Here is a 222,178-nt window from a genome sequence, read left to right as displayed (position 1 = left end):
GTGGTGAATGCTATTACTGGGAACCCGGCAAGATATATATAAGGTTCAGTTTTGTAGGATAAGTATTACGTTCCAATTACTTTTATTTCCACTTGCAAAGTATCTGTTCTGAGAACCAAAACTCAATGTTAGAATCAGAAAGGACTGTAAAAGGGGCACCTGGGTGGCTCAGTTAGGCGTCGGACTCTTGGTTTCTGCTCGGTTGTAATCTCAGGGTCTTGAAATCAAGCCCTCCTGGGGCTCCTTCCTCAGCAGAGAGTCTGCTAGAGATTCTCTTTCCCTATCCCTCTGCCCCTTCCCCTTCTCTCTCTCTCTCTCAAATAAATAAATCTTTTATTTATTGAAAAAGAGAGAGAAAAAAGGACAGGGTTGCTTGAGGCACTCCTCGGTTGAGCATTTGACTCTTAAAATATTTTTTATTTGAGAGAGAGAGAGAATGAGAGACTGAGCATGAGAAGGCAGAGGTCAGAGGGAGAAGCAGACTCCCTGCCAAGCAGGGAGCTGGGTGTGGGACTTGATTCCGGGACTCCAGGATCATGACCTGAGCTGAAAGCAGTTGCTTAACCAGTTGAACCACCCAGGTGCCCTGAGCCTCTGGCTCTTGAATTTGGTCTCAGAGTTGTGGGGTTGAGCCCCCTGGCTGGCTCCCCAGCTAGGTGGGGAGTCTGCTTGAGATTCTCTCCCTCTCCCTTTGCCCCTCTCCACCAGCCCCACTTGCTTGCTTTCCAATAAATAAATATAAAATATTTTAAAAAAGAGAAAAAGTAAAGCCCTATCCAAACTAATAATTACTATCATGAGATCTGATGATTAAGTGTCTAACGGTGTATCAGGAGTTTTTTGTGATTATATCACCTCTTTCTACAAATCTTTTACTATTTTTTTCCACAGAGACCCTGAAGCTAGGCAAACTCTGTACTTCTTAAAGAGAAGCTACTTGCCCTCTACTTTTCTTTCTGCTAGGGTTGAACTCAGTTGTGATGGTGGTGAACCAGTTTAAACCATGAGGATTAGAAGGACTCATGTGATTGTGGAGTGAGAACATAGAAGAAACCTTGGCCCTGAATTACCCTGTAAAGTGAAGCTGCCTAACAGGGCCCTAGATTCCTTGACTACCGCTAGACTGTTACATGAGAAAAAAAAATGCTTATCTTTTTTTTAGCTACTGTATTTTTTGGTATATTACAGAAGGTTAGGGTAGTCCCTAAAAGGAAAAGCTTGATCCCTGAAAGTGGTGTGCTACAATAACAAAGATCTAAGCTATGCATGGCATCAGCAGCTATAAGCATATTGTAGGCTAGAAGGCTGGTAACTCTTCCTATGTGTATTGGAAAGTGTCACTTGTGTTAACTTGGAAGGCAGATTATCAAGCCTATAGCTCTGAGGAAAGGAGTTTAGATAAGGTCAGAATGTAAGTTTGAGTTGGCTGACAGTGCTTGCCTTTAGCAAGGTTCAATAAAAAGAAGTCAGTTAATGATGCACAGTTTGCAAGCAGAGCTAGAGAATGGAGCTCTACTACCAGACCCCATTCATAACATTTGCTCCTGCTGTTGATCCACATACCATATGCCATCTCTGAGGAATCAGTTCAAGTACTTAATGTTTGAAGCTTTTCCTTACCACTCTTGTTTTTTTTCTAGAGAAATATCCTTTTACAGAATGACAGAGCGAGAGAGAATCCTTGAAAGATGGATTTCTTCAATCTTTTTATTCCAAGGTGGTTTAAGTGACTTGTCCAAGGTCAAATAGCCAGTTCATTAGGGCTCAATGATCTCTGCCCAAGGAAGAATCTTTGGCATTGTACAGATGTTCCCTCCTGAGGCCTTTTATACAGAATGGGTAATTTTATCTAAGATTTCCTTCTACTTCCCCCTGCTCACCAAGTCTAACCCTTTTATGGTCATAAGTTCATCTATCCCTCTATTAGTTTTAGTACAGACTAAGTTGCTTTAACACAAAACCTAAATACAGTGGTTTGAACACAAAGTTTATTTTTCTCTCAAATTACAGTAAAGGTGGGTGCTCCAGAGCTGGCATGGCTGCTTTGCCATTACTGACGCACAACTTCTATTTCTGAGTCTAAAATGGTGCAGAGGATATGTGGGATAGTAGCAAAAGGCGTCCAATTTGCCATGGGGGGTGGCAAGGAGACAGGTTAAAACAACCTCTAAAATCGGTAAGAAATAGCAGGGTGAGCACATTATTTAGAAATAAGGTAAACAGAGGGGTGCCTGGGTGGCTCAGTCAGTTAAGTGTCTGCCTTTGGCTCAGGTCATGATCTCGAGGTCCTCGGATCGAGCCCCATGTCCAGCTCCCTGCTCAGCAGCTCAGGGAGTCTGCTTCTCTCTCCTTCTCCCCACCGCCCCCCACTTGTGTTCACTCTTTCTCAAATAAGTTTTTTTTTTTTTAAAGTAGGTAAAAACAGAGAAACAAAAAAAGGGCGATTGCTCCTGGGATCAGGAGTTGGGAGGAACTATCTTATTCCCCCCTCCCTTTTTAAAATTTGATTTTTAAAAACCATGCACTTTTACAGTTTTATAGTTAAAAATATAAATGGATAAAACATATATAGAAAGTAAGGAAAAACAGTAATTTCAAACAAGCTATTTATTCAACTAGTCAAGTACTAAATATAAAAAATTAACTGTAACAATGTGGAATAAAAATTTCAAGTGATACCAACATTGGTGAAGGAAGAGGGGCAGGGGACCAACAGGGACAAGAGTTTGGAGGAGAAAGCAAGGAGGGTGACAGGTGCCAACCGTCTTGTGTTGTTATAAGACTTCAATATTTACAACTTTAAACACTGGTAGAGAAAAATAAACATAACTAGGGGTTAGAAGTAACCACAAGAATAGGAACAGAATGTGTAGCTTTCAAACCTCAAGGAGAGGCAGCGTGCCTTACAGTCCCAGATCTGTCTTTTGTGTCAACAGTTTTTGGAGGGAATGGACCCAGGAACTCCCTTCTGCTAGCCTCCAACCCCCTTCCAAACTTTTTCTCAGTGACAACCTTTGAAGACATCTTCTCGGCCATACTCTGCCTCCGGGACCAATGAACTCACTATTTTGAGTTTAGGTCCTTATTAGCTGTAGATGGGAGCTCCCAGATTCCTCAGAATTACTTCATTGAGGTGGAGGCCGCTGTCCCCCGCATGCTCAGCAGGCCTCAGCAGGCCTCCTGCACCTGCTTCTCTCCAGGTTTCTACCTTAACCTCGACGAAGTGCCTCTGGAGGGCCCAGGCCACCACCTCTGCGTGCTGGGGGGTAGGGGGAAGCACGAAGGTGCTGAGTCCCTTGAAGATGCGAAATCGGCAAAGAGGCTGTGCGCTTCCCAGGGACATTCAGAATTGGTCCCAAGGGAAGTGTGTAAGACCCTGGATGCCACGGAGGTCGCCCCGGTTCTGGAGAGGAACCAGAGGCCCGCCGGTCTGGATCTGGAACGCCCCAGGTTCTGCGCACACAGGCCCCATCTCTGAGACTTGCTGGAGAACCACAATGAGAAGGCGATCAAGAAGTGCGGCGCCCTAACTCACCTCCACAGGCCAGCTGGACCCCCAAGGCTGGGCTGGGCAAGGATCTCGGGGAGAGGCTCACACTTCAACCCGAGGACCCCAGCAGCCTTTGAGGGGCCCCTCTGGCGTCCTGCCCACACAGCTGGTGCCTGAACCTGTCCCTGCGGCCACAAGCCTGCTTTTTAATCACCCTGGAGCCCTTTCCCAAGCCTGGGTCAAGCGGAAACAATAAGGCTTCCTGCAGCAAAAAGCCCCAAAACAAAACAAAACAAAAAAAACAAACAAAACCTGAAGAAGAAAATTTGACCTATTAAAAACAACAAAAACCCATCTGGAACCAAGTGCTTAAAACCCAGTAGATTGCCACCATCCTAAGCCCATGTGGTAGCCCCGGGGAAAGGAAACAAAGCTACCTCATAGCAGTAGAGGTACCTATAAGGAAGGGGTAGGGTTTTCTATTCTAGAGCAGTTTTGGAGAGAGATATCCAGGCTCTTGAGTCCTAATTTCCAGGAATTTCCCTGCTCCTCTCAGCTTCAGGAGAGGTGTTGACAGTATTATCTGTATTTTCCCGTCTTCTTCCAAGCTGAGTCCTGAGCTGTTTCTTTTGCAGGGGTCTGCCCCACCCTGTTAAAGCAGGTCCTTCTCTTTTCCTATATAACCACCTTCATATGTTGGATTCCTTCCTTTTCCCCTGGTTGGAGAAGGGGGCCAAGAAGAGGAAGAGGGACTAGCCTCCAGAAAGACCCTCCCCATCCCCACCCTTAGCAAACACCCAGCTCTGCTGTGTATATACAGAAAGGTTTGTACTGCCACCTAAATCTTTTGAATCATTCTTCCAGAGAGTGGACAAGGAGACCCTCCCATTTTGGCAACATCTCGTTTTTTTCCTTTTGCTATTCCCTCCCCTGCCCTTGGCTTCATCCTGTCCTACACTTCAAATTTCTATATTGTGTTGAACTTGCTTTTTTTCATATTGAAAAGATAACATTGCCCCAAGAGCCAAAAATAAATGACAACTGAAAAAAAAAATAAATAAAAATAAAAACAACAAACCTGAAAGCATAGTAAATACTAAATGTGTAATAAGGTGGCAGAAATATATTAAATAAAAACTGATGAAACCATGAGAAGCTAGCAAATGGAGATTTTAAATATGTTCCACTTGGAAGTAGAAAAGAGACCAAAAAAATAAGCAAATATAAAGATGAATTTAAAATACAAATTCAGGGGCACCTGGCTGGCTTAAGTTGGTGAAGCATGCTACTCTTAATCCCTAAATTTTAGGTTGGGGCCTAGGCTGGGTGTAGAGATTACTTAAAAAATAAAAGTTCAATCTAACACACTATTCAATGTAACATAATTCCCTATTCCATGTTTCCACATGGAATCATTTTTCCAGAATGACAATCGGGTGCTTATTTTTCCTACTTTTGCTCCTAACTGCTTCTCAGGGGAGAGGTGTTAGCTGATTAGTGAGTCTGAAAGATTTATACAGATGTAATTTTCTTTTCTTTTCTTTTTTTAAAGATTTTATTTTATTTATTTTTCAGAGGGAGAGCGAGAGCGAGCACAGGCAGATAGAGTGGAAGGCAGAGTCAGAGGGAGAAGCAGACTCCCCGTGGAGCAAGGAGCCCGATGTGGGACTCGATCCCAGGACGCTGGGATCATGACCTGAGCCAAAGGCAGCCGCCCAACCAACTGAGCCACCCAGGCGTCCCCAGATGTAATTTTCTACCCCCTCTGCACTCTCACTAGATCACATACTTACAGTGACGGTGTTTTCCGATATTTTCCTGAACACTTATGAGTTAGGTGGGTTACTTGGAGACTGGATGGATAGTTGAATTCAGGGAAATATTAACAAATTCTGTGCCATGGCCTCCAAAATAGCTGTAACATAAAGTTCATAAACAACAAGTCTTACTTGCCTATTCAAGGTCTTCAATCAGCTGTATATAGTCTCTTCTATATACAGAAGAGACTATATTTGTTGTTTTTGTTGTTGTTGTTTAGTAAGTTCTAGGCCCAACATGGGGCTTTTGAACTCATGATCCCAATTATCAAGAGTCACATGCTCTACTACTAAGGCAGCCAGCCACCCCCAGTCTCTTATTCTTAAAAATAAGCAGACAACCAAAGTTCAGCAGAAACCCTGAGGAAAATATTTATAATGAAAGATAAAGATACACAACAGGGGGAAAAAAGGACTATGTAGGAAAATGCAAACCTCAAAACAAAGAGAAGCATCAGTTCAGACTTGTGCAGAATGACTCAAGAGAACTACAGAGTGATGCTTTCTTTATAGCATATTTTTAATCTGATCGAACCTGGGTGAACCTGACCTAGATTATTAGCTGTACTTGGTTAGCTAAACCACGTGCTGAAGAACTCCTCGCTATTTTCCTTCAAGCCCTGTTCCCTGATCATTTGAGAATACACAAATGTTCTGCTTTGATCTACTCCTGAGAGCTTAAGTAAAAGCAGGGGAAAAGAAAAAAAAGGCAGGAACTCAAAAGCAGAAATGCCTAAGCAGCCCACTCCCCTAGACTGTGTTACAGGCAGATACTCAGTACTAATAGCTGACACTTTCCACAAACTAACTATGGATAACCCTAAGTTTCCCAAGATTTGCTCAGGACCTTGCCCAGTGACTTCTACAGAAAAGGTCCTTGTAAATTCTCAAACTGGAGCTTGTGATCCAATGTCTCTTTTCAGCTTATCTTCTCCTGGGACACCTCATCAAACAGTAGCAATACTGCCTTCTATATAGAACTCATTATTGCAACCTAGTACCTCACTTTTATATTAATCATCTTTCACACTCCTTTATAGGTATATTTTTGATAAAACAAATTATTTCATACAAAAGAATCCTCCCAGTATGAAGCAGGAATACAATAGTTTGATATCAAAAAATTAATGTTCATCATACTATTACTAAAGGTGAAAAATCAAGACAATCTAAACAAATGTAGACTTCAATTAGCATTAAAAGGGAGCTTTCTTTAAAAAAGGACTTTATTTATTTGAGAGAGAGAGCACAGAGGGAGAGGGAGAAGTAGGCTCCCCAATGAGCAGAGAGCCCAGTGTGGGGCTCCATCCCAGGGCCCTGAGATCATGACCTGAGCTAAAGGCAGACCCTTAACCAACTGAGCCACCCAGGCACCCCAAAAGGAACTTTTTTTGATAAAATACTAACTAGCATAAAACTCACTGCAAACACATATTTAATATAGCAACTTTAGACTCTGAGGTAGAAAAAAATAAAAATGCCTGCTACCACAATCACTGTCAAATACAGACTGGTAAACTGGCCAAAACAAAGAGAATGAGAAGTATAAGAATTGAAAAGGAAGAGAAAAAACTGTCATTATTTGCATTTACATAGACAACCCAAGAGAACTGATATTAGCAATAAGCCTTCATCAAAACTACAAATACAAGATTAACACACCAAGTTCAATATATTTCTCTATACCAGAAATAAGAGGACACCATTTTCAAGAGCAAGACAATTTATAAAGTCCCTAGGAATTAGCCAACACAACAGAGACAGACAAAATATCAACAAACACACATACACATATCCTAAATAAATGGAGAGTGAAATTGTTTATAAATGGGATGATTTGACCTTATGTCAATTCTAAGTTAACCTATAAATTAATGTAATTCCAATAAAAATCTCTGCATTTTTTTTTTAAAATAGGTTTTTGAGAGAGAGGGTGAGAGGGCACGAGAAGGGCTAGGGTCAGAGGGAGAAGCAGACCCCCTGCTAAGCAGGGAGCCTGGTGTGGGACTCCGTCCCCAGACTCTGGGGTCTTGACCTGAGCAGAACGCAGTGGCTTAACCAACTGAGCCACCCAGGTGCCCTCTCAGCAGCTTCCTTAAAAAAGGAAATTTGATAAACTGATATTATAACCTAAATAGAAGAATAAAAATCCACAAATAGCTAAGGTAAATTTCACAAAGTAGGACAAAATAGATTCACTTATCAGACATTAGGGCATATTACAAAGTAACATTAGGACTGTGGTACTGGGAAAGGAATTGATACATGTATCAATAAAACAGAGAGGCTCTAAATTTCATGTTTATGGGAACTTGGTATGTAATGAAATGGGGAAAACATTATTGGGGAGATGGTTAGAAAAATGGACAACAATCCTACTCTACACACTCAGTAGCTATTCACAGTACCCAAAAGGATTTAACTTGGTACCACGGTGGCTTAGCTTGGAAGGATATACCACAGTAAACACACCACGTAGAGGGAAGCATTCTCCTTAGGTAAGCCTTATGTGCCATAGGAACCACTATCTTGTAAAAATCTCTGACAGTAGGTTCCAAGTCTGCAATGAGGAATGAGGTCAGTTACCAGTCCTACCTTACTCAGCGAAGTCTAAAAGCCTGTACTTTTTCTTTACACAAAACAAACAGGTTGTGAATAAATAGCTAGAGATATTTATCTCAACTCAATAAATTTCCAAGGAAATTGTGCTAAGGAGAAGGTAGAACCACGACCATTTTTTCATACATGGAATGGGTTTCGTTAACCCTTTTCCTTTAATGACTAGCTGGAAAAAAAGTTGGATTCCTATTACATACTGTACCCAAAAATAAATTCCAAATTAAATTAAAGACCTAAATGTAAATGGTGAAGCTATAAAACTGACACAACAACAACACTTAAAAGCACAACTGGGAAAAGATTTCTATTCCATGAAGGTCACCAAAAACAAGAATGAACAAATGACAAGACAAGTTATTTACAATGTCTGAACCTGACAAGAGTCTAAAATGTATAAAAAATTTCTTTTACCACACAGTCAGTGGAAAAGATAAAAACCTAATAGAAAAAGGGGCAAATTAGAAGTATTTTTCATAGACTGGAAAACTAGAATGACTAAAAGCATATGCGTACCCTCATTAGTAATCAGACAATGCAGATGGGACAAAACACAGCTTCATACATACCAGATTAACAAAAATCAGAAAATGTCAGGTGCTCCTGAAGGGGTAGACAAAATGAAACCCCCGTGTCTTGCTGGTTCAAGTATAAAGTGGTACAACCTTTCCTGAGAAGAATTCAGCCTTACCTGAAATTAAATATGTACATATCCTAAACACAAGCCATTCCACTCTAGGACATATATCCCATAGAAACTACAGGGAAGATTCATAGGAAGACACGTACAAGTCTGTAGAAGGTGGAACAGCTGGGAACAACTTAAAAATCTATGACTAGAGGAAAAGATTGTATGTGAATGCAGGAGAACATGCACCAGTCAGGAGCACGTTATATAAGATAACATAAATAGTCTTAAAACCTAATATTTTATAAAAGTTAGGAGCAAAATGAGATTTATACCACAGTATCATTTATATAGAAAACATAAACCTATATAGTTTCTCCAAGGAAATATATCCAGAATTTGGAAAATGGCTTGGAAGTATAAACATTTAGTAGGGAATAAAGAGTATGGATTTGCAGGCAGGAGAGGAATAAAAACTAGTAAGGTGAACTACAACAGAACAAAAATGTAGCCTTTCCATATCAAGGATATGGGTGTCATAAATAAAGAGTATGACCAATGACTGACTCAATTCTGAACACCTGAGATCCTTACAAACCAAAACACTTACTTTACACGAGCAGAAACACTGTTAATAATGTTTAAACATTATTTCTTTAAATGTGAAGAACTATTCATGGGGCATATGGTTAAGTATTCCAAAGGATTCATGCATTTGCTGAGTTATGCAGTGAAGAAACAGTTCATTCTCCCAAATAAGATAAGCCAAATAAAAAACTGTTACGAAAGAACATTTCAAGGCAATGCTAAAAAAACAAAACTACTTGTGTTGAATAAATATTCCAATGTGTTTTTCTGCATTAGGCCATTCTCGTATTCAGCAAAATAATTTTCAACTACATCTTGGGCAAAGTGAAGTAAGTACAAGTGAACTTTGATTCTTAATTAAGTATATGCAATTCTAAAATTCGAGATAGATCTGAATTCTTCCTAACTTTTTCAGGATGTTAAGGAGTTTCAATATATACAGAAAAATTTACAAAACATATAAACATATATACTTGCTGTAACGTCGTACTTTTGATTTTGCTTTACTTTTTTTAAATTAATTTATTTATTTTCAGAAAAACAGTATTATTTTTTCACCACACCCAGTGCTCCATGCAATCCGTGCCCTCTATAACACCCACCACCTGGTACCCCAACCTCCCACCCTTGCTTTACATTTTTTAAGAGCATTCTCTCAGGAGGCAGATGTAGCAGCTATCCCCAATGTTGTCAATGAGGAAACAAAAAATAATTGTGAGTTAAGTCTTATAGTAAGTTCACAGTGATATTCAGACTAATATCTAGATTTCCCAAAACCTAGATTTGTGGTCTTGTTTTATTTATAGCCCTCTAGGTAATTATTATGTAAATATAAATCTGATATTTTTCTTTAAATCACAAGGAAATAGAACTGGTTTGCAGTAGTTAATATACACAATATGAAGAAAAATACACTTTTTATATTAATTTTAATCCTGCAAAAAGAGTTAAGTTTATCTCCAAAAAAGTGTCAACCAAGTTTAATATACTTTTATTTGTCCGGTAAAAGTAACTCCACAACCTATTAAAAATGAAATTTTAACTGAAGAACAATTTCTGTTCCTTTTCCATTAAAGAAAGCATAAGATAAAGGACAGCTGTGTTCAAGTAAATGTATAATTATGACATAATGACAGACTGAATCAAGTATCCAAATAAATGTTAAAACATAAAAATTTATAATCCTGTTATCTTTTCCTTTCTAAACTGATAAAATATGATCAGAAAAAAAAATGTACATGAAACTTTTCTTATTGTAACTTGTGATTTATTGTTCTATTTAATCGAAAATGTTTTGGTTTCAATTAGTAATTTCTGTAAAGTAGTACTTAAATGAATTCCTAAAAACAGTATTAGAGCTGTGAATATTACATTTAATCTCATCCAAAAAATTATACTAAAACTGTCATGATAAAAAAAGGCTATAAAATTTCTCTGCTTTTTTCCTTTTCCAGAATTCTAATAGAAAAGGAATTTTCAGACACAAATAGTTATCAGATAATGTATACTGCAATTTAGTGTACTTAGCTGAAAACCAAACAAAGAAAAGTGAAATTGTTTTTGTCTTTCATTCTGTGCTATACTCTTCTCCTTACACACCTTTAATAAGTCGTCAAAATTCTATCCTAGAGATTCACCTTTTCTAACCTAAACAGAGCTGTCTCAACATTTCACCCTCACTTCATTTCTAGCAATCAATTTAGATGTCTCAACATCAAATTAAATAATCTGTTTTATTGAAAATTGTTTCAAGGGCAAAATTTCCATAAATTACTCTAACAACAACAAAAAAAGCAGAATCTGTAACTGTAGAACACAACAAATGTAAAATAATATACAAGAAACTTTATCTCAACTTGAAGACTAAATAATATCTGGGTGTTAAAAAATAGGCCTAAGATAAAGAAATTTTACTATTAAATAATTTTTTTCTGCATGGGGGTCAATATTTATATTTTAAATTATACGTTACTTCTACTGTCCTTTCAAAATAGAGAGGTTCCCAAAAAGCCTTCAGTAAAATTCTATGCTGAATATGTATTTGGTTCTTATATGCTTTTGTGTGAACTGTTCTAGAATTATTTATTTGATGAACATAAAGCCTATAAAAAGATGAAAATAATCAAAATATCAAATAATTCCACATTTTGAGCCATATCTGTAAATGTATTCTTGTATACTTGTATTCCTAATATTATTTTGTAGTATGATCACAGCAAGTATATGGATTTTCCAATTTTGTGGGGAAATACTCAGTGTACTGAAATTTAACTGCATTTAAAGTCATTATTAAACACAAAACAAGTCATATAGTATTATCATATGCTAAATGGCAATTCACCATTTTAATAATAGTCTCAGTAGTAAAAACTAAACCTAAAAGAAATGTGTATCCAATGTGACACATTTTCAAGGTTTAAAGAACAGCCTGACTATGGAATTTAAAAAGTAATTACACTACAGAAAAGCAGAAAATCCATGAAAAGATTTAAATCATTACTGCTAGAACTGATTATATTGTTATGTGCAAACTCAAAGGATTTGTGTCTTGGCTGGAGAAAAAGAAAGTGAATCTTTCATATATTCTGATTTACCCAGGATGAAAACTAGTCATATTGTAAAGGGATAAAAAGTTCTACGATCCTCAGAAGAAACTGAAATAATCTGTAAGAAAGATAAACTTCAGCCTTTTTACTAGCAGGAAAAACTAGAAGGGCTAAGTATCACTCTAGAACCATCTCCTTCAGAATACTTCAAGTGACTTTTCAAGATAAATTTTTAAAAATACAATAAAAAGTAACAGTACCAATTGTTGGTAGGTAAAAACATATTACTGTCTAAAGCAAACCCAAGACTGGATATAACACAGATCAGAAAATTTTATTATTCAGTTTAAAGTTGTAAAAAAAAAAAAGTAGACTTTTGCCTGTTTTCATATTTATATATCACTCAATTTCTGAGGATTCCAAATCAATTAAGTTCTAACTTTAAAAAGCATTTAAGACCCCTACTATAGCAAACACTGTATTCTATAGTTCATCATCTTATTTTCAATAAAACATAGGATTTTAAATAAGATGAAGATGATAGCAGTCTCCATAATCTTAAAATCTAGGTGAAACAAATATCCTCATGGTCCAATAACTTCTAAAATGTAACCAGGTCACCAGACCAACACACTAGTGTACAGCTTTAATAATTTCTAGCAGCAAAACACCTGGAATAGCCGTTAACAAATGTGTTCATTGGATTGTAGATTAATTTCTTTGTAAGAAGTAATTTTTAAAAAGTATAGTTCAACTGCAGGCAAACAGGAAAGATATCAAAGATCTTGTTTATCTCCACCTTTCCCAGTGGAATCAAGTGCAACTGGAACCTTATTAGTTTCAACAAAAACAGATTCAAAGGCAGCTTCCTGTTCATCCAAAGAATCAGCAGCTGTGGCTCCTTTAGTTAGTGTTGTGTTGTTAAAAGGTTGTTGCTGCTTGGAAATTTTGCTGGATTCCACTGCTTTTCTACCTCTTCTTTTACCAAGAATTTTGACATAATTAGCAGGTATAAGTCCTGTTGTTTGACCATCAAGACTAGCCAGAAGCCAACCACGTACTTTGGGTTGCTGTTCTGATGGAAGAAAAGACAGCCTTGTAATTATAACACACTTTGGAGTCCAAAAAATATTGATAACAAAATATTAAGTAAAATCTGTGTTACACTTACATACTAAAATATATAAACAATATATATATTCCAAATCAAATGATTAGTAGGCTTACCAGTTCTAGGATCCCTTCTTATAATTTACACTTTTTATTTTATACTTACCAAATACATTTTCAACCTCAAAGAACATCAATTTCTATCAGTTGGTCCATTCATAGAGTAAGGAGATTCAGTTCTCCCAAAAGCTAAAACTAACATCAGTGTTTTCCATATTTTAAAGATTTTATTTATTTATCAGAGAGAGAGAGGGGGAAAGAGTGAGCACAGGGAGACAGAATGGCAGGCAGAGGCAGAGGGAGAAGCAGGCTCCCCGCCAAGCAAGGAGCCCGACGTGGGACTCGATCCCAGGACGCCGGGTTCATGACCTGAGCCGAAGGCAGCTGCTTAACCAACTGAGCCACCCAGGCGTCCATATTTTAAATTGAAATTTAAGAAATGAACTTCTCATTCCTTCTCAAAAGAAGTTAAGAGCAAGTGTAGAAAATATGTACCTTTATACATGACAAATTTCTTTATATACTACATAAAATTCATTCTATTGATGAAAAATTCTTTCTTTCTTTCTTTCTTTCTTTTTTTTTTTTTTTTTTTTAAAGATTTATTTATTTATTTGACAGAGAGAGAGATCACAAGTTAGGCAGAGAGGCAGGCAGAGAGAGAGGAGGAAGCAGGCTCCCTGCTGAGCAGAGAGCCCGATGTGGGACTCAATCCCAGGACTCTGAGATCATGACCTGAGCCGAAGGCAGCGGCTTAACCCACTGAGCCACCCAGGCGCCCCCTTTCTTTCTTTTTTTTTTTTTTTTAAAGTAGGCTCCGTGTTGGCATGCAGTCCCTGTGGGGCTTGAACTCATGACACTGAAATCAAGGCCTGAGCTGATATTAAGAGTTGGATGCTTAACCAAGCCAGTCAAGCGCCCTCATGATGAACAATTCAAGAAAGTGAATACTGCTGATTTTAATCTAAGATGGGCAAAGATAAAGACCTCAGTTAACTCTAGCCACATAACAAAAAAAAGGTAAGGCAATACTCTAAGCTTAAAGAAGAAAAGGTTTTTTAGTATATTCAATTTTGTATTTTGGTACTTTCAAGATAGCCTGTATCTTTAATAAGCTGTTTAACTTTCAGTTTTAATTCAACACTGTAAGTCAGGCACAATATGACATTTTTATGTTTAATACTTTACAATGGGGGAAAAAAATAAAACATCTAAAATCAACCATGTCTGTGACTGATTTTGTTCTAAATGCTCATACGTACTTTATGTGAGCAATGGAGAAAAGCAAAGAAGCAAAGCCACAGAGTTAAGCAGCATCATTAGTGGACAAATAATTTGAGATATAAAATTTTCCTTAAATAGTATAATGTAATTAAAAGAAACCACACTTGAACTTTTTAATATTTTATTTAGATTAGTTAAAACTAATTATTTGAAAGTGCTATTTTCACTAGAAAAAAACCCATAAATATAATACTTAGAAGCCTAGATTTTGTGTCTGAAGGATGTGGCAGAGATTTAGCAAATTTGATCGATATTTTTCAATTATTTATATAATAATCAAATAATGTGAACGTTGACAATATTTTTTCCCTATATAAAGAATGACTAAAACTAATTAAAGGCTCAAGTTTCCATTAATAGATCACATAGTTAGTCACAAATATAGGTTCTGAAGTGGGACAAACCTAGGTTCATAGTCTAGTTCCATCACATCTCAGCTTTGTGATCCTAGACAATTTAGTCATTCTGAGTTTTCTCATAAGTAAAATAGGAACAGTATAATAAGAGTACCCACATCATATCATTATTATAAGGGTTAAATGCAAGATGTATCATTATTATAAGGGTTAAATGCAATTATAGTGCCTTGTACTATAAAGGACAGCTGTTATTATCACTAGTATCTTTACCAACAAAATGTTACTTTTCCTAGCAAACCTCAATCCCCACAAACACACAAAAATCTTTTCTTCCCCCCGCCCCCAAATCCATTAAAAATTCTGATCATCATTACTGGGGAAAGCTAAAGGGAAAAGGCCATTTTGTCTGGAGCCATTAAAAACTATTAGTGACCTGGTCTAACAATAAACCTGAGATGTATATAAATTTTTTGCTGAGGTTCTTTAATACTTCATGAGAGTAATTCCTAGAATATTCATGTTGGAGTTTCTGAAGTAAACACTATTCAAATAAAAAAGAAAGCAATACCAGTCTGAGCAATCAAAGACTGACGGGGATACTTACATGACACTGGATAATTTCTTTGGGTTGTTAGATTTATTACATATAGTGCTTACTTCATGTCTTTGTGTGGGAATTATCAGAATCTGAATTCAAGTTTTGAGTTTAGAAGAGATTATATGAACAAAATCTTTCCTCATCTCAGTGAATTATTATTGGAACAAACCTGTTGGGCATTCCCCACCCCCAGACCCCCAGGTTTGGAAGTTCTAAACTGACACGAAAGAGAAATCCTAGCAACTACTTCTGAGTTAACTAACAATGACCAAGATTCTTTGTTGCAGTTTTTAATACTCTATTTACAAATTTAAAAAATTCATGGATAATTCCAATTTATTCACGCTTTATTACCTTTCAGAGCTAAGTTTAGCATATCACCAGCACGGAAGGAAATCTCTTCTTCAGATACAGCAGCAAAATCGTATTCTGCTCTAGCAACTACATGGTCATCCTCACCACTTGCCCAGTTCGTATTGTCTACAAACCAAATTAAGAATTAAGATTAAGGGTTAGGATTTACATTTCAATATGGTTTATAAACTGCATAAATTTATTTGCCAAGAGAAAAGTACCCCCCAAAGTAAATTCTATAATTAACACCATATAAGATCCAACAATATGTTCACTAGGATATCTATTATGAACTTTCTCTTTTTCTTCAAGCCAAAATTACAAATACCTGTGTATTGTCTTAGCCATTTCCCTGCCAATAAGTATTAGAAAGATAAGGGAGAAAAAACAAAACAAAACAAAAACCAAAAAAAGAAAGGTAAGGGAATTATGTCCTCTGTATCTTTGCATCCTCTACAGCATTAAGTTCAGTACCTTGTAAACGGTAGTCAGGCAATGTGTACCGTTACATTAAGCAAACAATAAATAAATCAACAAGCCTGTTTTTGCTATGTATTTGTTTTCCAGTTTTCAAGTTCTTAACTGAAAATATAATTGGATCAAAATATTAAATACAAATGAATATGAAGAATGCTAACTTAACAAATTCATTCTTGAAATTTGAGACTGTTAAAAGGTTTTTGAGTCCATTCTCCTACTCTTACCTGTTATTTCATCATTATGAGTAGACAGCAGTTTCCAGATGAGGTAAGGACCACCAAGGATAACAGCAAAGAACAAGAATATTGGCCAAGATTTTGCTGAGTTAGCTGCTCTGTCCTCAGTACCAAGGCAAGCCACAGTTCCTTCACTTTCTGCCCATAGGTCCTCATTCTCAGAGCCTCTTCTTAAACCTATCATCCACTGCAATCGTCTGTAAAGATACCTTATAGTCCTAACTAACGCAAAAGCTGAAAAAACCTTTGTGAAATGTATTTTTAATCGGGAAAAGTGATTTGCTACATCCAATACAGCCCTGAAACTGTTATAGACAGCTGAAAAGGTAGCATCCATCATCATACTGACGGAGGCAAATGCATGCACAATACTTTCAATGGACTGAAATGCACCTCTGCTGCTTTCTTCAGCTTGCTGAACAAATCTACTAGGTGGCAGATCATCTACACGAAGGCGGTTATAGCCCAACCCATTATATCCATAACTATAAGGGCTATAGCTTCCATAAAATGAATTTCCATAGGCACCATATCCTGAAGAAAATGAACTGTAAGCAGGTCTGAAAGTATTCACATTGCTGCTTCCTGTCTGCTGTGATGGCCTTGGAAGAATAGGTGGGGGCACTCTGGTAAGCGTAGGTTGTCCAGGTCTTGTCAATAAAGTAGGACCCAAATCAGCAGATCTAAAACCAGATAAAGATTCAAAATAGCAACTTAAGCACATAATAAATTCAATTCAAAGTAACTATTAAATACTTCTTACAGATCCAGTGTTAACAACAGATCTCCTGAAGATGTGTAAGAATAAGAAACAGTCACTAATATCCACAAGCTTAGAATCTCAGTCTTAAAACAAAATGAAGAAGTAAAACAGCTGACTAAACTTTGCTATTTTCTTGTTTACTTATGCCGGCATTATTAGAAGTATTCTTAATCTATTTTCTCAGAGTTGGGTACAACCATGTATCTGTTTATTCTTGCACCTAAATGTCATTATCTTAATTACTATAGTTTTATAATAGGTCTTAGAATCCAATAAATCAAGTCCTCCTATAATGTTCTTCAACTTCAAGAATGTTTTGGCTGTTTGACCCTTTAAATTTCTACACACATTTTAGTATCAGAGCTTGAAGTTCTACACCTTCTCCCCCACAAAACCCTATTGAGACTGTGTGGGATTACACTGATTCTGCAGGTTAATTTGAGATAAACCACATCAAGTGAGTTTCAACTCACATTTATTAGGTCTCTGAAAGGTTTTTCTCAATAACGGTTTTTAAAGATAACTTTATTGAGTCTCCATAATGTTTTATATAGTTTCCATGTGGCAGGTTTTCTCTAAATTTATTCATACATACTTGATATTTTTGATGCTATTGTAAATGGTGTCTTCTAAATTTCATTTTGATACTATTACATAGAAATAATGCATTAAAAAAATATAGTCCTTGTATCCAGGAATCTTGTTTTTTATTCAAATGGATTTTCAAAAATCTTTTTTTTTTTTTAAAGATTATTTATTTGACACAGAGAGAGAGAGATCACAAGTAAGTAGAGAGGCAGGCAGAGAGAGAGAGAGGGGGAAGCAGGCTCCCCGCTGAGCAGAGAGCCCAATATGGGACTCGATCCCAGGACCCTGAGATCATGACCTGAGCTGAAGGCAGCGGCTTAACCTACTGAGCCACCCAGGCGCCCGGATTTTCAAAAAATCTTAAGGATTTCCAATCATTTTGTATGTGAATAACGGAAGGTTTATTTCTTCTTTTTTCAATTCTTACAGCTCTGATTAAGCTATTATACCTCAGACATGTTATACAATCTTGGATAGAAGTGATAACAGTCTCTTTCCTGATCTCAAAGGGAAAGGTCTCAACCTGTCACCATTGATTATTATGTTTGCTACAGGGCTGCTGTAAATTTAGTAGTTCCTTTTCCATTTCTATTTGCTGAGTTTTTAGCATGAATGAACACCCAATTTTATCAAGTGATTTCTCAGCATCTATCAAGATTATGATTTTAATTATAAATTCAATTTCTTGAGTGCTACTTAAAATAAGGTCTGTGGACCACTGCTAATTTATAAGTCATATGTTCCCATTTATAATGAGTAAAGTACAACAAATGCTATCAGACTATCCTCTCTATTTGTAAATTATACCTTGCCTCATCCCCTAAATTTCTTCCCTTCCTTTCTGTATTTTCTGTACTTTGTCTCTTTGTGCAAAAATATGTTGGATATTTTCTTCTTCTTCTTCTTCTTTTTTTTTTAAAGATTTTATTTATTTATTTGACAGAGAGAGATCACAGTAGAAGAGAGGAAGGGAAGAGATCACAGAGAGAGAGGAAGGGGAGCAGGCCCCCCGCTGAGGGACTCGATCCCAGGACCCTGAGATCATGACCTGAGCTGAAGGCAGCGGCTTAACCCACTGAGCCACCCAGGCGCCCCAGATATTTTCTTCTTATCCTTCAGGTCACTGCTATTCAAGGGCCATTCTACCACAAAATAAAATATCTTGTACCATAATGTAAATCAATGTATTCTTAATGCTAATTAAACTAAACAGTATGCTCAGTGTCAAATGTTGCTTTCTTTACATCCTGGCCTAAGTTTCATTATTTTGTGGACTGCTATTACACAGTTTGAAAAACAACAGTTGGTCCATACTCTCGCAGGACACACTTAGAACACTGTTCTAAGTCACTAATTCTCTCTGCAGCAATGTCTAATCTGTGGTTAAACCCAATGATTTTTAATTTTGGCTACTGTATTTTTTTATCCTAGATATTCCTTTTCCTTTTAATAGTTTCCAAACATCTGCCAAAATTCCTTATGTTTCCTTCTATTGATTGCCTTCAACATATTAAAAACAATGTTAACTTAAAGTCTCTTTGGTAACTCCATTTTCTGGAGCCCCTATGAATCTGTTTTTTATCTGTTGTTACACTTAATTTCCATTTCTGTTATCTAATGTCTTTCTGGGTCCTGTTATTTGGTTTTGCTTATGTATCAGATATACACAAAGAACTGTAGCAATAATTTGAGTCCCTGGATGATGCTCTCTTCCTCCAGATATATTTCATTCTGGATACTGGTTTCTTAATTATCCTCTTGTTTACTTTGGGCAGGCTGTTAAGGCAATTATCAATTCATGATATCCTTAATCTAATTTTGGGAATGGAAAAGATTTGAAGCTGGGCTTATATTCCTGTTAAGGGCCCGTTTGCTTCTTTTATACCCTCACTTAGATGTATCTCTTCAGGGTGATAACTCAAGGTGTGGGTAATTTATCAGCACCTCTAGACCACTAGACTCTAACCATGCTCCAAGAGTCTGTCAAAAGTACTCTTCTAGTCTAGTTTCTCATCATCCAAACTGCTTTTGGAATGAGTAGCAGATTCTATGTGAATCCACTCTCACCTTTGTGGACTTCCATCTTTCTCTAGATCTAGGCTCCACAAATCTTTACCTTCTTATTTGTTCTATAATGCATTCAAGCAGATGTTTTTAAGCCAATGTTTTTATATTCTGCTTAGCTTTTCTATTTGTCCTCAACAGGGTTCCCCCCCCCCTTAAATTAATGCTTCTGCCATCATCAGAAGCCCTTCCCATAATTCTCTGCCCATCATTATACAGTATCTTACATTCCTATACATGTCTGCTTCTTCTACCAATGAGCTCATGTAACAGGTACATGAGTTACTCTTGTTTCACCATCACCTACTACAGTGCTTAGCATATAACAGGTACTGACACAAACACTATGCTGAAGCCTCTCTTTAGTGAATATTTAAAACACATATATCACCTAGAGTATCAATACAGATTTTTTCTTTATATATCCTTGTTATTTTATAAATTTCAATGAATATGATAGTTTAAAAATTATAATTAAATGTAAATATGTAATAAGAAAAAAAAGAAAGTTTTCCTCTTACTCTTCTCTGATTTGAATGCTGCCTATTTCTGGCATACACAAGTATAATCAGTTTCCACATATAGTCTGGCTTTCTGTTCTTTCTGTAAGAACAACTAAGCAGGACTATGACTTTGAATAACAAAAGATGTATATTCAGTGCTAAATGTGCCAAAAGTCTCCCAACCCAACTTCGTATTTTGAAAAACTTCAAACACAAAAAGAGTTGAAAGTACAATGGATACCAATATTCCTTCTCTCTAGATTCAATAACCGCTGTTGTTTTGCTGTATTTGTTTTCTTTCTCTCACTCTCTAGTCTTTTAAAAGTTCTTGAACCAGGGGCTCTTGGGTGGCTCAGTCAGTTAAGTGTCTGCCTTCAGCTTAGGTCATTATCCCAGGGTCCTGGGATTGAACTGCTTCATAGGACTCTCTGCTCAGTGGGGAGCCTATTTTTCCTTCTCCCTTGCCCCACAATCATGCTCATGAACATGTATGCTCTCTCTCAAATAAATAAAATCTTAAAAAAAAAATTCTTGAACCACTGAAAGTAACTTGTAGACTTGATACCCCCCCTTTTTTATAAAGATTTTATTTGTCAGAGAGAGAGAGAGAGAGAGAGAGAGGGAGAGCACAAGCAGAGGGGAGTAGCAGGCTCCCCACTGAGCAGGGAGCCCCACAAGAGACTTGATTGTAGGACCATGGGATCATGACCTGGGCCTAAGGCAGATGTTTAACTGACTATGCCATCCAGGCGTCCCTAAACTTGATATATTACTACTAAATACCTCAGCATGTATTTTCTAAGAACAAAGATATTTCATACAAAACCATACCATTTTCCCATTTCTAAAAATTAACAATTTCATCATTATCCAATTGATATTCAACAGATAACAATTACTTTCAAATGTCTTTAAACATTTGAACAGACAACAGATAACAAATACCATCAACTGTCTTTAAACAGCCTTAATGAGATAAAATTCATATACCATGACCTTAGCTATTTAAAGTATAAAGAGCTATTTGAAGTATAAAATTCAATGAGCTTTTTGTATATTCACAGAGATGTACAACCATCAAAATATGTAATTCCAGAACACTTTCATCATCTCACAAAGAAATCCTTTATCCATTAGCAATCACTACCTATTTCCTGTTCTAGTCCTAATACTAGGTAAAAACTGATCTAATTTCTGTGTCTATGGATTTGTCTATTCTAGATATCTCATGTATCGTCAATTCTTATTTTTAATAGTCATTCTGTAAAGTTGCTGTGAACATTAAACTAGCAAATATGGAATCATTGTTCCTGGGGGAAACAATGTACTTCAGCATTATGGTTAGGGGACATTTTAAAACAGCAAAATTACCAAAATATGAAAAATGTGGCCTCCATCAAATTGTGAAAAGGATACCTCTTTATAGCATAAAGTGGAAACAAAAACCCCAAGTCTCAGGAAGCCTGGGTGGCTCAGTCAGTTAAGCATCTGCCTTTGGCTCAGGTCACAATCCCAGGGTCCTGGGATCAAGTCTCACATCCGGTTCCTTGTTCAGTGGGGTGGCTCCTTCTCTTCCTTTTACCTGCTGCCCTCCCACTTGTACACTTTCTCTCTCTCTGACAAATAAATACATAAAAAAAAGAAGTGACAGGGTTGCTTTGTTCAACTTCAGCTGAGAGATGACTCAGATCTTTTGCCACTCTGTGCATGTCTGTGAGTGATCATGAAAGTGCCCGAAGTATTAATTTTGGGGTTATAATAAATTTTAGTGAGTAAGAAAATCTGCAAATGCAAATAATGAGAATCTAATGTAAATGAATCATACCAATATGTAGTATTTCGTGATTGGCTACTTTCACCTTATATAATGTTTTGAAGGTTCATCCATTTTGTAGCATTTATCAGTACTTCACTCCTTTTTATTGCTGAATTATGTTTATCCATCCATCAGTTGATGGACATTTGCATTGTGTCTACTTTTTGGCTATTATGACTGTTATTATGAACATTTATATAAAAATTTTTATGTGGACATATGTTTTTGTTATCTCTTGGGTATATATACCTAGGTATGGAATTGCTAGATTATACAGTAACTATGCTTAACCTTCTGTGGAATCGCCAGATTGTTTTCCAAAGCAACTGGGCCATTTTATATTCCTGCCAGCAGTGTATGAGTGTTCCAATTTCTTCACATCTTTGCCAGCACTTGTTATTATTCATCTTTTTCACTTCAGCCATCCTAGTGGGTATAAAGTAGTATCTCACTGTGGTTTTGTTTTTCATTTCCCTGACGGTTAATGATGTTGAGTATCTTTTCATGGGCTTACTGGCCACTTTTAGCTCTTCTCTGGAGCAATGTCTATTCAGAGATATTGCCCATTTGAAAAATCAGGTTATTTGCTTTTTTATCATTAAGTTGTAAGAGTCAAATGTCTTTTAAGTTACTGTGGTTTTCTTTGAACAAAAGTGCAATTAAGGTTCACACATTGTATTTGGTTGTTTCCTCATCTCTTCTAAATTAGAATCATCCTGCTTCTTTTATTTATTTATTTATTTTTTTAAATTTTATTTATTTGTCATAGAGAGAGAAGCGAGAGCAAGCACAGGCAGACAGAGTGGCAGGCAGAGGCAGAGGGAGAAGCAGGCTCCGTGCCAAGCAAGGAGCCCGATGTGGGACTCGATCCCAGGACGCTGGGATCATGACCTGAGCCGAAGGCAGCCGCTTAACCAACTGAGCCACCCAGGCATCCCATCCTGCTTCTTTTAAATGTCCTTGACTTTTTGAAGAGTAGAGCCCATTTTATTCATTTTTTAAAATTTTTATTTGACAGAGAGAGAGAGTAAGAATGTGCACACACAAGCAGGAGGAGCACCATGTAATTGGAAGGAGAGAAGTAGGCTTCCCGCTGAGCAGGGAGCCCAAAGCAGGGTTTGAGCAAGGTTTGAACTCTGGGATCATGACCTGAGCTGAAGGCAGATGCTTAACCGACTGAGCTATCCAGGCAACCTGAGTCAGTTTTGTTTGAGAATATCTTATATTTGTTGATCTGTGTTTCCCCAAAATGTTGTTTGTTTTTTTTGGGAGGGGAGTTCATGTGCGGAGAGAGGCAGACGGAAAGAATCTCAAATAGACTCCCCGCCCAACACAGAGCTCAACCTCATCACCCTGAGATTATGACCTGAGCCGAAATCAAGAGCTGGATGCTTAACTGACTAAACCATGCAGGAAACCCCAAAATGTTGTTTAAATATATCTCTGTCCGCTACATTTCCAGTTAAATTAAACACTGCATCTAAAGGTTTAATTAGAATCAGGTTAACATTTTTGGCAAGAATAATTCATAGGTTTTGTTTATTTCATATTGTATCACATCACAAAAAGTGGAACCGAACTTCAAAAAGAATTTAAAGAAAAGATTAAGAAATAATTTAAGAAATAGTGACTAAGAAATAGTGTAGTATTTTCTAGTTTTCATAAAGCAGCTCTACTCTAAAGTAGGAGCAATAACAGATAAAACAAAAATAATAAATAGGCATATCTAGATTTATGAAATAGAAACTAAACAGAAATATAAAGATGATTATAGGGGTGAAGCTATGGGCCTACTCAATTCTGGGTCTGAAATCAGGCAGTGACAGCCAGGACATAAGTTTCTAGGAAATAACAAGAACTAAAAGTGCTCCACTCAAACAGAACTAGTTTGGGGCACCTGGGTGGCTTAGTCAGTTAAGCCTTCGGCTTAGGTCATGATCCCAGGATCCTGTGATTGAGCCCTTGTATCGGGCTTCTTGCTCAGCAGGAAACCTGCTTCTCCCTCTCCATCTGATTGTGCTCTCTCACTGTCAAATAAATACAAACCTTAAAAAGAAAAAAAAAAAAAAGAAAAAGAAACCTCACTGGTTCTCTTAAAAACAAACAAACAAAACACCAAACCAAACCAAACCAAACCAAACAAAAACAAATGGAACTAGTTCATTCCTTGAAGATGTGAGTTGGAGTGCAATACCTTGGCTTCTAAAAAGCAATTATAAATTTGCTAGCAATAGTTTAAGATTTTTAGAAAGTTACAGAACTATGAAGGGTAAGACTTTGATTAATGTCTCAAGTGCAGGAAATGAAACAAGTTAACAACTGACTCAGTAACTTGATCTTTGATATCCTTAATCTAAGCTACCATTTTTTTTTAATTTTTAAAAATTATTTTTATTTATTTATTTGAAAGATCAGAAGTAGTCAGAGAGTCAGGCAGAGAGAGAGAGAGGAGGAAGCAGGCTCCCTGCTGAGCAGGGGCTCAGGACTCTGAGACCATGACCTGAGCCGAAGGCAAAGGCTTTAACACACTGAGCCACCCAGGCGCCCCATAAGCTACCATTTTTATGCTTGTTCTTACATGGGAGGGTGGAGAGACAACAGGAAACCTACTAGACAGAAAGAGGTAAATAAAGAAGAAGAAGGGAAGCAACTAAAAAACTCAAAAAGGAAACAGAACAGAACCTATTCAAAACAAACATATCAAGAAGACACATAAAGAAGAAATAACACTAAAAAGAAACCAAACTAACAAAAATCAACAATTAGAATAAAAATTCAGCTTCTTTGGAAGATGGCTGAGTAGGGGACTCTTAGTTTCATTTAGTCCATGAAATTTAGCTAGATAGATATCAAACTCAACCAGACATCTAAAAAAGAATTGCTGCAATTCTACAAATAGAAAAGTGACCACTTTTTGCAAGGCAGCAGGCGAAGAGAAGTGAATCTGAGGTGATGCATTAGAATATAAAGAGTGGGGGAAGGGCACTCCCATAAGCTGGCTACGGGAAAGTGATAAAGATCAAAGTATAAAATTGGAACTTTTAGAAATATGCTCTGGTAGGGGATATCTTTGCCTTAAAAGGTGCTCAGGTGGCAAAGGAGGTGGAGTCCTGGATGGGACAGTGTGGTCTCAGGATCCCTGGGGTCACAGAAAGAAGAGGGGTGCCTGAGTGCAGCAGAGTTCCCAAGTGTTGTGAAACAATATTAGAATAATTGGGGTCCCAGAGGAAGCGAAAAGAGAGCAAGAGACAAACAGAAAGCCCAGAAGGTATATTTGAGCAAATTATAGTTGAGAACTTCCCCAGTCTGGGGAAGGAAAGAGGCACTTGAGTCCAGGAGGCAAAGAGAACCTCCATCAAAAATCAATAAAAATAGGTCAACACCTTGACATATAATAGTGAAGTTTGCAAATTTCAAAGACAAAGAGAAAATCCTGAAAGCAGATTGGGACAAAAGGTCATCAACCTATAGAGGAAGAAAGATAAGGCTGGCAGTAGACCTATCCACAGAGACTTGGCAGGCCAGAAAGGACTTGCATGATATATTCAGGGTGCTAAATGAGAAAAATATGCAGCCAAGAATGCTTAATCCAGCAAAGCTATCATTCAGAACAGAGAGGTAAAGAGCTTATAGCACAAACAGAAACTAAAAGAATTTGTGATCACTAAACCAGCCTGCAAGGAATATTAAAAAGGGATCCTTTAAGTGAAGAGAGAGCCCAAAAGTAACACAGACAATATACAGAAACAGTGACTTTACAGGTAATACAATGGCACAAAATTCATATCTTCCAATAGTTACTCTGAATGTAAATGGGCTAAATGCCCCAATCAGATTGAACAAAAAACCAAAATCCATAGATATGTTGTCTACAAGAGACTCATTTCACACCCAAAGACACCTAAAGATTTAAAGTGAGGTGGGGCAGGGGGATCGGCTGGGTGGCTCAGTTGGTTAAGAGGCTGCCTTTGCCTCTGGTTGTGATCTCAGGGTCCTGAGATCGAGCCCCATGTCGAGCTCCCTGCTCATTGGGGAGTCTGCTTGTTATGCTACCTCTGCTGCTCCCCAGATTGTGCTCTCTCACTCACATAATCTCTCAAATAAATAAATAAAATCTTAAAAAAAGAAAGAGAAAAGAAAAGAAGTGAGGGGGCAGAGGACCATTTATCATGATAATGGACACCAAAAGAAAGTTGGGGTAGCCATTCTTGTATCAGACAAAACAGATTTTAAACTAAAGACTGTAATAAGAGATGAAGAAGGTCACTATGTCATAATTAAAGGGTCTATCCAATAAGAAGATCTAGGAATTATAAATATTTATGTCCCTAACATGGGAGCAGCCTGTCATCCAATTAGCAAAATTAAAGAAACCCATTGATAATAATACAACAATAGCAGAGGACTTTAACACCCCATTCACAACAATGGACAGATCTTCTAAGCAGAAGATCAACAAGGAAACAAGGGCTTTGAATGAAAAAATGGGCCAGATGGACTTCAAAGATACATTCAGAGCATTCCATTCTAAAGCAACAGAATGGAACATTCTCCAGAACAGATCACATACTGGGTCACAAATCAGGTCTCAACTGGTACCAAAAAACAGGAATTATTACCTGCATATTTTCATACCACAATGCTTTTTAAAACTTGAATTGAGTTACAAGAGGGAATTTGGAAGGAAAACAAATGCATGGAGGTTAAAAACCATCTTTTTAAAGAACGAATGGGTCACCCAGGAAATTATAAGAATTTTTAAAATTCATGGAAACAAATGAAAATGAAAACACAACTGTTTAAAACCTTTGGGATGCAGCAAAGGCAGTTCTAAGAGGGAAGTATATAGCAATATAAGCCTTTCTTAAGAAACAGAAAGGTTTCAAATAAACAACATAACCCTACACCTAAAGGAGCTGGAGAAAGAACACAAATAAACCCTAACCCAAGCAGGAGAAGAGAATAAAGATTAGAGCAGAAATCAACGATATAGAAATAAAAACAAAACAAAGCAAGAATAAAAATCAGGGAAACTAAGAACCGGCTCTTTGAAAGACTAAGATTGATAAACCCCTGGTTTATCAAAAAGAAAAGAGAAAGGACCCAAATTAATAAAGTCATGAATTGAAGGAGAGATCACAACCAACACTGAAGAAATACAAACAATTATAAGCAATTATGCCAACAAAAGAGGCAATCTGGAAGAAATGGATACATTCCTAGAAACATATAAACTGCCAAAACTGAAAAAGGAAGCAGCAACAGAAAACCTGAACAGACCCATACCCAGCAAAGAAATTGAAGCAGTAATCAAAAGTCTCCCAACAAAAAAGAGTCCAGGGCCAGACAGCTTCCCAGGGGAATTCCACCAAACATTTAAAGAAGAATTAATACCTATTCTTCTGAAGCTGTTTCAAAAAATAGAAATGGAAGGAAAACTTCCAAACTTGTTTATGAGGCCAGCATTACCTTAATCCCCAAACCTGACAAGGATTCCACCAAAAAGGAGAATTACAGAACAATATCCCTAAGGAACATGGATGCAAAAATTCTCACCAAGATACTAGCCAGTTACATTCAACAATATATTAAAAGGATTTTCACCACGACCAAGTGGGATTTATTCCTGGGCTGTAGGGGTGGTTCAACATCTGCAAATCAGTGTGATATACAATGTTAATAAAAGAAAGGACAAGAACCATCTGATCCTCTAAATAAACAAAGAAAAGACATGTGACAAAATACAGCATCCTTTCTTGAATAAAACTTTCCACAGTGTAGGGATAGAGGGAACAATACTCCAATGTCATAAAAGTCATATATGAAAAACCCACAGCAAATATCATTTTCAACGGGGAAAATCTAAGAGCTTTTCCCCCTAAGCTCAGGAACACAAGAAGGATGTCTACTCTTGCCACTGTTGTTAAACATAGTACTAGAAGTCCTAGCCTCAGCAGTCAGACAACAAAAAGAAATAAAAGATGTCCGAATAGGCAAAGAAGTCAAATTCTCACTCTCTGCAAAGACATGATACTCTATGTGGAAAGACCAAAAGACTCCACCCCAAAATTGCTAGGACTCATACAGGATTTCAGCAACATGGCAGGATATAAAACCAATGCACAGAAATCAGTTGTATTTCTATACACTAACAATGCGACAGAAGAAAGAGAAGTTAAGGAATCGATCCCATTTATAATTGCAGCAAAACCCAGAAGATACTGAGGAATAAACCTAGCCAAAGAGGTAAAGGATTTGCACTCTGAAAACTATAGAACACTCATGGAAGAAATTGAAGAAGACACAAAGAAACAGAAAAACATTCCATGCTCCCGGGTTGGAAGAACAAATATTGTTAAAAGGTCTATGCTTCCCAGATCAATCTACACATTCAATGCAATCGCTATCATAATACTATCAACATTTTTCACAGAGCTGGAACAAAGATAATCCTAAATTTGTATGGAACCAGAAAAGACCTCAAATAGCCAGAGGAATATTGAAAAGAAAACCAAGGTGGAGGCATAACAATTTCAGATTTCAAATTCTATTACAAAGCTGTAATCAACAAGAAAGTATCGTACTGGCCCAAAAACAGATACATAGATCAGTGGAATAGAAAAGAGAACCCAGAAACGGACTCTCAAGTCTATGGTCAACTAATCTTTGACAAAGCAGGAAAGAATATCTAATGGAAAAAAGACAGTCTCTTCAACAAACAGTGTTCAGAAAATTGGACAGCCACATGCGGAAGAATGAAACTGGACCATTTTCTTACATTATGCACAAAAATAAACTCAAAATGATAGAAAGACCTAAATGTGAGATAGGAATTCATCAAAATCTTAGACAAGAACACAGATAGCAACCTTTGTAACCTTGGTTGCAGTAATTTCTGGCTACACATATCTCCAGAGGCAAGGGAAACAAAGCCAAAAAGGAGTTATTGGGACTTCATTAAGATAAAAACCTTTTGCACAGCAAAGGACACAGTCAGCAAAACCAAAAGACATCCTACAGAATAGGAGAAGATACTTGCAAATATTTTATCAGACAAAGGGTCAGTACGCAGAATCTATAAAGAACTCACCAAATGCAACATCCAAAGACCAAGTGATCCAATCAAGAAATGGGCATAAGACTTGAACAGACATTTCTCCAAAGACAAACAGATAGCTAGCAGAAGCATGAAAAAATATTTAACATCACTCAGCATCAGGGAAACACAAATCAAAACCACAATGAGATACCACCCCACAATTAACAAGTCAGGACACAACACACGTTGGTGAGGATGCAGAGAAAGGAAAACCCTCTTACACTGCTGGTGGGAATGTAAGTGGTACAGACACTCTCAAAAATAATAGGGAGGTTCCTCAAAAAGTTGAAAATAGGGGCGCCTGGGTAGCTTAGGGATTAAAGCCTCTGCCTTTGGCTCAGGTCATGATCTCAGGGTCCAGGGATCGAGCCCTGCATTAGGCTCTCTGCTCAGCAGGGAGCCTGCTTCCCCCTCTCTCTGCCTGCCTCTCTGCCTACTTGTGATCTCTGTCAAATAAATAAATAAATAAATAATAAAATCTTTTAAAAAGTTGGAAATAAAACTATCCTACGGCCCAGCAATTACACTACTAAGTGTTTACCCCAAGGATACAAATGCAGTGATCTGAAGGGGCACCTGCACCCCAATGTTAATAGCAGCAATATCCACAATAGCCAAACTACGGAAAGAGTCCAGATGTCTATGAATAGATAAAGGAGAGGTAGTAAACACACATAAACACACACACACACACACACACCCAGTAAAATATTACTCAGATATCAAAAAAGAAATCTTACCATCTGCGATGACATGGATGGAACTAGAGGATATTATGCTAAGAAAATTACTCAGTCAGAGATATATGATTTCACTCATATATGGAATTTAAGAAATGAAGCAGAAAAGCATAGAGGGAGGGAGGGAAAAATAAAACAAGAAGAAATCAGAGAGGGAGACAAACTGTAAGAGACTCTTAAGCATAGGAAACAAACTGAGGATTGCTGGAGGGGAGGGAGCTAGGAGATGGGGTAACTGGGTGATGGACATTAAAGAGGGCATGTGATGTAATGAGCACTGGGTGTTATGTAAGACTGATGAGTCACTGAATCCTACCTATGAAACTAATAAAACACTATATGTTAATTAATTGAATATCAATTTAAAAAAAGAATGAGAATTCATTCAAGGAAAAACAAATTTTATATAACAGCCAAACATTAAAATAGTCAAAGAGTTCAATGAAGCAATAACATCTATGAAATAAGAACTGAAATGAAATAAAAACATGTAAAGATGAAAAAATCCATTACAAATCTTAGACACGATGCTCATAGTCACAGAAATTGTCCTGCAACTGCAAGGGAGAAGAAAATTAGTTGTTGTACATAAAGGAACACGGTGGAAAATACAGAACTTGGGGAATTCCACTTCAAGTAATAGCATTCTAGGTAATCAGACTAATCTTCCCACTAAAAAAACTAGAAAGGCTAAAAAAATATAACATTACCTGTTTAAAACATGCAAGAACAAGGCATTGAGGAATTAAGAAGTTAATATCCAGGAGAAAGAAAAACTCAGAGTCTATTTTGAAAAGTTTCTCAAGGTACAAGCATCAACCTGGAAGAGATGGTTGACAGGACAAGAAGCTATGCAGAGCTTTCAATAGACTCACTGTGCTCAGGAGACAAAAACTAGAGTTCAGAACCTGTAAAGATGAGGACCAATGTAAAAACCCACACTTCAGACTGGGACCTTAAAGGGTCATGTACTAGGAATAAGGGGAAAATGGTATATAAGAAATAAGCTAGCCCTGGCAGGAATTAAAACCACAGCTTCAAACTGGCTCAATTCTTGAAGGCATTAAAATGATCTTACACTGCTAGTGGGGAAAGGTGCCTGTCAAAGGTAAAACTCTCGAGACAGCCAGCATCCTAGGCCTCAAATTGCTTTAAATTATCTACATACAATGTCCAACTCTCACTGAAAAATAATTTGGCCTATGTGAACACTAAACTATATGTCAAAAAAAAAATAGGAAAACATCAGATAATACAAAGAGATCCATAAGGGTCCAGATAATGGAGTTACTAGGCAGAGACTTTAAAAAAAACTATGACTAAGATCTTAAAGAAAAAAAGACAAGATTGAGATTTTTTTTTTTTTTTTTTTTTTTTAGCAGAGAATAGAAACTATAAAGCAGGACCAAATGGATATTCTAAAACTAAAAAATAAGATTAAACTATGAATTTAATGATTGGCTCAGTACCAGATTAGACCCTATGAAAGAAAAACATCCATGAACCAGAAGAGAGCTCAGAAGAAAATACCCGTGAGTATCAAAAGAATACACATAGAAAGGAGTTTAAGTTATGGTTTGTACAGTGAAATAAACAGCTTATAGGGAGCTGGGAGTCAAAGGGGTAAAAAGTTGATGGGCAGAAGCACTATTTGAAGAGACAATGGCTGAGACTTTCTAAAATTAATGAATGAATGAGAGATGTAAGTATCTCTGTGACTCCCATCCCAAATAACACAACGAAACTGTTCACACTGAGGCCCCAACAAAGTATAATTGCTGAAAACGAAAAACAAAGAGAAAAATCTTTAAAGCTGCCAAAGGAAAAAAGAGACTCCTTTCAAAGAAGCAAGAATAAGACATAAGTGGTCCAAACTCTCAGAAGGCTTAAAGAAAACAACAAGGAAGCCAGGAAAAATGTAGGTCCCCTAAAAACAATGTTGAATTAGCAGACTCTAGACTCTCTAGACTTCCTATTAACTAAACAAGAAAGTGGAGTAAGTCATACATTGGTACTTTAGCAGAAACTATTCCTGATACAATGTTTAATAGGACTCAGGGAAGAAGAGATGGGAAATAATAGGGCTTAAAAGATATAAGTAGTGAAAATTTTCCTACACTAAAGAAAGATTGAATTATTAGAGTAAATATTATAGGTACTGAGCATGAACAATGTAGGTACTAAGCAGGAGGAAAAAATATACATGTCTGTATATTCACACCTGACTAGGACATAATAAAGTTGCAGGGAACCAAGGTATCAGGTAAAATCTTAAAGCCTACTAAGGAAAGAACAGTCTACCTATAAAGGAATAAAAATTAGACTCAATAGAAAAAATTCCGTAGCTATACAACCTGGATATAAAGCCAAAAAAATAAAGTACAAAGAAAGAAAATTACAGGCTAATTTTATCTAGAAATATATATGCAAAGATCTTAAAATATTAGAACAGAAATCAACACTGTATTTTACAAAATAATCACAATTAAGTAGTAAATTTCATCCAAAAATTTACTCATGATTCAACACTAGAAAGTTAACGGATGAAATAAACATTTTCAAATTTAAAAAATACATATGATTATCTCAATAAATGCATAAAAGTCATTTATAAAATTTAATACTCCATAATAAAAATATGAGCAAGGTAAGGAGACAGAGGTTCAAAAGGAAACCTATTAAAAACAAAAAAGCAAACATTATCCTTAACGGTGAGTTTTCAGAAGCAATCTGATGAAAGCCAGGAGCAATACAAGGATGCTGGTTATCTATGCTGGCTTATTTGTACATAGGACTGTCAGCATGAAACACAACAGAACTTCAACTAAACCACTGGAACAAATTAAGTCTGACTTATCCTGGATATAAAAGATGGAAAAGTACTTCATGGAGATATTTATAAAACATTATTTAGGGCAAAAAAGGTTCAAATTCTCATGAAGTTCTTATAAAAATCCCAGTAAGTCTTTTTTATAAAGGGTAAATGTAACAAAGGCAATTCTGAAGAATAGCAATGTGTGGAGGCTATTGACATAGCAGGTATCAGAATTTACTAAAAAGACAGTGTAGGGGTGGCTGGGAAACTCAGTCAGTTAAGAGTCTGACTCAATTTCAGTTCAAGTCATGATCTCAGGGTTGTTAGCAGGGGTCCCTCAGCATGGAGCCTGCTTGAGATTCTCTCCTCCCCCCTCTGCCCCTCCTTCTGCTTGTTCTAAAATAAATAAAATGATCTTTAAAAAAAAAAAAAGAAAGGACAGAGTGGTGCTAGCATATTAATAGAAAAACCAACAGAACAGATAGGAAAGTCCCCCGAACAGAATCACACATTTAGGAAAACTTAATAGGATGCAGATAGCATTATAAACTAGTACAGAATAGATAAATTAATGGTACTGGGATAATTATCCCCATGGAGGGGGGGATTATAATCTCTATTTTGCACTGATTTTGTACAACGGAGTCAGTTCCAGGTAGATTAAAGATATTAATGTGAAATGCAGAATATATTTTTTTAAAGATTTTATTTATTTGAGAGACAGAGATCACAAGCAGGCAGAGAGGCAGGCAAAGAGAGAGGAAGGGAAGCAGGCTCCCTGCCGAGCAGAGAGCCCAATGCGGGGTTCAATCCCAGGACCCCGGGATCATGACCTAAGCCCAAGGCAGAGGCTTTAACTACTGAGTCACCCAGGCGCTCCAGAAAGGGTTTCTTAACCAAGACATAAAAAACACAAAGTATGAAAATTTTCGCTATAAATTAGAAGTATCTGTACAACAAAAGTGAACATGAATGTAAATAAAGTAGACAAGCCACAGACTGAAAGAAATTGAAAACATACAAACAAAAATATAATTAGTATGAACAAAGGACTCTTTTTTTTTTAAAAAGAGATTTTATTTATTTATTTGACAGAGAGAAATCACAAGTAGATGGAGAGGCAGGCAGAGAGAGAGAGAGGGAAACAGGCTCTCTGCTCAGCGGGACTCGATCCCAGGACTCTGAGATCATGACCTGAGCCGAAGGCAGCGGCTTAATCCACTGAGCCACCCAGGCGCCCTGAACAAAGGACTCTTAACAAGTTGATAAGCAAACCTAAAGCCAATAAAGAAGTGGGCAAAAAATATCAACAGGAAAATTCCAAATGGCTAATTTAATATTCAAAAAGATGCTCAATCTTATTACTAACCAGAAGTGCGAATTAAAAATTAAATATCATTCCACATCCATTAGACTGGCAAATATATAACTAAAAAATAACATCATCAGTGTTAGAATGAATGTAGAGAAACTGAAACAGCTAGTGAAAATGTAAAAACTGGTATATAACCACTTTGGGGAGCAATGCGGCAGTAGTTAGTACTTGAAGTTAAGTGTACCTCCCACCAAGTAATTCACTTCCATTAACACATTATTAGAAAATCCCTTGAAAATGTGGACAAGGAGAAAGGCACAAGAACGGTCACTGCAGGGGTGCCTGGGTGGCTTAGGTCATGATCTTGGGGTCCTGGAATCAGGCCCTATATTAGGCTCCCTGCTCTGTGGGGAGTCTGCTTCTCCCTCTCCCTCCCTTCCTCCACCCTGCTGATGCGTGCGTGCTCAAGCTCTCTCGCTCTCTCTCAAATAAATAAATAATCTTAAAAAAAAAAAAAAAGAATGGTCACTGCAGCAGTTTTAAATACATAATTAATACTTTAATACTTAGAATAGTTTGTTTTTATATAATAGAATATCCTACGGCAATTAGAATGAGCAACAGCTGTATGTATGAACAAGCTAAATCTCAAATCAATAGTATGTAATGGAAAAACATTTTGCAAAATGATACATACTTTGAATATATTTATTTAAACTCTGAAAACACACTAAACACTATATATACATATATATAAAACAAACAAACTTAAGGACCAAGGTATAAAGTATAAAAACATAACTGGGTACACTAAACAGCAAACAGGGACAGTAGTTACAGCAAGAAATAGTGGGAGGCTTAACTGTTTCTGTAATTTTAATTTTTAAAAAATATTTTATTTGGGGTGCCTGGGTGGCTCAGTGGGTTAAAACCTCTGCCTTCAGCTCAGGTCATGATCCTGGGGTCCAGGGAAAGAGCCCTGCATCGAGCTCTCTGCTCCGCAGGGAGCCTGCCTCTCTGCCTACTTGTGATCTCTGTCTGTAAAATAAATAAATAAATAAATCTTAAAAAAAAAAAAAAGATTTATTTGACAAAGAGCAGAGCGAGAAAGCGAGAGCAGGGTGAAGGGCAAAGGGAGAAGCAGACTCCCTGCTCAGCAGGGAGCCCAATGCAGGGCTCCATCCCTGAACTCTGGGATCATGACCTGGGCCCAAGGTAGACCCTAAACTGACTGAGCTACTCAGGTGCCCCTGGAAAAATTTTCTTAAAGCTAAGTGTGAATACACAAGTATTCACTCTTACACTCTACCAGTCTACGTGTTTAAAATTCACAATGAAAAAAAGTGGGAAAATGGTTAATTTTACACAAACAGAACTTTAACAAGATGCCAAAGTATAAAACCTGTCTTCCAAAGAATTGTCCAAAAATTAAAAAAAAAAAAAATCAAATCTCGCATAAAAAAGGTAGCAGAAAGTGTCGCCCAGCTTAACAGTATAATTAAAGCTTTTATTTGTTATATATCTATCCATAGCTATTAAATTAAGTTGCTAATGTGTTCAAGCATCTTGATACTTAAATAAGGATTACAAGATTTTAGAACATTGCAGAAATACTTTCCAGCATATTAGGGATTTTCTAAACCTACTATGGTAGGCGATCTGCCATTCGAATCTCATCTAAATTTCGATGTCCAGATCGACCCAACACGAAGCACACAAGCATGTGAAATTCTTCTCCTTCATTCTCTTTTACCCTTTTCCCCATTAAACACTCATTAAAAACAAAAAACACGCAGGCCTTAGAAAAGTGACACACTATTCTGCACCCAAAGTCCATCCATAAGCCTTGCAGTTAACAACTCCCGCTTTCAAGTTGCTTCTCCAATCCAAAACATTGCTGAGTTATGCTGAAAAACAACGCAAAATGTAGAGTCTTGGGTTCCAGTTGCGTAAAAGCGACCTTTTGGGCTTTCACCAACTTCTCGAGAGGTTGTCGAAAGCTCTGGGGAGACTTTGCTCCCTGTCCAGCCGGTGCTGGGCAAATGCCAGCTATTCTCATCAGCGAAAAGACCAAAAGTCTAACGCTTTTAAGAGGGTCAAGCGGTTCTGTCTCAGTGTTCCGCTACTAGAAAGGAGCAGGAAGCCGCCCCCTTTCTCCCAAGCTCGGGGACCCAGTGAGGCTCCCAGGGGCCCCATGGAGACTATCTGCATCGAGAACCGTCGAGTCAGAAGCAGCTGTCTGACATCGAAATTCCCCACACTGGCGTCTCGTCCCTACCTTGAACCCCTCAACGTTGAGGGCTGGTTGAGAGGGGGAGGGGACACCGCAGCGCAACAACGGCCTCAACCGTCTCCTGCCAAGTCCCCCCTTCGGCCCACCAAACCCGCGGCCAGAAAAATCCCACACTCACTGGAAAGTGGGCCCAGGTCCTGGTCCTGGCCCGGCCCCAGGAATTCGGCGGGTCTCCCAGGGTTTCGGGGGAGGAGGTGGCTGGGAAGCCATCTCCTCCACCTCCGCTCGGCTCCCGGTTCGCGCTGGGACTCTCCAGGTCCGGATACACTAGCCCCTTGCGCGCCAGGCACAATGGGCAGAACACCGAGTCCTCCACCCCGCCCTCCCCGGCATTTAGGACGTCGTTTGTAGTTCTTTGCCAGCCGGGACCTGAGGAAAGGAGGATGCCACTAATCCACCGGGGTGGGGGAATACTCTCTTTTTATTTGCCTTAGCAAGAATTTCCACTCTAAACCTGACGGTAAGCGTTCATCGATATTTCTGGCAGCGACTACCAGGTCCTAGACGTCAGAGTCCCACGGAGGCCTCTCGGGGACTGGTCGGGCTCTGGCCGGGAGTTCTATCCCACGCACTAATACCCCACCGTGGGTGGCAGTGGGATGTGGGCTTGTGGCGGCAGTTTTTCTGGTTTCCCCACAAACAAGAAGAGGAGAGAGTTCCCTCAGCTCTTGAGGGAGGGCCTGGTACTTTCGTTCTAAAGCTCTCGTTTCCTCGGGGAACAGAATTGCTACACGCAGTAGGTGCGTTGTCTTTAGTCTTCCCCGTTCGCTCTGGGGGGCCGGAAGGGGTTAAAACCTCAGGCTCCGGCGTCGCGGGAGAAGGTGAGGCAGGAAGGTCTGAGGGGTGGGGGTACGACCTGGACGCAGGAGAGGTGTGGATGGAGAGGGTAGATTCCTTCCTGCTGGAACGGCCTTGTTAGCAAGGCCCTTCTTAGCAAGAAGGGGTAAGCGGGGAGTTTCTTGGACCTGACTGAAGGAGGGGAAGGGCTTTCTTGGCCGAAGACTGGAGGTTAGACCGTGGGTGAATTTCCGAGCGTCTAGAGTAGCTTCTACAATTAAGTGTAACGGTGGCGCCGGAAAGCTGTGAGGGTCTCCTTTGAAAAATCCACACACCCCCCCACCCCCGTGAGACGAATGACACACTTCTGAATGGAAATGAGTGTTGAAAAGATCACGGGATGGGAGAGACTCGGTCTGGCCATTTTGGTGTTTTTTTCACATGCTCCTGCTCCTCTGTTTGCCACGAATGGTTTCTGTAAGTCCAAGAGGTGAAAAGGAAGCCCATCGTCTCCGCCAGGTATCATAGGTTTGTGGAGAAGGGACTCAAACCCCGTCAGGATCCTGGCACGTGGGAAGACACTCTGTTGCAGTGACTAGTTCCAATTCTTTATGGTAAAGAAGCGCTTAAACGAAAACCGAAAACCTTAACGAAGGCAACCGACGATAAAAACCTTCCAGTATGGGAGGCATTTCTCAGGGCTTGCTTTCAAGGGTAATAAATCTCATATGGAACAACTGATTTCTGATGATTTATGAAATCCTGTCAGGCTCTACGTCAAGATGAAACGACCACATTTGAGACAGAACGCATTTCCTCCTTTTTAAAAGTTAACTTGTTTGAGAAGTCGCTAGATTGTTGCTAAATGAAAGTGATCCTGAGGGTTTGGAAGACCATGCCATTACTGACACATACACACGGAGAGGTTTTGTTGTTGTTGTTGTTGTTTTGTTTTTTTTTAAAATACCGCTTCAAATTATTTAGGACGGGAGGTTTCCTAATTCTCAACAGGTTTGGGAACGTCTCAGAGCCAAGAGATTGCAATATGTCATTTATAGACTTTGCGTGATAACCTTAATTCTAAGTGTATCTATCGGAGAAATAAATATTCCGTCTTTGAGCCAAAGGAAAGAGAGCATCCATTTCCTTCAATTAAAAAATTTTTCTTTTAATTTAAGTGTACTTATATTAGTTTCAGGGATAAACATGGTGATTCAACTTCTGTATAGGATATTCTGTGCTCACCCAAATACAGCTCCCATCTGTTACCACCCTACAACCTATTACAAATCATTGCCTTTTATCCCAGTGACTTATTCCGTAACTGGAACTGTATTTCTCACTCCTCTTTCCTCTGACAACCACCAGTTTGTTCTTTATATTTATAGAGATTCTGCGTTTTATTTGTTTATTCATTTGCTTTGTTTTCTTTTTAAATTCCACTTATGGGTGAAATCTTAAGGTATTGTCTTTCTCAGTCTAATTTACTTCACTTAGCATAATAACCTGTTGCGTCCATCCATGTTATGCAAATGGTCGGATCTTATCCATAGAAAGCATCCACTTTAATAATAGTATTTAACTTAAATCCCCAGGGAAAGCTTTGATATAGAGTGTTTTTGAAAGAATTTTCTTATGAAAAACAAAAACAAACCTTACTCATGCACTTGTTTACCAAAGGGTTTCTCTCTTTTTTAAAAAAAATATTTTATTTATTTATTTGACAGGGAGAGAGATCACAAGTAGGCAGAGAGGCAGGCAGAAAGAGAGGAGGAAGCAGGCTCCCCGCTGAGCAGAGAGCCCGATGTGGGACTCGATCCCAGAATCCCAGGACCCTGAGATCATGACCTGAGTGGAAGGCAGAGGCTTAACCCACTAAGCCATCCAGGCGCTCCAGGGTTTCTCTTTCTGAGTGAAGGGTTAATTCTGAATTAAATGAAATCTCCTGTCTTAAGCAATGGAAAGATAGAGAAAAGATAAAGAGTGAGACAGAATAGTTTCTCTGGGAGGGGATTATAGTCAGGGATATACCTTAAATGCTGATAATCAGCCCCTCGCTGAATCCCAGCCCTTTCTCAGAATCAGAGTAAATGGCCAGGCTGAAGGAATTCAGATCACTTGTATATAATGATGACCACACAGAACTTCTCTGTATACAAGGTGTTTTCCATATATTATGTGTGCTTTGTGAAAATGCCCTTGAGCCCAAATACACTTCGGCTATCTTAAATCAGAGCTTTCATCCCGTGTCTCAAAGTTCTCAGTAGTGTATCCAGGCAAAGTCTTACTTTTTTCTTTTCTGGTCTGCCAGCTCCCATACTGTATTCACCTGAATTGGAACTTAGCCAGGGACAATCTGCTTTTCTAGTCCTGGCTGATTTTTGTGGTAAAGGTTTTTGTTGAAGTATACACCCACCTTCCTCATTATTTTGTGTCAAGGATATACTCTTGATAAATGGCCACAAACATGTAGAAACTTGCAAGTAAGTAGTGGGTTTTAAAGGGTTGGAAAACAAACTAATTCTAAGAATCACATCTTCACAGTAAGGAATTGCTAAGAGCTCCACCCTCTCACAAATTTCAAGCAAATTCATTTGAATTCTGAAACTGCATCAATTAAGGAGCACCACTGTTTTTTACCTGTATGAGCACCATACCCACAACATTGCCATGCAATCATTATTTTATAAAATATTGATAGTTTCTCATTTTAAAGTAATGTGAGCTGATTTATTAGTCAGAAGATCTGTTTTTGCAAAACAGAATGATTGGGTAATGTAATTCTTGTACACCTCATTCCTGGCAACGAGAGAGTTATGTTAGATTTTACTCTATTCCCTAATTTGTTTCTAAGGGCATTTATTCAAATTGTAAAAAGTAACAACTTGTTTTAGATGAGAATTACTCTAAATTATTTTGCATTTCATTTGTGGGTGTTTTTTGGTGGGGGGAGGTTTTACTTGTGCATATAAGGAACAGATTCTTCCTATTTTGCTAATAGTTGGTTGCCATTTAGTTATTTCATCAAGGTATAACTGGTGTTTTTAGATCTGCTGATCAATTTGTTTTGAATACTTGACTGCTTAACTCTCATTGATGATAGTAAAATATATAGACTGATCTGATTTTTTTTCCTGGCAAATTCATTTTTTTTCATTTTTAATTTCTAATAGGAAAAGCTTATATTTTTTTTTAAAGATTTATTTATTTATTTGACAGACAGAGATCACAAGTAGGCAGAGAGGCAGACAGAGAGAGAGGAGGAAGCAGGCTCCCTGCTGAGCAGAGAGCCCGATGCGGGGCTTGATCCCAGGACCCTGGGATCATGACCTGAGCCGAAAGCAGAGGCTTTAACCCACTGAGCCACCCAGGCGCCCCAGGAAAAGCTTATATTGACTTTACTACTTTGTGTTCTCAAACAATACTGTATGGTACAATATAGCAAAACTTCACTCTATATTCTTTGTTTTTATTACCCTCCTCAGAGACAACCATTCTTGATTATTTTTATTTATTTATTTATTTATTTTTAAAGATTTTATTTATTTATTTGTCAGAGAGAGAGAGAGAGAGAGCGAGCATAGGCAGACAGAGTGGAAGGCAGAGTCAGAGGGAGAAGCAGGCTCCCTGCGGAGCAAGGAGCCCGATGTGGGTGGGACTCGATCCCAGGACGCTGGGATCATGACCTGAGCCGAAGGCAGCTGCTTAACCAACTGAGTCACCCAGGCGTCCCTATTTATTTATTTTTTAAAGATTCTATTTATTTGACAGAGATCACAAGTAGGCAGAGAGGCAGGCAGAGGGGGAGGGGAAAGCAGGTCCCACACTGAGCGGAGAGCCCAATGTGGGGCTAGATCCCAGGACCCTGAGATCATGACCTGGGCTGAAGGCAGAGGCTTAACCCACTGAGCCCCCAGATGCCCTGATTATTTTTATTTTTATTTCCTTTTATTGATTTAGTTATATTGGTATACTTTATCATAATCCAGAATGCTACACTAAATTCCTTGATAATTAGAAACTTTTATCTGGCCCATCTAATAAATGTCTTTTAAGTTTATGTTTCAATATGCATATAATGAAAAAGTTATTATTGGAGAGTACAAAATAATGTTTTCAAATAAAAGTTAGTTTAATCCCTAAAGATGCTGACATACTTGTCTGTGAAGTAGAACACAAAAGATGTTCATTACTTTTACTTTTTCTTTCTTTCTAGTTACAGTTAGTCAATATGTTTCCATTGACGGAGGAAAACAAGCATGTGGCCCAGTTATTGCTCAGTACTGGTACCTGTCCAAGATGTATTTTCAGATTCTGTGGTGTGGATTTTCATGCGCCTTACAAACTTCCCTACAAGGTACTTCCATTTTGTTTCTAAAGAAAGTTTCTCTATTCTAAAATGAATACCTGTACATTTGAGGGCAAGTGTCTGTGCATAGCTCCTCATTAAATTAAAAAACTATGATAAAATAATTAATGATAATGGTAAATTTGGAATTTCCTTTTAGTACCATAAAACCTTAAGTGATTATATTTAACATCTAATGTAATGGGATCTTTGTGGAGGAAGTCCCTGGTGTATTTAATGTTTGTGTATACCTTTCCTAAAGAGAACACAGATACTACAAAATAGTACTTCTAACCAGATATTAGTGAGATGTGACAGGAGGAGGATGACAGTCCTCTATTAAGTGGAAGCTTTGTGGATTTGGCTGCATTTTTTTCTTTTTCTGTTTTCTGTATTACCATTTGTACTTACAAATAGGTATTTGCAACCTTCTAGAAGTAAATGGTTATCATTGTTATTTACTGCTATTAATACAGCAAAAATAATACACAGAGATCTTTAACATTTATGGTAATGTGAAGAGAGCTTTGACTATTAACAGAATACTTTCACAAAAAAATATGTAACATATTTTGTGAAGTAGACTTGATTCTATTAGTGACATTCTTTTTAGAGACAGATAGTAATTATATATATATATATAAATATATACCTATCTAAACCGTATGTACACACACACACATGCACACTCAGTTTCTTACAATTTTAAAAAATTGCTCAGAAGTTAAAGGTATCAATCATTTTCCTTATATATTAGTTCTTTCTATTATTTTGGAAATAATAATTATATCTAATATTCAAATAATATTTTTATATGTCAAGCTCTCATCTAATCCTAATAATAACCTATTAGGTAAGTACATGCTATGATTGTCTCTATTTTCAGATGAAGAAACTGAGGCACAGAGAGGTTAAACAACCTGCCCAAAGTTACACAGCTATTAAGTGAGCAAGCTAGGATATGAACTGTCTGTCTGAATCCAAAGCCTAGAATTTGGAGCTAGAAGACATGGATTTGAATTCCAGTTCCAGCTTCAGTTTTCTCCTTTCTAAATGGGAATGATGATAACATCACCTCACAGGATTTTAAGGGACAATTTCTAATAAAGTATGTGAAAACACTTTGAAAATGATACATATGCTATGATGATTAATATATGTGTGTATATTCATTTATATACACTATGACTATGAAGTAATCAGATTGGTTTTGTGTAATTCTCCTTGCACATTTTTCAGACACATTATATGATTCTATTATTCTATGCTTTTGTTTTCATATTTAAAATATGTTTTAAGATTTAAAATATATATTAAATAAAGAGACTTAGTGTTGCCAACTTTTATTTGTATCCTTTTATGTAAATAAACATGAAAATATTTGAAGACAATTTTTTTGGTAAATTTTACTTAATTAAATTGTATTTAAATTTTGATCTTTGTAGTCATGTAACTATGTACACATACATATACATGTACTATGTTATACTGGAATTATAGAACTTAGGTAATAAACATATTTGTGTGGGTCATAATATACCTATATGTGTATGTATATATTAGTATTTCTGTTAAAGATGAAATAGAGCTACTGTCCTAATAAAATGAATTAAATTTATTTGAGTGAAATATTTTTTTCTTTAAAGTCAGTAAATTGTAATCTGAGTAAGTTTTAAAAGGACATCTATTTAACAAGTGAGCAATAAAATCTGTCTAATTAGGCAAGACAGAGAAAAAGTCCTGTGAGTATTTAGATGGGTGGAATGTCTGAAATATGAGAATGGTTTTAAAAGAATGCAACTTTTAACATTCTAGTACAAAGGGTCACAGAAATGAGGCAAACCAGAATGTAGTGGAGGGCTTCTTTTCAGTTAATGCATATAAATGGTTTTTGTAATTACTCGGCCAATTTTCAGCATTGCCAGCAACTGTTTACCTTTGTTTAGTGACTTGTCTTGAAATTACTTTTACTTGACAGATGTATAACTTCTAATTTTTCAGATTTCATATTAATAAATATCGTACAGATGTTTTAGTGATTGTGAGATTATTAAATAACCTAGCAAGAATGGAAATTCAGTTTGTATTTCTATTTATTAATGGTTAGAATTGAATTTTGTTTGTTTTTACTAAAATTAGCAAATGAATGACCCTCACAACATAACTACAAACCAAATCACAGGTATACCTCATAGATATTGTGGGTTTGGTACCAGACCACCATAATAAAGCAAGTATCACAGTGAAGTGAGTCAAATGAATTTTTTGGTTTCCCAGTACAGATGGAACTTACATACTGTAGTCTGTTATATAATAGCATTATATCTAAAAATGTACATACTTAATTAAAAAATAATTTATTGCTAAAAAGTGCTAACCATCATCTAAGCTTTCAACGAGTTGTGGTCCCTGATCACAGATCACTGTCACAAGTATAATAATGAAAAAGTTTCAAATATTGTGAGAATTACTAAAATGTGACACAGAGACACAAAGTGAACAAATCCTGTTGGAAAAATGGTGTAATAGACTTGCTTGATATAAGGTTGCCACAAACCTTCAATTTATAAAGATGCAGTATCTGCAAAGCACAATATACTGAAGTATAGTAAAACGAATCATGCCTGTGATAAATTTGTTAATGGAATCTTCTGCTTCAGCTTTAGGACTTTAGCTTCACTAATATGTGAAACCCTTTTGGAAAAATATTCACACATATTGTGGACATTAGGTAGTTTTCTTTAAATTCCCCAGAAAGCCAACGCTGGCTAATAAAATTAATCCATTGCTCCAAAATTGATATAAATCAACATTGTGTAAGTCTGCAGTATATCATAATTTCACTCCTATTTTCATCCTAACCTTAAGGTCATTGTAAAAGGGTTATTACTTTTTTCAAATTAACTTTCCAGGACTTGCTCAATGAACTACAGAAATTTCTGGAAACTGAAAAAGATGAATTAATTTTGGAAGTTCCAAACCCACCTCCCAAGAAAATTCGACTACAAGAACTAGAAGATGGGATTGATGGGATTGATAATCTGAGTCAGAATGGAGAGGGAAGGGTCTCCATTATTGAAGATGGTAGCATTGCTTCCAAGAACTCAAATTTAAATGTGTGCAATGTGTGTCTAGGAATTCTTCAAGAATTCTGTGAAAAAGAGTTCATTAAAAAGGTAAATAATTTGTTTTTTATTATATGTGCAATTATGTAGAAATTTTTGGCCTTAAAGCCTAGAATTCTTGTATCTAAAGTAACAGTACCATTCATTTCAACTTGTTTTACACCAATGGATCATTAAAAGAGTTCTTAATGAAAAAATAAAACAAGCCTACTATTCTCCAATTACTTTTTTATTAACAAGATAACTGAAAATTAATGAAGTAGGTGTCCATGTATTTGAGTCATGAGTGCTACTTAACTGAAGAAAAATATAGTGTTTTTCCCTCTGCTGTTTAACATAGCTAAGGAGTTAGAGAAGAGCTCTTAGTCATACCTATTAGTGTCTTGAAAAGACAAGTGTTACAGTCTTGTGGAAGGTACATGATTGAACGTGGGATTGCCTTTTGTTTTCAACTGTCAGGAGTGCCAAATTTGGCTTAATTTTGTTTAAAAATCTTTTTTAAGTTGTGAGGTGATCTAAAAGAAAACTATTCTGACATTCAACAGATTGTTCTGCAAATAAGTCCTGGCTGTGTTGACATCTCATGATATCAGTTTTCAGGGTCATGTTAGCAAATACTTGATTTTGGGATTTTTGGGATGCTTACGAGAATTCCATGAGGTGAAAGTTTAGAAGTGTAGTGCCATTTCCTGGACCAAAAATCCATGTTACGAAGATTAATGTAAAATTTTCAGCAATTCCTGAGAATTTATATATATAAATACTGTTTTATGTAATAAAAAATGCTTTTATGTAATACTTTTTTAGGTGTGCCAAAAAGTTGAGGCCTCTGGGTTTGAATTTACCAACTTGGTATTTTCGGTCTCCTTTCCACCACAACTATCTGTAAGAGAGGTAAGGTCATTTAAATGCATAAAATTATATGTGAAATGCATGCTAGAAATATCTCAAAAATGGAGATGTAAAAATATTCCTTACAATGTTGTATTTTCTAGGTTTTTTTTTTTTTGTACTTATTGAATGCTTAATAATGTTGAATGATTGGGTGAGAAAATGAATTATTAAGTTAGTTTATCATAGGATTGGTTGGTTTGTTTGTTTTGTTTTAGTTTTTAATATTTATTGTGTCACCAGGACTGAGAAGATCACATGGTTCAGTTTTCTGTGGGAAGTTACATAATAAAAGTATAGTGCCTTTGAGCATGAAAATCCCAAAGGTCAGAAGTCCTCTAAAGGAATTGAAAGGTAGAGATTTCAGAGAATTTCTCTTATTTTCTAGTTTGAAATGACTAGTTTAAGTCACTTTTTGAAGACTTAGTAAAGAAGACAGTGTTCCTTAGGCTGTTGAAAGGACTGTGGTTTTTTTTTGTTTGTTTGTTTTGTTTTGTTTTTTTAAAGGTCCTTGGGGCACCTGGGTGCCTCAGTGGGTTAAGCCTTTGTCTTCGGCTCAGGTCATGATCTCAGGGTCCTGGGATCAAGCTCCACATCAGCCTCTCTGCTCAGCAGGGAGCCTGCTTCCTGCCCCCTCTCTGGCCGCCTCTCTGCCTACTTGTGATCTCTCTCTCTGTCAAATAAATAGATAAAATCTTTAAAAAAAATAAAATAAAGGTCCTCATTCTATAGCACATATTCATTAAACTTTAGATCTGTATGAGGCATATTGGTAAGAGAAAGATATTTGACCAGAACTTCAGATATGTTTTGGAGATAGATGTATGCATGTTATAATGGTCCGGGGATACGGTCATTTGTTATGAAGAATCTTATTTTCTGGAGTAAAATGTAAAAAAATGGCACCACTTTTAGTCAACAGGAAAAGGGAAGGAAATAGCCTCATGTTTATTTTAACTTTTTTCCTTTGTTAAGTGAAAAAAATAATAGTAGTTATTACTGTAACATTCTTGTGTGTCAAAACTGACATGAAAACATAAAACTATCCTATAGGGAAAATGACCTTTGTAATTTCAAATTACAGTGAGTTCTAAACATATCCATTTACATGTGTGTCTTTTCCGTAAGAATCTGAAAGCATCACTAGAACATTATATCTCATACTATCACTTTCTTTGGCTGAACAAAATATGTTGGAGCAAATAATATGTTTATTAGCTCCCAAAAGGCTGAAGATTGATTTAAGACCTGATGAAGCTAGATGAATGATAGAGAAGAGCTGGGAAGTGAAGAAGAGTAGAATGGTTTTAAGTAGTATCTCTGTCAATGGCAAGATGACGGAACAAATATGAGAAAGGGGATGATGATGTATGGAGGATTATAAACACATAAAATCATTTTCTAGTCAATCATCAAAGCATTTCTCATTGATAGGTCATTTTCAGGATCCAGTTTTGGTAGCAAGAAACAGACTGTGAAAGCTGAGTGGCTTATAAAAAGTTGCAGTGTTTGAGTAACAAAACTAGAAATAAGAAGCATATTTTCTGAGTGTGGTTATATATCTTGCCACCAAATTCTTTCTCTCAGAGTTTATATTTTGACATTAAAATTTATATTTTCCATTTTTATCACTTAACTGATCATTTTAACATATTCACTTAATATTTATTGAATACTTATGGAATTCTTATATTCCATATTAGAAATAGAAAATGCTATTTTTTTAAAAGAATTATTCTGATTAAACTCTACTTATGGGGCACCTGGGTGGTTCAGTGTGTTAAAGCCTCTGCCTTCGTCTCAGGTTATGATCCCAGGGTCCTGGGATCGAGCTCCGCATCAGCCTCTCTGCTCGACGGGGAGCCTGCTTCCCCCTCTCTCTCTGCCTGCTTCTCTGCCTACTTGTGATCTCCTTCTGTCAAATAAATAAATAAAATCTTAAAAAAAAAACCTCTACTTACTTCTTGTAACTGATTTTAACCACTAAACTATTTAACGGAAATATGTGACTATTCCAGTTGTTGGGGAATTAATACATTTCCACAGTATAGTGTGTTATGTGACTCATTGTTTTCCTTGGTATTGAGTAGTATATTTTTACTCATTGATTTCTTAAGGATAATTTATTCAAAAAGTACACAGTGTTACACACTGTATAGAATTTTCAGAACCCAGTTTTCTTTAATAAGTTGTGGTTATGGTTCATTTTGTGATTTTTTACTATTATTATGTTTGCTTACTTTCTTTATTGCTGTCTTTTGTTACTTTCTTGGAGTTGAGATATGTTATGTAGAGTGAATATAAATTGCTTTCCAAACTAGTTAACTTAACTAGTTACATATCCTATTTTAAACAAATTACACATTTCAGATTATTCTTAACATTTTGAATATAAATTCTGTGACTTCTCTAGTGACATGTTTCTTCTGCATTGTAGTTTTTCAACTTAGATCTTGTAAAACTTAGAACTTATTTGTGTGTACAATAAATTATTATGTTGGAGTTGATTCATGCTAGTTGTCTCATAATTCAGAGTAGAATATACAATTGAGTGACTTTGAATGATTCAGTGTTTCCACTTCTAGAGTAGAAAATTATGATCACAGGAGTATTGATTTGAAACCAGATAATTTTTTATCAGCATGGTGGTATTATGTATCTGCTTACAAAAGGACCAAGAAAAAGGATGACCTCAAGTAAGGGTTTTTTAAAAAAAATCAAACTATTAAATTTCTATTAATTCCTTCATATTCAGCCCTATCAATCCCTTTCTGGCTACAGCTATGGTTTTTATTTATCATAATTATAAAAGCACTAATTTGAAAGCTTAGGAAGAAAAGCTTGCAGATTATATAATCAACGTCTTCTCTGAGTTTTGGAGAATATGGAGGGAGAGGTAGAATACATCTGTGTGTGTTTTCTTAGGAAATGATCTGGTTAGGACAGTTTTAGATTGAATACTGCTAGAGAGGATAAAAACAAGCAGATTAACTGGTAAAACCTGTTAGACATCAAGTAAGACATGGTAAACAGAATAAATGGGAGCAGTATCCAGAAACTCACAACAGACAACAATATGGACTCTAGCTAGGTGTAGTACTTAGAGTCTCCAAATCTTTATAACAGAAAACAAAATATGAATGATAAAGTCGAGATTATAAGGGATAGTAATAAGTATGCCATGACTGTCATGATGACTTTCTGGATTTGGGCTCATCACTTGAATATAGCAATGTTAGGGTACTTTTTTATGAGAGTCCAATGTGTTAAGAGGAAATATATAATAGTGTGGTATGGCAAGAAATTATTTACCTACATTGAGATTTGAGATCCTGTGAGTGGAAGGATGCTGAACACCATCCAGAGGAGAATAAAAAAGAGAGAAATGAGATAGATTCAGGAATGGAAGTGTGTTGAATGACCTTTGGCCAAGGGAAGAAGATAATGAATTACAGATTATAAAATAGTCCTAAAGGTTATTAGTGTTTACAGTAGTATGAGAGACTCCCAGTGTCTAGGGACTTGATGGAAATCACATTTGGTTAAAAGCACATCGACAGCTCTTGAATAAAATAGTGGTTCTCAAACTCTAAAATGCGTCGGACTCATTTGGAGAGTTTCCCAGGCCCCTTCCTTAGAGATTCTGATATAGTAGTTTGGTGGGACCCATGAATTTGTGTTTCTCACAAGCTCATGGGTGAGGTTGGTTCTGCTACAAAGGAGGACACTTTGAGAACCACTGTCCTAAAGGATAATGGCAGAAATAATCTAGTCTGATAATAAACTGATAACTTTTTAAAATTTGTATTCCTGATAGGATGAGAGAAACAGGCATAATTAAATGTATCCTACCTTTTTTTTTTTTTTTGAGAAAAATTCAGTTTAAAATTTTAGAGTAAAAATTCATCTGTTTATGACACAGTACACAAGAGGCAAAGTATTTCATATTATAGATTTCACTTCCAACTCTTTGGTATGTTCATTTCTTTGGCTAAAAGAAGAGACTAAACATGAGAAACAGGCAGTGCTTAGGCAACTGAAATAAGGATGGGGAGGGGTGATGCTAATGTTATCCTCGCAGGGCTATATTCTAGAACTGTTAGCTGGAAACAAAGGAGCACCACTCCTGGATGTTCATGCTGTTGTAAGCCTCAGTCACCCTTCCCCCTTCACACAGGTATAGCTGTGCTTTTTGGCAGTCACCCTCATGTCTTGATGGATGCAGTAATGCAGGGACTTGCTCTACTTTCTTTTGAATTCAGACCTAATTTCCAATCTGTCTGCTTCACTGAGAGAGATCATGATCAATCATGATTCTAAATAGGATTTTATTGTGAGTCCCCTTGCCTTTCATGGAGTCATACAGTCAGTCAGCAAAATACAGGGACTTGTTCTGAATGTTCTGGACCCAGTTCAGGAAAGCATTTTCCAGGTCTCCTTTGACCTCCTTCTTGACCCTCTTCCGCATGTCATAAGGGCTATTTGCTCTTGCACCTTTCAAATACTTTCTGAAGGTGATACATACTTGGTCATGATACTGATCCACTTGGGCATATCAGTTCCTTACCTCTTCACTCCAGCATCATAGACATCCCAGGCATCTTGCTTAGTCAGTTCATAATTAATGACAGAGCCATCCTCTGCTCTTTTACTCTTTGCAAGGGCAACCATCAGCTTGTGGAAGTCACCAGATGTGTCAGAAATTATGTCCTCCAGCTCAGTCTTGTACAATTCCTTGTAGACCCTATTGATTTCCTGAAGCTCTTGGTTGGTCCTTGAGCAGATCATCACAGTGAGGGAGTCCTCATCAGTCCTCAGCCTCTTCATAGAGGCTTTCAGCTCAGAAGCATCAGGCTGAGCAGGTGTTTTCATTAGGCCCCAAATCACAGTCTTCAAGGGACTGGACAAGGCTGATTTCCGTGCTGATTCAAGCTCCTTTTAGATCCTTTTCTGGTAGGCAAAGCAATATCCCATCTCTGTTCATTGCTGCTGTTGGTTAAAATGTTGACAATGGTGACCTCATCCTCACCTCTGGTGATTTCATTGATGGCCATTTCAGTGTTCAGAGCATCATGCTCAACATCAAAATTGTTGTATACTTTGACCAACCATATGCACTTGGGGCGTGGAGTGATCATCCTCCAAGCTGAGCTTGCAGAGAATTTCCTGAACAATAAACAGTTTGAAGCTGGGCCAGGTGCCGAGAGCTGCAATCACCCCTAGTTGTGGAGCCCTTTATCCTTCCTTTTTGAGAGGTAGATGTCAAACAATGCAAAGAAAAAGCAAAGAAAAATGGCAGAGGAATCTAGGCTGGAAGATAAAAATATTGGGGGTTCAGAGAAAGTACAATTCACACTTCAATTAAAACTGAATTATCCCAACCAATAAAAGAAAGTTTAAGGATGAAAAAGCACATCCCAATGAAGAAGACAACGGGGCATCTCTTTCTCTCTGTGTTTACATAAACATTTGTATTTATATATTTATATGTACTTATTTGACTATTTATTTTAGAAAATTTAAAAAATAATAAGACTAGCCTAATGAGCCCCTTTGTATATATCATCCGGCTCCAATTTTTTTTTTTTTTTTTTTTGCCAAACTGAAATCAGTTTCCAAAACAGGATACATGAAAGCCAGAGTAATGCAAATGTAAGAAGGAGGCTTAGCTCTGTAATAGCAACTGGAAAATAAAATCTTGAATGAGTAGTGGCTTGTAAGAATTGCCAAGGAAGACTTGGGGGGGGTACTTTAAGTTATGATTACAGCAAGAGATGAAAAAGAGGATGTGTTCGGAACTGATACTATTGATGAATGAAACAGAGAAAGTGGAATTTCTAAAAAATCTTAATTTTGCTTCTGTCCTTTCTGTCAAGGAAAATGATCTTCAACCTAAATGCGATATATCTATATCATTTTTTAAAAAAATACTTTCTTTTTAAAAAAAGATTTTATTTATTTATTTGTCAGAGTGAGAAATTGAGCACAAGCAGGCAGAGTGGCAGGCAGAGTCAGAGAAGCAGGTTCCCGGCTGAGCAAGGAGCCCAGTGAGGGGCTTGATCCCAGGACTCGATCATGACCTGAGCCTAAGGCAGTGGCTTAACTGTGTGAGCCATCCAGGCATCCCTAGATTGATCATTGGCTAGTAAGGGAGAGTGAAAGCTCCACATGGTAAAGCTTCTCTAAATGGGTTCAGGTATTTGGGACTGAATGAATGACATTCCAGGATGGATTCAGAAAGAACCTGCAGTTGTCCATGATCTCTGAGAGCTTTTAAAGGATAGCAGATTTTCCAAATGACTGGAGACAGAGAAGGTGGTTTTAATTTTCTTTTTCTTTTTTTTTAAGATTTTATTTATTTATTTGAGAGAGACAGAGAGAGAGAGAGCATAAGAGGGGAGAAGGTCAGAGGGAGAAGCCAACTCCCCATGGAGCTGGGAGCCCGATGTGGGACTCCATCCTGGGACTCCAGGATCGTTACCTGAGCTGAAGGCAGTCACTTAACCAACTGAGCCACCCAGCCGCCCCAGCAGTTTCAATTTTCTAAAGGTGGTTTTGTTAACTACCAACTAGTGAGCTTGACCCTAAAACTCTGGCAAGATTCTAGATGAGGAGCTAGAGTACATCATAGGCACTGAGGATGAGGAACACATGGTCAACACACAGATTCATTAACAACAGATTATGTCTGCATTTTTTCTTCCTTTTATAGGCTAGCAGGACTGATAGAGCAGGGAAGGTAGGGGTAAAGCCCCTGTGTGACTGAAATTCAGCTAGTCATTTGAGCAGGTTTCTTTCTTTTCCTTTAAATTTGACAGAGAGATAGAGAACACAAGTAGGCAGCGCGACAGGCAGAGGGAGAGGGAGAAGCAGGCTCTCCACCGAGTCGGGAGCCCTATGTGGGGCTCAACCCTAAGGACCCTGGGATCATGACCTGAGCTGAACACAGCCCCCAATTGACTGAGCCACCCAGGTGCCCCAAGTTTCTTTCTTATGGTAACTTCCTGAAAGTGGCAGGAAACATGAGTAGAATGTGAAGACAGTTGGGTGGGTTGTACCTGCCTGGCATTACCCAAAATGAACTGATTAATAAGTGATTTCAAACTGGACAGTATTTCTCCAAGTGTACTCCTCTGCAGATCTGAAACTCACTTGGAGAAGGGTGTTGAAAGCAGGTTGCTGGGCCTTGTCTTAAATCTCCTAAATCAGAATCTCTAGATATGGGGGACAGAAGCCCTTCTAGAGTTAAAGTGCACACTGAAATTCAAGAATCATAGAACTTTGGAGAGATTTCTGATGTCCTGCAAGGCTACTCATACCTTATCTTGTTCATGATTCTGTGAGTGATGATATAATGGGAACACTCACAACAGGTGTGTATGACATAGAATTGAGAATATAGCAGATAGACTGAGTATTATAATTGAGATCCAAAAGATCTCACAAAAAGGGAAAATCTAACAAGATGCTATTTAACAGGAGTAAACATAAGTTGTTAGAAAAACAACGGCCATGTAACGGATGAAGCAGGAATGGCTGCTTCCTGAATTATCTGAGTCAGCTCAATCCAATTATATGAGTCCTTAAAAGCACCTTTCTTCTGAGGTCAGGGTCAGAGGAAGATGTGATTATGAAAGAACGCTCAGATGTAATGTTGCTCACTTTGAAAACAGTGGAAGGGAACTAGGAATATGGGTGGCCTCTAGAAGCTAGAAAAGGCAAGGAAATGGAGTCTCCTAGCCTAGATCCTCCAGAAAGGGATGCACCCCTGTTGACAACTTGATTTTAGCTCAGTGAGACCCATCTTGGATTTCTGACCTAAAGCACTGTAAGATAATAAATGTGTGTGTGTGTGTGTGTGTGTGTGTGTGTGTGTGTTTTGAAGATGTTATTTATTTGGGACAGAGAGAGAGAGCATGACTGGGGGAAGAGGCAGAGGGAGAAGCAGGGAGCCAGATGCAGGGCTAGATCCCAGTGGGATCATTACCTTAACTGAAGGCAGGTGCTTAACCACCTGAGACACCCAGGCACCCCTTTAATTTGCTCTTCTTAAATATTTGAGGGTTTTTCTGCTGCAGAGATGGAATCAGGAGGGAAATAATTTTCAGTTATAAGGAATTATGCAGAACAGCATAGACTGTTTCAGGGATGGTGTTTTCTATAACCAGAATATTAAGCCAAGGCTGGTAACTACCTGGCAGAGAAGGAAGAGAAGGAAGATGTGCACCATACAGTTGGCTAGACTAGACTTTGTTCAGCCTTTTCAACTCTAAGATCCTATATAGTTTGTTTGTTTGTTTTATTTGACACAGAGAGATTACAAGTAGGCCGAGAGGCAGGCAGAGAGAGAAAGAGAGAGAGAGAGAGGAGGAAGTAGGCTCCCTGCTGAGCAGAGAGCCTGATGCAGGACTCAAACCCAGGACCCTGAGACCATGACCTGAGCTGAAGGCAGAAGCTTAACCCACTGAGCCACCCAGGTGCCCCAATCCTATATAGTTTTAAGAAAAATATTTATTATGTTTGTTATTTTTTTGTTAACTTATATTCATAACTGAATATTCTAAACTTCTGTACCACATTAAATTAGTGCCACACTAAAATTATTATAGAACGAATGACCCAGACTTATGCTAATATTAGGCTAAACTTACATTTATGGGAAAAGAAGCATTCAGTTAAGTTCTATTCAAAGTAAAACTTTGAAGTCCTGCTGATTTTTTAGGTTTTTCTTTACTAGTGTGGTCCAGTAGAGGGCAATATTGCACTATCAGTTTCACTTCTTGGTAGTATATGGAAACAATTGGCTCACTTTATTGACTTTAAATGGATATAGTGTCTCTTAAATGTTACTTTGCTTGTATGAAACACTTGCTTCTTAATACAGTTGATACAGTTGGAGTTTTATTTGTCAAATCAGAACTTTTCCCTTTCATTTTTATACTGGTAGTATTTCCATGCTTTACACTAAGTACTATAAATTATACACAGCCCTAGAAATCTAACCAAAAATAAAAGCAGCACCATTTCTTTGGTAGCAATTTATATTTATAAATATTTTTCTTAAATCTGACAAATGGGCATTCAAAAGACTGTATTTTTCCTTAAATCTGGGGATTCTTAACCAACTTGGGATCATTATCTCATCAAGAATCTAAAGAAAACAATTGAATCCCTTTCCTAAAAATGCATATGTTCAAAATTTTGCTTGTACTTAAAAGGTCCTTTAAACTCCCAGCCATTAATCTAGGATTTTTCTTGATTGGATACTCTAGAACACCACCCCCTCTTTACCCACCTTCCCACCAATGAATACTTGATTGATGCACTTACTTTTTCTAAAGGGCAATGTTTTTTTCTAATTATGTTGAAGTCATAGGACAGAATTTGTTGAAATCACTTTGACTTCAAGTATAGAGACTACACTTTCAAATTCATATTATGTGTGCAGGCTCATTCATTAACCTCAGATTTAGCATGTGTATTTTCAGCTTTTTGCTCATTTTGTGTGACTTCTCACATTCTTGTTTTGTATGACAAGCACCTTACCTAAATCACTTTTTATTCTCTCTCACCTACCGTTTAAAAGTGACTCAAGGTTCACTTTGACCAACAGACTTTTTCTGAACTTACTGAGGAGTTTTCAGAATCTGTAATCCTATTTTTCATTAGCTTAGTTGGTTAGACCTTGCTTCAATTCCTTTGTGTCAACTAAATCACTCAGAACATGTTTTTATAAGGTTGCTGAACAAGGTACTGAAAAACATGCAAAATTATAGCAATCACTATCTCTCCCCTTTAGTGTCTTTTGATGGTCTCTTCATGGTTGGGTAGGGGGGGGATTGTAACCTTGCTATGATATACAGGCTGCAACTTTAAAAACCCTTCAGAGGTCATGAAGCAACTAAAACCTATATTCCTTATTTTTTATTTTATTTTTTAAAAATTTATTTGACAGACAGAGATCACAGGTAGGCAGAGAGGCAGGCAGAGAGAGAGGAAGGAAAGCAGGCTCCCTGCTGAGCAGAGAGCCTGATGCGGGACTCGATCCCAGGACCCTGAGATCATGACCTGAGCTGAAGGCAGAGACTTTAACCCACTGAGCCACCCAGGTGCCCCAAACCTATCTTCCTTATAAAAACTAACTCCCAAAGCTTGTCCCTGTGAGCACACCACCAGTGTATAAAGGTCTGCATCATGAGAATTACAGAATTATAGATCTGTAGGAGACCTTGATGATATCGAACAGGGCCCCCAGCTCTTTGTGGCCCTCATTGAAGAGTGATGATAATGTATATGGCTGTGATTTGTCAGAGCTCCGAGTATGCCCCACCCTCAGTGTAAATCCATTTGGAATCTCTGATGGAGAATCCAAGAGTTCTCCACTTTGTGTATAAAGTGATCCCCTTTTAATCTCTGACAGTTCAATGACTCCCCTATGTCTGTGATTTAGCAAGAAGATATGCTTGGATGATTTTTTTCAGCCTTAGATTGGAACTACTTCACTAATCATCTCACTCATCCTCATTTGAAGATGAGAAAACCAAAACTTGTGAAGTGTGGCAAGTTAGAATTTGGGTGTGCCTCCCTGATTGTGCCCTTTATGTTTTTAGACTGTACCATCTTTTCTTTAAGATTTTATTTATTTATTTGCGAGAGAGAGAAGACAAGGGGGAGGAGGGGCAGAGGGTGAGGGAGAAGCAGACTCCCCACTGAGCAGAGAGCCTGACTAGGGACTCCATCCCAAGATCCTGGGATCATAAACTGAGTGGAAGGCAGAAGCTTAGCTGACTGAGCCACGCAGGCACCCCTAGACCATACCATCTTTTCATCTTGTATACTCAAGATGCTGCATCAGGAGGAATGTGGGACTAGATATGGTAGTAGGTTCTGGATTCTGTTACTCAATGCATAGTTGAGATATGTGTTCCAAGGGAGAAAGGAAGAGTGACATGCAATTAGTCAAAGTCTATACAGAACCCCAGTCTTGGTTAGAATGGGTGAATCAGATGTCCAGCTCTCAAGGAGTCACAGCAGGTATTGAAGAGGACTAATAACCCAATATTAGGGGTGTAGGCACAGGAGAGCCCAGTACAAAAACATAAACCTAATCCTGAGGTCATTGCAACATGCAGCAAAGAGGAATGCTGTTCCTGGGAGTGAGTTGCCATGGTGAAGCTGGACTACAAACAAGGCTAATTCTAAAGCCCACCACAGAAATAAAATGTAGAATTGAATTCAGGAACAGAGTTGGTGGGTATTTGGACATATGTTTAAGCACTTGAATATGCACGTGTTTAATTCCTACCTTTGTTTTTTTCTTGTCTCGAACTAGCTAAGTGAGGTGGAACAGGCAGGAAGAAAGAAGAGGTTGCTGGGGTTGATCGACCCATGTGGGTATTTGAGATATAGCAGGAAACAGTAGGAACATGAGGCAGCCTTAAAATTTTGAAGTTTGTTTCATTTTGTATGGTCTCATTCTTGTGAATTGTCACAATTTTGTATCTTCAAAATCTACAATAAGAAATATAAGAAATAAATACAATAAGGAATAGAAGATAAAGGAAATCATTTTTCTTTAAAACTCAGTTTCCCGGGGCACCTGGGTGGCTCAGTGGGTTAAGCCTCTGCCTTCAGCCCAGGTCATGATCCCAGGGTCCTGGGATCGAGCCCCACATCGGGCTCTCTCCTTGGCGGGGAGCCTGCTTCTCCCTCTCTCTCTGCCTGCCTCTTTGCCTACTTGTGATCTCTCTCCCCACTTGAGTGTCTCTCTCTGTCAAATAAACAAATAAAATCTTAAAAAAAAAAAAAACAACTCAGTTTCCCCATCAGATGTGATATATTATCACATTGCTACTTACCAACTACTGAGTTCCTTATCAAACTTTTTTCTCATAATTTTAGGACTCTGTGGCCCAGTAAACTAAGTTTCAGGAAAAGGGAACTTCTAATTTAGGCTCTACCTATTTCAGACTTGGTTTCTCTTGTTACATAGAGAAGTCATGTCAACTATTTTTTTTCTGATATTAGCACCATGTTTTAGACTTAGTAATTCTAATCTACTAAGTTGTGATTATTTTTATATAATTTGATATCTTTTTTTTATTTAATTTTTTATTTTTTATAAACATGTATTTTTATCCCCAGGGGTACAGGTCTGTGAATCACCAGGTTTACACACTTCACAGCACTCACCAAAGCACATACCCTCCCTGATATCTATTTTTGATATATGTAATATATAATTTAATCATCATAACCCATTGAAGTAGGTGGTATTATTATCCTACTATACAGATGATGAAATTGCAACTCAAGGTCACATTGCTAATAAATAACAGACCTAGCATTTGAACACTCATCTGTCCAACTCTAAAGTTTATCCTGATGATTATTACTATACTCTACTGCCTACATTGTGAATTGATAAGATTTCAAAAGTGGGTTATTTTGTTGCTGTGTTTGCAGGAGAGACTTAGCCTAGGTTTTGACCTTCATTGGTATTTTGTTTCTTTAGAGTGTGCAGTACCAGATCCTTTAGAGAAAGGATCCTTGGTGGGGGGAATATAGAACCAGAATTTACCATATTTTAAAAAGAACAAGGATAAATCACTAGTTGATTTGGTGATTCTCTAAAAATATGGCTTTAAAAGTAAAATTATAGGAGGACCTGGGTGGCTCAGTCAGTTAAGCATCTGCCTTCAGCTCAGGTCATGATCTCGAGTCCTGCTCAACAGGGAGTCTGCTTTCCCTCTCCCTCTGCCCCTCCCCCTGCTCATGTTCTTTTTCTCTCTCAAATAAATAAATAAATAAATAAATAAATTCTTTAAAATAAAATAAAAATCACTTTTTAAAAAATATTTTATTTATTTATTTGACAGAGAGAGATCACAAGTAGGCAGAGAGGCAGGCAGAGAGAGAGGAAGGGAAGCAAGCTCTCCGCTGAGCAGAGAGCCCGATGCGGGACTCAATCCCAGGACCCAGAGATCATGACCTGAGCCGAAGGCAGCAGCTTAACCCACTGAGCCACCCAGGTGCCCTAAAAATCACTTTTTTTTTTTTTTTTTTTTTTTTTTAAAGATTTTATTTATTTATTTGACAGAGAGAAATCACAAGTAGATGGAGAGGCAGGCAGAGAGAGAGAGAGAGGGAAGCAGGCTCCCTGCTGAGCAGAGAGCCCAATGCGGGACTCGATCCCAGGACCCTGAGATCATGACCTGAGCTGAAGGCAGTGGCATAACCCACTGAGCCACCCAGGCGCCCTAAAAATCACTTTTAAAGACTTTTCCAAGGGTGCCTGGGTGGCTCAGTGGGTTGAACCTCTGCCCTTGGCTCGGGTCATGATCACAGGGTCCTGGGATGGAGCCTCACTTCAGGAATCTCTGCCTGCCTCTCTGCCTACTTGTGATCTCTATCTCTGTCAAATAAATATTTATTTATCTCTGCGTTGCTGAGAACTGGACACGGGGTTCGATCCCAGGACCCTGGGATCATGACCTGAGCTGAAGGCAGAGGCTTTAACCCACTGAGCCACCCAGGCACCCCTAAATAAATAAAATCTTTAAAAAAAAAAAAAACTTTTCCACCACACTTGTTTTCAAATGTTGTTATTAGATGACTGGAGCAGGTGCAGAAGAGGTTTTTTTTTGTTGTTTTTTTGTTTTTTTTTAAAGATTTTATTTATTTATTTGTCATAGAGAGAGAAGCGAGAGCAAGCACAGGCAGACAGAGTGGCAGCAGAGGCAGAGGGAGAAGCAGGCTCCCCGCCAAGCAAGGAGCCCGATGTGGGACTCGATCCCAGGACGCTGGGATCATGACCTGAGCCGAAGGCAGCCGCTTAACCCGCAGAAGAGGTTTTGCATCAAATATTTTATTACAGATATCTTAAAATAGAAGAATTTCCAGTCATTTATGTGAGGATTTTCCTTTGATAGTGGGAAGATAAGTACATATGTGTGTGAGATGATGAATTATGATGTTATAGTCCCTTAATAATTGGAGGTGGGAGTAAGAGTGACATTTTCAGGCAAATCACAGATGTGTCCAAATGTCCTAGAAGAGAGACTGGTGGCAGGTGCCCCTCTGAACTCAGACTCATCCAGCTTCATTACTGACTTGTCTGAAATCTCTTTCTTTAAAAATAGTGCCAGGACTTTCTTCCCTTTTAGAAAAAGGAAAGATCAACAAAATAGTTTTAGACTAGCTCAGTTAAAAGATGTTGATTAATGGTACTGCTGCAGTTGTTTCTGCTTCTTTTTTAAAGAATAGGCCCCACTGCTAAAATATTGAAGTTATCTTTACAAATTTTCCCTTTTAAATAAATCCTGCTCTGTTTTTCTTCCTTAATATGGGATCAATACTCATGGAATCAATTTTCTAGAGTACATACTTTCAGGGCCCAAATGGAAATGTTTATCTGAGAACTTTTTTTCTAAGAAAAACTGTCTTTCTCCTTGCCATTATTTATTTATTTATTTATTTATTTATTTATTTATTTAAATTCCAGGGGTGCCTGGGTGGCTCAGTCAGTTAAGTGTCTGCCTTCAGCTCAGGTCATGATCCCCAGACCCTGGAACTGAACCCCAAGTGGTCAGGTTCCCTGCTCAGTGGGGAGTTGGCTTCTCTCTCCCCCTCTGCTCCCTCCCACCTAACTTATGTTCTCTCTCCTTCAAATAAATAAAATCTTAAATTTTTAAAAAAATTCCAGTATAACATACGGTGTTACATTAGTTTCAGTGTATAATATAGTGATTCAACAATTCCATATATCACCCAGTGCTCATCATGATGAGTGCACTTCTTAATCCCCATCACCTGTTTTACCCATCCTCCTACCCACCACACCTCTGGTAACCATCAGTTTGTTCTTTAGAGTTAAGATTCTGTTCCTTGATTTGTCTCTCTCTTTCTCTTTTTTTCCTTTGTTTTTTAAATTTCACAAATGAATGAAATCTTTGTCATTATTTTTATTATGCATAGTTATCCAGTTTTTTTAATACTATATTTTTCAACCAATTTGGATACTCTATTTATAAAACTCTCATGTAAAAGACTTTAGTTGAACATTGGGGTGTTACTTCACAGTGCTACTTCCTTTTTACTGCTTGTATTGTTTGGTGGGTCAGAGATCAGCTGGATGTGTGGCAGCCTCTACAATCGTGGCAAGAGAACAGACACTAGCAGAAGGAAGATGTCAAGTTTTTAATTAAAAAACAAAACAAATATATGGCGAATTAAAGAGTCATATATTGTTTTCATTGTATCATAATTTAAAAGCTTTTCATGTAAATGACTGTTCAAGTATTGCTATGATTGAAACTCTTGATGGTTTTTTCTGGTGGGATCTGTCTCGGAAGTGATTGCTAAAATGTTACTGTGAGTACCTGGGCAGAGATAATGTAAGGGGAACTAACTTGGGTGGGGAAAAATGAAATGGATTTTATTTAAATGTAGTCATGAAGCATGCAGAAGGAAAGGAAATAATGAAAGAGATGCAAAGGTGTCAACACAGGTAGCCCTTTTATGCTTCTATTAAGAGTCATAATGTGGTTTCTTTTCAGAATTCAGTTCACATCTAGGATTTACGTTTTCTCTGAAACTAGGATATTATGGTGTGTAATGATTATATGATATTTATTTGATATTATCACTATAAGTTCATGTTAGAAACCATGAGATAGTGATTTTAGTGAGACTTAGATCATATTTCTGAAAGCATCTCAGAAATCCTTGCCCTATCAAGGAAGTGGGCATGTGGACTCAAGTCTTATTAAGTAAATCAGTACTTCCAAATTATGAATGGTAAATTGGCATTCCAAAAGATTTTTTAAAATGCAGATATGTATTCAGGACACTTCTGTTGGATAACATTTTAATTCATGATGTAACTAATATGAGTTATTTTGCAAATAAAATTGAGATGTACCACATGTGTCTTCTGAAGAGCTTTTAATCACACTCATCACAGGTATAGTGTAATGAATCAGAGTATGTGTTTGTTCAGATAAACAATATTCTGTCAGTGCATAGATAGACTTTTTCCCCCTGAGCTTGTGACATAGTATATCTATTGGTTAATGTATTGTTATCTTAGGTAAAGTCTTACTCCAGTTTTTTTAGTCTTTCATTTCTCATCGTTTTAAATAATAAAAAAAAATCCATTTAAACACGGATTACATAATGGGTCCTTGAGGTTGAAATCTATCCCAGAATAGAAATAGTTCCATTTTCTTTTTAATAAGAAAAATTAAATATAAAAATATAAAAATTTGTTTTTATATTCATCATTGGTTAACTCCAGTCTTCTCCTCACAGGTAACTATTGTCTTTGCCCCTAAAACTAGAGTTTAAATGGGCCCGATTTTGAACTTTATATGAAATGGAATCATAACATGAAAATATTTTGTGTCTGTCTTCTTTCATTTGATTTTATTTTTGAGAGATTCATCTGTATTGCTATGTGGAGCTATAATGTGTTCATTTTCATGGTTGTATAGTATTCAGTTGCATGAATATACTGCAATTTATTCATACTGTTATAAATGTATATGAAGTTCATTTTCAGTTTTTGGCTTCTTCCAACAGTAAAACCATAACCATTCTTTTAGGTATATTCTACATGTGCAGGCCTCTATCTAGGGTATATGCCCATGAGTAGAATTGCTGTGTCAAGGAATACATTTAAATAATATAATCTGAATTAACACTACAATTTATAGCCCATTAATGAGCTTATTAGCTCATCCCTCCTAAGTCAACTTGACAACAGCCTTAGCTTTTCACTCATACTTTCTCCCTGTCAGTGCCATTATTAAAATTAATGACATTCTTCCACTAATACCCATTACCGGTCAGTTTCATCTAATACTAGATGAAAGAATCACTAACCTTCCTTAAAAACTATACTTTACAAGTTATGCTACAAATTTCTTAATTACTACTTTTACTGATACAGAATTAATATTTTATTTTATATTCTATCTTATTTATTTATTTATTTATTTAAAGAGCATTTATTTATTTATTTTAAGATTATTTATTTATTTATTTATTTGACAGACAGAGATCACAAGTAGGCAGAGACACAGGCAGAAAGGAGGCAGAGAGGAGGAAGCAGGCCCCCTGCTGAGCAGAGAGCCCGATGCGGGGCTCTATCCCAGGACCCTGGGATCATGACCTTGCCGAAGGCAGAGGCTTTAACCCACTGAGCCACCCAGGTGCCCCTTATATTTTATTTGTAACCACATTAGTTCCAACCTAATCATCATCACCTGCTTAGGAAACCAAACAGAACAATTAAATGCAGGACTTTATTTTATATGCTAGTAGGATCCCTCACACTTCTCACTGTCCTAATCTTTATCCAAAATCTTACAGGTTCATTGAACTATCTGATAATTCAGTACTGAACTGCTAATTCTTGATTTTATATTTTCTTATGACTAGCATGCACAGTAGCATATATAGTAAAAATACTTCTCTATGGCCTGCACCTTTGATTACCAAAAGCACATTTGAAGCCCCCGCTCTGCTAGGTCCAAAGTGCTTATAGCCATACTACTCAAACCAGGCAGCTATGGGATATTTATTGAGTTATAACACTAAACCCCCTAACAAATTACATGCATATCCTTTTCTTACATTATCCTTATGAGGGATTAATTATAACTAGCTCCATCTGTCAATGGAAAACAGACCTAAAATCACTCATTGCATATTCTTCTGTCAGCCACATAGCACTAGTAATTGTAGCCATTCTTATGTAAATACCATGAAGTTATATAGGAGCTACAGCTCTGATAATTGCCCACAGCCTTATAGCATCAACACTGTTTTGCCTAACTATGAACAGATTTCCAGCTGAACTATAATTCTAGTTCAGGAATTACAGACTCTCCTTCTACTAATGGGACCATGATGATTTCTAGTGAACCTTACCAATTTGGCATACCTCCAACAATTAACCTAATTGGAGAACTATTTGTGGTTACATTATCATTATACAACATTACCATTATCCTAAGGAATTAACGTAGTTATTATTAGCCTATAGTAACTATAATGCAATGAGGCAAGTATATGTACCAGGTCAAAAATTTTAACCATTATTTATATGAGAAGATTGTCTCATAGCCCTACATTTTCTACCCTTTCTACTTTTATCATTTAACCCACAAATTATTTTGACATCCATCTATTGTAAATATAGTTTAATAAAAACATTAGATTGTGAATCTAGTAATAGAAACTCAAAGCTTGCTTACTGAGAAAGTATGCAAGAATTAATTCATGCTTCCATTTATAATAATATGGCTTTTCAAACTTTTATTTTTATTTTATTTTTTTAAATGTTTTATTTATTTATTTAGCACAGACAGAGAGAGATCACAAGTAGGCAGAGAGGGAGGGGAAGCAGACTTCCAGACTTCGATGCGGAACTTGATCCCAGGACCCTCAGATCATGACCCGAGATGAAGGCAGAGGCTTAACCCGCTGAGCCATCCAGGAGCTCCTATTTTTTTATTTTTTAAAAGATTTTATTTCTTTGAGGGAGAGTGCACATGTCAGGGGAGGGGCAGAGGGAAAGGGAGAGGCAGACTCCTTGCTGAGCAGGGAGCCCAGTGGAGGGCTCTGTCCCAGGACCATGAGATTGTTACCTGAGCTGAAGCCAGATACTTAACTGACTGAGCAACCCAGGCGCCTTGTTTTCAAATTTTTAATGGATAAAAGTAATAATCTCTTGGTCCCAGGAACCAAAAAATTGATGCAACTCCAAATAAAGGTAATAAATCTATTCACCTCTTGTACTAATTTCACTATTTATATTAACTTTCCCAATCATACAAATCTCTTCAAAAATCTACAAAAGCGGGGCGCCTGGGTGGCTCAGTGGGTTAAACCGCTGCCTTCAGTTCAGGTCGTGATCCCAGGGTCCTGGGATCGAGTCCCGCATGGGGCTCTCTGCTCAGCAGAGAGCCTGCTTTCCTCTCTCTCTCTCTCTCTCTCTCTGCCTGCCTCTCTGCCTACTTGTGATTTCTCTCTGTCAAATAAATAGATAAAATATTAAAAAAAAAAAGAGTCTCCTATGATTTAAAAAAAAAAAAAAAAAAAATCTACAAAAGCAATCTATATCCATACTGTGTAAAAAGTCTCATCTCCTATGCTTTCATCCCACAACATTCATTTACTCAGGCCAAGAAAAAATTATTTCAAACTGACACTGAATAACCATTCAAACCCTTAAACTATTGCTTAGCTTTAAACTAGGTTATTTCTCAGGGTGCCTTGGTGGCTCAGTTAAGTGTCTGCCTTTGACTGGGGTCATGGTCTTGGGGTCCTGGGGTCTGGGATTGAGCCTCACATCCAGCCTCACAATGAGCCCCACATGGGGCTCCCTGCTCAGCAAGGAGTCCGCTGGTGCCTCTCCCTCCCCAACCCTTGCCTTTGTGAGCTCTTGCATGTGCTCTCTCTCTCTCAAATAAGTAAATAAAATCTTAAAAAAATAATAGGGGCGCCTGGGTGGCTTAGTGGGTTAAAGCCTCTGCCTTCGGCTCAGGTCATGATCTCAGGGTCCTGGGATCGAGCCCCACATCGAGCTCTCTGCTCAGCAGGGAGCCTGCTTCCCCCTTCTCTCTCTCTGCCTGCCTCTCTGCCTACTTGTGATCTCTGTCTGTCAAATAAATAAATAAAATCTTTAAAAAAAATAATAAACTAGATTATTTCTCAAAAATATTTCCATGAGTATAATGTTTTATTACATAGTCAATTATAGAATTCTCTTTATGATATATACATTCAGATCCCAATGTTAACCAATTTTTCAAATACTTCTATTCCTTATTACTATTCTAATCTTAGTCTCTGCTAACTTCTTCCAACATTTCATCAGATGAGGAGGAGTAGGAATTATGTCCTTTCTACTAATCAGATAATAACATAGCTGAACAGATGTAGGCACTGCATCCCTCCAAACTATTCTGTATAACTGCATCAGAGATGCTGGATTTCATTTAATTTTTTTTTCAGTGTTCCAAGACTTCTTGTTTATGCATCGTACTCAGGGCTCCATGTAGTAAGTGCCCTCCTTGGTACCCACAACCGGGCTCACCCATCTCCCCACTCTCCTTCCCTCCAAAACCCTCGGTTTCTCAGAGTCCACAGTCTCTCATGGTTTGTCTCCCCCCTCTGAATCCTCCCAATTCACTTTTCCTTTCTTTCTCCTGATGTCCTCCATCTTATTCCTTATCCTCCACAAGTAAGTGAAACCTGTATGTTGGATTTATTATATCAATATCAGGATTGCTATTCAACCTAAACTCATGAGATTTTCTTTTTTCTTTTTATAAATTAAATTTTGTTTTTTTAAAAAGATATTATTTATTTATTTGAGAGAGAGAGAGCACACAAGCAGGGAGAGTGGGAGAGGGAGAAGCAGGCTCCCCACTGAGCAGGGAGCCTGACATGCGGCTGGATGCCAGGACCTTGGCATCATGACCTGAACTGAAGGCAGATGGTTAACCAACTGAACCGCCCAGGTACCCCAAGTCCTGAGATTTTCAACAAATTTTTAAACTCAACTTTAACCATGTTAATCACCTACTAATTGGACTTCTTTAAGCTACAACTGGCAACTTCGCTACTTTTGACCAAATTGGCTTTCACCCATAATTTCCCTCAGCCACTGAGGGGTCTACACCCATGTCAGCCCTTCTTTATTCAAGTACAATATTTGCAGCAGGTGGAAACGAATCTGTTTCCACCCATCTAGAGAAAATAACAAAGCCATTTGAACATTAACACTCAGCCTAGGAGCTGTCACCACATTATTTATAGCAATCTGTGTTCTAACAATCTGTGTTCCATCTCAAGCCAATTAGACTTAATGATACTAACTATATTGACAGTATCCCTACTGTTTATGGAATGTATAGGTATGTCTAGCATTCCTACACATTCCTGCATTACAGTGTTTGGCTATTATGAATAAAGATGGTCTGTACAAACTTCTATGTATAATTCTTTGTGTGGATAGATGTTTTCATTTTTCTTGGATAAATACCTTAGGGTGTAATATCTAAGTCATATGGTAGGTATATGTTTAATCTTCTGAGAAACTGCCATACAGTTTTCCCAAGTGGATTTACCAGTTTACATTTATATTTCACCAGTAGTTATGTGAGCATTATTGTTGCTTCACATCCTTGGCAACCCTTAGTATTGTCACTTTCTTATAGTTAAGCCATTCTCGTGGGTGTGTAGAGATTGTGTATTTATTTTCCTAATGACTAATAATGTGGAACATCTTTTCGTGTGGTTAATTGCCATTTATATATCTTTGTGAAGTCTCTTCACATTTGACTTCATCAAATCTTTGCCCATTTAAAATTAGGTTGCTCTTCATTGAGTTGTAACAGTTCTTAATACATTCTAGATCCAAATCCTTATCTCCTATGTTGTGGCTTGTTCTTTAATTTTCTTAATGATATCTGTCAAAGAGGAGAAATTTTTACTCTTGATAAAGTCCAATTCACCAGCTTTTTATTCTTATGGTTCATGTTAGTTATATGTGTCCTAGCTAACAAATCTTTTGTATGGGGCAAGTTGTGAAGATTTTCTCTGATGTTTTATTCTAAAAGTTTTCTTCCTTATAGCTTTTATGTTGTTTATATTTATTATCCATTATGAGATAATTTTTAAAAATTATTTATTTATTTATTTGACACAGAGAGAGAGATTACAAGTAGGCAGAGAGGCAGGCAGAGAGAAGGGAGAAAGCAGGCTCCCTGCTGAGCAGAGAGCTCGATGTGGGGCTCGATCCCAGGACTCTGAGATCATGACCTGAGCTGAAGGCAGAGGCTTAACCCACTGAGCCACCCAGGTGCCCCTATGAGTTAATTTTTTAAAAAGATTTTATTTATTTATTAGAGAGAGATTGAACATGAGTGGAGTGGCAGGGGTGAGAAGGCAAAGGAAAAGGGAGAAGCAGACTTCCCACTGAGTGAGGAGCCCAGTGCAGGGCTTGATGCCAGGACCCTGGAATCATGACCTGAGCTGAAGGCAGATACCCCACCAGCTAAACACCCCCTGAATTAATTTTTTTTTTAAACTGTAAGGTAAAAGTTGTTTTTTTTCTTTTCTTTTCAGTACCTGATAAAAAACCTTTCTTTCTCCACGATTTCTTTGCTGCCTTTATAGAAAATAATGACCATATGTATATATTTATATTTGTCTTTCTTTACTCCCTGCTCAATTCCAGTGATATATTGGTGCATCCATATATCAATACTATACTGTCTTGATTACTACAGTATTACAGTATGTCTTTATGAAAATAGCATAAATCTTTGAGCTATGTTCTCTTTAAAATTTGCTTTGGTGATTCTAGGTCTTTGCATTTCCATACAGATTTTAAAATCTGCTTGTCAATTTCTTTTCAATTTGCTTAAATTTTGGCTGGGATTGCACTGAATTTATAGATAAACTCGGTAAGAATTGACATCTTGACAATATTGCACTTCCCAGTGCATGAATGTGGTATATTTCTTCATTTATTTTGATCTTTAATTTCTTTTAGCAGTGGTTTACCATTTTTAGTGTACAGATTTCACACATATTTTAAAAGTTTATCCTTAAGGGGCGCCTGGGTGGCTCAGTGGGTTGAGCGTCTGCCTTTGGCTCAGGTCATGATCTCAGGGTCCTGGGATCGAGTTCCGCGTCGGGCTCTGTGCTCGGCAGGGAGCCTGCGTCCTTCTTTCTCTCTCTCTGCCTGCCTCTCAGTGTACTTGTAATTTCTTTCTGTCAAATAAATAAATAAAATCTTTAAAAAAAAAGTTTATCCTTAATCTCATTGTTTTGGGTGCTATAGCAAATGGAATTATATTTTTATTGCATTTTTCTACTTTTCATTGCTGGTCTATAGAAATACAGTTTGTTTGTTTGTTTTTTAAAGATTTTTTATTTATTTGACAGAGAGATAGAAAGAGCCAGAGAGCACAAGGGGGGCAAATGGCAGAGAGAGAAAGAGAAGCAGGCTCCTTGCCAAGGAGAGGTCCAATGTGGGGCTCAATCCCAGGACCGTGGGATCGTGACCTGAGCTGAAAGTACTCACTTAAGCAACTGAACCATCCACGCGTCTCTTTGTTTTTGTTTTTGTTTTTTTTTTAAAGATTTTATTTGTTTGTGAGGCACCCCCACAAACGAATGTGTGGGTGGCTCAGCGAGTTAAAGCCTCTGCCTTCCGCTCAGGTCTTGAGACCAGGGTCCTGGGATCGAGCCCGGCATTGGGCTCTCTGCTCAGCAGGGAACCTGCTTCCTCCTCTCTCACTCTGCCTGCCTCTCTACTACTTGTGATGTCTGTGAAATAAATAAATAAATAAATCTTAAAAAAAAAAAAAGATTTGACAGAAATAGACATAGTGAGAGAGGGGGACACAAGCAGGGGGAGTGGGAAAGGGAGAAGCAGGCTTCCCCCTGAGCAGTGGGCCTGATGTGGGGCTTGATTCCACGACCAGGGGATCATGACCCAAGCTGAAGGCAAATGCCGAACGACTGAGCCACCCAGGCATCCCCATTTTTGTTTTTGTTTTTTTTTTTTAATTGTCTGTGGTCATGGGTTGTTGTGTTTTTTTTGTTTTTTTTTGTTTTTTAAGATTTTATTTACTTATTTGACAGGCAAAGATCACAAGTAGGCAGAGAGGTAGGCAGAGAGAGAGGAGGAAGCAGGCTCCCCACAGAGCAGAGAGGCCAATGTGGGGCTCGATCCCAGGACCCTGGGATCATGACCCGAGCTGAAAGCAGAGGCTTTAACCCACTGAGCCACCCAGGCACCCCCCATTTTTGTTTTTAATATAGATCTACTGGTGTTGAATTCTTGTTTTTGCTTATCTGAACTGTCTTTATTTCTTCTTCAGTTTTATAAGATAGTTTCATTGGATACAGAATATTTAGTTGTCAAAATTTTTTCCTATCATCACTTCAAATATGTTGTTCTGGTATCTTTTGTTCTTTGTTTTTTATGATGAGAAGCCTGTCATTAATTGTACTATTGTTCCTCTCTGTGCAGTGTGGTGTTTTCTCTGTCTGGTTTCGGTATTGTTTTCTTTACAGCTATTCTGCAAGATCTTTCTGCTAAAGTAAATTTCTCAGAGTCAGTTTCTTCTGACTGCTCTTTTCTTTTCTTTCTTTCTTTTTTTTTTTTTTAAAGATTTTATTTATTTATTTGACAGAAATCACAAGTAGGCAGAGAGGCAGGCAGAGAGAGAGAGGAGGAAGCAGGCCTGAGCTGAAGGCAGAGGCTTTAACCCACGGAGCCACCAAGGTGCCCCTGACTGCTCTTTTCTTTCTTTCTTTTTTTTTTTTTTTTAAAGATTATTTATTTATTTGAGAGAGAGACAGTGAGAGAGAACATGAGCGAGGAGAAGGTAAGAGGGAGAAGCAGACTCCCCATGGAGCTGGGAGCCCAATGTGGGACTCGATCTTGGGACTCCAGGATCATGACCTGAGCTGAAGGCAGTCGTCCAACCAACTGAGCCACCCAGGCACCCCACTGACTGCTCTTTTCTTTCTTTTTTTTTTTTAAATATTTTATTTATTATTTATTTGACAGAGAGAGAAATCACAAGTAGGCGGAGAGTCAGGCAGAGTGAGAGAGAGAAGCAGGCTCCCCGCTGAGCAAAGAGCCCGATGCGGGGCTCGATCCCAGGACACTGAGATCATGACCTGAGCCGAAGGCAGCGGCTTAATCCACTGAGCCACCCAGGCGCCCCTGACTGTTCTTTTCTTAAAAACGAATCACTTATATATTGCCTTGACCCTCAATAACAAGAATGTTTCTAGAATTTTAATATTAAGTATATTGTTAATTCTTTTCTTTTCTTTTTCTTTTTTTTTTTTTTAAAGATTTTATTTATTTATTTGACAGAGAGAGAACACAAGTAGGCAGAGAGGCAGGCAGAGAGAGAGGAGGAAGCAGGCTCCCTGCTGAGCAGAGAGCCCGATGTGGGGTTCGATCCCAGGACTCTGAGATCATGACCTGAGCCGAAGGCAGCGGCTTAACCCACTGAGCCACCCAGGCGCCCTGTTAATTCTTTTCTGATAGAGACTTTTTATTTAAGGAATTTTGCTTCTATTCCAAGCTTAGTAAGTTTTTTTTTTTAATCACAAGTGGGTATTTGCGGGGGCACCTGGGTGGCTCAGTGGTTTAGGCCTCTGCCTTCGGCTCAGGTCATGATCCCAGGGTCTGGGATCGAGCCCCACATGGGGCTCTCTGCTCAGCGGGGAGCCTGCTTCCTCCTCTCTCTCTCTGCCTGCCTCTCTGCCTATTTGTGATCTCTGTCTTTCAAATAAATAAATAAAATCTTTTAAAAAAAAAAAGAAGTGGGTATTTGCGATCATTATATTGAATAGATTCTCTTGTGTTGAGCTTTTATTTTCCTGAGATAAACATTTTTTAGTTTTATTTTAATAAAAATTTGACTTCTTAATATTTTATTAAAAATTTTACATATATATACATATATTTATATATAAGACTAGTCTGTTGTCTACTTTTAAATTAAAATGTATTGCATCTTTTAAAAAAAGATTTGTTTATTAGAGAGAGAGCACAAGCAGTGGGGAGGAGCAGAGGGAGAAGAACAAGCAGACTTCCCACTGAGCAGGAAGCCTGATGTGTGGCTCTATCCTAGGACCCTGAGATCATGACCTGGGCTGAAGGCAGATGCTTAACGGACTGAGCCACCCAGGCACCCTGGATCTTTTTAATGTCATTTCAGTGAAAGTTGTGTCCATCACAGTATACATTTATTTCACTTTGTACAGCTACATAAATTAAATATTTTTAAAAATGGCACTTTTACATGTGAAGTACAGTATCATTCATTGTGTGAATCTTATCTTCTATCTTTGGTTTGATATTGTGCAATTAGATCATATATTAGATTAAGGTTTGTGTATTAGGTTATGTAAGCATTGTGGAATTGTCAGTCTTTTTTCTTTTAAGATTTATTTATTTCTTTGAGAGAGACCATGGGGTGAGGGGAGGATCAGAGGGACAGGAAGAGAATCTTCAAGCAGATTTCTTGCTGAGTGCAGGGAGAGTGCAATGCGGGGCTCATCTCATAACCCTGAGATCATGACCTGAGCCAAAAATCAAGAGCCATGGCCCAACTAACTGAGGCATCCAGGTGCTCTGAATTGCTAGTCTGTCTTTTTCTTGGAAAATTTTAACAACATAGGAATAATTGGTTTTTGTTTCTTGAAGTTTTAGTAGACATTAATTATAAATCCAGTTGAGAGGCTACTAAGGATAGATCTTCATTATTTTTTCAGTTTCTTCTGTTGAAAGTTATTTGGTTTTATTCCTCCTTCTTGAGTTAAATTTTAATTACTTGGGGACACCTGGGTGGCTCAGTTGGTTGGGTGACTGCTTTCGGCTCGGATCATGATCCTAGAGTCCTGAGATCGAGTCCCATGTTGGGCTCACAGATCCATGGGGGCTCTGTTTTTCCCTCTGACCTTCCCTCTCATGCTCTCTCTCTCACCTTCTCTCTCTCAAATAAATGGAAAAAAATTTTAATTATTTGTATTTTCCTTAATTGTCCATTACATTCAGATAAGCAGTTCTCCAAATGTGGTCCAGGGACCCTGAGGGGTCCTTGCAAGGGATCCATAAGGTCAAAGGTATTTTCATAATAATATATAATTACCTTTTCATTCTCACTCTCTCAGTATTGTGCAGTAGTTTTCCAGAGGCTATATGCTATGTACTGCTGCAGAAAATTGAATATAGAAGCAGATATGAGAATACAGCTATCTTTTATTAAGACATATCAAAGAGAATAGCAAAAATGTGTCATAATGCTGCTGTTCTAACAAATTATTTTGTCTGAAAATGTAATTTGTTAATGTTTATGTCAACATGTAATGAATTTATTACTTTTGCTGTTAACTTTAAATGAGCTAATACATATTTTTAAATTAATCATTTTAATTGATAATTATTACTAAAGATAACCAGCATAGACAAAGCTATTTTGTCTCTCAAAAAATTTTAAGAAGGTAAAGAGTCCTGAAACTAAACTGAGAACCACTGGTCTAGATTTAACAATTTAATTTTTTTGAGGATGCATGTACTGTTTTATAATTCTTGAAATCATTGAATAGAATATTCTACTGTACAGGTTTATATATCTGCATCTCTGTGTACACATATGGATGTGCATGCATTTTTGTTTTTACATATTTGTTGTGTCTCCTTGTGTGCTCATGAGCAGAGCCCCAGCTTAGATGAGAGCACTGACCTCGTTGGTCTTTGGGTCTTCTTTGTGGCTGATTTTGTCCACAGGCCAAGTTTTCAGAAGTGATTTAGACTTGCGAGCTGGCACATTTCAGGTAGGAGGCCTGAATGAACGGCACAGAGTTTCCTAGCCCCAGCAGGAAGGGTGGGAGTCTCCCCCAGAGAAGTTTGTCTCATAGACCAATCTCATCCTCTGATGGTTAAGCTGGATTTCTTAAAATCCATATCTTGCGCAAAGAAAGAATTCAGAGGTGTCCCTAGATTGAAGCTGCATGGTACAGAGTTTTGGCCACTGTACCTCCCATGCCCAGTATGTTTGGGGGCCTGCAGTCTATGCTTACTAGCCATCTGTCCTCGGTGCACTCCCTTCTCCAATTCCACTGAGCTGGACCATTTGATCTTATCTATAATGACTATTCAGAAGCCTCTGGCTCTAGAGGTCAGTACCCACAGAGACTGTTGCAGAGCATATTTCTGTGGGCCCAGGACCTCCTGACTGCTACCCATGCACCAGAAGCTCCTTCTTGGAAGGATACAGTGTGAGGCATAGAGTTACTGGCCAAGACCAAGACCAAGAACAAGAACAGGGTTATAGCCTGGTAAAGCCTCAGGTTATTCTTTCAGGAAATGGACCAAGGACTGCTGTGCAAAAGTTAGTTTGAAGGCAGTGAGATCCTAGACTGGAAAAGACCCCAGTCCTCTTTGCTGTACCTTTCAAAGTCATTTCCTTTATCCTGACATGGAGGGTGCATAGATAGGTTGAGCAATTACCTGGATTTTTATAATAATCTCCTAACAGCTGTCTTTGTTTCCATGTTTGTCACCTGTCACTTTAAAAGTCAGTTCACGTCCTTCCTTTGCTTACCCTCCTAGTCTCCCCATCTCCCTTGGAGTAAAATCAAAGTCGTTTAATTGCTTCCAAGGGCTCATACTGGCTCTGCCCTAGCATTGTACTCAGTTTTCTTTGACTTCATTGCTTATTTCTCTCTTCTTCCAAGGTTCAGCCACGTTGGCCTCCTTGCTGTTTATTCATTGGACACACCAGGCAAACTTGTACTTCAAGGCCTTTGCTTGCTGTTCTTTCTGCTTAAAATGTTTCTTCCTCAGATATATTCGTGGCTTATTCCCTCACTGTCTTCATCTTTTTTCAAATGTGGCCTTCTCAGTGAGGCTTTCCCTGACTATGCTATTTGAAATTGCAAATCTCTTCTTCTATTCCCCATTCCTCTTTTACTTTTCTGCACTTTATTTATCACTTCACATTGTATTTATTTCATAAAATGATTTGTGACTTGCTTGTTTTGCTTGTTTTCTGATTCTTGGCTATCAATTTTACAAGGGCAAGGATTTATGTCTGTTTTGTTTACTCATAGATTCGTAACACACATGGGTATGCACAATTACTTATCATTGGCTGTGGTTACTCTGAACCATATTCGGTATGTCTTGCCCAAGTACTCAGCATTAACAGCCGCATTTTTTATCTATGCAGTGGTCAGAGTAAAAGGAAGAAATGGTGAGTAGGAGGAGGGAGGTCCCACCTTCTCCCATACCCCGCAGGGTTCCTCCTACTTCTTTTCTTTGCTGAAGAAACAGAAAACCTTTGAGGTTGAGATAATATACAGTGGAGAAAGAGACAGAGAAATTATGTTCCAAGAGAAATGACAGTGTATTCTGTACTTTCTAACATGTTATTTAAAAAGAATAAAAGAAAATGAGGGGGAAACCCCCAAACCTTCTCCAAATACGTGGTTCTAGTCCCTTTTTCATTTCATTTTTTTTTTTTAGGTTTTATTTATTTATTTGACATACAGAGAGAGATCACAAGTAGACAGAGAGGCAGGCAGAGAGAGGGAGGGGGAAGCAGGCTCCCTGCCAAGTAGGGCTCGATCCCAGGACCCCAAGACCATGACCTGAGCCGAAGGCAGAGGCTTAACCCTCTGAGCCATCCAGGCGCCCTCCTTTTTCATTTCTAATGGTGCTTGCTTATACTAAGATGCAGTGGTTTTCAAACGTTTTTGCTTATATACCTGCCCTAAAAGCATTTTTAGAAAATATGTACTCCCTCACATATTTTTAAATTGACATCTAAAATATTTCAGTTATAAATTGAATTGGTAGTAAAGAATATCACTTTTAAAAATGTTTCCATTGGAAGGTATTCATAGGATTGGATTTTCTTAAAACAAACAAACAAAAAAAACCAAACACCAAAAAACTGGAGACTATCTCTCTCTCTTAAAAAAAAAAAAAGATAATAGAGATAAATAAAACAAGATTGGCAAAATGTTGATAACTTGAAGCTGCTCAAAGGGTGCATGGGAATTCATGTATTATTTTTTCTACTTTCACATTTATTATTTTGTTCTTTTCCTTTCATGTTAGAGATTTTCTCTAAATGACTAGCAAACTTTGTCCATTCATTGTTAAACATAGGGCATTTAAAAACTGATTGAAAGTTATGTCTATAGGGAGCAGGTTAGTGGGCTTGTTGGCTGGGTTTTATTGGAGGAGGACAGGTGGTAACCTGACTTTTTACATGGAGAGATCATGTCATTTTCTGAAAGTTTTCTCTCAGAAGCCATCCCATTTATCCAAAGATGAACTCTTAAGTCTTCTGTCCACAGAGGTAGAAGTTTGGCTGCCTGAGTACCCAGCACAGGGTAGGAGCTTCAGGCTCTAGGTGAACTGTAAACTCCAACTGAACCCCTGCAGGGCTTGCCAGGAGCTGCTGACTGTAGATCCCTCTAGTTTAGCCTCCAGAGTTGAAACCTCCTCTTAACTTGGTGTCAGGGAGAGGACTGGGTCTCTCTGTTCCCCCTCTGTTAGCCTGTTTCACCCTGTGTTGTCTTACACTTCCATTCTCAGTTTGGCTGGATTTACTGGGGCAGGTATTTCCGTCTGCCAACACTTAAGAATCAGCTTCCTGGGCTCTGCCACTTTCCACTCCTACATTCCCTTTTTGTCTTCATATATGGAGAGTTGGGGTGATGAGTAATTTTTTTGTTTTTCATTGTAGATGGAGTTTCTTTTTCTGTTTGTCATTCTCCGTCTTATTTTGGGATGATTTTCCAAAGAAGAATCAGACAGAAAGGGCTTTATTCTACCACCTTGAAGTCACAAGTCTTTATTTTATAATAACAGATTACTTTTGCATATTTAAAAAGTAATACTTTTTTAAAAATTTTATTTTATTTATTTTTTTCAAAAAGACTTTATTTGACAGACAGCGATCACAAGTAGGCAGAGAGGCAGGCAGAGAGAGAGGTGGAAGCAGGCTCCCTGCTGAGCAGAGAGCCCGATGTGGGGCTCCATCCCAGGACCCTGGTCTCATGACCTGAGCTGAAGGCAGAGGCTTTAACCCACTGAGCCACTCAGGCACCCCTAAGTTGTTTTTTGTTTTGTTTTGTTTTTTTTAAAATTTATCTATTTGACAGACAGAGATCACAGGTAGATAGAGAGGCAGGCAGAGAGAGGAAGGGAAGCAGGCTCCCTGGAGCAGATAGTCCGGTGTGGGGCTTGATCCCAGGACCCCGGGATCACGACCCAAGCTGAAGGCAGAGGCTTTAACCCACTGAGCTACCCAGTTACCCCCCCTAAGTTGTTTTTTTTAAATAAAATTCAGTCTTTATCCCTAAGAATGTATCTAGTGCAAATCAAGTTCAACACAAAATGATTTCAGTCTTGTAATTTTCTTGTGATAACTTGGAATAATTTTTAAATAGTTCTCTTCATAGAATTTTTGAGTTATTTATTGAAGAGAACTTTTTTTTTTTTTTAAGATTTTATTTATTTATTTGACAGAGAGATACACAGCGAGAGAAGGAACACAAGCAACGGGAGTGGGAGAGGGAGAGGCAGGCTTCCCGCCGAGCAGGGAGCCCAATGTGGGGCTCGATTCCAGGACTCTGGAATCATGACCGAGCCCAGCCAAAGGCAGATGCCCAATGACTGAGCCACCCAGGTGTCCTGAAGAGACCTTTTCAAAAATGAATAGATTCTCAGCAATTAACAATTAATTTGTCTCTTTGGTATTCTAAAATTTAACATTTACTATTAAAATCTGTTTTTCTTGGTAATAATTTTGAAGTAAAATTGTATTTATGACTTGAAATTGAGCTTTAAATACATCGACATCTTTAAATACATCGATGTCTATTGAATCTGCAAGTTCACTTTACGTTAACAGGTATTTCAGTGAGGATGCTAGTTCTTTAAAATAAAAATCTAGGAGGAAATATATTTGCATCCCTCAGCCACACCCCATTGCTAACATATTTGTTGAGATGTCTTTGTTTCAGTGATATTAACACCAGAGTTACTTGAAATTGTCAAGTTATCCTCTCATTAGCATATGACACTAAAGGACAGGGCTGAACCATATCTTTTTTTATTATTAAACTTTTAAATTTGAGTATAGTTGACACATGTTACAATAGTTTCAGGTGTACAGCATAGTGACAAGTCTATACATTGGACGAGTCTATACATGATGCTATGTTCATCACGAGTGTAGCTACCATCTGTTCTGATACCTCACTCTGATAGTATAATGATATTATATATGACTAGGGTATAAGACTATATTCCTTATGTTGCACTCTTTATTGCTGTGACTTATTCATTCCATAACTGGAAAGCTGTATCTCCCACTACCCTTCACCTATTTTACCCATCCCTCAGCCCCCTCCCCTCTGGTAACCATCAGTTTGTTCTCTGTATTTATAGGTCTGATTCTGCTTTTTGATTGTTTATTCATTTGGGTTTTTTCTTTTTTTTTTTTTTTAAAGATTTTATTTATTTATTTGACAGACAGAGATCACAAGTAGGCAGAGAGGCAGGCAGAGAGAGAGAGAAAGGGAAGCAGGCTCCCTGTGGAGCAGAGAGCCCGATGCGGGGCTCGATCCCAGGATGCTGAGATTATGACCTGAGCCGAAGGCAGCGGCTTAACCCACTGAGCCACCCAGGCGCCCCCATTTGGGTTTTTTCTTTTTTGAGATTCCACACATGAGTGGATATCTGTCTTCATGTCTGTTCCAGAGCCTTTCATTCATTGCAGCTGTTCTGTCTTTTCTGATCCCACTTCCCACTTCTATTCCTACCTCACTTTCCACCCCCATAGAATTTCCTCTTGTGATTATTTCCAATTAAATTCTTCAGAGCTAGGCGAACATCAGCACCTGAAATATTGGAAAACACCATAGAAATTCTCTTTCTTAAAATTCACATCTTAGAAATAGGATTCCCCTGTGAACTAAATCAGTAGAGCTGGGCAACCTAATTTGGCCCACAGATTCAGTTTCTCTTTTCTGATTTGTCCTTGCTTTTCCCTTCCTGCTGTGTCAAAAATAAAAAGTTCAGTATTTTTTTTAAAAAAGATTTTACTTACTTATTTGACAGATAGAGATCACAAGTAGGCAAAGAGGCAGGCAGAGATAGAGAGAGAGAGGAGGAAGCAGGTTCCCTGCTGAGCAGAGAGGCTGATGTGGGGCTTGATCCCAGGACCCTGGGATCATGACCCAGGTTGAAGGCAGAGGCTTTAACCCACTGAGCCACCCAGGCACCCCAAAAGTTCAGTATTTTTAATGCTATCCGAAGGTTTGGGTTACCGACTTTATAAAAGCTGGAGTGAGAAGGGTTTATGTCCCACTTCATTTTTTTCCCCCTCTCAAGCCTGGTGGGAAAGAATGTAGAGGATATGGGTGGATTTTCAAAGATAGCTGGTGTTTTATTCATGAAAAGAGACTCAGACTCAGTCTGTTTGTCATTACATCATGGGTGTGACATCAGAGACTCAGGAAAAGAAGGCTGAGATTGAGGCAGGGAGGTGGTAGAGGTTAGGAGATGTGGGCAAGAAGTCTTTCCCTGACATGGTGGAGTCCAGCAATGGTTATAGGAGTGCATTCTCCTCCCTCCTTCCTTTTTCTGCCACCACACCTGACACCAACCCTGACACAAAGTGAGGAGTGGGCCCCGGTGAGGCAGGTGCTCATGGTTGGGGGGAGGAAAGATGAGTGACTTGTTACTGACCTTGTTGTCGAGCCCAATTCTTAGCTGCCTATTTGTGTGCAAGTAGAATACATAAATGTGTGTGTGTGTGTGTGTGTGTGTTGGAAGAAGAGAGAATAAGGGGTAATACCTCTAACGGTCCACACAACTGTTGTCCTTTTCCTGTTGATACAAGGCTATATTTGTATTATCTTTGTTATTTTAAGTGAGTCCAGGAGATGTATAAGATTCAAAAGATTTTAGAGTTTTAAAAAGGGCCTTAGTGGTAATTTAGAAACCATAGTGTCACTGCTGGTCGCCAAGTCCTGGTGGTCTGTCTCCATTTTCTCTTAAAGCTATGTACTCCTCTCCATCCCCACACTGTATTTTCCCATGTATGATAATGAGGTAATTTGATATAAGAACTCTTTTATTTTCTTTTTAAGCTACCATATAAGAAAAATAGTGTGCAGATGGTACTTATATTGTGACTTGATGAATTAGAGAAGATCAAATGTCAAAAAAGAAAAAGATCAGGGACGCCTGTGTGGTTGAGCCTATGTGGCTCAGTGGGTTAAAGCCTCTGCCTTCGGCTCAGGTCATGATCTCGGAGTCCTGCTCAGCAGGGAGCCTGCTTCCTCCTCTCTCTCTGCCTGCTTGTAATCTCTGTCTGTCAAATAAATAAATAAAATCTTAAAAAAAAAAAAGAAAAGAAAAAGAAAAAGATCAAATGTTGTCCATAGGACTTTGGATATACATAAATGTGGCACTTCTTCTGTTACAGTTTCATTCTTTGGAGTCGTGCCCTAGGTTGGCACTTAAAACCTGCTGACCTTTCCAGTTTCATTTCTAGTTGTTGAACCCCTACTCACATTTATACATACGTTATATATATGCTAAGCACCAGCTTTACTGAATTGTTGCTCCCCAACATGCCATTTAAAAAAAATTAACATATAATGTATTATTAGCCCCAGGGGTACCGGTTTGTGAATTGTTAGTCTTAAACACTTCACAGCACTCACCATAGCACATACCCTCCCCAATCATGTCATTTTTTAATGCCTCTCTCTCAATCCTTCCTTCCTGATACCTCTGCTTAAATCAGCCTCAATTTCTGACCTGCTGTTACACACTCTCACTGGTTGGTGCTAGATGAACCCTCATCTCAGAACTCTTAAGATAAGCCATTTCCAGGCATCAACTTTCCATGGTGTGCATGTGTGCATGCGTGTGTGTGCTAGCAAATACATGAGCACTTTAGTAAGCACATTATTCAACTGCTCTCTTTAGCACTTGACTAGAATTCTCCAATAAAATTAAAACAGAGTCAAGGATTAAGTTGTGTGGTTCCTGAATTTTCAGGAATGACATATTGCCTTTAGTACCAAATTTGATTAAACTTGATAACTTTAATGCCACTTGGTTCTGTTGGGGAGGAAGAATTAAATTGCTTACTCTAGAGAATAATTTTGTTCCCACTGACTAAGGAATAGAACATTCATTAAAATTATCTTAGTGACCTGAAAGAGAGAAATGTACTTTTCTTCCCCAGCAGAAGCAGGTCTAGGACGTTATTAGCACGTAGTAAAAATTGAATAATTGAGCAACACTGACTTCTTTGGGATTCAGCCTTCCAGCCCCTGCTGTGTGATTAGTTCTGTCCAACCTGCTGGCATGCTTGAGCAGGAAGCCTGCAGAGGATTAGGAAGGAAAAACCCTTTGGCAAATCTCAGGTACTGAAGACATTTGATTTAATTTTATATGTTATACATGGTAATCTGGTTTCCCTTGGCAACCTCCAGTTCTGCCCTATTTTATAATCAGAGGATGGCAGGACACATTGCATATTTGATGGTATCACCTGGAAGTGACTGTAGAAAACAGAATTTGCTTCCAAAGAGGAGAGAAGAAGGTCACTAAAAAAGGACAGAGGAATCTGAGTCCCTTAAAGAAAGGACAGATAATTCTGTATAGCTTAGATACGTAGGAGGATTTCACTGATGAGAAAAGTTCCAGGACTATCCATAGCAGAGCAGTTTGGGAAGTGAGGGAAAGGAATCAGTCTTGTAAATCTTTTTTTTTTTTTTTTTTTTTTTTTTTAAGATTTTGTTTATTTATTTGACAGATAGAGATCACAAGTTAGGCAGAGAGGCAGGCAGAGAGAGAGGGGGAAGCAGGCTCTCTGATGATCAGAGAGCTCAATAAGGGGCTTGATCCCAGGACCCTGGGACAATGACCTGAGCCGAAGGCAGAGGCTTTAACCCACTGAGCCACCCAGGTGCCCCAAGTCTTGTAAATCGTTTCAGGGATGATAATTTGGGGCACGTGGGTGGCTCAGTGAGTTAAGCATTTGCCTTCAGCTCAGGTCATGATCCCAGGGTCCTGGGATTGAGGCCCACTTTGGGCTCCCTGCTCAGCAAGGAGCCTGCTTCTCTCTCTCCCTCTGCCCCTGCCCCCTCACTTTGGTCTCTCTCTTAAATAAATAAGTAAATAAATAAATAATATTTAAGGGGGGAAAAAGATAATAAATAAATAATATAAATAAATAAATAATATTTAAGGGGGGAAAAAGATAATAATTTTATCATTTGTGAATTGCAGTTAAGGTTTTAATTAAAAATGGCAGTGATAGTTACTGTTTGTTAAGTACATGCCAGGAATCTTTCTTGGTTCTTTATGTATACAGCTTCATTAAATTCTCACAATCTCCCTTCAAGGGGAGTATTAATATCCCTATATGGATGAGAAAACAAGTATTTATTGATCTCTTAAAGTATGGAGGCTGGAGGATGGTGGGGCAATATTGACTACAAGGTTTCAACTTTGGGAGACCATTCTTCATTTTTTTTTTTTTTCGAGATTTTATTTATTTATTTGACAGATCACAAGTAGGCAGAGAAGCAGGCAGAGAGAGAGGGGGAAGCAGGCTCCCTGATGAGCAGGGAGTCCAAAGACCCTGGTCTCCTGACCTGAGCCGAAGGCAGAGGCTTTAACCCCCTGAGCCACCCAGGCGCTCCCCATTCTTCATTTTTTCCTCTGATCTTAAAGTCCTGTAAGTCCTAATAGTCTCTATTCCAAAACGGTATACTAATCCCCATTCATGATGACTTTTAGCTAGCAAAGTAAACATACCACTGAATCAGAAGGTACTGTTGAGGTGTTTAGGCATTGGGAGCAGTTCTAGTTCTTACTTGGCCAGTAATTAATTTATTCTGCTTGACTCATGTCTGAACAATGTAATACACTTAAGACTTCCAAATAATTATAAGTCTTCACAGATATCTAGTGCCTCAGTGGTCATTTGAAGTGTAAAAGGACAGAATTCTACATATGAATGGTAACATTTGTGTGTGTGTGTGGGCGGCAGGTCTTGAGGTAGATGTGAGTGATAATGAATGGCCACTTTTGTGACTGGTGGATGTGGAGACTGCATAATGGTCTTTTATCGACTTATGCAGGTATACTTCGTCATGTTCACAAAATGACATATTGAGGTAGGACATGTCATTTTTCTGTCAAGTGACAGCTTTGGGAGCCTACTGGCAAACTGAGAAATCTTAATGTCACACACTTATTGTGTAAAGCATTTTATATGAATTTAATTTAATCCTTATGACAATTGTGATTGTGAATATTATTGTCTCTATTTTAACAACTTTTTCAGTTTTTTTAAATTAATTCTTCCCAGAACATTTTCTCTAACATTTTGTTAAGAGAATTTTAAAGCATACAATAAGGTTCAAAGAATTGTACAGTGAACACCCATATACCCACCTAGATTCTATAATTGTTCCCTTTATTATATATCTTGTCACCAGTTTATCCATCCACCCATCTTGGTTTTTGTTGTATTCTGAGTTACGGATGTTGGTACATTTTACTTCTAAACACTTACATGTGGATATCATTAATTAGATAGAGTTAAAAGTGTGATAGCCCTATTAAAAAAATGAAAACAAAAAGCTGAGGCCTTCAAATTCTGTTTGGGGGACATAGTATGTCTTGGTCACTTTTGGCCTTCCTCTGTGAAATAGTAAGATATTTTAAGAAAAAATAAGCTACTCATGTTAAATACTGATACCTCATTAATGAAATAGAAATCTGTAGGGAGGAGGAAGATACTCCTGTTAGGTTCCTAGGCCACAAGCAACCCAACACTGCAAAGTGGCATCTTTCTTCATTTCCTTAAATGAGTATGAGGTCATTGCCACATTTCTGAACACTAACTCCTCCCCTAAATAAGAGACTTTGCTAAGGAAATTAGTTAAGCACTTTAGTAATGATATTGGAACTTTCATTTCAATGAACATTTTTTCTCTTTTTCTCTTCTGGGTGTGACTAAATTGCCTACAGCATGCTGCATGGTTGCTGGTAAAACAGGAAATGGGGTAAGTAATTTAGGTAGGGAATTTTTTCTACCATTTAAATATAAGCTACCTGATTCTTAAAGTACTTGTAATACCACTCTCTCTTTTTTTAGAGTGAGTTCACTAGCTCTTAGAGAAATAGAAAGAGAAAAATTTTATTGTATGAATTTAGGTGTCATCTTTGTTTAATTAGTTTATTTGCATGGTGCATTATTAGTAATCTATTAAAGTGGATTTTTTTTATAGATTTAACATGAATATAAATATGTATTTTATATTTTTACATTAGGCTTTTATATAATGTAGCTTGGCAAGCTATTATAAAAGAATAAATTGTATACTAATCTTAGAAACTAAATTATAAAACTACACTATAAGAGACACAAAGTAAAATCCTACTTAAAGCAGAACAACAGTGAGTTTATACATAGATAAAAATATATAAAACATAGGCCCACAGTCCTTTATCTGAAACCCCTGGGGACCAAATCTGTTTTGAAATTTGGAATTTTTTTTAGATTTTAGAAATGTAATTTGGTGTTAAATACCATATATAACATATCCCTCCCCTCCATGGTCTGAAGTGGTACTCTATAATTAAACACATTAATCTTTCTGTAGTGAAACGTGAATATTCACACTAAGTTTGATACACAAAATCTCTAAACAGCCTCACATGTTCAAGACACTGTTTGGTTGCCAACTGAGTTAAGAAAAAAAAATCTTTAATTTTCCAGCCCTTTTGGGATTTTGAGACTAAAAATTCCATACCAATATAAAAAGGGCCATGTGACTACTGAAGTTTCCTGTGTACTCTGGAGAGAAAAGAGAAAGCACAAAGAAAAGTATAGATTTCTGTATTAGAATCTTATACTTCGTTAAGTGATTTTAAAAAAAGTAATTCATTGGGTTTTTTGTTTTTTTATTTTCTATTTTACATCTGGCTTTTCTGAAAGGGTAGTAGCAGTATATCTACCAGAGGTTTTGAGGTTTAGTTAGGTTATGTTAAATTAGTCTCAAATGCTTGTGATTCTGGCATAATAAAATTTGATCCTATGCTTGATAAATTTTTGGCATAGTCAAAGCATGCTATTTTCTAAATGTTTCCAGTTTCCATCCACATTGGCTGTGAGTTGCTGTTATTATTCTTTATCACAGAATTTTGAACTAAGCTTAGTTATTCCAAAAGATCCTGTTCATTATAGAGATATTGGCACAGAGGAAATACAAAATACTAATCTTTTCCTCCGTGTCTGTAAGTTCACTCTACATTCAAAATATTGTGGAGGAATCACCATTAAAGATTTGATTCAAGAAATTAAGGAAAATTAATCGTGCTTAGGTATTTGGGTTCATCTTTCCTCTGGAGTGGTGGTCATGTCGTATCTATAGTAACAGTGATTGCAGTTGATATCCTCATCAGTAGTTATCGGACACAGGAGAGAGGGAAATGCAGTTACTAAGAACTCAGTTGGGACTGAATTTACCTCAGTGACCACTAATTCCTCTACAAGACCATCAGGCATATGCTAAGAACCTCTGAAAACATTTATTCTAAGTTATATTAGGAGAGTTATTAAGGCACACTAAATTTGCAGGATTCAAAATCTGGTATTTTAAGTGTTAAATTTTTGCCTTGTATAGAAGGTTAATGTTTCCGAGATGTCTATTAACCCCTTTCTACTGCTCTTTAATCTAGAAAGAAAAAATACCTGTAGTTGTTTTTTTTTATTCCTTTTAAGATGTCTAAATATATTTCAAAGACTGTGAAGAATTTAAAATACCAGTAGTCTTAACCTGTATTTAGGATTGCTTTTTGCTGCAAGTCTTTGTGCTCTCTAGAGTCTAAACAATGTTTTTTTTTTTTCTTTAAGATTTTTATTTATTTATTTGACAGACAGAGATCACAAGTAGGCAGAAAGAGAGGGGGAAACAGGCTCCCTTCTGAGCGAAGAGCCTGATGTGGGACTCGATCCCAGGACCCTGAAATCATGACCTGAGCCGAAGGCAGAGGCTTAACCCACTGAGCCACCCAGGCACCCTTAGAGTCTAAACAATGTTTAAATAGTTTCCTATTCTGTTTCACATTTCAACTTTTTTATCCTTTAAAATGTATTATCATACATTCCTTTTCAACTGTGATACTGTTTTATGCAAATATCATCAAACTGTTGGTATAATATCAAGATAGTCTTTTAAAATACTTAAAAAGTTTCTGATATTCAGAGATTAGGGACAGTTTAAGAAGTTCATGGGGCGCCTGGGTGGCTCAGTGGGTTAAGCTGCTGCCTTCAGCTCAGGTCATGATCTCAGGGTCATGGGGTCCCACATTGGGCTCTCTGCTCAGCAGGGAGCCTGTTTCCCTCTCTCTCTCTGCCTGCCTCTCTGCCTACTTGTGATCTCTCTCTGTCAAATAAATAAATAAAAATTCTTAAAAAAAGAAAAAGTTCTTGAATGTAGAGAGTAGTTTGATTATTTGTCAGATGTAGGATTTATCTATTTCATTGTTAAACCACAATCCCAAAGCATATGAAAGCATTCTGTGTAACCAGTTTTATTCTCAGCTGTGTAGAATATGTACATCAACCATTTCTTAATTTGTATTCTTAGAGGATAGTTGTTGTTATATGTTTTTTAGATCAATTAAATTTAGTCATTAGCTAAATTTGTTTTCTACCTATGTTAGTAGTGTATTTTTGTCTTCAAGAATTAAATTACAATGAATTTTTGATATAAGCTGTCATTTGTATCAGTGAAAATTGGACATAAAAGAAGTGATTCCCAAATTGGTCCTAATATCTCTTTTGTTAAAAGCAGCCCTGTTTATAGTCATAAAACTGATTATTTGAATAAGAGTAATTATTGGAATGGTGTGAACTTGTTAATTCATTAGTGATATCATAGTATTCTCAGCATAGTAAAGCACTTTTTTTTTTAAAAATTTTTATTTATTTATTTGATGGAGATTACAAGTAGACAGAGAGGCAGGCAGGGAGAGAGAGGAGGAAGCAGGCTCTCTGAGCCCAAGGTGGGGTTTGATTCCAGGACCCTGGGGTCATGACCTGATCCAAAGGCAGAGGCTTTAACCCGCTGAGCCACCCAGGTGCCCCAGCAAAGCACTTTTATTAGTATCACACCATGCAGGTTTTTTTTTTCTTTTTAAAAACTTTAGTTGCTTTCTTTTTTATTTGATTTTTAGTTGGCTTCATACCCAACGTGGGACTTGAATCCATGACCCTGAGATCAAGCATCCCATGAGGCACCCCCTTCAGTTCCTTTCTATAACAATTTTGGGTTACAAACTAAAAGCTAGAGATCATAACTGGGACTTCCCCAAACCTATTTATTGGCTTATGAGTAGATTCGGGGGAATATCAGGTTTTTATTCAGACATTTTTCTGATATTAAAGTGACAAGCATTACAGCACATTGATACTTTAGGATTTAATGTTTCTTCTTTAGCACTGAAGTACAGCTTTCATACTGATTTCCCAAAAGTAAGCCTCATTATCAGGATGAGAGTAGATGTAAACATTTTTAGTCTAGATGAGATTATTGTAATACACAGTTGTGTTGCTTCTAAACAATCCCTTCTATTCCACCTTTCTGTCCTCTGATGTATAAATCCTGGAATCTGGTAGCTCAGAAAAACTCATCAGTATACTTTTGTCTTTGAAGCTTAAAAACTGTCTTATGTACCATTTTAAAGAGCCATTTTTTTGATTTTACTAGACTGTAAGGTCCATGAGCGGAGGAATTTTTGTCTGCTTCCTCTCTGCTTTCTAGCTAATGTGTAAAAAATAGTGCCTGGAACATAGTAGGCACTCAATAAATATTTTTAAATAATTGCATAAATTCTTGCCTTTAGCAGAAAAAGTGAAGTTTTTCATGTCAGTGAATTAATTTTTATGTTATTCAGAAAACAGAGTCTGTCTCTGGGAAGAAATGATATTGTTCAGCTGAAAGAAGCCTACAAATGGATAACTCACCCGCTAATTTCAGAGGAACTGGGTGTTCCCATTGATGGAAAGGTATTGGGTCATCTGCATTGTTAATTTCATTCTCTGGTTTTATGAGTTTTACTTCATTACATGGCAGAATTTTGATTAGCCAAAATAATCTTCTTTTTAAATAACCTAATGGAGAATTTTTAAACTTTTAAAATACTTATTTCTAGCAGTTTTAAATTGAGAAAGATTTTATTTTTAAAGACTTCTTTGTGATCTAAGGCATTTATGAGTGTAACAAATATAGTGTACCATAATTGACTTTAAAAGATTAGAAATGAATCTAAGCCTTCAATATGTTTATAGTTTAATTGGAGAGACACATATACTGATACAAAGCAATACGTAAGTAACTATGAATAAGTGTGGAGTTAACTCTAGACTATTTAAATTTGGTTATCTGTGGCTAATCTTGTTTTCAAATATAATCAGTCAACTATAGTGAGCATGGGCTCAACCTGTCCCACCTTGTTGTATCTCAAGTCCCTCTATTTTAGGTAAAGACTGGCTTTGAAGACAGAACACTTAGTCATCTCCCCTGTTCCAGAATGGACCTTGCCTCAGTCTCCAGAATGGACTGAAGTTTAGGGAAGAGCTCAATAGTTTTTCAGATGTGGAAACAGGATATATTCCCAGCTCATCTTAAATTAGATTTTAATAGTATGGCCTCATTGCTTCATGATTTTGCTTGAAGGAAATTCCCTGAATATCAGACACACCCCTATTCAAGTAAAATCACAAAACTGTCTTTCAAAGCTAGATAGTTAAAAAATTATTCACCATTTAGAATTATATAGCTCTGTTTCCTTCTGTTAGTAAGAATAAACTCTCTCCTTTAAACTGAATACTGACAGAATAGAGAATAAAACCACTTCACACATATATGGAGGGGAAATGAGGTAATGAAAGTACTTTGGAGATTAGAGAAGTCATTGATGCAAAATATTTTTACCTCAAACTTCAGTTTTGAAGCATAAGTAATTTTACATGTTGAGCTAGTGAGAACAGAAAATGGTAAACAAAAGATGCAACAATATTCTAATAGATTCAGAATGAGTGAAGTTTTCTTGAGTAAAAGCAAGTCTTATAATTTTAATTTTACTTTGTAAATTAGAGAGGAAAGAAAAAATTTGGCTATTCAGTATTATGATTCTAGAGAAGCTAATATGCTTGTTAACAATCCAGTGCAATCAGTAAATACGGAAATAATCAATTAAAAAGATAATATTGTTACATGGTATGGGATTTGTCATTTTTCTCAATGTGGAATTTTGTCCTCTGTGAAGATTAATGTATGTAGAGTATGAAATTGTGCTTTTTTGTATGCAAGGATGTTTATTATAGCATTTTTTAATAATGGAAAAGTTTACAACTTAAATGTCCAACAGTCTCTAGAGTTGAAGAGATGAAAGGTGTCCACCACATAATGTTAATTAAATAAAGAAATTTTCTAAAAGTATGTTTAATATCCTAAGAAGCATATATATTTATGTTTATATTCATAAAAATGGCTAGGAGGAAACACACCTGTTAATATGTTATACCTTGGTGGTGTGAGATTAAAAATATATTCTGTTGGATTATTTTATAACTTGTATGTATCATTTTTATAATAAAAATTAAGATCTCTCTTTTAAAACTCAAATCCACTAAGAAGTGTGAGCACTCAAAGTGCCACAAAATAAATAATAAAAAATAAAGGCTCCCGCAGAGATTTTAAGCATGTATATAATGAAATGCTTTTACCTTGCTAATAATTCTAATCATAGGGACAATTCTCCTTTCTGTTATCTCTTTCCAATTCCCTGAATTCTCTTTCATCTTCACATTGAATTTATATACATACACAAAAATCATACAAATTTATTTAAAAAATTTTTTTGCAGAATTGCTAGTGACTGAACTTTAGAAGTAAACAAACAAACAAACAAACAAACAAAACTATTTCCTTTCCAGCTGTCCTGTGCACAAGCTGATTTGAGAACAGTAGTATTTCCAGTTTTCCTTGTCACTATTTGTGAGCCAATCTTTGAGAATTAATTTCTATTTCCATTCATAAGTGGTTAGATGTTGGTTTCCTTTTGCTCATTTTTAAACTGTCTTTATAATTTTTAGAGCTTGTTTGAAGTGAGTGTGGTCTTTGCTCACCCAGAAACAGTTGAGGATTGCCACTTCCTGTAAGTTGCTACGTAAACAACAATGTCAGTTGTGTAACATTGTTCATGCTTTTTGGTTTTCATGAAACAGTGTTCCTCCTCTTTGTAATGAGCCTATCAGAACTTATCATGTCTTAAAATACCAACTACAGTTGGTATAGGGATTAATTTTGTTTGCTCTTAATATGTTGAGTTTAGCAGCCATATATATTAAAATATATAAAATATATTTTAGTTATATTCACCCCAAAATAAACCCACTAACTTTTTTTTATAAACTTGAATTTTACTTAGACGTGTGATATGCCCAGATTGCTTCAAGCCAGCCAAAAACAAACAGGTAAGGATTCCTCCTTTTTATTCATTATTGAGTTTTGTCTGAGCTGAATATTCAGATTAACAACAAAATGATATGCATTAGAAATCCTGGCAATATGTTATACTAAGAATCATTCTTTAAATACTTTCATTTGCTACATTTATTTTTATTTTTTTCAACCCTGAATATCTTTGCCTCTAGTTTGGAAGTCATAACACAAACATTCTCATATTTGTGTCACTGTCTGGGTTGTTTCCCTGATGTTAAATTTAGAATGAGTGTTTCAATGATGTTACTATTTTCCATTTAGGGGAAATCTAGCTTTTAGGTTTTAATCCCAAAGTTACCTCATTGGAGAAAATCCATGTTAATTATTAGCATTCCAAACGTTTATCTAATATTCATTTTCTAGGAATTGGTATTTAAGAAATATAATCCAAAATAAATTATTTTACTTAGGACAATCTGAATTAATATGGCCTATTTCAGACTATATTGCAAAAGGGCATTTTATTTAAACTTCACTTTATTTGATATAAGCTGGTCTTCATGTTAGTGAGCGAATTAGTTAGCAAGTATTTTTAGTTTCTACTATGCCAGGATGGAATGGCATGGCAATGATATTGGCAAGATTTCATGCCACAGATACTTAGCCTGTTTTATACAGAGACTCAGGCATTCTTAATTTTACTAACATCCATTTTGCTGTTATGGTTGTTAAAAATATATATAAGTTTATTACCAAAGATACATCTGTTGGTCTTTACTCTTGCTTTGATTAATTGCTGAGCCTTTTGGAACTGGGCTCAGGGTTGTGGGGTGGGGGAGAGTTCGTAACATTTGTTGAACGCCCTGTGAGAAAATAATTTACAAATGCAGACGAAGCCTAAAGCACTCCTTCCTACCTTTCTCATATCATGGTACACCTAGAATATTACCATGTTTGTTCAGCACCCTGAGGTTAACAGATGAAGTTGCTCTAAGTTGGAAGCAATGGGCCTGGGAGTTCTAATGGGCCTGGGAGTTCTTTCCATCCAGGTCCTGCCCCTCTGCCCTTGTGAATTAGAGGGCTCACCATCTTGTGTATAACTTTAGCTTATTGCTTTGTCAAATTAGTTGGAAAGTTCTGTCCAAAAGACTTGTAGCCATATTTATATTAAAAATCTTATTTTAGTTTTTGAGGAAATATACAAGGTCAAGCACCAAGTAATGGGATAAGGACATTTTTGTCAAAGCATCATTGACACCACATCATTTGGCCTGTAGTATAGGTGTATGCAGCTTTACTGCCTTTTTGCTGGGAACAAATTACATGACCTTTTGAGATTCTTGCAGGCTTGAGATGTCATATCTTAACAAATAGGCACTTATTTTTCAGTTTTTTTTTTAAAGATTTTATTTATTTATTTGTCATAGAGAGAGAGGCGAGAACAAGCACAGGCAGACAGAATGGCAGGCAGAGGCAGAGGGAGAAGCAGGCTCCCTGCCAAGCAAGGAGCCCGATGTGGGACTCGATCCCAGGACGCCAGGACCATGACCTGAGCTGAAGGCAGCTGCCCAACCAACTGAGCCACCCAGGCGTCCCTTATTTTTCAGTTTTAACCTTGTATCTTTGGGTTCTCCAAAATATGGTTTAGAAAACCGTTGATTTGATGACAAACCATTGAGATGCCTACATTATGCCTCTTTAGAGTAAAGTGTAATTTCTCCAAACAGAAGAGACCATTGTGATTTTTTATAGTAAGCCATGTATATATGCACTGATTTGTTCTAGTATATCTACCATGTGGTTTGGCTTTTCTTATAATAATAATAATAGGTGGACTTTTCTTATCTTGAAAAACCCCATGTGGGACATTTGTTGTAAATGCCCTTCTATTCAGCATGGTGAATTCATTTAATTTATCTATGGCTGGTGAGTGATGTTGAGTTGCTAGATGCCAGGGCAGGCTGGTTGGCTCTATTTACCTCTTAGCTGGCAACCTGCTGTTAAATTGTTCTGCTAGACCTACGTGGTATAATTGACATAGGCTAAATTGAAAAGAAGGGTTGGAGGGAGAACTGACAGTATGAATGCATATGTTTTATTTTCTTGGAGCACTTAAGTATTTCTCTCCTGTAAGTATGGTTTAAAATGATGTAATTTCTCCAACCATGTTTTGTGTTTCACCTCCGATGTTTTCTTGTCTGGGTGACAAAATGTCTTTTTTTTCATTTTTACTTTATATAGTCAGTGTTCACTAGAATGGCAGTTATGAAAGCGTTGAATAAGATAAAAGAAGAGGATTTCCTCAAGTAAGTAGAAGTATAGAAACGTGGGAGCATCATGGAATTTTTGAATAAAAGGGATGTTAGAGATAATCTGGATTATCTCTAAAACAAAACTGGATGTATTTCAGGGATGATGATTGTGTCTTAGTCATTGTTATATTCCTATTCCCTGGCATAGTACCTGGTGTGTAGTATTGTTTAATACATGTTTGTCAAACTGACATTTGAATTTATGACTCAAACCCAACTTCTTTATCTTTAGAAGAGGATATTGAGGGAGTTGACTTGCCTAAGATTTCAACTGGGTAATAGGTGGACTTAGAGCCAGGATTCTGGACTCTCCATTACATCCTTCATTCTGCATTTCGAGTATTATCCATCTCCAGAAGAGGGAGAGAAAGGCTCATGAGTTCTTCACTGGTTAAAATATAATGAAATACAGTAAACCTTACATTTTAACTCTCATTGTGCTCATTTTATTCGATAAAATATTATCATAGTTATTCTTCCAGAATATCCTTGAATAAATTTCAAACAATGGAGCTATGAAGCAGGTTTTATTTATTTTACTGACTAAAAGCAAGCCTCAGGAAATGGAAATACTTCTATTAAATTTTAGAAGGTAAAGTTAGCTACTCTCTACAAGCAATAGTTCCTGAGTTTCTAAGTGATTTTTTTGTTAAGACATCTTGGGAAACTATGACATTTTCAAGGCAAGCATTTGGAGTAAATCCATATCTAGTCTTTTACAGGTATGGCTTTGGAAGTTCCCAGATGGTAGACAGAAAATAAAGCCATATATTGCTCTTTCCTGTCTGTCTTCAGTTCGATTGAAGTTTCTTAGCTAAAGGGCAAAGTCTGCCACATTCCACTTTTTCTGGCCCTGAGGTCATAATTGGAATGAGAAGAAAAATGGCAGAGACCCTCCCCACGGGTGGGGCTTACTCCTGTGACTAGTGTGTCAATGCACATCAACTTTACCCAAATGATTAAGGGTTTTATAAGATGGCATCAAGTGTTCATGGATAGCAAAATGGCTAAAGAACCCAGAAAGGCTTCCGCTTCGTAAGTATGGGTTTTTCTCTCAAACTCCAAGGCTGTTAGAAATTATCATCTGGGAACATGAGGCCTCCTAAGTGAAAGGTAGTAGCAGAGCCCTGATTTACTTAGTACCACTCTCATGTATTAAAATGTACGTGAGGCCTGAAAGACCCCAGTGATTCCAAAACTTAAAAACGTTAGGGAGTGGCTTAATCCACGAAAGGCTTGGGCTCTGTGTGTCTCAGACAATGCTGATTCATCCTAGTTATGTGGTTCAATATCATGTCTGGAAAATAGTAGCTGTAAAATGTATTTTGTTTTGCAGGCAGTTTCCTTGTCCTCCAAACTCACCAAAGGCTGTTTGCACTGTTCTTGAAATTGAGTGTGCTCATGGTGCTGTTTTTGTGGCTGGTAAAATATTTAGTCTAGAATATACTTACACTGTCGACTTACTCTCCTTTCTGAAAAACTCAAATGACTCCTTTGTTTCCTTCTTATATTTGTTATTAGGTTCTGGTTAGTTACCTCTTTTGAGAATTAGGAATGATAGCCAAGCTTATTTTAGGTTCTATAGGCATTTTTAAGGTTCACTTAGTTTTGTTATATGCCAAAGGGAAATGATACTTCTCAGGGTTTAATAGTTTCCATCAGAGATGGCCAGTACCCATAGAAATATGGGTAGATACAGAAACCCGAAACTGATCAGGAGAAACTTAGCCACAGAGAGCATGAAAGTGAACTTGAAAAAAAATAATTTTATTATCTGCAAAATGACTGAATACTGAGCTTCTGCCTTAAAAAAAAATATTGTTGCATTGACCTTTCCAAGAGGTAATCTAGCAGATAGTTTTTGTTTTGAAAGCTGCATCGATTTCACAGGAATAGCTGAAATGAAATTGCTCTCTAGTCTCAACTATGACACCCTGCCTTATGGTAATGAAAACCATCTGCCATTAGTGCAGCTTGATTCATAAAGCAATGAATCCTATTCTATTAGGGTCGTTTTTTGTTTTTTTTTTTTAATTACAAAAACTTCAAAATTTCCTATATTTGAATTCTTTGGAATATATTATCACCAATGAGTATTGCATTAAAAGTATTATTAATCAGGTGTAAAAGCAGTAATTGCTGTTTGTTTGTTTTTTTTTTTTCTCATGATCCTTGGGTTGTTCCACAATATAACTTGTTCAGTCAGCCAATCAGATTAATAAATATACTGAGCATTCCTTTAGAGCTCATTTGATGGTTCAAATCATGTCCTTAGCCATCTCTTCTACTGTTACCTTTAATCTTTTAATTTAATTATTTATATGTCTGTGTGCTGGCTCCCCAAATTAGATTATAAGTTAGTTGAAGGGTAAACATTGTTTTATTTCATGGCACCTAGGATATTGGCACTCAATAAATAGTTGTTTTATCCTATTGTGTTATATTGTGTTATTATAGCATTCCATCCAGGTTACCTTATGTTTCTTTGGCAGGGAGATATAATAAATATTCTAGGAATCTACCACAGACTCCTTGGATAATTGATGGAGAAAGGAAGCTGGAATCTTCAGTGGAAGAATTAATCTCAGATCATCTTTTGGCAGTATTCAAAGCAGAGAGTAAGTATTATTCCTATTTTAAATACATTGTCATTCATGAATAGATTTCTTAGAGGTGGCAGGAAGGATTTCTGAATTTTGTAAATCCCCAGCAAATCTGGGTTCCTTACCTGGCAGCTTCCCATGAACAGGAGTCACCATGGCCTGAGCACCTCTGACTTGGGCTGGATTTGAGCCAAGTATTTCTTTCCTTTCTCAAGATGACTGTTCTTTCCTGGGCAAATTCAAAACCCCTCAACAAGCTATTTTAAGTGAATGTACTTAACCTCTGACCTTGGGGCACCTCAGACCTGGCCTCTTTTGGGGAAATATGAGGAAATTAAAACACAACTTCCACATCCAGTGCTTGTTCAAGAACAATCACTGGCAAATGCCTGGTTCCCAGCCTAATTGCTAACATGTCCTGCGATGAAGTTCAAGACTAGAGAAGAGAGATCAACAGCTACCATTTTACAAAGACCTAATGATAGTATGTTGTGTTTCATTTTCTAGGTATTAATGAGCCCAGGTTTATGGAATGAATCAGATCCTGTCAGGTTTATTTTTCTTTGTCTCAGTAGGTCCGTCAGGTCATAGGCAGCTTGGATCCTTGTGATGTCACCTGGGATTAGACTAGAGGAAAGGGGCCAAGATTTCAATTGCAGAAAGTCATATTGTACATCAGGAAAAACTGTAGGCAGTAAATAGTGATTTACTTTGAAGTGGGTCTCCTGGCATAATTAGAACACCTTTTTTGAGGAACCAGTTTGATATCCACCATTCACTCTGAAAACCTTAAGGCAGGCCTGCCTGAGGAATGGCAGGCAGATGACTGAGAAGAGATACGGCTGTCCCTTCCAGCTCTCTGCCTTGTCAAGAGGAAAGAGGACTTTAAACTACATCCTTCTTATAATTTGTTGCCTATTGGGTTGGTGGATCCTCTTTTTAAGGGTCTTTAAGAGTTGTTTACTGAGGGGTGCCTACATGGCTCAGATCGTTAAGCATCTGCCTTTGACTCAGGTCATGATCTCAGGGTCCTGGGATTAACCCCTGCATTGGGCTCCTTGCTGGGCAGGGAGCCTGCTTCTCCCCTGCCTCCACCTGCCCTGCTTGTGCTCTCTCTTTCTTTCTTTCTCTGTCAAATAAATAACATCGTTAAAAAAAAAATTGTTTACTGAAAAAAGAAAATTAACCTAACAACCTAACATTTTCCAAAATCTTAGCAATCAAGACTCTGGGATATTGGCATGAGCTTTTACCTACTTAATATTTATATACTGGTTATCCCATGAGAATTATCCAAGTTATGAAGAAGTAAAAATCAAGCTTTAGCATAAAAAGTCTCTTCCAGATTCTGTGGGGCCACCTTACTCTTTCTATGAGATGATTCAAGAAACTTTCAGTTTTGATTATTTGGGTCCCAAGGAAGCCCCCATTACCAGTAGGGCTGTTGGGAGGCTCTGAAAGAGCTGTCTGTTTCCCCCTTGCAATCTGTCATGCAGGAAGCTTGGTTTCATTTTCCATTTGAGGGGGAAAAAATTATACACAAACTGAAAATGAAGCAAACTATGTGTTTAGCATCCATAATTGTATCCTGAGGAAATGTATTGAGGAACTGCCTGAGAAAAAGCAGACCTCTAGACCCCTGTGCTACTGGCTCCTTGTTAGGGGATAAGCCTGTTGTTCGAAATGCCTGATTGGAAGCATCAGTTTGCTAAACCTGTGCATCTCAAGATATATTACTTGTTCTCTCTGTGGTTCATGTCTGATGGCTCTGGGAAGATGGTTCTGACTGTTGTACCTCTATGGTTTACAACTCTCTGAAAATAAGCAATATTGTATGAAGTAGTCTAGCTTCTTACATAAAGGGTCCTTCTTCCCCATGGGGGGCCTGGGTGGTTTAGTAGTTTGAGCATCCGACTCTCTTGGTTTCATAGGGCTCTGTATTCTGTGCTCAGTGTGGAGTTGGCTTCAGATTCTCTCTCCCCTTCCCTCTCACCCATGTGTGCTCTCTCTCTCTCTCTCTCAAATAAAATAATTTAAAAATTAAAATAATAATAATAATAAAAATAATATAATATAATATATAAATAATAAAATATATACATATATAAGTATATTTATACATAATATATATTATATTTATATATATTCTATTTATATATAAATAATATAATAATAATAATAATAATAATAATAAATAAAGATTCCTTCTCCGAAATGGGAGATACAAACTTGTTTCTCTCACTTTCAATGGGCACATTATATTATCTACTTGTTAATCCCCTAGTTAATGAGTAATAAACTTTGACACACTCTCAATGTCAGTGTGTCTAAGAAATTTTCCCCTAACCCATTTATTATTTCACTTATTGAATAAATATCTGTCATGTTATTTCCGTGCTGAAAACTTGCCAGTGACTACATATAGGATTAAAGTCCAAACTACTGAATTTGATCTTCTGAGGCCTTTATCCTCTTGCATCTGCCCATTTGTCAGTCGCATCGTTGGTCTGCCGTGGGTATGAGGACCACTGCTGACTAGCTAAACCTCTGATAATTCTGATCATTCTTGCACTTGGTTCGTTTTGGATTTTGAAATATCTGTTCCTTTAGCAAAAGGCTCAAAGAACTCACAGAATTAGGGGGATAAGACAAGGCATAATGTGAATTTAGAAAACTCAAGCGGGATACCTGGCTGGCTCAGTTGGTAGAGTATGCCACTCTTAGTCTCAGGGTTCTGAGTTCAAGCCCCATGTATAGATGTTACTTGTCTGTAACATCTATACATGTATAGATTGTCTGATGTATAGATTGTCTGGTTTAACAATAAAATCCTTAAGGAAAAAAAAAGAAAGAATGAAAACTCAACCAAATTTTAAACATGTATTTCCTAATACTTAAGGTGGTAACTCCTTTTCCTTTTGTTGTCAGCTAATATTCATAATTACACAGAATAAAGGGTTAAAGGGTTAAAGGGTTAAAGGTTACCCCCCCAAATTTGGACACTTTCTCAATGAAGTGTCCAAATTTGAAATATTTTTCTAAAAGATATAATAAGTGTCCCCTCTTCCTTTGTCTCGATTTAATGTTTCTCTGGACTTCTCAAGAGCCTTGTTTTCTGCAACTCTTTCTTATTAATGGGCTAGAACTTGTGGAAGTTTTATGGGCCAATTTATTTATTTATTTTTAAAGATTTTATTTATTTATTTGACAGAGAGAGATCACAAGTAGGCAGAGAGGCAGGCAGAGAGAGAGAGAGAGAGGAGGAAGCAGGCTCCCTGCCGAGCAGAGAGCCCGATGCGGGACTCAATCCCAGGACCCTGAGATCATGACCTGAGCCGAAGGCAGCGGCTTAACCCACTGAGCCACCCAGGTGCCCTATGGGCCAATTTATGAACTGGAAATCTCTGGTCTGATTTAGCTGTCACTGGTAGACTTACCTCTTTGTGTCCTGTTCATTCCCTTCACCCCTACCTGTCACAGGTTGTGGCTCAGTCACTGTGGATCCCCTGGTTTGCTAACATTACGGCTGCTTTAGAGATGGAGGTGGTCAGGTGTAAGACAGATCACAGACCCAGGGAGTCAGTATCTTCCCAGATGCCCCTCTGAACTCTCCGTTTAGCTCTCTACCCCTACTTAGTGCTGTTCCTGAGTCTGTTGACTCTGACTAGCAGCTGCTGATGTTACTATGGGTTCTATTAACAGTTTAAAAATGTAGTGTAAACATGGAATGGAGGGTTCTTGGGGTCTTAATGTTTCACAGAATCCTACTCCTTACCTTTCTTAGATTCTCTGCCTTGAGAAGAGCCTGATCCTGTAGTTTCATGGCTGCTTACCTGGCCAGTTCTCAGGTGTTAACACAGCAGCATATGTTCTAGGCCTACCTTGGATGTCTAGCCCTTACCTAACCAGCTCTGTGTTGCTTCTCTCAGTAAGACCTATAGCTTTGGGCCCTGTGGGCAGAAAGGAGCCTACCTGACTCTGGTAGTACATGACAAACAACAGCTCAGAGCCTGTTTCCACAATGTGCTGACCTTGGCTTGCAAAAGGGATTTCTTACAGGTGAAAGAGGAATGAAATTCTTCTTTCTTCACAGCTACACATCCTAGGAAAGAGGGCTAATCTTCAGTGTCATTTCCATAGGACTTTTCAAGCTTGTTCACCCTCCTCTTTCTAAAATCTACATGGGACCTTTATATGCAGACTCTTTCCTTGGAAAAAGGTGGCTGTCGGAATGGTGTTCACTTCCTTCCACCTTTCCCATTTGTTCTTCCCAGCTATCTTGTTCTTCTCGTCTTGTGCTATCCAAAGTGGCTGGACCATTGAGGAATAAATACAAACCTCATAGCTCATGCTGCAACTGTAGTTTTAGAACAAGAACGTTCCTGTATGCTTCCTGTCCTAGCTCTACTCGCTATATTGCACTTCTTATCCCTCCACAAACAGTAAGCCCCGTGTCCATCTTGTTTTTCTCCCCAGGATCTAGTGTAGTGCCTTGCACATGCCCACTATAGATATTTGCTCCTGAGTAAATAAATCAGGGTGTAAGTCTGAATTCTAGTCTCCAAGATATGTGTTCAGAGATCTTACACTTTGCCAAACTCTAAGGACTGACCAGAGTTCTCCAAACATCCCAGCCTTTTCTAATCCCTTCTCTCAGAATACTGGTCTTGCTTTCCTTGAGACGAGTTTGAACTGTCTTTGTGGTGGTTAAGAGACTCTGGGGTCAGATTGTCTGGTTCAGATCCTGGCCTTACCACCTACCAGTGATGTGATCCTAGGTGAGTTACCTATCCTGTCTCATTTTCCTTGTAAGCAAAATGAGGATAATGAGCATACCTACCTCATAGTGTTAACATATATGAAACATTTATGATAATGCCCGCCTCTAGTAATTTTTCCTATGGTGATGATGGTGAAATTATCAGTTTTGTATCTAGGAAAGTTGTCATATAACCCCTGCCCCCCCTTTTTAAATGCCATTTCCCATTCTAATATTTGCAGCTTTTTAGGCTAGAGTGATTCCTCTATCTTAGAATGAACACTAGTTTTGTTATGATCCTAGCCTAGGTTTGTTTAACATAAAAATTTGTTTTTAAACCCTTCTTTTCCTCTCTTCTTTTCATAGAGTTTAATTCTCAAATAAATGTTTTTGCTTTGTTTTGCTTTAAGGAAAAAAGGAAAGAGGTTAAATTTCTAAAGGATTTAAAGGATAGATTTTTCACCATAAGCTTGTGGTCAGGCTTATAGTGGGTCCTTCCTCCGAATAGTGCTCTTTCCCTTTGGCTTTCCCACAGGATGGTGGCATAGGATGACAGTTAAAGTGACATCAGGAGCAGCTCTGCCATTCAATCATGGGATCTTGGGAAAAGTACATATCATTTTAGAAGCTTGGTGTTCTTTTATTTAATACTTACACCATAAGGTTATAATAAAGATTAAAGGACGCCTGAGTGGCTCAGTTGGTTGAGCAGCTGCCTTCGGCTCAGGTCATGATCCCAGCGTCCTGGGATGGAGTCCCACATTGGGCTCCTTGCTCAGCAGGGAGTCTGCTTCTCCCTCTGCATCTGCCTGTGTTCACTCTCTCTCCCTCTCTCTTTCTCTGACAAAAATAAAATAAAATAAAATAAAGATTAAAGGAAATAATGTATGTAGAATTTTAGCTCAGTGCCCAGCATAAAACAAAGTACTCCATCAATGGTGTTTCTTACTATCATTGCTACTTTTATTGGAGATTGGGATTAGAGGTGGGATGACTATCCCTTGGAATTTTCCTATAGATTGTTCAAGACAAATGAAGTCTCTACCGAGGGGTGGGAATGAAAGTCTTAGGGTTACTGTGTTACTGATTGCTTTTCTTGATCTGCTTTGCAAAGGCTTTAATTTTTCCTCCTCTGGAAGAGAAGATGTAGACGTGAGAACATTAGGAAATGGTAAGATTACAACAGCATCACTTGACTAGAACTAACTTTCAGACTATCACCCTTCTCAGACAGCAGGTTCGCTATTAAAACCAAAGTGGGCAGAGCCCAGAGCTTCTCCCATCGAGGAAGCTTTGTGGATTGTGGACCTACCTTTATAAAAGATACGATTATGTCTTAACAGGATTTATTTCTTAAGAGGCCATCCTTATTACATGCCTGTAGGTTCTAAGGGACTTTTATGTGCATTAACAAGGTGGTGCCTGAGTTTTTCCAAAAGTTCGCTTATTAATTGTTCCATTTGATAACATTTCAGCAGCACCAGTATAGCTTTCAAAATGCCCATCTTCATTTAAAAAGCGATTCTGCTCTCTTAGCCTCCATTTCTCTCATTTTACATTGTTGCATTACAAAAAAGATGATGAGAGTTAATCCTAAACTTGAGATTAATAGTCCCTTCCCCTTATGGAATCATAACTTTTCCATTTCACTAGTGGATTAGGTTTAGGAGAATGGATTTCAGTTTGGTATCCCTGGGCATTGCCATGTGTGGTAACGTTACCTTAGTGTAACCAAGTCAATTAGCAGCTCTTTGGATTTTATTTTATAATTAACAAGCCTTGTTCATGGACCTTTGGGAAAGCAGTCATTTTCACATACTGCCTGTACTGGGGTTTAGCAGCCTCCAAAAAGCCCCTTGATACTTTCACACATCCTTCCCTCCCCCAGATGTAGGCATGTCACTAAACTTTCAGTCCTCTAGAGCTCAACTCGTTTTTTCACACCTCCTAACCCTCTTGCATTAGCCCAAATGTTAACTCCATCAACACGTTTCTGTTTCATGACGGGGTGTGTGCTGCCAGGAAGGCCCTTTGCAATTGAGCTGGTGAATCCTCATAGAGTACATTTCACTTCACAAGAAATTAAGGAACTTCAGCAGGTAAACCACTTCATGACATGGAAATTGTCATGTTTCTGCAACTCTATAACTGGACGGGAGTTGCTAATTGTTTCTCTTTTTCTGCTACTACAGAAAATTAATAATTCATCTAACAAAATCCAAGTCCGTGACTTGCAGCTTGTCACAAGGTAAGAGTGGAATCACAGGAGATGGTCTCAGAAGGCAAGTTCTGGTTGTAGATGATTTATCTGTTAACAGAATTATCTCCAGAATATATAAGGAACTCTTACAACTCAATAATAAGAAAACAATGCAATTAAAAATGAGGGAGATGGTTAAGTGGGCATTTCTCCAAAGAGAATATACAATTAATGAATGAATACATGAAAAAAATGCTCAGTATCATTTGCCATTGGGAAAAGACATATCAAAACCTCAGTGATAGCTCACTGTACTCTCACTAGGATGGCTATAATCAAAAAGACAGAAAAAAAACAAAAGTTGGCAAAGATGTGGAGAAATCAAAACCCTTGTATATTGCTGTGGGAGTGTATGTGTGGCCACTTTGAAAGACAGTTTGACAGTTTCTCAAAAGGTTAAACGTAGAGTTACCATTATGACCCAGCAATTCCACTTCTAGATATATACCCAAGAGAAATGAAAATGTATATCCACGCAAAGACTTCCACATGAATGTTCACAGTAGCATTATCCATAATAGCAAAAATGTAGAAACAGGGGCACCTGGGTGGCTCCATGGATTAAAGCCTCTGCCTTCGGCTCAGGTCATGATCCCAGGATCCTGGGATTGAGCCCTGCATCGGGCTCTCTGCTCAGCAGGGAGCCTGCTTGGCCCCTCTCTCTCTGCCTGCCTCTCTGCCTACTTGTGATCTCTCTCTGTCAAATAAATAAATAAAATCTTAAAAAAAAAAAATAGAAACAACCCAAATGTCCATGGACAATATATGGTATCTCCATACAGAGGGATTTTATTCAGTAATAAAAAGGAAAAAAGTCCTGATACATTCTCCAACATGGATGAACCTTGAAAATGTTATGAAGTGAAAGAAGCCAGATACCACATATCACATATTGTATGATTCTATTTTATATGAGATATTCAGAGTAGGGAAATCTATAGAGACATAAAGTCAATTAGTGGTTGTCAAAGGTTGGGGGAAGTAGGGCATGTGAAATGACTGCAAATAGGTATGGAGTTTCTTTTTTAGGGTGATGAAGTATTCTAAAATTAGATTATGGTGATGGCTACACAACTCTATAAACATGCTAGAAATCACTGAATCATATAGTTAAAATGGGAATTGTACGTAAGTCTTATCTCAATAAAGCTATTTTTAGAGGAAGGGAAGTTTGGGGCAAGGCTTGTGTGTATTCTGTGTTTTTAGACAAACATCCCCCCCCCTTTTTTTTTTTGTTTAGAGAGGCAATAGGACATATGAAAGAAGGTGAAGAAGAAAAGACCAAGTCCTATAGTGCCTTAATATGGACAAATAACACCATACAGAAGAAAGACATTGAATTCCTAAATGACATAAAGGTAGTTAAGTGCTCTCTTTCTCATTTTTTGATTGCTTATAAAAGAGTTCTTTCACTTTTAGTTTATTACTAGCAAGTCACAGGCTTTGGGGAATGTGAGACCTCGCTTGCCATTTGCTGGTTGAATCATGGTGCAGTTCATTGGGCCTGTTTGAGAGACAGCATGCCAGTGATGAAGAGCCTGTCTCTGGGCACAGATCACTAGGATACAAATCCTGGATCTGCCTTTCATAGTTGTGTGACTTTGGACAAGTTGCTTATCCTCTTTATGCTTCAGTTTTTTCACCTATATTATTAGTTAGAAGAATGAAATTAGTTTAGTCATATGAAGCACTTAGAACAGTGTCTGGTACATAGAAAACCTCAGCAATCCTATTATTATATTTGGGCATCTATAAAAAGAAAATACAAAATAGAATTGATGCTAAGATTAAGTGCATAAATAAAACATGTTATACATTTTTAAGAAGGATAGTATATATGCAGCACCAATATTTTGGCACCTGCTAGGTTTCCCCTCCCATGAATATATCACTGTAGAGGGTCTGTCTATTTATTTGCATATTTCTTCCCACCTGTCCCCACCTCTTCCTGTAAAGATAATTTACTCTCAAATGCAAGGAATGAGCCTAAATGAGCACAGAGATGTGTACAGTTATCACAACATTGTTTAAATGGGCAATATTTTACAATAATCTAGGTGATCTACTAAAGGAGAATGGCTTAATCTTATGGTTTATCTGTGTGATGAGCTATTATTGCTAGCCAGTTGTTAGAAATTATGAAGTAGCTGACTATTTATTGACAAAGGAAAATGTTCCTGGTAGGTGCTAAGGGGGAATAAAACAAGCTATAAAGAGTACATAGAGGGTGATACATTGTGATGTGTACACATATATATGACCACATAGAAAACAAATTGTATGGCAAAAGATACCATAAATGGAATTTATACTTATGAAAAATACAAACGCCCAATACAAAAATGTAGACAAAGGATATGAATAAGCAGCTGAAAATGAGCAACTCCAAATGCCAAGAATCGTCTGAAAAGATGTTCCACTTCTGGATTGAAGTAACAATAAGACCTCACTTAGTCCTCTGAAACTAACAACACCTTATGGGTGGCATGGAGGAGAAAGCTAGTTGTATACTTAGTCAGTAGAAATGTAAAGTGTTTAGCCTTTTTGGAAAACAATGTAGCGATGACTATAAAAACTAAAAATATACTGGTCTTCTACCCAACACTTTTACTACTGGCAATCTGTCCTGAAGAAATAAAACTCCAGTGCTTAAGGATATGTGTGCAAAGATGTTTACTTTATTCAAAGTGGCAAAATCAACAACACAACTAGAAACAAAGTGAATATCCTTCAAAAAGGAAAGGGAAGAACAAGCTGGAATATTATAAAGCTATTTAAAAAAACACAACAGCATGTGATCCCATGTAGTTTATGTTATTGTATGTATATATACCTAAAATTGTTGTAAAAAAAGGATAGAGGTAGGTCTATGTCTATGACTTAGAGAAACACCCAAGACATGAGAAAGAAAGTGAAGTGCAGAATCATGGTTATAGTGTAAGTGTTTTGGTGAACACGTACAAGTCATTTACCCGCTTAGACAAGTTTATTTATAACCCGGAGTGCAGACTACATCACCTCCAGAGGGTCTCCAGGTCTCAAGTTTTGTGATTCTGTATCAAAAGCTGTTCGCTTTTGGTCCATTATCTGGGGCCTTTAGGATGATAGTTTAACTCTAGACAGATACCTTTAAGGTTGCAAAACAAATTTCTAAATCTCTATTCCATCACATGTACAAGTCAGTCAGAATGCTGAGGGGAAAATTAACTCATTTTAAAAATAGATTCAGGGGCACCTGGGTGGCTCAGTCAGTATAGCATGTGACTCTTGATCTTGGGGTCATGAGTTCAAGCCCCACACTGGGTGTGGAGTCTACTTAAAAAATATATATATATATATATATATATATATATATATATATATTTTCATTATTTGGAGGTAGCCCAATTCAGAGCCAATTCAGAAATAATGCCGAATAATGCTGAAAGATGATTTTTGGAGGTTCAGAGTAAACAAGTCAGTGAAAAGGTCTCTCTTAATGGTTCACAGCCCACATAGACTGATGGGACTAGCTGACTTTTGATTTTTTGAGTTGGGGTTAAGACTGTTTTCAAATATTCCTATTGTCATCAAAAATAAAAAAACTGAGTTACTGTTCCATGTTGAGAAAGAGTCACTTCAAACTTAACTATTTGTCTCTTCTTTTTTAAAGGCAACCTATTTATAAGGGGAAAAAAAAACAAAACAACTTTTGTGTATATGTGTTTCTGAAAATTCAGCAGAAAGTGGCCAGCAGAGTGGAATGTTAGAGTAAATGGTTCCCTTGTATCTACTGAAAATAAATAGACACAAAACACATGCAGGAATGTGAGGTGATCAAGTATTATGTTGGAAGCCCAGCTCAGTTAGTACTTCCATTGACTATTCATGGTTCGCAGGCCTGCGAGTGAGTAGCAAGAAAGGAAACAGGGAGAAGAGCACGCCTTAGTCATGCATTTAAAACCAGCTGTTTCTGTACAGAGGCCATATCTGTACAGATGCCTTAACAGTTCAGCCTTGTCCTTTTTTTGCTTTTTGGCTGGAGAAATGTCAAACCTTATGGAGACAGCCTGTATTAGCAGAACAAAGTGCTTCTAAATTTGAAGCCTTAGAGAATCATAAAACCATGAGTTAGGAGGGGCCGTTGACTCACTGCTATGATCAAAACAGTCACACCATTTCAGGTATAGTCTTTGTCAGAACTTGCTCTTTCTTTCTTGGTGGAGAACTGGAGAGAAGGAAGACTAGACAGAAATCCTTCTCTACTTAGCCTGGTTTCAGGCACTCCCAAATCATGTAAATTAGGAAGGAGTTGTTCCAACAAGAAATGGCAGAAGATTCAAAGTTCTTATGAACCTACATTTCTTGTTATGCCCCATATCTATTTTTAAAACTTGGAATTAGTTGACCTTCTACAATATTAATCTCTGTTTCTTAATTATATATTTTGTGACAAAAGGAAATCTCTAATTATAAGAAAAATAAGCCCATGCCCCTGAAAAAAATCTGAATTGTAAAAAAGACATGCAGTATGATTATTCTAAAGTAACTTGAACTGGCTTACAAATACTGAGAGGTCCTGGTTTATTGTACACACTTCTTTGTAATTATTATATTGAAACATTACCCTAAACAGTGATGCAACTGTTAATTTTCTAGATATTTCTTTTCATATAATAACAGCAACAACAAAATAACCTTGTAAGTAGGTGCATGGTTGTCCTTAAAACATGCACACTGCCTATACACATCAGTGATGCTGAGGTCTCACCTTCTACAAACAGCCATTTCTCACCTCAGCTGTTAGGTCATCCGTTGGGTTGAGGGGAGAGGAAGGTAAGAATATGTCTTCTAGAAGAACTCTCTTAAAAGTGAAGGACAGGCTAGAACTCCAGGGTCCTACTCAATTTAATTAATTAATTAAATATTAGAGCAAAAGAGGCCCTGGGGATCATTTACCTCAAAGCCTTTTTAAAAATGGCATACTGGGGCCCAGTAAGTAACTATGGACGACGTTATGAGAAGTTCCACAGAGCCTGAACCTTAGGGAATACTATTTAGTATTCCCTATTACTATTATACTACTATACTACTACTACTATTACTATTATACTACTTATTACAAGACTATTAGTATCTACCGTGACAGTGATAGATGAGGTCCTCCAAAGAAAACATCTGTGGTGGGCCATGGATGACAGAGGTGTTGAGACAGGCTTCCCTGGGCAGCAGAACTGACTCCATGATTGTGTAACACATCCTCCTCTAGGAGTTAAAGATCGACCAGAAAACACCTCTGCGGGTCCTTCACCGGAGGCCCCTGGCTGTGAGAACTCGCATCATTCACTCCATGGAGTCACACTATGTGGATGACCATCATTTCCGCCTCTATCTGAAGACTCAAGCTGGAACGTATCCTTTTGCCTTCCACATAGCAATACTCTAACCAGAACCCTGTTGGAAGAGTTCAGGCTGTCCTAGAAAACAGGTGCAACCTGATCTAGGAATGATTAGGGTAAGGATTAGGTTGGGGAAGAATCCTTTTTTGGGGGGCGGGGAAGGAGGGTTCTCAACTAATTTGTATCTTTCAAAATGACATTTTAAACCACGAGGCAGCAGCCAATAGAGCGTGAACTTTAAAAGTGTGTCACACAATGCTGACTGTATAGTGAATACTCAGGAAACAGTTTTGATTGATTCATTTATTGATTTGTCTCTATGCATTTTGCAAGTCACATTTTCATAACCACATTTGAGTCCTTTCAGCATTTTGAGCATTTGCCCCAAATCACTAAACACTGATAATAGATGGGAGTGGCCCTACTTTACGTACTGATCTTCACTTCATTTTGGCCACTGGCCCTAAACAAGAGAATAGTCCAGAAATGATCACTTGTTCATATGGTTCATATGGTTTGTGTTCACCTGTTTTGTGTGGTTTTGTATCCAATCTGAGTTTTTAGTTAAAATACATCAGGGAGTTGCCATCCACATTCATCCATATTTCATCAAATGAATCACATCAAAGAAAACCTTTTTACCCAATTCCAGCTTTTATTTTAGAGTGCTAGGTGAAATGCAGGGGTCTTTTGAAGAAACTAATGTCTTGATTTCAATCTTATTAAAACATTTTTAGGACCAGGCATATATATGTTACTTATGGGCTTAGCCAAGAAAAACTGTCTGCTAAAGCTTTAGATACCCTGTGGTTATACACAAAAGTATGCAAATTTTTCCACATATATTGCTCAATATGCTGAACTAGTTCATATGACTTACACCTCATCTTTCTGGAAATGAATAAGAACCATTCTGGCCCTTTTAACTGGTTGTTCTGGGACTTTTTGGTCATCTCCTCTCGTCATTGCTACTCGGAAGTAGCATTCTTGAAAGAGAAAAAGGATAACAAATGTTGAGTAAGTATGAGTGAGTTCAGCAAAGAAGGCAGTTACTAAATAATTACGTCTGAAGCTTGACTGAAAACATTTGGTGAAAGTAGAGTGAATACACTTTCAGAAAGTGAGGAGGACATAATATCAGAATATTCATGGTATAAGTTTTTTATTTGTCATCTGAGAATAAACTTATTTTTCCTATTTGAATTATATTAAATTTTTATACTAAGTGCCAGTTTATAGAACACAACATAATACTGAACGGGTTTTTACTGAATGCTAGCAAAATTGTATCTTTCAGATAACAGTTTTTAAGGCTGTAGTTAAGTCCTATGTAAGGAATGTTAATGTAATCTTAATAAGTAATTCCAGGATTGGCCATTGATATCAAAATTTGAAGACCAACGAGGGAAACATGAAATCGCCCCTTTCAAAAAAGACTTAATTCTCTTGCTAACCATGTAAGAGTGCAAACAGCTAGGGCGCCCGGGTGGCTCAGTGGGTTAAAGCCTCTGCCTTTGGCTCAGGTCATGATCCCAGGGCCCTGCATCGGGCTCTCTGCTCAGCAGGGAACCTGCTTTCCTTCCTCTCTCTCTACCTGCCTCTCTGCCTACTTGTGATCTCTCTCTGTCAAAAAACAAAAACAAACAAACAAAAAAACTGCAAACAGCTAAAACTTAGGCCCCTTGATAATCCTTTGGAAAGGCCTTTATCAACAACTGAATTGATATTCTTATTGTCCCTCCCATCCTACTGCTATTGTGTCACTGGGTCACATTACCAGGAAAACTATCATTGGAGTCACTGTGCGTGACCCTGTGGAAACCTCTCTTCTGGCAGATGCCAGCTGACGTTATTGAAAAATGGGCCCAAAAGATGACAAAATGTAATCTGTGGCAAAGAAAAAATAGCAAAGGTTGTTTTGTTTTGTTTAGCATTGAAGTACAGTTCATTTTAAAAATCCATATCCAGGGTTGCTTGGTTGGTTCAGGCAGTGGAGCATGGGACTGTTTTTTTTTTAGTTTTTAAAAAAAGATTTATTTATTTGACAGAGATCACAAGTAGGCAGAGAGGCAGGCAGGGAGAGAGGCAGAAGCAGGCTCCCTGAGCAGAGAGTCCGATGCAGGGCTTGATCCCAGGACCCTGGGATCATGACTTGAGCCAAAGACAGAGGCTTTAACCCACTGAGCTACTCAGGCGCCCCACTCTTGGTCTCGGGTTATGGATTTGAGCCCCACATTTGGGTGTAGAGATTACTTTAAAAAAAAAATTTCTTATTTCAATGTTTTATTTAAATTCTAGTTAGTTAAAAAATCAAAACAAAACAAAACTTTAAAAAAGTCCATATCCAAACCTTAGCACTTGGTGATGAGCTAAAGGAAAAAGAAAGGCATGACTTTGGTAAGTTTGATGTAAACACAGGTGCCAAGTCCTGCTGTTAGCTTCCAGGCTGGTAGGAACCAGTCTGCCAAAGCTTGTTTTCTAAGACACACATCATGGGTCACAGCTCAGAAATAACCTTTCGCTTGTAACATTTCTGCTTTCTTCTGTCATTTCCCTTTCACCTATCAAATCTCACCAGTTAGCTAGCATAGCTATCTCCATTGTTTCCTTAAACAAAGCCCAGCTACATTAAAGAGTTTGTACATGGAGACTTTGGGAGAACCAAGCCGAACATTGGCTCTCTAATGAATGTGACCGCAGACATTCTTGAGCTGGATGTCGAGGTAAAGCATTTTATTGTGGAAGTAGCTGTTTGTACATTGAATTTAGCCAAGGTTATGCTTTTTGGGGGGGTGGGCATTAAGCCAAATAGGTATCTATCTCCACTCATCTTAATGGGTATTTGAAAATGGTCAAAATCTCACAGTAGCATTGTATTGCAGGGAGGGACCGTCTTTGGAATTTTTATCTTCTTAAAAAATACAAGATCTCATTGATGATCTTTGGAAATATATAGCTAATTTACATGGGGCATGAGATCTTAAACCCTTAAGTGGGTCAAGGAAGTGAAACTTAAGAACCCTTCATATGTCCTTCAGACTCTACGGAGTTCATTCCCATAACTGTTTTGTTTTACAAAAAATTTAAGGCAGGCTACTCAGAAACACACATTCAGGACAGGGATAGAAAATGGGATCAGCCGATGTTTACTGGAACAATGAAAAAAATAAAATTAAATTAAAAAAAAAGATTTTAAGCAGAGGTTAGGTGATCCTGGTGGTGTATATTAAAAGAGGGCATGTATTGCGTGGAGCATTGGGTGTGGTGCATAAACAATGAATCTTGGAACACTGAAAATAAAATGGAAAAAAAATAAACACACACACACAAAATAGGACCCCTATTTATCATATACCACATCATATCATATCATATCATATACCACATCATAGGACCCCTATGCTGTGGGATAAATTTTCTGCTCCTAGGGTCTGAATTGAAACAAGGTTAAATTCTTAAGTATTTAAAAGAGTGGATTTAATAGGTCCTTCCGGCAGTTCTCCATAAATATATTTTCTCATTTGACCGTCAGTAGGTACTAAGTCACAACTTGTGCTCCTTGATGAATATCTGATGGAGAATGGGGTCCCTCTCCCATGCCTCCCCCCCTGCATAAAGAAAATATTAGGAGGCTAGTGTTTTGCACTTGGGATTATCAGTTACCAAAAGAAATGGGTTTAGTGGCCTCGTGTGCAAACAGCTATGGTAATCCCATGATCACTTGCGCATCATCGGCCAACTGGCAATTCTCGAGGGCTTTCAGATTAGATTGTACACAGCTCCTGCATTCAGCCATCGATAGCACCTTCAAGGTTGCAGGGAGCATTCTCAGAGGGACTGTTATTTTGAGGAAGACAGCCTCCTGTTAAAGTAAATCTCAACTGCATTCATCTTTGATCTTAGAACAATTTAGCAATGTTAGAGTCACAGGCCAGTGCTCCTTATCCATGTTTGTTCATTGAAAACACCTATAGAGCTCTACAAACCTCCCCTGTTTTCAACACTTACAAGACTGTGACCTGAAATGTTTAGTTTCAGGCATGAGAAATAACCCATTAGCTTATATATGGGTGTTCAGTATGTGGCTGTGTTCTGAAACAAAACCAAAATACCTTCTTGGATTTCTAAAAGATATGCATATACACACACAACAGTTATTTGGGCTTTTCTAATAAAATTTCCTGATTTTGGCAGTGACTCATAGATTGATTTTAAATATCACTTGTGGTAAAGCATTTTGAGTTTTAACAAGACATGGGTACAGTGGACTTTTTTAAACTTCTCAAATTGGGTCTTCTACGGTGGTTCAAGTACTTCTGAAAGCCTAGGATGTGATTGTTGTATGTGGAGAAAAAAAACAGTCTGCTACTGTAGTTTTATTATGACTTAAATCAAGGCTTTGTTCTAGAAGAGTCAAACCAAGTGAGTAGAGACAGATAAATCTGATTTTAAAAGAAACAAGAAACAAGAATTCTGAAATGATATACAATGATCATTTATCCTTTTCTAGTTCCAGGTGATCTTTCATACTCATTTGTTTCTCATTCGGTTGCTAAGTTACAAATAACAACCCTAAGTGTATAGACTATTTGAGTGCTTGTTAAATGCAAGATGAGACAATGGAAATGATCTGAAGAATAAAAGTTGCAGAGACGTCTGAGGGAAAGTTGGTGTTGTCCCTGAAATTGTTACTTTACCTGTAAATAACATTTATAAAATTTAGATGTACTCTAGTCTCTTCTTGGCCAAAAGGTACGATTAATATAAACAGCTGAGCAACCATTCAGATACAGACCTTGGGCCCAAGAATCTTAAGGCTGACCATGGGTTTTTGAGTGTTGAACTGTGGTATTCAATGACTTTTCTTCAAATTTAACTTCTGCTGTGGCCTTACATTAAAACTATTAAGTTTATACATTACCAGCAAATGCTTACTAGAACAGTAATATGTTTTCATGTCTTGTTTCCTTCCTTCTAGTCTGTAGATGTTGACTGGCCCCCTGCTCTGGATGACTAGCTTTCAAATGTGGAAACAGAGTAGGGTTTTCGTGGAATGATGCAGACCTCCATTCAGCATACACTGTATAATGGCTATTTACTCACCATTGCAGTGTCTTGGAAACCATTTGGATCATGTTGATCTATGTATTTTAAAACCTTTTGTAACATCTCAGGATCTATGTATGTGTATATGTTGTGTTAAATGTTCTAAGGATGTCTTAGGATTTTTCTTGTTCCTTCTCCAAACCCTACACGCCAGACTATGAATAATGAAAACATTCTCTTAATTCTTTCATTTAGAGACATACACAAACAGGATACATTCTCTGATAATTTGAGGGGCTATCATTTGCAAAATTTCTCTCCACAAGACATACCACCTTCAAAATCATGTTCGAACTTTCTTAAATGGTCTTGATAAAAGTTATATCTAGATTTATACAGCACAGTATCCTATAATATTCTAAGATATCAAATGCAAATCTAACATCATTAATAAATATTTTTCCCAGTAGGCTTTAAGCAAGATATTACCAACATAAGTACTTTTTGATACAATCTGTCACAATCTTAATGACTTCAAGTAACTATTTTGATAACTTAAAAATATCAGTACTTTTCCTGGGGAGGGAAAATGAAACCTTAGGAATTGAGGCATACCCTGTTAAGAGACTTCCATAAATTACTTTTAAATAAGGAGACACAAGTGCCTTCAGTAACTTCAAACCCAGGGATAAGATTTTGAAAAACTAGGATTGCTAAACAATCTGCTATTATTCCAGAGTGCTTCAGTGTATTATCCAATTTCAAACGTCTTCATCAAGTGGATAAGATATTACAATTTCCATTTTATAAATATGAAAACCAAAGAATGAATGTTAAATGATTTATCTAAAATCGTTAGTTACTTCAATATCAGGGGCTAAACTGAAGTTTCCTGGTCTCTAAGGTCCTTTCTTAATAAATCTTGTTATTGAGTACCTATTTTATGAAGGAGGCACCTGAGAATGTCATTTAAATGCACTAACCAAATAAATAAATAAAATAATTAAAATGAACAAATAAAACAAATGCAGTAAGCATCAGAGATGACTTTTGGAATTTAGATACCAAATCAAGGAGGTTGCCAAAAAATAGCCCAAGTATATATCATATGATCTTATATGACTACTATTTGTTAATAAGTTAATCATCAGTTGGTACTATGAAGAGGAAAAAATGAAATAAGCTAAATCTAAAGAAAATGGATGGGTCATTAAGAGAAACATTTCAGCAATCTCATTAAAATTTCAGGCTTAAGTGTATTTTCTATCATCCTGATTTAACTATCTGAGCTTATTTTAGAACACATGTGACTTGGATAGTATTGGCTGATTGTTTCCCATCTCTTCATTAAATATACTTCATAGATTCCAAGATGTATTATTCATTTATCAGGAAAATTGTTTGACATTTAGAAGTTTCATATGTGAATACTAGCAAATAATTGTTTCACTATTTTCAATGCCAGAAAACAAGAAAGGGATAATAGAAATAAACTTCTGATAAACAGGTAAGAACTTTTGTGTGAATGTTTCTCCCTTTTTGGGAAAGTTTTGCTACAAAAAAGATTTAAATAACTTGGGAGATAGTGTTTTCCATGTTTCTTTTTGGCTCAGCTTTGAATTTAGTGGAATCTGAAAAATGGAAAAATTAAAAACCTCTTTAACAGATTTTTAAATTTCTATTCCTGACATTATGCAAAATTTCCAGCAAAAAGTAGACATTAGCTGTATATACTTTACTTATTCCATATGTTCATATATTATGAGACACAGGTTGTTAAAAATCAATGTAGGTCTTTGTTTTATGCAAGAACTGAGAACATTAAGTAATGAAAGTACTATAGTTTCGCTTTTGCCTATATACAATTATTTTAATTAGTTTTGTGATCTTTTCTCATAGCTTTATTTTGTAATTTTTTTTCCTTTTCAAAAATTTTTTAAAAATTCTAGTAACATATAGTGTACTTTTGGTTTCAGGAGTAGAATTCAGTGATTCATCACTTACAAAAAACATGCAGTGCTCATCATAACAAGTGCCCTCCTTAATACCCATTCACAGCTTTATTTTTTTTTCAAACTTTCATTTAAATTCTAGTTAAATATTTAATAAAACATAGAGAAAGAGCCCCTTTTTATTTCTTAGTATTTCTTTGTCCCAAATATAGTCTATGATTTAGTTTAGGAAAAACATCAGCTCAACTCTGAATACCTGGAGAAGCCGAAAGAAAGAAAGGAAAAAAAAGAAAGAAAGAAAGAAAAGAAGAATTTCCCAAGTAAGCAAGTAAGATAACTGGTTACATTAACAAGTTATATGAAATAAACTTAGAAGTTAAATTTTGATTTCTAAAGAGAAAAATCTTATTTATCTTACTTAGGCTAATCTTTTCTTTTGAAGCTTTATTCTTGATTTTTAAGCCCAAATAATGAGAATGAACTTTGATGCAAGGTTTTCTGATTTCTAAAACTGGTACCCTTTTGGAGCCTGGGTGGCTCTGTCTGGTAAGTGTCTGACTTTTGATCTCAGCTTAGGTCTTGGACTCAGGGTAGTGAGTTCAAGCCCCACATTTTTTTTCTTTAAAAAAAAAAAAGATGGTACTTTTATTATGGAAAAAAATACTGCTTTTATGATACTCATTTAATTGTTTTCATCTTGAAATAATTTCAAACTTACAGGAAAGGTGCAAGAAGTACGAAGAAATACCCACCCCCCCAAACCACTGAGCTGGTGATGCTCTGTCACCAGTGAATGTGAATACTTTAGCATACAATTTCTACAAACAAGGACATTCTTCTAATTCGCCACAATAGGACTATCAATTCAGGATGTTAACCCGGATATTGCAACCATGTAATCCACAGAGCCCACTCAAGTCTCACTGGTTGTTCCAATAGTAACATTTCATGGGCAAGGGATCATGCTTTGCACATAAATGCTTTGCACATAAGTCCTCCACCAATCTGAAACAGTTCGTCTTTCCTTGGCTTTCATTATTTTAACATTTTTGAAGATTTCAGGTCAGTTATTTTGTAGATTGCTCTTCAATGTGGGTTTGCCTGATGTTTCCTTTTTATTAGTTTGAGGTTGTACCTTCCTGGCAAGAATACCACTTAAGAGGTATTATCTTCTTATCAGGTGTCCTACAATTTTGATTTATGCAGTTACTGATGACTGGATTTTAATCAGTTAATGAAGGTCGTGTCTGCCAAGCTCCTCTACTTTTATAGTTACTCTTTTTTCCCTTTAATTAGTAAGTATTTTGTAAGGAAACCATCAAATGTTGATCTACTAGTTTTAGCATTTACTGAAGATTTGGCAAAAACCGATCTAATTCCACCATTCCTTCTCCATTTATTTGCTTAGCTTTCCACTGAAAGGCAGAACTTTCCCTTCTTGTGGATTTGTGGCTTCCTGTTTTGTTTGACAGGTCATAATAACAAATGCAAATGCATACATGCACACATAGTACATTTCTTTACATATATTGAAAATTGGAAGTTGTATACCAATACATCCAATTTCAACCTTATTCTAATTTTCTCCCCCCCCCTTTTTAAAAATTTATAATACCTTTCTCTGACAGAAATCTGGCTCCCACTAGCCTTAATATATTTACTTGATAGATCAGTTCCCCTCATAAATAACCAGTCTACTCTTGCTGCATCCTTATTCCAGATCCCTGAGAGTCTCCTCCATACTACTGCCCTCAAATGTGCTCCTCCTGTTTCACCCTGTATCCCATACTGGGCCACCACCTTTGGCCCCTGTGGTAGTACCTACCTGTACCTTGCTCAGAATACGTAAATGATGTTTGTCCTGAATTATAGGGAGAGAGGCAGGAAATAAGTCAGGAAGGCAGAAAATGAAAATCTTTTAAAAATGCATTCTAGTACTCTACAGAAATTATCATTTCAAAGGATAGTTACATGTGCAGGTATTTTCAGCTATAGCTTTCCGTAAAAATGCCTAATGTTTCTAAGCAACCAAAATACCCTTCCCAGGGAGGATGGTATAAATAACAAAATCTCACCAATATTTTTAAAGTCAAATCACAACAAAATTTTAGGAATTTTAAAGTTTTTCCATTTATTATATTACCACAAAAAAATCACTGTATACAGAGATATTACAAAGGTAATAAAATATTCTGTACAACAAAAAGGATTTTGACACTTTACAAATGATTGCAATCTTTTAAACGCATTTAACATTAAATAATTTGAGAACTTTAAAAATTCTTTGAAGGGGTGGGGGTGGGAGGTTGGGGGAGCCTGGTGGTAGGTATTATGGAAGGCATGTATTACATGGAGCACTGGGTGTGGTACATAAACAATGATTTCTGTTACATTGAAAAGAAATTAAATAAAAAAATACTTTTTTCAGTATCTCTAAATTTATTATACTCACTAAAAAGCATATTGAAATACTGAGCACAGTAAAAAACAGAATAGTGCCATTCTGTAAGGTTCTGAATTCATCAGTTAGGAGTTTTCACTACATTCTTTTAAAACATGTCATCTCTAAAGGGTTTATCTGGTCTGAACCATGACCCCAATGAAGTCTCCTGAGAGACTTCTATACATTGATCTCCAAATACTCCATCTTAACCTATTTCTTACTACATTTTAGGCAAAGCTATACTTTTTAGGCAGAGCTATACTTCATTATCTAATGAAGATAATGAAGAAGAAAAATAGGTAAGATGTTTACTTTCATCAAAAACTTGTACTTGTATTTACTCTGCTGATACCTCTGAAAACCCAATTTATTGAAGCACCAACATAGAAGATTCTTCTTGGGGAAAAGGAATGAAGGCCTTTACGAAGAAAATAGGAATGAAGGAGGGACAAATGCAAGACATTTTTATGAGGCAGAATTTAAAAGACTTGATAACTAAGTAGGACAATGAGGGAGAAAAGGAATAAAACATGATTCTGAGGTTCTAATTAAGTATCTTGGATGGCAGGGTAAATGATAATGCCATTGTAGGGAATGCAAAGTAGGGAATGCAAAAGGGGGACGCAGTTCATAAAGGCATTTGTGTAGCGTGAGAGAAAGCTGAAACTGTAGGCACTGATGAGGTCGGTCACCCAGGGAAAAAATAGCACCAAATGAGGGCTGGGGTTGAGATTCTGGGAAAAAAGTCAACCTCCGAGAGGAATCTTATCTACCACAGAAACCTCGGAGGACTATCCAAGAAGGGAGTAGCCAATAGGAAAAAAGGTTATGGATAGGTCAGGCAGAATAAGGACTGATAAAAAGACACCAGATTTGACAAGGAAAAGTGTCTCTGGTCACTTTTCCCAGAATATCATAAGAAAACAGTAAGAGGGGGCACCCGGGTAGCTCAATCAGTTTTATGTCCAACTCTTGATTTTGGCTCAGGTCATAATCTCAGGGTCACAAGATGAATGCCAGTTCGGGTGCTTGCAACCTGCTTCATATTCTCTCTCTCCCTCTCTCTCTCTGCCCTTCCACCCACTCTTGAGAGTACACTTGCCTGCATGTGCCACCCCCCACCAAAAAAAGAGAAGAAAAAAAAAAAAGAAAAGAAAAAGAAAACAAAAGTTGGTGAAAGATAAGTAAGCTAAAGAATGACTGGGAGCAGAGGAAATAGAAGCTGAAAGTATTTCCTGAGTCCGGATGTGAAGGAAGGAACATGAAGGTAGTAGGAAGGTTTTTGTTTTCTTTCTTTTAAGGTTAAAGAAAATGTTTACCAAAGTTATACAAAGAAAACCACCACTAAATGGTGATATGAGGATACAGAAACAAGATGGGAGACAGAGCAGGGTCCAGGGTGCAAGCAGAATGTAGAAAGGCAGAGGGGCACTTTTTCCTCAGAAACTAAGTGTGAAAACACAAATACATTTAGAGATAGATGAGAAACAGGTTGCCAAATTCTTTTTATATTATAAAATAAACTCTATGATCAGTAAGTAGCACCCAAAAAATAAAAAAAATATCCACTGGAAATACTTTAAACACAGATGTAGCAGTACCTTAATTCAGCTTACATGGGGTGGGGGGTGGGGGATGGGGGAACGGTGGACAAAACACAACCCTGCAAAACAAGTCAATTGCTTATTTAATGCAAAAATCCAGATTTTCTAAAGTCTGTGTTTAAGCTGGCCAGTGCTAATTATTATAAAATTACAGGATTCTGTATTTTTTTTTAAAAAGCTTACTACCTATCGACCACTATCTGGAAATATCCTGGGTTCATTCATATTTTGAACAGAAAAGAAATGATGCCTTCCAAGGTATTCTTTCTCCCTGGTAAATTCTTCTAAAGTATGTTACATGCTTATGGTCTTTAAAATTATATAACAAATGTTCCATTTTTAAATCATAATTTCTGAGAAATATTAATGGTACTTAGGTGTCTTTAATCTTTTTCTTCTTCTGCTTCCTAGTCTATCCTAACCCCAAGTTTTATCTTGCTCTCTTTCCCAGTTCCCAGTATCATTCAACTCAGATTTTTTTAGAGATTCATACATTCAGACATTCATACATTTCCCATTTTGATTGTTCCAGTAAACTTACTGGTTTGGTTGGACACTGCATAAATGAAATGACACACTGTTTCTAGCTCAGAACATGCTCAACATTTATGGTGGGCTCTAGGTGTAAAATAGAGTTCAGTTACTTAGCATCATGACAACTCCATCACAACTAAGATTACTGCCTAAATTCTACCATCATTTTGCAACTGGGATTACTTTGCTTTCAATAGTTTGGATTACCGTTATTAAACCTTGACCTGAAGGCGTATGGTTCTGACATAAACCCAATGTCACATTAAATAGAATTATAAAAATCATGAACATCTAATAATTAAAGCTGTTCTTTCAAAAAATAAAGTTCTATTAGTAGTACTTTGAACATTCAATATTTGCTAAGTGCTTAATATGAGGCAGAGCCTGTCCTACAAACTGGGAATTCAACAAACGAAACATAAAAATTTTTACCCTTGTAGAACACAGATTCCAGTAAAGGAAAAAAAAAATTAAAATAAAAAATAAGTGCGTAGTAAAGGTCAGACCTGGTAAGTGCTACAGAACAATATAAAGGAGAGGAGACACGGAGTACTGATATGTACAAACTCGAGGAAGGCCTTGATCAGTATTAGATGAGTGAATCTGAAGGATGTTAAGAAGTGAACTACACATGTATCTGAGAGAAAAATAGTTAAGGCAGAGAGGACACCAAGTACAAAGAGTCTGAGGCACGAGTATACTTGGTGTTTTTGAAGAGAGGCTATGAGAATGCCTGGAGCTGAATGAGAAGAAAACGTTAAGAGATGAGACAGGAGACTAAGTATGTATGAGCCTGCCAATTTTAAGGATGCTGGTCTCTACTCTGAGTGGGAATGGGGAGCCACCGGATGGTTTTGAGCATGTGAATGATACCATTTGACTTGTTTTAAAAATACTCTTTCTGGCAACTTTGGGGAGAAGAGACTATAGGGGCACAAGGATGTAAGAGCATCTTTTGAGGCTATAGCTTCAAACTAGGCAAGAGATGATATGACAGTGGCTTAGAAGAGGAAGTTAATAGTAGAGGTCAAAAGAGGTGGTGAGCTTTGGGTATATTTTGAAGTCAGGGCCTACCAGATTTGCTGATGGATTGAATCTGGGAGAGAAAAGAATCAAGGATGACTCCATGGTTTTGGACCTGAGCAACAACAGAAGCATAGCACTGCTATTTACTAAGTTGAGGAAGACAAAGGAGAAGGAAATTAGGAGAAAAGATCAAGAACTCAGTTTTGGATATGTTGAATCTGAGCTAGATTTTTGTTCATTAATGGGATTCTAAGTAGAGATGTCAAATAAATAGTTTTACATACACATATAACCTCCAAGTATGAAGGTCAGAGGATAAGTCTAAGGTAAGGATAAAATTGATAAGTCTAAGGTAAGGATAAAATTGATGAAATTGGATGAGATCACAGTGAGTGAGGAAACACAAGAAAGAAGAGAGGTCTAAGAAAACTTTCACCTTAAAGACATGGGTATAAACCTAAAATCATAAGCAATTTTAAAGGTAAGGATTTAAACCATCCAAAATGTAGAGAACTTCCCCTACCTTAAAAGTTCACTTCAACTCTCTTCTGTCCAAGTTAGAATTTTTTTTTTTAAAGACTTCATTTATTTAAGAGAAAGAGCATGTGTGTGCACAAGAGCGAGCATGGGCAAGGGAGAGGGAGACTCAGACTCCCCACTGGGCAGGGAGCTTGCTGCAGGGCTGGATCCCAGGGTCCCTGGGATCATGACCCCAGCCAAAGGCAGATGCTTCACTGACTGAGCCACCCAGGCGCCCCCTGTCAAGTTAGATTCTTAAAGATTTAAAAATTCTTGGCTTATAAGTAACTCTAAGAAACTCCAAGAAGCCTCAGAAAACCCCTTAGGGGTCACCTTGGCCTATAGGTCTCAAAAATAATAATGAAATCATTTTTCTAATGACACAGTCATTACAGGTTTTACCTTAAATTTGCTTCAAAGCAAATATCAGTTAATTCATTTAACTAAGAACACATCAACACCATATAAAAAAAGTATAAAAAGGTGTATTTGGAAGAATTGGAGCCTTGCTCTCATTTTCTTCTCAAAGACAGAATTCCCTGCACACAGTATCAGGTCACATGTTTCAAAAAGAAGAAGCAGTTATGTCCTCTTAAATTTCTATTGCAGAATTTCCCTATAGGATACTTTCCAGCTTTGAATTCAATATACCCAAACAACCATTTAAGTTTTACAAATTACCTTGAAAAAAATCAAATGCAAATGAGTCACTTAATTGCTCATTCTGCATAGTGCCAATACTAGAATACTGACTATGAACAAAACCATGACTGTTTGGATTAGTACCATTTGATGGTCCTGACTCATTTATCATACTGTTATCTGTACAGTTGAAGTCAGATCTCTCAAATGCCTCTGGCTGTGGAACAAAAGCAGCTGTACTGGAACCAGCGCTGGCTGGCATACCGGGAGAGGACATCTGATGGAGCTGTCTCAAGTCTCTTGGGTCTAACACTGAATTACATGAGGGGTTTTCGAGATTCATGCTCACAAGTCTCGGATTATCATTCTCCCTCATGCTGTCACTACTAGGTGTCATCATATTCATAGGGCAATTCGGCAGCAGGTTGCCATCAGAAATACCATATAAATCAGCTGGTGACATGGATGGTGCTTCCATTCTGCCTATGTCATTTGCATTGTTATAAATACAAGCATTAGAGGCATTCAGATCACTCTCAAGAGGCATTTCCAGATATTGCGAGATACCTTGTGGATGAGAGGAAAGTGTCCCTGTTGAAAAACCACTCAGTGGATTTGTACTAACTGCGCGCGAGGTAGGCTGGGCCCCACCTGACCAGCTTGAAGAAGGTGGAGACACCATTGAAGGTATGGGTGGAGTATGCTGTGACAGTGCATTTGAGATTGACGCAGGTGAGGAATAGTAGGAATCTCCTTGACTCGAAATGCCGGAAGTCCTGGGTATTTCTGTCAAAACTGCACCATGAGAAAAGTTTGATTCTGTGGGGAGGAAATGTATTTTTACAAACTGAAATGAAAGTATAAAAAATATTATCTCTAAATTAAACTTGCATAAACATACTGATAAAGAAAATTTCCAAGCAAACTGATGTAACATTTTAGATAAAAATATTAAATAGCACTAAATTATTGTAAGAGCCCAAAGCTGAATTCTGTAACACTATTTTACAAATACCTATAAAATAATTCTGTTAAGTTATCTTGTCAGAGATAGCTTCATTAAATAATGAAAATTTAGCTTCTGAGGCCCTATAAAGTGAAAAATAAATCAGAATTTCAGGGATGCCTGGCTGGTTCAGTTGGTAGAGCATGCAAATCCTGATCTTGGGGTCGTGAGTCTGAGCTCCAAGCTGGGCATAGAGATTACTTAAAAAAATAAAGCATTTAGAAAAAATCAGAATTTCAGTTAATGGGAATCTAAATAGCCAAAATAATTTCATATTCACTACTTTTAGGAGAAAATAGGGGGATGGAGGAAATGCTCATTAGGGATGATTGAACAATACACATAACTTGCTAAGATATATTAAGATACAACTCTAGGGGCACCTGGGTGCCTCAGTTGGTTAAGTGTTTAACTCTTGATTTCAGCTCGGTTCATGAGTTCAGCGTTGTGAGACTGGGCCTGGAGTCAGGTTCCCCACTGGGCATGGAACCTACTTAAGATTCTCTCTCTCCCTCTGCCCCCTCCCCTTTCTCTGTCACTCTCTCGTCAGGTCTCTAAAAAGAAATATATATATATATATATATAATTCTAAGGTACTATAAAATTCCCAGTCAGGTAAAAATTAAAGATTCTGTATTTATTTATATAGTAAATTACTGCTATACATACTAAAAAGCACAGGTTTAAGAATATAAAGGGAAGAAGAGACTTCTAGTTAAATAACCCTGGTTCAATGATTTAAACCAGAGGTTCACAACTTTTTTTTTTTCTGTAAAGGGCTGAATATTTTATGGTCTGTGGGCCATACAGCCTCTGTTGGAACTACACAATTCTGCCACTATCATGCAAAAAAAAGTAGCCATAGACAATATGTAATCAAATGAGCATGGCTGTGTTCCAGTGAAGCTTTATTTTTAAAGATAGGCAACTCGCCAGATCCAAACCATTTCTTCCATGACATACTGTAATTAAATAAAATTACCACCATATGAACAAATGTAATTTCTCAAACAATAAATCCCAAAAACATAATCATAGTTTCCAAGAGGACCTTAAGAAGTGGAGGAGATCAATTCATTTAATATTCAAAGCATGAAAAAAGTTGTGGGCATGGAAAATAGCAAAGAAGCAGTTTTTATTCCTAAGAATGGAATTCCAATATATTGGGCAAAGCACTGGTCTTTTGACCATAAGGAATACTCTGTAGGATAAAATACCTTTTTTGATGAATCTTCCTTCTCCAGTTGATCCTAGGGTAACAGGTCTAGGTCTTTCAGGAAAATTAACTGCTGGGATAAAGTTTTTCCATTATTAAGCAATTTAAAAAAGAACATCAGTTAAAATTTGGAAAACTGAATAAAGCAAAAAACCCAAAATCTATTTAAATACAAATCAATCCAAAGTACTCTTACCACAATCTTGCCACAATTTCTGGAAAAGTAGAGTTGTTTTTTGTTTCTTTGCTTTATTGCCATAAGTATCTAGTTAAAAAGAAACCAGGAAAGCATGTGAATCATCATAGGTTTATGCTGTTTCTCCTTTAACAAATAAATAGGTATTGTATTCCCATAAGGTGCGTTAAACAAATGTATACAATCTGGATTTAGTAAGTGTTGCAGAATGTGTCCCAAGTCAGTAGTAAAGGGTATAATACTCATCTTGTTTTCTTATAACACCTATAAGGCAACAATATCAACTAATGCAATAAGGGCAGATAAGGACAAAACCAAAATGGAGACCACTCTGAATGGCAAGCTTTTCAACTATAAAAAGGGCACAATAAGGACAAAAACAGAACTTCAAATATACAATAAATTTTGATAAACAGTTCAGATACTCTGAAATTATTCTAGATTCCTTTCCAAAGAAAGAGAGGCAAAGAGCAGAAAAATCAATTGATTAAAAAAAAAAATGAAAACTTCCAGGAAATAAAATGTAAATTATGAATAAACCTTACTGTATCCAAATATATCTTACAAGAGAACTAACTTTAAGAAATATGACCACCAAGAAGTCATACCTTTTTCATCTGGCAGATATCTAAAATCCATAGATTCACTAACTTCCTGGTCAGAAGGTCTCCGCAACTGCATTTTTACTGTCACTGGTTCTGTTATCGCTCTGCAATATGGTGGAGTCTTAAAAACAATGGCTACTTGACGGTGTACATCAGCTTGTGAAAAGATACCTTTTGCTTCCCAGTCGTTCAATACAAACCGAACTTCTATATCATCTAGTGAACACGAAAGCAAAGGAATAGCAATGGAAAACAAAATCCATCTATTAATCTAAAATATAGACGGCCCCTAATTGATCATGGTTCAACTTCACAATTTTTTGACTTGATTATGGTGTGACAGTGATATGCATTCAGTAGAACATGTATTTCAGATTTTGATAAAGATCAAAATCAAAATCCAGGCTAGGGATAGGCTGTATGACACTCTGAAGATGCTGGGCAGTGGCAGCAAGCCTCATGAGCTACATGACCAGGAGGGTAAACAACAGATACACTCACAACTGTTCTGATTTTCACTTTCAGTACTTTCAGTTTTCAATAAATTATGTAAGTTATTCAACACTTTATTATTAAAGTAGACTTTGTGTTAGGTCATTTTACCCAATTGCAGGCTAATGTAAGGGCATGTTTAAGGTACACTAAGCTAAACTATGGTGTTTGGTACATTAGATGTATTAACTGCACTTTCAATTTAAGATTATTTTCAATTTACAGTGAATTTATCATGGTATTAGATCTGTATATTCTAAATTCAATGAGACAAATAAGTACCTTTCTGAACTTTATCACATAGTAGAAATATTTCATCGCCGCCTCTGACACTTCCGCAGTTCTTGTTTACACGACAAATCCTTAATTCTGCAGTATTAGGAGCACCTAAATATAAAGGATTGTTTTAATGGGTTTCTGCATTAGTAATATTTTTTATTCCTTTTTCATGGTGAGAATTCTAGGGAAACAATTTACAAGACAGATAAAAGCTTTAGTGTATACATAAATTGAGGACACTACATTAATCCTTTACAGCTGTACTTTTCCTTTCTAACTACACTCCCAACCTGGTTTACAGCCTTGTGACTTCATTTCTCAGCAATGATAGATCCTCCACTTAAATCTGATTCTTTCAATCCATTCATACACTGTTACCAGATTAATCTCTCAAATCTTAACTATAAGCCTATAGCAATGCAGTTTTGTGCTTTCTATTAGGAATATAATTTCAGTAACCCTCCCTGGCAATTCAAAGTTCTCCATGATGAGGATAATCTGATCCACCTTTATAGACCTATGTTCCACTATGTTACTATATGCAAAACAGGCAGTAATATACCATGAATGAATGCATACATAAGAGCAAATACACACACACGTGCACACAAAAACTTTGAGGGAAATTTCATAATCTTTTAAAACTACAAATATCCATATCCTTTGATCTAGCATTTGCCAATATTTCTACCTCTGTAAAATTATGCTAGAGACATATCTGCACAAAATATGCATATATTTTGTGCAAATATTATTTACTGAAGTACAATTTGTTAGAGGAAAAAAATTAAGAAGGAAACAAACCAAATGTATTATAATAGGGTAATGAGTTAATAAAATTGTGATAGAGCCATATAAGTAAATAACGCAGCTACTGAAGAGAACAAGGCACCCAAAAGGGAAAAAGGCTCAAGATACATTGCTAAGAGAAAAAAATTTTTTAAAAAGAATCTATGATGATTTTTTTTATGTTGCCAAAAGTATATTGTATGAATGACAGTGATGATGTATTTTTATATATAAAGAAACTGGTGAAATATGTACCTAGGGATAGTGATTGTCTTTGGAGGAGGAGATCAAAGATGTCTTCTTCTTGCTATTTCAGTAATGCTTGAATTTTTCTTATAATGAACATACTCTTTCTCTAACTGCCAAAATACTTAATAAAATTAAACTAAAAAAAAAAAGCTAATACTACAAATAGAAGAAAATAAAGTACTTACGGTTGTCATAAATTGGGTTAGAGACAACAGGAGGTAGAGCCATTGTCAAATTACCATGTTCATCAGGGAGGAAAACTTGAAAACATAATCTCACCACATTGAGGTCACAATCTTCGGTATCAAACACCTGCTGTTCTGGGACTAAATAGTACATTTTTTTTAAGGATGTAAAATAGTCACATAGAACTAAAATCCTGCTAGGTCCTCCTCCCTGCCCAACATACTCAATAACCCTAAGTAGCCTGCAGTCTATACTAACAAGATAGAACAGTATACAATCTCAAAAGTGCCTTTTATCATTATATCATTATAATATGTAGTCACTAACACTATTCACTAAGTTATGTGCATGGTCAGGAAGTAACTATCCTAAATCCTCTGAAATTTAGAACAGAACACCTAACTTATAGTAATAAAAAACCAAATTTTTACAAATTACAGGTTATATAAAACAGAAAAGGGAGAACGTAACTCTCTATGAGAGAATGCAAATGTGTATAAAAATTACCATCATCCCCATTTTATAGATGAGAAACAGATTTTTTTTTAAAGATTTTATTTATGTATTTGACAGACAGAGATCACAAGTAGGCAGAGAGAAGGGGGGAAGCAGGCTCCCTGCTGAGCAGAGAGCCCGATGCGGGGCTCGATCCCAGGACCCTGGGATCATGAGCTAATCAGAAGGCAGAGGCTTCAACCCACTGAACCACCTAGGTGCCCCAAGAAACAGATTTTAAAGAGGTGAAATTACTTCTCTGAAGTTCCACAGATAGGAAGTGGCAGAGAAGGAAGTCATACTAAGAAGTCAGTGAATCCTGAACCCATGCTCTTGAAAACTGAACTCTAATTAGAAAATTTTACATGTTTACACGTTTTGTATAAAGGTGACATATACAGAAATATCTACTAAATTTCAGAATAGTATCTTAGGGATTAAATATTAAGAAGATAATAGATGATATAAGGTAGCTAGCAGTTTCCATAAAAAAATTTTATGTCCAAATTAGGTTTGCTTTAAAAAAACAAACAAAAAATGCTATAGCAGGAAAAATTTGCAGTTCTGAAAAAATATAAAAACCTTTATGACAGATATAATGTGATGACAGTTTGTTAAATTGATATCTGAAAAGAAATCTGGTTCTAAAAGAAAACATTAACCACATTTTCAAATAATATAAGCCGTAGGAATAAATCATAACAGAGTCATATTTTTTAAAAGCATAAAATACACAATTATGTGAAAACTTTCATTTTTCAGAAAGTATTAAAATTTGAAATACTAAATTTGAAACACTGTTAAAACCCAAATTCTTTAGTCTTACAGGCAGTAACAAAATGACAGTAGAATTTTGATTTTGACTTTTTATTTAAACTATGCTCACAGTCTCAGCAGCTATCACAACATTTAAAATATTCCCAAATATTCTTAAACCAAGCATTTTAAGGCATCTACAAGAACTTATCTGTTCAAATAGGTCAAAATATACACCTGCGATGTAGGTGTTGGTATCATTATCATAATATGACATAACAGGTGTGGCTGAAAGGGGCTTATTACAAATAACAAAAGATACTCCTTTCAGGTTTTTTGCTGTTATCACTTAGCAAGAGTTTTATGAGTTCTTTGCCGGGAATGGGGGTGAAGAGCAAACATATATTTATTATAAATCCCAATATCACAAAAACCCAGAGAGGTAAGTTCGTAAGAGACCTCTTTTTTTCTAGATAGAGCCTGCCAATTTTGTAGGATGTCATTAACAAAATGTGAAGTTGAGATAAATTCTCAATAGCCTATAGAGGAAAAATAAAAGTGTTCAGGTTCTACTGAAGAGGGGAGATCTGGTAAATGCCCAATACTCTGATTGGGCCCTGAAGGAGCTATACCTTAGGAGTTAAGAATGAACTGAAAGGGGGCGTCTGGGTGGCTCAGTGGGTTAAAGCCTCTGCCTTCGGCTCAGGTCATGATCCCAGGGTCCTGGGATCGAGCCCCACATCAGGCTCCCTGCTCAGTGGGGAGCCTGCCTCCTCCTCTCTCTCTGCCTGCCTCTCTGACTACTTGTAATCTCTGTCAAATAAATAAGTAAAATCTTTAAAAAAAAAAAAAAAAGAACTGAAAGATACCAGATCAGCAATTGGTCATGAAAAGTTTGTGACATCTGTTGCATCATTTAATGCATCAGTTGTCTTCTGAGATGCATTTCATGCTCATTGTGGACAGGATCTATGATGAAACTGAGTTATATTTCACTTTGGTACCTAAATAGTGTATTTATATTAAATATCTTCATGACTAAGTGTCTTGAGATAAAAGTCTTCTACTTCTGTGCAGTAGGTTACACATCTTAACTACTTATGTGCATTCATTCCTTCAACAGGTTTTTATCTCATTTAGTCATTATAGTCCTAGCTTGTTCTAGGTGCTTTTGGTAAGTTAGTGTATAAAACAGACAGAAATTCCTGCCTTTGAGGAGCTTATATTTTTGTGAAGAAAGACCAACAATTAACAAATTTACTAGATAAGTGTATTATATAATTTATTAGATAATGAAAAGTGCTAAGGGGGAGTATCAGCAATGTAAGGAGCTTGGGAATCCTTAATTGGGGGCAAGAGGTTATAAATATAAATAGATGGTTAGAGTAGGCCTCATTCTCTATTCTTATGTAGTTTCCATAATAGAAATAGATTGTTATATGTTATTGTTTTCCTAGAATGTTGAAATAAAACCTAAAATGTACATCTAAGCAAAACAAAATCTAATTTCTCTAAAAAAACTCAAAACACTAAAAACTGATTTAAATAACCTGAACTCAGAGGTAGAATTATCCTTTCTTTGATTGTTTATTTTATTTTTGGGATCTGCAAGTTCACATTCTACCACTTAACCTAGAAATTTGTCAGAGCTAAATTGATACTTTTTCATGGCTGTATCACTTCATGTACAGATTTCTGCTGTACTGTAAGAAACCATCTGACTTGGTTTTTGTGATATATATTTATGATATATAGAAACAAAGGAGTTTCTCAGTTCTCCTGGGTTTTAAAAAAGAAAACAAAGCCAATGGAATTGGAAATGCTTAGCAGAATAGGATCTACAAATTCTGATCCATAGACTGATGCTATCACATGTGACAGTCTGGTTTCTAGAGATCAAATATCATGTGAAAATACAAAGACTATTAAAAATGATTCTTACTTTGGGGAACCTGGGTGGCTCAGTGGGTTAAGCCTGTGCCTTCAGCTCAGGTCATGATCCCAGAGCCCTGGGATAGAGCCCCGCATCGGGCTCTCTACTCAGCAGAGAGCCTGCTTCCCCCTCTCTCTCTGCCTACTTGTGATCTCTGTCTGTCAAATACATAAATAAAATCTTAAAAAGAAAAATAAAATCTGTTTCTCATCTATAAAATGGGGATGATGGTAATTTATATATATACATTTATATTCTTGCATATAGATTTATATTCTCCCTTTTCTGTTTTATATAACCTGCAATTTGTAAAATTTTGTTGTTTATTACTATAAGTTAGGTGTGCTGAATGATGGTAAGTAGAGCTCTGAAGTGATTCCTACTGGCTTTAGAAGGATATTTTTGCATGCAGTGTATAAAGTGTTTGGAAGATGATAAAAAACAGAGGCAGGACCACAGGTTTAGGGGCTAACAACAGTCCAGGCTTCAGGCTACAAATGATGTAGGCTTACATTCCTCTGGAAAATGGAAATGGACTGAGAGATGGTTAGGGTAGGGTGAACAATAGAGATTTGCGGGAACACTGAGGGGTTTATGAAGAGGACTAGTGGAAGAGAAGGCAGGAAAGATATGTTGGAGTTACATGTCTAAGACTTTCAATTTAGGGCCATTTAGTTTTTAAACTTTTAAAGGAGTCATTCCAAATTCTTAATCAGAATAATATGCTAAAAGCACTGTTCTAAGATTACTCTAACAGGGTCCGGTGGATTCCGCAACTCAAATTGTGAGATAGTCCTTCAACTAGAGAGACCAAAAGGGTTATGGGGAAGAAATGGATGTTACAAAAAACAACACAACAACCAAAACCACAAATACTGTGACGGCCCAACTGGCAGGACTGCTCCCTTCCCTAAACCTAAATCCACCTAGGTAGCTCAGTAGAGAGATCATAAGCCTGGTAGCTAGGTTCCCTGTGTTCAAATCCCAGCACCACCACTTACCAGTTCTATGATTGAGAAAATTACTTAACTTTTCTGTGCCTTCACTTCCTTATTTTCAAAATGGAGATAACAATAGACCCTATCTCATAGGTTGCTGTAAGAATTAAATGAAATAAGGGACGCCTGGCTGGCTCAGTTGGAAGAGCATGCAACTCTTGATCTCGGGGTTGTGAGTTTGAGCCCCATACTGGGGGTAGAGATTACTTAAATAAAGAAAGAAATAAACTTAAAAAATTTTTTTTAAGTAAAATAAAATATGCAAAGCACCTGTTTTGTACTAAGAACTATTCTAAGTGCTATATGATTATTATTAACATCATGCCTGGTTCTGGATTGGTAAAAAACAAAAAACCTAAAAATCTTCTAGAGGGTCCATCTGCTTCTTGACTCCTGCATCTTCCTTTCTGAATGCCTTTTCCACTGGAGTCAGGAGACCGAGACTTGAACTCTAGCTCTGCCACCTGTACTTGCTACATAATTTAGGAAAATTACATAACCAAAGCTTTAGGATTCTCTTCTATAAAGCAGTGCTGCTGTAATGACTAAATATATAGCATACATAAAATACTTAACATTTACTCCTTGACACAAAAAAAATACTTAATACATGGTAACTATTATTTATGATATTCTCATTTTATACTACATGATCCCTTATTTATACTACATCTGGACTTAGATGGACTCTTTATAAGTTTGGGGTTTTACTTTAGCGATGAAAATGGGTATATTCCTAACACAGAAATTTTCCACTTTTGAATATTTATCCTAGGGGTGCCTGGCTGACTCAGTCTGAAGAGCAAGCAATCCTAGATCTCGGGGTCATGAGTTTGATCCCCATGTAGAGAGGACTTAAATAAAAAACAAAAACAAAAAACAAAACAAAACCCCAACATTTATCCTAAGGAAATAATCACACAAGAACTCCATGTATATATGTTCAGTGGAGTTTTTTAAAATAAAATGAAAATAACCTAAATGTTCATTACAGATGGCTAGTTAAATAAACTGGTCTATCCAAACAGTAGAGCACTCTGTTAAAAAGTAAAATAGATTTATAAGTAGTAACATGGCAAAATATTTAAGATCTATTCCTATGTGAAAAGAAAAAAGCAGCAGCAGTGTAGCATGGTTCTATTTATATAAAAAAATACATGCATATAGTTGTGTATACAGCTGGATATTTACTGTTTCGTAGGTTTTGCTGGATAACAACTGTAAGCACTCTGTATTGTTTGAACAAATGAATGACTACACCAAGCTAAATGCTGGCATCCTACACTACAGTAGTCTCCACTGTAAAAACTATGAGATGCTAAGCTCCTAAACTAGGGAGACAGATATACATGTATAAAGGAAATTCTAGAAAAATACACACCAAAATTAACAGTCATCTGCTCTGATGAGGAAAACTGAAGGGGAAGAAGGCCCACCACCTGTTTTTCTAAATAAAGATTTTTTGGAACACAAACAAGCTGATTTGTTTAGAGCATTATACTAAGCAGTATAAAAAATAAAGACCTAGGGAGAAGAGATGCAGACATTATGGTTCATAAAAACACAGTACTTGGTTATGAACATATTCCTTAAATTATCTTCATAACCCTTAATTTATTTTTATATATCCAGGAAAAACACAAACCAACAATATGAGGAGATCTTAAATCTATTTAAGAGATCTGTTCTTTGAAAATGTTATAGTTGTTCAGTTCCTGCATTATGCCTATTGAAGTAGCTGCAGAAGATATTACAGTGGACACTACCCTAGTGTGGGTCCAGCATTAAGCCTGGTGTAATTATTCATCTCCTCAAACAACACAGAGTGCTCACAATTGCCAGGCGCTACACCAGATCACACTATCCTCGACAAAACCCACTAACCAGTAAATACCTAGCCTTATACACTAATATACTATGAAGGTATTTTGTATAGCTTCTACTATTTCTATATGTCTTCTTCCACACTGGGATTAATTTAAATTTCGCTGTTGAGTATGACCTGATTTAAATAACCACATGCAGAGAAGGTAATGTATACTGTCTGCTGGAGTGGCAAATGGAAGGCCACATTCAAAAAGAAATCAGAACATTTGTGAGATTTTCTTATAGAATACAATGTCCCTCTCCATGGATACCAGAAAGCCTTGTTTGTCAGAGAATTTTTTTTCCCCAACACTATGAAAGGTTTTTAATTTTCTTCATTCTTCAGATACAGGTATCTGTCAGCAAGCAGAAGAGTGATCACAAAACTTAAGAACAGCTTCTAAAGCACAAGTTCAAGACACAAACAGAATTAATTTGCACAAATAGGTCAATATGCAAATAACAGAAATAATTCTCTCAGACATTACTTACCATTGAAAGGATTGATTCCTGCCCTTATTCTTGAAGTAATAGCTTCTTTTACTTCTTTTTTCTTCACACAACGAATACCCAAATTTTGAAAACTAAAAGGAAAACAGAGCTTTCAAACTGTATTATAGTTAAACACAAGGGCATATAAATGAAGTTTTACCAAAAAATACTGCAAAAATCAAGGGTACATTCTATGCCTATATCAAATACACCAAAACAGATGAACATTAACAGGAACGTAAAATTGACCTCCCAAGCAAAAAAGTTGTAAAAGGAGGCCCACTAGTATGTTTTGCTGAGCCCATAAAAGTGTTGCCTGTATTAAAAAAAAGCACACACTCTACTATCATTTAACAATCCAGTAATTGCATATGAACATCTTGATTTCTGGCTTCTCTTGAACATTCTAAAGGTCTGGACACAGCAGAGTACAGGAGCACCTCGATGGAGCCGATCACCTGCGGCCCGTTTAATCAAGGCTCTTCAATTTACTACAGTGCCTGCTAGTCCTCTTACACCTGATCTATTCCACGGATGTTTGATTTTTGAGCCCTGACTCCACTACTAGTAGCAGTGGAATGTGTTTTATGCTATATTACATGAAGTTATAATAATCATTCATAAGAAAGCACTGAAATGTTTTCTTTTAAATTAGAAAGATGTTTAATATGAACGATAATATTTAGCAAAAGTTTCAAAATGTCATTTATGGAAAACTTCTCAAAAGCTACAAATATTACTAATTTGCATATCTTTAGCACAGATGATGGTAGGGGGAACTCCCCTACCACCACCAGTCATACTTGTTCCCACATGGAAAAACCATGACATCATTAAAGCTGGGTGGGTGTGAATAAGGAAGCAAAACTTGGTTATAATAACATTACTATTTGTTCAAACTTCACATGGCACTTAGGCAACGGGAGGCTGCCTGCCTCGTTTGCTCCTCTCCATGCTCACAGGGCCTTATGTTTATGCTCTGCACCTTCACCATACTTGTCATTTTGTTAGCTCCTAAAGTATCTTTGGCATTTCTTTCCTTTGCCTCCAATAATTAAAAAATAAATCTTGAATTCATAATCCTTTTTTGAAACCCTGAAACCCATAATCCTCTTCCTCAAAAGTATTCTACTTCTTTGAAAGATTCACACGTTGGTTCTCACTTTTTCTTTGATGAAAGATTTTAAAGAATTATTTATTTTACTATATTTATACACTACTTAATTTTGTTTCATCTGAAAAATTGTATTTGACTGCTATTCATAGAATATTAGAAATGAGAGATTTTTGAAATTCTGACACAAGGAAACCAAGGATCATGAAGATTATCTGAAACTATTATTCATTCATTCATGATTCAGTCATTCCACAAATTTTGGGATTCCTGCTCTGTACCAAAAACTCGAGAAAATAATGGGCATTACAATCCCTCTCCTCATGGAGCTTAGTCTAATGCAGAGGTTTGCAAACTGTGGCCCATGGACCATACTCGGCCCACCACCTGTTTTTCTAAATAAAGATTTTTTGGAACACAAACAAGCTGATCTGTTTACACATTGTCTATGTGTGCTTTCATGCTACAACAGAAATGAGCAGATGCAACAGCAACCATATGGTCTGCAAAGCCTAAAATATTTATTATCTGGCTCTTAACAGAGAAATTTTGCTGACCTCTTGCCTAGTGAAGCAGACAGATCAATATTAAATAATCACATGCAAAAAATGCTAAATTGAAACCATGACAAGTTTTATTAAAGGAGACATACACTATGTCATAGAAACCTATGACAGGAGAGAGTTGATCAGTTCAGGAAGGACAGAGAAGCTTACTGTACAAAGTGGTACTTAACATAAACAGAGATGAACTAGGAGGGGAAGAGGAGAGTAAAGACTTCAGGCAGAAGGAACAGAACAAGCAAAGGCCCCTACAGAAGAGTCTTGTGAGCACAGGAAACTAGAGGAAGGCCTCTGGGACTGGAGTATGGACTTCAAGGAGAGCACAGGATGAAGGTTACAAATACAAGCAGACCCTGTGAACCTTGTGGGCCAATAAGGAATACTGCCCTTATTCCAAGAGCCACATAAAGCCATTAAAATGTTTTAAATGGGAATATGACAGTCAGATTTGTATTTGAAAAGATCACTCCAAATAAATTAATTTTTAAGAAAGTCACCTTGGCTAAAGTGGAGGACAGAGCTGGGGGGAAGAGGTACAAAGAGAGTTGATGCAGGAAGACAGTCAGGGGTTTATTGTGGCAGCCTACATTTGGACTATGGGTAGTGTGATGATGGAGATCAATAAGAGCAGTGTACAGATTCAGGAACTATTTAGGAAGTACCTGTTAATGAATTCAATGTGTGTGCCTGGGTGAGGGGTGTGAGGATGATACTCGTGTCTGGGGGCTTTTACAGCAACCACTGAGATAAGGCACATTGGAAGACCCACTGAGAAGAAAGAAGTACTATCATGGAAAAGTCAGGGTTTGGGCCATATTCTAGTTGAGGTGCTTTTGATATATTTAAGAGAATATGTCAAAAAGACAATGAAAATACCATTCTCCACTGAAAGGAACAAGGGCTCCTTAGAAAAAACTGATTTCAGAGCTGGGGCAAGAAAAGTACAAGTAAGTCCTGAACACTTTGCTGTGTCAGAAAGTAAAGAAGTGCCCCAAGGAAGACAGAAGCGTATCAAAAGGACATAGGAAGCAGGCGGAAAGGGCCTGCATTGGTCAAATCTGGGTCAATCTGCACATCAAAATAATAATGCCAGTAATGGACTAGTTAGAGTACACTGAATATAAAAATCCATGGGTCTACAGTGGTATTGTTTTTTTAATGGGGAAAGGAAAAAAGGGAAAGTTTTTCTTTGTAACAGAATGCCAATTAATATTGCCAATGGAAAACACTAATATCCCATGTCTCCTGAAGGGTTATTTTGAAAACAACATAGCACCCCCTTTGTAGATTTCTCATCCAAAATGTTTCATGTTAACATGAAAATATTATTCATGTTACTCATATTAACATGAATATAAACAAGCAACCATTCAGACTAATTCAGACTAATCCACATTCAACAATCTTCAAAACAAGTAGCCTAGACTCTTCAAAAAAAAAAAAATGGTAATGTCAGGAAAGACCAAAAAGGCTGAGAAACTATTCTAAATCAAAGGAAACTTTAATAATCATGACAAGTAAATTAACACGACAAGTAAATACAGTGTGTGATCCTTAGCAGGATCCTGAACTGGGCAGAGAAGCAGGAGAGCCATAAAGGGCATTATTGGACATAACTAAGAATTTAACTGTCTGTAATTAAGATTGAATAGGAACAGCCAGAGAAGTAGGAAATAAAACAGGAGAGTCTGTTCTCAGAGAAATCAAGAAATGAGAATGTTCCAAGAAGGGAGTGGTCCACAATGTAAAATAGTGTTGGGAGGTCAAACTATATAAATAGGAAATATTTCTCACCATATGTGTATTACTAGATTTTTTTTGTTTTGTGTTGTTATTTTAAGAGGAATATTTTTAAAGTATATTTTCTAGATAGTTACTATTAATATATAAGGAAGTTACTAACATTTTCCTTATTGTAATTAGGTTCATTTTCCCAAAGGTAATGCATGTTCATTATAAAAGATGAATCACAGAATAAATACAAGTTAAAAGAAAAACATAGTCCATCAACAGATGAATGGATAAAGAAGATGTGGTATATATACACAATGGAATACTATGCAGCCATCAAAAGAAATGAAATCTTGCCATTTGCGACAACATGGATGGAACTAGAGCGTATCATGCTTAGAGAAATAAGTCAAGCAGAGAAAGACAACTATCATATGATCTCCCTGATATGAGGAAGTGGTGATGCAACATGGGGGCTTAAGGGGGTAGGAGAAGAATAAATGAAACAAGATGGGATTGGGAGGGAGACAAACCATAAGTGACTCTTAATCTCACAAAACAAACTGAGGGTTGCTGGGGGGAGGGGAGTTGGAAGAAGCGGGGTGGGGTTATAGACATTGGGGAGGGTATGTGCTTTGGTGGGTGCTGTGAAGTGTGTAAACCTGGAGATTCACAGACCTGTACCCCTGGGGATAAAAATATATGTTTATAAAAAATAAAAATTAAAAAAAAAAAAGAAAAACATAAAACTCCAGTCTTACCCACCAAGAAACAACTACTATTAATACCTTAGTGTATATGCTACCAAGTCTATGTACACATATGCTTTTTAAGATTTTTCTAAATCACATATACTGTTTTAAAACCTATTTATCTAACATAGTGTGGATATCTTTTTATACAAAGAGATATTTGCAATGTTATTTTTAAGGCTACATAGGAGTGCACTGCATGGATGTACCAGATTGTCTAACGGATCCCTCCTTGTTTATTATTTTGATTGCTTCTAACTTTTTGCCATTACAAAATAAGCTGCAATGAACATCACTACAGCTAAATGTCTGAACATGCTTAATTTTTTCCTGAGGATAAATTCCTAGAAGTAGAATTGCTGGTTCAAGAGACATTCATATTTTTCAGGCTTTTCCTATGTAGTTGTTAAAGTGCCTACCAGAAGGATTTTATTAATTTATACTATCACCAACATGATGAATGGGCCCATCTTCTGGCAGACTCACCAACACCAAGGTGTTACATCATTTTTCTTATCTTAGAACTACCATCATGTTACTTTTATACTTGTCCTTTTCTAAGTAATAACTCCAGGTTACCAGCTGGTTTCCCCATATCTGATAATTTTAACTATTAATGAAAGGACAGTAAAAATATATGCAAGAAAAATTTTCAGAGATTGTTCACACTAAGAAAGAAAACCACAACATAAAATAAGTTTAGGAAGGGGCGCCTGGGTGGCTCAGTGGGTTAAAATAAGTTTAGGTTTACCTTTAGTAGCAATAAGTAAGTATTCTTGCTACCCTGATGGACTGTGTCTACTAATAAAGAATAAAAGGGAGGTTGGAGGTTCTAATATAAGAGTTAAGAAAATTTAAATGTCTACTATAGTAAATAGAAGAATGAGAAATCACTTTATCCTGTTAACAGATGTACATGTCCAGGAAACAGAGAATCCTCTGTTTATCCTATTCCTAAAGATGTCTGTGGCTGTGTACTTACAACAAGGGTCTGCGTTCTTGTCCAAATTCTGCTTCATAGTAGCCATCTCTGCAGTCTTTTCCTACTAAATCATGAGGATGAGGTTTATATGGGTCGTTCTTTGTTACTAATGTAATTCTCACTTTTCCTTTTCCATAATAGTTCATAATCTGAAAAAAGGGGGAAATTAAATATATGATTCATAAATTGATCCCATTCAGAACTGACCTACTAAAAGAGAGTTCAATTTATATAATGTAGTTAGCACTAGATAAAGTCCAACTGACTGGCAAATACAGTTTGGATGGAACTATCCAGGGAATATCAGAAGGGAAGAATTTACCTCTCCATTCCTTGACATATTATTTTCTGCACTGATTTCAACTGGTTATATCATCTGATTCTGTTTGTTTTCTATTAAAACAAGTTATACCAAAATATTATCATGGAGCAAGAGAAAATAATTGGATGTTGGGTCACCAAATGCCATGCTCTTATATTCACAGTCATGTCATAAATATCCCTTGAAAATATATATTTAAGCCACAGTGGAAATGAGAGCACACTATGAAGAAACTGGTCCTTTCATGTGATTGCTATAGATAAAATATGGAGCAATTAAAAGTTAGATACATACAAGAGAAGGGTCTATTACCTGGATAGATGGGTATGTCCGGTTGTTGTCTGTGCTGTGCTCCCCTGGAATGCTGCCTGCTGATCTCCCTTCACATTTGTATCTAAAACGCATGCCCCTCTGCCTGGGCTGTTCAATGATCTCTATACATGGGTTATAGCCACCTGAAAATTTAAAAAAAGGAGGAGGGTAAGATTACAATAATAGTAATAATGGATTGGACCATTTTGTTTTTTTTCAAAATAGCATACTAAAAAATTTTCCCTCCCAATATTAAATGATAGGTTGAAATGTAATTACCCAAGATTGGATGGTAAAGGTGCCTCTTCTCCCATTCATACTGAGCTCCTATACAGTGTTAACACAAGATTACTCAAATCATATTCATCGGTTAGCACTTTATCATTTAATATCAAGAGCTAATGCCAACGTGAAGTTCTGAGTTCTCTACTTCAGAGATACTCACTTTACACGTAAGACCAAGTACAAGGATATCCCTCAAGATTCCCCCAGGAGGGTAAAGAAGATAGTCTTCAAAAGTACAATATCATACTCCAAAATAAGTTGAACTGCTTGATTTTACCTTAGACTCCTAACAGTGGACTGCTACTTGAAAATGAAAATGCATTTAAATCATTGCAGAAAGAATATCTAAGTTTTTTTTTAAATCTCCCCTAGAATCTTAAAGGATTGATACACAGAACATCTAACTAAGTTCCAGAAGTATTCATTTTAAACTCAACAAAATTTTCAATCAGTTCCATCTAAATCTCTTTACTGAAGACACAACAGAGGAAAGAAAATTACTCACTTTCTATAACAAATGTAATTCAAAATATGAACTTTAGAATGAACTGATCTATACAACATGGATGAATTCTATATGTTATATACCTGAAACTAATGTATGTGTCAACTATACTCCAATTTAAAAAAAGTTGAGCTGACTGAAAGAAGCGAGACCAAAAGAGCACATCCTGTAGGATTCCATTTATATAAAACTCTAAAATATGTAAACTAATCTATAATCAAAAAAAGCAGATCACAGACTGCCTAAGAAAAAGGGTGTAGAATGGATGGGGAAACTTGGGGGATGATGGATATGTTAATTATCTTGATTGTGATGATGATTTAAAGATTGTATTCATATGTCAAAAACTATCAAATTGCAACTTTAAGCATGTACAATGTATCATGCATTAATTATATGCCAGTAAAGTTGTCTAAAACATATGCATCTTTACCCTTCTTACTATCCATATTATAGAAATGAAAAGTTCAATGAAGACACTCAAGTATGCTTACAAGTAGGGTACTTGGCAATGTGTCTATTTCAGGGGTATAAAGATGTCTTCCACTTTAAAAAAACCCATTTTCCTTCCATCGGTTAAGTGATTTTTAAATTCCTACAATTAGATAATCCATTTCTCTGATTAAAGACATACCCTCTGTTAGAATGCAAATAAATATTTAGAAAGGGTAATACAATGGGTCTTACTGGTACAGTGTTAGGAAGGAGCCTTTTGGGTCCTACTTTGCCATATCTTAACAGCAAGGATCCTGGCAATGTATCTTCTAAGTCTCTTAATCTATAAAATGGGAACAATAGTAATAGCGCCTACCTTATAGGGGTTTTGTGAGGATTCAAGGTAGTATGTGTTCAGTTCTTAGCAAGCATCATGCCTATGACAAATACTCAATAAATGTTGTCTACTATTGTTTCATATCATTTCTTGAAAACAATGATTTATAGTAATATCATGATGGTGTAACAACCGGTACTTTCAAGAATTTTATAGAACAATGAGGCAAAACCACCAATTATTAGACTACAGAAGAGTCCAAAAAAACAAAATTTTGTTTATGCTAACAAGATTGTGCATAAAATGATAGAGCAAAAGAGTCAGGCATGCCTATGTCAAAAACAAAGGAAAAAGAGTTAATGAAGCAAAAAGGTAGGGAGAGTAGAGGGGAAGGCCTTCTAGTAAAAGGGAACAATGTGTCCAAAGCTGGGGCAGCACAAAAGAAGAGTTTTTAAATGACCAATGAAGCCACAGTGGAAGTGGATTACACTTCTACCTTTAGAACCAAACGCTGAAGGACATTTGTAATCTGTACAAATGGGTTCAAAGTACAGAGGACATTAGGGATTTGGATTTTAGTTCATGAGTGACAACGAATCAATGAATGGCTTCCTGCAGGGGAATCATATGATCGAGCTGACATTTTATTTTTTTAAAGATTTTATTTATTTGTTTGACAGAGAGATAGTGAGAGAGAGAACACAAGCAGGGAGAGTGGCAGAGGGAGAAGCAGGCTCCCAGCTGAGTAGGGAGCCCATGTGGGTCTTGATCCCAGGGCCCTGGGATCATGACCTGAGACAAAGGCAGTTGCCTAACCAACTTAGCAACGCAGGCGCCTCTGGACTGACATTTCAGAGTGAGGATTCTGATGGCAGTGGACAGGTTGAAAAGAAAGGAGACAGTATGATGATCAGTTTAGAGGCTGTGACAGTACTGTGGGCAACGGTGAGGGCAGATTTGACATCTAGCAGTGATAACAGGAGTGAAGGATTATTTCAATAAAATTGACAGTTCCTAGCAACTGACTGAACATTAGGGTTAAGAGCAAGTAAAGAATCATTGAGGCTCCACAGTTTCTACTTTGGGTTACTGAGTAAAGATACTATTAGAGCCAGGTAAAACTGACTTTAATCTAATCACATTCATAACACTTATTTTATTGAAAAATGTAAGGCATGCAGATGGGTATTTCAATGTCACATACTTATATATCCTTGTATATTATGAATAACTCAAATTCACATTTCACTTCAAATATTTTACATCCTCATATGTCATTGCAGGAGAATTTGAAAGAAAGTACATTTTCCTCTCAATAGCTCAAAATACTCAACAGAATTTTTTTAAGTGATATCTTAAATAATGTATGTGGTTTAACTAAAGGTCAAATAAATCCCTGCCCACTACTTATTTAAAGGTGTCTTGGTGGGAAGTTGATACAGAATTACATCATTAATGGTAAGTAGCTAACTTTTGGGGGAAGGGTGAATAAAAGTGCTAGGCTCATAGTGATTTTTCAAATATTTCATTGGTTACACAATGCTTCTTTAAACTAGAAAATGTTTGTGAAAAAAGTCTCTAGACAAGAGAAAAGCAGTTGTTGAAAGAGAAAATAACATGATTTTTATAGGTTTAAAGTTATAATAATGGCAAATATCAGTGATCATATAAAATCAAGTACTTTAAAAAAAAACTTTGAAATCTAGTCTTCCTATTGTACAAGCTCATTATTTATAAAAAGTCTCATGATCAACCAGGTAATATTTTATTGTAATATTTCACATTTCCCCAGCTGGAAATAATCTCCCCCTCCTCTAAATTATCACAGTATTTTGTTTATGGCAATTATTCCAAATAACTATAAATTAAGGAAGACTCACTGTTTTATTTCTTCTTGAAAAAAAAACTACTTGTTCTACTTCTTTTCAAGCTACTTGAAGGCAGGAATTGTGACGTACTCATCAGTGCCTTGCACATAGATATTCAGTAAATATCTGGGGAGTGAATAACTGAAAATCTAAAAATCTTTTTGTTTGTGTAAGTTATACAAACAGCAAAGGATAGTAATCGTGATTAATCATATTTTCCCTATTAGGTTCCACTACTATGGAAAAAAATAGTGCTTTGTAGGTATTAGAACTGCTACACTTTTTACTCTTTATACCTATTCATAGTCTAATTTATCTGTATTTTATTGTAAAATACTTCCCAGCTATTAATCGTTTATATCATGCATCAGTATAATGTACCAGTCACTTCCTCCCTCAGCACTGTTTTAAAGGGCCTTTCTTCCTAAAGATAGAATGTTGAACTGTAGTCTTGTATGGAGTAGAAGGTAAAATGTAAATCAGAGAACTGTAGGGAAAATAAGTACTCCTAACTAAGATTATCTTGAATCACTATATGTCTGAAAAGTACTGAAATTTCTCCAAAGTGGTTCTAAGCAAGCTGATTACTGAACTTTTTTTAAACCAATACTGCAAAGTTGGGATTGACCCCCTACCTTTTAAACAATACTGTAAAATGCTAATACTGACCCAAATAATATTTCAAATACAGCCAAAATGTTTGCAAGATATACCTATGTTTTTATTTTCACTTAAGCAAAAAAGAGTGCTATTTCAGTTTTTAAGATTAAAAAGTTGTATTGAAATACAAGTTAAAAATGGAGCCTCAATTGTCAGAAATAAACACATTAATTAAAACCTTATGGCTTCCCCTGGGGATAAAAATACATGTTTATAAAAAATTAAAAATTAAAAACAAAAACAAAAACAAAAAAACACCTTATGGCTAGCACCGGGAACCAGCATTAATTGTTCAGGAAAAAATTAATTACAGTAATTATAATACTGTTTTAAAGTACTTTACATATATTCTCATTTGATCCTCTCAACTTTAATCTTCATAAAAAACAGAACAGGAATTATTCTCCCATTTTATAGGTGATAAATTTAAATTATTATTATAAAAAAGAAATTATGAATGACATTAGCAAATATGATAGCTGGAATCCCAATGGATAAAATTAAAAAAAAAAAAAAAGAAAAGCATAAAAACAGCCGGGGGTAAAGTCAGAATAACATTATAGCAAATAACCTAAAATAAATACAACTTAGTTTAAGAAAATAATGCATCTTGCCACAGGCAAGTGAGTATTTAGATCCAATGAAATTCCTGGAAGAGTTCATAGTGGGGTGTATGCCAGAATCATTTTGGAAGCTTTTTCAAAAAACACACATACCTTGATCCCACCTGTGATCTGCTGAATAGAAACAGAAATCTATAAAGCCCTAACATATTTCTGAAAAAGCCTTCCAAGCAATTCTAACACACTCCTGATTAAGAACCATTGCCCTAAAACATAAAGAAGCTTAAAGAATCACATATCCAGAGAAGCAATCCAAAAATTCACGTACAAGTATGGGCTGGATGACAGACAAACCAGGCAGAGGAAATGTGACAACTTTTTTTTTTTTCTTTTTTTTAATTCTGACGGCTTTAACTCCTCTTTCTCTCCCACTCTAAAAAGCTTAGCCAAATATAAGCAAGGGAAAAAAGCATTATGATAGGGATCACCTTTAATCACACTGATCTATTTAAAAGGTAAATTGTTTACAAAATTAATATTGTGATTATCATCAGTAACATTTCTTACAATACGGCAAGCAAATGATCACACACTAATGTGTCAACACCACAGCTGAGAATAACTGCAGACTGCATCTCCCTCGCAAAAGTACTGGATAATAGAGTACCTGAAAGCCGAAGGAGCAGATGGAGCTAACAATATACACTTTTCTAAGTATCACTTTCACTCACTCTGGAGAAAAAGAAAATGAGATCTATTCATCATTCCTCAAACCTGGGAACCCAACTGAATCATGGCGGTAAGCTTCCTTACCTTAAGACACACTTTTTCCATTTCTTCCTAATTATGATCAAAATTTAAAGTAACCATTTCTCACATACATAAAATGGCATTCAATTAACAAAAGGGCAATGAAAACTTAAGCCTATTCCCACATGCTAGAAAAAGACTAACACAAAAGGTACAAAAGAAGTCAAATGAAGGAGAAGTTATAACAAGCAATTATCAAGACATTTTTGATTCACTTTCTTTTCAGAATGTTTACTATCATTGAAGTGGACAAAGGAAAAAAGGTATGCTGCCTCCAAACATCACTGTCAAATTCTTCTCCACTAGTTTAAAAATACAGAAAACCATTTCAAACTGTTTAAAAGTAAATGGACATTCTTATATATTCTTTTTTTTCATTCTCATATATTCTTGAAAGACTTTCTATCTAGCATCTGTTCTAGTCTATTACAATTTTTCAAGGTTTCACAGAATTCTAGAATGTCAGGATACTCAAACAATAGTGAGTGCCAATTACTTCTAGTAGCTCTTGTTTCCTAGATGTCTAAGTCTCCAAACAGCTCCACTACATAAGAAAACTAACATTTATGGGCATGAATTGTCTCTGTTGTTCCTCAAAACAAGATGCTGTAGTAGTTATTCTCATTTTTATATCACAGAGTGGTAGAACTGGAATAAACCAGGTTCATTATGGGCTAAAGTCCAGATTTATTCCAGTATCGGAGGCTGCCTCTCAAAGAAGTCTTAAGCATCCACGTAAGGGAATTTTCAGAGGAGTATTTGGCTGATGTATGCACCAGAAGGTAAATAAAAGATGCAAGAGTTGCACAATAGAGATTCCACTGCGGTGGGGAGGGAGAGAATCTTGAAAAAAAAATGTTAACTTCCAGAATGAAAAAGTAGAGAAATATTTAATATCTGTTCCAGATTACTCAGGTATTTAATCAACTTAAAAGTAAAAGGCAGTACCAACTCATCTGTCTTGATTAAGACTTCCAGATTCAAAAATAAAAATTATGAGATGCCTACCTAAAAATGAATTAAACAAAGAAATTTTTTTAGTGTAAGTATGTCCCATGCAAGTATCCGGGTCACGTGCCTACAAACCCAATCACATGCAGAGAATACAGATGAGAGAACGACAGAACAAAAGGAAATTCTGAGCCTCTTACATTGTATTTGGGAAAGATACTACACAGAACCCAGACATTCCTGATATCATTTCATCACAATTCCTCCCTAGCCATTTCACTCATTCAACTTTATGTATCATCTTAATGCTTTTATATAGCTGTTGTCTCTACATTTCATGTGGGGCATTTCAGATACAGCATTTGTGTTTATAGTGTGTAGGCTTCTACCTAAAAAAAGTATTTTGCTTTAGTTGTCAATTCCAGCTTCCAGCTCTGTCATTAATGATTAAGTTGCATCATACCTACACTGATATTTTTCCCCTTACTCAAGAGAAATACTTATAGTTCTCTTGAAATTTACACCAGAGTTGGAAGTAGTGTGGTTTACAAAAAGTTTCTTCATGTACTTCCTATTATATGACAGAACATAACTATACTAAAGAAAACTGTGAATAAAAATCAATTATCAAATTTTAAAACATTTTACCATACTTACTAGTAAACAGAGCTACTTACATGTGCATAAGCATATTTTGCACTTTCTACAGGAACAATGAGAAGCTTTAAATTCAGGCAAAATAGCTAACTTTGGTTACATTAAATGAAACAGAATCATATGTATAGCGTAATGACTGCCTATGCATGCCCTACATGGGACAGGGAACATTTTTCTTAACAATACCTGTTCTAATCAATTGTGTTAAAAGACAGTTAAAAAAAAAAGGCAATAACGACAGCTTAATAGAACCCAATCTGTGAAATCCTAAATAATTTATTTGGCAATTTACCTGAACAAAATTTAGAATCATATAAAATCATTTATACACACACACATATATATATAATTTTTATATATCTATAAATTAAATTCCCTGTTACTCATGGTACTTAAGTCATTTTGCTAATGAGATTATGATCTGTTACTTTTACGTTTGTTATTTTACAGGTAACAAATCCGGCTACACATCCCTATTTACATATGACATCCGGTGAGAAAAGAAGAAATGGTCTTAAGTGCCTGGTAATCAATAAAAATACTTTTTGAGGTTTTAATACTACTTTACTACAAATAATCTAAACTAGACAGTGATAACTAACTAAGCAAAATTTTTTTCCTATTACTCTTTTGGTTCAATTACTGTTTCAAAACAATTAGAATTTATAATTTACTGAATCTTCTTCTCTAAGGCCTTTACAAGTGACTAAGAAAAATACTCTCAGATTCCTTTTTAAAAATTTCTTTAGCAGTTTTCAAACAACTAAATTACAATTTAAATAACTTGTCATATTTTAAATAGTTCCATTTTAATGTAACTTCAGAAAAGGCAAAAAAAAAAAGATAATTACCCTACAACTTTTCATTCCTTTAATTTTTTTTCCCCTTCAATTTAGAGAATCAGTCCTCACAACAGCACAAACTATAGTGCCATTAAACAAATTTAAATCGTATCACATTTTTGAATGATTTAGGTCTTACGTTATCCTCTGTGTAAATGGTTCTTTTCTCTTTAAAAGAATTAGAAGTATTACACTCATGCCACAAATTAATGAAGTTTGGTTAAATTGGCAGCAGTCTGACCTTTTTTATAACGCGTCTGACCTTTTTTTATAACGCTTACCATTCTTGACTACTTTCATACAAAATCTCTGTCAACCAATAAATTAGCCAAATATTTCAGATCATCTTTGGACTTTCAATCTAAATGTGCTTTTAAATTATAAATTTAAAAAATTATCTGAAAGTTTGGGGTCACTGAAGTGGGTAAAGAGAAAGTTGAAATATTTTAAACTACACTTGTATTCGCACATAAAAAACCACAGACAAACTGAAATCAAATGTCATGTGAACCACCCCAATTTCCTTTTCGGCCTACAGCAGTAGCTCTGGCATTGTTCTGCTCAACCCCTTAAAAAAAAAATCCTTTAATGCTTTCTACTTCCTCTTCTCAGCTAGACATCAGCCTCTGAGGGTCACTGAACCAGGGTCTTGGGAGGACGCGGGTCAACCAGAAACAAGTCCCCCCGCAAAACTTCAGCCTCCTAGTATAGCGCTAATTTACCCTACCAGGCCTCCCTGCCTCTGCTCCGTCTGCCGGGAAAGGGCCCCGTGAACCTTGCCAGAATCCTGTAACGGTCCAACTCAAACACAGTCTACTTGATTTACTTCCCTTTAGGTTACAGGCAGATGTAAACCACGGCTATATATATGAGACTCCCTCCCTTGCCCTCTAACCTGTTCCTTGGTAAACTCGTCGCCCCCCGCCCCCCGCAGCAAGAGATTTACGCATCTATTAACTGAAAATGAATCGTTACATTAGTGATGTAAAGTTTTCATTTCCACTCCTATTTTAAATTAAGCGCGGATACTCCTTCCCCCTTTCTTCCAACAAAGAAAAAAAAAAAAAAGACTTCTCCGTAAGCTAGAAAGTACCCGCTTTATAGTAGAAATCATCCACTTTGTTGAAGCAACATTTCCACTTAAGACCTGTTAAGATAGCACTGGTGACTTTTAAAGCCGCACCTCATTTTGTACAACTGTCAGCACATCAGCGGTCACCTCCTGGCGTTTGATGAAATTAAACTAAAAAAAAAGGAGCGCACTCCTGAGGTCTGAAGGTTCTTCATTCCTGTTCTAAAACATAAAACCACCATTTCAATATAAATCAATTTTTAAATATGAGAACTCTCCGTCCTCGTTTACATTCGTGTTACTTCCCTAATCCTAAAAATCTAGTCGCTGGGAATTTCTAAGGTTCCGGCTCTTATAATGGCATCAAATTACAGAGCATGACTTTGATTTCGCACGCAAAACCCCGAACCAGGTAACTTTAGGCTGACAATCTGCCAGATGAGACGATTTTAAAAAGACAACGCGCACAACCGAAACCGAGACCCCGACACTCTGAGCTGCAAAGACCCCCGGACAAGGTCCTGCCCGCGGTCGAGTCCCGCGTCTGAGACACTCACCCGAGGCCATGGCTCCGCTCACCGCGCCGCCCCTCCAAGTGTCCTGACCCGAGGCCGCCACAGTCAGCCCGCGTCGGTCCGGCGGCGGAGGGACTCTGCCGGCGGGACCCCCAGTCCCCCTGACCACCCCCGGGGCCTCCTCCTCCTTCCCGCCCTCTTCGGGGTTTGCGGCTCACACCTTCCCACCCCCTTAATGCTAGCGTTCCGGATCACCCGGCTTCGCCCGTCGGAGGTGCGGGAGCCAGGGGCAGGGGGCGGAGCGCCGCGAGGACCGAGCGCCTGCGGGGCCTAGAGGCAGGCCGCCTGGCGGGAGGGGGATTTCCCGCGGCTGACGTAGGCTCCTCACCACCGCCTCCCCGCGGGCTGCGCTCCGCCCCGTCCACGCCCTACGCCCCGCCCCCCGCCCTGGCCGTCCGCGGCTGGGAGACTGGGTCGCGGCTGCGAGAGGCGGGATCTTCGGGAGCGCAGGGAACGCTGGGAGCCGGGCGGTGACAGTCCCGAGCGTGCGAAAGCCGCCGACTCCGGAGAAATCCCCCTCCTCCAGGTTGTTCTTAGGCGCGTGGTTTAAAGTTCAGGAGCGGGTGGGAGGGCGCGGTGACGTCTAGGGGGCCGGCCGCCCGGGAGCACTTGGGGGCGGGCCGGGCAGCGAAGTGGGGCTCGCTCTCCCGGCCCCGGGGGGACGGCGGCCCGGGGTTTTCGATGGGTGGTTCCCCCTCTTCCCAATTTCGTATATGCAAATCGTCGCCCCCGCGCCGGCGGGCGGCGCAGCGAAGAGGTCCCGGTGCGCCCTTGGAGGGGAAGTGCGGAAGCCGCCGGCGCCTGTGTTCGTTTGTAATTCACGTATTTGCATGTGGGGACCCCCGCAGTCTGATTTTCCCCCGTTCTGTCTGAACTGCGACGGCTCTGTCAGCCTTACGTACTTTACCTCCTAAAACTTTTCAAACTCTTTTAAGATCGGCACTTCAGGTTCCTTACCTCATAACGCCGTGTGGTCGGGATCAGTGAAGGAAACGCTGTAAGGAAACAGCTGAGGATTTGACAGATACCCACGAGGAAAGGGGGGAGTGGACCGAAAGTTTAGTGTGTTGAGGGCATCTAGTATAACTTTGCTGCTTTCACGGGCTAAGGATCTCCTGTGTGTCCGTTTATTTATCTCATTTATAACATATCATTCTAATTTATAGATGATGTAATAGGGGTTCAGAGAAGTTAAGTAGTACTTCAGAGGAAAAACAAAATAAAAGGTAATACTTCAGAGAAGTTAAGTTCTGGTAACGAGAAGAGCACAGTTGAAATCCAGGGTTGTCTAAAGGCATGCTCTTTCCACGCTATCTTACTGCCTAAAACAAGGGCAGAGAGGGAATGCGGATTATCAACCAGCTGTACAAGTGCGGAAACTGGAGGGTCCAGTTCTAGGGAAATAATTAAAAATAAAATCTCGTAGGGGCGCCTGGGTGGCTCAGTGGGTTAAAGCCTCTGCCTTCGGCTCAGGTCATGATCCCAGGCTCCTGGAATCGAGCCCCGCAGCGGGCTCTCTGCTCAGCAGGGAGCCTGCTTTCTCCTCTCTCTCTGCCTGCCTCTCTGCCTACTTGTGATCGCTGTCTGCCAAATAAATGAATGAAATCTTTTTTTTTAAAAAAATCTCGTAATAGAAAAACCCTCCATAAAAAGTAGAAAACAATGAAACGATTTTATTATTGAATAAGCATTAAAGCATGCTGTGACGCACTGAAAAGATTATAAAGACAAAAAACAAAAACAAAACAAAACTCATTTATGTAGCCAGGTAGATAGAATCCATGACAGACCTGTTGTCTTTACCCAAAGGAAAAAATGATACGAAGTTATATCTGGAAGCCAAAAGCTGAGGTTTAAACACCCACAAAGACAGGGAGGTGGAGGTGGAGGTGGAGTACTGTCCTCCCTAATACTTGGATTTCAAAGAGGTAACTTCAAGGCTCCCAAGAAAGACCTTAGCTGGATTCAGAACTGGCAAGAGGTTTACTTAGATTTTTTCAAAGGTGTACATACATCTCAAAGAGAGAAATCATTTACAATTTTGCTTTTTTCTAAAGGAATTGCTGATTGAAAAGAAAGGAGGAGAAGTTTCTTGTCCTTTGGGGGACTAGAGCAGTTTTTAAAAAAAGATTTTATTTATTTGAGAGAGAGAGACTCACACAGTGAGAGAGTGAATACAAGCAGGGGGAGTGGGAGGTGCAGGAGCAGGCTTCCCTCTGAGCAGGGGGCGTTCTGGAGACTTGATCTCAGGACTTTGGGATCATGACCTGAGCCCAGGGCAGACACTTTATGACTGAACCACCTAGGAGCCCAGGAACCAGGGAAACTTTTTCATTAAATTTTTTAGACTTGTATTTACCCTTACAACCCCAATGTCAGAGCTGTATGGGAGAACTGAGCAGAGATGTTTAAGAATCCATTATGAAGATGACTGACAAATAGGAATGGAGAATATTTTGCATGTATTTGTTTATATTCCACCTCCAGAAACTGATTGGTTTTATGTACCTCTTAATAGAGGATAATAATGTTTGTTTACTGAAGAGTTCTGGGCCAAACAAGAGTCTATCCCAACTGCAGACTTCAGACCAGTTCTAAAACCACTCCAATCTAAAAAATCATAAGTTGCAACTAAAGAGATTTATTAAAACTACAGAATTAAGTTTTATCATTTATTTTTCAAAGACTCTGACTTATTTAAATCTCGCTAATAGGACAGCATGTTTATATTTACTTCCAGGGCTATTTGTATTTGTCACATGACTAAGCTATGGGTTTTATTATCTCCCCTTCTTATTTATTTTTTTTAAGATTGAATTTATTTATTTGAGGGAGAAAAGGAGAGAGTGAGTGAAAGAGCAAAGCAAGGGGAATGGCAGAAGAAAAGGGAGAAGCAGGCTCCCCTTTGAGCAGGAATCATGACCTGAGCCAAAGGCAGACACTTAAGCCTAACTGCTTAAGGTGCTGAGCCACCCAATTGCCCCTATCTCACCTCTTTAAAGGTTTTTTTTTCTTTTTTAACCTTTCACTATTTATTTTTTAAATATTTTAAAATTTATTTTTATTTTTAAGATTTTACTTTTTTTTTTTTAAGATTTTATGTATTTATTTGACAGACAAATCACAAGTAGGCAGAGAAGCAGTCAGAGAGAAAGAGGGGGAAGGATCTCCCCGCGGAGCAGAGAGCCCAATGTAGGGCTCATCCTAGGACCCTGGGATCATGACCTGAGCGGAAGGCAGAGGCTTTAACCCACTGAGCCACCCAGGCACTCCAAGATTGTGTTTACTTATTGAGAGAGAGTGTGTACCTGCATGCATGAGAGCTGGGGGTAGGGGGGGCACACAGAGGAAGAAGGAGAGAGAGAACCCCAAGCACACTCAGTGCTAAGCCTGGAGCCTGACACAGGGCTTGATCCCATATGTATATATTTTATATATATACACACACACAGCACACACACATTTTTTTAAAAAATATTTATTTATTTTAGAGAGAAAGCACAAGCTGGGGTCAGGGCAGAGAGAGAAGCAGATTCCTTGCTGAACACTGAACCTGACTTGTAGCTCCGTCTCACCATCCTGAGATTATGACCTGAGCCAAAACCGAGTCAGACACTTAACTGACTGAGTCAACCAGGCACCCCCACCCCCCCACCTTTCACTATTTTCTAAAGTAGCTGAATCCCCTCTTGAAAGATTCAGTCCACATACGAAAAATGAAAACATTTTAGTTGTATAGGAAATGCTTAATTTTTTGGATGGACTAAAAACAACAAAGGAAAGTAGTGATTTTTTATTTGGGGGGAACTTATGCTGGGGAAAAAGTTTATTACCATCAAGATGATAAGCAGCTACTTGTTAGGGCTTGTAGAAAAGAAGAGCACATGTTGTTTTTCCACAAGGGCCCTCAGTTATTGTTAGTGTTCAGGTCAACAAATATCTACTCTGTGCCAAGAACTCTTCTCTTCAGAACCCCATACTCAACCTACTCAACATCTTTTCTTCCAAGTTTACTCTTACCCCATATTTCTTGTACCAACCAGATACAGATCAGGAAGCTGGGGGCTATCTTCAACTTTCAGCATCTCCCAGCTACCCCCACAGCATCCAGTCACCAAGTCTAGATTTTACCAATAAAATATGAATCCATTTCTTCTCCACTTTATTGCCATTGTCCATGTTTACATCTTCATCATATCTCACCTAAACTCCTGGAATGGTCTCCTAACTATTATGCCCACCTATACTTTTGTCCCTCTTGAAAGCCATTAAAACCCATTCAGATCCATTACTGCTTGAATCTTTTGTATGAATGCACATCAGATCTCTTTCTTCAGCCCCATCTTCTGCATTCCATGTCCTATGCTTTCACACCTTTCATAGCTTCTCATATTCCTATTCCATAAGCCATGCTGTTTCTTATCCATCTGTCTAGAAGTTCCTCTCCAGGGACATGCCATGTTCATGGATTGAAAAACTTAATATTGTTTAAATGTCAAGTCTCCCCAAATTAATCTGTAGGTTTAATGAATCCCAGCTGAAACCCCAGCATTGCTGGAAATGACAAGGTGATTCTCAAATGTATGTAGAATTGCCAAGGCCCTGGAATAGCCAAGCCAGTAGTGAAGAATAAAGCTGAAGAATGTGCAGTACCAGATATCAAAATTTATTACAAAACTACAGGAATTAAGACAGTGTGATATTGGCACAAGTTTAGACAAATAGAATAAAGGGCTGGATTAGAAAATCCAGAAACAGACCCATACATATACAGTCTCTTGTTTATTACATTCTGCACTGCAGGTGGTGGGGGGAAAGGAGGCCTTTTTATTAACTAGTGCTGGCACAAATCTGTCATCTGGAAAATAACAAAAGCTAACCCCAATATACACATACCCAAAATATTATTTAAAATGGATCATAGACCTAAATGTGAACAGAAAAATAATAAAACTTCTGGGGGAAAACATAGGAGAATACCTTTGTGACCTTGAGAAGGGCAAAGACTTCTTGAACATTATACAGAAAGCAATAGCTACCAAAGAAAAGATAGATAGGTTGGACTTAATTAAAATTAACTAACAGGTGCCGCTAAGAGAATAAAAAGGCAATCCACATGCTGGGAGAAGATATTTGGCAGCACATACTCTGGTAAAGAATTCTTCGGCATCCCTTAAGTTACTTTGCTCAGAATTCCCTTCTAAAGAGGATCTACCTCAGCTTGCAAGCCAAGGCCACGTGATTCCTTGGAAACACCTAGCCAATTATGAGCATAGTCATGGGACAAGGGCTCGCTATCTATAGCCAGGACAGAACTTCTCTATTGGAAGTAATTATGTCAGAGCTCCTTATTGGACTGGCTGAGACTTTCTTGGAGATGCACACCAATCTGATTGTATTCCTATCCAGTTCTTCCATTTCCCTTTTTACAAGTGTCAGACCTATATCTGAAAACTTTTCCTGCCTATTCCTTTTTTCTCTCTCCTTTTTCTTTCATAGGTATTGCCCCCAGTGTATCTCTTGTACTGGTCATTTCATATTGGTATTTGCCTCCCATAGGACCCAGCTGGTATACTGATTCACTCTACAAATCAGTAAGAAAAAGATAACTCAGTTTTTTAAGTGGGCAAAAGATCCCAATAGACACTTCACAAAATGTCTATGAGCATAATTTACATAATCATGTAAAAAGGTGCTCAGTCAAAAGGGAAATGTTCACAAAAATTGTAATAAAATATTGCTATACCTTCATCAGAATGGCTCAAATTACAAGAACAATACTAAGTGTTTGTGAGAATGTGAAACAAATGGAATTCCCTTAATTTTTTTGTGGGAATATAAATTAGTACAATAACCTTAGAAAATTGGCAGTATCTACCAATCCTAAAATAATAAGTATCATATGACCCAGCAGTACCACTCTTAGCTAAATACCTAACAGAAATAAGTGCTTATATTTATCAAAACATAGGCATGAATATTGAAGGCATCTTTATTTGTACTACTTAACAATATGAAAACAACTCAAATGTTCATTAGCAGCAGAATACATAAACTGCAATATATTCATACCATAAATTTCTCTCCAATTATTAAAAAGAATGTATTATTGCCACACAACAATATGGATGAACAACAATATAAATGAAAAGTCATATACAAAAGAGTACATACCATATGATTCCATTTATAGGCATACCTTGGAGATATTATGGATTTGATTCCAGACAATCACAATAAAGCAAATAATGTAGTAAAGTGAGTCAAATGAATTTTTCAGTTTCCTAGGGTACATAAAAGTTATGTTTATACTATAGTATAGTCTATTAATGTGTAATATCATTATATCTAAAAAACCCCAATGTATATACCTTAACTTAAAAATACTTTATTGCTAAAAATACAACTATCCTCAGAGCGTTCAGAGGGAGTTGAAATCTTTTTGCTGGTGGAGGGTCTTCTTGCTTTGATGTTAATGGCTGCTAATCAGAGTGGTGGTTGCTGAAGGTTGGGGTGGCTGTGCTAATTTCTTAAAATAAAACAAAATGAAAATTGCCACATTGATGGACTCTTCCTTTCATGGATGATTTCTCTGTACAGTGCTGTTTAATAATGTTTTACCTATGGTAGAACTTCCTTCAAAAGTAGAGTCAGTCTTCTCAAACCCTGACACTGATTTATCAACTGAGTTTATTTAATATTCTTAATCCTTTGTTGTTTTTCAGCCGTCTTCATGCATCTTCATCAGAAGTAGAATCCATCTCAAGAAACTGCTTTCTTTGCTCATCCGTATGAAGCAACTCCTCATCCATTAGAATTTTACCATGAGACTGCAGCAATTCAGTCACATTTCAGGCTCCACTTCTAGTTCTCTTGCTGTTTTCACCATATCTTCAGTTCCCTCTTCCACTGATGTCTTGAACCCCTCAAAGTTTTCCATGAGGATTGGAATCAACTTCTTCCAACCTCATGTTAATGTTGATATTTTGAGCTCTTTCTTTGTATCATGAATATTATTAATGGTATCTAGAATGCTGAATCCTTTCCTTTTTTTAAGATTTTATTTATTTATTTGACAGACAGAGATCACAAGTAGGCAGAGAGGCAGGCAGAGAGAGAGGGGAGGGAGCAGGCTGTCCGCGGAGCAGACAGCCCGATGCAGGGCTCGATCCCAGGACTCTGGGATCATGACCTGAGCCGAAGGCAGAGGCTTTAACCCACTGAGCCACCCAGGCGCCCCTGCTGAATCCTTTCTAAAAGCTTTTCATTTTACTTTGTTCCGATCCATCAAAAGAATCACTATCTGTGGCAGCTGTAGCCTTACGGAATGTATTTTTTCATCTTTTTATTTAAAAATTTTTTTTAATTGAAGTATAACTGACACACAATATTATACCAGTTTCAGGTGTATAACATAGTGATTCAACAATTACATACTTTATGAAGTGCTCACCATGATAAGTGTAATTACTGTCACTGTACCAGGTTATCACAATATTTCTAACTATATTCCCTATTCTGTACTTTTCATCCCCATGGCTTATTTATTTTATAACTGGAAGTTTATAACTCTTAATCCCCTTTACCTATCCCCCCAAACCCCTCCCTCTGGCAACCACCAGTTCAGTCTCTGTATTTACGATCTGTTTCTGCTTTTGTTTGTTTGTTCATTTATCTTGCTTTTTAGATTCCATGTATAAGTGAAATCATATGGAGTTTGTCTATTTCTGACTTATTTTGCTTAGCATAATACCCTCTATGTCTATCCATGTTGCAAATGACAACGTTTTATTCTTTTTTTAATGGCACGTAATACACCATGGTCTATATACCACATCTGCTTTGTCCATTCCTCTATTCTTGGATGCTTAAGTTGCTTCCATATCTTGGCTATTATAAATAATACTACAAAAAATATAAGAGTGCATCTATCTTTTTAAATTAGTGTTTTTCTTATCATTAGATAAATATCCAGAAGAGGAATTACTAGATCATATATTTCTATTCTTAATTTTTTAAAAAAGATTTTATTTATTTATTTGAGAGAGAGAAAGCATGAGAGGGGAGAAGGTCAGAGGGAGAAGCAGACCCCTGACGGAGCTGGGAGCCCGATGTGGGACTTGATCCCGGGACTCCAGGATCATGACCTGAGCCGAAGGCAGTTGCTTAAACAACTGAGCCACCCAGACACCCTCTATTCTTAATTTTTTGAGGAACTTTAATACCAATTTCCATAGTGGATGTACCAATTTACACTCCCACCAATAGTGCCCAAGGGTTCCTTTTCCTCTGCATCCTCACCAACACTTCTTATTCCTTGTCTTTTTGATACTAGCCATTCTGATAGGTATGAGGTAATATTTCATTGTGGTTTTGATTTGCGTTCCCTTGATGATTAGTAATGTTGAGCATCTTTTCTTTTCTTTCTTTCTTTCTTTCTTTTTTTTTTTAACCTTTCTCTCTTTTAAGTAATATATAATATATTATTTGCTTCGGGTTACAGGTCTGTGAATCATCTGTCTTACACAATTCACAGCACTCACCAAGCACATACCCTCCCCGGGGTCCATATACCTCCTTCCCACCCCACAGCAATCCTCAGTTTGTTTTCTGAGATTAAGAGTCTCTTATTGTTTGTCTTCCTCCTGATCCCATCTTGTTTCATTTTTCCCCTCCCTGCCCCCCACAACCCCCACGCTGCCTCTCAAATTCCTCTTAGTAGAGAGATGGTATTATAATTGTCTTTCTCTGATTGACTTATTTCGCTTAGCGTAATACCCTCTGGATCTATCCACATCATTGTGAATGGCAAGATTTCAGGGGTTTTTTGATGGCTGCATAGTATTCCATTGTATATATACACCACATCTTCTTTATCCATTCATCTATTGATGGACATCTAGGTTCTTTCCATAGTTTGGCTATTGTGGACATTGCTGCCATAATATTCGGGTGCATGTGCTCTTCAGATCACTACATTTGTATCTTTAGGGTAAATACCCAGTAGTGTGATTGCTGGGTCATAGAGTAGCTCTATTTTCAACTTTTTGAGGACTCTCTATACTATTCTCCAGAGTGGCTGCACCAGCTTGCATTCCCACCAACAGTGTAGGAGAATTCCCTTTTTTCTGCCTCCTCACCAGCATCTGTCATTTCCTGACTTGTTGATTTTAGCCATTCTGACTGGTATGAAATGGTATCTCACTGTGGTTTTGATTTGTATTTCCCTGATGCCAAGTGATGTTGAGCAATTTTTCATGTGTCTGTTAGCCATTTGGATGTCTTCTTTGCAGAAATGTCTGTTCATGTCTTCTGCCCATTTGTTGATTGGATTATTTGTTCTTTGGATGTTGAGTTTGATAAGTTCGTTATAGATTTTGGATACTAGCCCTTTATCTGATAGGTCATTTGTAAATATCTTCTCCCATTCTGTCAGTTGTCTTTTAGTTTTGTTGACTGTTTCCTTTGCTGTGGAAAAGATTTTGATCTTGATAAAGTCCTTGAGCATCTTTTCTTGTGTCTGTTAGCAATCTAAACATCTGCTTTAGAAGAATATCTATTCAAATCCTGTGCCCATTTTTTAATCAGATTTTTTTTTTTAGTTGCATGAGTTCTTTTTATATTTTGGGTATTAACACCTTATCAGATATATCATTTGCAAATATCTTCTCCCATTCTGTGGCTTGCCTTTTCATTTTGTTGATGGTTTCCTTTGCTCTGCAAAAGTTTTTTAGTTTGATGTGGTCCCAACTGTTTATTTTTGCTTGTTTCTTTTGCCTGAGGAGACATCGAGAAAAATATTACTGAGGCCAATGTCCAAGAGATATTTTCATTTAGAATTATGGTTTTAGGTCTTACATTTAGGTCTTTAATCCATTTCAAGTTTATTTATGTGTATAGTGTAGGAATGTTGTCAGTTTCTTTTTTTGCAAGTAGCTTCCCAGTTTTACCAACACAATTTATTGAAGAGACTGTCTTTTTCCCTTTGTATAATCTTATCTCCTTTGTCCTAGATTAATTGACCCTATCAATATAGAGCTTTTTTTCCTGGGATCTTTATTTTGTTCCATTGATCTGTCTATTTCTGTGTCAGTACCATCTATTTTGATTACTATGGCTTTGTAGTATAGTTTGAAATCTGGGATTGTGGTATTTCCAGCTTGATTCTTCTTTCTCAATATTGCTTTGGCTATTTGGAGTCTTCTGCAGTTCCATACAAGTTTTATTATTATTTTTTAAAGATTTTATTTATTTATTTGAGAGAGAGAGAGAGCACAAGTAGGCAGAGCAGCAGGCAGAGGGAGAGGGAGAAGCAGGCTCTCTGCCAAGCAGGGAGCCTGGTGCAGGTCTTGTTCTCAGGACGCTGGAATCATGACCCAAGCTGAAGGCAGCTGCTTAACTGATTGAGCCCCCCAGGCACTCCTCCATATAGGTTTCAGAATTATTTGTTCTAGTTCTGTGAAAAATACTACTGATATTTTGATAGTGATTACACTGAATCTGTAGATTGCTTTGAGTAGTTTAGACATTTTAACAATATTCTTCTAATCCGTGAGCATGGTCTATGTTTCTATTTATTTATGTCAACTTTAATTTCTTTTAACAGTGTCTTATCATTTTCAGAGTACAGATATTTTACCTCCTTGGTTAAATTTATTCCTAGGTATTTTATTCTTTTTGATGCAATTGTAAATGGGATTATTAGTCTCTTTTTCTACTAGTTATTAATACATACAAACACAACAGGGTTCTGTATATTAATTTGTATCTTGCAACTTCTCTGAATCAAAATGTATTTATTTATTTTTATACACTAATAAGATATATTTGTGATTTTTCTGACCAAAGTGCAATGATTTTTAAATCTCCTTGAACAAATAACTGAAAAAAGTATTCAAGGAAATAAAACACAAATGGGAAATTTAACCATTAGATTTTTTTTTGTTTCATACCAATCCTATATTTAGTCTAGAAAACAAGCAAACTTTGAATGAAATGTTACTAAAATGCTAGCCAAATCACAAAATGTATTTCTTAAATAATAAGACTTGAAAGTCAAAATGACTCCTTGATCTGTTGGCTGCAGAATGCTAGTTGTGTTTAGCGGGCATTTAACAGGAATCTCATTGTACATCTCCAGCAGCATGCTTGGGTGACTGAGTGCATTGTCAATGAGCAGCAATGTTTTGAAAGGAACCTTTTTTCTGAGCAGTAAATCTTAATAGGGGGCTTAAGATATTCAGTGAACTGTATTCGAAATAGATGTGTTGTCATCTAGGCCTCGTTCTGTTTATAGAGCACAGATAGTAGATTTAGCATAATTCTTTGGAGCCCTAGAATTTTTGGAATGGCAAATGAATGTTGGCTTCAACTTAATGTTGCCATCTGCATTAGCCTGTAACAAGAGAGTCAGCCGGTCCCTTGATGCTTTGAAGCCAGATGTAGCTTCTTTCTAGCTATTCAAGTCCTGTCTTCTTCCAGTAGAAGGTTGTTTTGTCTACGTTGACAGTCTGTTGACAGCATAGCCACCATCATTAATGACCATAGCTAGATCTTATGGAGAACTTGCTGCAGCTTCTACATCAGCACCATAGCTAGATCTTATGGAGAACTTGCTGCAGCTTCTACATCAGCACCTGCTGCTTTGCTTCACACTTTTATGTTGTAGAGATGGCTTCTTTCCTTTAAACTCATGAACAAACATTTGCTAGCTTCATAGTTTTCTTCTGCAGCTTCCTCACCTCTCTCAGCCTTCATGAAATTGAAGAGAGTTAGGGCCCAGGATTAGGTTTTGGCTTAAGGGAATTAGGTTTTGGCTTAAGGAAATGTTGGGGCTGATTCAGTCTTCTATCCAGACCACTAAAATGTTCTCCATATCAGCAATAAATAAGGCTGTTTCTCTTTCTTACCATTTGTGTGATCTCTGGCATAGTAGCACTTTTCATTTCCTTCAAGAACTTTTTCTTTGCATTTACAGCTTGGCTAACTGTTTGGTGCAAGAGGCTTATCCTGGGTTTTGACATGCCTACTTCATAAGTTTAATGATTTCTAGCTTTTGATTTGAAGTGAGACTTGTGAGCAGCACCTGGCTGACTCAGTTGATAAAGCATGAGACTCTTGCTCTCAGAGTCACGAATTCAAGCCCCACATTGGTCATACAGCTTACTTAAAAAAAAGTGAGAAACATGTGATTTTTCTTCTGCTTGAACACTTAGAAGACATTTCAGGGTTATTAATTGGCCTAATTTCAATATTGCTGTGTCTCGGGGAATAGGGAAGCCTGAAGAGGGGCAGAGAGATGGGGAACCACTGGTCCATGGAGCAGTCAGAACACACACAACATTTATTGATTAAGTTTCCCATCTTAATGACTGCAGTTTATAAAACAATTACAGTAGTAACATCAAAGATCACAGATCACCATAACAATTATAATAATAATGACAAAGTTAGAAATATTGTGAGAATTACCAAAATCTGACTTACAGACATGAAGTGAACAAATGCTATTGGAAAAATAGTGCCAATAGACTTGCTTGATGCAGGGTTACCACAAACTTTTGATTTGTTAAAAAAAAAATCGGTGAAGTACAATAAAGTGAAGAACAATAAAAGAAGGTATGTCTGTATATCAAGTTCAAAAAACATATAAAACTAATTTTTGTGATAGAGGGCAGAATATTGGGTACCCTTGGGGTGGATATTGATGAGAAGTAGCCCAAGGGAGCCTTCTGAATTGCTAGAAATATTTTATATCTTGATATGAGTGATAAAGACTCTTTCCTTGGCCAAACTCTAGTCAGGCTCTTCTGAGCCCTGTTTTTGACAAGTCCTCAGTCTGGCCTATAACAACTTCAGTCTCTTAGCACAAATTATTTTTCCCACACCTTACACTAAGAGACTTGAACAAACACTGGCAGAGGTTCTAACCACTCAGGTCTAGGGTGATGACTTCAGCTCCCCGTAGGTTGCTGCTTGGGAAAGACCCCCAAAGAATTCACTGTTTGTTCCAGCCACCACCTAAAGACAGGATGCCTGGGGGGGCACCTGGGTGGCTCAGGCAGTTGAACATCTGCCTTCAGCTCAGGTCATGATTTCAGGGTCCTGTGATTGAGCCTCACATCAGGCTCCCAGCTCAGTAAGGAGTCTGCTTCCCCCTCTCCCTCTGCCCCCACCCTGCCCCACCACTTGTGCTCTCTCTCTCTCTTTCAGATAGATAATAAAAATCTTTAAAGACAAGATGCTTGTCTCCTGCTCTCTGTGGGAGAGTAGGAACCGAACTTCGATAAATTCTGGTTAACAATCACAGATGGCTCCTTCCCATTTCTATAGATTTCCACATCCCTGACTACTCACTGTCGCTTCCTTAGCTCCCCCCCCCCTTCTCCACTGAAAATGCCCAGTCACCTCTGCACAAATCAAAGTTGAGTTCAATTTACAGTGGACTCTCTTCTGTATTTCAGTACCACTTTAGAGTCTGGATAGCCTTTCAAAAAAATTAATATTTATTTGTTTATTCTAAAGAGAGCATCCTCACCCTTTCATGCATGCTGGTTCAGGGGGAAGGAGAAGAACAAGCAGACCCTATTTGGAGCCCAAGTCGGGGCTCAACCCCACAATCCTGAGATCATGGCCTGAGCTGAAACCAAGAGTCTGATACTCAACCGGATGAGCCACCCAAGAGCCCCTGGCTTTGTATATCTTTAACATGGGTTACATATTTTTAAAAATTGAGCTATACTGGTGGGTGAAGACTTGCACACTTTATGTATGTTATATATCAATTTTTAAAAGTATCTGAATAGTCTTGTGAATAACTTTCCCCACGAGGGCCACACAAACTGCATACCCTTTCCTTCAGACCCTGCTTACCATCTATCTCCCTTCTCTCCACCTCCTAAAACAAACTTCTTCACTCGTTTCATTCCTTCTATCCTTTCATTCCTTTCAATCCTTCTAAGATTCAGTATACAGATTCCCTTAGCCAGATAGGCTGTTCCTTCTTTGTTTTTGGTTAGCAGCTTTAGTAGCTCCCTGGGCGAAATTCAGAACTGGCCCCTGTACACTGAGGACAAGGAGAGACAAGGAAGGCACACCACTCCACACTGGTGAATTGCATGTTTAATAAGCAAGGAAACTTACGAACAAGGTTTGTCTTGCGCAGCTGCAAGACAAGTAGATCTTTCCAGAATCTTAAAAGTTTATTTTGAGGGTTCAGTCAAAGTTCAGTCAAAGTCTAGATGGTCTCCACAATACTTTACTTTCTTAAGGCCGCAACCTTGAAATGGCTCCTAGTGTGGGAATGAATGGTGAGTGGAACCTATATTCCAAGGATAGGGAAGAGGGTAAAGGGCCTCTGATTGCCCTGCCTGAAGGTCAACTGGTGGTCATATCCTCTCGACCTCTTCTCACATCTGTGCAAAGTAAAAACAGCATATTGCCTATCATCCTGCTTATCACACTGAACATACAGTTTTCTGGTCATGTGCCTGGTTCCCTTACTTAAAATATAAAATCCTTGAAATGAGGTACTGTCTTATTTCTGGTGGCTGGCATATATAACAGATGTTCAATGTTTGCTGAATGAATTTACCCGATTAGAGATCAATACCTTCGTTCCTTGAGCCTGGTTGGGTTATTAAACGTCCCACCATGTCTGGTTTTTAATGTGTGGTATATCATACACCTTGCAATTAGATAGCTCTTCTGAGCCTATGGGGGGCCATATATAGGGGGCCACAATGGTTAATTTTATTATGAAACTTTGCTATAAACACATCTATTCAGCTTGATAACAGACATCTCTTTTCTTATAAAGCAATTTCATTTTTTGTCTCTTACTCATATTCTTCTGGGATCATGGACCCACAACACATCCATTTACTAATCAGATTTGTTTGTTTCTTGAGAGATGTGACTTCTTGATTGCTGCATCATTAAAAAAAAAGATTTTATGTGTTTAAGGCCTGTTCTTTAGCATCAAGGACAAGGATCAAGGATCACCTTATCAGAGCAGTGTCTACTGTTTTATAACATATTTGTAGCATCCCCTTCACTATCCTGAAATGAAATTCATAGATATAACCCACCTCACAAGTATATTTTCAAGCAAATAAAAACCGTGTTCTAATGGCAATATCAAGGGGAAATAAAAAAGCCATTTATAAAAAAAAATACTTTAATATGTAAATGTTTGGTTTGAATAATGGGAAATATGTATATTTAGGTCTCTGTCCCCAGTTTCTGGCACAAAGCTCCTAAATCCCTTGGAATTTCCTGAATAATAGCAATGCCTTTTGTTCTAATGAGGCAACTCTTTGTAAGCTCCTGGTTGGCTCCTGGATGGTCACCAAAAAGACCAAGCTGCAATTAGAAGCTTGGAATATGCAGCCCAGCCCCAATTCTCCAAAGAGGGAAGAGGGGCTGGAAATGGAGTTGATCACTGATCATGCCTATGTGATGAAGCCTCTATAAAAATCCCAATAGTATGGAGTTCAGAGAGCTTCCAGGCTGGTGAACACATGGAGGTTCTGGGAAAGTAGCTTGCCTGGAGAAGACATGGAAGCTCCCTGTCCCTTCTGACATACTTTGCTCTCTGTATCTGTTCATCTGGCTGTTCGTCTGTATAATTTACCATATCCATTATTATATAATAAATTGGTAAATACAAGTATCTATTTCTTTGAGTTCTGTGAGCTGTTCTAGCAGATAATTGAATCCAATGGGGAAGAGTTTGTGGGAACTTATGATATGTAGCCACATCGGACAGAGGTTATGGGTAATTAGGGGACCTACTACTTGTAGTTGGCATCTGAAGTGGGAGGCATCTTATGGGACTGACACCCTTAAATTTATGGAATCTAATGTTCTCCCCAGGTAGATACTGTCAGAATTGAGCTAAATTGTAAGATATCTAGCTGGTGTAACAGAATCATTGGGTGTGTAAAAAAATCCCGTACATCTAGTATCAGAAGTTGTGGGTTTGATAGTAGTATGAGAGTAAAGGAAGAAAACTGAGTTTTTCTTTTCTTTTCTTTCTTTCTTTCTTTTTTTTTTTTAAAGATTTATTTATTTGAGAGAGCAAGCAGGAGGAGGAGCAGAGGGAGAGGGACAGACTCCCTGCTGAGTGTGGAGCCCTGTGCAGGGTTCGATCCAACAATGAGATCATGACCTGAACCTAAATCAAGAGCCAGTCAACTGACTGAGCCACCCAGGTGCCCCCAAAATTGAGTCATTCTTTACACACTTGGGTCTGACTACATTGAAAGACTCAATGAGAGGGACGCTTGGTTGGTTCAATTGGTTAAGCATCTGCCTTCGACTCAGGTCATGATCCCAGGGTCCTGGGATGGAGCCCTGCGTGGGACTCCTTACTCAGCAGGGAGCCTGCTTCTCCCTCTGCCTGCCACTCTCCTTGCTTGTGCTCTATCTCTCTCTCTCTGACAAATAAATAAACTATTGAAAAATATAAAAGACATAATGAGGTTTTCAAATGTTTGTACCTACATATTAGCATCACAGCGAATGTGAGTGCTGCACATACAGCCTGATGCTGTTTTGTATTGGTGAGCTGCTAAAGTTGCAATTTTACTACTTTCAGAAAGTTTTCTAATTAAACAATCTTTTGATTTGCACCGTAGTTGCATTCCTGTGGAAATTCAGTGTATATGAAAGCCACATGAACAATATTTCATTCTTATATGTAAACTGAAATTGTGTTCCAGGCTTATGATAAAGTTTTCGCCTACATGCATGTGAATATCAGGTGAGACACTGGGAGATCGTCAGGATGGGGGCCAGCTCTTGGCTGTGCCGACTTTCCCTAGAAGGCATTTCCCTACTAGCACCTCTAACCACCCCCATAGTAAATGCCCATGGTACCCCCAAATCACTTTGACAACCAACAGTTTGGTCCCAGATTTCCAAAATATCCCAAGTGGTTTGAAATAGTGGTTTTGAACTTTTGGTGGTCTTAAGAATCATTTGGAGAGCTTATTTGGAACACACATTCCTTGGCCCCATTCTCAGAAATTCTGATTCAGTACAAAGGGGAAGGGCTCAGGAATCCATGTTTTTTTATTGACTGTCTTAAAAGTTCTGTCCCTCAGGGCACGTGGGTGGGTCAGTGGGTTAAAGCCTCTGCCTTCGGCTCAGGTCATGATCCCAGGGTCCTGGGATCGAGCCCCGCATCAGGCTCTCTGCTCAGTGAGGACCCTCTTCCCTTCCTCTCTCTCTGCCTACTTGTGATCTCTGTCAAATAAATAAATAAAATCTTAAAAAAAAAAAAGTTCTGTCCCTCAACACTGACAAGCTTTGCTCTTCACTAGAGCCATGATATTCAACTTACTGTGCTCCTACTACAGAAGCCATGACATAGCTGGGGACAAATTTGGCCCATAAGAACCACGATATGTAGAGATGTTCATCTGGTACATTTATGTTTTAAGGCCATACAAGTTGTAGTAGTATTTTTGGCAATACGTTTTATTGCTATTGGTTTATGACACCAACAGAAGTAAAAATTCCATTAGCAGTTGAAAATTGTAATAATGCTGTTGAGTATATTCTTAGTACTGTAATAAATATGTAACACAGAAGCGAGTGTTAGAAGTCAAGTGATAATTGGTGATTTATCAAAAATTTATCATTTTTTATGCAAAAAAGCAATAGATAGTGGTAGGTGAGGTTAGGGGAAGTATTTGGAGGAGACAGGGGAGCCCCAGGTTAATGCTAGCCTACCAAGGAGTTCAAAGGGACAATGGAGCCAAAAGGGAATGGTATCCTACACTTGCAAGTGAACATCACAACTGAGAGGGGCTCAATTTAATGATTAATAGGAAAACCCAATACCCCACCTAGATGACATCTGTTTTCCACAACAAGTTGAGAACCAAGCCTGGCTCTGGGGTTTGATCAAAGGTTTTTTTTGTGAGCAGAGATATAGTTCATCCATTAGGCTCCCCGGGCACTCTTTCCCCAGAGCAAGTTGTTTGGGAGGAAATAAGAAGACTGTTCTATGGATAAGAAGTCAGGCAAAGTGAGGGAGAGAATCTTGAATAATATTATTTATGGAGACTATGAGAAAAGTCTGTTGACTTATCCTTGTATCATAACTAAAGGCCTGGCTTTGCAAATAACACAGACCTAGATTTAAATCTTAGCACGGCCATATTTTAAACATGGGATATTGGACAAATCATTTAACCTCTCTGTGTTTGTCTGCTCATCTATAAAATGGAGGTGATAACAACATAGTGACTGTCTCACAGACTTGTCTCGAGGACAAAATGGCATCCTCTTCTGACAGAGGAAAAATGTTTTTAAAACGGTAGCAGGCTTTTTTCCTCTTTTATTATAAAAATTTTCAACATGCAGGAAAATTGAAAGAATTTTGCAAGGACCATCTATATGCTCACCAACTAGATTCTACCATTAATATTTCAGTACACTTGCCTCATCACCTGTCTAGCAACTTTTCTATCCCTCTATCCACCACTCATCTATCTTATTTTTTTAATGTATTTCCAAATCGATTGTCAGCACTGGTACACTTCTCCCTAAGTACTTCAGCACATAGAAGCAATTGTATTTACACTTCTCTAATAACCACAATGAGGGATGCCTAGATGGCTCAGTCAGTTAAGTGTATGCCTTTGGTTGTGATCCAGGGTCCTGGGATCGAGTCCCACAGTGGGTTCCTTACTCAGGGGGGAGCCTGCTTCCCCCTCTGTCTGCTACTCCTCTGTTTGTGTACTCTCTCTCTGACAAATAAATAAATAAATAAATAAAATCTTAAAAAAAAAATAATAACCACAATGATCTTGTTCATCAGATTCAATGTCTCTCCTTCAAATAGTGCTGGATGAACATTGCCAAATTGCTTCTCTTTGATACCCCTTATATCTGTGTTACCTTCTCTCTGCTGCACAGTTTATGTAGATATTTTACATCAATTTAGGCAACAACGTTATTTTACAAGAAAGTAAGCCTTATCAAGACTACACTCATGGCACCTGCTGGGACAGTTGGTGGAGCATGTGACTCTTGATCTGAGTTGTGAGTTGTGAGTTTGAGCCCCACATGGGTGTAGAGATAATTTAAAAATAAAATCTATTTTTTTAAAATAAAATCTTTTAAAAAGGGATGCCTGGGTGGCTCAGTCATTTAATCATCTGCTTTTGGCTCAGATCATGATCCAGGGTCCTGGGATGGAGCCCTGTGTTGGGCTCCCTGCTCAGCAGGGAGTCTGCTTCTCCCTCTCACCCTCCCCTCTGCTCTCAGTCTCACTCTCTCTCTCTCTCAAATAAATAAATAAATAAAATCTTTTTAAAAAGGAGGGGAGGACTATACTCTAGTCCCATTTAGAGTACTCTCAAGTCAGGACAGATAATTGTAATAGTTGGACTCAGCCATTAGGAGTGGATTTTACCTGTGCAATTGGCAACCCCACTCTCTTCCTGTTCCCACTCTTCCCCTGCTTACTTATTACTTGGTAAGCATTATTTAAGATCTCTGAAATCCTCTTCCATGAATTGAAGAAGTTGTAAAAGACAAAAGTCAGGGGGAAAACACCTCATAAAGGGCAAGGATTAGGATGTACAGATCAGTTCTGAAAAGCCCTAGAACCATTTCCACTTTTTTCAGCTTTCTAAAGCATTCTTTTATATGGTTGCAGTACTCATAGCAGGAGATAATACTTAAACAGGGCAGATGTTATTTGGATAAGTGGAGAGAGGAGAAGGAGAGAAAGAAAAACTGAGTGTTGGAGAGACCAGGACTATGGAAGCAGAGGGCATGTGGCACAGAGTCAGCTGACTTCTCTTCTTTTCTGTCTTAACTGTAGCTTGGTATATGGTTGCTCAGCTGTGCTGTATCTCCCAGCTTCCCTTGGGTAGAGATGATATGTGCTTGCCCATTCCTAGGCAGAGACTTTCAGATAGTGAGCCTGCTTTTTCGCTTTTTCAAGGGCTAAAAAGATGTCCTCTGATCCATATTCAGCCCTATTATTGAGGACAACATCTTGGAGATTATGATTGAGGAACAAGGTAAGCAGCTTGGAACTCAGACACTAAATTAAGAAATGAATTTCTGAGGCTGCCTGGGTGGCTCAGTGGGTTAAGCCTCTGCCTTCAGCTCAGGTCATGATCTCAGGGTCCTGGGATCGAGTCCCGCATCAGGCTCTCTGCTAGGCAGGGAGCCTGCTCCTTCTTCTCTCTCTCTCTACTTGTGATCTCTCTCTGTCAAATAAATAAAATCTTAAAAAAAAAAAAAAAAGAAATGAATTTCTGTGTTTTCTGAGCCATTTGGGTCTCTTTGTTATAGCAACTAGCATAACACTAATATGAATGTATTTTGAGAAACAGAAAAATAAAGGTAAATTTTGGTAATGTAAGGATTCAAAATGCTGGGAGGAATGGTTTAGTTTTATCTTGTAGATAGTAGAGAAAATTGCAATTGCAAGTTCTGTTTTTTTTTTTTTTAAGGTAAACTCTACACCCAGCATGGGCCTTGAACTAACAACTCCAAGATCAAGAGTCTTACGCTCCACCAACTGAGCCAGCCAGGAGTCCTCAAAATTCCAAGTTCTTAATCCAGATAGTGCTATGATGAAGGAAATGAGACTGGTAGTATGAAAGCCTCCATGAAGAGGTTATTGCTGTGAAACAAACATGAGCCTGAAGCAGACCAGGATGTTGAATGTGGAAATGAAGGAAAAATGAAGAGGAAGGAAAACAATTAAGAGAAATTACAAAGAGAAGGTATAAACCTTGGTGACCTTGGCTTGGCCTTGGCTTGGCCTTGGCTATAGGGAATTAAGGAGAACCAGGAGGCAAAGAAAAGTCTCAAATATCTAACCTGGAAAAGTGCTGATACAGCAGGAATTGCTGGCAGAAAAATGAAAATATGGAGATTAACTTAGAAAAAAATCATAAATAGAGTGTGGCAGCAGACCTAGATCCCTCCATCACCAATGTTGCCTCTAGTCCCTCCTATCCAACATGAGTCCATGTACCACCATTTCTAAAGCAAACTTCAGGGGCAAGGGACAGTCCCTAAAGGAAGGACTGTAGCTCTGAGAAACCTGCCCACTCACCTATTTTCATTTAAGGAACTGAAACATACGGCTTGTGAACACCCAGAGAAATGAAATCTTAGTACATGAGAACTCTAAAAGCGATTCTAAAACACTCATTTTTCAAAATATTCATTCATTTTTCAAATGCCTCTCTCTCTGTAATCTCTATGTTTATATTGTTTGAGCCCTACAGGATTACATATGCTAGTTTTGCATGTATCACACTGCCTGTAAGTATGACACAGCATACTAACTTGGTTTCTGTAACAGTAGTACTACCCGATGTTTCACAAACACGAGGTCCAATAATTACTTGCACAGATTTAGAATTAGCATTTTTCAGAACTGGTAATAAAGCCATCATTAAAGTCATATGACGTTTCTGATATGTCTCAACAGAGTTAAATTTTAGGTTGGAAGGAACCTTAGAGAAATTGAGGCATAGAAAACTTGAGTACTTTGCCCATGTTCACGGAGCTAATTAGTTGCTGAGTTGAGACTTGAAATTAGACCTCCAAACTCTTAGTTTGGATCTTTTCTCCCCTACCACAATGGGTTTCCAAATGTGATCTAAAACATAAAGCAATATAAAAATATTCATTAGCTAACAACTAGCAGCCATAATCTCACTAAGAAAAATGCTAACATATAGAGTGCTTAGCAGTCATAGGCCTTATATCTTTTAAGATTCTCGTTTTTCCCCGAGTTCTTAATTCAGCATCTCTGTGGAAAAAGTAAAAATAGCTCCTTTAACATGTTTTATTAAAGGCACTGACTGTGTCTTATTCATCATTTGTTCTCTCTAAGGTTTAGCACAGTGCTCTGAGTATTGTAGCTGCTCAGTAAGTTTTATTAAAGGCACTGACTGTGTCTTATTCATCATTTGTTCTCTCTAAGGTTTAGCACAGTGCTCTGAGTATTGTAGCTGCTCAGTAAATATCATTTTTTTAATATCATTTTTTTAAAAAAGATTTTATTTATCGGGGCACCTGGGTGACTCAGTGGGTTAAAGCCTCTCTGCCTTTGGCTCGGGTCATGATCCCAGGATCCTGGGATCGAGCCCCGCATTGGGCTCTCTGCTCAGCAGGGAGCCTGCTTCCTCCTCTCTCTGACTCCCTCTCTGCCTACTTGTAATCTCTGTCTGTCAAATAAATAAATAAAAATTTAAAAAAATTTACAACATCGAAAATATACATCTAGAACATTCTAAAGACATATTGGGGAAAAGAAAAATGACCTGTAATTCTACCTCACTAATACAGATGTCACCAATGTGCTGGTGTGAGAATGTATGTATGTGTTTCCTTCTAGAGCTTTTTTATATACAAGCTTTGATGTATTTCTTCTGCTATTATTTGGTCATAGAAAAAAACTAAAGCACAGGAAATGAGACTAAATTAAAATGACCTCACCCCCAGCTCTGCAAAAAAATATCCAAGAGTAATGGTTGGATGTGTATCCTCGCATAACTTTTTTTTGTTTATTTTATAAAGCTACAATCATGAATGGTGTACATACATAAAATTTGGTAGCCTTTTAAAAAAATATTATTCATATTTTCCTGTGTTGCTATAGTTTTATGTGTGTGTATTTTGGGATTTTTTGTTTGTTCGTTTGTTTGCTCCATAGTTTTTATACTAACCTGTTTAGGAAGGATGTTGTGGTATGTCTGGGTGGCTCAGTTGGTTAAGCATTTGCCTTTGTCTGAGGTCTTGGTCCCAAGGGTACTGGGATTGAGCCCAGCATGGAGCCCCTTATTGGGCTCCCTGCTCCCTGGAGAGCCTGCTTCTCCCTCTCCCCTCTGCTTGTGTTCTCATTCTCTTGCTTTCTCTCTATCAAATAAATGAATGAAATATTTAAAAATTTTTTTTAAAAAGGAAGGAAGTTGACTAGAGAATGGATGTCCTAGGAAACTGGAAATTGTTCCAAAGTTTATAGATCTTAATGAGGTTAAAAACCAGATTTTGCATGACAAGTTGGAAAAATAGGGAATTATGATCTGAAAATTAGGCTTTCTAAGTTGCAGCATAAGAAAGGCTTATATTTGTTAACTAACAACTGAGATTGAAGACAAACATGACTTTCATCCAATAATTTAATTATTCTAACTATTTCATCTAATATTTACAGCCAACTATCAAAAACTCTAATGAGGTTCAAAATGTAATAAACCCGATTTTGGATTTTACAGATGATACTTTTTCATTTTTATGGCAAACATATATACGTTTACCTATATTTAGTCATATTAAAAATTGTAGATCAAGATCATAAATCATAAAATAATACTTCAATATTATTGGGTATGTTTTGAATACATTTTTGTCTTAAAGGTGATATGATGTAGGTTGCATCCTTTCTCTAAGTGGTTGTTTTTGGGTTCTGCATATATAAATGAAAATTAATGGGGTGCGTGGGTGGCTCAGAGGATTAAGGTCTCTGCCTTCAGCTCAGGTCATGATCCCAGGGTTCTGGGATCAAGCCCCGTGTTGGGCTCCCTGCTCAACAGGAAGCCTGCTTCTCCCTCTCTTTCTGCCTGCCTCTCTGCCTACTTGTGATGTCTGTCTGTCAAATAAATAAAATCTTAAAAAGAAATTAAACTTAATAAATATTGAATTAACCAATGATTAAATACTTACCACATCCCAAACACTGTGCTAGGCCCTTGGAATATAGAGAAGAAATTATGCATCGGCACTGAAGACCTTCCAGCTAGGACACAGACCTGCCATTCAATATAGGATATTTAGAGCTGAAATAGGGACAGAGTATGATAAAGCATGGAGTCTTTTCTCCTGCTTTGCTGAGCCCAGAAGACCTGCCCTTCTGTCCAACACAATATCACACTTTGTCACGTAGGCCTCAAATAGGACTGCTTATGCACAAAGTCTCACAAAAATCTATCATGAATATGGTTCCTTTATCTTTTGGCTCTAACCTCCTCCTCTGCTGTGACTCTAAATCATCATCAGGCTGGTGATAGTGACAGACATTTCCCATCTCCTCAACTGGCCTTTTTTCTCATCTGTCTCTTGAACCTCCTTATACCAGGACACTTTCATATTTTTGCAGCCACAAAGCAAATTTCACCATATAAATGAGCTCATGTTGGAGGAAGCAGAGAGTGAAAGTGGCATCTAACTTCATTTTTAGCATTTGAGCTCTAATGAGAACACCCTGGTAACCCAGGAGAGAAAACTCATGGGCTCAACAACATGGAAGATGGACTAAGGGAAGTACAAGACTAGAGGCAGGTGACTGTTAGGGAAAATAGTTGTAATAATGGTGGGTAGAGAAGGTAAGTGTGTGATTTGAGGCAGTGGCTTTGGAAAATAAATATTTGGGGTGGTAGGAAAATAGAATTTCCAGGTTTCTTCTTTGAGGAACTGTATTAATTATGGCGTCATTCAGTGATCTAGGAGGAATGATCCAGGGAAAAGGGGTGTCTCCTTTTGTATTACAGTAAATCCTAGTATTAAAAGGCCCCCGTTTATCATTCTTTCTCCTCTTCCCCCTTTTTCATGAGCTTTGATTTTGTTTGGCTTATCTACCCTGCTACAAATGCCATCTTCGTTTTTAACTCAATCACGATAGTCCCATCTTGAGCCAAAAAGTGGTTTAGGAATTGGCAAATGATACAATTCTGACTGATATAGGAGGGGAAATTTGCTAGGGAGATTCTGGAATACATGTTTTTTTTTTTTTTTTTCATTAATGAAAAGAGATACCCAGGAATTCCCTGGACTTTGTTGTGTCTGCATGTGACAAGTAAACTAGAGAATCCATTTTAAGACCACGAATTAAAATAAAAATAAAAAAAAAAGATTTAGAAGGAATCTGAGTTTTTGATGACATGGTTAGCTACTGAGTTGGAATCATCTCACCTCAGACTGCTTGTTATATGAGGTAATAAATACTCCCATATGGTTCAAGCCAGTTGAGTTGAGGCTCCTGTTTGCAGCCCAGAATGATTTAAGAAGCACAGAACTGTCCCTAAAAGAGAATTCTGGCTAGGCTTGTAATTACTTGGGAATAAGATCTTTGGGTCTAGAGCCTCAATAGTCCAACCAATGGCCAAGAGCAGTTCATATTGAGAAGGTGTATCAACTCTTTGAGGTCTGAGATCTCTGAAAATGGTCTCCACTAAAATATATTATTTCTTTAAAGTAGGCATTTAATTCTATTAATAGTAAGTTAAGATAGTACTTTAATTTTCACTTCCTATATTATAGTTACTGTATACATACTGTTGCTTAATACTACTGAGAGATTCAGAAATAGAACCCAGCACCTAGGCCAAAATGGAAGTTCACAACTTCAACAAAGCCCTTTGAGAAAAAGTACAGGAAATAAAAGTCAACCAAACAGGAAGTAAGCAGAGTAGAACACAGCAGCCGGAAATATTTGAGCCTCACATAAAAATTAATCTATCTGCAGAACATATACGACCCAAGCAAAACATTTAAAGCTGAAATCTTTAATTTGTAAATATTTTTTTAATCTTTTTTTTAAAGATTTTATTTATTTATTTGACACAGAGAGAGTACACAAGCAGGCAGAGTGGCAGGCAGAGGGAGCGAAGCAGATCAAGCCAGACTTGATCCCAGGACCCTGGGATCATGACCCGAGCCAAAGGCAGATACCTAACCGACTGGGCCACCCAGGAGTCCCAATTTGTAACCATTTAAACACAAGGAAGTAAAAGTAAGAGAGAAATAAGGTGTCTCAGTAGAGTTAATTATTACATAAACCAAAGAAACGTCTTCTGCATAGATAATGGCAGTTGGAAACCTTTCTGCGAATTCTCTGACCCTTCTCTCAGAAGGAGGTGGATAGTGTGGCACCTCCCTTTGAATCTGGACCAAATCTTAAGGACTGGTTGACCAGTAAATTATAATGGAAATAACTTACATGACTTTTCAGGCTAGGTCCTAAAAGGTGGTGCAGGGGCACATAGGTGGTCATGTGGTTAAGTGTCTGACTTGATTCCAGCTCAGGTCATGATCTCAGGGTTGTGATATCAAGCCTTGCTTGAGATTCCATACCCTGCTTAAGGTTCTCTCTCTCTCCTTCTGCCCCTCTGCCCAAAGGTGGCACAGATTCTACCAGGCTTGTTGGACCCCATGTTAGAGCCATGAGACACAGTGTAAGAAGTATTACCACACTGAGGTCACCATCCAGTGAGGAAGCATAAGCTAACCCACGCAGACAGACCATACTGAGAGCCCACCTTACATGGTGAAAGAGAGATGCCCAGGCATCCCACACTCTGCCAATGCCCACTCTTTTAGCTCCTGCAACCGCAAGAGAGATCCTAAGGCAGAACCACCTAGTGGAACCCTTCCTGAATTCCTGACCCACACAAACCTTGAGAGATAATAAAAGGTTTGTTGTTTTAAGCCAATGAACTTGGGGTTTGTTATGCACCATAGATATGCACCATAGATAACCAGAACAATAGATGAGTTGATTTAAATGCTATGGCTCTTTATTGATTAAGGAGAGAACCCAAGGGCCCATTTTCTAATGAACTCAATAGAGTTAATCACCATGACAAGCAAAGTGAAGAGTTGGTTTTCTGTCAGAGGATCTGTTACCAATAATAAAAGCAAATAATCCGCGAGACCAAGTAAGATTCTTTAAAAATCTCAATTCTGAAAGAACTTCATCTTAGTTAATATGACATGTTTAAAGATTATGCTACATTTCTCAAGGGCAATTTGTGTTAAGTAATTTTCTTTTTACCACTTTTTATTCCTATTTCAGAGATTCATATTACAGTAGTTCCCCCACCCTCATCTTTGGTTATATGTGGGGATATGTCCTATGACTGCCAGTGGATGCCTGAAACCATGGCTAGTACTGAGCCATATATGCACTATATCCTTTCCTGTACAAACATCCCTATGTTAGAGCTTAATTTGTAAGTTAGACACAGTTAAGAGATTTTAACAGCAATGATGAATAATGAATGGAACAATTAGAACAATATACTGTAATAAAAGTTATGTGTATGTGGTCTCTCTCATTCTCTCTCAAAATAGCTTATGTGCTGTACTCACCCTTCCTCTTCTTGTGATGATGTGAGATGATAAAATGCCTACAGGATGAGATGATGTGGAAATCGTGAGGCGTTGTGACTTAGCATTAGGCTACTATTTTTCCTTCTGACAATAGGTCACAGGAAAGATTATCTGCTTCCAGACCACAGTTGACCATGGGTAACTGAAACCATGGCAAGGCAAAACCTCTGGTAAAGCGGTTGGTTGGGGGGGGGGTGTCTACGGTACCAGCAAACTATGAGAGATGTTTGGGCTGATTTCTGCCTTGTCAACTCAGCTGCTCAAAGAGCTACAAGCTAGGAGGCTCAGTATCCCTGTCCATTGGGGTCCAGTTTCCTGATCTCAGGATGTTTAGTCACAGAACATTTTTGTATGGGGAAGTCCAAGACATTTTTAGTCTGCATAGGGCATGTAGCTAGTGGGGCCTCAACTATGGGCTAAATTTCAAGATAGGAAAGACTTATGTCAGAGAAGTCAAAGCCACCTACAGCTCATGCTTCTGGTATTAGTTCTTGTTCTTGTTTTAAAGTATTGAAAGAAAACAAAATAAAAATTAAGATCAACCAAAGCAAGTAAAGTAACATGGAACATGGCTATAAGATGTCTAATATGGGGCGCCTGGGTGACTCAGTGGGTTGACCCTCTGCCTTTGGCTCAGGTTGTGATCTCAGGGTCCTGGGATCGAGCCCCGCATTGGCTCTCTGCTCAGCAGGGAACCTGCTTACCCCCCTCTCTCTGCCTGCTGCTGTGCCTACTTGTGATCTCTCTCTCTGTCAAACAAATAAATAAAATCTTTTAAAAACAAATGTCTAGAATAGACAGATCCAGAGAGACAGAAAGTTGATTAGGTGCTCCCTAGGGCTAGAGTCTGCTTGAGATTCTCTCTCCCTCTCTCTCTGCCCCGTCCCCCAATCCCCCCACCATTCTCTCTCTCAAATAAATAGATCTTTTTGAAAAAACATAATAGTAATTGAGTGTAATTTTTTTTTTATAATACAGATCTGTTGGTGACAAACATTGAATTCTTTTTTGGGAGATAACATTTCACTTAACTGAGGTTTGAAGTTAATATTCTCTATTCTTAAATTTATTGCAGACATTCTGAAGAAAAAAGAGTTCTTACCTCATGAACCATGTAAAAACAGGCAGTGAGCTGGGTTTGGCCAATGGGCCATAGTTTGCCAATTGGTGTTCTTGAGGACTATATTCCTAAAGGCTGGTTTATTAGTTTCCATGGCTTCTGTAACAAAGTACCACAAACTGGGTAGCTTAAAACAAAAGAAATGTATTGTCTCATGGTTCTAGAGATAATAGAGATAATCCAAAATCAATGTTGCAGAGCTATGCTCCCTCCAAAGGCTCCGGGGGAGAATACTTCTCTGCCTCTTCCGGCATCTGGTAGCCCTAGGTGTTCTTGGCTTGTGGCAGTGTCTCTCTCATCCCTGCCTCTGTCTTCTTGTGGCCTCCTTTCCTCTGTATCAGTGTCTGTGTTTATTCTCCTATTCCTATAGGGACACCAATCATACCCTAATTCAATGTGACCTCATTTAACTAAATACATTTGCAATGATCTATTTCTAGATAACAGGACATTCACTGGGACTGGACTTGAACATATCTTTTTGGGGTACACAATTCAGCCCACAACAGCAACAAACTTGGGTAGAGAGCCCTGGAGGATACTGGGGTCAAAGGTGTCTTCCTGGGGCACCTGGGTGGCTCAGTTTTTAACCCACTGCCAGTGTTTAAGCCTCTGCCTTCGGCTCAGGTCATGTTCCAGGGTCCTGGCATCGAGCCCCACATCGGGCTCTCTGCTCAGCAGGGAGCCTGCTTCCTCCTCTCTCTGCCTGCCTCTCTGCCTACTTGTAATCTCTGTCAGTGAAATAAATAAATAAATAAAATCTTAAAAAAAAAAAAAGGTGTCTTCCTTATTACATATCTCCAAGAACAATGATGCTATTATTGACCTCCAGATATGGCTCAGTTCTCAACCTAGGGAGCACTTGCAAACCTGGAGCACACCCTTCATGGTTCCTACAGCTCCAAAACCTTGATCAGTTACTTTTTTGTCTTAAGGCCCTTAGATACTGTAGTTAGGTGCTTTCATTTAAAAATATGTCACTTAAGGGGCTCCTGGGTGGCTCAGTGGGTTAAAGCCTCTGCCTTCGGCTCAGGTCATGATCCCAGGGTCCTGGGATCAAGCCCTGCATCAGGCTCTCTGCTCAGTGGGGAGCCTGCTGCCCCCTTCTCTGTCTGCCTGCCTCTCTGCCCGCTTGTCATCTCTGTCTGTCAAATAAATAAATAAAAATCTTTAAAAATATGTCACTTGGGATGCCTGGCTTGCTTTGTCAGTGGAGCGTGCAACTCCTGATTGTGTGGTCATAAGTTCAAGCCCCACATTGGGTGTAGAGCTTACTTAAAAAAAAAAAAAGTAAGAAAAAAATGTCACTTACTATTAGAAAAAATGACTAGAATTCATTCTATACTAGAATGAATGTTTTCTTAGCTATTTTGAACTTCTGGAAGCTTCATGATACATTTGAGACTCTAGAAAAGGGCAAATTTTTGTCTCTTATAGTGTGTTTACATCTTAAGACTTTTTAAAAAAGCCATTATTACAGTCCCAGCAAGAGTTAATGGTGGCTTATACCAAGGTTGCAGCAGATGGAGAGAGGATGGGTGGATTAATGATCTGTTCAGAGGCAGGATCTATAGTATTTGAAAATTTGTATATTTCAGGGTTAAGAAGGTTTCAAGAATGACTTTCTGGTTTCCAGCAACTGGGTGGAGAATGGATAGGATGAAATAGGGAACATTGGAGAAGGTTGGGGTAGAAAGACGTAGATCATAAGTTTGTCATGGATATATTTGTTTTGAACAGCTTGCTAAACAATATAGCTTTTATTTATTTATTTATCAGAGAGAGAGAGAGAGAGCGCGCACAAGCAGGGGGAAGCAGCAGGCAGAGGGAGAAGCAGACTCCCCGCTGAGCAGGGAACCTGATGCAGGACTCCATCCCAGAACACGGGGATCATGACCTGAGCCGAAGGCTGACGCTTGATTAACCGAATGAGCCACCCAGGCATTCCAAACAATATAGCTTTCTATAGGGAGCTGAAACTTGAGATATAAATATGGGAGTGGTTGTGGGATTTAAGGGGACCCATGAATAATGCCTCCTATCTTCTGAATTCAGAGCAACAGAGAACTAGATCTTAGGGAACAAAATCCCAGCTTTTAAATTAATCAATTAATTAATTAATTATATTATTTTAATCTCAGCTTTTTAATTGCTTAAAACTGGATTGTAGAATACAGCTTTAACCCACTGAGCCACCCAGGTGCCCCACAGCTTTGATTAGTAGACAAAACTGGGTTTTTAAGTATCTTTCCACTGAATTTAAACCTATTGGCTACCAACGGCAGACACCCTGTTGCAGAAACAGAGCCAGGCCCAACAAAATTGTGCTTTGTGGGAGAAAGGACTGGGTGCCTGCTGCAAGAGCACACATCCGGACAGAGAGGAGGAGAGGCACCAAGCTGTGTGTGAGTCACTCCTCCTGGGGCAAGGACTGTGTGTTTCAGCAGGAAACACATAGTATACTCAAAGAGATAATTGAGGGGAATATAGCAAAGGGATTATTTACAGAGGCCTGGGCAAGGTTAAGGGTACTAACAAAGGACACAGAAGCATCCAGGAACTCTATAGAGGGAAGTTCTCGTGAGGATCAGGGAAGGGAGCTCTTACCAGAACTCAGTGAGAGCTCTAGCCAAGGCCGAAATGCTGCCAAACAGGACTGTGGCAGAGGAAAGAAACCAGTGCCAAAACTGGCCCTGACTGCTCCCAGGGCGAGGGGAGGCTGTGGGGGAAGAGAAACACCTGCCTACTTGCTTGTCCCACCATCTGAACTCGCTCCTGTCGACCAGACCCCCAGGAAACGAGGGGACTATCATGACCATGGAATGTAGTCCGTAGCAGTCAGCCTGCCCAGGCACAGAGCTGGGCAGAAAGGGGTGGGGAACGGACAATCAGAAAATCACCAGCGTGTTGTTAGTGAGGACTGGAGAGGAGGCAAGCGTGGTCTCTCTGTGCTTCCGTCATGGCAGGGGACTTCCTGAAGCGAGGATTAGAAACCTGTTGTCCTGCTCCCACCTTTATGAGGCCACCCTCTACGCCGACACCCTACTCTCCAGTGTTTCTTTGGGTTCCTCTGTCAATTGATAGGTAATTTAGCCTTTCCTCCAAGAAGGCTCTGAAATGGGAGCAGAACAGTTCTTTAATTAAATGCCCAGTGCCCCCTACGGTGAAAAGAGGATCACTATCCTCATTCCTGTCTCGTATTTGCTCAGCTGTTTTTTGTCCAACAGGTTTGCCAGAAGCTCTGCAACGGGATCAGGTGACAATATAAACACATGACAATATGATGTTTGACAGTGATGCAATACCAACTAAGTTGAAATGTCCCAAATAAACTTCCATCACAGAGTTTCATCAATACTAAGAGGTGAGCTTTTTTTCCCCCTCCACATTTTAACCTCTATAAAATGGGGAGTCAAATGACAATCTCATTTGCCAGGCAGCTGTTACAATGGACGTGTCATTGCCTGCCATGTGCATCAAAACTGGAAGAACGGGCATCAGCAGCTTGGAAGAAAACCCAGCAGACGGAGCAGAGCACTTTTGTAAAAAGCTCCATCGCCAGTGCTCTTGATGACGCAGAAGGTGACACTGCGATCACACAGGCCACTCTGATTTAAAAAGTGGCCCAGCCATAGGGACAGAAGGTGAATAGTGGTTGCAGGTAAGAGAGTAGGCGCACTGGGCTGGGGGATAATGGCTAATGGGTGTAAGGTTTTTTTGGGGGGGTGATGGAGACATTCTGGAATATGTAGTGATGATGGTAAGCATATTAAAAACCATTGAACTGTATATTTTCAAAGGGTGAATTTTGTGGTATGAGCATGAGATCTCAATTTTTGAAAGGTAATTTGAAACCTGAGGGGAAGCTAGTTAGTACATATACAGGAACTCTTTTTTTTTTTTTTTTAATTTGTTTTTCTGGCAGAGAGAGATAGCGAGAGAGGGAACACAAGCAAGGTGAGTGGGAGAGGGAGAAGCAGGCTCTCTGCTGAGCAGGGAGCTGGCTATGGGGCTCGATCCCAGGACCCTGGGATCATGACCTGAGCCAATTGCAAATGCTTAACTGACTGAGCCACCTAGGCGCCCCTATAGGAACTGTTTGTGCTATTTTTGCAAGTTATTGTGAGTCCAAAGTTATTTCAAATCAAAAAGCTTGAAGGAGGGGCCCCTGGGTGGCTTAGTGGTTTAAGCCTCTGCCTTCAGCTCGGGTCATGATCTCAGGGTCCTGGGATTGAGCCCTGCATCGGGCTCTCTGCTCGGCAGGGAGCCTACTTCCCCCTCTCTCTCTGCCTGCCTCTCTACCTACTTGTGATCTCTCTCTGTCTATCAAATAAATAAATTTAAAAAAAAAAAAGAAAAAGAAAAAAGCTTGAAGGAAATGTGAGAAAGGGAAACACTGTAAAACAGAGTTCTTAATGTAAAAAGATCTGTATGCAGAGTATGTTCTAGACTTGTGTGAAGGCTTAGGAAAAAAGTAAAATGATATTCACTAAAAGCTCTTTTCCAACTCTGAAAACAAACATGATTCAGAATATTTGGGTTCTGAATATAAAGCGCTTCTAAGAATACTTGGTTATTTTGCTCATGTTTTTCCTTTTTATGTATGCACAAGAACAACATATGGTAAAATCTATGTCTAAGTAAGTCTAAAAGAGCTTGTTAAGTAAGTATAAGATCAACATTTTAAGTGACAAGTGTTGTGTTAAAGTTTATTTGGCAGTTTCTCCCCCTTCCGTTGTGGTATTTAGATGTTCTGAAATACAGTCTTACATTCCCAAGGAGCAGTGAAAGCTACCAGATCGGATCTCCACGTGCTTGTAAGATGAAGCCCACAGACATGGAAGCGCACAGCTATCTCTTTCACAAACTTGTCCTTTTTTTTTTTTTTTTTAAGATTTATTTATTTATTTGAGAGAGAGAGTGAACACAAGCAAACGGAGCTGCAGGCAGAGGGAGAGGGAGAAGCAGGTTCCCCGCTAAGTGGGGAGCCCGGTGTGGGACTTGATCTCAGGACCCTGGGATCATGACCTGAGCCAAAGGCAAATGCTTAACTGACTGAGCCACCCAGGATCCTGCACACAAACTTCTTATGTTCAAGCTCACTGAACTCAGTGCCTGGGAAGAGACGGGGGGTTCCCTCTATGGTTGCAGCCAGTGTCTCTTCTATGTTCCACTGTTGGAGTCCAAAGGGTTAACAGGACATAGCCGGTTACCCCAGCACCAGCCCCACACCTGAGAAACTTAGAATAACATGAGCCCATCTGCTGGTCCGTGTGGCATTTAGACCTGTTGTATCAGCCATGATTATCAGCTGTGAGCTCTACAAGGGGGTTCTACCTGATTTAAGCAGAGAAGAAATTTATGGTTAGTTCTTTGAAGAGTTGGGGGAGTTGCAGGGGGGGGACTGGAAAACCTGGCTTTGAGTGGTGTGACCTGTCAGCTGGCCCATGAAGACCCAGTTGTCCACTCCTGAGCTGTGCACCACCCTCTCCGTGGAGAATTCTCTGCCAGGCCCCCGTGTCTGTATATCACTGACTCCGGATTCAAAGCTCTGGGTGAGTGTGTCTCACTGACTGGGCCTTGGTCATGTGGCCGCACCCGTGTCATATGGCTGCAAGGGAAGCTGGGAAAGTGAGTAAATGGCATTTCTCGTTCTATAATAGGAGAGAGACTCGGCCTCCCACCAAGACTCTTAAGGAGGGGGAAGAGGTGGCGGGTGATGGGCAGCCCAAATCATGGTGAGTATCGACTTCAATCAAAATAAGGTTCTTGGAATCTCAGAACACACACATAGTACTGGTGCCAGGTGCAAACCCTGGCAGAGGCCTATCGGTAGCTGAGGGAAGGAAGGAAGACTGAGAAAACAGGAAAGAGAAAATCTTGTCGCTATCAGCCTTGTCTGAATGCCTCTGAGTCTCCATGGCAGTTTGCTACAGTGCTTGACCCGTGAGCCTTTTGGGGTTGGGAGACCTCTTTCATCCAGAGGTTAATTATGGCCTAGGTGTACCATATCCTATCTGGAAACTGAAACCTTCCCACCCTCTTGAAAATTTTAGAAAAAATTTTTTAAAATATTTTATTTATTTGTGTGTGAGAGAGAGAGATCGTAAGTAGACAGGCAGGCAGACAGAGATGGGAAGCAGGCTCCCCACTGAGCAGAGAGCCCCATGCGGGACTGGATCCCAGAAACCGGAGATCATGACCGGAGCCGAAGGCAGAGGTGTAACCCACTGAGCCACCAAGGCGTCCCTAGAAATTTTTAATGATGGTCCAGGATTCGCCAGAGCCTCCTTTCTTCCCCATTCTGTATAATTAAAACCCCCTAATTTCTCTTTCCCCCATGTCTCTGTAAAAACCAGTTCTTACGAGCTGCCCTTGTAGTGGGGTGCAGATCAGTTGGCTCCCTTGAGGAGACAGAGAGAGAGAGACCCTGATTTCTAGCATTTGCCAGTTTCCTTGGTGTAAGTATTTCCCCCGTGGAAGCTTTCAAGCTACCAAAGTTGTGCCTGGCAAAACCTCTGAATATTTATCAGCTTTTCCAAGCCCCTAGGAACTATTGCCTCTTGTCCAGAATGTCTTAGGCCTGTAATACCGGCCTCCTAAAGCAGTTTTCTTACTTTTTTAATCTGGAGAACCATTCCTAGAGGATTTCTCAACCAAATCTGCTGTTGGCTATATGTTCCATGATGGAGTCCCAGAACCTAGAACAGTACGCTGCACATATTTGTTTGTGGTGATGGTTTTGAGCCTCTTCTCTGGGTTTTGGGGGGCGCAACCTGTCGCCCATGTGCTAGGCCACAGAGCAATGCTTTTCTCTTGGGTATTCAAGTTGTCTCAAAGGCAGCAGGGACTGTCTGGTTTTTTTTCTGTGAAGTGGGATGTGTCTCTGATATCCATTTGCCTCTGTCATTCCACTTTTCTTTTTAGGAAGATTCGGCCCCATTTTTAACATTTTAATGTGCCTTCCCCCCCCCCCAATTTATTTATATGTCAGAAAAAGAGAGAGCGTGCACAAGCAGGGGGAATGACAGGCAGAGGGAGGGAGAAGCAGGTTCCCCACTGACTGAGGGGCCTGATGCCCCTCTATCTCGGGACCCTGGGATCACGACCTGAGCCGAAGGCAGAGGTTTAAATGACTGAGCCTCCCTGGTGTCCCTTTAATGTTCTTCTTAAGTTGATCATTTCCTTCTTTATGAGGCAAGCCAGCGATGTTTTTGCTGTATCGATTAGTGTTTTACTCTTCCTTTCCCTTTGCTTTTGAGTCAAGACGTTTGCTTTCCTGGTGCACTCCTGAGACTCTGTCTTGTGGGGTCCACCCCAGCAAACAACGTGAAGTAATGAAGTTCTGAGTCTGCCAGAAATACAGCTGTCGACATGGGTCTTGCCCTCCTTTATCTCTCCTCTTGGGCTGGGTGTTTGTCGTGGATGGAGCTAGCATCCTGGACCGGTATATAACCTAGGCCTGGACTCCATCTACCAATGTCCTGCCTGGTTTTCAAGCAGCGCATTTCATTTTCCTGGGCCTTTCCTGAATGTCCTCCTGCAGAAGTTTCCTGGGTAGGTTCCCTCAGGGCACATGCCAGGCCTGCATTGTCTCCTGTCATGACTAAGCCCCCTTAAAGCCCACTGGTAATGCTAGAAGCATTCTGTGCTCATCTTCCCAGACCTCCCCCCTCCAGTCTGGCCATGGTTATGTGACTACCTGTTATAACTGTCGCAATCTTTAAAGGGTGATTCCCCAATTAAACTTATTGTTGACTCCTTATCTGACCTTTTACGAAGGTACTTCTCAAGAGCTTCCTGGAACTGTACTTCTCTGGTTGGGGTGGCAGGGTCTAGAATATTCCAGCCTCTTCTCTGAAATTTCACCTCCCTCTATGAGAGTTCACCTCCCTCTAGTCAACCTTTCTGATCTAGTAATAACCAAAACAAACAGAAAGTTGTTTACACCTTCTTTAAGAGCGGTTAGGTCCAAGCATACATATCTCATTTCACCTTTCATATTAGACTAGCCTGACCTCCATGATCAAAACCTGTCTTTTAAGGAAATCCTTCTCTCTACATGGCCGTGGTGGTAAGGCCCCATGCTAGATGATCAGAATAGATACTGGCTGCGAACAACCAAGGTATGTCTCTGGTCGGACCCCAGGCTCCCCCTGCTGACACCCCCTCTGTTATCATTCTTACATGCTTTTATTTATTTTTCCCTCTCCAGCTGCTCTCATTCTGACTTCAAGATCAAAGTTTTGTTAAAGAAACAAGTATTCAGAGATCTTTTTAGAGAATGAACGGTAAGGCAGACTCTGGGGTAGGAACCACTACAATGGGGTTTTGCATTAGGGGAGAGAGATTGGGCTCAACTCAGAATACAGCATAGGCAAGTGGGAATGTACAGCCAAAGAGTGAGGAGGGGTGTGTGTGGATGGAAAAATCACTCAGAAGAAGCATCAGGAGTTGGGGGGTGGTTTCTGGCTAAGCCCACCTCACAGGACTCTTGCTGAATGCAGGCCAGGGAGATTGGACATCGCCTGGGGGTGCTGGAGGACGAAGAACCTGATTAGATATCAAGGGGAGGTGGGATTCTGGTTAAACCGACTTAACAGGATTCTTACTAACACTGGACAATGTAGAGATAAACATGGAAGCCCAGGGGTCAGGGGCCAGTTGAGAAAAGAGTTCAGAAGAGCCTTACTAGAGTTTGGTTTCTAAACCAATCCAGTTCCTCCTTGATTCCTGGGGACAGTATGTTACAGTATGTAAGAGGCACAGGCCTTTTAATATTTTACTTATTTATTTGACAGAGAGAGAGAGAGAGAGAGAGAGCGTGAGCGCAAGCAGGGGGAGCGCCAGAGGGAGAGGGAGAAGCAGGCTCTCCCCTGAGCAGGGAGACCCAGGACTCTGGGATCATGACCTGAGCAGAAGGCAGATGCTTAACTGACTGAGACACCCAGGCGCCCTGCCTTTTGCTGTTCTTTCTGAGCCTTTGATTTACTAATATTTTCATTAATGCCCAAGAAGATGGCCTGCCAACCATCACAAAAGTCCCTTATTTGAATCTCTGATCAAAGCCATGGCTGGGCTTAGGTAACAAATCTAGAGTATTTTTGATCCACATGGTGAGGCTTCAGGGTGATTCTAGGAGTCTGTAGGTAAGTCTTAAGGATCCAGGAGGTTAATTCCATTTCAGTTCACTCCTTGGCACTAAAGCAAATGGGTTCAGTTCAACATAACAGAGAGGAAGAGCATTTGAGGTAGTTGATTTAATGCATCTAATGCTAGAACCGCACTAACCTGGTGTTCTCAGTAGTCCACAGTACGGCTCCACCTGGGAGCTTGTTAGAAATGCTCACCCCAGAGCTACTGAATCGAGGGAGGGAGCCCAGGAAAGTAAACAACTCAGTAGGTGAGTCTTAAGAATGTTAAGAGTTCAAGAACCACAGCTCTCACCCCAGTGGTACCTAGCTCCCTTTACAGGACATTTGAGGTGAAATGGCTTCCCTTGGGCGGTTCCTGGCAAAGAAATATGGTAGGATCAGCAAGAAATTTTCCTGACCACTAGTGCCTAAAGAATTTTTTTTCACTGGAACTCTGTATGCTTTAAGTGATGGAGACACTCCTCTAATCCCCATGTTGGGTGCACCCGCTTAGATCTGTAAATTGCAAAATCCTTCACAGCCTGTATGCACTGAGGTTGCAAAGGCCTGGGTTTGCCCAAGCCCCTTGACACCAGTCTCATTAAACTGCTGTGTCTTAAAGCAGTCAGAGACCTGGAAGCCCTCTGCTTACAAGTACTGACAACCTTCTAGCCCAGCCACACCTGAAGCATCCTTCTTTCTGGGTATATCTTATTTCTCCTATCTTGGTGCCTATTTCTTTTCTTTTTTTTTTTTTTCCCAAGATTTTGTTTATTTATTTGATAGAAAAAAATCACAAGTTAGTGCAAGGGCAGGCAGGGGACTGGGGGAAAGCAGGCTCCCTGCTGAGCAGAGAGCCTGATGTGGGGCTTGATCCCAGGACCCTGAGATCATGACCTGAGTGAAAGGCAGAGGTTTAACCCACTGAGCCACCCAGATGCCCTGTGGTGCCCATTTATTAAGTTTTCCTGGTTTGTAGACCATGGAGTGGATTTTAGTGGTGAAGAGGAAACAAATCCAACCCCTTTCATCCAAGTTCAGAATCAACTGAGAGTTAAGATCAGACTGCCACTTGGAATTAGTAGACCAATTTTATTGCTGCTCAAGTTGAAATGCAGCTGGAAATCTACAGCCATCATTGGGCTTCGTCATACCTTTACCTCAAATTGAACTTCTCCACCCCCATTGCCAGCCTTCTGGTCTGCTGGGGAGGTTGCCAGCCCCGGCCATGTTGTCACCAGAGCTAGTGCATTCTTTCCCCAATCTTTCCCATCAGCTCAATTACGTGGTCTTTGGAGGAGAGTGGTAAGTAATGGAGAGACAGCCAGGAGAGGTGCTCCAGACAGCTCCTTCCTGGGGCGAATGGGAGGATGCAGGAATGAGAGTTGCCCTGGCTATGGAAATAGTATTTGAGAGCCTTGGCCCCAATGAAAGAGTCTAGAATGGGAAGATAGGAAGGTCAGGATTGAGGCTTGAGGAAGGCTCACATTTAAACATGTTTGTTTTTTTTAAGGTTTTTTTTTTTTTTTTTAAGATTTTATTTATTTATTTGTCAGAAAGAGAGAGAACACACAAGTAGACAGAGTGGCAGGCAGAGTCAGAGAAAAGCAGAGAGAGAAGCAGGCTCCCCACTGAGCAAGCAGCCCAATGCGCGGAACTCGATCTCAGGACCCTGGGATCATGACCTGAGCTGAAGATAGCCGCTTAACCACCTGAGCCACCAGGTGTCCCTAAACATGGTTTCAAGGAGGAAGCCCCAGCCAGAGCAATCGAAAAGCCAGAGAGAGAGGAGGAGAACCAGGAGTGTGTGGTGCCATAGGGGCCAAGGGAATATAATTTTAATGAGAGAGTGATCAGACTTTCCTGAGAGCTTATAAAATGAGAAAAAAACTGTCCCTTAGGTTTAGCCACATGGTGACCTTATTGAAGGGTGAGAAGGGGGAACCGAGTTTTGGGGTAGTCTTTGGAGGGTGTCCACAGGGAGGGTTTTTCAAGAGGGACAAAGCTTGTTTGAAAACTGATGGGGAATGACAGTGTTCTGGCTTGTGGATGATGTGGTGCGGGGTGGGGGGGGCGGTCAAATAGCTGGTACTCCATCCTCCAGGCCAGACGCCTTCAATGAGGGGCTCTGTCTGTCTGCCTGCCTAGGGCACCTTTTCCTAATTTGCATGAAGTTGCAGCCTTGGGGGAGTGGATGCTGGAACATAGGACATATTATAAATGATAGTAGGTCACATAGTCACCTGCAAAGCCTGGGCTAGAAGCTGAGGCTTCTAGCTCCAAGTTCCCAGATAGCTCCAAACATCCTGGGGGCAGACACAAGGAAGGCTCTTCTTCACTTCAAGAGCTTGCCTGTATTTTTGGCAATCCCTAATTATTGTAGCACCAGCTGACCATGTATTGAAATCCTGATCTGGCAAGAATGGCCATGATCCAGTGGTCCTAACCCTCCCAGAGTGACAACCATTTGGTTCCCCTAGAGATCCACACTTTAGATTGATGGCGAGGGGACCTACAAAGGTAACAGACCAGCCTCTGCTTCTCAGGACGGGAGAGTGTTCCTTGGACCAGTTTGTGGTTTCTCCCTACCTTCTGTCCCTTGTCTCAGAGCCCACATTCTTGAAGAGTTGGTCTTCAGATACAGTTCTGATAATCATGGACTTAACTTTTTATAGTTTCTTACTTACTCGATATTTTTAACTTTGACCTAACAGAAATATTACCATCAGAGACTTCTTTTTTTTTTTTTTTAAGATTTTATTTATTTATTTGACAGACAGACATCACAAGTAGGCAGAGAGGCAGGCAGAGAGAGAGAGAGGAGGAAGCAGGCTCCCTGCTGAGCAGAGAGCCCAACTTGGCGCTCGATTCCAGAACCCTGGGATCACGACCCGAGCTGAAGGCAGAGGCTTTTAACCCACTGAGCCACCCCGGCACCCCCATCAGAGACTTCTTTTTTTTTTTTTTTAGATTTTATTTATTTATTTGTCAGAGAGAGAGCAAGCGAGAGTGAGCACAGGCAGACAGTGGAAGGCAGAGTCAGAGGGAGAAGCAGGCTCCCTGCGGAGCAAGGATCCCCTGCGGAGCAAGGATCCCCTGCGGAGCAAGGATCCCGATGTGGGACTCGATCCCACAACGCTGGGATCATGACCTGAGCCAAAGGCAGCTGCTTAACCAACTGAGCCACCCAGGCATCCCTATCAGAGACTTCTTAATGATAAGCTTCCCTCTACTTGTTTCACACTCTTGTAGTTTCCTAAACCAGTTAGCATATGCCCACATACCTGGAAAATAAAAGTACACTTGGGAGAGAGTGGTAGTTTTGCTAAGGATCTAACAGACCTTAGTATTTGTTTCCCTTCTTAATGTATTTGTTTTCCTATAGTGTAAGTCAAATTCCATAAATAACAACATATTACTACAAAGGTATACTTAGTTTACATTAAGATTTAAATATCTTATTGAAGAGAAAAAATTAAGATCAATGCTTAAAGTTTATTTTAAATTGGCCTCTGGATGATTTAGATATGTAAGATTTTTCTCTCTCTCTCCCTCAGTTGATCTGTCTGTCTCTCTCTCTGTGTCTCACACACACACACACACACACACACACACACACAGCAATCCTATCAAACAGATTTTAAAAGTCTAACTTCGGATACTATAATTGGGAGTCAATTAGTCAACACTTTTTTTTTTTTAAGATTTTATTCATTTATTTGACAGAGATCACAAGTCGGCAGGCAGAGAGGCAAGCAGGAGGAAGCAGGATCCCCGTTGAGCAGAGAGCCTGATGTGGGGCTCTATCCCAGGATCCTGGGATCATGACCTGAGCTGAAGACAGAGGCTTTAACCCACTGAGCCACCCAGGCACCCCAATTAGTCAACAATTTTAAGTCAATGAAAATCGACCCGTATTTTTGGTGTTCAAAGTTAAGTAGAATGACAATAGAAAGATTAGGAAATGTTTCGATGGAAGACATGGCTGGAATATGTGAGAGAAAAATGATCAAAATGACTGTGCCTGGAGCAGCCAGAAACTTAAGAGATGTTTCCCGAGAATAAGTAAGTACAAAACATTGCTGTATCTACTATATAAAATATGCCAAACTCTTCTTTAGCAGTTAAAAGATTAACTACATTGGATGGAGGTTCCTGGGTGGCCCCATCGGTTAAGCGTCCCACTCTTGATTTCGGTTCAGGTCATGATCTTGGGGTTGTGAGATCAAGCCCTGTGTCGGGTTCTACACTCAGTGGGGAGACTGCTTGGGATTCTGTCTTCCTCTGCCCCTCCACCCTGCCCCCCAACTGTGCACACACACTCTCTTTCTCAAATAAATAAATACATCTTTAAAAAATAAATCACAAAAAATAAAAAATATGTTACATTGGATGTAATAGGCGGCAAAACAACATGAGAGCAATAAACCTGCAGGGACTCATTTATAGATGAAAATACTTCTAATGAGATTTTGACTTCTCCTTTGGGATCCCAGGTGGAGTGACCTTTGCCAGTCCACCCTGGGGTTGTCAGGGTCTTGTGGCAGTTTTAACGTGGTTCTGTTCTTCTGAGGTCTGGGAAGGAGCTGTCTAAGTCTCCTACTGGACATGGAGGATGCATGATCACTTCAAAGAGACATAACAGGTCTCTGCAGAGGGATGGTCTCCTGGTTGGGGCGTGGCCGAGACACATGGCCACTGCACCCAGAGATGAAGAAAGAGGAACCTTACAAAATACTCTTTAATACATCAGAATGGTTGCCAGTGGGGGATGGGAGGTGGGGAGTGGGGAATGGAGAGCAAATGCAGGAGACACATACATAAAATGAGATTGTTCTTTACCACCCAATGATATAGTAATGATGATGATAACGTGCCATGAACTGGGGAGTATGAGGAATAGTTCAGTAAAAAACAAACAAACAAACAAAAAAACATATTATACTTACATAAATGAACTATACTCAAGGTTACTTATAAAGTAGGTTCATTTTCAGGGCCCTTTTACTTCCCACTCACCTGCTTTCCCACTTTTCCTCTCCCGACTTTCCCTTCCTCCACTTTCAGTCTAGCCCCCTGACTGCCCAGGGTCTCCTCCCTGTGTGCCGCTCTGCAGGCAGCATCTCATTCTGGGCACACAATCCTCCCTTCTCCCTCCCTCTTACTTCTCTGTCCTCTCTTTTCCTCCCCAGAAACATGGGAGACATAGCCCTTCGATCCAGGCGAGAGGGGCCCCATGCTGAGCCCTGTGCTTTAAAGGACTGTGCTTCAAAGGACATGCCCTCTCTCTATCCCAGAGCCTCTGCTCTTCTTCTAGAGCACATCCTGGCCCTGGAAGCCCCAAAGAGCCCCAGGTCTCCTACAGGCCTCTTCCAGATATGGGTCCTCTTGAAGGAAGATTATGACCTTAGTCTGTGTACTGTACCCCAAAGCCAAAGATGGCTGTGGGGTAGCTGTTTGGGGAGGTGAACAGGACTTGGAGGTGCAGACCGGGATGTGCCCATGCGGTAAGTGTGAGTGACTCTCTTGCATGAGACTCTCTGCCTTCCGCGGGGCATCTGGGGCTTTGATAGGCAACTCCTGGAGACCCAGCAAAAAAGAAGAGCGGTCCTAATCAGAGCAGGGCAGACCCTCTGGCAGGTGACCAGAGCAACAGGCTTTGGTGCCTCTCACATCATACCACGTGGGAGAGGCTGGCTCCTCTGCCTTTGCTAGCTGGTCCTGCTGGAGAACTGGGGTTGGCCTTTTTTTTTTTTTTTTAAGATTGATTGGCTGATTGATTGATTGATTGATTGAAGGGGGTGTGTGTTTTGAGGGGGGTAGGGGCAGAGGGAGAGAAAAACCCAAGCAGACTCTCTGCTAGGCACAGAGCCTGACATGGGGCTCAATCTCACAACCTGATCACCATCTGAACTGAAACCAAGAGTGTGACACCTAACCAGCTGCACCCCCCAGGAACCCCCAGCCATTCCTTCATCATGGAGGTGTGCGAGTCAGGAAGGCCAAGTGCCCCGTCTTTATCAAGTGCTGAGGCAGTCCACATCCCTTCCACCCTCTCTCCCCCTTAGAGAAATGGTGTTTACACTGGCTGTAAGTGGTTTTTTGTTCTTTCTGAATACACACTATTATATGAAGCAAATTTTAAATAGGAAGGCTGCATCCAATAGTGACGCAAGCAGCCAGGAGGATTCTTTGTTGGGAGGGGTGATGAACCTGAGTTGGGGGCGGGGGTGACCAGGGAGCAGAGCTGCAGACAAGAAGGCTGCTTGAGGACCTAGTTGAGGCAGAAAGACCCAGGGCAAGTCCAGTTTCTGTGCTTGGGTGTTCCTGGCAGCTCTGGTCCCTTCATTCGTCTTCCTCTGCTCTCCTGCCCCTTTCCTCGCCCCTTTCCTGGGCTCCTACTCTCCGTCCTTTTCTGTGCATGTTAAGGCATATTAAAGATTGGCAAGGTGTTCCTGGCGGCAGGCATGAGTAGTTTTTGTTAAACAGAACTTTCAGAAGTAAAGGGGAAAACCAAAACAATTTCCCCCTTCGAATAAGTTGTATGTCTAAGAGGCCAGAGAACTCTTGAGGATTTCCCCCAGGATCTTTTCCACTGAGGATGTTTGTTTGCTTTTTCATTTGAGAGTAGGGACTGATTCATTCATTAAACCAATATTTGCTGAGCTTGTATGATAAGCAAGCACCACTGCAGCTGCCGGAGAAATCGGAGTGAACCAAAATGGCAAAAGCCCTGCCTTGGTGCCCCGTACGTTCCCGTAGGGAACACAGTTGGGAAATGGAATAAATAACAGCAACAACAACAGCAATGCGTGTGTCTTGCTTGTGGTGGTGAGAAGTGCTCGGGAGAGAATAAAGAAGGGTACAGCGTAAGGTAAGGAGTTTAGGGAAGGCCTTCCTGAGAAGATGACATTTAAAGAAAGGAGGTGGTGAGGAGAAAATAACTGGGTTAGAAGCACTCTTGGCCCTGGCAGAACCTTGTTGGAAAGATTCAAATGAGAAAGCCCAGAGTCAGGAGCGTGGCTGGCGAGTTTAAGGATCAACAAACAGGCCAGCTGTGACGGTATGGGCACAAGAAAGAGTAGAAGATGAGGTCAGAAAAGTGTGTGCGAGGGGGGGCGGGTTGGGGAAGTTGGGGGGATGTGGGGGGTGAGGGGGTGAGGGGGGGTGAGGATTATGGAGAGCTCTTGTTAGTGTGATAATTTATGCTGAACAAGGTGGGAAGCAACTATATAGTTTAAACCAAGGAGTGACATGATCTGATTTGCATTTTATTTTATTATTATTTTTTTTGATTTGCATTTTAACAGGATCCCTTGAGCTGCTGTCTGAGAGTAACCTGTGAAGGACAGGGTGAAGCCAGTTAGGAAGCCTTTGCAGTAATCCAAGAAAGTAATCCATGGAAGACCAAAGTAGTAACAGAAATGGAGCAGTGGTGAGATTCTGGAGAAAATAGAACCAAAGATTTGCTAATGGATTGGTTGTGGGGAGTGAGGAAAAGAAAGGAGTTAAACAGAGCATTGAGGTCTTTTACTTGAGCGACTAGAAAAAGGGAGTTGCCGTGAACCAAGAGGAAAGACTAAGGGGGTGCAGGAAAGATCAGAAATTCAGCGGTGGGGATTTACAGTCTAGATCCCTTTCAACCTCCAAATGGAGAGCCCAAGTAGGCAGTCAGATTTATGAGTTCAGAACTCAGGAGAATGGTTGGGCCCAGAAATAAATTTTGGGTAGTCATCAATGAATAATAGTATATAAAGCTAAGAGATGATGAGATTTTTGAGGAAATGACAGCAGATGGAAAAGAGAAGTCCAAGGCACGAGCCCTGTCACAATCTAGTGTTTATGAGTGAGCAAAAGGGAAAAAACAGGTGGAAAAGACAGAAGGACCAGCCAATGAGGTGGAGAAGGGGAAGAGTATGGTGCTGGGAAGTTCTGGAAGCCAGATGAGGATGTGTCCAGGAGGAGGGAGGAAGCCGCTGTGCCACCGTGGCTGCTGACAGAGAGTAAAATGAAGACTAGGAATCCTCCAAAGTCAAAGTCATTGGCAACTTTGTAAAGAGTAGTGTCAGTGTTGGAGTGGTGGGGGTGAAAGGCTTGTTGGAAAGGTTCAAGAACACATGAAGAGGAAGAAATGCAGTTAGTGAGTATAATGCTTTGAAGGCCATTAGTTGGGAAGAGAGAAATGGGGTTCAAGCTGGAGGAAGAAGTAGGGTTGAGAGAGATTTTTAAAAACAGAAATAACTGCATTTGTACATTGGTAGGAAGGATCCAATAAGGAGGGAATAAGTGAAGATGGAGGGTTCATGGGCTCAGTCTGGTAACATTAAGAAATATCTACATTGTGTAGAGTGTTTATATGTACTAGATTTTTATATATGGTATTCATTCCTTAAAACATGAGATATACATATATTTTCATTTTTCCAATGGGGAAATTGAGACTCAGAGGTTGAGTCCCTTGTCTAATGTCACCCAGCAAGGCTAGAGAAGAGCTGAGTCAGAGGGAAGCTCAAGCCATATTGCTCCTGAGGGGGCCGACCCCTCTACCGGTCCCAGGCACCAAAGGCACATGTTTATTTACAGTTTCACATCCCTGCCTGAAGGAAGAGTATGTGTGCTTACAAAGTCATGCCAAGAGACTTCTACCTTCTTTTCTTTCTTAAAGTCTGGAACAGGAGACAACAGAGAAGTTGACCCAAACCTTGATATGTTGGATATCTAATGAATAATGTCATGTTATATATTGGAACATACAGAGGGATAGAAATCAGGAGTCCTGGGTTTTAGTCCAACTGTCCCCGTACGGCTATATTCTTTATGGCAAGTCAATGAACTTTGAGACTTAGTGTCCTCATTAGCAAAATAGGAATAAAAAAATCTGTCCTGTCTGCTTCTTGGGTGGTTGTGAAAACATCACCCTAAATCCCCTGCTCCTCTGTGGCTCCAACATATGTGAGACTTCATGCCATTTCCAAAGTATTTGACATATGGTGGCACCAGTGGTTCTCCAGCTGAAGCAGGGCAGAACCCCCAGGGAGTTTTTACAAATACTGTTCTCCTGCGAGGATGTAGAACAACTAAAACTCACAAACATGTTAATGGGAGCATAAATTGTACAGCCACCTTGGAAAGCAGTTTGGTAGTCACTATTAAAGTGGAACCAACATCTCCATGTGATCCAGTGATTCTAATCCTAGGTTTATACCTAAGAGAACTGTAGGCGCATTTAGGCACACGCTCACGGAGGGACCTTACAGAAATGTTTGCAGCGGTATGATTGGTGATTGCTCAAGCCATAGACAACTCAAATGCCGGTCAATAGCAGAACAGATTAACAAGTTGTGGTATATCTATACAATGGTATACTGAACAGTATTAGAAGTTTTCACACTATGGCTCCAAGCACACTGATGAATCTTATAGATACAGCATTCAGTGAGAGGAAACTGACATAAAAGACTTCGCTCAAAACCTGAGATAATCAAAGGCACCTTCGTGGCTCAGTAGGTTAAGCCTCTTCCTTCAGCTCAGGTCATGGTCTCAGTGTCCTGGGATCAAGCCCCGCATCGGGCTCTCTGCTCAGCAGGGAGCCTGCTTCCCCTCTCTCTCTGCTTGCCTCTCTGCCTGCTTGTAATCTCTCTCTCTGTGTCAAATAAATAAAATCTTTAAAAAAAAAAAAAGAGAGATAACAAAGAGGCAACCCACGGAATGGGAGAAGATATTTGCAAATGACAGTACAGACAAAAGGTTGATATCCAGGATCTATAAAGAACTCCTCAAACTCAACACACACAAAACAGACAACCATATCAAAAAATGGGCAGAAGATATGAACAGACACTTCTCCAATGAAGACATACAAATGGCTATCAGACACATGAAAAAATGTTCATCATCACTAGCCCTCAGGGAGATTCAAATTAAAACTACATTGAGATATTACCTTACACCAGTTAGAATGTCCAAAATTAGCAAGACAGGAAACAACATGTGTTGGAGGGGATGTGGAGAAAGGGGAACCCTCTTACACTGTTGGTGGGAATGCAAATTGGTGCAGCCTCTTTGGAGAACAGTGTGGAGATTCCTCAAGAAATTAAAAATAGAACTTCCCTATGACCCTGCAATTGCACTCCTGGGTATTTATCCCAAAGATACAGATTAGTGAAAAGAAGGGCCATCTGTACCCCAATGTTTATAGCAGCAATGGCCACGGTCGCCAAACTGTGGAAAGAACCAAGATGCACTTCAACGGACAAATGGATAAGGAAGATGTGGTCCATATACACTATGGAGTATTATGCTTCCATCAGAAAGGACGAATACCCAACTTTTGTAGCAACATGGACGGGACTGGAAGAGATTATGCTGAGTGAAATAAGTCAAGCAGAAAGAGTCAATTATCATATGGTTTCACTTATTTGTGGAGCATAACAAATAGCATGGGGAGTTAGAGAGGAGAAGGGAGTTGGGGGAAATTGGAAGGGGAGGTGAACCATGAGAGACTATGGACTCTGAAAAACAATCTGAGGGTTTTTTTTTTAAGATTTTATTTATTTATTTATTTGAGAGAGAGACAGTGAAAGAGAGCATGAGAGGCAAGAAGGTCAGAGGGAGAAGCAGACTCCCCATGGAGCTGGGAGCCTAATGTGGGACTCGATTCCGGGACTCCGGGACCATGACCTGAGCCGAAGGCAGTTGCTTAACCAACTGAGCCACCCAGGCGCCCCAATCTGAGGGTTTTGAAGGCGCGGGGGGTGGGAGGTCAAGGTACTAGGTGGTGGGTATTATAGAGGGCATGAATTGCATGGAGCACTGGGTGTGGTGCAAAAATAATGAATACTGTTATGCTGAAAATAAATAAAAAATAAATTTTAAAAAATGAGATAATCATAAAATAGTGAAAATCAGAAAAATCATGAATCTCTGTGGTGTTAGAAGCCAGGACCTTTAGAGAAGACAAAATGTCTTCTCTAATATCCGAGTGTGTGTGTGTATGTGTGTGTGTATCTCAACGATGGTTATAAAAATGGAAAAACACATATTGGATAATTCATTGAGTTGCACATTTATGATTTGTGTACTTTTTTGTCTTTGTATTCTACTTCCATTAAAAAAAACTGCCTGGTTCCCGTCTCAGATCAATTAAAAATCCTTGGGGGTGAGAGGCGCCTGGGTGACACCTCTCATCGGACTCCTGATTTCGGCTCTGGTCGTGATCTCAGGGTTGTGAGATGGAGCCCTGCCTGGAGCTCTGTGCTGGATGTGGAGCCTGCTTAAGGTTGTCTCTCTTCTTCTTCCTCTGCCCCTCTTCCCCCGGCTCACATGCACACACTCAGACACACTCATAGTCTTTCTCTCTCTCTTTAAAAAAAAAAAAAAAAATCCCTGGGAATGAAGCCTGGCATGGGCACTTCTAGGGGTATATCCAGGCCTGAGCAAAGGGCTCTCCGCCATTGTTGGTGCCCTCGCCTCCAGGAGTGAAGACTTAGAGCTATGCATCCGGGCGCTGACTGGGTGTGCCTCAGAGTGGTGGGGAGGAGAGAAAGCTAGTATGCACCTGTATGCAGATGGCCAACAGAGAGACCAGTGAGTCTCCAACGAGAGACTGGGGACACACCTCTGAGGGTGAGGATGAGGCTCCTCACCTGGGGCAGTGCCTGATGACTACCTTCAGGGACCGCCAGACTCCTGAATTTATTTCAAGCTCACTGTTCAGAACAGTTGCTGCAGATTTTAGTTATTTTTATTTGTCTGGCCTTCCATGGAGATTTGGACTCTTCATTTATACTTTTGTCTTTTACTGTAGTGACCTGTTTAAAATCTTTTCTGTCTTCCTTTGCATTTATAAACTTTTCGTTCACAAGAGCTACAGTCATATCCAAAGGCTGTACCATCACATGCCAGGAGGTCTGGACTACTATTCTAATGCTTGTCTCACATGTGACAGACAAGCAGATTCTTTTTTTTTTTTTTGCCAGAGAGAGAGAGAGAGAGAGACTGCAAGAGCACAAGCAGGGGGAGTGGCAGGCAGAGGGAGAAGCAGGCTCCCCGCTGAGCAAGGAGCCTGATGTGAGACTAGATTCCAGGACCCTGGGATCATGACCTGAGCCGAAGGCAGCTGCTTAACTGACTGAGCCATCCGGGTGTCCTGGACAAGCAGATTCTAAGTGCACTCCACTCTTAATCTTTGCTGTTCTCTGCTTTACTCAATAGAGAAAAGGGTTATAAACAATGAAAACCTTTATTGTCTCTTGATCATTACTCTGAGTTTATAAAAGGAAACATTTATGGGCCAAACTCTGACATTGATAGAGATCCCATACTTTAAGCATTTTTTTGAGACTTTCCCAAAATAATACCTCTACAATTCACCCTTAAAAAGCATTTTAACAGGGCTATGGCCTCTTTACATTTATTTAAAATAGCTGGAGATAGCTTTTCTAAGACTATTTTTAATTATCAAATATTCAATGTATTATCAAGAAAAATAAACTGTTATAGCTCTAAACTTAAAATTTTAGCTTATCTTACTAAGGATTTTATTTATTTTTTTTGAAAGATTTTATTTATTTTTTGACACAGAGAGAGAGACAGTGAGAGAGAGAACACAAGCAGGGGAAGTGGGAGAGGGAGAGAAGTAGGCTCCTTGCCAAGCAGGGAGCCTGATATGGGACTTGATCCCAGGACCCTGGGATCATGATCTGAGTGGAAGGCAGACACTTAATGCCAGAGTCACCCAGGTGCTCCTAAAGATTTTATTTTTAAATAATCTCTACACCCAAAGTGGGGCTCAAACTCACAACCCCGAGATGGAGTCACATGTCCCACTACCTGAGCCAGTCAGGGGCCCCAAGGCAAATTTTATTGTATAGATTTTAATATAAGGGGAATTGAATATATAAATATCTTTTAAAAGCAATAATGTTCTTCATATGATCATTATTATTTCTCAGAAAATCTGTACTTAAATTTATAGTGTAGGGAAAAAGTTGTTGCTTCTTGTGGTTTATCATTGGATATGGTTGATTTCAATGTTTTCATTTTTGTCTATCTGCATTTTTTTTTTGCTTCAGTAAAAAAAAAAAAAGCTGAGAAAAAAAATAGAAAAAAATCTGAAAAACAGGCAGCCCTCTCTATGTAGGAGTTAAGGTCTTAATAGCAAAGCAGCTAAACTTATGGAACCTGTAGAATCAGTATCACCTGTCAGATACCGAATTCTTGTGCCCACTCCAGACTTGCTGAACTAAAAACGCTGGGCGCAGGCCCAACAATCTGCTTTCACAAACCCTTCAGGTGACTCTGATCTAAAGAAGAGCATGAGAAACCACGGTGCCTAATTTGGGAAGCCCTGAAGTGATCCACTCTGGGAATAGGTGGTTTGTTTGGTAAGTCAGTCCGGTTTTTGCTCCCCAGCTCTGCCCACTCATTGGGCCCCCAGTCAAACCTAGACCAGTAGTTCTCAGCCCTGGCTGGGAAGTTTTTTAAAATCGTGTCTCCCCAGATGGGTCCTGGGCATCCAGGTGCTTCTCATGTGCGCCAGGGTTGATGAACTCTGTTCTATATTCAGGTACTTCTGTGGTTGAGACAGATGATTGTTAACACCTGCCCCCCAATTCTTTGGCTTATTTCCTGCAGGCCCTGTGAAGCAGAACTCAGGCCTCCAGCCTCTGCTTGTCTGGACCTAAAGGTGTTTCCTGAGGGCCGAGGCGGCCCTGCCTCGCAGGTATCTCCGCAGACCACAGCGACGGCACCGGAGGCGCGACGCTCCCTCCTGGCACGCACCCGGGCCGCGGGCTCCTCCGCTCCCCCTCCAAACCCCAGCTCTGCTGCCCAGGCCGGATGCTGAGTGAGATAATGTGAGGTAAACACTTTATTTGGTGCACAGAGAAAATGTCCACATGTGCCAGCTATCCTTATCTTCGTTACCTAAACCCTGAGGTCCCCTTTTCATTTCCAGCTCACAAAATACCTACTTGGAAGGCCCATCGTGGTGGTTTTATCTTGAAATGCCTACCCCTCCCCCGCAACTTTCCTGCGAAGCCAGGAGGGACACTCAACACACTCATGAGGCATGTTCTAAGCCAGTGGTCCTTAAAATGTGGTGGCCGGGGGGATATGTGTCAGCAGCATGAGTATCACTTGGGAACATATAAGAAATGCAAACTCCTGTCACCACAAGGTGTAATAACAAGAGAGAGGGCAAGAGGAGGCTTTTGGAGGTGACGAAGAGGTTTCTGGCACAGAGTGTGGTGATACAGGTCTATAAACGTATGTTTCTCTCCGAACGCATCAAGTTGTATATGTTAATATCTATAGCTTTTTGTATGTCAGTCCTACGTCCATAAAGTAGGATTTTTTTGTTTTTGTTTGTTTGTTTGTTTTTTAAAAAAATGCAAATTCTTGGGCCCCACCCCAGAACTTCTGTGTCGGAAACTCAGAAGACAGTGTGCGGCCATCTGTGTGTTGTAGTGATGGCGTCCTCACGTCTGACCACTGCCGCTCCATACCGGTGCCTCGCAAGATTGTGGGAAATGCCCAACCTCGGGCCCCAACCCAGGCCAGCGGAATTAGAATCCCAGGTTCCTGGATCACGCTGGAGTTTGAAAAGCCCAGCTCGAAGCTTTCCCCCTTGATCAGTGGTAGAACACCAGAACATCAGTGTGCCTTCTTAGATTGCGGCTTCTTAGCACCCCCCAGAAAGGCCGTCATAAGATAGTTCATACCTGTGTTTCTCACACTTAAGTTACTATCATTCTGTATTTGTGGAAGACAATTTATGCTGCCACTTCCCACACCCTCGGGTAAAGATTCGTCCTGCCAATTTTCTTTAGAGCAATTGCAGTGTCTGTTTTTTTTTGTTTTGTTTTGGTTTTACATAGGAGCTGAGTCAGGAAAGTCCTCTGTAAGATGGCAGGATGCTTTGATTGTTACCTCAGTTCAGAGAACTAGTCTGAGTTCTCTCATACAGCTCTCCCTTCTCCTGTAAGGGACCTTTGCATTTTAAGTCTTGGGGTAACAATTCTGTTATGGCTGCATTTTTTTATTATAAGTGGCCTCAAATACTTTGTGAGAAGATAAGGGGTTGATAAAAGTATGTGATTGATGCCTGGAAGCCTCTCAGCCTTTATAAAGCCTAATGATGTCAAGAGCTCAGTTCAAAACCCTCTTTCTCCATGAAGCTTTCCTGGTAGCTCTCCACCAGCTGTAATTAACACAACCTCTGATAACAGTATTTGTTTTCTGTCATCGTCACAGATACCAAGTATTTCCCAGTATTTTGTGAGTTAATGTTTGTAAAGTGCTTGAAGAGTATAGGAACATAGAACATACTCAGATTACAGTTGACCCTTGAAAGACACAGGGTGGAACAGTGCGGGTCTCCTTACATGTGTTTTTTGACACACACAGTAAATACAGTATATAATGCATATAACATACAAAATATGTGTGAAGTGTTTCTGTTATTGGTGAGGCTTCTGGTCAACAGTAGGTTATCAGTAGTTATGGTTTTAGGGAGTCAAGTTACCTGCAGATTTTTCGATTGTGCCCCTACCCCCAACATTATTCAGAGGTCAACTGTACTACTACTAGTGTTGTTGTTGTTGTTTATATATACTTACATGTCATTCCTGTTAGATCTCAAGTGAGGAGAGGGCTTTATCTACTGATGGAGTCCAAGGAAGCCTGGTTTATGCTGTCCTCACAAGAGGTTCTTACACATAACTTTAAGGAGAGTAAATAAGAGCTTTGGAAAGAAAAGTATGATTTATTGCCACAGTTGGAGCATTAGGTCTCAGTCAATCCTAGCGAGAGAGAGAAGCTGTTGTGCCAACAAGGGGAGCACATCCCTTCGCCCCCGTCCCAGAAGGCATCAGAAAAAAAAAAAGGAAGTGAAGGATAGATGTCACCAAAGTGTCAGTGAAACTCAATTCAGAAGAAACTCTGACCAAAACCAAAATGGAACCAACTGAAAATGTTAATGGTCATTTTTAGTAAGTCATAAGAATTTGAAGAAAGGCTATTTTAATAAGTAGAACAATTTCATTTTCCATGCAGCCTAGGAAATTAAGATCTAGATGGTTTCTTTTACACAGGCTCTGGTCAAATTTGTACCTCTTTTGTAGAAAGCAGTACGGTTTCATCTTAAATAACTTGTGGGGGAAAAAAGCAAAAGGGATAATGTCTTACATATCTGTTGACTACAGAAAAAACACACTGGATGTCATATGTGGGGGTCACCTGACCTAGTACTCTGGAAAAAGTTCAGGCCAGAGAAGAAAACTGAGGAAGGACTCGGATTTGCATGATGTGTAGAAGTGGGCGCACGGTGAAGCTAGCAAAGCCTGAGATTCACAGCTCCACCCTGAACGACCAGACTCTTCCCAAGCCCCAAGATGGCCGCTGGCAATTTTGTGTCTGCGATGGTACGTTCGTGCTCATAAATGGACTTCTCAAACTGTGTAAGCATCAGCCCCTCCAGGTCTGCTCCTGAGGAAATGCCTCTCTCTGTAGCTCTTGGCTTTCTAGAACGTTTGTAATCCTCTTGTTCTGCCTCCCCAGACAGGGGGCGCAACAAGGACAGGATGTGCTCACGGGAAGGAGGGCCTTGGAGAATGGCTGGGAGGGGAGAGACCACCACAGCGGGGTTCAAAGTGATGCATTGTAGAGACTAGGATGGCTTTCTTCAAGGGTTTCCTGTCTTGTCCTTCTAGGGTGGTGATTCTCAGTCGAAGGTAATTCCCCCCAGACGCCATTTGGCAGTATCTGTAGACATGCTTTGTTGTCTCCAAATGGTTGGGCTGTGGAGATGCTACTGGCATCTAGTGGGTGGAGCCCAGTGATGTTGCTAAACACCCTGCAGGACCACAGACCGGGATCTGGCGCCAGAGCTCCATAGTTCTGATGTTAAGAAATCCTGTTCCAGAGTGCTCCTTTTCCTGCAGGTCACTGACAACTCAGGTTGTCAAAATGAACAACGAGCAAACAGTATAAGGTAACTTCTTGGAGAGGTTTTGCAGTTTCGTCGTCCCTGTCAGCTACTGTGTGGCAGGTATCTGGCTCCTCTTTAGTGACTTTCACTCCTACCCACCCTCTGCCCCCCACATACACATATGCAAAGGCTGTGAGGTTGGTGGCTTTAATGAACGCCCTGGTGAAAACCTGATTCCGGCAGTCATATGGGAGAGAGAGGCCCTCCTCTCACCAAGGGACTGGGCTGTATATGGCCTCAGGGTTATGGGAAAATCCCAGGCACTGGAGTGGGGCTTTGCAGTCTAAAAGCATCAGCCATTTACTTCAACACCGTGAATTTTTTTTTTTTTTAAGATTTTATTTATTTATTTGACAGAGAGAAATCACAAGTAGATGGAGAGGCAGGCAGAGAGAGAGAGAGGGAAGCAGGCTCCCTGCTGAGAAGAGAGCCCGATGCAGGACTCGATAGCAGGACCCTGATATCATGACCCGAGCTGAAGGCAGCGGCTTAACCCACTGAGCCAACCAGGCGCCCCAACACCGTGAATGTTAATGCAAGTTGATGGAAATGTCCATACCCTCTCCAGGCTGCTTAACCCTACTAGTTCAAATCCCAGAATTCCCAATGGACTGCTCCAAATCCCTGCCTTCTGACCTCAGCTGGTCCTCCACTGCCTCTTGGCCTTCCTTCAGGTCACCTTCTGATTGTGTGTCTGCCTTATTCCTATGACGGCTCCCTTCCAAGGCCCCAAACCATTCTCTCCCTATTTCCCTTCTGCAGATGGCCGTGCCTCTTGCTTTCCTGAGATGAGTAACACAATAATTACAGCTGCTACTATTTATTCCACAGCTGCAAGCACCAGGCTGGCGAAGAAGAGGTGTTCCATCTGCAAGGGGCATGTCGCTAACCCCGCTTTGCAGATGATGAAACCAGAGTAGAGGCCTCTCACTCTTCCAAGTCACAGTATGAGCATTTGGTCCCAGGCCTGTCCATCTCCAGTATGAACTTCCTATACTTCTCTCTTTTGCAAATCTGTCTCTCTCTCTTTTTTTTTTTTTCCTTTTAAAGGATTTTATTTATTTGTCAGAGAGAGAGAAAAGGCACAAGCAGGCAGAGTGGCAGGCAGAGGCAGAGAGAGAAGCAGGCTTCCTGATGAGCAAGGAGCCCGATGTGAGACTTGATCCCAGGACCCTGGGACCATGACCCGAGCCGAAGGCAGCGGCTTGACCGACAGCCTGTCTCAGGTGTCCTGTCTCTGTCTTGATCCCTAGGTCTTGGAAGAAGAAAATTTCTTTCAACCCAAAGTTTCCTCCTCAGTCTTGATCCTGGATTTCTCCTGTTTCCCACTGCACATCACTCCATCTCCCACAGCCCTGCTTTCCCTACACAATCCTGTCTCATCTTCTTTGCTTCACTGTCAACTTGTTAAAAGGAAGAATGTCTCAGTTTGACCCCTCTAGTCACCTATTCTCTAGTCCCCTTCCCTGGCTCTGTGTTCCCTTGGGTCCCCTTTCCTTCCTGGATGGGCACTATGTCCACCTCTTACCCTGTAGTTTCTTGGTGTTGGGGACCGCATCCTGAAACACAAATAGTGATGGTCATGACCTCACACTGAGAACTGGACCAAAACAAGACAAACCCTCCCAGGGGCCAGAGAGATGGCTGAAGTAGGGCTCCCAGGGAAATTCCTTTGGGCTGGAGTTCTGTTCAGTATAATGACGACACACTATTGCCATTTTTAGAGCAGTGATTACCAAATGGAAATACCCTACTTCACCAGAGACTGAGATCTGAAGTCACTAGCTTCATATCTAAATGTCATTCGAATCTTCACTGTAACCAAAGCTCTGATTAACAGAAACACATGACTACAAGCTAGGGGATTCAATTCCTGTTTTTTCTTCCTGTTTGTCCTCTGCTAAAATAAAAAAAGAAATACCTAAGAGAAACTTCTCGCTATTGTTATTCTGATAGTATATTACTACTACATACATGGAGCTGAGTTAAACAATAAATAATTTTCGAGCTGTTGGCATCAAATGTCCATCAGTTTTCAAAAAGCAAGTAAAGAAAATCTGGGCATGAAATCTGTATTTGATGGCAAAGATCCCTTCTCTGTAATTCCATTTTTTTGCTCTCTCCACTGAAATGTCTATAGGAACTTCTGTAAGCTGGTATTAGTAAGCTTCTAACCTTCATCTGTATTGGTTCATTCCTTCATTCAACAAATACTTATCAAAACTCTGCTTAGTCCTTGGACAGGATAGATAGTGTCTGACCTTAGGAAGTATAGTCTAATCTGGCACTTACCCATGAGTATGATGGGTGCAGGACAAGATAAATGTTCAATGTGGTAAGAATATTTACAGAGACACTCCCCCCCCCCCCCCAGTCTTGGGGGTGGCTGGTCAGAGAACATTTCCAGGAGAAAGTAATATTTAAGGTAAAACCTAATGGCATTAGGTGGAGCTGGAGGGGTAAAGTTAGGGGAGGGGTTGTCCCAATAAAAGAGAAAGCATTCTGGAAGACTCATATCAAGAGAGAAAGAGACCTAGCGACAGAAAGGAGAGAGGTTTAGGGAACAGAAAGAAGTTTATTCTTATTGGATCAGAAGAGGAGACTGGAGAGAGACCTTCATCATCATCATAGCTAATACTTGAGGTACATGAAGTGGGTGCTGTTGCCATCCCCATTTTACAGACGTGGGACCTGAAACCCTGGAAGTTTAAAGTAACGTGCCCAGGTCATCCGCCAGTCTGTAGCAGATCCCAATGCAACCCAGTGTGTGTGTCCTTAACTGACACATTTCTGCCTCCCATCCTGCCTTTGAGATCATTTTCCAAACTCCTTCACAGCAATGGTTTGGAGGTCCCAAAAGAAAAGAGTGGGTTGAGGCAGTGATATTTAGTGGGGAGTCTGTGTGGAAATCTTAACCGAAGAAAGCCTGCCCTCCCTCATGTTCTACTCTCTGCAAATCAGATTAAGGTAATGGTACTGCTCTTCGGGGGAGAGTTTTCATTTAAATGGGGGTGGGGAGGGTAGGAGGGTAGACAACAAGTTTTGAGTACCCTATCTCGTAGGGTGGGACAAAGGGCAACCTTTTGGGGTAGGATCCTAGTCTGTACCCCCTAAGGGAACAACTATATAAGGGATGGCCTCTCATGATATCAGAGGCAACCCAACAGGGGTTGGTATGGACCACTAAACTCTTAATTTTTTTTTTTTTATTAGGGAATGACTTAAGCTTTTGAAAGCTGCACATTAGAATGTCCCTCCCCAACCCACCCCCAAATACTAATGACATAAGTGAAAATTTCTCAAATTGACTCAAGAAGTGAGTTGGCTTGTTCAGAGGTAGCTCAGTTTTGTCTAATTCAGTGACTAAACTAGAACAAACAATAGCTTCATATCCCTCTAAGGCACGACCCAAAGGGGTTTGATGCCATAAACTTTCCAAGCAAATTCTTCAAAGTGGTGAAGTGTATGAACAGTTCACCCAAGCATGGTGTATCGTGGTAAGACTTCTTAAGACCAGATAGTTTCTCATGGACAATTACCTACTAGTTAGATTAAATCTTGAACCAATGAGAAACCCAGCATTTGTTTATGACAGATTCTTCCCAGAATAAAAAGATTTCAGTTTGGAAGGGACTCTATACAACTTCCTGAATCAAATGCCTACTTTTCCAGTTTCATCCCAGTTGCCTATTTCCTTCTCAAGAGAGTAGACAGAGATAGGTAATATTCTAGTTGCCAAGACTGGCTTGAGTTAAAATGCCCATCTTGGGGCACCTGTGTGGCTCAGTCAGTTAAGCATCCAGCTCTTGATTTTGGCTCAAGTCATAATCTCAAGGTTGTGGGATCGAGCCCAAGTGCTGGGCTCAGCGCAGAATCTGCTTGTCCCTTTCCCTCTACTTCTCTCTCTCTCTTTCTCTCTCTCTCTCCAAAAAATAAATACGATCTTTTAAAAAATCTCAGGAATGTCATTTATATGATTAACACTTTTTCCCCCCATAGGGACATAGGCTGTCCCTGCCCTTTAGATTTATACTGTAATCAGAAATACAACCATTAGCAACAAACCTTTACCCTTGTTTGTTTCCCTGTTGCGATTGGGTCTATTTGTCACTGTAGCTGGAAGAAGTATGATGTGGTGCTTCTGCCTTGGGGTCATTGAAAGAGTGATGAGTGGAGGAGAGGGGAAGTGGATGACTATAGGAGACCAACCCTGACCCAGCTGATGGTTTCAAGAACACTGGAACAATGATCATGCATGATGATTCTCATCCCATAAAAAATTATTCATTCAAACAAATGGAGACTTTAATGAGCCGTATATTAGGAAGAAGTAAGGTCTGACCTTGAGCATTCACATTTCAGACTCCTCCCAAATTGGGCCCAGGAAAGGTGCTGAAAAGGCCTGAGGCTCATCGACAGTCAGCGGCTGCTTTCTCTTTTCACATGACAGAGCAGGTGGTGTTATTTTCCATATTCCTCAGGCCCAACTTGCCTATAGTATTGAACTATAAAGGAACAGACTCCCAGTGACTTAGACAAAAGATGGGATTTATTAGAAGGGTCGGATAACAGGAAGTTCAACAGCTCGGTGGCAGGAAGGGCAGGGCATCAATTATGAGGGAACCAGGGAATCCATGTCTCCCTTATTCCTCTTCCCCATCCTACAATCTTCCTTCTCCAGCTAAGTCTTTGCAAAGGAGGCTTTCTTCTTTCTCTCTGCAGACAGGGGTCCCCCCCCCCATGATGGTGGTGCCACAGCCTTGCACTTCATAGCTTCCAACCTTCTCTTTCTCTGTCTCCCTGCCAGGCTCAGCCAGTGGTGGAGTTCAAGGTTGTATCCACGGTGCTCTTACTCCCTCTCTCAGAGATCTCATTCATGCCCACAGCTTTGACCACCATCTCAACTTAGAGGGTTCATTACTTTATTTTCCATAACACACCTTTCTCCAAGCTCTCCAGTGTATCCAAATGCCCACCCGGCGTCTACCCTTGGGTAACCCAAAGGCATCTGAAACTTTCCCCTTCTTTCTTGGTAACAGAATTTCCATGTTGTTGAAAGTGGCATGTACCCAGCTGAAAAGACTATTTTCCAGCTTCCCCTGCAGCGTAGGATGGACAATGAGATGTATGCAGAAATCATGAAGTTGAGCTTCTTGGGAAAGTCCTTTACAAAAGGCTGACTCTGCTGGAAGTTTTGCCCTTACGCCTTCTTCCTCCTGCTGCTTGGAATGAGGATAGGATTGCTGGCGCTACAGTGGTCATCTTGAGAGTATGCGGAAAATGTGAAGTTGGAAACTAACACTACAAATGGCAGAGAAAATGGTGAAAGCGGCCTGGGATAAAGATGCCTACTGTCTATAGACCACTTTCTGGGGGGAAATGATACATTTCTCTTATTGAAGCCCCTCCTATTTCAGGCCTCTCTAAGTTGAACCAAACCCCATTCCTAGCAGATAGAATGCATTCCTCCTTATATCTCCATACTTGTTGGGCACCAGACCCCATTTCACCCTCTCCCCTTTTCCTTTCCTCACTGTCCCCTTTCTTTTCTTTTTTTTTTTTTTAAAAAGATTTTATTTATTTATTTATTTGACAGAGAGAGAGAGAGATCACAAGTAGGCAGAGAGGCAGGCAGAGACAGAGAGGAGGAAGCAGGCTCCCTGCTGAGCAGAGAGCCCAATACGGGACTCGATCCCAGGACCCTGAGATCATGACCTGAGCCAACGGCAGCAGCTTAACCCACTGAACCACCCAGGCGCCCCCCCACTGTCCCCTTTCTGTATATTTGCCATGCTCTCTCCTGCCACTTAGACTTCTAGCTTGCCATTCCCAATGCCTTAACATTTTTTCCTCCAGGGATTTACCCTTGACCTGCTTCACCACGCCAATTCCCCTGTTCGTTCTCAAAGCATCACCAGCCTCTCCTTTGTGGTAACTGTCCCCACTGTAAGTTTACAGTCTAGCAGGCTGGATTCTCCTCTGTCCCTCCCATCAGGTTACAAGCTGTAGGGAGCCAGGGACTGTGCCCTTTGCTTTTATTACGAACATATCCCTAATATCCAAGCACAGTTGTATAAGTGCTCACTCCCCAAAGAAAAACAACTAAGTGAAGGCACCAGAAAGGATTTCCTCAGCAACAGCCCCCATCCCCCTGGCCATATTTTAAAAATCCCAGAGAAGAATTCTGATGGCTTAGCTTGGGCCAAGTTTCTCAGGACTCTGGCTGAGAGCAGGGTTTGGGGGAACAAGGCAGCCTCTGTTCAAATTACATGCTTGAAGTAGGGAAAGGAACAATCCCCAAAGAAAGGGGAGGAGATAGATACATGTAACAATAAGTGCTTACCCCTTTGAGGCCATCATTGATGCTTACGGTAGCCTAATTTTATCTGGAGGAGAAGGTGGAGGAAGGAAGGTTCACAGTATAATTTGGCTCAGGTCTTGCATGTTCTGGGAGAGGGTTTGGTCCCCAAACTCTTGTATGTAGTGAGGGAATGACCTTGGTACATTCCCTCAGGGCCTATTCTCCACTTGCTTTCAATGGAAAATGACAATAAGAATGAAAAACTTTGTTTTATCCAGTCTTACGACTTCCATTCAAGTCAACAAACACTTAAAATAGAAGCTCCTCACTTAAAGCCCTTCTCCTCCCGGGCCCTGCTGCCCTCTCCGGCTCCTCTCTCTCTCTCTCTGAACAACCCCTTCCTATGGCCCCTCCTGCCTTCATTGAGTTCCAGCCACTCTGGCCTCCTTTTTCTCAATGCCTGAGCTCAGTTCTGCTTCAGGGACTTTGCACTGCCATTCTGTCTGGAACTCTGTGGTCCTAGATCGTGGCAAGGCTGGCTCCCAGGGAGGCTGAACCAGCAGGGCTTCTATGAACACCAAACAGTCTACCTGAGATGCCAGACTATGTTCAAAATTCAGTCCCAGTGCTGCCAACCAAGCTGTGTGGTCTGAGAAGAGGTGCCGTTTTCATCACCAAAGAGCATTTTGTAGCAAATCCAAGAGCCCTTGGGGTTGTATCTGGCTAGAGGGGAGATATTGGTTTACTTTGAATGCAGCCATGTAAGGCTGGCTAGCAATGACCCATGGAAAATTATCTGTAGTACATGATGACCCTGTGGCTGAATTGACCCCCCACTCTGAGCCCCAAACCTTCAAACTGATTGAAAGTGAAGGAGAGTGAATGCCATGGTATAACCCTGAAAGGTAGTTCTGACTCTGCCCAGTGTATGTGCTCTTTGGATTAGCCACTTCTTCACATCACATCTTCATTGTCTCATAAGAGTATGTTGTTGAGTTTTTGTCATGTGCTAGGGAGGGCTTAGTGGTGACCAGCCTCTATCTGTTAGAGGGAAGTTAGTTAGTCTAGAGGGAAGGAGATACAAATCAAAAAGTCACATCAAAAAGATTTACCATCAAACTGTGATGAATCCAGGAAGGGGGGGAGCTTTGAGAGCTCAGGGTTAGAGGATCTGACCTAGGTTCGGGTGGGGTGTTGGAAAGACTTCCTTGAAGTGACTCAAGCCGACAATGGAAGGCTGAGTAGGAGCTGGCCTGGCAGAGAAAGGACGGGACCTGAGGACCTGGGCCCAGCCCTGAGTACAGGTCACTGTAGTGCCCATACAATGCTTTTGAGTTTGTAAGATGATGCTGTTACTGGGGTGCCTGGCTGGTTTAGTCGGGGTTTGAGCCCCACATTTCAGGTAGAGCTTATTAAAAAGTTAAAAAAATATGCTATTGTTCACCACTGGGGTAACATTTGCAGATATTCTGGTAAATTGTCTCAGGGTCAAGGTAGAGTGTGATGCAGTGGTGTGCCAGGGCCAGCTGCTCTCTGGTTGGCCAGCTGATGATACATGCCTCCCCCAGCTCTGTGTTCAGTGGCCTCACGTTGGTACTTTGAAATTGGTCACGGTCGAAGTATTTACTCTAGAAAAATTGGGAAACACATCAAGGCTTTAATTTTTTCTCCTGGAGAGCTGATTTTGAACATTTACCAGCATGCCATAGAGCATGAATGACCTCTCACAGCCCTCCAAAAGTTACCTAATTTCAAAAAGCCCTCCAAGTTTTCTTGAAAAGGTTGGGCTTATGACCAAGTGATATGGTGGCTTTGGATCCTGAGATAGTTGGAAAAAGATGCTGCTAACCCACCTGAGACGGGGTGCGATTTTGATTGTTCATGAATGTTTCCTGGAAGTTGGCTTTCAGAAGAGCAGGAGCTCCTAAATGCTCTAATCTGAGGGTGATGGAGGTGGTTGGAAGTGGCTGGTTAGCTCGGCTGGCTGACTCCCTCCATCGTCAGAGACTATCCCCAGAACACTGGAGCAAATCATAAAGGCACCCACGACGTCTTCACTACCTTCTCAGGACTAGCTGTTGGTTAGTAACATAGGACAAATAGAAATTACGTGTAATTCTCATCCCATGCTTTGTACCACCTGAGTGGTTTGGGAGGGCTTGATTCAGAGGATGAGCCTCCTGAGAGCATGGACTATCTTAGTCATTCTCAAGTTTCTCACAGTATTTGATCTGTTGCCTGGCACATAAGCTCTCACTGGATGGTACAATGTTGTAATAGTTGAGATATACCAATATATAATAACATCGGGGGGAGAAAGGTGATTAGGGGAAAAAAAAAAAAAACATCTGACAAGGCTCCTTAGGGAGTGATCATGAAAACAGCTTGCGCAACATTAGTCTAAACCTAGATGGTCTCCTGTCTCCAAAATCTGGAACCTCAGGGGGTCTCCTTGCTTTTTGGTCAAGGAGGGTAAGTCAGGAATAAGCAAAGCTGCTTGGAGACGCCCAGAGGAGAACAGCTGAGGGTCTGTGTGTGTGTTGGGAGGGGCCGGGGCTTGGTTGTAAGGACACAATTAGACTTGAAAGGACAAGTCAGTAACCAGAGTCCGTAGAGCTCTTGCTGTGATCAATACAGGGGCCAACTGGCCCATGCTTGAGAGGAAAAGTTTCTTTTATTAGCACCTTTTGTTGAAGGCGGAAGTGATGAATGTCTCCATCACCCTGCTGGGCGTAATGTAAGATCAGATCTTGCCTGGAGGAAGCTAAGGAACCACAATATAGCCACCACGCTCACAGCTTCCTCAGCCCAGCACCCATTGTGCTCCTGGAACTCTTGCGTGATGTTTCCGCCCCAGCAGGCCTTCCCTTGTGAGCAAATGGAAAGAAAGTAAAAAATCTGGAAAGAATGAATGCATCGAAGAGAAAGCAGACACCATGAATTGAGCCAGGCGGAGATGCCAGGGGCCTTGGCAATTAGGAAGGAGGGAGGCTTGCAGAGAAGCCTCTGCCCTTCTTCACTTATGGTCTCTGTCACCAGGGTTGCTCACTCCTGAGGGGTGTGTGGTCAGCGGGACTCAAGTGCAACCCGCCAAGCCCCTGGGGTGGCCTGCAGCCCTGAATCACTCACACCCCCAGGCCGGGCGTGGGCTCTACCCACTGAGCTGTGTGGCTGTAGCCAGCTTCCTACCCTTTCTCAAGCTTTCTGCGCCTGAGTCTCCTCAGGTGCAGAATGGGGGTGGTTATGTACCTACCTCATAGTGCGGGTTATGTGGGGACACTAGTGAGTGTGCATAAAGTGCTCCGAGCCAGAGGTTGGCCCTCTGTCTCTCCAAAGTGAGCTCTGACCTTCACTGTTACTCAGGGCAACTGATACCTGTCCTCAAGCTGCTCTCACACTAGGGAGGGTCTCACCCTCTTTTCTTTCCTTTCCTTTGCTTTTTCTTCTCTTCTCTTCCTTCCCTTTCTTGCATTCATCCATTTTATTTTTTTTTACAAGCTGAAATTATTTATTAGAAGAACCAATACACATAGAACTATATCACATTGCAGTATGTTTCTTTATATATATATATATATTTTTTTTTTAAAGATTTTATTTATTTATTTGACAGACAGAGATCACAAGTAGGCAGAGAGAGAGGAGGAAGCAGGCTCCCCGCTGAGCAGAGAGCCCGACGTGGGGCTTGATCCCAAGACTCTGGAATCATGACCTGAGCCGAAGGCAGAGGCTTTTTGGTCACCCAGGTGCCCCTATATATTTATTTTTAAAAATTTCATTCATTTTATTTTTAAATTCTCTCTACACCCAGGTGGGACTCAAGCCCACAACCTGGAGATCAAGAGTTGCAGGCTCTATGGACAGCCAGCCAGACACCCCTAATTTCTTTTTTTTTCTTTTAGATTTTTATTTAAAAAATTTTTTTAAGTGATCTTTACACCCAGTGTGGGACTCAAACTCACAACCCTGAGATCAAGAGTTGCAGGCTCCATCAACTGAGCCAGCCAGGCAGTCCCCTAATTTATTCCTTCCTTCCTCCTTCCTTCCTTCCTCTTCCTTTTTCTTTTTTTCTTTTTTAAAAGATTTTATTTATTTATTTGGCAGAGAGAGAGAGAGAGAGAGAGAGATCACAAGTATGCTGAGAGGCAGGCAGAGGAGGAAGCAGGCTCCCTGCTGACAGGCAAGTGTGATTTTAAAAGTTCTCTAGACTTCAGGCAGGGATATTACTGCCCCCTTGGGGTTGTCACTTCTTGATTGACTTGTTTCCCCCTTCCCACTTCTCTCCCACTCAGCAGCCGCTCTCCAGAAGGGGAAGGTGGAGATAACCACTGGCCTTGGGGTGGGGGCGGGGTATGTAGCCCAGAGGAAATTTTGATTGAGCCTGATGATTTATGAGTCACTGTACGCTCGGCTCAGCAGGGTGAGGTCATGGCACACACAGCCGAAGCTCAGGTCTACTTGACCAAGATGGGGTTGTTTTTCACGTGAGGGATGCTCCAGGCCTGTGGAGGGAAACCAGGGCTGTGTGTACCACATTCTCTTCCTTCCCATGTCATTGTGGTAAAAGGGATATGACAGCTGGGTTCTGGTGGATACGGGTAGGATTGGTTCATCTGGTTGTGCTGTGACTTTCAGAGGCCCAGCTTATTTTTTCTGCACCCAATTTCCCAAAGATCCTTCTGCCTTGCAAAAAAGCCATTGGATGGGGTGCCTGGGTGGCTCAGTGGGTTAAGCCTCTGCCTTCTCTCTGCTCAGCAGGGAGCCTGCTTCCCCCTCTCTCTCTGCCTGCCTCTCTGCCTACTTGTGATCTCTCTCTCTCGTCTCTCTCTCTGTCAAATAAATAAAATCTTAAAAAAAAAAAAAAAACTATTGGATGATTTGTTCTGAGGATCACAGGTTGAGCTCCCCAGGAAGCAGGCTTTGTGAGACTGATGTGCCCAAATCTTACTGGGGAGCGCTCTCAAGATCAGCACCCGTGGGGAGGGAAGGAAGCAGCATGGACATGGGGAAAGTTGAACTTGGATGCTGTCACAAAGGCTTCACCTAATACTGCAAGAGCTCTGAAGCTGGGATGGCCTTTCTTTTTTATTATTATTATTTTTCCTTTTGCGTCTGGTTTATTTCACTTAACAAAAGGTTTTCAAGGTTCGTCCATGTTGTGGTGTGTATCAAACTTCCATTCCTTTTTAAGGCTGAATAACATTCCATTGTGTATGTATAGCCCACTTTTTAAAAAGTTCTTAACATACAGTATTAATTTCAGATGTACAATATAATGGTTCAACAATTCTGAACAGTGCACAGTGCTCATCATGATAAGTATACTCTTTTTTTGGTGGGGGAGAGTAGGGGCGCAGAGAGAGAATCCTAAGCAGGCTCCACACCCAGCGCTGAGCCCTGTGAGGGGCTTGATCTCACAACCCTGAGATCAGAACTGAGCCAAAATCACGAGTTAGAGGCTTAACCAACTGAGCCACCTAGGCACCTGATAAGGGTACTCTTAAATCCGCTTATTTCACCCATTCCCCCCACCCACCTACCTTGGCAACCACCACGTCTCTGGTTTTTGTCTCCTTTTTCCTTTTGTTTCTTAGATTCCACATATGAGTAAAATCATATGGTATTTGTTTTTTACTTATTTCACTTAGCATAATACTCTCTAGGTCCACCCATGTTGTCCCAAATGGCAAGATTTCACTTTTTTTTAATGTCTGAATAATATTCTATTCTATTGTCTCTTTCTCTCTCTCTCTCTCTCTCTCTATATATATATATATATATATGTATGTATGTATATATATCAATCACATCTTCTTCTACCAACAGGCACTTGGGTTGCTCCCCATATCTTGGCTATTATAAATCATGCTGCAATAAACATACGGGTGTATATATTTCTTTTTAGTTTTAGTTGACTTTAGATAAATACCCAGTAGTGGAATTACTGGATCATATGGGACAGCCCCCCGCTTTTTAAAAAAATTTTATTTATTTATTTGACAGAGAGAGATCACAAGTAGGCAGAGATGCAGGCTCCCTGCCGAGCAGAAAGCCCGATGTGGGGCTTGATCCCAGGACCCTGAGATCATGACCTGAGCCAAAGGCAGAGGCTTAACCCACTGAGCCACTCAGGTGCCCCTGGAATGGCCCTTTAAAAATGGCACTCAAGGCAGCCTGTAACCCCTACACTGACCACTGGGTACAGGCTGAGCTGGAAAGGGGAAGTGGTCTTGGGTGAGGCGGTCTCTTTAGGTCACGGCGAGCCCCAAGGGTGCAGCTGTGGGCTGCTGGTTGCCAGCATTCCCAGCAGCTGTGGTAAGGCATGCCGCATCCTGACAGGAAAGCCAGGCGACCTACCTCAGCATCCACCGCACTGACGTGCACCGTAGACCTTCTGCCTTGTCCACCTGCTCAAATCCTTGCCTTTCTCCAAGATCTGCAGAGTATATTATTTAAGGCTATAGATTTTGAAGCCTGGCCGACTCCTATTCAAATCCTATTTCTGCCATTCGTTGGACAATATTTTTAGAGTGTATTTCCCATGCTGCTCAATGTACTAAGGGTACAAAAGTGATAACATCCCTGCTTCTGGAATTTCTATTCTCTGGGTGTCAGGGAGACATAACTTAAAAGTATATGTATCAAATGTGTGATATTTATAGTTATGATATATACTGTGATATATATTATGCATAATTATTAGGGATATGGAAAAAATTGAGTGTGGGAGGTATGGGAATGGTTGGAGGGCTGCTTTATGTGGAGGTCAGGGGAAGGCTTCCTTGAGGAGGTAGGTGACCCTCAAGCAGAGACCTTTAGAGGGGAAGGTGTGACTGCGCAGAGATCAGGGGAGCGTGGCTTTTAGACACAGGAGCTGCTGTGCAAAGGCCCGGAGATAAATAGGGTGCTGGGAGTGTTCAGGTCGGGCGGTGTGGGGGAGAAGTAGGAAGGAGATGTCTGAGGAAGGGGGGCAGGAGTAGGAGATAAAAATCAGATACGTTTATAGGAAATATCACAATAGGCGCATTTATGACAGAAAATAGGGAAAGGAGAGACTGAGGAGTACGGGTGCTAGAATAAAGAGTTTTCTTCAAAAGGACGAGAGTGCTTCAAAATTCACTGAGAGGATGGCTGCACAGCTCTGTGGACAGGCCGTAAGCCACTCAACTGTACATATTACATAAATTGTATATATGTGTTATTAAATCTGAAAAAGCTATTATAATGATCAGAACAGCAACTGACAGGAGGTGAGATCGTGCAGGGCCCATGGCTGCTTTTCCTCAGATGGGGAGCACTACTGGGAGGTTTTAAGCAGAAGGGTGAAGGGGTTGGATCTACATTTGGAAGGATCCCCCTGCACTGTGTTGAGAAGAGGCTGAAGGGCACAGGTGTGGAAGCAGGGAGACAGGCAGGGGCTTTACTAATCCAGGTGGGTGGGGCTGCAGGAGGGAGGGGGTGGTCACAGTTAGACACCCTGCGGTGGTGGGATCCATAGGTGCTGAGGGGCTGGAGTATGGGTGTGTGAAAGAGGAGTCCGCTTTTTAGTCCTGACAGAGGGAAGTCACTCACTGTTCACCAGGATGAAGACAACTGGGAGTGGGGGGCAACACATTTTTGGGAGGAATCAGGAGTTTGTTTGTGACCATGTTGACAATTAAGAAGTCCAGTAGAGATGCTGCCTAGGCAGTCTGGGAATTGTTTCTAGAGCTCAATGTAGGCACCGTCTGGGCTGGAGAGGAAATCTCAGGGTCGTCAGCACAACCATGGAACCTAGACTTGAGACTGGTTGGGAGTCTAGGGAGGAGTGAAGGCACAAGTCATGAACAAGTGTCTGAACTTTTGAGCCTTAGTTTCCCAAACTGCGGAAGGTCTACCCTGGTCCATGGTTGCTACCGTGCTGAGTAGAGAGTGGCAGCCTCCTACTGCCTCTTTGACCTCACAGTTCCTCCAGCAGACTCACTGTCTGCTCAGGGTCTTCAGCCTTATAATTTAACTGCTTTCAGCAGTTCAGAGCTGAGCGTGGACTGTGAATCAGCAGCTCTGCTAAGAACATCAGTGACTTCAAGATCCTGGCTCTTGCTTTCTACCCTCCAAGGACGGACTTTCCAGTGGAGAAAACTGAAAACCCTATCAACAGAAGGTTAATGTCTGCTGAACCATAGGGCTGTACCAGGTGCAGCGCGGGCTGGGGGTAGCGAGGGGTTGATTCGGACTGGAGATATTTGTGAGGACCTCACTAAGGAAGCAGAACGTGAGCTGGAGCTTGAGAGCTGAAAAGCAATGCACTGGGGAGAAATAAAAGGGCTATGTTGGGGGATAAACCGGGAGGAATGGAGAGCGATCCAGGCAGACATGGAAGAGCAGAACCCTAGGTGTGCTTAGTGGGGGAAGCATGGCATTCAGGGGGACAGGGTGGCAGGAGCTTAGGCTGGCTTGAATTGGGTGGGGGTAGCTGGCAGAGGGCATTCCCTGCACTCCTGGGTACATCCTGAGTCATCCAGTTACCTAGAACCACTCCCCTCTGAACCCAAGCCTGGGGCCTTTTGGTTTTCTCACTCTTTACTCTGTCAGTCAGCTCATCGGCTTCCTTGAGACCACCATCTTCTGCCCGTCTAACCGTGACCTTCCGACCAACTCTTGTCTCCCGCCCACCCCTGGCTCCTGTGGTTCCCTCACTGCAGTCCAGCTCTTGCTGGCATCTGCAACTCATTTGCCTCTTTGGCTTTCTGCTCCGTCTTCTCATAAACTCCCCATCCTGGCCTCTTCAACAACCTCTCTCTCTGCTCTTTCAGAGCGCGGAGGTAGCTGGACAGCAGTTCCTTAACTGCCTATCGCAGTAGCTTCAACTCTGCGGTCCCCAGTCCCAGATGGGTTTTTAAGCGTAGTGGTCCATTCTCGCACGCGTCACTAGCCAGCTAAGTTTTCCCATCTTCCATGGCGGCCACACCAAACCTTTGTTCCTCTGTCAGCTTGTTCTCAGCACAGCACACGGAAAGGTTTTCGGGTTCATGCTCCCTCAGACGTTTGTCGTCCCTACACACCAGATGATCTCCTTCTTCTTCATTATCTTCTGCTGCACTCAACACACAGTGGCTCAAAGCAACATTTACTATCTTACGGTTTGTGGACTCTGGCTGTGGTTTAGTTGGCTGCCTCTCCTTCAGGGTTTCTCGTAAGACTGCAATCAAGTGATTGGCTGGGGCTCTAGTCGCCTTGAAGCTTGCCTGGGCGGAAGAAGCATCTTCTGAGGTCACCGCCATGGGCGTCTCCAGAGGACTGCCTGACAGGTTGGTTGGCAGCTGATCACCCCCTGGGCGGGGGTGTGTGTGTGTGTGTGACATGATCCGAGGGAGAGCGAGATGAGAGGGCACAAGACCGAGGCCACAGTCTTTTTGTAACCTGATATCATAAGTGGCAATCCGTCCCCTCCATGGCATTCTGTGTGTTAGAAGTGAGTCAACCAGTCCAGCCCCTATTACAGGGGAGGGGGTGACACGAGGGCACGCATACCAGGAGGCCGAGGTCACCAAGAAACAGCCTCCAAAACTGCCTACCACGACGTCCCCCGCTCCTTCCTCCCTCCTGCCTGAGCTGGTTCTCCGTGTGTGCAAACACTCCCGTCTTCTCCATCCGGCTCTGCCGTGGTTCCGTCGGCTCCTTCCCCTTAACAAGAGAGCAGGTTCAGAAAGCTCCAGAGTTAAAAATAAGCCTTTCCTCCACCTTCATCTGTGACCCCTAATCTCTCCTCCTTCTGCTGCTCTTCTTGAGAACGTGACCTTTCTTCCCTGCGTTGACTTCCACCTCCACAGCCCTCTCTGCTAAGGTCATCCTAAATGCCACATCACAGGCCTACGTCTCCATCCTTTTCTTCGCTGACCTCCACAGTATTTCATGCTGGTCACTCTCCTCTTCAGGGGCTCCGGCCTTGCCAACTGCTCATTCTTTCTTCACGGACCGCCAAGTCTGAGATTGTCCGGGCTTTATCCACACCCCTTGACTTCACTCCGGAATTCCCATGCTGAGCCCTCCCAGCACCTCCGTATTCCGAAGCCGACGGTTGGAGCCATGAATCCTGGTCGTCTGACCCCGAGGTGAAGGAAGCACACTTCTGGGCGTTGTGTGACTCAGCTTCAGCCTGCACGGAGCTCCCCCTTCTACTGAGCTAGCAAGAAAGTAAACTCAGTAGTTGTGGAATGCCCGCCCTTCCACCCCTGGCCTCCTAGGAGGTCCCTCTAGGCAGAAACTTACACTTTGGTTCTGGCAGATCAGTGCTGAGATGTTCCCTGGTCCTGCCACATGGTCCCTTCAGGTCCAGTGCCCGTGCAGCTTGGAACAGAGGGATCTTTGGCCAAGGAGGTGCTCCTGGACCCGGGGTTCAGCCTTCCTAACGGCACTGATCGATCGCCCTCTCTGGAGACTTGACACAGAGTAGCATCCAGACCCCAGCCTTCGGGGACCTGATATTTCCCCTCTTCTCAGGCCCAGCCCCAGGGTCCATTTTCTGATCCCTTCTCAGGATGCTGGCATCGCCTTCACCCCAGGACACCAAGCACAGACAACCAGCCTGCAAAAATGTGTCAGGAAAGGGAGCCCTAGAGACCCGACCGCCTGCTTGGAATGCAGGCGATGGAAAAGGACCGTAAACCAAACCTACATTAATATCGCTGAAAGCTTGGAAGTGGTTTCAACAAGTAACACTCTCTCCCCTGTGAGTCTGTAGAAGACGAATGGAGATCAAAACACTCACTTTATTCCAAATAAAGGTGATCAGAGGCCGTGGGTTGGGGTTTGCTCCAAGGCGCTCTCTCTCCAGACCAAGCCACTGCAGGCCCAGAGAAGCCCCTCAGTGAGCACGGCCAGACTGGCCAGACCGATCAAGAGGGCTTGAGCCCTGGGGAGCCAGGCGGTGCTCTGTTCCTTCCCCGTGTTGACTGAGCACATGAGCCTCCCCCTCCTTGTATCTGTAGTTGGAGAACCCCTCTCACGAGGCCAGCTGCCCCCTAACAAATATTTCTGAACAGAACCCTGCCACACCGTGAAATCTGGACATCCAGACAAGGCCTCCCTCCTGGACTCCAGGCCAGTATTTCTCACTGTCCACTCTTCTGGTCCACTGTACCCTCCCAGGACCCATCTCCCTGCCTCTGCCTCTCCCATCCCCAGGTTGGGGGGGGGGTGTGTTCTGCCCCCATCTCCAGCTTCTTCTACCTTTTCCTGAAAATGCTCCCAGTACTCCCTTCACACACCTTTACAGCAACAGCTGATCTCCAGAACCTTCGTCCTTTGCACTTGAGGTTTTCTCCTGCTGCCCTCCCATCGCCCCCAGCTTGCTGCCTGCCTGGACAACTCCTAACTGCCCTGCAACATTCATCCAAGTGTAACCAAGACCTCAGCCAGCTTCCCTGCTAGTCTGCAGTGTCCTTCCGCATAGGGACAAGTTTAATTCTTGTGTGTGTCCTAGATGCCTAGTTCGATGCCTAGTGAATATCAGGGTCTCTGTAAATATTGAGAAGTGAGCGGAGTCCTGGCTGCTGTCTCCCACTGGCCCCATCAGTTGAGCCTTGTCAAACCAATGTCCTCCTGCCTTCCCTCCTTCCCCCGTTCCCCATCCCCTTCACCTGGTGACCTTGTTGCTGCTAATGGGCTCAGAGCTCACAGGGAATTTAGTGGTGCTTTCCCTCTGGTGTGCTTAGCGGGAGGCGGGCCCAGCGGGTGTCTTGTCTCTGCAGACAGTGAGTGGGCCTCGCTGGAGGAGCTGCAGCTTGGTGCAACCTCAGGGCCTCCTGCAAATCAGACTCACTCGCCTTCACTTCCTGTGCTCAAGGAGATGAGATACAGCCTAATCAACGACGATTGTTTCTTCTTGTCTTCATGTTTGAAACTACCAAGTACCAGTTGCCATCCTAGTGGGTGGCTTTCAGAAATCCCCTCTTTTCTGGTGTTTGGCTTCTTGTGAGTTTCAAGAAACCAATCTATTTGGAAAGAACCTGCACTTAGAAGTTCTTTGAATTGCTGAGAAGCCCGGGCAGGAAGTGACTTGGGATCCGGCTTAGACGGGCTGGCCTCACTCTCTCCCCTAGGGAGGTGGGAGTAATGAAGAGGGTTAGGGGCATCTGGGGTTGTGTGTGACTTTAGAGCCCTGCTGTGGCCGGCTTTACAGCTGCAGTCCGATCTGAAGTCAGAGGAAGGTTGTTGAGGCCTTCCTCAACAGGGCTGGACGCAGGGCAAGTGCCCCCTCTCTGCTGGGCACTCTGAGCCCTGGGCTGGCAGGGTCGGCCTTAATGGGCTCTCCTCTCAGCCTGACCTGTGCCCACCCGGAAGCAGACTAAAGGTCACGCGTGTAAAACTCCCATCAGAATTAAATGCGTCTTACATACTTTCTCCAAATAAAACGGCTGTTGTGAGAAATATTTTTGGAGATGGGCTTGGTGGCCCAGCAGGGACCACTTACCCCACATCATTGCATGGGAGGGAGAGATCTAGTACCTTCGTTGGCTGGGGAGACCAGCAGTGGCTTTCTTCCTGGATTCTTCTGATGTGTTTTTAGGAGAAGAAGGTGCCCACTGGGGGACCAGACACCATGCATAGTGGCTTGTTGTGTTATTCTGCATAACCCTCCTCATGCTTCACAGGTTTTTGTTTGTGTTACTCAACTCCTCTATGTGCCAGGAGCATCTGGTTTGTCTCTCTCAGTCCATTTAGGAACTCTTTGAGGTAAGTTCTATTTTAATCCCCATTTTTTCAAGAGAGAGAATAGGCCCAGAGAAATGAAGTGATTTTCACAGCTTCTCACACTTACGTCAGTGAGAGCTGGATTCTGAGCCGAGCCGTCTGACCACAGAGTCTCCTAACTGCTTCCCTCTACTTCATCTCCTGTGAAGTAGGTACTGATATTCCCACCTCACCCATGAGTAACCTGGAACCCAAAGAGTTTTAGCAACTTGCCCAAGGTCCCACACGCAGTCGGAGGCAGAGCAGAAGTCTGTTCCAAAGCCCACAACGTTCTCTTACTGCATGCAGGTTAGAAGGTCACCAAATTCTGTCCGTCTTCCTTTTAAGAAACGAAGAAAGTCCTCCTTCTCCTTCTTCCCCATTCCTGATTTCTGCTCCCCAGAGGGAGCTGTTTGCAACTTTTTAAGACTTTTCTCCTGTTATTTCTAAACCCTATGCCTACGGTATTCTAGACTTTTCAGTTTTAGGAATTACCTACTTACTACCGCCAAAGGTGAGGATGTCACCGTCTTCTACCCACTCCCCCCTACCTCACCCCGCTTCTCAGTGTCGATAGAACTGGGGGCTAGTTCAGTGTTCTCTGTTGATACTATTAGGACTATGAATATTCACAGCAGAGCCCTGTGATATAGTCCAGTCACATTTCATTTTCATTTAGCTTTCTCATTTCCCTGAAACTAATGTGTCATTTTAAAAAGTTTACTTGATTGTTCTCCACCTCTCAGAGCAATGTTCGCCTCCTCTATGGATGAGCCTATCAGATAAACCTTCATTTTCATTTTTTTCTTTTCTTACTGATAGTTCTCCTGGATCCCTTTTCTTTCTGCTCCAACCTAGACTGATGGCTTAGGAAGGCTACACGGATGTTATTCTGGGAGAACGTGTCCATCTCTCCCATTGTAGAGCCTTGCCAGTCTGCTGGAATACATTCATGTTGCAGCTTCCCTGTGAGGTTTGAAGGGCAAGTGTCTCAGATGGGTGAATACAAACAGAGCAGGGTTGAGTGTCACTTATACCGATGGAAGTGGCTGAGCGGGGCTAGAACTGGGCTTTCCTGCCTTGGCTGTGGGCTCCCTGCAGCCTGGCACAGATGACCATTGTTGCTGCTGGCCAGGCAAACCTCAAAAGTTCCAGACTTGGGGTTCCTGGGGGGGCTCAGTCGGGTAAGTGTCCAACTCTTGGTTTCAGCTCAGGTCGTGATCTCAGTGTCTGGGGATGATCGAGCCCCAACTCAGGCTCTCTGCTCCGCAAGGAGGCGGGGAGTTGATCCATACCTCCACCTAACTTCTTCCGTAAGCGGGAGATAAAGTTGAACACTAGTCTCTGAGTCATGCTTCCTGAGT

The 222,178-nt window shown here is 39.4% G+C and overlaps 3 protein-coding genes and 2 long non-coding RNA genes across 11 annotated transcripts; 3 read left to right on the top strand and 2 right to left on the bottom strand.

The window, feature by feature from the left end:
• Nucleotides 1-10,097: 10,097 nt before the first annotated feature.
• Nucleotides 10,098-36,462, bottom strand: PEX13 (peroxisomal biogenesis factor 13). The gene is made up of 4 exons (XM_004742020.2): nt 36,281-36,462; nt 16,155-16,849; nt 15,451-15,576; nt 10,098-12,760 (listed from the first exon to the last, which is right to left on the bottom strand). The coding sequence occupies exons 1-4, from the start codon at nt 36,370-36,372 to the stop codon at nt 12,462-12,464; spliced, it is 1,212 nt and encodes a 403-aa protein (XP_004742077.1). The 5' UTR covers nt 36,373-36,462; the 3' UTR covers nt 10,098-12,461.
• Nucleotides 36,463-36,659: 197 nt separating this feature from the next.
• Nucleotides 36,660-113,656, top strand: PUS10 (pseudouridine synthase 10). 5 transcript variants are annotated; one of them, XM_004742018.3, is made up of 18 exons: nt 36,660-36,902; nt 41,156-41,296; nt 44,200-44,463; nt 45,220-45,306; nt 82,940-82,974; nt 86,873-86,984; nt 89,076-89,137; nt 89,411-89,456; nt 91,666-91,730; nt 93,073-93,158; nt 94,229-94,354; nt 100,213-100,269; nt 101,121-101,197; nt 101,291-101,346; nt 102,599-102,716; nt 106,607-106,749; nt 109,360-109,459; nt 111,715-113,656. In XM_004742018.3, the coding sequence occupies exons 2-18, from the start codon at nt 41,171-41,173 to the stop codon at nt 111,751-111,753; spliced, it is 1,599 nt and encodes a 532-aa protein (XP_004742075.1). In that variant the 5' UTR covers nt 36,660-36,902; nt 41,156-41,170; the 3' UTR covers nt 111,754-113,656. The 5 variants fall into 5 exon arrangements, with proteins under 5 accessions (XP_004742075.1, XP_012906534.1, XP_044933809.1 ...); XM_013051080.2 differs by lacking the exon at nt 109,360-109,459 and adding an exon at nt 107,603-107,753; XM_045077874.1 differs by having other exon boundaries at nt 109,360-113,656.
• A 2,183-nt stretch (nt 113,657-115,839) lies between these two features.
• REL (REL proto-oncogene, NF-kB subunit) lies at nt 115,840-147,644 on the bottom strand. 3 transcript variants are annotated; one of them, XM_004742012.3, is made up of 10 exons: nt 147,379-147,644; nt 137,837-137,979; nt 137,203-137,351; nt 132,061-132,152; nt 125,520-125,660; nt 124,300-124,404; nt 123,529-123,741; nt 122,921-122,989; nt 122,726-122,794; nt 115,840-121,321 (listed from the first exon to the last, which is right to left on the bottom strand). In XM_004742012.3, the coding sequence occupies exons 1-10, from the start codon at nt 147,386-147,388 to the stop codon at nt 120,531-120,533; spliced, it is 1,782 nt and encodes a 593-aa protein (XP_004742069.1). In that variant the 5' UTR covers nt 147,389-147,644; the 3' UTR covers nt 115,840-120,530. The 3 variants fall into 3 exon arrangements, with proteins under 3 accessions (XP_004742069.1, XP_004742070.1, XP_044933808.1); XM_004742013.3 differs by having other exon boundaries at nt 122,726-122,797; nt 147,379-147,643; XM_045077873.1 differs by lacking the exon at nt 147,379-147,644 and adding an exon at nt 138,116-138,612 and having other exon boundaries at nt 122,726-122,797.
• A 31,261-nt stretch (nt 147,645-178,905) lies between these two features.
• LOC101689069 lies at nt 178,906-184,490 on the top strand. Its single transcript, XR_198673.3, has 5 exons — nt 178,906-179,039; nt 179,116-179,336; nt 181,339-181,413; nt 183,721-183,801; nt 183,891-184,490. It is a non-coding gene; the product is annotated as an uncharacterized LOC101689069 (long non-coding RNA).
• A 7,470-nt stretch (nt 184,491-191,960) lies between these two features.
• LOC123391372 lies at nt 191,961-202,195 on the top strand. The gene is made up of 4 exons (XR_006606042.1): nt 191,961-192,244; nt 198,103-198,194; nt 198,445-198,670; nt 201,015-202,195. It is a non-coding gene; the product is annotated as an uncharacterized LOC123391372 (long non-coding RNA).
• The last annotated feature ends 19,983 nt before the right edge of the window (nt 202,196-222,178 follow it).

This window comes from Mustela putorius, unplaced genomic scaffold (genome assembly GCF_011764305.1).
Source record: "Mustela putorius furo isolate JIRA1106 unplaced genomic scaffold, ASM1176430v1.1 tig00000224_pilon_pilon_pilon, whole genome shotgun sequence".
Taxonomy (NCBI): Eukaryota; Metazoa; Chordata; class Mammalia; order Carnivora; family Mustelidae; genus Mustela; species Mustela putorius.
This window is presented reverse-complemented; position numbering and strand designations above follow the sequence as displayed.

Bases quoted from the DNA above. Each gene is read 5' to 3' on its own strand.
- PEX13 (XM_004742020.2), bottom strand. From the start codon at position 36,372: ATGGCTTCCCAGCCACCTCCTCCCCCGAAACCCTGGGAGACCCGCCGA. The intron at 15,577-16,154 runs GTAAGAGTAGGA...TTTGGTTTGTAG, and splicing joins TCATAATGATGAAATAACAG to ACAATACGAACTGGGCAAGT. The intron at 12,761-15,450 runs GTAATAAAGCGT...TTCTTCCATCAG, and splicing joins GCTAAACTTAGCTCTGAAAG to AACAGCAACCCAAAGTACGT.
- PUS10 (XM_045077874.1), top strand. From the start codon at position 41,171: ATGTTTCCATTGACGGAGGAAAACAAGCATGTGGCCCAGTTATTGCTC. The intron at 44,464-45,219 runs GTAAATAATTTG...ATACTTTTTTAG, and splicing joins AAAAAGAGTTCATTAAAAAG to GTGTGCCAAAAAGTTGAGGC. The intron at 45,307-82,939 runs GTAAGGTCATTT...AATTGCCTACAG, and splicing joins CACAACTATCTGTAAGAGAG to CATGCTGCATGGTTGCTGGT.
- REL (XM_004742013.3), bottom strand. The intron at 132,153-137,202 runs GTAAGTACACAG...TTTTCCTTTTAG, and splicing joins CAAGAACGCAGACCCTTGTT to TTTTCAAAATTTGGGTATTC. The intron at 123,742-124,299 runs GTACTTATTTGT...CGTGTTCACTAG, and splicing joins ATGTGATAAAGTTCAGAAAG to ATGATATAGAAGTTCGGTTT.